Source organism: Bos indicus, chromosome 11, assembly GCF_029378745.1.
Source record: "Bos indicus isolate NIAB-ARS_2022 breed Sahiwal x Tharparkar chromosome 11, NIAB-ARS_B.indTharparkar_mat_pri_1.0, whole genome shotgun sequence".
Classification (NCBI taxonomy): domain Eukaryota; kingdom Metazoa; phylum Chordata; class Mammalia; order Artiodactyla; family Bovidae; genus Bos; species Bos indicus.
Window position 1 is genome coordinate 2,422,921 of NC_091770.1, and position 280,058 is coordinate 2,702,978.

Below are 280,058 nucleotides of genomic sequence, written 5' to 3' on the forward strand. Positions count from 1 at the left end.
ACTGTTGGTGGGGATGTAAAGCGGTGCAGCCACTATGGAAAACAGTATGAAGATCTCTCAAAAAATGAAAACTAGAGTTCCATATAACCCAGCAATCCCACTCCTGGGCATATATTCAGACAAAACTGTAATCAAAAAGATAGATGCACCCCTATGTTCATAACAGCACTAGTCACAGTAGCCAAGACATGGAAACACCCTAAATGCCCATCAGCAGAGGAATGGATAAAGCAGATGTGGTGTGTGTGTATACCACGTGAAACCCTACTCAGCCACTAAAAAGAGCGAAATAAGGCCATTTGCAGCAACATGGATGGGCCTAGAGATTACCACACCAAACAAAGTGAGTCAGAAAGACAAACGCCATATGTTATAACGTATACGTGGAATCTAAAAGGCAACACAAATGAACCTACCTACGAAACAGACTCACGGACATAGAGAACAAACTTGCTTGCCAAGGGGAGGGGCGGAAGGAAAGGGATGGACTGGAAACTAGGGCTTGGCGGAGGCAAACTCTTCCATTTGGAATGGATAAACGATAAGGTCCTACGGCACACCACAGGGAGCTATCTCCAACCTTCTGGGATAACCATATTGGAAAAGAATATTTAAAAAAAAAGAATGTATGTATGTGTAAAACAGAGTCACTTTGCTGTACAGCAGAGATTGGCACAGCATTGTAAATCAACTATACTTCAATTAAAAAAGATAAGAATATCAATACATAAAACAACAACAAAATAAAACACTGTCAAAAATTTTTGATAGAGTTGAAATAAAGAAGATTAAGCCCTGCAGAAAAATACCCCTAAAAGAGACAGTATCTTTTAAAGCCTGAGGCCCTGAGCAGCATCCAACCACTCTTCAGTAAATTCCTAAAACATGGATTCATTAGGCCCTGCCAGGCCCTTTGCTACAGCCCTCGTCTTCCAATTTAGAAACCTAACAGGGAGTATCCGTTTATGCAAGACTTACGAGCAGTAAATGAGGCCATCATCCCTATTCACCCACTGGTGCCAAACCCTATGCCCTCCTCACCCACGTGCCAGGGAACACCCAATATTTCTCTCTTTTGGACCTCAAAGATGCATTTTTCTGTATTCCCCTACAACCAGACTCTCAATATCTTTTTACCTTTAAATGAAGGGACCCTAATACCCAAGGTTACCCAAGACACTGGGACAGAGATGCTGTGGGGTTTCCAGGATGGCCCTTATCTTTTTGAAAAGGCGTTAACGAAGGAACTGAGGGAACCAAGACTTCCAAAAGGGAACTCTGCATGGCTTCTCACCGCGGTGGCTTTTCTCTCTGTGGAGCACCAGCTCTGGGGCGCACGGGCTGCAGGAGTTGCAGCCCGCGGGCTCAGTGGTTGCAGCCCGCAGGCTCTAGACCGCAGGCTCAGCAGCCGTGCCACACGCGCTCAGCCGCTCTGCAGCCTGTGGGCTCTTCCCGGGCCGGGAATTGAACCAGTGTCCCCCTGTACTAGCAAGCAGATTCTTATCCACTGCACCACCAGGGAAGTCCATCCTTCCTTTCTGACCTCGATAAACGTGTCCTCAGCCAGCCTGGAAGGCCGAGTCTAGTCTAAACTTCTTGGTCTCCTTGGATTTCCTTATTGAAAGCCTCGGCCATGGCCCAGCCCCTGCTCTATCCTGCACCACAAGGGGCCCCAGGCATGTATGTGAGCGCCCAGCCACTCATCACATGGCAGCCGCCCTGCGTATAGCAGCCCTTGGCCCAGGGCCCTGTTTGCTGGCATCACAGTCTGCATCGGAGGACGGCTGCTGAGCAGAGGTCTGCAAGGGCCTGCCAGAAAGCACTAGGCTGCTTGGTTATTTCTGTTTTTTTCTAGAGGAAAGTCAAGTTTTATCACTTTAGGAATCCAAAAAGGATTGTACACGATAGCTTATGGTGAACAATGTCAGATTCATGATCTCCAAAGAAGATTTAGCTTTGGGCCCAGGGACCAGGCTTGATCACTCAAGAGCTTTCGTGCAGCAGAGTTTATTAAAGAAACAAAAGGGACAGAGAGCGCTTCTGACATAGACATCAGAAGGGGGATGAGAGTGCCCCTCTCACTAGTGTTAGCAAGGGAATTATATACTCTTTTAACTTGTTATTACAATAAATCAAAAGAATGTCTCAAGGTTGTAAAAATTGTTACCAAACCTACTCCCACAATTTACATTTTAAGATAACAGGACTAGAACTTAAGGATAGAAAAATTTTACCAGACCCATTCCCACTATATACTTTCTAAGATATCAGAATTAGTCAGGTTTTCAGGAAGGAGGAACTCTCCTCAAGCAGGATACATTGTTGCTATATAATCCTTAGTACAGAGTTTAAACTGAGTTGTTTGTTGTATAATCATCAGTTTCGGGCTTAAAGAAAAAAAGGTTTATGTGACTAAGATTAAGGACTGTAGAGAAAAAGAAAAGACGTTTGTCCTTTCCTCCTCCTTAAGAATTCCAGACCCCTGTCTCCTCCTCAGGGAACCCAGACTTCTTATCAACCTGACTAGGAATTGACTCATTCTCCCCCTTTTCTCTTAGGAGAATTATGTTGCCAAGGGAAAGGGGAGTTGTTTTCATTCCATAACTACTTCCTGCTGCAGAGGGGCGCTGTCCCTAAATTGTTGAGGCACCATATTCTCCTAACCCTCATACTGAGGGTCTCTGATCCAGGGGCCCCAAGTAATAGTTGAAGGAGGCTGTGGCACTGGAGGGAGCCTAGACAACCATTTGTAACCTAAAAGCTTTCAAATGGTTAGAAACAAACCCCATTATACAGTTACAGATGTAAGGCAAAAGAGTCATTAAACTAGGTTAAAACATAATCAAAATTAAAAGTTACATTATGTCCATAGTTATATCAGTCCATCTTAGGACTGCTAGATGTCATCAGATCATGAAGAGGCGTCACATACAACTGTTGTTGGTGAAGGTATTCTCAGAGTTGAAGAAAGTCCTTTCCTTGAAGTGGAGAAACCCACCATGGGAAGCCTTCAACCGAAGAGAAGGTTGAAAAGCTGAAAGCTGAGTCACATACTTAGTTAATTCCAAGGCTTCAGGGTCTATAACAATTTCTGTGAGGAAGAAGGGTCTTCCATAGATACATTCAAAGGGGGACAGTCCCTCCTTTTGGGGGGCAGTCTGAGCCCTCATTAAAGCTATGGGTAGAACTTTAAGCCAATTGTCCTGAGTCTCTTGAGTTAATTTATGCAGATGTCTCTTAATAATGGCATTAGCCTTTTCTACCTCACCTGAAGACTGGGGTGTCCAGGACAGTGTAAGTGATATCCTATTCCTAGTGCTTTTGACACCCCTTTAGTTACAGCAGCTTTAAAGGCAGAGCCATTGTTGCTCTGGACGCTCTGTGGCAGCCCAAACCTGGGAACAACTTCATGTATTAAAATTTTTATAACTTCCTTAGCCTGTTCATTACAGTAGGGAAAGGCCTCAATCCATTCAGTAAAGTGTCTACCCAGACCTATAAGCAAGAAAAACCCATTTATTTTTAGCATATGAGTAAAAGGAACCACAGCCTCCTTTATTATTTGTAAATCTTGAACTAGTCTCCATTTATTGTTTGACTTTTTCACACACAAAATAGGAGTGTTGCATGGACTATTACAGGGAATTAGTAGCCCCTGCTCCCTTAAATTCTCAATGATGGGTTTTAACCCTTCCTTAGGGGCTTTAGTGGGTACTCCTTTTGATGTGGAAATAGGTGAGGGTCTTTGAGCTTGATAATGACAAGAACAGCATTTTGTGCTCGACCACCGTTTTTCCATCAGCCCACACTTTAGGATTTACATTTTGTTCAATTAATGAATGGGAGAGAAAGAGCAGGCTCCGTATTTATGAAAATAGAGATCTGGACCTCGCTCAGTATATCCCTTCCCAGAAGGGGTGACGGAGACTCTGGCACGATCAGAAACTCGTGAGAAAACAGTACAGAGCCCCAGTTGCAGCGTAAGGGATGACTGATATACTAGCCTTTGGCTCATCCTCACAGCCCCATTATGGTGGTGGATCGGGAGGAAAGCGGACCAGAGGCTTCAGTGAGCACAGAGAAAGTTGCCCCAGCATCCAACAGGAAATCGACGGACCGGCCCCCACAGCTATTAATACCCTGGGTTCCTGGGGTGTTATTAGGACAGGAGCTGGTGTGGGGACCCCCGGGCACCTTCAGTCCCGACTGTCCTGAGACCCCGACCCCTGGGGCCTCCACCTCTGAGGGCAGTCTCTCCTCCAGTGTGGTCCTTTACAGACCGGACAGGGAGCAGGGGGCGGCTTAGACATCTGAGAGCAGCTTCGTTTGAGATGCCCCTCCTTTCCACAGTACTAGCAAGCCTGTCCCTTTTCACCTGGGCTCCTCTGGGCATTCTTCTCTTCAGGCTGATTCATAACGTTTTCCACAGTCATCGCTAGAGCCTGGGCCTTTCCTTTGGTTCTTTTCTGTTGTCGTTTTTCCTCCTCATATTCTTCACTGTAATATATTGTCTGAGCCAGCTGCAGCAGTTTTTCTAAAGACTGATTTGGTCCAAACGCCCATTTTTGTAACTCACAGCGGATATCTGGAGCTGACTGAGTGAGAAATTTATCTTTTAAGGCTGTCTCTCCCTCTGCATTCTCAGGAGAAATATTAGTGAACTTTCTAAGGTCTTCCCAAAGTCTCTCTAGGAATCTGCCGGGAGCTTCTCTCTCTCCTTGTTCTATGTCAGCCAACTTAGCATAATTTAGAGGCTTAGTTCGAGCTATCTTAAGCCCTTCAATAATGCAATTGAAGAAGTGGGTCTGCCCCCATATCCCTTTCTCTTTGTGATCATCCCAACCTGGGTCTGCTATGGGAACTGCTTGGCTCCCCATAGGGAGGAGAGCTACTTCATGTTCCCGCTTTCCCCTTGCCTCACCCTCAATCCATTCATCTCCAAAAGCAGTTCAGTTCAGTCGTTCAGTCGTGTCCGACTCTTTGCAACTCCATGAATCACAGCACGCCAGGCCTCCCTGTCCATCACCAACTCCCGGAGTTCACTCAAACTCATGTCCATCGAGTTGGTGATGCCATTCAGCCATCTCATCCTCTGTCGTCCCCTTCTCCTCCTGCCCCCAATCCCTCCCAGCATCAGAGTCTTTTCCAATGAGTCAACTCTTCACATGAGGTGGCCAAAGTACTGGAGTTTCAGCTTCAGCATCAGTCCTTCCAATGAACACCCAGGACTGATCTCCTTTAGGATAGACTGGTTGGATCTCCTTGCAGTCCAAGGGACTCTCAAGAGTCTTCTCCAACACCACAGTTCAAAAGCATCAATTTTTCGGCGCTCAGCTTTCTTCACAGTCCAACTCTCACATCCACACATGACCACTGGAAAAACCATAGCCTTGCCTAGACAGACCTTTGTTGGCAAAGTAATGTCTCTGCTTTTCAATATGCTATCTAGGTTGGTCATAACTTTCCTTCCAAGGAGTAAGTGTCTTTTAATTTCATGGCTGCAATCACCATCTGCAGTGATTTTGGAGCCCAAAAAAATAAAGTCTGACACGGTTTCCACTGTTTCCCCATCTATTTCCCATGAAGTGATGGGACCAGATGCCATGATTTTAGTTTTCTGAATGTTGAGCTTTAAGCTAACTTTTTCACTCTCTTCTTTTTTTCACTTTCATCTAGAGGCTTTTTAGTTCCTCTTCACTTTCTGCCATAAGGGTGGTGTCATCTGCATATTTGAGGTTATTGATATTTCTCCCAGCAATCTTGATTCCAGCTTGTGCTTCTTCCAGCCCAGCATTTCTCATGATGTACTCTGCATATAAGTTAAGTAAGCAGGGTGACGATATACAGCCTTGACGTACTCCTTTTCCTATTTGGAACCAGTCTGTTGTTCCATGTCCAGTTCTAAATGTTCATACAGATTTTTCAAGAGGCAGGTCAGTTGGTCTGGTATTCCCATCTCTTTCAGAATTTTCCACAAGCAGTACCTTCCCCCAAAACTTGATCTCTCGAGTTAGGAGTCAGTGTCTGTCCCAAGGCATATATTACATCTCTCCAAGTAAGCTCATAAAATAAAGTTAGTCCCGTAAAGGCTACTACTTACTATCTACTAAAGGATGACCACAGGAAAAACCATAGCCTTGACTAGACGGACCTTTGTTGGCAAAGTAATGTCTCTGCTTTTGATTTTCCAGAGCAGTTTCCTGGAATGTTTCCCAAGGAGGCACTACTAGGGTAAGCATCCGTCTTCTGTGTGCCCGTTCACGTCCCTGAGTACAGTCCTGACAGCAGTAGATGAATCATTACCACGTCAGTAAGCCACTGGAGAGCTTTATCTAGTCCACTAAGAGCTAGTACTACCAAAGAAAGAAGCCCACTGTACTCCCAAACTGGGATTCCTGACTTACATTCTTAGAAACCTCATGCTCGCTAGCAGCACTTCCATCCATATAGTTTGGAGGCACAGTTATGACACGGACTCACTTTTAGGACTCTGGCCCCTGAGGCAGTCAGCCAAGAGAGAGACTCTGCTGAAGCTAGAGTTCTGCCTAGTTCCTGAACATGTTGCTGGCAAGCCTGGGTTCCCCATAACTACTAAGCTTGAGATCTAAGTAAAAGAATGTAGTAATGGCATGAATCACAAGTCCATGGAAAGTCTACGATCCGACAGATTAGTTTAGTAGTTCTGATTGCCCACGCAATTACGAAATGGTCAAAAGGACCAGGGAAAGGTGACTGAGAAAGGAAAGTTCAGTCCACACACTTTCCCCATCTCTGGTCGCTCCCTAGCAGGGACCTTGGGTTTCTCTTGGCGTTGGCAGGTCGGTATAAACACCCAACAAGGCTCCCCTTTTTGGAGATGAGGCCTTTTTGATGAGGTACCGCAAAACTGCAGAGCAGGGCTCATCACTTGCTTCGTGCAGGGCATGTCATTCATTCACACAAGCACACCGAAGAGTTAGTAAAGTGGAAAATGTATATACTGAGAAAGCAGAGAGGCTAGAGCTCTGAGTGTTCTTACCTTGTCCTGAAGATCCTGGACAAGCCCCCAAGATGATAGCTTATGGTGAACAATATTGGATTTGTGATCTCCAAAGAAGACTTATCTTTGGGACCAGAGACCAAGAGCTTTTGTGTAGCAGAGTTTTATTAAAATAAGAAAAGGGACAAAGAAAACTTCTGACATAGACATCAGAAGGGGGACGGAGAGTGCCCCACTCGCTAGTCTTTAGCAAGGGAATTATTTTTTAATTAGTTGTTACAATAAATCAAAAGAAGATTTCAAGGTTGTAAAAATTTTATCAGACCCACTCCCACAATATACATTCTAAAATGTCAGAATTAGTCAGAAGATTTTCAGGAGGGAGAAACTGTCCTCAAGCAGGATACATTGTACAGAGTTTAAACTGAGTTTGTTGTGTAATCATCAGTTCTGGCCTTAAAGGAAAAAACATTTTATATGACTAAGACTAAGGAACGTAGAGAAAAAAAAGATGATTTTCCTTTCCTCCTTGAGAATTCCAGACCCCTCTCTCCTCCTCGGGGAACCTGGACTTATCAACCTGCCTAGGAATTGACTCTATCATACATGGACAAGAGGGTAGAAATACTGAAATGTACAAATGTATTTTCCATGATCAATGTTGATTTCATTACTTTGCAGACAATAGTTTTCTTCTATGGGTTTCTGAAAATATAGCAACCTTCTCATTGACATGTTCTCAATCTTTCTCTTTATATTTTAGAAACTAGAAAGATTTCGACATTTGTTGTTGCTATTGTTTAGTTGCTCAGTTGTGTCCGACTCTTTATGACCCCATGGACTGTAGCCCAGGTTCCTCTGTCCATGAGATTTTCCAGGCAGGAATACTGGAGTGGGTTGCCATTTCCTTCTCCACATGAGGCTGTTTGATCTTAAACTTCCAGCATCCAGGGACAGGCCCTGAGGGGACATGTCTCCTTGTCCCTGCAGAGAGGCTGGCAGAGGCAGCCCTCTGAGGCTTAGGTCCATGGTCTAGTTATGGGTGATTGACACGGCATGCCTGTCTAACGTCAAACTATCTTTGAATTCCTGCGATAAATGCAATTTGATATGTTTTTAGTCTGCTTAGGTTGCCATAATAAAATACCACAGATTGGATGGCTTCAAAGACAGAAATTTATTTTCTTAGAGTTCTGGGGGCTTGAAGTCTGAGATCAGAGGGTCATGGTCAGTCTCTTGTGTGGACCGGGTTCCTGGCTTGCAGACTCCAGCACTTAACAGAATCTCACTGTGAGAGTGAGACAGGCAGACAGAAAGAATTCCTTCTCTTCTAAAATGGCCACACTTCTGTTGGCTTAGGATCTCGTCCTTAACAACCTCACTTAACCTTACTTACCTCCTAAGGATGCCATCTCCAGACACAGTCACATGAGCAGTGAGGGCTTCAACATATGAACTCGAGGGAGATACAGGCCAGTCCAGAACCCTAAACTGAGAAGTTGTGAGGGTGAACTGTTTCAGAATTTGAACTTATTTTTTTTTAAGAATTCTCTGGTGGTCCAGTTAAGACTCCCGTGCATCCACTGCTGGGGGTGAAAGGTGGCTGCTACGAGCCAAGAACACGCCGGGATCCGTGGCCTCCGGAGGAGATGAATTCGATCCAGGGCCAGAGACGAGGCTTGATCACTTGGAGCTTTTTATGTAGCAAAGTTTTATTAAAGTATAAAAAGAGATAGAGAAAGCTTCTGACATAGACATCAGAAGAGGGCAGAAAAAGTGACCCCCTGATAGTTTTTAGCAAGGCATTATATGCCTGTTATCAGGTTGCTAATCAGATAAAGAACTGCCTCAAAACTGAGGGAGCTGCACCAGGCTCTCGCCCCCAACACACATTTTGAGATAGCATTGGCACAAGGTGACTCATCCCTGGGAATAAAACAGGTGACATGAATCCTGAAGAAAGCCAAATTTCCAAGCAAATAGGTAGTTTCATTAACATAGTTTAAGAGAAGGTTTCCATGAGTAAGAAGTACTGGTTTGTTGTGAGCCATTATCAGCTCAAGGTTTGAGTCTTAGGCAGAACTGATTTGAAAAAAGGCAGATTCCAAGGTAAATACATAGTTTCATTAACATAGCTTAAGAAAAACATTTCCATAAGAAACACGCATTGGTTAGCTCAAGGTTTGAGAAAAGTTAAGTTCAGGTGGAACCAGGTGTCGCCATGACAACACAGGATTAAAAGAGGAAAAAAAAAAAAGAATCTGCAGCTTGCAGCTTATTTCCTCCTGCTGTTTGGGGACCTCTGGTCTCCCTACCAAGGCTATTAACCCTCTCAGGGGCATGGGTTCGGTCCCTGATCAGGAAAATTCCACAGGCTGCACAGTGCAACCAGAATTTCAATATTTTTGGATCTCAGAAAGGGAAAATAATGGATATACCATATATTCTGTTAACACGCAAATCTAGAGAAGATCGCTGTAATTAAACATCATAAAATTTCTGCCACAAACTTTTGAAAATTAACCTAAGTGGGAAAAATAAGGTGTATAATTGGCCTCTCTTCACTTCAAGCTCTGCCTCCAAATGACTTATGGGAGATATTGCAGTTTCAGAGCTTTTTAGATTTCAGAGCCTTGAATAACAGGTTATGGACCTGTGTTTTATTTAGGACATTGTATCTGTGTTCACAAGTGAGATAGGCTTATGGTTTTCTATTCTCGTTTTCTATTCTCATCTGCTTTTAAAATCTAGCTAATGATAATCTCAGTGGTAAAGAATCAGCCTGCTAATGCAGGAGATTCAGGTTCAATCTGTAGGTTGGGAAGATCCCCTGGAGAAGGTAATGGCAATTCACTCCAGTATTCTTGCCTGGAAAATCCCATGGACAAAGGAACCTGGTGGGTTGCAGTCCATGGGGGTCGCAAAGCATTGGACATGGCCAAGTGACTGAGCATGCAATAATATTCTTACGAATAAGAGTTACTTCCTTTCTGTTGCCTCTGTTCTAACTTCGCCAACAGCCAAAAATGTGCAGGGTTATCAAGAACCTCTTGGGTCCTTCATGCACTGCAAACCTGCCCATCAGAACTCCACCCCAGGTAGATAGGTGTGTGACCAGGGCCCCATCTGCACAGGGAAGACAGCCGAAAGCATAGCCTTCTTCATGGAGACCCTTGTCCGTCCCAGCCACCAGCACAGCCCCTGGGTGGGCACCTCCAAAGGAGGGGTGTTGGTCCCTGGAGGTGGGTACAGTTCCCACCCAAGGGAGCTGTCAGGGGGCATGGGCTAGGCAGAAGTGAAATTCCATCTCCTACCATTTTCAGCACCCTTTGCTTTATTTTTATTTTTGACTGTGCTGGGTCTTCGTTGTTTTGCTTGGGTTTTCTCTAGTTGCAGGGCATGGGCTCTCACTGTGGTGGCTTCTCCAGTTGAGGCTCACGGGGCACGCGGCCCCAGGAGCTGTAGCACGCAGGCTCAGCAGCGGTGGCTCTAGAGCGCTGTCTCAGTAGCTGTGGCACAGGGGCTTAATTGCTCGAGGCATGTGGGATCTTCTCAGACCAGGGATGGAACCTGTGTCCCCTGCAGTAGCAGGCGTCACCAGGGGAGTCCTCACAGCGCCCTTTGGCATCCATGGTGAGCAGCAGCAGCTCCTGGCAGAGGTCAAGGCGGAGGTCCAGAGGACCGTGAAGAGGAAGCAGGTCAGGCCCCAGGTAAGTGGCGGGCAGGCCCTGACATTTTCCTTTCTGTAACTGGTTCCCCTCCCCCACTCTACCCTCACCCCAGTGTCAGATGTGGCCAAAGTCCTCTGACTGCCTGGCACTCCTCCTTGGCAACCTTTTCCTGGAATATGACAGCTCAGAGCTAGTCCCCTAGCAATGTCGCCAGGAAAACCCCTGGATTCCTGGAACTCTCCCCAGGCTCCCTGCTAAGTATGACCTTTCCCAAAGGCTTAAGGGAGGCATGCACTTCTGTGATCCAATTTATTTCCGATTACTGCAGTGTACCCTACTGAGCTGGGCATTACTGAACACAGCGGGGCACTGGGTCCCTCCAGCTCTGCTAAGCTATGCACTCTGGCTGCACAGCAATTGTCCAGCTGGAGGTCAGGGGCCTTGGAGGTGGGGGCCCAGAGTGTGTGAGGCTTAAGGCAGCGGTGATGGCAGGAGGGCCTGACCTCCCAGTGCACGCGTACCCACTGGGTCGTTCCATAAAGTTGTTACGAAGGCCACTGCTGTGTGTCCGGCGCTGCACTGCAAGGACACCTGAGACTGGAGCTTGGCCAGCTGGAGGCTGGCCGGAGACCAGATGTAGGAGAAGCAGGACCCTGGGTGGAAGCTGGTCTGGGAAGGGCAGCCAAGGCTCCACGGCTCAGGAGTCAGGGATTCAGATGAGGGGGCGGTGGGCGCTGCGTTTGGGTTTCAGAGGGAGTGAGGAGCCCCCGGGAGTGCAGGAGTGAAACGAGAGTGGAAAGTTTCCGAAGAGAAGGTGGTTCTGCCGTCAGGGAGGGAGGTACCCACGTTACCCATGCGGGTCCTTGGACTCTGAGTGCATGCGTGCTCAGTCGTGTCTGACTCTGTGATCCCCTGGACTGTAGCCCTCCAGGCTCCTCTGTCCGTGAAATTTTCTAGACAGGAATACTGGAGTGAGTTGTCATTTCCTTCTTCAGGGCATCTTCCTGACCCAGGGATTGAACCCTGTGTCTCTTGCATCTCCTGCACTGGCAGGCAGATTCTTACCACTGAGCATCCTGGGAAGCCCAGGTCTTTGTTTACCTTTGGCCAATTATCTTGCTTCTTTCTTCACACCTGACTGGTCCTTGAACCCTCCCCAAGATGCGTGGGCAACTTTTTCTAAGATGGATCCCACCACAGAGGCCTGTGGGTGCATGTTCATACTTATTATGGGGTGGGGGCCCCTCCCTTTTTGACCCCCAAGAAGGCTTCCTGCACATGTGCAGACAGGGAGGTCTTCCTTGACCTCAGGAGACCTTATCTCTTTAGCAGAGCTCAGCTTTTACCACCAGTTTTGTCCTTGGAGTGTCTGAGTGAGAACAAAGCTTGAATTTTACTCCACTTGACAAACACATGTCCAGCCCAGGGGCCCATCTACCTCCTACCTCATGGCCTCTTATCAATTTCTGTTGATTAAAGAGTCCAAGGACCCAGGTTGGTAACAGAATCCAGCCAAACCAGTGTTAGTTATTGTTGACTATTATGCAGATTCATTTCTGAATTTCAAACACTGACATCACTGAGCCCTTGAAACTGAACTTCAAGGAGGCAGCGGCTGAAGATGGAACAGAAGGGAGCTTTGGAGGCATGTTTTCCAGACCAGAAGTTTTCCATGACCAATGGGACTATTTATTTGCACCTGAAATCATTTCTTTTCAAGTCTAGTTGACTTGATTAAAACCAACCAGTGAAGACTTATGTGCTTCCAAGAGTAACAAGAACTAAATTAGATTACCCTCCTAGATGAAACATCTGGAAAAAAAAAAAAAGACACAATATATAAAATAATAGTTTTTCAAGATGTTGGATAGCAGATAATAAAAGACAGTAATCCCTGAGAAATGGAAAATGAAAGATGTTGCCCCACCAGCCACTCAAGCTAGGCAGTCAAGAACCATACCCTAGGAGACTTCCCTGGTGGTCCAATGGTTAAGAATCCACCTCACAGGGACTGTCCTGGTGGTCCAGTGGTTGGGAGTTGTCCTTCCAATGCAGGGGACATGGGTTCGATCCCTGGTCAGGGAACTAGGATCCCACATGCCTCAGAGCAGCTAAGCCCATGTGCCACAACTACAGAGCCTGCATGCCCCAGAGCCTGCGAGCTACAGCGAAAGATCCCGATGCAGCCAAATAAATAAAATAGAAAAAAAAAGAATCCACCTTACCTTACAATGCAGGGGACACGGGTTCGAGTCTTGGTCGGGGGGTAGGACCCCACATGCTTCGGGGCAACTAAGACTGCTAATAAGCCCACGAGCTCGAGTCTCAGCCACCAGGGATACGAGCCCCCTGGAGCCAGGCAGAGGGAGATGCGAAGATGGTGCCCACCTGCCTCTGTCTTTGGGGTGTATTTCAACTGGCCCCAGGCGTGTGTTAAATTAGAGGCCTCCCCTCAGGCCAAAGCTTCAAAATCAGCAAATAAGCCCCTCTGGCAGGAAGTCTGGGCACTTTCCAGTTGGCCGCCTCTGCTCTGCTCCTTGGTGCTGGTGAGCTCCCCCTCGAGCCCTCTAAGAACCGTCTGTGCTGCAGCCATGCAGGGCTTGCGAAATAAGCCCCGTGGGCTTTTAAAGCGAGCTGTTTGGGGGGCTTGTCTCTCAGGGCCAGGTCTTAACAGTTGGGAATACCTGATGTGGGGTTCAAGCCCTTCACTCCGAGGGGAGAAGCTCTGGATTTTGAGTTTCCTTCTGCCTGTGGGTTGCCACGCAGGGAGGGGGTTTATCACAAGATAGGGTCTAAGCCTTCCCTACTGGCTTCCATATGGGGTTTTATTTATTTATTTTTTAAAATTAGTTTTTGGCTGCACTGTGAGGCAAATGGGATCTTCATTCCCTGACCAGGGACTGAACTCGCAGCCCTTGCAGTGGAAGCACAGTCTTAACCACTGGACCAGCAGGGAAGTCCCCTCTGTGAGTTTTTGTTAATTGTTTATCCTATGTGCAGGAGTTAAGTTTCTTTCAGAGGAGAACGTTCCCTATGTAGCTGCCGATTCAGTGTTTTCATGGGAGGAGGGCTTCCTTGGTAGCTCAGTTGGTAAAGAATCTGACTGCAATGCAGGAGACCCTTGTTCGATTCCTGGGCTGGGAAAATCCGCTAGAGAAGGGATAAGCTACCCACTGCAGTATTCTGGCCTGGGGAATTCCATGGACTGTATAGTCCATGGGGTCGCAGAGTCAGACATGACTGAGCGACCTTCACTTTCATGGGAGGGGGTGAGTTCAGGACACTCCCACGTGGCCAGAACCAGCTTGGCATTTTGTTTACAAGTTAGATCCACACAGCCTTCAGATCCAGACAGTTCACTCCTCGCTATTTACTCCAGAGGAGAGCAAATGGCCACACAGAGACTTGTGCATGAATCCTCCTCAGAGCAGCTTCATCTGTAAGTGCCCCAAACAACTTGTCCATCTATAGGTGAACAGTAGGCAAATTAAGGTATATCCACACATGGGAATAATACTGGGCAAAAAAAAAAAAAAAAAAACCATTATAAAAGCAACCACAGGGGTGAATTTGTAACTATGGCAAGTGAAAGAAGACAAAAGAATTCCTAGAAAATGGAAACAAACCTGTGAGGGGTGAGGAGAGGCAGGGGGGAACTTTGCGGAGTAATTGCTATGTTCATGATCTTAATTGCAGTAGTAGATTTATAGGTATGTATGGATGTCAAAATGTGTCAAATTATTGTTTGTGGTTTAGTCATCAAGTTGTATCTGATTCTTTTGCGACTCCACGGACTATAGCCCACCAGTCTCCTCTGTTCCTGGGATTTGCCAGGCAAGAATACTGGAGTGGGTTGCCATGTCCTTCTCTGGGGGATCTTCCCAACTCAGGGATTAAGTCCACGTCTCTAGTGTCTCCTGCATTGCAGAAAGATTCTTTATCACTGAGTCACCAGGAAAGCCCATTGTCAAATAACACAGTGTAAATATATGCAGTGAACTGCATGTCAGCTATACCTCAAAGGTATTTCTGAAAATCCAGCAGTGAGTGCTCCTCACCTGAGGGGAAGCTGCTCTGCAGCCTGGATGGGAATGAGCCTGCCCAGGGCCCTGCCAACCAGGGACAGAGGTGGAGGACCCTTTGTCGCGGGCCGCAGCCCAGAATGCCATTCCATACACCACACTGCCACCCTCTGGCCAGGGCCAGGCTTCAGTGCTGGGCTGATGGGGCGGCCTGACAGGGATGCCTTCGTCGGGCTCAGAAACCCCTGCCCAGGGGGATGTCTTCTTAAGAGCTGTGGGTGCTGCTACCGTGACTGGGGCCCCAGCTGCAGCAGCAAACCCAGATGCCACACGGGCCCGGTGGTGGTGCAGCTGAGTGGGGACCTCAGCTAGGCAGCCGTGGGGACTCCGAGGACAGCCACTGCTCAACTCCACACCCTTGTTGCCAGAGTCAGGGCCCACTGTTGCCAAACCTTTTAAAGAAGAGCTAGGGGTCCAGGGTTATATGGAAAATCCTCCAGGTGTTTTGATGGCAAATTTATTCACTGCTTGGATTAGTGCACACCTATTACAACAAGTCCATGGGCCATAATTAGCCTGGGGGTGGCCAGTTTGCAGCCTCTATGTGAATGCCTTATATTTCCTTCCCCAGAGCCAGCTGAGAGGCAGGCGGCCATGCTCACTCTTTATTTGCAGCCACCTTGGGTCTTTGTTGCTGCCCGGGCTTTTCTCTAGTTGCAACAAGTAGGGGCTACTCTCTAGCTGTGGTGCACAGGCTTCTCGTGGGCTCTAGAGCTCGGGTTCAGCAGCTGTGACCCACAGGCTTAGCTGCTCCAGCATGCAGGATTTTCCCTGACCAGGGAGCCTGTGTCCCCTGCATTGGCAAGTGGATTCTTATCCAGTGCACCATCAGGGAAGTTCCATGCTCACTCTTGTAATAATGCAACAAAGACTAGGAGGCCAGGGCCGGGACAGCAGGAGATCCTTTTATCTATCCAAAGTTACCGACCTGGGTCCTTGGCCTCTTTTATCAGTAGAAATTGAGGAGAAGCCATTGGAGCAATTCGGATAAGACTTTCCTGCGACTTGTGCTGCAGGAGGGAGTGAAAACAAGTAACAGACACCTTGGCTCGCTCCCTGAGGGGTGTAAATCTGGTCTTATAAATTGGGTGATAGTGGGGGTGGATCAGTGGGTGCGGCTGGAGGGGTGGCTTAGGTGGTCTGCCTGCCCCCTTGATGGTGCTGTGTGCAGGGACCATGCACAGGACCCTGTTTTTGCTCCCAACACCTCAAAAGTGGCAGTTGACTATTTTGGTCTTTTTGTATCTTGTTCACAGTTTGCCCCAACTGCACACATGTGCAGTTATTTTCAGTCCCTTATAGTTTCTTTGATTCTGTTGCTGGAGGAGACGTTTGTCCAGGTGCAGGCGCTGCAGCAAAGGGTCCCAGGTCCCAGCCTCATCCCCCATTGAGGGATTCTACACCCCTGGACTGAATTGTCCTGAGTAATGAAGAGAGGATTGGATGGGCCTGTGGGTTCCTACAGGCATGCAAATCACAGGCAAGGGTTCCTTGTTTAACTGGTCTTTTAAGCCCCTTCCCTGAAAAAGCCTTTTGCATCAAGTCCCATGGTGCATCCCTCCCATAGTGGGTGGTATCACACAAGCTCTTGGTGTCTGTTGTTGGCCTCAGGGATTACAGCCTTGTTGTCCTTCTAAGACTAGCCTGTGCTTCCTCTCTCATCACCCCATTTCTCAGCATTTTCTTTCTGTGGGGACTACTGGAGCACACGAGGGAGTTCAGGGGCAGCCGATCACCAGGGCCATAACTTGCTCAGGCTTCTGCAGTAGAGCCGCCTGCTTTGCAGCTCAATCTTTGTTCTTCCCTTGGCTCCCCAAAGATCCACCCCTCTGATGGCCCCTGAAGTGGGTCACTGCCATCTGGGTCAGGAGCAGCCCTCCTTTTTAAAGAGTCAGAATTAAATCTTTGTTTCCTGGGAGAATTTTCAGTAGTTAACATTCCTCTTTCTTTCTGAATGGCAGCATGACTGTGGAGCATATGGAACCCATATTTATTTTATTTATTTAAATGGAGTATAATTGCTTTACAATGTTGTATTAGTTTCTGCTGTACAACAATGTGAATCAGTTATTTTATTGTCGTTTGGCTGCTAAGTCGCATCTGACTCTCTTTGTGACTCCATGGACTGTAGCTTACCAGGCTCCTCTGTCCATGGGATTTCCCAGGCAAGAATATTGAATGGTTTGCTCTTTCCTTCGGAGAAGGCAATGGCACCCCACTCCAGTTCTCTTGCCTGGAAAATCCCATGGATGGAGGAGCCTGGTGGGCTGCCGTCCAGGGGGTCGCACAGAGTCGGACACGACTGAAGTGACTTAGCAGCAGCAGCAGCTCTTTCCTTCTCTAGGGGATCTTCCCAACCCAGGGATTAAACCTGCATCTTCTGCATTCGCAGGCAGAGTCTTTACCAGTGAACCAACAGGGAGCCTTAATCCAGTACCTTAGACCACTCAGCCACAGTACCCTGAATTAACTATAAATATACATATATCTGCTCCCTCATGAGCCTCCCTCCCCCTTCTACCCCTACACCCATATAATACCAGACCACCTGACCTGCCTCTTGAGAAACCTATATGCAGGTCAGGAAGCAACAGTTAGAACTGGACATGGAACAACAGACTGGTTCCAAATAGGAAAAGGAGTACGTCAAGGCTGTATATTGCCACCCTGTTTATTTAACTTATATGCAGAGTACATCATGAGAAACGCTGGACTGGAAGAAACACAAGCTGGAATCAAGATTGCCGGGAGAAATATCAATCACCTCAGATATGCAGATGACACCACCCTTATGGCAGAAAGTAAAGAGGAACTCAAAAGCCTCTTGATGAAAGTGAAAGAGGAGAGTGAAAAAGTTGGCTTAAAGCTCAACATTCAGAAAACGAAAATCATGGCATCCAGTCCCATCCCTTCATGGGAAATAGAAGGGGAAACAGTAGAAACAGTGTCAGACTTTATTTTTCTGGGCTGCAAAATCACTGCAGAGGGTGACTGCAGCCATGAAATTAAAAGACGCTTACTCCTTGGAAGGAAAGTTATGACCAACCTAGATAGCATATTCAAAAGCAGAGACATTACTTTGCCAACAAAGGTCCGTCTAGTCAAGGCTATGGTTTTTCCTGTGGTCATGTATGGATGTGAGAGTTGTACTGTGAAGAAAGCTGAGCACCAAAGAATTGATGCTTTTGAACTGTGGTGTTGGAGAAGACTCTTGAGAGTCCCTTGGACTGCAAGGAGATCCAACCAGTCCATTCTGAAGGAGATCAGCCCTGGGATTTCTTTGGAAGGAATGATGCTAAAGCTGAAACTCCAGTACTTTGGCCACTTCATGTGAAGAGTTGACTCATTGGAAAAGACTCATGCTGGGAGGGATTGGGGGCAGGAGGAGAAGGGGACGACAGAGGATGAGATGGCTGGATGGCATCACTGACTCGATGGACATGAGTCCGAGTGAACTCCAGGAGTTGGTGATGGACAGGGAGGCCTGGCGTGCTGCGATTCATGGGGTCGCAAAGAGTCGGACACAACTGAGAGACTGAACTGAACTGAACTGAAAAATATTTGATTTCTTATCCTTCCCTAATTGCAATGCTCTCATCCATGCAATTAGCTCAGCCTCCTGGGCTGATGTCTGGGGTGGCAGGGCTTCAGCTCCTATAACTTCAGCTAGACTAGGGCATATCCCACCTTTTGGGTTTCTGTTTCTACAAAACCACTCCCATCAGTAAACCATCTGATCTCAGGGCTGTCAGGAGGTTCATCTAGAAGATCAGACCTGCTGGAGTAAGTTTGTTTGTCTCTACAATGATGTAGTAAGTCTGCTCTTGGCTGCTGGAAGTGGAGTTGCCAGGTTCAGGGTTTGGCACACCTTTAAGGTAATGTCGGGGTCCATTAGGAGGGCCTGATATCTTGTTAACCTTCCCCCAGCCAACCAGTGATGTCCTTTGAGCACAGACTGTACCTGATGAAGCATTAATATAGCTAGGTATTGTCCCCAGGGTAAACTCAGGTGCCTCATTAACCATACGGGCTGTGGCTGCTACTGCCGGCAGCAGCTTGGCCATCCCAGGACTATTGGATCCAGCTGTGCTGCAAGGTAAGTCATGGTCTCTGATCCAGTCCCAGCTTTTGGGTCAGGACTCCTAGCATTATCCCTGACATCTCAGGAATATAAAGGGTAAAGGGCCTGTTCAAAGCTGGAAGTTCCAGTAAGTACTGTTGCTCAGCTCAAAATCTTCAGAGTCTCAGAGGCCTGCTGGTGGCCCCTATTTCATTGGAGGGGACTTTCCCCCTTTAAGAGCCTAAAATAAGGGTTTGGCTGGTTGTTGTTCAGTCACTAAAATTGTGTTTGACTCTTTGCAACCGCATGGACTGCAACACACCAGGCTTCCCTGTCCTTCACCATCTCCTGGAGTTTGCTCAAACTCATGTCCACTGAGTCAGTGATGCCATCCAAGCATCTCATCCTCTGTCGTCCCCTTCTCCTCTTGCCCTCAATGTTTCCCAGCATCAGGGTCTTTTCCAGTGAGTTAGCTCTTTGCATCAGGTGGCCAAAGGATTGGAGCTTCAGCATCAGTCCTTTCAATGAATATTCAGGGTTGATTTCCTTTAGGATTGACTGGTTTGATCTCCTTGCTGTCCAAGACACTCTCGAGAGTCTTCTCCAACAGCACAGTGCAAAAGCATCAATTCTTCAGTGTTCAGCCTTCTTTATGGTCCAACTCTCTCATAGCAGAGCCTGCAGCCTGCCCAACACCTGACTTCCAGGGACTGCCCTGGTGGATATGGGATGCTGCCAGCCCAGGTTCCATAAAATTCTGCATGTGGGTGCACTGAGAGGAAGTGGGCACAGCCAGGTGGACTGGGGACAGACAGCACGATGACAGGACAACACAGAAAAGTATAGATTTAATTGGAATCGTTCCTTCCTGCCCTTCTCTCATGGTGGGATGGATAGGGGTTTTCCTTTCTCTGAAATGACAGCCTCAGTGATGCACTAGTCCCAACAGACTGCTTTGCAGAACCTCATCCTCGACACAGGCAGCTGCTGTCAACTGGGGGCTCGCAGGATGTGAAATGAGAGGCATCTGTCCCTTTGGTCAGGACAGCTCTCCCCAAAGTGCCTGCTAATAAAACATTTATAGCCTTTGAAAGAGATGCTTACAAAAGATATTTTGTACCACTAAATACAGTCAACTCTCAGTAGTTCTAAAGCCACAGCCAATACTAAACAGCTTCCTTGTACAAAGTACAGGGTCAGGTTCCTAGGAGCCTCTGGTCACAGCGGTTTCATCAACTTATGGTTGCATAACCTTGTTCGGTGTGTGCTTCTATTTAGAGACCTCTTATCTAATACATAGTTGATTCATTAACACTGGATTCCCAGCCAGCTGCACTCTAACTCACAACTGACCAGAGATTATCTATGGTGTATTTTCCCTGGGAGGCACACCCCAGCCTTCCTGAGCTCAGGAGCACTAGATGGCACCTTGGTATTATTCTCAGGGCCACTGTAAACCGTGAAGGCACAAACAAAAAGCACAAAAATGAGAAGGAAAACACAGCCCTGAATAGGCCATGAAAAGGATGACTGTTTACAGTACGAAACAGGAAGGTGGAGAACCGCCTTTGTTTAAAGTCAAGCTGGGAACACACCAGCCAAATTTTTCACCCCAGAACTGCTGGGGAAACTGAGGAATCAGGAAGGCATGATGTTTTGAGTTCCTTAACACATATAAGCACATACAGACACAACTTGTTACTTTTCCTCTTATCATTCCATTCTATACCTTGGGGACATTTTTTTTTTTTTTAATCCTTTTATTCTTTTTTAACAAACGGCCCCAGGGATAGGGGACGAGGGGAGGGGAGAGGAGGGGAAGCGAGGCACCAGGCCCACAACCCTTTGGGACATTTTCTTGTGTGTAAACACACATATATTTTAGACCTTCTGATGTGGTTCTAATTTCTCTTTTCTCCATTTAAGGCAAGTGAAGCGGAGCCAAAATTTATATCTCACCATCACAAGAACAGTTTGGGGTGTGTGAATGGGAATGTTCCAGAAGCTAATTGTGGGACTGCTGAAGGGACTTTGACCCAAAGTACCCTGTTTGATCCAAATACCCTCCCTAAAGAATGTTTATATGTGTATAACTACAGTACAGTAGAGATTGGTACAACATTGCAAGTCAATTACACTTCAATTAAAAAAAAATTTTTTAGTAAGCAAATCTCCAAACAGAAAAAGGTTTCTGCACAAAGAAAGCTCCTTGCAAGAGTGGTAGCCAGTTGCTCGCCACAATGCAAATCCAAATACTGGAATATTGGCAATAGTCTTAAATTTCAACAAATAATTGGGAAAATTCAATGGAAGATACACAGACCACTGTTGTTTTAGCTTAAGGTCAGCCAAATCCCAGTAATGCTGGTTGTACCAACACTGGAGAATCTAAAGTTCATGGTCAAATGCAAACATAAGAGACCCACACTTAGGTTCCCCCGGACACTCCCGCAAAGCTGCTTCTCTGAGCCCCTGCAGGCTCATGCCCTGGCTGCTGCATTCCCAGAGCATGAAATGCTCAAAAATATTTGCCTAATGGATGGAGCCCCTGTATAAACTTAGATCCCTGTATTAAGTCCCATGGGAGAAAGTGTTCTCACTGTCAGGCCCTGGAAACCTGACTTTCTGTGCAGCACCCAGGTTGCTAATGCGTTGTTGAACTTACCAACACTGGGGATCCCAGGGCTGGCTGTGCAGAAATTGGGTGCCTTGAGGAAGTGGGAGAGAGGTGGCCACAGCATGGCTGATGTGACAGAGGGAACCACCTGCCTCTGGAGAAGGGGGGAGAACGCCAGATTCTCACCTGGAATGGGGAGAGGGGCAGGTGCAGTTGGCCTTTTTACTGGCGTCAGGAGGATGGCTTATCCTTTTAATGTTTGTTTATTTGGCTGAGCTGGGTCTTAGCTGTGGCATCTAGTTCCCTGTTGTTGTTCAGTCGCTCAGTCATGTCCAACTCTTCATGACCCCATGGACTGCAGCACGCCAGGCTTCCCTGTCCTTCACCATCTCCCAGAGCTTGCTCAAACTCACGTCCATTGAGAGGGTGATGCCATCCAACCATCTCATCCTCTGTCGCCCACTTCTCCTCCTGCCCTCAATCTTTCCCAGCATCAGGGTCTTTTCAAATGAGTCAGCTCTTTGCCTCAAGTGGCCTGATGTTGATTCCTTCCAGTGTATTTTTAATTTCAGCTGTTGTATTCTTCAGCTCTGTAACTTTTTTTTTTAAATCTCTCACTGTGCTCCTCATCTTTCTCCCAAGTTCACTGAGCATCTTTCTGACCATTATTTTGAATTCTTTTTTTTTAAAAAGTATTTATTTTTGGCTATATTGAGTCTTTGTTGCTTTGCAAGGGCTTTCTCTAGTTATGGGTCTTCCCAGATGGCTCAGATGGCAAAGAATCTGCCTGCAATGTAGGAGACCCAGGTTCGATCCCTGGGTTGGGAAGATCCCCTGGAGAAGGGAATGGCTACCCACCCCAGTATTCTTGCCTGGAGACTCCCATGGACAGATGAGCTTGGCAGGCTACAGTTCATGGGGTCACAGAGAGTGGGACACGACTGAGTGACAAGCACTCTCACTTTCCCTAGCTGTGGTGAGCGAGGCTACCCTTTGTTGCAGAGCAGGGCTCTCGGTGCGTGGGCCTCAGTGTGGTGGTGGTGTGCAGGCTCTCGAGTGTGGGCTCAGTAGTTGTGGCGCAGGCTTAGCTGCTCCACAGCACGTGGCATCTTCCTGGACTAGGGATCAAACTTGTGTCCCATGAGTTGGCAGGCAGATTCCTATCCGCTTCCCGTCAGGGAAGTTTTCCACCTTGCTTAGTTCTTCTGGGGTTTTGTCTCGCTCCTTTGCTTGGAACATAGTCCTCTGTCGGCTCAGTTTGCCCGAGTCTCTTTTTGTTTCCATGTATCGGGCAGGCAGGTTGTTTCCTGATCCTGGAGAAGTGCTCTTATGCAGGACATACCCTGTGGTGTCCAGCAGCACAGTCCCCTCCGCTCACCAGAGTCACACGCTCTAGGAGTGCCCCCAGGTGGGCTGCACAGGCCCTTGTGTTGTGGTGGGCTGACCAGTGTGGGCACACAGGTACTCAAGGCTGGCTCCCAGGCCCTGCCTCCTGTGGGTGAGACTGGGCAAACTGTGCCCATTTTGTTGGGAACTTGGAGGGGATAAAGAGATGGTATTTACTAGGTGATCTACATTTATGTCAAACCATAAACGGTAAAGCTTGAGGCAGAGGAGTCCCTTGGCTGGGATCCAGGGGTTTGGGATCTAGTCCTGACCACACCATGAACTGCTGAGTGGTCTCTGGGCCTCAGTTTTTCTAGCTGTAAAATGGGGACATTACCATCTGTCATGGCTTACTTACTTCAAATAGACCGAGAGGGACAGGCAGGCTGACGCAGAGGATCAGAGTCAGCACCACCAGCCTCATGAGGGGACCCCTATTTTCTCCTCCTTCAAACAAAGGGGAGGGGGAGCAGGGCAGCTGGAAGACAGGACATGGGTGTGGTGTGCAGGTGGAAGAGTGCGATGGCACCTCATTCTCCCAACTCAGCCACAGGCTCAGGGATTCTCCCCTACTGCCCTTCCTGCCTTTGCTCATGGACTTCTTCCAAGTGGAAGTTCCTGAGCAGATTATCAGCAGCCAGGAGGCCTCTGCTTGTGTGCGTAGAGTGGGGAAAGCAGATATCACTTAGGCAATAATGCTGGGGCGGGGCGGGGCGGGGGTGGTTGCGGCTAGCACTGAAGACCGCATGCTGGGGCCGTGTAAGGGGCTGGGGTCGGACAGGGGACATGGTAGTCCTGGTCCCTGGAGGGAGGGCTTGTTATTACCCAGACTGTTGTCTCAGACCTTACGTGGTCTAACGGGAAGCCATCTGAAAGTCACATGAGCAAGGGAATTTTTCTCAGTCCCTGGGAAAGCCCCATAGCGAGTCCGCTTCAGCAGAGCCAACACTGGAAAGCCTTGGTTGTGCTTTTACTTTCCTTTCACTCTGTATTACCCTCGTGATGACAATTCAGTACACATCCCCTCTTCTTTGATCCAGGGACTCCTTATCACCACTACCTACAAATCTTGGACTTCTAGGAAAGGGAAACTTGGGGCCTGTTTCTCAGATGCCTCGCAAGCAGAATGTGTTTGACTGAGGTGAGAGGGGCCCGCTGACACGGCACCTTCCTGCAGCCAGCCTAGACCTCAAGGGCGCCCGCTGCAGCCACTCAACGGCAGGCAGAGTGCGCCACGGCCAGCTCCAGCCCACCGTCCTCTGGGCTCTCTGTGCTCCCTGCTCCCTCTGCCTTGGCCAGTGGACCGTCCCATGATGCCCGGGACGCGTCCTGCACTTGTGTGTGCTGTGCCCACTGTGTGGAATGCCTCTTTCCCCTCCTGTCTGCTTTCAAGTTCAGACCTATAAAAACAGTTTAAAAGTCACTTCCTGTGTGAAGCTCTTCCTCCCAGGGCTAATATTCCCTTCCTTTTCTTCTACTAGCACATCTTTATTCATCTATTTTGGTGTGGGTTTTTTTTTTTGCATAATTTAAAAATTGGATGCAACTCACATATCCGCCTCTTTAAAGTGGGCAGTCCAGTGGTTTTTGGTATATTCACAAAGTTGTGCAGCCATTAGCAAAATCAATTTTAGAACCCTAAAAGAAACCCCATACCACTTAGTTGCCACTCCCCATTCTTCCTCTTTGCAGCCCCTATACTAATCTACTTCTGTCTCTATGGATCTGTCTATTCTCGACATTTCACAGGAATAAAATCATGCTATATGTGGCCGTTTGTGACTGGCTTCTCACTCTTAGCATGTTTTCAGGCTTCATCCATGTTGTAGCATGAATCAGCACTTCATTCCTTTTTTTTATTGTCAAAAAGCATCTCATTGTGTGGGAAGACCACATTTGTTCATTCATCAGGTGATGGACATTTGGATTGTTTCCACTTTGGTGTTATTATGAATAATTCTTTTTTAATCATGTTTTAAATTTTTAAAATTGAAGTATTAGTTGATTTACAATGTTGTGTTAATTACTGCTGTACAACAAAATGATTCAATTATATGTGTATATGTACACACACATTCTCTTTTAAGAATCTGATCCTACTCTAGAACGAAATATTCCTTTCCATTGCGGTTTATCTTAGGATATGGAACGTAGCTCTCTGTGCTGTACAGTGGGACCCTATTGTTTATCTGCTGCTGCCGCCGCTAAGTCACTTCAGTCACATCTGACTCTGTGCGACCCCGTGCAACCCCATAGACGGCAGCCCACCAGGCTCCCCCGTCCCTGGGATTCTCCAGGCAAGAACACTGGAGTGGGTTGCCATTTCCTTCTCCAATGCATGAAAGTGAAAAGTGAAAGTGAAGTCACTCAGTCATATCCGACCCTTAATGACCCCATGGACTGCAGCCCACCAGGCTCCTCCATCCATAGGATTTTCCCGGCAAGAGTACTGCATATAAAAGCTTACCTCTGCTCACCTCGACCTCCTGCTCCATCCCTCCCCCACCCCCTCAGGACCACTAGTCTGTTCTCTACCTCTGTGTCTGTTCAAAGACAGGTTCATTTGTCATATTTTAGGTTCCACATATAAGTTATATTATATGGTATTTGTCTTTCTCTTTCTGACTTACTTCACTTAATAAGATAATCTCTAGTTGGATTCTCTCTTTATCCCCTTTAATCTTTTTTTTTCCTTAAATTCTAGTTTATCTGATACTAATATAGCTACACCTGAGTAGAAGAAGCCAAATCTGTCTTTTATGATGAACAAGAATAATGACTTTAATCTAGCTTAAGGAAACATTTGCTTTTGGTTTATAAATAACTAGATCAAAGGATTTACACAGCATAAGGATTCAGGGGGTGAGGTGTCTTGTCTCCTGGTTGCTCTCTTATGTCTCAGAGATATGCCTAAAGTTTAGTGGTTTTACATGGAGTAAGAAACACTGGAAACAGTGTCAGACTTTATTTTTGGGGGTTCCAAAATCACTGCAGATGGTGACCACAGGCATGAAATTAAAAGATGCTTACTCCTTGGAAGGAAAGTTATGACCAACCTAGACAGCATATTAAAAAGCAGAGACATTACTTTGTCCACAAAGGTCCGTCTAGTCAAGGCTATGGTTTTCCCAGTGGTCATGTATAGATGTGAGAGCTGGACTGTGAAGAAAGCTGAGCACCGAAGAATTGATGCTTTTGAACTGTGGTGTTGGAGAAGACTCTTGAGAGTCCCTTGGACTGAAAGGAGGTCCACCCAGTCCATTCTAAAGGAGATCAGTCCTGGGTGTTCATTGGAAGGACTGATACTGAAGCTGAAACTCCAATACTTTGGCCACCTGATGTGAAGAGCTGACTCATTTGAAAAGACTCTGATGCTGGGAAAGATTGAGGGCAGGAGGAGAAGGGGACGACAGAGGATGAGATGGTTGGATGGCATCACCGACTTGAGGGACATGGGTTTGGGTGAACTCTGGGAGTTGGTAATGGACAGGGAGGCCTGGCGTGCTGCAGTTCATGGGGTCACAAACAGTCGGACACGACTGAGCGACTGAACTGAACTGAAGAAGTATGAGAAGTGTAGAACTGGGGTGATATGGGGCCTTCGGTAAAAGTCGGTGAGCCGTCAAGATTCATACCCAGTACCCTGACAGCCAGCCCACCTCTGGCTGCTTCCCCTGGGAGATGCCTTTCCCAGAGAAAGAAAGTTGCCATATTCTGAGTACTTCCTCTAAGCTACAAGTTTCATTCATACCCATTATCCTAACAACATATCAGCAAACAAAATTATCTTATTTCCATGTTACAGATGAAGAAATTGAGGCTCCCAGATGTCCAAGTCACATAACCAAGGTCAGAGCAACTCCTGGGCAGCAGAGAGGGGATCCTACTCCAGAATGGAAGCTCTTCCGGGGGTTACTACACCCGAGCTTCCCTGGTGGCTCAGACGGTAAAGAACCTGCCTGCAACTAGGGAGACCCAGGTCAGGAAGATCCCCTGGAGAAGGGGATGGAAACCCACTTCAGTGTTCTTGTCTGGAGAACTCCATGGACAGAGGAGCCTGGCGGGCTACAGTCCATGGGGTTGCAAAGCATTGCACATGACTGAGTGACTAACATTTGACTTTCCACACCCAAAGTCCTGACCCTCTGGCTGGCCACAGCGTGGGGACATGGCTTGTGGAGGTGCCCATCACCATGACTTGGGACGTCATATAGGTCCAGCTCCCTTTTAGTGCTCTTTCACACCAGCCACGAAGTAGGAACACCAACAATGTAACAGGTACAGCTTGTCTTCCCCGCCTATCCCCACCACAGACACCTGCTGATTGGGGTTCCCAGGTCAAGTCACTGCTACACTCAGGGGCAGAGACTCCAGGAAGGCCTCACAAGTCAAAGGTGGCAAGGGCAGGGCCTGGTTGTAACTTTAAGGCTGGAGCTGTAGGCTCATCCTGTTCACCTGCTCAGCAGAACAGAGTCCACAGGCCTGAGCGCCCAGGCCCCTCTCACTGCAAGGCCAGGGTGTGCCTGTGAGGGACAGGAAGGCATGGCCCCACGCCCCTGCATCCTGACCAGCTCCCAACCCTGCTCATTCCTGCTGATGGCAACAAAGGGGACGTACACGTTATGAGATCACTCACGAGAGACAAAGTTTATTTTGATATCTCAAAAATTGCAAGGCAGTAAGCACGACAACAGTGCACTCTGAAGGGTCCGCTCGACTTCAGATGCACAGTTTTGCTGGGATCTCATGACTGCCGGGCAAGGAAGGTGGGGTAGCTGACTGCTGATCCCCTTTACAGAGGACTTGTTTTTAATTAATTAGTTTCTATTTATCTCTTTACTTGTTTATGTATGGCTGCACTGGGGTTCTGTCGCAGCGCACGGCTCTTGGTTGCTGAGAGCGGGCTTTCTCTATTTGTCGTGAATTGGGGCTGCTCTCTAGTTGCGGTGCAGAGGCTTCTCGTTGCGGTAGCTTCTCGTGTGGAGCACGGGCTCTAGGGCGCATGGGCTTCAGCAGTTGTGGCTCATGGGTTCTAGAACGTGTGGGCTCAGTAGTCGCAGTCCAAGGGCCAAGTGGTCCCACGGCATGTGGGATCTTAATTCCCAGACCAGGGATTGAACTGGTGTCTCCTACATTGGCAGGCAGATTCTTAACCACTGGACGACCAGGGAAGTCCTCAGAGAACTTGTAGAAGTGACCTAGCTTCCCTACAGACTGTGAACATTCTACCAGGTAGACAGAGGCCAAGATAATGGAGTAGAAAGGCCCTGAGCGTCCCTCCCCTCATGAGCACACCAAAATGTGGGGTTACTAGTGGGGAGAGGGAACAGGGGAGAGGCAATTTAGGGGTAGGGATTGAGAGGTACAAACTACTAGATATAAAGTAAGCTACAAGGACACATTGCGCAACAGGGGAATATAGCCAAGAATCTTATAATAACGACAAATGGAGTATAACCTTTAAAAATTATGACTAAACAGTACATCTGTAACTTATACAATATTGTACATCAACTATACTTCAATCAAAAAAAAAATTCCACCCAGCTGCTCCCTGCATCTGGTCCAGGCTCCTCAATACCCTAGGTGGGCAAGGCTTCACCAGACACGCACATATGCCTTAACTTCCTCAGGCATAAAACCAGGGATCAAGCCTCCCTGTCTACACAAAGGCCCTTCTCACTGACACAGGTGGGTTCTTGGAACTCCTTGGACTTAGGTGTACCACGGGTTGCCAGGTCCATGGTGGCTGAACCCCAAGGCTAGTTAAAAGCCTCGGCACATAGCAATGAATCTGGGACAAAGCAGAGGGGCGAGATCCTGGCTGGCCCATTGCCAGCCACCTTCTCCAGCCAGGGAGGTAGTTCCGGTGTGGGCAGAAAAGGGCGTCTCCTGGCTCCTCTGGCCCTAACTTGCTGACCAGGGGTAGAGCCATTGTGACCTTGAGCCGTCTCTCCGCCACGCCTGCTGCTGACCAGCATCGCCAACTCTTCTCCAGAAGGACGGCAGAGCTGCACCTCCTCCGTCGGCAGGGGCCGGGCTCAGAGCTCTGCACCTATACTGGGAGGCCATCTCCAGCACCCAGAACAAGAGGGTCCCAAGCTGGGGCCACCGCCTTGATCTCCCAGCGACACATGGGGCATCTGGCCGTGTCCCTGAAGACCCTCCAGGCACAGGAGCTGCAGAAGTGTGTGTGGCCACAGGGGACTAGGCAGGTGTTGGCAACCTGGTGGAAGCAGATGGCACACTCTTCTCCTGCTAGGGCAGGGAAAGGGGACAACACAGGTCAGGGGTGCCAGGGGGCCACGAGGGGGCAGCCCACTCATATCGCCACAGGACAGAGAAGTACGTGGTCCAAGTATGAAGAAGACTACCTCATAAGAGAATGCTCATCATGCAGTCAGTGGAAAAGGTTGGGAAGAAAACTGTCAGGTCCATACATGCACAGCATAAGATTCCAATTTAGAAAAAAGGAAAACAAGCACAGATAATTCCCCATGTGTGGTGTGCTGTGCTTAGTCACTTCAGTGGTGTCTGACTCTGCGACCCCATGGACTACAGCCTGCCAGGCTCCTCGGTCCCCGGGATTCACCAGTCAAGAACACTGGAATGGGTAGCCATGCCCTCTTCCAGGGGATCTTTCCAACCCAGGGATCAAATGCATGTTTCTACCATCTCCTGCATTGGCAGGCAGATTCTTTACCACAAGTGCTACCTGGGAAACACCCTCCTCCACTCCCGCCCATATATATATATATATGATTACAAATACCAGGAGGAAATCTACCTAATGGGCAATGTGAAGTTTGGGAGGTGTGTGTGTGTTTTGTTTTGTTTTGTTTCACTTCCTTTTTTATCCTTGAATATGTATTTTATTTCTGCTTGGCAAAGTTTTTTTTTTTTTTTTTCTGTGAACAGGGATTGCTCTTTTAAAAGCAGGCAGACAAAATAACATCTGTTCATGAGTGTGCCTGGTAACTTATGAAGCCAGCCAACGTCCTAGAAGGCAAAACTGTTACATGGCTTTTAGGTTTCGGCCTAGAGCTGTGGGAGACTTGATGGCATTTGGGAAGACATAACTGAGTTCCCAGGGCTGGGGTCTCACCCAGCTTCCCTAGCTCTAGAGCCCTGGGGAGTCCCTGGCGCTCAGGGAAGCCACTCACCTTTGGGCCCAGGCAGAGCCTCATCACTGAGGCCCCTTGGCGTGGTTGTGGGGAAGCCGTTGGCTGTAGGATCTAAGGCAGAAAGGGAAAGTCAAGACCTGGGGAAAGCAGTCAGGGTGTTTCCATTCAACCCACCTCCCCAGTCCCTGCCTCCAAAGCAACAGCGTCCACCTCCTTTCTTCTCTGGGTTGCAGTGCTGCAGCTCCAAGCCGGGGTCCAGCCCTGTCCTGGCCACCCCTTTCCCAGTGGGACCCAGCAGAGAATTTGTGGACCTGCAGCTTTTCCATCCTAATCCACGTTTCCTTCAGACAGCTCCTCTCTGCCCCACTGCCACTGCCTGAGCAGAGATCTTCAGCATCAGTCACCGCCCCCAAACCGGGTGTGCAACAGAATCCCCGAGGAGGTGGGAAAACAGGGCCTGGGCCCTCCGGGCCACCGAGTCAGGCTCCCCAGGGGTGAGGCTCGAGCAGCTGTGACAAGCAGTTTGAAAAGCAAACACACGGGGCGGTGGGGACTGGAATGCTTGTGCAGGCCCCTGGAACACTGCCCAGGCATGCCAGCACTTCTGTTTATGAGTCTCCCTGTATCCCTTGCTCCTCTGAAATCCACTCTCCTTTCAGGTGGTCCTCATTTCCCCACTGGGTGCCTGAACATCTCACCTTTGCCCCCACCAGGCTGCCTTCTTGCCCACCTCTAACTCGCACACTTATGTTCCCTTTGTTGCCACCTGTGTCTGCAGCAAACTTCTACTTTGACTGCAAAACCCAGCCCACCCCGAATATATTTTTCTTGTAAATGAGACCAGCCCTCTAACACATAGGGGTCCCCAACCTCCGGGATCTGTTGCCTGATGATCTGAGGTGGAGCTGATGCAATAATAATAGAAATAACGTGCACAAGAAATGCAATGTGCTTGAATCACCCCGAAACCATTTCCCTCACCCCTCCTGTGGAAAAGCTGTCTCCCACGAAACCGGCCCCTGGTGCCACAAAGTCTAGGGACTATTGCTCTGACATATGTTTGGGGTGCTGGGCGTGCCTTCTCGTTCTTCAAAACAGGGTTGCCCTCCCTATGACTGGGGCTGGTCCCCAGCGAACATCTTCATACCCCGACAGAAGCTGATGGAAAAACTCCATATGAAAGAAACAACAGTTCCCCCGACTCTCTATGCGGGTGAGGTACCACCGGAGCCGCCGCCTCCCCGCCCGCATTCCCAGGGACGGTGCCTGGGTCCCCAGCCCTGGACTCACCTAGCAGCTCGATGGCCTTGGTGGTCCCGTACAGGTCCATCACGGCCCAGAGCGGGGCACCCATGAGCACGCCCTCGCGCAGCCGCCGCTGGGGCCCCGAGTTGACCTGGGCGAAGATCTGGCCCCGGCGGTTCACCCAGAAGCGCACCACGTCCCCCGGGCTCGCGCGGCCGTCAGGCAGCATGGCCGCCCAGGTCTGACTCTGCTGCTCCAGGTCCGGGCACAAGAAGGGCGGCAGGCTGGGCGCGGACACGCGCGCGGGGTCCAGGCGCGTGAAGCCCACGCGGAGGCCGCCCAGCCAGCCGTGCTCGTGCCACAGCAAGCGCAGCGCCACGCGCTCTCCCAGCCGCACCGGCCGCTGGCTGAACACGATGCCGTCGTGGAACGTGGCGCGCCTGTACGCGGTGCTCCGCTCAGCATCCAGGCGCACCTGTGCGCCCACCGCCTGGGCATGGAAGCGGAGCGCCTCTCGGGGAGACTCGGCATCTGCGGAGGGGGCGGGGGCGTCAATGCAGGTGGGCTGGAGCCCTCCCCACCAGGGGAAAGGGGCATTTCCACCAACCCATGTCCCTGGGGACACTGTCCCTGCTCTCCCCCCATCCCCACTCCAGAGACCTTCTTAGAACCAGTGGGGAACCCGCTTTGCCTTCTGGGATCATAGTTCTCTCCTGACTCTTGCCAAGCCTCAGTTTCCCTCCCTTGCTGCTGCTTAGTCAGAGTCCTGTCCGACTCTTTGAGAGCTATGGACTGTAGCCCACCAGGCGCCTCTGTCCATGGAATTTTCCAGGCAAGAATACTGGAATTGGGTTGCCATGGGATCTTCCCAACCCAGGGATCCATTCCTGGTTTCCTGCATTACAGGCAGATTGTTTACCACTTAAGCCACCAGGGAATCCCTCCCTCCCTTAGGGATGTTGTAAAAATTAAAGGAACTGTTGACGTTCTGGATACCTGGTGATGGTTGTTATTGCCATTAACTAAAGAGAGCAGGTTGCTTTTGCTTGACACATGTATTTATACGTGTATCACTCACACGTTTACACCTGTATAGCCCGTCTGTATCTAGAAACAGGCTGAGAGGAGATGGGCTGGCATGCTGTTTGTGGTCGGCTCTAATTCTGCAGGGTGGGGTGGGGGGTGGGCGGCGGCTGAGTTTTCCAGTCTGCTTGTGTGACTTTCTGACTTTGCCACAGAGAACCGGCCTCACCCCCAAGTAAGAGTGACTTCTCTCATCCTGGGAGAGAAAGAAGGAGCCTGCTGCTGCTGCTAAGTCACTTCAGTCGTGTCCGACTCTGTGCAGCCCCATAGATGGCAGCCCACCAGGTTCCCCTGTCCCTGGGATTCTCCAGGCAAGAACACCGGAGTGGGCTGCCATTTCCTTCTCCAGTGCAAGAAAGTGAAAAGTGAAAGTGAAGTCGCTCAGTCGTGTCCGACTCTTCGCGACCTCATGAATTGCAGCCCACCAGGCTCCTCCGTCCATGGGATTTTCCAGGCAAGAGAAGGAGCCTGGTAACTCCCAAAGTAGTGACGGTGTGAAACCCGGAAAAGGGGTCCCAGCTCAGCCCCTCAGAATTGTGACCTGGGCCCAGCCAAGGCCTGGGTACGCTTTGAAAGCAGGGGACTTCCTGACTTGCCTCCACTTGGCAGCTGGGACGGGAAAGCTCCTTGCTAGGCAGCCCTTCCTCTCAGTCCCAGAGGCCTGAAGGAAGCTGGTGGAGCTTCCTGCCCCAAGAAGGGCGCTTAGCCAGCTCCCCAGGCCTTAGCTCTCTCCCTCTCCCCTCCTGACCCTGCTTTTTCTGGGTTGGAGGAGGGAGGCTGAAAATATAAAGAGATGAATTCAATCAAAACTTGAGCCAGGGAACTTCCCTGGTGGTCCAGTGGTTAAGACTCCACGCTTCCAGTCAATGCAGGGGGCACACAATCCCTGCCCTCCTCTCTGACACTCATATGTTTGCAAGGTGTCAGCCAGGCACCAGGAGGGGAGGCTCGATTTGGTCAGGCACACCCTCAAGGTCACAGCGAGTCCATCCCTGACCTCCACCGGCTCTGGGAGCAGTGGGGCAGGAGCCAAAGACGCAACTGATGGGATTGCTGGGTGCGTGCGTCCCTCAGCAGGGCAGGGGGCCCTGAGGACCCTAGGAGAAGCAGACCTAGTCCTCTACAGGAATTTGACAGTTTGCAAAGCTTACCCCTGTCTCAGGAGTTTCCCACTGGCCTGTGGGGGCTATGTCCTCATGTCACCAGTTAGAGGAGGGAGGCCGAGGGGCTCACAGTGCCGCACAGGACACCAGGGCCCAGCGGACTGTGCTGCTTCTCCCAGCTGCCCGTCTGGGCTCCACTCACTGTCTCAGCAGTGGCCTGAGTGTGGCCCTCGAAAGGCACACAGGGCTCCTTGGGGGTCAGCCTTTCCACATGTGAGGTCCTGTACGGCTGTGTTAGTTGTTCACGGCAAAAAGCCAAGGTTGAGTGGCAATGACAGCCACCCGTGTACTGCCAGTCTGGCAGAACTGCATCTGCCCACGGGGCCCCTTCCTCTGCTTTGCACGGGGCTCTGTGCCTGAGTTTGGGGCTGGCTCTGGATAGTACCCCTTCTCCAAGGCTGGCTGGCAGGGCTCCTCCTGTTCTTTGACCCAGATGACCCAGTCCAGCTTGCTCCTGGGTTGGGGCGAGGCAGAGGTGGGCACTGGCCAAGTGTGGCCCAGCAAGTAGGCTTGTCCCCAGCCAGCTGGGCAGGGAGTTCTGAGCACTTTATGCCTGCAGGTGGCTATTCTCATCAGCCCCACTTTCAGGCAGCATCCTGAGGCTCCTGAGGCGGAGTTGCCCATGGGGGACCCTCCCCAACTACTCCGCCTGCCTCCCCTAGGCCCCCACTGTGCACTGGCTTGGCAATAAGGGCCCCCTGGGTGCTGGGGAGCAGGGAGCACAGTCGTGGCCTGTTGGGTGTCCTGCCCTCTGGACAGGCGGATTCCAACCAGAGAATTTGCAGAAAGGCTCTTGGAATGTAAATGACCAGGCTCAGTGAGGACCTCCCCAGATCTTCATCTTCATCCTCACACCCCTCCAGTCACCAAGCCTCTCCTGACACCTATCAAGTGCCTTACAGACTCCCGGCCACCCGCCAGGGAAGCACTCGGAGGAAACTGAGCTCGGGGAGGTGGTTGTGCAGCTGGAAGTCAGGGAGCCCCGGCCCAGCTCCTCACCCTGCATCCTGCGCTGCCTCCATGGCAGCAGCACTGCCCGGAAATCCAAACACTAGCTGCTGCTGCAGCATTGGCAGCGGTGGCTTGGCCCACCCCAGCCCCTTGATCCAGGTGCCCCCTGCTGCTGGTGCCCGGGAACCTAGGTTACTATGGTTACTACGGAGTCAAGCGCTATGGGTCCTTCTGCTTGGGAAGGCGCAGAGTTCAGGCTCTGGGAGCAGGGATGTGTGGTCCAGATCTCTAGTAGTCGTAAGAGACCCAGCTCTCCAATCCCCGCCCCACACACTAAGGCAAAGTTGTGACCTCAGGTGAGACTGGCAGAGAGCCACTGAGCCTGGTGACCCTGTGGTCTGTGCTTCTGGCAGCTCTGTAACCGGCAGAATGGGGGCATTGGCCCCCAGCCTGCGGATGAGGAAACAGCCTCCAGGGAGAAGTGACTGGGCAGAAAAGGTCCCCACAGCTCTGTGAAGGCGAGCTGGGACCCTGGTCTTCCACCAGGCCCCCTAAACTCTACCCTCTTTCCCATCCCAGCCAGTCTTCTCTCGCACAACAGGATCTGAAAGGCAAATGGGTCATAAGGGTCTTTGCATCACTTCAGGGATTGTGGCCCGAGTTCCTCGGCCTCTATTGGGTTCTTGCAGAGAAAGGAAGTTTTCACTACCTCCCAGCCTCATAACAGCTCACTGCCTAGGGCAGCCTGGCCTGGATCAGAAACTCCTTCTGAGCAATATTTCCACTGACTATACCTCTATCTCCTGAGTCTTCCACCCCAGAAAACACAGAGCACCCCTCTGCTCTTGTCCTTCTGGTCCAGGCACAAAGCTTAGGGCTCGCACTTACCAGCCTGAGAGCAGATCTGGGCCCCCATCCGCCTGGGCTCCTCAGGCATGGGTCCTTGGATCTGAAGAAGGCCAGGGGACAGGTTTCCCAAAGATATTCGGCAGGTCCCTTTGTCATGCGGCCAGGATCATATTACAGCGTTGATGATTAATTAGAGTTTGCAGGGAATTTCCTGATGACTTCTGGTTTGCAACAGGCCGGTGCAGCTGGCTGGCCCGGAGGAAGCGGGGACTCAGGAGGATGGCCGAGGTCGAATGTGGAGGAGCCTTCTCTCTTGTTTCTGACCAGTTGCGACCAACCAGCTGTGCATTATTATTGCCTGAGTCGTGTTAATGAATACCTGTACCCAGACCTGCCCCCAGAGACCTTGATTCCAGTGGCCTGGGGTGGAGCCCTGCATCGGCCTTGTTTAAAAGCACCCCCAGGGACTTCCCTGGCTGTCCAGTGGTTAAGACTCTGTGCTTCCACTACAGGAGACACAGGTTTGATCCCTTGTCAGGGAACTAAGATCCCACATTCCGTACAGTGAGGCAAAAAAAAAAAAAGTAAAATAAAATAAACAAAAACCAAAATAATAAAAGTACAAGCACCACAGCTGATTCTAATGTACAGCCCAGGGTAGAGAGAGATTCACTGCTACTGACCTCAGTATACAGGAGGTGCTTGTTTAATCAGTGTTGGTGAAGTGGGCTGAAATGAATTAACTGCATTCCAGGACCTTCAAAGCTGCCCGGGTCTCTGGCTGAGAGAAGAGCCAAGCAGAGGTGTCGATTGCGCCCCAGGCTTGCTGGAGCTGGAATTGCACTGCCCAGAATCCCCCATGGAACACAGAGAGTCCCGCAGAGGGTCGTGCCCAAGGCCAAGCTCCCAGGGTGTTAGTGTTGGCAAGAGGTGTCAGAGATCTTTTGCCCCTTTTGTTCCTGTTAGAGAAACTGAGGCTGGTGGCAGGGAAAGTGGCTTGCTCTAACCTAGTACTTCTCAGATGGCAACACGGGAACCTGCTGGGGATCTTATTAAGATGCAGATTGAGTCAGAAGCTCGGGGCAGGTGTAGGATTCAGCCTTTCTAACAAGGTGGTTCTGTAGAGCCCACTGTAGGCAACAGGCCCTAGGTGAGTTTGGATGCTTGTGGGTATCTTGGCCCTAGACCGAGGCCCTCAGCAGTGGCTACTCTGCTTTGGTTTTGTTTTCAATATTTATGTATTTGGCTGCTCCGGGTCTTGGTTGCAGCATGTGGGATCTAATTCCCTCACCAGGAGTTGAACCCGGGCCCCCTGAGTTGGGAACTTGGAGTCTTAGCACCTGGACCACCAGGCAAGCCCTCTGATCACTGACTGCTTGGAACTCAGCTGAAGGGGTGGATATGCCCCATGCATGTCCCTGGGGATGGTGGTGCTGTTGGCTGGGCAGTTTGACTCGGGGTGAGGAGGGGAAAGGGTGGGTGTTTGGGGACCCGGGCTTGTCTCCTGTGTTGGTTTTACCTCTCTTTCTCTCCGCAGGCCTCTGTGTCCCCACGTGTAGGACGGGAGACCAGGATGCGCTGGTCTGTGGGTCCCCGCCAGCCCCAGTGTGCCGTGATTTTGGTCCTGCTAACAGCTGCTTGGCCTCGGTTGACTTCAGAAGGCGTTGCTGTGACTCTGGACCATCTCTTCCACATCAAGCCCCCTGCCAGTCTCTCTAGAAACCGTCTTTAAGGTCAAAGGCAAACTGGTGAGAAGTCAGGAGCAATCATGGTGAGTCGGTGGCTGATGGTCCTGCTGGCCGAGTCGGAGGGATCCTGCCTTAGGGCTGGAGTCAGAGGCCGCCTTTCCCCCCCACCCCCACCTTGACCCTGCCTGTAGGGCTGGCTGTTTGCCTTGGGTAAGCTTGAGCCAAGGGCACCTTTTTGATAAACCACATTCCTATAAAAGAGATAGTTATGGTATCTTATCAGGGAAATCAGGCTTTGAGCCTCAGTCCATCTGGAAAATTACTGGAGAGGCTGTGGACGTTAGCCCGCCCAGTGCCAGCAGGCTGAGGTGGTATGGCCTCCTCTTCAGGACCTCGGTGGGGTGGGCGTTCTGAGAATTCAAATCCAGGGCCTGGGGTGCTGAGGCCTTCCCTCCCATCACACATTCCCCAGGTTTTTTTGTTTGAATAATTTTTATTGTTTCTAATTTTAATCTTTGGCTGCAATGGGTCTTTGTTGCTGTGAGTCGGCTTTCTCGAGCTGCAGTAAGCACGGGCTCCTCTTCGTTGCGGTGCTCAGGCTTCTCGTCGCGGTGGCTTCTTTTGTTGCAGAGCTGGAGCTCTAGAGCACAGGCTCGATAGGTGAGGCACGGGCTTAGTTGCCCCGAGGCATGTGGAATCTTCTTGGACCAGAGACAGAATTCATGTCCCCTGCGCTGGCGGGCAGATCCTTAACCACTGAACCACCAGGGAAGTCCCACCTCCAGTTTATTTGTTTATTAATAACAAACACTACTGTTCTAAGTCCAGTACTGTATTAACTTGCTAATCCTCATGGCAACTTCTTGAAAACATCCTTCTTATGGTAATCATTCTCACTTTACAAATGGGGAAACGGAGGCACAAGGAGGTGAAGCAACTTGCTCAGAATCAGAAGCGAAAGGCCAGGGTGTGGCCCCAGGTGTCTGGCTGGAGAGCGGGTGCCTTATCCGCCATGCTGGGCAGGCTCCACGATCCTCCCCCAGGCCATGGCCCCTCTGAGCACTCAGTTGCTACTAACATCTTCCCCATCTCACTGGCACCGGTAGGGGCTCATGGATAGTTGCTGACTGGTTGCCTGAGTGTGAAGTGGAGGCCCCCCCACGATGGAGACTGCACCCTTCCCTCCAGGACACCTGCCTGGCCGCAAGGCTGTTGTAAATACTTGTTTCAGGAAGACATTGACTGGCCCCTTCATGGACCGCAACCTTCTCCTGGCAAAGGGTCTTGAGTTACTTGGAGAAGCTATGAGCCATGCCATGCAGGGCCACCCAAGAAGAACGGGTCATTGTGAAGAGTTCTGACGAAACATAGTCCACTGGAGGAGAGAATGGCAAACCACTGTAGTATTCTTGCTGCAAGAATCCCATAACAGTATGAAAAGGCAAAAAGACATGAGAACAGAAGATGCACCCCCCCGCCCCAGGTTGGAATGTGTCCAGTGTGCTACTGGGGAAGAGCAGAGGGCAATTACTAGTAGCTCCGGAAAGAATGATGTGGCTGGGGCAAGGCAGAAATGACACTCACTTGTAGATGTGTCTGGTGGTGAAAGTAAGGTCCAGTGCCGTAAAGAACAATATTGCATAGGAGCCTGGAATGTTAGGTCCATGAACTTGAGCAGTATGTGAACCAAGAACTTTCAGATATACAAACTGAGTTTAGAACAGGCAGAGGAACCAGAGATCAAATTGCCAACATCCACTGGATCATAGAAAAAGCAAGAGAGTTCCAGTAAAACTTCTGCTTCATTGACTACGTTAAAGCCTTAATTGTGCACATCAAACTGGAAGATTCTTAAAGAGAGGGAACACCAGACCACCTTACCTGTCTCCTGAGAAACCTATATGTGGGTCAAGAAGCAACAGTTAGCATAGGACAAGGGACAAGGAACTGGTTACAAATTGGGAAAGGAATACCATAAGGCTGTATATTGTCACCCTGCTTATTTAACATCTGGGCAGAGTACATCATATGAAATCCTGGGCTGGATGAATCACAAGCCAAAATCAAGATTGCCAGGAGAAATATCAACAACCTCAGATATGCAGATGATAGCACTCTAATGGCAGAAAGTGAAGAGGAACTAAAGAGCCTCTTGATGAAGGTGAAAGAGGAGAGTGAAAAAGCTGGATTAAAACTCAAATGTTCAAAAAACTAAGATCATGACATCTAGTCCCATTACTTCATGGAAAATAGAAGGGGGAAAAGTGGAAGCAGTGACAGATTTTATTTTCTTGGGCTCCAAAATCACTGAGGACCATGACTGCAGCCATGAAAAAAAAAAAAAAGACTCTTGTTCCTTGGAAGGAAAGCTATGACAAACCTAGATAGTGTATTAAAAAGCAGAGACCTCACTTTGCTGGCAAAGGTCCATATAGTCAAAGCTATGGTTTTTCCAGTAGTTTTGTATGGATGTGAGAGTTGGACCATAAAGAAGGCTGGGTACCCAAGAATTGATGCCTTCAAATTATAGTGCTGGAGAAGCCTCTTGAGAGTCCCTTGGAATAGAAGGAGATCAAACCAGTCAATCCTAAAGGAAATCAACCTTGAATATTCATTGGAAGGACTGATGCTGAAGCTGAAGCTCCAATACTTTGGCCACCTGATGCGAAGAACTGACTCATTGGAAAAGACCCTGATGCTGGGAAAGACTGAAGGCAAAAGGAGAAAGGGGAGGCAGAAGATGATTATATAGTATCATCAACTCAATAAACATGAATCTGAGCAAACTCCAGGAGATAGTGAGGGACAGAGGAGTCTGAAGTGCTGCAATCCATGGGGTCACAGAGTCCGACTGGACTTAGCTACTGAACAGAGACAGGCCCTCTAAGAGGAGGGTGTCCTCTGAGGTGGTCCCCTGCTGGCTATAATTGGTACTGCAGGAGGGGTGAGCCCACAAAGTCGAGTGGCATCCTCAAAGCCAGGAGGGGCGCTCACAGGACTAGAAGTCAGAGGGGCTGAGGACTCTGCCCCTCCTCCCTCACCTTGAAGCTCCCCACAGACTCTCCCTCCCCCCACCAGGGTCCATTCACTGGCAATCAATCATCAGTTTGCCCAGACCCTCATCATTACAAAGGGGTGTTCCCGGGTCATCTCCTAAGATGCCTCAAGTGCTCCGAGAAGCTTCTGGACAGATGTGTTAGTCCCCATCACACAGCCAAGAGAGCTGGGGTCTTGCCTACGGTTCACACCAGCCTGCCACTGAGCAGAAATGGGAAGCCAGTGGGAATCCAGCCGATCTGAGACTCTGCTAGGCAGCCCAGCCTCTGTGTCAGCTGTTGGGGCCCCCTGAGACCCCTTGCCTGTGCTCAGCTGTTACCTGACAGGTGGAAATCTCAGAGACAAGGGGGCTGCCAGGCCGGAGACCAGCCCTTAGAATAATCAGGGCTGTCTACACGGTAGGTAGTCAGCAAGGATTTGTCAGTGCCAAACAGTGCAGTGTGGCCGTTTCTTTAAAAATTGTCCATCAGCCGACCTCACAACCCAGCGATTCCACTCCTGGGTGAATACCAGACTCTTGATTCTCAGTGAGAGGATGAACAGTGGAGGAAGCATCCACACGCCCTTGGAAAAATCTGCCCTAAAATCAGAGAGCTTGGCTAGCACTGCCGCCTGGTGGAGAGACATGGAACTGACCGTGGATCTAATACGCTGGAAAGAAATGGTCGGGACCACAAAGGCTCCCAGCTTTGTTCCCAGGCCCTGGCTCTCTCTGCCCACTTGCTTCCTGTCTATGAGCCTCCTAGAAATTCTTTGGAGTCCACCACATCCTTTTGGTGAGTAGCTGGACCCCCACCCAGAGGTCCAGAGGTCAGAGAGGAAGGCTAGGGTTGCCAGCAAAGTCGTCAGCCCCTAGTTAAGTCTGTGCTCTTACTTCCACACTGCTGCCCTGTCCAGACCTTCCTGGGTCCTGATTCTGCGGCAGCTTCCCCTGCCCTGGGCCCCCTCCACCCTGTGGGTGTGGAGCCGGCCGGAGAGGGGAGCCAGGGATGAGGCCTGGCTGAGGGGGCAGCGGCAGCTCAGAGGCGGGGGCAAGGCGGGGCACACCCTCCCCTCTTTTGGTTTCCTGTCTCCCTTTGCCCTGTGCCCCACGCATCACACACACATCTTCAGGGTGTCTGTGCTGCGAAGACTGGCACTGCCCTGAGGATGTCATTTATGTCTGTGTATGTGTTCAACAGATATTTATTGAACACTTACTAAGTGCCAACTTTTTCACTCTCCTCTTTCGCTTTCATCAAGAGGCTCTTTAGTTCTTCTTCGGTTTCTGCCATAAGGGTGGTGTCATCTGCATATATGAGGTTATTGATATTTCTCCCAGCAATCTTGATTCCAGCTTGTGCTTCATCCAGCCTGGCATTTTCCGTGATGTACTCTGCATAGAAGTTAAATAAGCAGCCTTGACATACTCCTTTCCCGATTTGGAACCAATCTTTTTCCATGTCCAGTTCTAACTGTTGCTTCCTGACCTGCATACAGGTTTCTCAAGAGGCAGGTCACGTGGTCTGGTATTCCCATCTCTTGAAGAATTTTCCACAGTTTGTTGTGATCCACACAGTCAAAGTCTTTGGCATAGTCAATAAAGCAAAAGTAGATGTTTCTGGAACTCTCTGGCTTTTTTGATGATCCAATGGATGTGGCAATTTGATCTCTGGTTCCTTTGCCTTTTCAAAATCCAGCTTGAACATCTGGAAGTTCATGGATCACATACTGTTGAAACCTGGCTCAGAGAATTTTGAGCATTACTTTGCTAGTGTGTGAGATGAGTGCAATTGTGCGGTAGTTTGAGCATTCTTTGGCATTGCTTTTCTTTGGGATTGGAATGAAAACTGACCTTTTCCAGTCCTGTGGCCACTGCTGAGTTTTCCAAATTTGCTGGCATATTGAGTGGAACACTTTCACAGCATCATCTTTCAGGATTTGAAATAGCTCAACGGGAATTCCATCACCTCCACTAGCTTTGTTCATAGTGATGCTTCCTTAGGCCCACTTGACTTCACATTCCAGGATGTCTGGCTCTAGGTGAGTGATCACACCATCAAGATTATCTGGGTCATGAAGATCTTTTTTGTACAGTTCTTCTGTGTATTGTTGCCAGCTCTTCTTAATATCTTGTGCTTCTGTTAGGTCCATACCATTTTGGTTGGCTTAAAACTCAACATTCAGAAAACTAAGATCATGGCATCCAGTCCCATCACTATGCGACAAATAGATGGGGAAACAATGGAAACAGTGACAGACTTTATTTTGGGGGGGCTCCAAAATCACTGTAGATGGTGACTGCAGCCTTGAAATTAAAAGATGCTTGCTCCTTGGAAGAAAAGCTATGACCAACCTAGGCAGCAGACTAAAAAGCAGAGACATTGCTTTGGCAACAAAGGTCCATCTAGTTAAAGCTATGGTTTTTCCAGTAGTCATGTACGGATGTGAGAGTTGGATTATAAAGAAGGCTGAGTGCTGAAGAATTGATGCTTTTGAACTGTGGTGTTGGAGAAGACTCTTGAGAGTCCCTTGGACTGCAAGGAGATCAAACCAGTCTATTCTAAAGGAAATCAACCCTGAATATTCATTGGAAGGACTGATATTGAAGCTGAAGCTCCAACATTTTGGCCACCTGATGTGAAGAGCTGACTTGTTACAAAAGACCCTGATGCTGGGAAAGATTGAAGGCAGGAGGAGAAGGGGACAACAGAGGATGAGATGGTTGGATGGCATCGCCGACTCAATGGACATGAGTCTGGGTAAACTCCGGGAGTTGGTGACGGACAGGAAGGCCTGGTGTACTATAGTCCATGGAGTCACAAACTATTAAGTGCCAAGCACTGTTCTTTTTTTCCAAGTGACCAGAGAACGAAGAAAGCCTAGTACCTGACCTTTAGTCAACTCAAGTTCACCCTGATACTTAAAGAAGTGTTACAAGAAGGCCACATTGAGGGCTGTGAAGACCATGGGTTCAGTGGGGAGCTCTTATGCACAGGAATGGGTGATTTTGCAAAACAACAGATATTAAAAATTGATCCCTGAAAGATCACTAGACTTTAAACAGCAGTAGGAGAAAGAAAAGCACTCCGGGAAGAAGAAGCCACACGTGTAAAGGCGCAGAAGTGCGATTGTGCACACACAGTGCCCTCTGGTTGTATCAATTAAAATTAGGACTGCTTACATATAACAGAATGCCCAAAAGAATAGTGGCTTAAATGAGACATGTTCATCCCTTTTTCACACAAAATAAGTTGCAAGTAATTGTGACAGCCCTATGGCCATAAGGAATCCAGGTTCTCTCTATTTTTCTTCTCCACTATTCTAGTAATAGCCTTCATCCTCAAGGTCACTTTACGGATCAAAGAGGCTGCTGGAGCTCCAGCCAGGACATCAGCATTCCAGGTAGGAGGAAGGGGAAAGATCCCCAAGGCATTCCTCTCAGCTAATTCAGCTCCTTGTTAAGTCGACACATGGGAGGATTTATGTAACACTTTTGTTGACACTTTATTGGCCAGAATTTTGTCACATGACCACAAATAGCTGCAAGGGAAACAGAGATGTAGTCTTTATTGAGGGAGCAGATAAACACAGGGTTATATTATTAAGGATGAAGGAGGGATGTAAGAAGAGGATAACATGGAAACATACATTATCGAATGTAAAATGGTCGATGAGAATTTGCCCTGTGACTCAGGGAACTCAAACCAGGGCTCTATAACAACCTTGAGGGGTGGGACGGGGAAGGAGGCGGGAGGGAGGTTCAAAAGGGAGGGGACATATGTACACCTATGGCTGATTCATGTTGATGTTTGGCAGAAACCAACAAAATTCTGCAAAACAATTATCCTTCAATTAAAAATAAATAAATAAAATTTAAAAAACAGAAGGAGAATGGTCACGTAGCACTGTCCAGCTCAGGGCAGTGGGGCAGGGGTCCTCCAGTGTGTGGAGAGAGGCGAAAGCAGGGAACTTGCTCACAGAGGCCATGCTAAGGAGGGTATGGGCTTTATTCTGTAGAAAATAGGGACTCGCTAAAGGATTCCGAACAGGAGCTTTGGGTGAAGGGGTCTGGAGCAATTTCCTCCGGGGAAAGATTTAAACAGAAAAGAACAACCCAAAGGCAGGACAACGGAGGGCTGAGGGCAGGGGAGGAGAGCTGCCAGGAGGGCTGAGGGCAGGGGAGGAGAGCTGCTAGCGGGTGATGAGCTGGGGACGGCAAGAAGGTGATGAGAACAGGGGCAGAGCTCCCGGGAAAGTGGAGGCACTGCCAGCTACAGGGGAGGGACACGGGAGTTCAAGATATAGAGAGAGCTCGAGATGTGTGAACCTTCAGGTCAGATGGCTGGAGGGCACCTGAGGATCCAGGCAGATGTAGAAGCGCGAGAAGCCAGTGCTGGGGATTCAACTAGAGGAGTCACCAGTTCTCCCGTTGTGCGTGAGATCTGCCTGGCAGCGGTGCCAGTGCCGAGGTGTCGAGCAGGGGGAATCTGATAAACCCTCCATAGTTACCAGGCAGGGAGGACAAGGAAGTGGGTGAGGGTAAGCGCGCACTCTTTGGAGCCAGACAGGGCTACCGCTTAACAACCTAACCCTTTGGACTAGCTGCTTGCCTTCCTGAGCCTTAGCTTTCTCAGCTGCAAGGTGGGGATGAAGAACCCACCTTGGGGGCTGAGAGGAGGATGCAATGGGTGAGTGCTTAGCCCCAGCAACAGCTCCGTCAGTAAACACCAGCTCTCACCATTAAAGGGGCAGCTCTCTCCTCGCTGGAGGGACATTGGTGCCTTTCTTGGGGTCTTGAGTCTGCCCAATAGTCTTCCTGCTGCAGGGCAGGGTCCCCGGGGCCCCAGATGAGTTCACTGGGGAGTGAGTCACCAGTACTCTGCATCTCCAGGGCCCCGTGGAGCCCCGACCCAGCATGGCCAGGGCAGACCCTGGCTCAGGCAGCTCTCCCAGGCAGGGGCACCACCAGTCCAAGCCGCTGGTTTGGAAAAGGAGTTGTGTGTGTGCCAGGACACAGATGAGCAAAAGGGTGAGGGCCAATCGTGAGCCCCATAGAGATGACTCTAAGGAGCCCAGTTTGGGAAACTGAGGAAGATAACTGGTGGGGCAGAGGGAGAGGCCCAGCCCGCCGTCATGAGTGGAACAGTGGCCCACAGACATTTGCACGAGTTCAGCGTGTGGCATGGGCAATGTCCAACCAGGAGAAAATACGCGACTTGGAGTCTGGTAGACAGTGGTGGTTTACGCGCTAAGTCGAGTCCAATTCATTGCAACCCCAGGGACTGTAGCTCGCCAGGCTCCTCTGTCCGTGGGATTTCCCAGGCAAGAATACTGGAGTGAGCTGCCATAACAGTATCCCCTACTCAACCCTTCCATTTAAAAGGTCAGTCTAGCCCTTATCCCCAAAATGACCCCAGACGGCATTTGGGAAAACCAACACGTCAGGGACAAGCACAGGAATAAGGGCCCTCAAAGGACATGGAGAGGAACATCAGAGACAGGGGAGGTGCCTGGCATCCAGAAGCTAAGGGTGAGCCCAGAGGGAGGAACTGGAGGTGGCCGAGCTCAGTCCAGGGGTCAGGTGGGATGACAGCTGGGAAGAGGCCATTGGGTTTGTTGGGAAGGAGGTCAGTGGTTGGAGAGGAGGTCCGAGGTCAGGGGTGGAGGTGGAAGCCAGGGGGCAGCTGCATCCAATAGGCTGTAACAGAGGCTCAGAATTGCTTAGGATATGTTCCATTTCCTACCAAGTCCAAGTGGAAGGGGACTTCCACCCTGAAGCCATCATGAGCCAGCCCACGTGTTTGCTGTTGTTTTCTGCCATGTCCCATAACATGTGGGATCTCAGTTCCCCAAACAGGGAATGAGTCCGTGCCCTCGCCAGTGGAAGCGAGCCATCTTCACCACTGGACCACCAGGGAGATCCCGGGCCAGGCTGCTTCTAACATGTACTCTTCCTCACTGGGGTCCTGTCTCCTCCACATGGCCCAGAGTGCCTGCCCATTAGCCTTGTGCCAGCAGCAGGAGGAAAGGGCTCAGGAGGGGCACGGGCTTGCCCCTTCCTTTTTAGGGCAGAGCCAGGAAGGTTGCCACCTCTTCTTAGTATCTTCTGCTTCTGTTAGGCCCATACTGTTTCTGTCCTTTATTGTGCCCATCTTTGCATGAAATGTTCCCTTGGTATCTCTAATTTTGTTGAAGAGATCTCTAGTCTTTCCCATTCTATTATTGTCTGTCTAGTCAAAGCTATGGTTTTTCCAGTAGTCATGTATGGATGTGAGAGCTGGACCATAAAGAAGGCTGAGCACCAAAGAACTGATGCTTTTGAACTGTGGTGTTGGAGAAGACTCTTGAGAATCCCTTGGACTGCAAGGAGATCAAACCAGTAAATCTTAAAGGATATCAATCCTGAATATGCATTGGAAGGACTGATGCTGAAGCTGAAACTCCAATACTTTGGCCACCTGATGCAGAGTCAACTCACTGGAAAAGACCATGATGCTGGGAAAGATTGAGGGCAGGAGGAGAAGGGGCCGACAGAGGATGAGATGGTTGGATGGCATCACCGACTCAGTGGACATGAGTTTGAGCAGGCTCCGGGAGATGGTGAAGGACAGGGAAGCTGGTGTGATGCAGCCCATGGGGTCGCAAAGAGTTGGACATGACTGAGCGAATGAACAACAAGGCTCACCCAGGCCCTTACTCCAGCTCACATCCCACCGGCCACATCCCACCACAGAGCCTAGGAAGGCAGCCTTTATTCTGGACAGTTCTGTGTCCAGGTAGGAGTGGGGGCTGGCTGTTGCCACAGGAGAGAAGGAATATTGGAGTGAGAGGAGCGGTCACAGGGTGCTGGTAAGAGGGGGCGGCAGCCAGGAGCACAGGGTGAAGGGAGGAGAGAGCTTTGCCCAGGGAGCCCCTGCTGAGCACAGGTGCACCCTGGGGACGCGTCTCCTGGGTCCCCAGCCTCGGGTATCCGTTGTGAGGGTGGGTGGTGAGGGGAGTCGGTGTTGCTGAGAACGCCCTCTGCTGGCCAGGAAGACCCATTCCAGAGCTTTCCAGAAGAATTTTTCAAGTTTCCCTCGGAGGGCCTTCTGGCCCCACACTAAAGCCGAAATAACACAGAAAGTAAGAAATGTCTTTCTTCCGGGACTTCCCTGTGGTCCCTCAGCTAAGACTCCAAGCCCCCAGCGCAGAGGCCCTGGTCAAGGAACTAGATCCCATGTGCCACAACTAAGAGCCAAACAAAGAAATAATAAATAAATACATATATATTTTTAAAAAGCTATTTTCCACTCGTTTGAGCTTTTGCCAACTGCCATTGCTCGTGTTGGCCCTTGTCACTGTGTCCACTGCCCGGGCCCTGGGCACAGCCCTCAGACAAGGGGTGACCACCCTCCAGACCCCCTGGCACTCCCTCCACCCCGGCAGAGACACGACCCCAGGTGTCCGGCACCAGAGCGGGCGCCAGCCTATTCTGTCTCCTAGGGGACTCTCCACCCTCCCCTTGAGCTTCCAGATGCAAGATAAGAATGGACCCATCCTCCTGGGATAAAGGGCTTAACAGCTGGGTGTCTGTCCCCCTGGGCCGTGGACCCACTGACTTTTGCTGCCTCTCTCAGCTCCTGATTATGTGTGAAAATATATGCAAGGAAGACAGGTCTTCAAATCCTGTTTCCAGGGGTCTCACTTGTCCTGAGGGTTGACTTTGGTGGGGGCGGAGGTGGGTCTTGGGGTGACTAACTGCGAGCAAGTGCTCCAGGCACCACCCTGCACTTCACTCTCTCACCTGTGAGCGGACACCAGTCCCCTGTGCCCACCCCGTGTGCGACCTCTCCAAGACCTTCATTAACTCACTGCGTCCTTCAGTGGGACAGTCAGCAAACGTTTCCTGGGCCCCTGATGTGCGGCCCTGTGCTAAGTACACAGGATACCTGGGTGCCATTGGCAGTACCAAGTCAGGTCTCGGCCACCACTGGCTGTGTGACTTGGGTGTGTTTCAGATGCAGAAATTGAGGCTCAAGTTTGAGTAACTAGTAGAGGTTAAACCAGAACTGATTCCTAAGTTCTCCACTCTTTTATTAATTCTAAAATAAAGATAACTAGTCTCCTGAGGGCTTCCCTGGTGGCTCAGATGGTAAAGAATCTGCCTGCAATTCAGGAGACCTGGGTTAGATCCCTGGGTCGGGAAGATCCCCTGGAGAAAGGAATGGCAACCCACTGCAGTATTCTTGCCTGGAGAATCCCATGGACAGAGGATCCTGGAGGGCTACAGTCCATGGGGTCGCAAAGAGTCGGACATGACTGGGTGATTTTCACTTTCAGTCTCCCGAGTAAATGTCCCAAAGACATTTGAAAAATGGGCAAAAGCTCAATACATGTAGGGAGTTCCCTGGTGGCCCAGTGATTAGGTCCCTTTCACAGCCTAGGATCTGAGTTTGATTCCCAGTAGGGGAACTAAGATCTTGTGTGGCATGTGCTGTGCCCAAAACAAACACCCAAAATCTGAAAAGAATGACAATTTTCCAAAGTAGAAATGTGTACAATAAATTCTTCTATCAAGTGAAATATTTAAAAAAAAATCAGTACATGTACCCGGCAGCATGTACTTTTTTACACTTCCTTGTTCACAGATCTGTTCCAGATAGATGAAGAGGCTTAGAAAAAACACTCAGACTTCTGGATAATTGAGCTGCCACTTCTTTGGATGGATCCTGTGTTTGTGGGAGTCGCTCTGAGTGTGGGGCTGTCTGTGAGCTCCCCCAGGCCTCGCCCAGTGGGGAGTGGTACCCAGAGCTGAAGTAAAAAGCCTGAGCCCTCCTTTTAGCCTTTTAGTACCAGAGGGGAACCCAGTGCCTCCCCTCAAAGGCTCCAGGGACTCTGGGGAGAGATTAACAAAGGCCTCCCTTTTCCCATGGAGGTTTTCTTCCCTGCAGCCCACCCAGCACACCCCAGATAAGCTCTAACAGTGAAGCTGTGTGAGGGGAGGGGACTCACAGTGTCGCTCAGCACAGAGAACAAAGTTAAATCAGTGCCCAACCAACCACTATTTTCAAGGTCCTGTTTCTCCCCTGGGATTTTTCCTGGCTTTATAAGCCTCGACCTTCCTTCACACCTCCAGGCCCTTTATTCTCCCCTTCTCCTCACCCTGTGGTGAGGGTGGTCTCTGTTTATTTCTGAAGCAGAGATGTTCAGCTGTCCCTCTGAACCAATATAACCCCCTAGACAATTTTTCCAGCCCCCTCCCCCAATCCCCAAGGGGTTCTGCTAAACCTCATGACCACTACTTTCAGATTCTGGCAACATCGTGTATGGAAATAACACTGACACCCCTCCCCAAAAAAACACTGAAAAATTCAGAGTGGACGTTAGGACCACAGTAGGATTTGAAAAAAGGGTGGGGAAACACCCAGGTATTGGGGGTACAGAGAGGACTTGAAATCAGAGTTGAGCTTTGACCTTGACCATGGGCCTAACGACAGGGGCTGAAGCTTCAACACCCACTCAGGGTCAAGAGGCATGACCTTAAGAAGAAGCAGGGGACTTCCCTGGTGGTCCAGTGGCCAAGACTTCATGCTCCCAATGCAGGGGGCCAGGGTTCCCTCACTGGTCAGGGAACTAGACCCCACATGCCGCAACTAACGATCACAGATGCTGCAACTCAAACCTGGCACAGCCAAATAAGTAAATAAATATTTTAAAAAGAAGAAGAAATAGAACTGAGATTGCTATATAAGCTAGAACCCTGAAAAGGCTGCCCATCAGGAAATAAGCTACCCACCAATGTAGGGAACGGATGGTGAATCTTGTTTTGGTTTATGGCTCTGGGTGGGAGAAAAGATCCTTGGGAAAGACCAGAACTGAAAACTCGAACTATCCATGGAGGTGGCATCCAAATTTATACTCTCTATGGGGCAAAGAATTCCCAAGTTGAAAAATTAACACAAAAAGATTTCCCTACGGGTCTGAGAACTAAGACTCTGCATGCCTTGCAGCATGGCCAAAAACCTAAAAATAAAAAGTTGCATAAAGATAAAGAAATAATACTTCAATAAATTAAAAAAAAATTCCTTTAATGAGTCCTTGGAGCAGTTAGCATGAAAAAATACAAAAACAGATCTCTGAGGCCATTTTCACAGCCCAGGACACATAGGGCTCCCATAGAGCAAAATAATCTCACTGAAGATGAGTTCAAAAACACCAATTAAATTACACACACAAAAACTATCTACTGTGAAGGAGAGTCAGCAAATACAGCAAATGGAAAAATCATCTCGGAGAACTTGGGGGTAATAGGACAAGCTGAAAGAGATCATACTGATATGCTAAAATACTTAAATATATAAAGGAATAAAAATGACAGGAAAAGAACAGGATACTATAGAAAAGATTTGAAAAGGATGAAACAGATTTGAAAAGGGAGCCAGGAAATGAAAGATATAGACATTGAATTTATAAACAGAATGGATGGGCAAGCCAGCAGACTAGACATAGTTGGATTAACTGGAAGACAGATCTGAGAAAATTAATCAGAATGCAACATTCTGTCAAAGGATGAGAACATTTGAAAGAAAGGTTGAGACAGATGATGAAATGATATGGGACACGACTGAGTGACTTCACTGTCACTTTTCACTTTCATGCGTTGGAGAAGGAAATGGCAACCCACTCCAGTGTTCTTGCCTGGGGAATCCCAGGGATGGCAGGGCCTGGTGGGCTGCTGTCTATGGGGTCACACAGAGTCGGACACGACTGAAGTGACTTAGCAGCAATATACAACAAACAGAAGTTGTAGAAGAGAAAAATCAGAATGAATGGGCCAGGAATAACATTTGCAATATTCAAAGAAATAATGAATGAAAATTTCTAGGATTAAAAATAGGCCTGAATCTTCAGACGGAAGAGGCAGACTGAACGCTAGGCAGGATGAATACGAGTCAGTCTACACAGGAAGAAAGGGAACGCTCCTGCACTGTTGCTGAGAACGTACGTTGGTGCAGCCACTGCGGAAAACAACGTGCAGTTTCCTTAAAAAATTAAAAATGGAACTAACACACAATCTGGCTATTTCACTTTTGGGCTTTTATCCAGAGAAAACAAAAACACTAATTCTGAAACATATGCGACCCCCATGTTCAATGAAGCATTAATTACAATAGCCAAGATACAGGAACAACCTAAGTGCACATCAGTGGATGAACAGATAGATCAATGGTTTATGCACGCAATGGAGTATTGTTTTGTTATTGTTGTTTAGTCACTGAGTCATGTCCAACTCTTCTGCAACCCCATGGACTGTAGCCCGCCAGGTACCCCTGTCCATTGGATTTCCTAGGCAAGACTACTGGAGTGGGTTGCCATTTCCTTCTGCAGGGGATCTTCCTAACCCAGGGATCAAATCTGCATCTTTACCAGTAGATTCTTTACCCCTGAGCCACCAGGGAAGCCTCACAGAGGAATATTACTCAGCCATTAAAAAAGATGAAATCTTGCCATTTGTGATGCATGGGTGACCTTGAAGATATTATGCTAAGTGAAAATAGAGAAAAACAAATACCGTATGATTTCACTATGTGGAATCTAAAAACAAACCAACAAAAACACAATAAATGAATAAACCAAACTAAACAAAAGCATGTAGATACATAGAACAGAGTAGTATTTACCAGAGGGAACCAGAGGGGAAGCCAAGGGCGGTGGGAGGCGTAGGCAAAACAGGCGAAGGGGTCAACTGTATGGTGACAGATGGAAACTAGACTTTGGGTGGCGAGCTCACTGCAGGGTAAACAGAAGCTGAAATCTACATCACCAATGCCATCAGGGGGCTACGGGGGTACAGAGAGGGGGAGAGGCCCGGACAGGCTGAGCTGAGTGGCGAAGGGAGAAGGGGGGCTCCGGAGGGCTGAGCAGAGATGAGGACCGAAGAAAACCTTTGATTACAGCCCAGAAACCAAACCTACGCCAGAGGCAGCTTGCCCAGCCCCGAGAAGAGGGCAGGCTATGAGCCTTGAGACCCACGCGAGGCTCCTTTTTCACACATTAATCTCACTGTCTTCATGTCAACCCCGAGAGGTAAGGATTCCCACTTTACAGGTGAGGACAGTGAGGCCCGCAGGCTGAGTGGCACGTCCAAGGCCACACAGCGAGAGACCAGGCAGGGAGCTGATCTGACTCTGAGCTCAGTCCCCTCGTGGAAGACAGCTGCTGTCTTCCCAGAATGCACTGGGCCGAGAGACCCTCCTGAGCCCCCCTGACTCACAGCACTGGCAGCCCCCTTGGCCTCATCCCGAGGGGCACGCGGCCGGAGCAGCAGAGGTCAGACCACAGGGAAGAGGGCCCTGTAGGGCGGTGTGCCCGGCGGCCGCCCTCCCATCTGGGGCTGGCTCCTTCTCCTCCACAAACAACAAGAGCTAGCCTATGGGGCTGAGGCTCCTGTGGGCTCCCCTCTTGAGGGCAGCCCCTCCACTCCTCAATCTGAGGGCCAGTCAGAAAAAGCTTCCCAGAATGCACTGGCCCCCCCACTCCCCCAGCACCCCCTACACTTGCTGAGAATCTAGAACCTGCCCAGGTCTCCCCACCCCCCAGGCCTTCCTGCCTTCTCAGTGGTCCACGAAGACTCCCCACTCCCTGTTTCCCGGCTACCCTCGGCCCAGGGGTGGGTCCTGGCTTGTGAGTAGGGAGGATGGGAAAGGAGGAGGGGTGCGATGGGACACCTGGAAGGCTGAGCCCCAGCCCTGCCCTTTATCTGTAGACATTTCCCAGATAAAGACAGCATTCAGGTCCCGACAGAACAAGAGTCCTTGGTGCGTTGCAGGCACTGGCTTTTATGAGAAAGCAGCAAATCATAAAAAAAACCATCTCTTTGGGAGGACTTAGCTGCGATAGAAATTGCAGATGAATGCCAATTCTGGCTAATCTCCACGTCAACGTGTACAAAACGCACATTGGATTCCAAAGCATAATGCTAAATACCCACGAAGAGCTTCAGCCAATCTGGCCGCTCCGCTGACCCACTAAGAACAATTACGGTGCTGGCGCCTCCACCTCAAGCACACACGCCTCTTTCTAGTGCCTTTCACAACCTAGAGAGGCAGCGCGCGGTGCATTTTTACAGATAAGGAAACTGAGGTTACTGAGGTTAGGTAACTTGACCAAGGTCACATATTTAGAAAGTGGTGGAACTTTTCAAAATACTCAGTTGGGGAAATGCTCATCATTTGTAGAAAAAAAAAAAAAAAAATTCAACAAGGCAGAAGAACACAGGCTTCCAGTTAACCCTCAGTTACCCAGAAAAGTCATTTCCCTTCCACACGCATGCCTGTGTGTGTCTGCACGCACTTGAATTTTCTGATTCATAGAGTTCTTGATGAAGAGGCCAAACCGCAGGAGGGAAAATGTACAGAAACCAGCAACTATATTCTCTGAATTCAGTCGTGGGCTTGGAGATCCCCAGGTAAAAGGTAACAAAACATAGCGTTGTCAAAGCAACTGTCAGGCAACGGCCACCGTCAGGGCACAGGCATCCATTTGGCCCCCCTCCAAGGCCCTGCGCTCATAGACGGCTGGCCCAGGGCTGACGGGCACCTCCCTGTGCTCACTGCAAGGCTGAAGGAAAAGCAGGAGGCTGGTCGGCACAGACAGAGCTCAGTCACCAGTCTGCTGTGTGGTCTTGCTACTGCTCAGCCACTTCGGCTGTGTCTGACTCTGCAACCCCATGGACTGTAGCCCGCCAGGCTCCTCTGTCCATGTGAGTCTCCAGGCAAGCATACCAGAGTGGGTTAACATTTCTTCCTCCAGGGGATCTTCCCCACCCAGGGACTGACCCTGTGTCTCTTGCATCTCATGCATTGTATGTGACCTTGAGCGTGTCACTTTCCCTTTCTGGAGCTTAGTATTCCCATCTGTAAAACCAGGACTCAGCAAGCTTGTAACAAAAAGGGCTAGATAATAAATATTTGGGGCTTTCGATCTCAGTCACATCATCTTTGTTTTTGTTTGCTTGTTTTTGGTTTTTTTTGTCCTTTTTTTTTTTTTTTTACAACCCTTTAAAAATATAAAACCCTATCAAAATGGAGCCAGGCCAGTGAAGCACCCCAGAATGTACCAGAAGGCAGAGCCCTCATCCTGGCTCCAAGTTCTTACTTAGTTCCTTAAAATGAAGAGGCTCCCAGCTTTCTCTCAGCAACCAGGGCCCTCTTCACCCCTAGGGATGAACAGATACTCCCCTGCTCAAAAGCACAAAGACCAGGGACTTCCCTTGCAGTCAAGTGGTTAGGAAACTGCCTTCCAATGCAGAGGATGAGGGTTTGATCCTTGGTCAGGGAAACAAGGTCCCACATGCCGCGGGGCAGCTAAGCCTGTGTCCTGCAGCGAGAGAAGCCTGAGTGCTGCTACAAAGAACCCGAGAAGCCAAAAACAAAAACACACCCCAAAGACCAGCCAGGTCTTCTGTAAAACAGAGGCCTCGTTCAGCGGGTGGCCACCCTCAAATCCCTCGGGGGCCTGGTAGATAACGCTGACAGAGCCCAGGGACAGACGGCCTCAGGGGGGGGGAGGCGTACAGCGGCTGAGGGAGCCACAGAGGGTCCACCTGCTGGCGGACGGGGCAGGCCGCTTGACTGGTGAGGCAGATCTGATTTTAAGAGAAGTCTGAAATCTACAATTTTATACAGAACTCTGCCCCCTCACCACCTTTTTTTTTTTTTTTTTCCAAGTTGACAATGAGATTAAAAGCAAAACAAAAGCTGTTGGGAGCCTTGAAATAAAACTTCTCTGGGCCTTATTTACCTGAGGCCTCCACATCCAGCTAACCCTCCAGCCAGCCCCTCCCCAGGTACGAGAGAGACCTCAGGGAGTTCAATGATGGTCCCAGAACCCTGCCCTTTGGGAGGCTTCCCTCTCCAGAGCGCCCTGGGAAGTGGGAGCATTCACAGGAAGTGATCCCTGAGAATATGTCTCTCCTCCCTCCACAAGGCTTCCTGGGCTGGGGGCAGCCTCCACCCTGCAGTTGGCAGACAGCCTGGTATTCTTGGCCACCCTTGATCTCCACTTCCTTTTCCTGGGGTTAGAGTTAATCTGAAACAGTGACCGCTAAACAGAGAGGAAAGATGCTCCCTGGCACAGAGGTGGGCCCGAGAGTTGAGGGGGGAGCATGCTGGACGTGCTGATGTATGTCTCCACTGCTGGCCAGAGTACGACATTCCAAAAGGGAGTGCAAGGACCTAAGAATTTCCCCCAACACAGCAACCACAGCGGGTAAGGCCAGGTTAACGCCAGGTGTTCTCATAGGTCAGTGGCCATGCTGACCTCTCCCTGCCAGCCTGGGCCATGAGCCTTGGGGTGGCGGTGGGGCGGGACTGCTGTCCTCTTCATAGGCCCAGCTGACCCCACCTGCCCCTTGACCTTGAACATGTTCTGTGCTTGTCCTTGTGTGTGATGTGCCCTCTATGCCTCAGTCATCTGGCTGTCTACAGGGCTCTTCCGCATAAGGCCAGCTGGCCCTGCCTGGGAGCTCACCACGGTCCTGCTTACGGGGCGAATTTTCTGCTGAATCAATGAGCTGGGCCGAGGCGGCAGTGCAGCAGGCCCAGGCCAGGTGTTGCGGGTGGCCCAGGAAGATGAACCATCAGCATCTCCTTTCCACACCTGTCCTAAGGTCAGAATGAACTCAGGCCCAGCCAGAGAGTCTCTGTGACCACAAAGGCTGGGGAAGCTGAGTCTGAGAGGTCAGAATCCACGAAGAACCCCTGGGCCCTCCCTAGCCCACTCCTCACTGAGAGGCTAGCCTGAAAAAAAAGAAAATCATTAGCTCCTACATATAGATCAACATTTCTCTCTCTATTCAAAGGTCAGTTCAAAAAGCCTTGTTAATTTGGGCCTTACTGTGTCCACTAGGGATGCAGGCCAGAGTGTGAGCCCCGTTAAGCAAAGATGCCTGGGAGTGAAATCAAGGCATGGGGGCCTGTAGGGGGGATTTTGAATCTACTTGGGGGTTCTTTTCAAGCTGGTTTCAAGCAGGTCTCTATGATGGGAAGCCAGGCCTGTTCTAAGACCTAGTAGAGGCCCCAGGAGTGTCAATATGAGACTTTCAGAAAATTTTCTGAAAAGCTTCACATATCTACCCTAGGAGGATGTTCAAGAACTTGCAAGCTGGTGGGGAGGGAACAATACAGGGAACAGAGGGTGCAAGTGCTCAGAGGCACGAGGGACCTCTTGATCCACCTGAGAAGGGCCGACCAGGGCAGGTGAGAGAGGTCTCACTCATCTCTGCCGGCCCCCGATCCTCTGGGCCTCAGGAGGGTCTGGATGGCCCTGGGTACTTGGCAGAGCCTGTGGGCCTGGAGGAGGTGTGCCCCCTGGTCCCTTTTCTGGGAAAAAAGAGGAACTATGGTGGGGAGGCAGGGGGGAGGCCGGGGCTTTCAGCGAGGCCCGAGGGGCCAGCGATGCTCCGGCTCAGGCTCTCCCTGCCTAGCAATAATTTGGGCGCAGAGAAATATTGGCGGCCTTGGCTAACCGAATTATTCTTTCGGTTTGAACAAGCTCCCCCTTTTTGACTCAGATCCGGCCGAGCATGGAAAGCGCTTTCCGAAACCCCCGCCCGCCCGCCTTCCCCAACTCGGCTCAGCGGCTCAGCGAGCCCAGGGGGAGGGGAGCGGGCGCTCGGACCGACCACCCCGCCCTGTTGCCTCGCCCCGCATCCCCAGGGCGGCGCCCCCCGCGGACACCGCAGCCCGCCCCTCCTCCCACCGCGCCCCGGCGGAGCCGAGCAGAGGATGGGTGGGCGAGGCGGGACGCAAGTTCCCCGGAGCGGGTCGGTGAAGACCCCTGCGCGCGGGCTGGGTTGGAAAGAGAAAACTACCCATCACTTCCCCAAGCACGTGCTTAAGGCACCAAAATAGAAAAAAGAAAAATGCTTGGAAAGGATTTGATATTTCCAGGCGAGCATCGAAATCGCCGTTCCGGGAAAAGCCAGTCTTGTGAGACTTCCTTACACTAATTGAACCGTTCCGAGTTGTTTTTATGTCAGGGGGTGGGCATGGCGATCCTTTGGGGCTTTAGTGTGCCCCACCCCCACCCCCAGGGACTTCCGGCCTTCGTGCCACGCCAGCGCACCCCAATATTTTTGAGCCCCTATTTCAGCTCCCTGGGGCCACAGGGCTGCCCAGCTGTTATTTTGCAGTTCTGCGCAGCACCCCACTGGCAGTTCTGCTTAATGCTCCTGCCTCTGACTCACAAGAGGAGGGGATTTCTGAGCTGTTTCAAAACTTAACCAGAATATTAGGGTTTTCAGGCAGCCCGTGTTTAATTAAAAAAAAAAAAAAAGCCCTAAAGGCAACAAAATTTGACACATTGACACACAGCAGCAGCAGAAGGGAAGGTGGGGTGGGTGGGCAGGACCACTATCTGCTATGTCCCATGGGTCCATGGAACCCAGGTTTCCTGTGTCCTTCCCCTAGCCCTGGCTCACCCCATGCCTTCTGCTTGGTCCTGGTTCTGGATAAGAGCTAATATTTATGGAGATCTGCCTTCCCACCAAACACACTTCTAAGCTGTTTATAAGAAATAACTTATCTAGTGCCTATAACTGCACTAGCAGGTGTGAGGGCTTTTATTGTGCCATGACCATTTTACAGATGAGAAGACTGAGCATGAAGAACTGAACTGATTTGGGGCACTCGGGTTTTATTTTTTAAAACAAAACAAAACTTTTGAGCAGGGATAGAACCTGCACCCTCAGTATTGGAAGCTTGGAGTCTTACTGGACGGCCAGGGAAGTCCTGGGGCATTTGGTCTTCTTATGGAGAATGCAGGTCGCTTTTCCCACTCTGCACAGGAGGCAGATGCCACTCAGTCACAGGAAGCCTCACTCATCAGAGTGAGTGAGGAATCTCCCTCTTGCAGAGATCTGTGTGGGTCAGGGTTTGGGAGACTCTGAAGCCGCTAGGGGACTGAGTAGGAGAAGTAATTAGAGTAGCAACCCCCACCCCACCCCACCCATCCAAGCTTAGGCTTCCAGCATGGAAGGAGTTAATGGATCTGCTCAGGTTAGAGCTACATCATTCACCTCGACCATAATTCCTCCCAACATCCTGGCCAAATGTGAAGACCCCAACTGGGGAGCTCAGGACCTTGAAGCTACTAGCTGTAAACCTAGAAAACCTGGTCAGGTGGGGGGTCTCAGGGTCCAGCTCAGGTCGCTAAGGCCAGGGCTTGGGGTGCACACAGGCAGGACTGTGCAGAGGAGCCAGTGGTGTGCCAAGGGCTTGGCCCCCTGATGCAGGGAAGGTGACTGCTGTGCTAAGAGACGGTTGGGTTTGGGGGAGCAGGTTATTTAAGCATTTACTTCTACAGGCTCAGATGCACGCAGAATCTGCTTGGTTGGAGGCTGTTTTCACATAACACCAGCACAACAGAATGACCATTTGTTAAAGGTCTACGTTATTTCTAACTGTCACAGTAATCTCACAAGGTAGGTATTGCTAATCCCGTTTTACACGTGGGAAAATCGAAGACTAGAGATGGTGAGTCATTCATCCAAGGTCATCTGCAAGTGAGGGTGCCAGGACTGGGGAGCAGTCGGCCTGACTCCAGAGCCTTGGAGCTTCCTGTTTTAGTGGACTGGCTGAGCCAGTGCAGCTTCTTAGGAAGTTGAGAACCTCTCGGTTTCTCTCTGCCCTTTGGTCAAAAGGGAATTTCAAAAGTGCCTGATTCATTGCAAGTGTGAACGTGTGTAAGTTGCTCAGAGGCTGCCTCAAGCGTTCATCTGTAAGCTTGAGTTACTCTCTACCGCTTTGGGGACTGGCGTGGGAAGCCAGTGGGAAGGTTCCGGGCCCCAGTGCCCTTATCTGCCAAGGGTCCACGTGAGGGTCACCGAGGGAGAGATGAGTGTCCGGCTCACTACCAGGACCCAGCTCATGTTGTTGGACCTGGAGAGGGATTTAGGGGACAGGTTTTAGGGTCAGCTTCTGGATCAGTTCACCCTCCCTAAATTCATTGCAATCCTCATCTCAAGATGCTTTGATGACTCCTGCAAGTCTAGGACAAAATTCACACCTCCAGGAGATCCAGATCCACCCCGACCCCCACTGGTTGTTGTTGCTGTTCAGTACCCAAGTCATGTCCGACTCTTCACGACCCCATGGACTGCAGCCCGCCAGGCTTCCCTGTCCCTCACCATCTCCTGGAGTTTGCCCAAGCTCATGTCCATTGAATCGGTGATGCCATCCAACCATCTCATCCTCTGTCACCCTCTTCTCCTGCCTTCAATCTTTCCCAGCATCAGCTCTTTGCTCCTGCAGCTGTCAAGATAGGAATTTTGGAATCTGACAGAAAGAGGGGACACTGAAGAAAAAGAAACCCCATTCCCATCTGGCCTAGTAGCCTGATTCACCTCGCAGGTCCATCCCCACAAGGGACACTGATTCTCTTGAAAGGAGGCAGCCCAAACTTTCCTAGAAGCTCTTAACAAGAAGGTAAACTGAGGCCTGGAGGGTGGCTCCCCCGCCGCCCCCTAGCTGGCTGTCAGGCCGAGGCCAGGGCCCAGCTGTCGGTCGCTGGCGTGCAGCCGCTGCCCCAGACCGAGCGGAGCGGCCGAGGCGCGCCAGCCGCGCCCCCTCCTGGCAGCGCTCCCGCCCCGGGCCCCTGGAGCCTGCCTCTCCCCGACTGATGTAAGCTGATATTTTAATTCTCTTACAAGGAATGGCGTTTAGAGAAATGACTTAACCGGATTACTCATCGTCTATAATGACTTGGCCTGGCTCCGACGCTATTCCTAGACGTGACGCTTGAGGCTTTGATTCTTTCTTTTCTTTTGCTACTTTTTTTTAAATACCAAGAAATGACTGCCGTGGGCTCGCGGCGGCTCCACCCCTACACGCCCCTCGCATGGCATCCTGGGAGATGTAGTTCTCTCCTGCCCTGGGGCGCGACCCCCTCTCGCCTCCGCCCCCGCTCCCGCCATAGAGTCCTGGGAACCTGCAGGTAGTAAGAAGCTCCCATCGTGCAGTCTGTGCAGTCTTCCGAGGAGGCACTTAAGCGCTGCAAGCCTCGGTTTACTCATCTGTCAAATGGGAGACAGTCATACACCAGGGAAATGAAGGGTTACCAGAAGCTGATTTTAAAATGAGAGCAAAAGCTCCGTACGACTTCTTTATCCATTCATCTGTGCATGTATATCTAGGTTGCTTCCATGTCCTAGTTATTGTAAATAGTGCTGCCAGTCAGTTCTAATGCGGTGAATAAACCTAGAGCCTATAATACAGAGTGAAGTCAGTCAGAAAAACAGATATCATATATTGACACACACACATGGAATCTAGAAAGATGGTGCCAATGAACCTATTTGCAGGGCAGCAAGGGATTCCCTGGTGGCTCAGAGGGCAAAGAGTCTGCCTGCAATGCAGGAGACCTGAGTTGGATCCCTGGGTAGGGAAGATCCCCTGGAGAAGAAAATGGCAACCCACTCCAGTACTGTTGCCTGGAAAATCCCATGGATGGAGGAGCCTGGCGGGCTACAGTCCATGGGGTCGCAAAGAGTCAGACACTACGGGGCGACTTCACTTTCACTTTCAAAGGAGAGGCAGACATAAAGGACAGACTTCTGGGTGAAGGAGTGGGGGACAAATTGAGTGAGTAGCATTGAAATATATATATTACCATATATTAAATAGCCTGCCAATAGGAATTTGCTGTTTGATGAACAGAGCTCAAATCTGATGCTCTGTGACAACCTAGATGGGTAGGGTGGGGTGTGGTGGGAGGGAGGTTCGAGAGGGAGGGGACATATGTATACCTATGGCACATTCATGTTGATGTATGGCAGAAACCAACACAATATTGTAATTATCCTCCAATTTAAAATACATTTTTTAAAAAAGCTCTATACAGACCCCGTGGTTTTGTTTTTGTTTTTTTAAAAACCTTTGTCCAGTGCATTTGTACTGACCTCCAGTCTAGACTTACTACTTTGTGTCATAAAGAAGGAACCAGGCTTTGGTTGTCCAGGTATCCAGCGCTTAACAGGGAGCTGGCCTCTCTTTATTACCTCGTCCAGCATTTACTCTCTGCTGCTTGATGTCTTCAACTGTAATATAGGGATAAATATATAGTGGCCACTTCATAGGGCTGGGTGACACTGAATGAAATAATCCATGTAAGACGCTAGGTTCAGTACCTGATAAACACTGGTCAAAGGTATTGTCCCCCCTCTGGCACCAGGCCTTGAGTGACTTTGGAACTGTCTGAAGAAGCAATGGCTGATTCTCATCACCTGTAAGGTTGTCAAGGGCTGTATATTTTGCTCCACGAGATCAGAGCTTTGTCCTGGTCATGGCCATATCCCCCAGTCTCTAGTCCAGTGCTGGCACAGAGCTGGGTCATAACAAATGTCAGATGAGTGAATAAATGAATCATTATGCCTGCTTTGCCAGTGAGGAACTGGAGGTTCTGAGAGGTCAAGTGACTTGCAGATGGTCACACAGCAGCTGGGCTATCTGAGTGGGGATGAAAATCCACATTTTCTCTCCCTGTCACCCACCCCCACTCTCCCGCCCTCCCGCCAACACAGACACACATAGGAATTCGACCGTTACCTTTCAGGCTCAAGAAGCATAAGAATCATGTAGCATCTCCAGTTTCCTCCAGTTTCCGGCAGCAGCCAGGTGTGGATTTGCTCCCAGAGTGGATCGAGCTGGGGAAGCTAAGTGTTCACATGGGGGTGGGGGGAGGGGGAGGTGAAAAAAAAGTGACCAAAGCTCTCAGATCCCCCTCCCTCACCTCCAGCAGTTCCCCAAATGCCGAAAGCTATTCTTGCCTTTTTCTAAAAGAGGCGTTTGAAGCCATGAGCCAATTCTTTCCATTCCTGAGCTTGGGTATCATCTATTTCGGGCGTTTGTTGTTTTCCATGAGTTGCGGATGCCACTGTGAAGCTGGCCTTTCCTGGACAGCTAGGGCACGAGGGAGCAAGGCAGGAGCCAGGCGGGGCCGGCACTTAAAAATACTTCCCGATTCATTTCTCCTTTGAAAACAAAGCCCTGGGGGCCTTTTGCCACCGCTGGAGCCTGGGAACGGAGCTTCCCAGAGCAGAAAACTGACGGAGCATGCTGGATGTGTTTGTGGGTCCCAGGAGCAAGAGCTTTAAAAACACAGACTTGCTGTGTGACCTCCTTCAAACTCGCCTGACGTCTCTGGGCCTGCTGGCCTCCTCTCCAGAATGAGGCCAGGTGGGAAGAAGCTCGTGAACAGTCCCTCCAGCTCTGAGAGCTCCAGGATGAGGACCACCCCTCCCAAGACCAGGTTTTCTTCCTAGATTTGGGCCAGCAAGGGATGCCGAGTCTTGGGGACAGAGGCTAGGAGAAAGCAGAAAGGCCAATCTCTGGGACTCCTTTGTAAGTTACAGAGCCCTGCAAATGTTCTAAGGGGGTCCAGAATGTTCTTGGAAGGTTCCTGTAACTGCAAAAAGACCAAGCACCATGAAGAGGGGATGAAATAAAGACTGCTAAACATCCGTACCAGACGTGCAGTCTAGCAGCTACAAGAGAGAAATAGATCTGTGTTCTAACAGAGAGGGTTCTCCAAGACGTATTGTTGGACAAAAAAATCAAGTTGCAGAATAGAACAATTAGAATGGAATCACTTTTTAAAAGCACACATAAATTTACGTGTTTTTTTACACCATGTATTTATGAAAATACATAGGGAAAGTTCCGGAAGAGTTTACCCAATCTGATGCTCAGTTGCTTCTGACTCTTTGCAACCCCATGGATTATAGTCCACAGGCTCCTCTGTCCATGGGATCCTCCAGGCAAGAATACTGGAGTGGGTTGCCATGCCTTTGTCCAGGGATCTTCCCAACCCAGGGATCGAACCCACGTCTCTTATGTCTCCTGCGTTGGCAGGCACATTCTTCACCACCAGTGCCACCTGGGAAGCCCACCCAATGGGATAAGAGTCCTTATCTCTAGGTTGGGGAGGGAACTGAATTTGGAATGGTGTCAGAGAGAAATTATTTATTTGTAATGTCTTTATGGGAAGAATGCATTCGTGGGTTTTTCTTTTTTTTAATTAATCTATTTGAGACAGCAGGACATGGAGGGCCCAGGCGACTTCTCTCATGCCATCAGGGGCCGGATCTGATGGTTAGATAATGCAGGAGGAGGGTAGCTGTGGGTAGGAGGTGAAGGTATATCAGATAGTGGCTTGACCAACAGGCATGTTTGATTTTAGGGAAGCAAATGGAGATGTCATTCCTCTGCAAGATTTATTGGCTGTTGTAAATTACTTTCTATTGCAAACAGTTGCCTCAGGAGGCAATTAAATTTAGATCATATTGTTCCCAGGTTGACACAGGCAGGTGTTGACTTGCTGAGGCTTTGCACAACAGCCACTGTCTGTAAGAGTGTGTTCAACTGCCTGGGATGGCAGAATAACTCTGTCCTGTGTGGGATGATCTGCTGCTTTGTCAGGCAATGAGTCTATTCAGCCTGGGAGGGTGGGGTTAGCCTAGACTGGGATGCTGAAGGTAGTGCCTAGGCCTTTACCCCAAACCTTGGGCAAACAGTCCTAATAGGATGGCAGTCCGGTGGTCGAGACTCAGAGCTTTCACTGCCGAGGGCAAGGGTTCGATCCCTGGTATGGGAGCTAAGATCCTGCAAGCTGTGGCTCCCTGCCACCGAAAAAAAAAGAATGGACAAAGCTTTTCTACCACAGCATCTGCCAACACAGCCTCAGGTCTCCTGGAGGGCTTATAAACTGGGAAGTGTGGGGGCACTATCATAATCACCGTTATAATGATTGTTAGAGGCAGTTACTATTGTTGACGATGTGTCTGTTACCAAATCTGCAGGCATAGACTTTTATACAATGACCCATTATGAGGTAGACAAGGGAGCCCACGTGTTGTCCACTCTGAACTGAGCCTGGAGAGTTCTTCCATCCCAGAGCCCAAGGATGAGGGAGAGTTTCAGGGTCACCAAACTACAACCCTGGGCCACTTGTTTAGGGCGATGGCTGGGTGATGAGTGCAAACAGGGTTGGTGAATGCACGGGTCCTAGGGCTCCTTAACCAGCTGTTTCCAGTCGGCGCTTTGTCATGGATTCCAGGCCTCACTGCCAGCTATCGCTGGACATCTCACTGGTCCATCGTGTCCTCACCAGCACTCAAGTCTTCCCCTTCACACTTTCTCCTTCTCAGGCTGTGTTCCCTGATTCAGTTAATAGCACTGCCAAGAAACGCTGAGGGGAGTGACCGAGGGGGCCTGACTGGAGCTCGGATGCTCAGCTCCACCATTTACCAGCTATCTTACTTGAGCTAATTAATCCTCTGGAGCCTCAGTTTTATAGTGTAAAATTAGGAAATGCATAGCGCTGTTTGTATTAAAACTAATCAACAATTTGTGGTTGCTTACTCTGTGTTAGGACAGGGTTCAAGTCCATATGTGAGACCTTGGCTCTTTTTTCAAATTGTGGAAAAATATGCATTACATGAAATTTACCATTTTAACCATTTTTAAGCATACAGTTCAGGGACGGCAAGTACATCCACATTTTTGCACAACCATCACCACCATCCATCTTCTGAAATTTTTCATCTTGCAAAACTGAAAATCTGTGCTTATTAAATGTGTGTGTGTGTTAGTCACTCGGTCATGTCCCACTCTTTGCAATCCTATCTACTGTAGTCTGCCAGGCTCCTCTGCCCATGGAATCCTCCAGGCAAGAATACTGGAGTGGGTTGCCATTCCTTTCTCCAGGGGATCTTCCAGAACCAGGGATCGAACCCAGATCTCCTGCTTTGGAGGCAGAGTCTTTACCATCTGAGCTGCTGCTGCTGCTGCTATGTCACTTCAGTCATGTCCGACTCTGTGCGACCCCAGAGATGGCAGCCCACCAGGCTCCCCCGTCCCTGGGATTCTCCAGGCAAGAACACTGGAGTGCGTTGCCATTTCCTTCTCCAATGCATGAAAGTGAAAAGTGAAAGTGAAGTCACTCAGTCGTGTTGGACTCTTCTCGACCCCATGGACTGCAGCCTACCAGGCTCCTCCATCCATAGGATTTTCCAAGCAAGAGTACTGGAGTGGGGTGCCATTGCCTTCTCCAAGCCTTATTAAATACTAACTCCCTATCCCGCTTCCCTCCCCCCAGCCCTTGGCAACCATAAGTGAAGTGAAGTGACTCAGTCATGTCCGACTCTTTGCAATCCCATGGACAGTAGCCTACCAGGCTCCTCCGTCCATGGAATTTTCCAGGCAAGAGTACTGGAGTGGGTTGCCATTTCCTTCTCCAGGGGATCTTCCCGACCCAGGGATTGAACCCGGGTTTCCTGCATTGCAGGCAGACGCTTTACCATCTGAGCCACCAGGGAAGCCTGGCAACCATAATTCTATACTATTTGTTCCATGAATTTGACTCTAAGTACTTTATATACGTGGAATCATACAGTATTTGTAGCTTGTGTCTGGTTTATTTTACTTAGCATACTGTCTCCAAGGTTCATCCATGTTGTGGAACACGTGAGAATTTCCTTCCTTTTTCAGACTGAGTGATATTTCACTGTATGTACATACCACAGTTTTGGGCTTCCCTGATAGCTCAGTTGGTAAAGAATCCACCTGCAATGCAGGAGACTCCAGTTAGATTCCTAGGTTGGGAAGATTCCCTGGAGAAGGGATAGGCTACCCGCTCCAGGATTCTTGGGCTTCCCTTGTGGATCAGCTGGTAAAGAATCTGCCTGCAATGCAGGAGACCTGGGTGGTTGGGAAGATCCCCTGGAGAAGGGAAAGGCTACCCACTCCAGTATTCTGGCCTAGAGAATTCCACGGAGTTTATAGTTCATGAGTCACAAAGAGTCGGACACAACTGAGTGACTTTCACTTTCACCACAGTTTAGGGGCTTCCCTGATGGCTCAGCAGTAAAGAACCCGCCTGCAATGCAGGAGATGAAGGATACATGTGTTTGATCCCTGGGTTGGGAAGATCCCCTGGAGGAAGAAATGGCAACCCACTCCAGTATTCTTGCCTGAAAAATCCCATGGACAGAGGAGCCTGGGTGGGCCATGGTCCAAAGAGCGGCAAAGACTTGGGTGCAACTGAGTACATACCACAGTTTAGCCATTCATCCATCAATGGACACTGGATTGCTTCCACTCTTTGGCTATTGTGAACAATGCTTCCAGACCTTGAATTCTTAAACCCAAGAGAAAACCCAAGTTTTCTCTTCTGTGAGGTGAATATGGCTGAGTTACTTCTCCCTCTGGCAGAAGCCCAGCTGCAGCTGGCTCAGCATCTCCTAAGACCCCTACTCCACTGGAAGCCTCATCTCCCCAAGCAGGGATCATGCCCCCTCTTTCCACTGCTCACCTTGTAGCTGCCCTCTCTGTCTTTGAGAAATAGGTGGACACGGGCCCCTGTCAGCAGGTTTCCTGCCCCAGGCATTTCTGGACCCCCACAGAGCTTTGGCCAAGGACTTGTTACTTTGGAAGGGGTCCTTGTTTAGCTATCACCAACCATCTCTACTTCTAAGCTGGGCTGGAAGGGAGATGGGAGAGGTCTTCCACCCAGTTCAAGTCAAAATCGGAAGCGCTTTGCTACCCCACCCAGACCCCAGTGCCCTGCTTAAGACCAAAGAGGACATTTCCAAGACTCGAGTTTCGCCTCCAGCGGCGCAAGGAAGCCGTGACTCCTGGCTGTCCTGCCTCAGCCCCTCCGGGTGAGGAGCCCAGCTCCGCAGCGTCTGCGCCTGTGGAGGGAGAGAACACACTACAGCTCCCAGAGTTCTGCGGGCTGAGGAGGCGGTCCCCATCCCTCGCGGAAGAGTTGGACCCACCAACCGGAGCCCAGAGCGGGGCTGGGGGCGGGCAGGGGCGGGGCTGGGGGCGGGCAGGGGCGGGCAGGGGCGGGGCCGGGGGGGAGGTGGCCGGCGAGCGGCGCCTCTGGGTCAGTCGCGCGGGGAGCGCGGGGTCCGGAGAGAGGAACGCGAGGAGGGGGCTGTGGTGGCGCCGCACGCGCTCTCCGGGCCATGGGTAAGTGGCTCTGTGGTGCGTCCGGGACGGGACGGGACGGGCGGCCCCGCGCGAGGGCGAGTTTGTGGCGCCCGGTCTTTCCCGGCGCTCGCGGCGGTCGGTGCTGCCTTGGGGGGCGAGCGGGGGCTGGGAGTGGACTCGGGGGCGAGAGCGCGGGGAGGTAGTCTGGCCTGGGACGCCCGCGTCCTCCCGCAGCGAGCCGGAGCCAAAGCCTAGTGTCGGGCGCGCGCTGTTCGAAAAAAGGAAAGACAAAAAGTTTTGGCGGCCAAGGGGCTTCCCGGGCGTTTATCTCGAAACTCTCTTCGTCGTCTCTTGACTGAAATTTACCAAGTCCTGTACGGTTCTGTCATCCCACTTCCTGCTGTGGTTTTCAATCTCGAGCTGGTCTCAGCTAATTTGTTGTGACAGCTGTCCGCAGCAGTTCCGTCTGCAGTACCCCCGCCCCCCACCCTCCCCTCTCCCCTCCCCGCCGTCACATCCCGGCGGTTCTCAGAATCCGCCGGCGCCGCCGAGAAGGGGCACCGGGTCCGCTGGGCGCGCGGGGCGCTTTCCACTGCGGCCGCCGTTTCCTGAAAGTGACTCTGCGCTGGTTTTGAAGAACTTGCTCAATGCATTTTGAAGAATCAACTGTTCCTCTTTAAGCCGAGAGTCGTACTGATCCTTCGGCGGTTACCGGCTTCTTGACCCCGACCCTTTCTCTTTCTCTTTCCTCTTCCCCTTTTTCTTTTTTTTCCCCGTAGCCTCTCCTCTTCTTGTCTCCTGTCTACCCTCCTCTGTATCCTCCCACTTCCAACCCCCGGCAGGGAAGAAGTAACTGCCTTCTTTGATCCGCTCATCTTTCTCCTGTGTCTCTTTTCTCCTCTTGGGGCTACAGAAGGGACAGCGTGGCGGACCCGCGAGTGATGGGGGGCGGGGAGGGGGTGGAAAGCGGAGACGCACGGGCTGTGAGGAGAGAAGCGTTTGGCTTCGCGCTCGCTCAGTCTGAATCGCTGCCTCGTCTCGGTCCTTGCGCAGAGTGTTCAGGGGGTGCGGCCGCGCCGGCCTCAGGCCTCCAGCCGGACGGACGCTGGGAATAGGGGAGGAAATCGCCCGATGCCGGACCCCCAAGGGTTCAGGGTGAGGGTCTGGCGGCACTGTACTGGCCAGACCCAGGGTCCCTTTCTTTGCGGGGTCGTCAGCTAGCCAAGAGAAATCCGCGGAGCTGAAGGGAGGATAACAGGTGCTTCTTGCCCCAGCTGGAGCATCAAAGTTGGGGGTGTGGGGTCTGTGTCCAGAGGCCGTGCTAGGGCAGAGATGGCAGCTAGTGGGTTGGGTCACCAGGGTGGAGTTCCACAGCCCCAAACCCTGGACCTCGAACTTGGAATGGCAGAGGTAGAAAGGACCTCACAGAATCAGCCCCTCTCTCTGAGAGGCTTACAGTCTGAGAAACTGAGGCTTAGAGACCAGCCCTGGTCTGACAGTGAGGACAGTTTAGGCCTCTGAGACCCTGCCCCTCTCGCCCTTCCCAATGGTCTCCTGTTCCCAGGTGGGAAATTGACCTGGGATGGCCCGCACCCACCTTGGACCTTGCTTTACCGGCTGGGCTTCGAGAGCCACTCTGGGAGAGCTCTACCAGGAGACAGAAAGAAGAGTGCCCCAGGCGGAAGTCAGGCAGCCTTCCTTGGTCCTGGCTGTGCGTCTGCTGTTCACCCACGTCTGGACACACCGCCACCCAGCCTGGTTTGGTGGGGACACAGGAAGCAGTACAGAGACGGAGCTGTTACTTTTATCACCAGATACCACCCAGACTTGGAAGGGCAAGACAGTGGGGACTCAGCCCCACCCTGGATCGGGGTCTTTCAGGACCACCAGATCCCGGGGGTCTGGGAGTTGGTTATTTCACATTGTGGGGTGCCCCACGCCCCCTCCTTTCTACACTCAAGGCTGTCACTTTGGCCCCAGCTACTCCCCAACCCTGGCCCCTCTTCCCTCCCCTGAGATACGGAGGCAGGGCAGGTGGGGGCTGCATGTGTCCATGTTGTCCGTCTGTCCTCCATGCTGGCTGGAGCACAGCCCTGGGCAGGCCCCCCTCCCCAAACCACTGCTCCGCCAGGCAGCTGACTCCGAGCTGAGAGGACTGGCTGCTTCAAAGGTTGTCTTTGTTTCAGCTCCGACTCAAGCCAAAGAGCAACTTAAGCCAACAACCTCAGGCAAGAAGGTGTGGCGAGTCTGCCTGTTGTTATTGAGGCCTCTGTTACCATTATTGTAGTAATTGACACGGTGCTCCCAGTGGGTGACTTTTCATGAAAGGAAGTGTCGCTTCCTTTCCATCACACCGAGAGTGAAGAGGCGGGGCAGGAGGGGGGGAGGCGAGAGAGTGAGAGGGAGAGAGAGAGTGAGAGGGAGAGAGAGAGGGGGAGAGAGAGAGAGAGGGAGAGAGGCCTTGAACTAGGCGCAGCCCAGCTCCTCTCCATCAGTGGTCATGCTTATGAAGCAGCTGCAGAACTCTAGGCACTGAGACACAGCGGAGTGACAGACCTCAGATCTCACACACACACGCATGCATGCACGCACACACACACACACACCCCCACAGCACCTGTGGTTTTTTTGGGGGAGAGCCTTGTTTCTCGCTTCATTCTGCATAGAACATTGGGCCCACTGGGTCTAACAGACCCCTCTTATAGGTGGGAGAACGAAGTAAAGGCCAGAAACCTATGTGGGGTCAGAGCCCCCTCCCCACCCTTCCTCCTGCCCCACCTCGTCTGCCTTCAGCTTCTCTGGGAGGACAGGCCCAGGTTCTTGTGAGCACACTAACAGGGGGGCTGCAGTGTGACATTGCAGGTCCCCTGGGGAGAGACGGCCAATTTGCACCCTCTGAGCACATACAAGGAACCTGGGGTCTCGCTTTATTATTGTTTAGTCGCTAAGTCGTGTCCAACTCTTTGTGACCTCATGGACTGCCAGGCTCCTTTTTCCATGGCATTTCTGGCAAGTACACTGGAGTAGCTTGCCGTTTTCCTTCTCTGGGGGATCTTCCCAACCCAGGGATCGAACCCTCATCTCCTGCATTGGCAGGTACATTCTTTACCACTGAGCCACCAGGGAAGCCCTGGGGTCTCCCTGCTCCCATTAGAAAACTCTACACCTTGGAGTCAGTGTCTTGAGACAGGGATACCGCACTGGTTGCAAATCCCAGCTTTGCCGCTAGTAAGCTGTGTGACCTCAGTGTTACTGAGCCTCTCAGATCCTCAGATCTTGTAATATCTGTTAACTGGGTGCTGGGAAGATGTAGTGAGCCAGTGTTCAGAAGTGCCCAGACCAGGGCCTAGGAGAGACTGGTTTCAGATGGTGAAGTAAATAGTGTGGAGGTGGGGGGGTGTGGCTTGAGAGCAGGGGGGCTTCATTTCAGGAACTTCCTCCTTCACAGCTAGTGACTGAAATTAACCTCTTCACTGCCTTGGTTTTGGGTTCGAGGGTTAAGCTTGACTTCCACAGAGCTGTGGAGTTAAGCAGACTGCTGGCATAGGAACGGCCATAGCCATGCTGCTGCCATGGCTGCGCGCTGCCCGTGACAGGGCCGGGCCACATGGCCGGGATGAGGGGCACCAGGCTGGGGAAGGAGGGTGAAGACTCTCCTCACGTCCCTCATCCAGGGCTGCGGCCCAGGTTGGCGAGAATGGAGGCCGGTTCCCCCGGACTTGGCCGCACACAGAGCACAGAGACAGAGTGTTTTCCCTTTGTGGCTCTCATCCCCGTCTCTGCTGGGGTCAAACAGCTCAGATGGTGACCTCCTTCCCAGGTGACGCAAGTGCCCAAGTCCTGGAGATTTCCCTAGGAGAGCGTGGCCCCCTGCAACCAAGCAGGAGGGACCAGGGCCGCTCTGTCCCGGTGGCCCTTAATTTGGCTGCCCTCTCAGGCCCCCTGGGGAGTTTGAAACCCTGAAGCCCCTGTTTTTGTTTAGGCATTAAGTCCTGTCTGATTCTTTTGTGACCCCACAGATTGTAGCCTGCCAAGCTCCCCTGTCCATGGGATTTCCCAGGCTAGTATACTGGAGTGGGTTGCCATTTCCTTCTCTAGGGGGTCTTCCTGACCCAGGGATGGACCCCATGTCTCCTGCATTGGCAGGCGGGTTCTTTGCTGCGGAGCCACCAGGAAACCCCTGGTGCCCCGTGCAGGACCTTAAGCCGTACTCATGTTGGGGGAGGGTGGGGGAGACAGGCACCATGTCTTTTAAATTTTCCCTGGTGATTCCAGTGGGCCCTGGTCCCACCACCTTCTTTCCCTGAGGCCCGCCGATCTGCAGGAGGGTGCCAGTGAGAAGCCTCGTCACAGGAACAGGTGGAGAGAGTCCTTCGGAGCTGAGCATTTTCCCTTCAGGAAAGGAGGGAGAGAAGTTGTGAAAGCAGAGCAGAGAAGGCAGGAAGGGAAAGGAGAAACGCTGGGGGGACAGAGGCGTGCCCATTAGCTGAAGGCTTCAGGACTCACGGAGAGTTAGCAAAGGACCCAAGTGTCTTTCTTCCCCCCACCCCTGCCCCAATTCACAGAAGGAAAGAAGGTGCAGAGTTGCCCAGGGCCCGGTTGGAAAGGCTTCCGTCAGGGGTGGGAGGGGTCAGTGATTAGTACCCAGTTATTTCTGGAGATTGGCTATGTCTCCGGTGATCAGGAGCCAGCCTGCAAGGACGGCCCAGGCCCAATTAGCATTAGGCTCGGTTTTTCTTCCAGGCTTATTTGGACTCCCCATCGAAGCTTGTGGATGTTGGTGATAAGCACCACAGCCTTAGTGATGGCGAGGCCAGGGCCCGGGACGGGTGGTCAGACAGACCTTGCTTTGAATGTGGTCCTCCAGGGAGGCAGGCAACTTAATCTCTTTAAAACGGGATCCCTCGGGGACTCACTGAGAGAACATACATATGAAAGGGCCAGGGACACAGAGCTGAGAACCTGCGTGGCACTTCTGTGAACAGCCGCCCAAGGGGACACTGTCCAGCAGTCAGAGGTCTACGGCTCAGGCCCCTGGGTATCGCTGGCCTCGAGGGTCACTCTGCTGCGGGTTTCTTCTTTATTTTTGGCTGCGCTAGGTCTTTGTCACTGCACAGGCTTTTTCTCCAGTTGCAGTGAGCAGGTTCCACCGAGGTTGTGGAGTGCAGGCTTCTCACTGTGGTGGCTCCTCTTGTTGAAGAGCACAGGTTCTTGGCTGGACGCTTTCAGTAGTTGTGGGTCCCCCGCCCCCGGCTCTAGAGCCTAGGCTCAGTAGTTTTGGCTCACAGGTTTAGTTGCTCCACAGCACGTGGGATCTTCCCAGACCAGGGATCGAACCCGTATCTCCTGCATCGGCAGGTGGATTCTTTACCACTGAGCCCCCAGGGAAGCCCAGGTTTCTTGTTCTTAGTTTCTTTTCTACCTGGGACAGAGGAGGAATCTTGCAGGTTCCCAGCAGTAAGGATTTTCTGAGCTGGAGTGAACCAGGACAGTTCATGGAACATGGAAAGAAAGGGTGGTCTCACACGGCCAATCACCCGCTGCGTGGCCAGAGCGGCTTCCAGTGGCTACGTCTTTGCAGCCATCAACTCACAGGATGCCCTTAGGAGAACTGAGCTCCTGGCTCCTCCCTGCCCTCCATCAGGTTGTTGTGGGGCTCAGACAGTCAAGAATCCACCCGCAATGCAGAAGACCCGGGTTCCATCCCTGGGTTGGGAAGATCTCCTGGAGAAGGAAATGGCTACCTGCTCCAGTATTTTTGCCTGGAATATCCCATGGACAGAGGAGACATTTTCCCTTACCTGCCACCTGCTGTGTGGGGGTGCTAGGCGGCCTCACCAAGCTGTCAGGAGGCCAGCCAAGCCATGGGCATCTCAGTCTGGATGGCCCCATCTGTATGGTGTGAGGAGGTGAGGATGACTAGAGAGAAGTGCTGTGCTTGGCTGAGGGCTGGGAAGGGCCCCCCACTACCTGCTTGGGCTTGTCAGGTGAGACCTGAAGGGTCACCAGGAGCCATGAAGGCGAGGGGAGTATGTGGCCTAATTAGGGGCAGTTAGGACTCTGCTGAGCTTCCCAGGTGGCACTAGTGGTAAAGAAGCTGCCTGCCAATGCAGGAGATGCCAGAGACGTGAGTTTGATCCCTGGGTCAGGAAGATTCCCTAGAGGAGAGCGTGGCAACCCACTCTAGTATTCTCGCCTGGAGAATCCCATGGACGGAGGAGCCTGGTGGGCTACGGTCTCCGGAGTTGCAAACAAATCAGACATGACTAAGCATGCACGGGATCATGAGGGATGCTTAAGAAAAGCTTGGCTGCTTCATAAATGGGAACTTTCTTCTTGGTAATTTGTGGAGGGTCTATGGTCCCAGCGGCCCCCATGGTGCTTTGAGGACCCACAAACATGGGAGCCTCCGCAGCTCTCTTAGCTCCCAGTTTGGCTGAGCCGCTGCAAATACTCTCTGATGTGGAGAGGTGGGGTTTGGAGACAGTTTCCCTGAGCACCATGGCCCCAGCCTCCTCTGACTTGACCCCAGGGTGACTTAGGGTCTCCTTCATAGTTTTGGAAAGAGGGCTAAATGGAGTAAGGAAAACCGGCAGGTGTGGCATGGGTGGGGCTTTGGGAGCGGCAGAGTCAGGGGAACCCGTGTGGTTTAGAGGCCGCCTGCGGCAGCTGGGCACCACAAGCAGAGGGTGGCAAGCACTGACCCCCACCGGGCCATTCGGATGCCACGCTGCCCTCCTGCCACCCGCTTCTCTGCCAGCATCTCATGTTCTCACTCTCCCCTGCCCTTTTCCCCCAGCACCTCCGGTCAAAGGGAAAAGGAAGCAGTCAGAGGAAGGGGAGCCCCTAGACCCACCAGTGTCTCCTCAGCCCGATGGTGAGCCAAGGAGCCGGAGCCCCGTGCGCCTGGAGGTGAGTTGGGCCACCCCTCCCCCACTGGGGGCCTCTTTCCTGCCCCTTCCCTCACCCTGCCCCACCTGTGTGCAGCCTCCCAGGTGACCTTGGAGACACCCTGGAGATGTGTTCCCTAACCCCCCCAACCCTGAAAGAGTCCAGAGAGGGGCACAGCCCCACTGTCTGGGGCCTTGACTGGGCGCTGGGCAGACAGGAGGGCTTGCCCATCACCTCTGGCTGGACTTTCAGGCTTGGTTTTCACAGCAGAACCCTTTTATTGCATGAGGCTGGCCTGGAGCCCTGATCTATGAGACAGTAAAGCTCTGTTCTACAATGTTAAGCTGCACGTACGTCCTTCTGTCCCGTAGTGAGATCGGCGCTGCTGCGCTGACCAGCACAGTCGCAGCCATTAGCCTCTGCATCAATGCTCTTTGGCCATTTGCTTCGGAGGCACAGGCTGGAGGGAGCTGCAAATGGGAACAGGTTTTAACAGATTTCCTGGAGTTCAGAGAAGAGGAACAGAAAAGCATGTTCGTTTGAAGAGCAGTGGTCAGAGTGCCTCCGTTTTGAGGCACGGCAGTGTGTTCCAATTTCATAGGTAACGTGCAAGCTGGCTTGTTTATTTCCAGAGGTCTTTGATTAGTCAAAGCTACGGTCATGACACTTTGAATAGAGTATTTTTGGAACACATGGCTCTCTGCCCGGTTCTCACCCTGATGATGGTTGCCAGCCCTCTCGTGTTTGGGGCCACCCCAGCTGGGACCCCAACCCCAGCCCAACAGGAGCCCCTGCCCTGAGCCACCAGCCACAGGAAGAGCATCAGGAGAAATTCCCACTGGGAGCAGAAACCAAAAGACCTGTACATTGGACACAAGGGCCCTTTGGAGCCCAGGACAGGGTCTCTCCTCCCCACGCTGAGCACATGAACGGCGGACCACGGAAGCAAGCCTGGTGGAATGGCCCCACACAGATGAACACACCATCCTTTGGTTTGGACCACAGGGGCCACTGGGGCCCCGGGACCACAGAGCCTGCCTCCAGGAGCTCAGAGTCTGGTAGAGGAGCTGAGATGGCGACGTGACAACCTAGAGCCAGGTGAAGAAGATCGGAAGCTTGGAGAAGGGGCAGGGCTGCTCCCATGGCCATCCCTGTAACCAGGCCTCTTGGATCCTGACCTGGGGTCCTGGGCTAACGTGGAACACCTCTGTTCTTCTGACCCCAGGAACAACCTCTGCAGCCCAGAGTCGGGTGTGAGGGTCTGCTCCCTCCTCTGGGAGCCTGGAGTTGGTGGCCATGCATCTCCTTCCTCCCCAGCAGCCAGTGGTTCCGCCTTTCCGCAGCCTCCTACCAGCTGGGGGCTCATCCCACTGCCTCGTGTTCTTTCCCCAGGAGCCCCCCGAGGCAGGCAGGGAGCGGGAGGAGGAGCAGGAGGAGGAGCAGGCCTTCCTGGTCAGCCTCTACAAGTTCATGAAGGAGCGACACACGCCCATCGAGAGGGTGCCCCATCTCGGCTTCAAGCAGAGTGCGTCCCCGGGGTGCAGGCACGGGAGGGGGGCCCAGCAGGGGACCTCCATTCTGGGCGACCCCCGACGTGCCAGCCCACAGGGGTTGCACACAGAAAGGCTGCCCCTCTCCAGGCACTGGCCTGGCAGTGGGTGCGGCCAGATGTCCATCCTCACAGGCCACTGGGCCCCCAGCACACAGGGTGCGGTCTGCCCAGCCATCCTGGTGGCCCTGTCTGGGTATGTGCTGGTTCTGTGCCAGCCTGACGGGGCCATGGGGACAGGCAGCTGGCTGCCCCCTCCTCCCACCAAGACTGACAGGGGTCCCGCCCCCTTTTGTCCCCAGTTAACCTGTGGAAGATCTACAAGGCCGTGGAGAAGCTAGGGGCCTATGAACTGGTAAGGATGGCTCCCCTGAGTCCTCACCCTGCCGCGTCTCCCAGCACATCAGCTGTGCCCCTGGGACCTCGGGAAAAGAGGGAGCCCAGCAGACCTGCCCTTTCCTGTTGGCAGGAGGATGAGGCAGTGTCCAAACCCTGCCTTTTCCCCAGCTCCCTGTGCGCTGCAGGGAGGAGGGACCTGCCCTACCTGCCGTTCTTTGCTGTTCCGAGCAAGATCATCATCCTTTCCATCTGTCCTGTCCTTGCACTCACAAAGCGCCAGTGCTCGGGCAGCCCCTGGGAGGGGGACTTGGCTGGCTGCTGGCCAGGGGAGGCCCCTCCAACCTCCCCGCCCCTGCTGGCAGAGAAGCAATTAGAAACGGCCTCCGAGTGGGGACCCTGAGCTGCGGGAACCCCGCAGGCAGGGGGCACCCGCCAGCTGTGCCCTGACGTGGCGCCCTTGCAGGTGACTGGCCGCCGCCTCTGGAAGAATGTGTACGACGAGCTGGGGGGCAGCCCGGGCAGCACCAGCGCGGCCACGTGCACGCGCCGCCACTACGAGAGGTGTGAGGCCCCAGGTGTCACCCGGCAGCTCTGCTGGGCGGTGGGGCTGGGGGCAGGGGCGGCCCCCGTGGCTGGGGGTGTCTGTGTGCTGGTCGGGCAGGGGTGTTGGCGGTCTCGGCCGGGAGGAAGCTGGGGTGGGCCTAGAGGGTGGGAGCCTCCTGCCAGCCCGGCCCCCTGGCAACATGCCTTGTTCTTCCCCAGGCTGGTCCTCCCATACGTGCGGCACCTGAAAGGGGAGGATGACAAGCCCCTGCCCCCCTCCAAGCCCAGGAAGCAGTACAAGATGGCCAAGGAGCCTCGGGGGGATGATGGGGCCACTGAGAGGCCAAAGAAGGTCAAGGAGGAGAAGCGGGTGGACCAGGTGAGCTCTGAGCCCCATCCCATGCCTCTCAAAGCACCCCCTACCAGCTCACTGTGGCTGCAGAGCTCCCTGCCTGGAACCCCCAGAACACCCCCCTCCCCCAAGGGCAGCACCGGGCGGGGGGCAAGGGTCATAGAGTGGTTCACTACTTGAGGGCCCTCAAGTTGGGGGTACATGTGGAGTCTGAGTCCTATCTACACCCCATTTCACCAGTCCCCAAGTCCTGACACCAGCTGTGTCTGATCAGGGGATGGGACGCCTTTTGACAGTTTTGCACGAAGGTGCTGGAAGGGCTGGCTCCCTCCTGTCCCCACGTCCCCAGGTCAGCATTGCACGGCTCACCCCAGCCCTGAGGCTTGGCCTTTTCTCATTCTAGCTGATGCCAGCAAAGACCAAAACAGATGCCCCTGACCCGGCAAGGCTTCCTAGCCAGGAGACACCCAGAGACGGCATGGAACAGCGGGGCCCGGCCGCGGGGCCCTCTCTGCCCTTTTTGGGTGCCAGTGGCTGCCCTGAGGCCTACAAACGGCTCCTGTCCAGCTTCTACTGCAGAGGGACACATGGTATCATGTCACCGCTGGCCAAAAAGAAGCTCCTGGCCCAGGTGAGCAAGGCGGAGGCCTTGCAGTGTCAGGAGGAGGGCTGTCGCCACGGGGCAGGTGGGGAGCCCCAGGCACCCCCAGCCGCCCCACCCTTGGAGAGTCCCCAGAGCCCAGGAGGGCCGGCCGAGGACTCCAGGCACCGGCTGACACCTCTGGAAGGAAGGCAGGCCCCTGGGGGCGGCCTCTGGGGGGAGACACAGGCAGGCCCTCGCCCGTCGGCCCCCGTCGTCACCGGCTGCTTCCACGCCTACCCCAGCGAGGTGCTGAAGCCTATCAGCCAGCGTCCCAGGGACCTTTTCCCCAGTCTTAAAGATAGGGTGTTGTTGGGGCCCCCTGCCAAGGAGGAGGGGCTGCCAGCCAAAGAGCCCCCACTGGTGTGGGGCGGGGATGCCGGCCGCCCTTCTGCATTCCACAAGGGCAGCTCCAGAAAGGGCAGCCTCTACCCCAAACCCAAAGCCTGCTGGGTGTCCCCCATGACCAAGGTTCCCGCTGAGAGCCCCGTGCCCCTGCCCACCTTCCCGAGCAGCCCAGGCCTGGGCCACAAGCGCAGCCTGGCGGAAGACAGCTCGGTCCACGGCAGCAAAAAACTGCGGGCAGTGTCTCCCTTTCTGAAGGAGGCGAACGCCCAGGAGTGTGGGACCAAGCCCAGGGGCCCTGACCTGGCCGTCTCCTGCCTGCTGGGCCCCGCCCTCCCGGAGGCCTACAGGGGTACCCTGCTGCGCTGCCCACTGAACTTCGCTGGCACCCTGGGTCCCTTAAAGGGCCAGGCCACCCTCCCCTTCAGCCCCCTGGTCATCCCTGCCTTCCCTGCCCACCTGCTGGCCACCACAGCACCCTCGCCCATGACTGCTGGCCTGATGCACCTCCCACCAGCATCCTTTGACAGTGCCCTGTGCCACAGACTCTGCCCGGCCTCGTCTCCATGGCATGTGCCGCCTGCCACAGCCTACACAGCACCCCACTTCTCCTTCCACCTCAACACCAAGCTGTAGGTCTGAGCCTGCCATGCTGTGTGCAGTCAGGGTCTGACCTCAGCCTGGGGTGGATAGGCACTGCCGGGGGCTCTGGCCTGGAGCCCCTCCTCAGGAGAGCTCGCCTGTGCCTGACAGGGATGGGCCCTGGGCTGGGAAGCCTGGCCCAAAAAGGCCCTGGGCAAACTGGGTTTCCCTCTCAAGATGGCAGCCTGAGCCCAGGGGCTGGGGCCCAGTGATGGCATGCCTCAGGAGAAGACATAGAGAGGCGGACAGCTCCCAGCCCGGGCCCCAGAGCAGGGATCGGGGCGGGTGAAGGGCCCTGGAGCTGTCCATGCTGCCCGTGGAAAGTCCAATAAAACACCAGTGAATACATGCAGCCCTGAGGTGTGTGTGGTGTGGACCTTTGCAGGAGCAGTGAGACGGGGGTGATCTCGTGGGCAGCGCCACCCATAGGGGAGCCAAGGAGAGGGACCTGTGCAGCACCCACTCCTGCCTGGGATGCTGTCACTGGGATAAAGAGCAGGGCCAGTACAAACCCAGCCTCCAGCTCATACCTCCGCACGCTGTGCCCTTCGGCTTGTGCCTTCAGCCCACTGGGCTGGTTGAGTCTGGGGACAACCAGCTGTTATCTTCCTCACGGTGCAGATCGGAGTCTGAGGCTCAGAGAGGCTGGGACTTGCTCTGGTTCCCCTGGAGTACGTGGGGGAGCAGAGCTGTGCACTGGGGCGTGACCCAGCACCCTGAGCTAAACCACATGGATGCCCTGCAGCTGTCAGCAGCGCTCCTGGGGCTCAGGGTGCGAGCAGGATGCTGGAATCGCCTGCCCTGGTGCTGGATGCCAGCCTGGGGGGCTGCTGCCGAGTCTTCTTGGTGAGCCCTTCTACTAGCCTGCCGCATGTGCGGGGTGGGGGCACAGGTGGTTCCCACCGGGGATGCCTGGAGGGAAAAGGGGATGAAGGGGATCAGAATCTTCACCTGGGCATCTGCCTTTTTCCTGATGCAGTTGTTCCCGGGGCTCAGACCCTGCAGCCTAATGCCCTCCTTCCTACAGGCTCTGCCTGGGGAGCAGTGTGCTCTCACCTGTCGCTGTGGGAGGGGTACCCCGTCAGAGGCACTGTTCCCCGCCCCTCCTCAGGCTGCCTGTTCTTAGAACCTGGGCACAGCCACCAGCCAAGCTCCATACAGGTTTGGAAAGGCAGTGCCACTACTGGCCCGGGTCCTGACTTCCGATCTCAGATGTATCAGCTGATGATGGATGAACACGCAGGCTCTGAAGGGACTCCCCTGCTCCCTGCTGTGGGGAGACGCCAGCACAAGTAGCGGATCTCCACCCCTGAGCTCCGCACCCCTGCAGGCACCCACGTGCTCCCATCTCTGAGTCTATGGGGTCTCCGTGGTTGACAAGGAGTAGGGAAAGGTCTGAGAACTCCCACCACCCTCCCAGCAAGTGCCCTCGGTGCTGGGCTGCAGGTCTTTTAGAGTTACATCCCCTGTGACTCCAGTGTTCTTGCCTGGAGGACCCCAGGGACGGGGGAGCCTGGTGGGCTGTCGTCTCTGGGGTCGCACAGAGTCGGACACGACTGAAGCGACTTAGCAGCAGCAGCAGCCCCTGTGCTGGGCTGCAGGTCTTTTAGAGTCAGATCCCCTGGATATGGGCATCTGCTGTATGCGGGGCCCTGCCTAATGTGGGGCAGGGTCGCTGGGGTCCCCTTCATTTGCAAAGCCACAGCGGCCTTTTCCCAGCACAGAAGTGGGCCACTGGCCTGGCAACAGGATTTGAGCTCGGGCTGCACAGAGCTGCGACGCTGGCGTCCTCTGGAGGCTTCGCTGGGAACTACTCTGCACGGGCGTCTTCTGTCCTGAGCAGGTCCCCGGGGGGTGCGCTGCGGCTCTGCTCCGGCATCAGCAAACACTGCAGGCATCAGCAAACACTGCAGGCGAATGTGGACCTACTTCCTGGAAGACCTCTGTGCCCTGCAGCTCTGGCATGCCACCTTTCTGTGGTTTTTCTCACGCCCCGAGATTCCGAGGGGTGGGACCATCCTGAACCAGCAGCTCTGAGAGATCCTGCAGCTAAGACGCCAGGCTGGGCTCCGCGGAGCGCCTGCTCGCTGGCAGGGCACCCTGCGCATTTCCTGGCGCTGCCGCCCTAGGTGGACGGGTCACCTACGTCACTTTGCTTTTTATACTCGTTCCTTTGTGTTACCTGCCATGTCCCCTAACAGTCCCTGACTCTGCCTTGGGGACTTACAGGCCAGCACCTGCCTTTGAGGCATAAACTGTTTCAGGGTCATTTTTAGGACCCCCTCCAAACCATCTGCGGCGTTTGCACGGTTTCTGGTGGTGAGTGAAGGCAACTCTGGCAGGCATGTCCATACAGTCCTGGCCCTTTTCCTGGTGACAGTCTTTTAAATACAGGCCGTCTGACAAATACTGAATGTCTATTTCCAGTGGGTGCCAGACACTGTTCTGGGTGTTGGACAGACACCTCAGTGGGCAAAACTTTCAAGTTTCTACCCTTGTGGAGCTGACATCTAACCATCTCATCCTCTGCTGCCCCTTTATCCTTTTGCCTTTAATCTTTCCCAGCATCAGGCCCTTTCCAGTGAGTCGCCTTCACATCAGGTGGTCAAAGTACTGGAGCTGCAGCTTTAGCACCAGTCCTTCCCATGCATATTCAGGGTTGATTTCCTTTAGGATGGACTGGTTGGATCTCCTTGCAATCTGAAGGACTCTCAAGAGTCTTCTCCAGCACCACAATTTGAAAGCATCAGTTCTTCGGCACTCAGTCTTCTTTATGGTCCAACTCTCACATCTATATATGACTACTGGAAAAACCATAACTGACTATATGGATCTTTGTTGGCAAAGTGACGTCTACTTTTAAAACAGCTGTCTAGGTTTGTCATAGCTTTTCTTCCAAGGAACAAGTATCTGTTACTTTCATGTCTGGTCACCGTCCACAGTGATTCTGGAACCCTAGAAAATAAAATCCGTCACTGTTTCCACTTTTCCCCTTCTATTTGCCATGAAGTGATGGGATCGGATGCCATGATCTTAGTTTTTTGAATGATGAGTTTTAAAGCCAGCTTTTTCAGTTTCCTCTTCCATTCACCCTCATCAAGAAGCTCTTTAGTTCCTCTTCGCTGTCATTAGAGTGGTGTCATCTACATATACCAGGTTGTTGATATTTCTCCTGGCAATCTTGTGGCTGCCCTGGAATCAGCACAGATAGGACAGCAGCGGTTTGGGGCGAGGACTGTTGTCTGCAGGGACTGGGAGGAGGACTCGAGGGTCTGTGGGTGACTGCAGCAAGGACACGGTGGAGAGGGGATGCCTGTTTTCCTGGTGTGACCTTCAGAAGGGGGAGCCACAGGGCCTGGAAGCAGGCAGGCCTCTCAGTCCACCGTGGGTAGAGTCGCGGGGGCCACGGGGGAGCGGGCTCTGGGTGGGCACAGACGCGGGCTGGCAGTTGCAAGGAAGGAGGCATTACAAGGGGAGGCTGGGAAGACCCCACAGGCAAGGGAGAGATTTCCATGTAGGCTCAAAACTAGATGCTGCAGACGATGGCCTGAAGACATGTTTCATTTGACTGATCCATGCAATTTTTTTCTAAATGTTTCTGTAACTAGTTGCTAGCATTTAAAAATCAAGAAATTTTACATAAAAATGTGGGTACTGGGTTGCTCTTTAAAAATCAGAATTTCTGGACACATGGGGGCCACTGCTCGGCACTCAGTGGGGGCGGCTGCACCTCGGGCAGGGTATACCCGCCTATCCACCACAGCCTATCCACCACAGCCCTACTCATCCCCGGCCTGAGGGGCTTGGCCTGTCTGGCCTCCAGGTCTCCCAGGCGTTTCCACATTCAGCCCTTCAGCAGCTCAGACACTAGGCGGCGGTTTTCGCTCTGCTGTCATCAGATCAACCAGGCCAGCTTCCTAAGCAAATGACTCTAGGAACATTTCCTGTTGTTCCCTGCTGGGAAACAACAAGGTTTCCAGACAAGCAAGCAGGGCAGAAGTGGGTCATGGCAGAGTCACCTGTGCAGTGTCCCCTGGCTTCCAGCCACAGGGACAGGGGGTGGGCTCCCCCGCCCAACTCCTCAGGTATCAGAAGCCTTTGCTCCGTCCTGGGCTACACCTGCACATCTAGGAAACGAGTGTGGTCCCTTGCAGGTTCTGCACTGTGGCCGAGTGAGGCCCAGCCAGGCAGGGTCTAGTGGCTGGGGAAGGGCAGGTGCCTTCCCCTGCCCACTGAACATACCCTGGTCCCAAGAGGCCCACGCTGGCTCCTCTGGGCCCCTGGCCCTCCCTGGAGAACCAATACCACCTGTGACCAGCAGTGGAGTCCCTGCCCAGCCCTGTCTGTGAGGCCGCCTGGGCAGCAAGGGGCCGCTGGGGGAGAACAGGGACGGGCACCTCCCTACCTCCACCTGACTGTGGGGGCGCCGCCTTGGCTTGATTCCTACCACTTGCCTGGTCTGGTCACCTCTCCCTTGAGGGAGCAGGGGGCAGGGAGGGAAGATCCCCACCCCTGAGACCGACACCTCCATGGGTTCAGGGAGGAGTCTCAAGCCCTTTACTTGCCAACAACAGAAGCGAGTCCCTACTCAGGCAGGAAAGAGCCTGCGTGGCTCAGGGGGCTGCAGGGAGAGCTCAAGAACCAGGCTGTGGGCCCTGCCCTGGGGGCGCTGCAGCTGGCTCCCCCCGGCTCCTCTCTTGCCAACCCTGCATTCAGCACCACACTGGCAGCCTGAACGAGGCCAAAGTGAGAGGACTGCACCCTCCGGGAGCTGGCACTCCGACATTTATTAGCATGTCACTGCTCTCTGGCTCAGCTCTGCTGCCCTCCCTCCTGGGGGTCCCAAGGCAAGGACCGACTTTTCAGGAAAAAGCCTGGTCTCACATCCGGTGCGTACGAGGCGCGTGGGCCTGTTCCCCCACAGGAAGTGTCTGTCAGGAAGACCAAAACCGTAGCTGCCACACTGGTGACACTGGGAACAGGTTCCCCTGGGCCTCCACTGCCTCTTCTATAATATGGAAGTAATTTCTACCTTGAGAGTCATGGGCATTTAGTGAAAGTGCTTTGCAAACTGAGGTTCTGGGTGAAGGTGAATCATCAGCTCCTTCCCTGCATTTCTGCTTGGCCAGCCTGACCATCCCCTGCCCTGCCTTTACCGCAGGGCTTTTGAAATCCCTGGCATACTGACCACTGCCCTCCGGCCTGGCTTCTGACTCAGAGTCACCCTGACCTTTGCATCCTGTCTGGTCTGGGACAAGGATGGCAAATCGGCTTCACCCCAGGTACCAGCTCTGATTGATGGTTTGTCTGCAGCTTCGGGCTGACTCAGTGTGAAGGTGACGTAATGGATTAGTAATGTCTGCCAAGGGCCCAGGAAGGCTTACCTGCCACAGAGCTGCTGTGTATACACATGATGACTAGCTGGTGACCACCTGATGAAGGCTGTTTCACTTAAACGCAGGTCCCTGAGCTCACTGCCACGTCTCAGCCGCAGGTCCTGTGCGGAGCTGTCTGGTTCCCCTCCCACATGAGCAAGGGTTGTGGGGGAGCAGGGTTTGGGCCAGGGAGCCAAATCCTAGAAACTAGGGCTGGACATCACCTGCTCGTGGGCTACTGAGTTCAATGCCTGGGTAGTAATCAGCAAGGCAGCTTCTGGGGAGAAGTCTAGGCACGCTGCCTACAACCTGGGAGGGTGGGGGGGGGGAAGGTCTACATGGGCTGCGTGAAGAAGGATTATCTATAGCCAGCATCAGGAGTAGGGGGCTTCCCTGGTGGCTCAGTGGTAAAGAATCTGCCTGCCAGTGCAGGAGACGGGGTTTCGACCTCTGATCGGGGAAGACCCCACCAGCTGCAGAGCAACTAAGCCCATGTGCCACAACGCCCGAGCCTGTGCTCTAGAGCCGGGGAACCACGACTCCTGAAGCCCAGGCACCCGAGAGCACGGCTCTGCAACGAGAGAAGCCGCCGCAATAAGAAGCCTGTGCCCTGCAATACAGAAGTCCAGATGTAGCAACGAAGACCCAGCACAGCCAAAGATAAGAATTTAAAACGAAAACACCAAGAGTGGAGTGGAGGAACTGTACTGTCACTTGTAGAGTAGCTGCGGTGCATTTGAGATGGCCTTGCGTACTGAGGGAGTCAGATGGTAAATTCAAAGACTCATTCCCACTCCAGCTCTGCATAAACCTGGCCAATACCCCCCCTGCCCTCAAGTTAAACCTCAAACGTCTTAGTGTGAAAGGCTCCTTACTGGCCCTGCTTCCTCCGAGCCTCCTGACTCCACACCCCCATGGCGTCGCCCTCCCCACTGCGATGTCCCCACCCTCACAGCCTCTCTGGGCTGAGTCCTGAGGCCCCACTTCAGTTCCGAGCTGCCTGGCCCTTCCTCGGACCTGGAAGCACAGGAAACACTGACCTGACACGAATTCTCTCCTCGGCTCTGGCCCCCTTCCAGCCTCTCAGGGGAACCTGAGGACGCCTGACTGGCTCGGGCGCCTCCCACGTGCCTTCAGGCCCCAGCGCCTCGCCCCTCCTGCCACTGCCAGACCCATTCTCCATCTTCCCCCCGGAATGTAGGCTCCCTCAGGGCAGTCAGTGGTTCCTGTTCACCACCAATCCCCAATTCTACCTGTCTCCACGGGACAGTGGGCTTCCCTGCTGGCTCAGACGGTAAACAATCTGCCTGCAATGCTGGAGACCCAGGTTCAGTCCCTGGGTCAGGAAGATCCCCTGGAGAAGGGAATGGCAAACCACTCCAGAGAAACCCATGGACAGAGGAGCCTGGCGGGCTGCAGCCCGTGGGGTCACAAAGAGTTGGACACGACAGAGACTACAGGCAGGCCGTCAGACAGGTGTCCTGGACCCACCCAAGTTCTTTTCCACCTGAATTATTACGGTATTTGTGCGTATTAGTCAGCATCAGAACCTCCCCCCCCTCAGAATTCCCCAGCTGCCTGAGTGGCTCCCAGAGGGCCCCGACCCACACAGGAGCCGTGCCCAGGTTCATTCTGGAGAAGTGGTTCTCGCCCCATCTGCCCCGGACACTGGCGGGCCTGCAGAAGAGCAGCTCTTCCTGCCAGTGACCTGGGCCAATTCCCCACCCCGCTTTGGAGAAGGGATAGAAGCCACTCTTGACTACCGCTGCAGAGATATGGGCCAAGCCCATCTGCTTCCCCCTGAACACACACACACACTCCTGAGACTAAGCAAGGAAAGAAACAAAACTCTGTTAAAATGTTAGGAAAAACAAAAGGGAGACACCACAGACACAAATCATAACTGCCCCTCGAAGCTGCTACTCAACACCACCCGTGTGGCAGGTGCCAGCCCTGGTTCCTGCCACAGGTCTGTCAGAATCCAGACCTCCGGTCACCATCCAGAGCTCCACCCAGGGGTTTAACCAAACTCACTCACCATCTCAGAGAGGGGAGGAAGCTCTGCTTTCACCTTCTTGAGGCATACCTCTCCAAATCCTCATTTCCTGTCCCAGAGTCAACCTTCGCTCCCAGATCAGTGGTTAAAACTTCTGAAACTGGTAGAGGTGGGGACTTCGGGCAAGGATAAGGGAATAAAAGAAGCCAGAGACAGACTCTGAGGATGCCCTGGCCATGCTGAAGCCTCCGGTCCAGCCAGGGGATCCATGAGGATCTGCCGTGGTCTCATGTCATGCCCTCCCGCACTGGAATTAGGTTGAAAATGGTACTACGGAGGCAGGGCCTCCAGGAGGTGATTAGGTCATGAGGGGAAGAGCCGGCGTGGATGGGATTAGTGCCTTTATAAAGGAGACTGAGAAAGCTCCCTTGCCCCCTTCTGCCAAGGGAGGTCACAGCTAAGAGACAGCCTAGGAAGGGGGCCTCACCAGACACTGAATTTGTAGGCATCTTGGTCTTAGAACTGCCAACCTCCAGAACTGTGAGAAATAAATTTCTCACTTATAGGCCTCCTAATCTGTGGCATTTTATTATAGCAGACCAAATAGAATAAGACAAAACCTAGGAGTGAACTGGTGCATGCACAAATGCAATCACTCGTGTGTAATGTGCTTGTGAGGGTGTGAGGCACGAACGTTTGTACACGTGTAATGTTCATGTGTGTGAGTGAGTGTGGGCTTGTGTTCATGTACGTAAGCAGCTATGATACCAAACAAAAGATTACCCATTTCTCCATCTCCCTTCTTATCACATTCCCGTATGTCCCAGATTAGAACTTGGGATATGTGGTTCCTTCAACAGGAAATTTCTAATTTGGGAACTGATGTATGCAGAAGGAAAAAGGAAACATTTTCCACTGTTCCACTGTTCTAAATTAAAAATATAAAGTGAGGTGCAGTTCAAAACCAACAAGCAGCATTACACACTGCTGGTGAGGGCACAACTTATCACAAGCTGCTTAGACAACAGGAAGTCATAAAAAGTATTCATACCATCTGACTGTCTTATTTCTGGGAATTTATTGTAGAAGATAATTGGAGATGTTTGGCAATAGAAGAAAGGGTACAAAAAAGATAAGCACGGGACTTCCCTGGTGGTCCAGTGATTAAGAATCTGCCTGTCAACACAGAAGACACGGAGTTGATCCCTGGTCTAGGAAGATCCCACATTCCACGAGGCAAATAAGCCCATGAGCCGCAACTACTGACGTCCACGAGCCCTGGAGCCGGTGCTTCACAAAAGAAGCCACCGCAACAAGAAACCCATGCACTGCAGCAAACAGTCTCCCGAGCTCGCCACAACTATAAAGGCCCATGCGCAGCGACGAAGACCTAGAGCAGCCGAAAATAATAAAAGACAATTTCTAAAAGTATAAAAAGATACCAAAACCAGAAATGGAATCAGATGTGACATGTGAATGTCTGTCAGATAAAAGTAAACTTCAGGGCAAAGAAAATAACCAGGTACAGAGAGACATTCAGTTCAGTTCAGTCGCTCAGTCTTATCTGACTCTTTGCAACCCCATGGACCGTGGCACGCCAGGCCTCCCTGTCCATCACCAACTCCTGGAATTTACTCAAACTCGTGCCCACTGAGTCGGTGATGCCATCCAACCATCTTATCCTCTGTCGTCCCCTTCTCCTCCCACCCTCAATCCCTCCCAGCATCAGGGTCTTTTCAAATGAGTCAGCTCTTCACATCAGGTGGCCAAAGTATTGAGTTTCAGCTTCAGCATCAACCCTTCCGATGAATATTCAGGACTGATTTCCTTTAGGATGGACTGGCTGGATCTCCTTGCAGTCCAAGGGACATTACATAATGATAAAAAGGTCAATCCACCAAAAAGACATAGAAATCTAAGTGGTACGTGCCAGATAACAGAACTGCAAAATATTTGAAGCAAAAACTTAAAGGAGACACAGACAATTCCACAATTATTGTTGGAAATTTCAACAGCACTCTCTCAACCAACAGAACTTGACGAAAATCAGCAAGGGCATAAGCTATAAGAACTCAATACCATCAACCTACAGAATTTTATCACCATTTACCCTCCACCCAACAGTATAATCTTTCAAGCACCTACAGAAAATATATGAAGAGGACAGAACCACCAGATCCTAGACCATATAAACCTCAACAAATTTTAAACATGAGATATCACGATATATCTAGAATGGCTCAAACAAAAAACAGAGACAGTGTAAGGATGCAGGGAAAATGGATCTCTTCTGCATTACTGTCCTGGGTGTTCATTGGAGGGACTGATGTTGAAGCTGAAACTCCAATACTTTGGGCACCTGATGTGGAGAGCTGACTCATTTGAAAAGACCCTGATGCTGGGAAAGATTGAGGGCAGGAGGAGAAGGGGACGACAGAGGGTCAGATGGCTGGATGGCATCACTGACTCAATGGACATGGGTTTGGGTGGACCCCGGGAGATGGACAGGGAGGCCTGGCGTGCTGCGGTTCATGAGGGTCGCAGAGTAGGACACGACTGAGCAACTGAGCTGACTGAGCTGACTACATTACTGGTGGGACCATAAAATGGAAGAGCTACTTGGGAAAATGTTCGACAGTTTCTTCAAAAGATAAAAATTTACCATATGACCTGATAATCACACTCCTGGGCATTTATTCCAGAGACATGAAAACGAAAGTTTATACAAAAACCCACTTAGAAATGCTCACAGCAGCTCTATCTGCAATAGCCCCAAACTGGAAACAATCAAGATGCCACTCAACAAGTGAGCAGTTAAAAACTATGGTACATTCAATCCATAGAACATTCATTTTTGTTGTGTATTTGCTCAGTCATGTCTGATTCTTTGCGACCTCACGGACTGTAACCCGCCAGGCTCCTCTGTCCATGGGATTTCCCAGGCAAGAATACTGGAGTGGGTTGTCATTTCCTACTCCAGAGGATCTTCCCGACCCACGGACAGAACCTACATCTCCTGCATTGGCAGGCGGGTTCTTTATTACTGAGCCACCTGGATATTCCAAGTAATATGTAGTCATAGCAAAAACTTAGAGCAAACCCATCTGATGCTCCCACCAGTAATGTAGAAGAGATACATTTTCCCTGCATCCTTATTCTGTCTCTGTTTTTTGTTTTAGCCTTTCTCCTAGGTGTATTGTGATGCTTCATTAAGTTGTTTAAAATTTGTTGGGGTTTGTATATAGATCTTTCTCCCTGATCCTTTTATCCTCTGCAGGACATGTGCCAACTGGTAGATGTGTATATTTCCATTCTTTTCTGTTTTCTTTCACATACACATACACAATTTATTTCACACTTTTAAAAAAGGTGTTTTTTTAAACCACAGCTTTAAACTTTTATTTAGTCAAATTTGTCAATCTTTACTGACTTAGACTGAACTATTAGTTATGGGAACTTTAAGTATTGGAGGAAACTGAAACTGGAGGAAGATGAACATGGGACTTCCCTATGCTCTCAATGTAAGTTAAACACACACACATCGAAATAGCTCAGGTAGTTTTGTTTTTTAATCCCTTAGAAAGGCAAAACATGGGCCATATGACTTCATCCTCTGGATGTTACTAAACTGGGGTGAGAAAGGGTATAAGAAAAACCAACCTGTACGTGGGATTGAGCCAACCAGACGCACTGTGCTCAGAATTTGGAGGAGAGACAGAGACTGGCCACTCACAAAGGGATGGAAAACCCGTGACGACAGAGTCAAAACCGGCCCCTGGCCGTGCCAGCTCAGCGGGCATCATCAGGCGGGCAGTGGAGACTGGCAGGCTCCTGTCAGTGAAGACACCTTGTGAGAGAGTATTGCCTTTTAGAACTAGTTTGGGTAGTGAAGAGTTTCCTGCTTCTTGCAGTCATCAACCCTGACTAAAACATATGCTTTGGAAAGGGAGAGAAAAAGGCAACAGAATTTCTTCTGTATCCTTACCTGCTATGGCCCTGTCCTTATACTGCTAAAATTTGAGACAGCTATCATTTAACAACCTAATCTTCACCTCTCCCTTCATGTGACACACCCAAGTCGGTGAGACTGGAGTTGAAGTGAGATGAAGTCTCTAGTAAGGAAGGAAACGAGAAGAGCTCGCACGTGAAGGCCTTTCAGCAGTGCACCAGAACCACAGTTTCCACCCACAGGGGCTCCAAGGTTGAAGGCGGGCACCTGGAATTTAAGGGCTTCCCTGGTGGCTCAGACAGTAAAGAATCTGCCTGCAGTGCAGGTGACCCAGGTTGGATCCCTGGGTTGGGAAGATCCCCTGGAGGAGGAAACGGCAACCCGCTCCAGTATTCTTACCTGGAGAATCCCATGGACAAAGAAGTTGCAAAGTCCATGGGGTTGCAAAGAGTTGGACACGACTGAGCAACTAACACTTTCACTTTACTTTCAGAAAGGTCCTCTTAGACACAAGATCACAGATAACGTGGAGGTTGGAATTCTTTCATTCACCGCTAAGTCATTAATTACTGGAGGGCAGCAGAGGGACAGGATGTGCAAAGAGGTTTCCATCTCTCAGGATCAAGGGTGAGGGACCTCACCTACTGACTCAGGCCCAGCCAAGAGCCCACCAGGGCAGCAGCAGTCACTCCAGGCCTGGTGGGCCTAGGGTCTAAACTGAAAGGAGTCGCATGAAGGCCAAGCCACCATCTCCTCACCTCCTGTGCTAATTTCCACTTCCGGTCTCCCATTTCAGAATCCCAGCACAGTGCAGAGAAGAACAGACACTGGTATCAGACTGTCTGGGCTCAGTCCTGCTGTGTGGCTTCTCTGTGCCTCAGTCTCCTCATCTGTAAAGGGAATTACAGCACCCACCTCGTGGGTATTGCAGGCATCAGGAAGATGGTCAGCGGAATTACCATAATACTGTAGCTTTTGTTTTCTGTGCCATTCCACTGGGTGGTTACCAGAATAAAAGTAAGAAGTTGAGTGAAGACATGTTGAAGCAATCCAAAATCTGTTTTTATTTAATTGTTTTGGCTAATGGAAAATAGAACTGTCACAGCAGCTCAGCTCGATACCCCATCCAGCCCAGGACTGTCCCAGCGCTGGAGCCGAGGACAGGTCTTCCTCCATCAGCGACCTCGTCTTCACACAAAGACTGCTTTCACAGGGCATCAGCACGTACCTGTCACCCAAGAACTCAGCTAAAGCCCTGTGGATCCTTCTACACTTTTGGCCAGTACTGTCACCTTCCGAGGTCAGGGACTCTAGGTCTGCTACGTGATTGGCAGAGGAAAGCTCCTTCTCCACTTCAAGAAATGTGGCTACAGAAGTATGGAATTGGGGAGCATGATTCTAGGGACTTCAACTACTTCCCCCTTTAGCCCGTCCCTCCACAGTGCAGCAGAACCAAGGTTCTCACTACTCCCCTTCTCCAGCTTTGGCATCCTTCCCGGTGTATAAGCCAAACCTCAGGAAATCATTCGTGGGAAGCTTACTAGGATTCAGACAAACGCGGGATGTTTTTTCAGCTTCTCCTTTGGCCCAGCCCACAGCGGGGTCAGCATCTTTCAGAGCAGCCCCCCAGTGCTGTCTAGAATGCACTCCTAAGTCACGAATGGGTTGTTCAGGAACCTGCTGGGAGTGACTGCTAAAAGCTTCACACAGGTCTCACTGTCCTCAGTTCCTCTTGGTGTGTTATGATCTTACCTGTCAAGTCACCAAACCCCTGACCCTGGACGTCTTTTTCACATTTCATATCTTCCTCCAACTTACTGAATGCTGCCTGAATTTCAGAAAGCAGTTACCTGCCCACTAATGCAAAGATGCAGGCTAATTCTGTGTGAATCACTTCAGAGACCAGCTCGGCAGGAGGTCGGCAGGGGGGTTACAGTGTATAACCTGCCCACTCCATGCCTGGGCTGTGCACTGCCCCGGGCCCTTCCTGGACGCCCACCCCCCACCCCCGTCTGCCTTGTCTGAGATTCCTCTATACCACAGGCTCCCTCCCGGCTGCCACTCTCAGACTGGACTGAGGCTCCTGGACTGAACACAGGTGGCTTGCTTTGGATGCACACCGCCCCCAGGTCAGGACCCTCACCACAGGTCCAGCCATGGTATGCTGTGGCTCCTCCCTGCCCACAGATACTGAAGAGTCATACGTAGGATGCCTTACACCTGGGTTGGAAACTTTCTAGAGTACAATAGGGAAAGAAGTCAGCTCTGGATTCTAAACCAAATCTAAAAATACTTTTGCACACAAGTGTCGTGAGGAGGTAAGGAAGGGCTCAGGGCTCCATCCTCAGTAATCACTTCTCCAGGGACCTCCACCTCCAGGACTCAGGTTGGTACTGAGCACCCTGAATAGGAAAGTCAATGCCAATCATCCTCCCACTTCTGAGCAAGAAGATGAGAATCACACACAGAGCTGAAACAGAAACACTGAAGCATGGCATCTGTTGTCCTGATGTCAGAGTTTCATGGGACGAACGGCCAAGATGTTCACTTAGCAGCTGTCCCGGCTCCACTACTGAGCGCAGAAATTTCAGGGCTGGGGCTTCTTTCCTCTGGCCCGGCAAATTCTCGTCTCCAGTCGCATCCACAATTCCTTAGGTGCCAGATGCAAAGCCTCAAGCCCCGAGCGTCTTCATCACTGACGTGCCCTCCAGGTCACTCTGTTTGCTGTCCCCTTCGTCCTCTTCAGCCTTTCTGAATACAAGAACTGCCCAAACATGATGGAAAAAAGAAAAGCTGGCTCTCTCCTCCCGGCAGCTGCTGTCTCCGGGTCTGTAAGCAGCCAAAGGGACTCAAAGAGGACAGTCCGGGTCTCTGTACCCTCTCGTGGGTTTGGAGTGGAGTCCCCAGGCCTCAACAGGCACTTGGTATCCAGCGTGGCTCCCATGGTGAGTGCTGCCTGGAAAGACCTCTCCCACGACTGTTCGGTGGACTATGACGGACAGAACAAGCCCCCTGGCACTGAGCCGCCAGCTGGGGGGCCGGGATGATCCTTGCCCTCAGCACAGGGCTCTTGACCTCAACTCTTACAGCCCCGGACCACACAGATGCCTCCTCCTAACTTGGCGCAGGGAGGCACAGACTTCCAAGAGGTGCTCCTTTATCACGATGCAGTGAGCAGTCTGACACTGCTTCCTGGGTCAAGTTACAGCTCCTGATGGGGAAGCAGTGCCTCAGATTCGTGCCCAACCAGGTCTGCTGAGGACCTGGAGATCCTGGGAATCAGACCAGTAGCGACTGGGGAACAGGGTCCCGTTGCTGGTGCTGTATCACCTTGCCTCATGATTACAAAAGACCCGGAGGTCCAGCCCTGAAGACAGCTGACAGAGAGGCAAGAATGACTGTGTTAAAGAGGTCTGTGGACAAGTGGACAGCTCAGCAGGACCGCACGCCGCCCAGGCCTCACCGTGCAGCAGCCGTCACCAGCCTGGCAAAGGAAGACATGTGGCACAGTGTCCTCAGGGGGCTGGAGGCAGGCGCTGTGGCGGGAGAGGCAGTGAACAAGGTCAGCAGCTTGCCAGGTTAGCACAACCGACCCTCCTACTAAGCCGGTTACCCCGCCCCTGGGAACTTATTCCAAAGCAATAATGCTCGGTGGGGGACGGCAGAGGCACAAGGACAGGTGTTCTGGCAGCCACAGACTGCAGTCAGAGCCCCCGCCACTGCTCCTCAGGGCCGCGGCCTCCATCCTCTGGCCTCCTTTCCCTCCTCTGTGAGCCACAGACACGAGGGCACCTGCTCCCCAGGGCTGCTGTGAGGCTACATGGGCTGACCTGCATAGGGCGCCTGTGTGTCAACCACAATCACTGGCTCCTATTATTATTTAAAAAAAAAAAAAAAGGGAAAGAATGCAGGAAAAAGGAAACGGGTGACTTGTCAAGGGTGACAGAGTTGAAGAGAAGTTTTCCGTGACTGCTCTGCAGTCTCACTGCTCTAGGTCATGCTCGTTTTTTAAGTGCTGTGGAAGATGCCATGAATTGTTGAGCCCTGCAGCTTGGGAAGAAGGAAGTAGAGAGAGTTGGCCTTTTTCCACAAAGGTTCTCCCTATTTCTCTAGTTCCGCCTTTGGAAAACTCCTAAGAGGTCTCTGAGGATGCGGTAAAGGGGGGTGAGGAGAGAGGACACAGGTGAGGAGGAATGAGGAAAGGTCTGACAATCAAAACCTGAAAGGCTCCGTCGCCCACGCGCTGGCCCGGCTCCAGGGCGGGCTGCGATGTACACACATGAGCTCTGTCCCAACCAGGAGTGCTGGCAGCAATGACCCCGCTGGGCGGACAGCTGGAGGCTGCCTGCCAGCCTGCCGAGGGCACTGCGTGGCCAGAGACAGGAAAACCTCGTGATCACAGTCAAGGAGTCCATTCCCAGGACCCTGACGCAGGGCACTACACTGTCTGTCTCTCCTTTCTCCTGCAGCTCGCAGCTGTAGGGCCACATAATGGTCCAGTTTCATAAGGAAACACACAGAAAGTATTCATCTCCACCAGGAAAACAGAGGTAAATAAGGGCACAGACCTTAGATAAGTCTGTCAGTGTTTACAACCTTTTCTTTTTTTTAATTCATTCTCTCCATAAATATTGTAGTCTATAATCTCCCAATTTAAAAAAGATTATTTTCAAACTTAAAACTATGATCACACCTTAAAAAGATTAACCATTTCTTAATAAACAATAATCCAGTCAGTGTTCAAATCTCCAATTGTCATATAAACATCAGAAATGGGTGGTTGTTTCTCAGCTTTTAGAAATCCATCTTCCCAGAGCCAGAAGAGTTTTCTGAGACAGCCCCTACTAAGCCCACCACCACAACTGAGTCACTGACTTCTGCCAACCTCCTCGCTAGACCAGATGAGAAAATGCAGAGAGGCCAGGCAATCTGCCCAGGGTCACACAGCTTACTGAAGACAGAAGGCCTGAGCTTTCCCTGAGGCCATACTGTCTGGCAGTCTGCACACTGAAATAACTGTTAAAGGCTTTTGAAGCAGCAAGCCTTAACCTAGAAGCACCTCCTCTGTCTAAAAGAAAACAATCACCACTAGAACCCTCCTAGTAATTGACACACCCATTGTACTCAGCTAAAAACTAAGCTCTCAAGTAAATACCATCAAGTAGAAGTCCTTCAGTTTAGCCATGCAAAAGGATTCTCGCTGACCTCTGCTCTCTTCTCAACTCTAACTAGATCCCCCCACCGGCCCCAGGCAGAGCAAGCTGAAGAGGACCATCTAAAAGAAAAGGAACGTAACCCGTGAGGATCTGTTTTCTAGGTGGGCATCACCGTGTCATCAGCCAGGTTAAGACTGCCTGAAAACAGGCCCAGACGGCCTGCAGGTCATTTCCATTCAACCGTCACAAAACTGGCAATTTTTGTGCTATATAAATGTTTTGGAATATGAGAAAGAAAACGTTTCTCATATTCCAAAACTGGACAAGGAAAGGACATACATCAAAAAGCAAGAGCAGAGAGAAAGAAAACTATAGGCCAATCTTACTAATAGACATAGACGTCAAAACCCTGAGTAAAACAAAAGTAAAGCAAGACTAGACTTGGTTACGCTGAAGTTCTTGTTTCTTATACACGTACAATAAAATTCAGGAATGTGCAAAAAACAAAAGCAAAACCAGAACAGGACATACTGAACAAACTCTGAATCTGGGATTCAGACAGCTTGGTATTAGGAAATGTTTGAACGTAATTAACCATTTTAACTGACTTAAAAGAAATAGTTGTGCTCATTCAGTTCATTTGATTCCAAAACGGCAATGAACAAATCTTAAAACTCATTATTCGTAAAAAGAAAAGAAAAGAATAAAGATGATCTTAGGGAACTAGAAACACAATTGATACGTAAGAACATGCGTTATCAGGCAATAATCGAGTAGTACAGGAACAGGCAAGGGCACTAACGGGCCCCGCGTGTACAGTGAGTGATCTAGAACGTGAGAGCAGCTCTCTTCAAATGAACGGAAGATGAATGGACCCAGTAAGGTAGATCCTTACCTCACTTAGAGTGAAAAATAAATTCCAATGGACTGAACAACTGAAGGTAAGCAGTGAACACAAGCAACATAAGAGAACACACACACAGAGTTTCAGCAGGGGCGGCGGGCGAGCTCTGGAGGCGCGTGGTGCTGACCAGCAGTTTACAAAGGGTAAAACGGTAAACTGTCTGTGAGCAAATTTACCACAGTTTTAGGCATGAAAATTTTAAAAACATCAAAAGATTATATCCTTACAATGGGAAGAGCTTTCTTAAGACACAAAACTTTAGAGTCATAAAGGGAAGAATTTGAAGATTTAACTACATAAACAATTTTTAATGTCTGTTTGATAAAAGACCCAAAAACAAAAATTAAAAGACAAGCAACTTAATACTTCAACAGAAAAAAAAAAAAAAAATATATATATATATATAAGTGACTGGAATAAAGCATATACAATTTGTATAATATATTTGCCTATTTATATAAAGGATAAACATCTCCATATATAAAGCTGCTATGAATTGAGTAGATACAGAATATGACAAGTAATTCATTAAAGACACAACCTCATAAGTAATCAGGAAAATGCACATTAAAACAATTTCATTTTTTACCTATCAAATTAGTAAAATTAAAAATACTGATTTTCATAATCAACAAGGTGGAGGAAAAGAGGTATTCTCATCTCTGTGGCTTGAACTGTAAATGGACAAACCCTTCTGAAGGACAATTAGTCAGCAGCTAGCCAGATGTTCTGGGAAGTCCCATGCAGAGGAGTCTGGCAGGCTACAGTCCATGGGGTCATAAAAGGATCGGACACGATTTATCGACTAAACAACAACAGCAGCCACGTGTTAGATGTACAGGCCCCAGCTTACTGTCTCCAGCCTACAGAAATCTCCCAGAGGTACACAACAATTGTGAACAAGGGGTAGTCACCATACCAATATTTACGCTACTGAAAAACAAAACATAGCTCTCTAACAGGAACTGCTGAAATGCACTTTAGTACATGAGCCCAGTGAAGCACGAGACAGCCACTGACAAGAAACAGACAAGTCTCCATGGAAGGACAGGGAAACACACCACGTGTTTCACAAACAAAGGTTAGTTAGAAAACAGCCATGTTCTGTGGTCTAACTTCTGTCAAAAGAGTAAAATAATGAATTTTGTAGAAAGAATAATCTAGAAAAATGCATATCAAGCTACCAACAGGGGCTATCATTCCTGGGAGTGGTATCATGGGAAATTTTCACTTTATAAATTATATGATTTCTATAACTTTTGGATTATTTAAAGTAAGTGTGATCACTTTTGTAATTAAACAGAATAGAGAATAAAATAAATCACCTGCACCTCTCTGCACAAAGCCAGGGTAACCACCTCTGAGCAGTACTTCCCCCTGGGGAGGCTCAGGTGAGGGCACCGGTGCCCAGTCCCAGGGCGGGGCTGGCCTGGCAGCAGTCAGGGGACCGGCTAAGCCTCAGCCATGGAAGCTGCACCCCAGGGATCCACACAGGAGGCCTCGGCTGAAAACCGGACACTCAAGGAGCACTGCTGGAGTCAGGACTTTCTGTTGTTGTTAACCTCTGATCTTTGGGTGGCCCTCAGATCACCATTTAAAGTTAGAAACATTTTACTTGAAAAGGTCACAGTGGAAATCAGATCAGCTAAGAGAAACTGATGGTGTCTTCCTGTGTAAGAGCTATAAAAACCTAACTGTGCCCTGAAAGACAACAATGAACACAAAGATCTGGGATGGCCCAAGGCTGGAGAGTCAAATAGAGAATATTACCACTTTGCTCCCACGTAACCTCTGAACGGTGAAGCCAAGAACAGAGCAGAAAAGGGCGGAGAGGGGCAGAAGACGAGCACTGACCAGGCGCTGAACACAGCTCATGTTTAATCCTCACACAATCCAGGGAAGCTACAGAGAAGAAGCCGCAAAGAGGCCCGCGACTCCCTCAGCCTCAAAGCTACAAACTCCGACCAGCAAGGACCTGCTGTACAGCACAGGGAACTGCTCAGCAGTTTTATAATAACCTAAAGGGGAAAAGGATCTGAAAAAGGGTATGACTGAGTGTGCTGTACGCCTGAAACAAACACACTGTACATCAACTATACTTCTAAAAAACAAAACCCAAAACCCAACCACAGTAACAAAGCCACAAACTCTGAGAGTGGAGGTGCAGCGGGCCTGCCGACCAGCGCAGCTCCCCCAGCCAGCCAGCCAGCTGGGCCCCGCTGCCCAACGCTGGGCCCATGTCCTCGGTCTCCCCAGACAGACTCACCTGTGAGCTGGAGGGCAGTGCCTGGGAGGCGGGCTCCTCTGAAGGGGCTGCTCCTGTGCCCACGGGGCTCAGTGTGGTGATCCGGCTGGGCTGGCCACGCAGGGTCAGAGTGATGGTGGTGGGGACCTTCAAGCCTGAGAGATTCAGAGAGTGGTAGGCTTTTTTTGTCCTAGCCTCCACTTCCCTTTCCTAGAGCGTCCCCTGACCACCCATGAGACACACCCCCACCTGGCCTCCCGTCGTGGTCTCCTCCCCAGCTGGGTCATCTAGGCCCCATCAGTCAGTCCAAAAGCAACAGGAGCAGCCTGTGTACTCTCACGTTGCCTGGGGTTGGAACCACAGAGCCGAATCCCCGAGGTCAAGGCCAGGACCCTGTGGCGCTGGGTTCAACATCACACGAGGTAGGACGGTCTTGGGGGAAGATTCCCACAGTTCTCATGAGAGACTCACCTGATGCTTGGTTAGAGATCTGAGCCAGGCCAGGGAGGCTGCTTGCTAACTTAGCGAGGCCCCCGTTGGTCAGCAGCTGGTGGATGGCTGTGGGCTTCCCGCCAGGAGCAGCACCCAAGGAGGAGAGGGCGGTGGCCACAGGGACGGCACGGACAATGCTGCCGGCGCCCGTGGTGACGGCGCCCAGGCTCTGCACGGGGGCGGGCAGCTTCACGCTGGCGGCCTGCGGGACACAAGCCCGGCCAGTCAGAAGCTGCGACGGTCGAGTGTGGCGGGCCGGCATGCTCGATACCTCTCCAGGCACTGCGCGCCTGCCCCACGCAAGGTACTCTGCCAGGCATTTCCACATATTCTCTTATCTAATCCCCACATCAGCTCTGCGAAGGAGGGACTATCATTACCCTCATTTCACAACCAAGAAAGCAAAGACACAAAGAGACCTAGAAACCCGTCACTAGCCTCTGGCAGTGCCCCGCTGTGCAGTCAGAGGCTACCTGTCCCTGACCCCGTGTCCCTGCCAGAGCCAGCTAAGCCGAGGCCGCCGCCTCCCTTCCCGCCCTGTCCCGCCCAGGGGAGGCAGACGTGCACCTGCGGGGCTGGCCCGGGGGAGGGGCTGGCCGGGAGGCCAGAGGCCTTGCTGCTGATGTCCTGCAGGCTGAAGCTGAGGCCCTGGAGAAGGCTGCTGGCTGACGCGGCCCCTAAGGGAGGACACGAGAGACGTCAGCACGGGCTGCGGCGCCTTCTCACGAGCAGCCGTGCCTGCCATCCTCAGTGACCAGCTGAGACACTGACTCTCTCCCCTGGACACTTCCCGTGCCCACAGAGAGATGCAGAACACACGCGCGCGCCGGACGCCCGCTGCTCCTGACACACTGTCTTGGATTCACTCTGCACATCCCAGCCAGATCCAGACCGCCGGCCTGCATTTTGGATGGGTTCAGTAACACCAAGGAGAACATGGACCCACTTACAAGCCAAAAGAATCCCCCATACCTGACTTAGACTTCACTTTACACACAGTCCAGTGGCCTGAGAGCAAAGAGGAAGGTCCTCTGGAACAACGGGGCACCCTGCTGGGCTCAAGCAACTAGCCTTTCAATGCAGGGTGAGGGGACCAGCCTGGCAGAAACATGTCTTATTCTGCTGATGCCCTGTACAGAACCATTTCCAGCTTTATTCAACCAGATATGCTTAAAAACACCAACTCAGCTGGAAACCTACCTGCTATTTCTCCTTATAGCAGCAGTACCCAACCTTTTTGGCACCAGGGACTTTTCGTGGAAGACAACTGGAGTTGGGGCAGTGGGGGTGGTTCAGGCGTAATGTAAGCAATGGGAAGTGGCAGATGAAGCTTGGCTCGCTAGCCAACAGCTCACCTCCTGCCGTGGGGCCCAGCTCCTACCAGGTCGCTGACCAGGACCGCCAAGCCTGTGGCTTAGGGACCCCTTCCTTACAGCACAAGAGACATCACCTGCGGACTAGGACATTTACTCACTATAGATGTTAAGGCCCCGAACTCCCCCACCTCAAAGTTAATTCCACTCCATGCCAAGTCTACAATAAGCCTGAGACCCAGAGGCGCACCCCTGAGCCCTAGCTCCAGTGCTTTCCCAGGGCCACCCTCCAGCAGCAGACAGAGACTTGGCTGGGAGGTGGGGGTGGGGTGTGGCGGGGGCTGAGTTAGCAGGTACCTGGGAGGGAGCTGCCAGGAGAAGGGGCCACCAGGCGGCTCTGGAGTGTGTGCAAGGCACTGGGCGAGGTGCTGCTGGAGACCACTGAGGATGTCTGGCTGGCTGAGACACACCCTTCAGAAGCACCTGACCTGGAGACAAAGAGGAGCTCCATCACCTAAAGGTCCCTGGCAGTACCAGGAGGGTCCAGTGGGGGCCCAGCAAGGCTTTCAGCGATGGACGCAAGGGTAGAACGTCGGTGTCTTGTCTCACCTTCTGAATTCAGCCTCCAGTCCTTCTAAGTCAGGCCTAAAGGAAAGACTTCAGGTCTTGAAGCAAGAGCTACAGGACACTTTGTAAACTTTTAAGTAAAAGTCAACTCTGAGTTGACCCAAAGGAAAAACACCCGACTCAGAAAGAAGTCACGTTCACAGGACAGACAGACTCCAGAATCCACTATCTTCCAAAGCACTCACTGGGTCCTGAGAAGGGGTGAGGGCAAAGAAGGGGACAGACAGACCAGCAGACAGACTCACTTGGCTGTGGCGAGAAGCCCGGTGAGCTCTGTGGCCCCTGTGGATGCCTGTCCCAACGTCATGGTGAGGGGCTTCCCTCCTGCGGCTGCAAAACAGAAAACCCCGAGGCCGCCGGTCAGTCCAGATTGGTGCTGACCTTTCAGGGTCCCAGAGTCCAGGCTAAATGCAAAATATTATAGAAAAGACTGAAAGACGAAAAAGGAAGGATAACTCTACATTAGGGTAGGGAAGAGTTGGGGGTTATCTTTTCCTTCTGTTTTCTAAACTTCCTGGAATATTTTATCATCTTTAATTGAAAGCAAAAAAAAAAACCAAAGAGCACGATGCTGTGAATGACCCCCAGCCCTCTCTGATCCTTGTCCTGCCTCCCTGATCCTGGTTCCCTGCCCACTCTCCGCCACGTGCAACCCTTGCTGCCTTTCTCTGGGCGCCTGCTGCGCCGAGGGAGAGGAGGAGCCGCCCAGCAAGTAGCCGCCAAGGGGGCGATGCTGTGTCTCTGGGACGGTCCCGTCGGTTGTTACTTAAGCAGGCCGAGAGACACTCACCTTCTGGAGCGCCCCCTGAGGAAGGGGGGCAAGGCCCTCCAGCTGCATCCCCTTGGGAGATGAGGGACACCTTGATCTTCGGCCGCTTGCAGGTCTTACTGCCAGCAAGGGGACTGGAGGGATGGTGCCGCTTCAGCTGGACCCTGAGCTCCTCTTTCTCAGCTTCCTCGGTTTGTTCTGATGAAATAGGAACTAAGACATGGAGTTGCGGTGAAGCTCTCCACGGTCCAGAGAAGCCCGACAGATGCTGATGGCCGAGACCAGCATCGGCGTGGCCGCACGGAAGAACCGGCCCAGCGCGTCCACAGAGGCCACTCCTTCAGGCCCACCTATGCTCACCTCCACAGTGGCCCTCTACGAGGACAGTCCCCTCCCCTGCCATCCTGGGCTCGGAAGGAAGGAGCTCTGAGTCAGTGGAGACAGACAGGAAGATGCCATCCTGACTCTGCCGAACAAATGGGACTCGCCACAGTGGACCTCAACAGGGCTTCCCCGACTCAGAATGTGACAAGCCTCCTGCCCTCCCCCGTCACACAGCTGCAGGCCAGCCAACGTGTTCTGCACAAGCAACAGAGGAGCAGGCTATTCCGTCCTCCCTACAAGGGAGATGTCCCCAGAGCTCTGAGTCCCCTCAGGGCCCAAGGCTGAGGGTCTGCCTGTTGAACGCTGACCATGAGAAGGATTATCACCAGGACTCCAGGCTGGCTTTGAGTAACTACTAGGCGGGGGGACTCCATAGCTGCGACGACTTTACAGTTCTGACCCTGAAGTAACAGGGCAACAGGGGCCCATGTCACAAGCTAGTCCCCAGGTCCGTGGTAACAGGACTGAGAAAGGCCACCCTATCCACCGAATCAAACACACATCCTGCACAGAGCGAAGCCTCCCAGATGCTTAAGTTATCCTTTAGCCTTGCTCACAGGTCCCCTCCTCTTTCCACTTAGAAGCACGCCCAGCCCTTCTCAGCACAGGCAATCAGGGGCAGAAAGGCAAGAGGAAGGAGAGAGGGCTGGACTCACACGAAAAATGGGAGGTGGGAGTGCCGGGGCGGGGGGAGACTGGTGTGGGGCCACAGGGAACCACTCCAGACCACAGGGAGGCCACAGTCAGCTGAAAGGAAGGACTGCTTAGGGGATGAATGCATTGACCAAAATCAGCACAGGAAGGAGGGCAAAAGGGAAAGGAGATACAGTTATGCTGCTCAGTGCTTGCAGAGACCAGGGTGGAGGCAGGAAATCAGAGGCAAGGAGAAAAACACAGGGAGATGCAGGCTCGCAGGGAATGGCCCATAGGCACGCACAGGAGAAGCAGAGCCAAGCACCACAGTGAGACACCAAAGGGGGAAACCACGAGAGGCAGAGTGAACGGGGAAGAGCAAAGACTACGGAGTGAGCCAAAGGACAGCACCGAGAAAAAGGAGAGAAGAGAACAGGGGGAATCAGAGACAACAGAGAAGCAGGGCTGGGGAAGAGATGAGAGCGGGGAGGAGGAGAGAAGCAGAGAGCGGAGGGTGCAGGCGAGGAGAGTGATACTCACCAAAGAGACAGGAGGAGGTGCCGGGAGGAAGAGCTTTCCTCACCAGCATATTTTGTTTCAGAAAAGCAGCAAACTGAGCTGGAATGAATCAGAAAGAATTACAGAATCACAGCCAGCCAGAGAAAGGAGAAAGAGATGGGGAGTAAGAAAAGGTATGAAAATGCTCTGAAAAATGGTCAACAGAGGCTTTTCCTGGGATTACTGATGAATTTGAAACCTGATTCTGCCACTTAGCAGCTCCTTGGAGTCATCCATAAACTGAAAATAACGCATGTACCCGCCTCAAGGGGCCACTGCCCGGACTCCATGAGCAACAGCAAGTCCAGTGCCAAGAGGAGGGCGAGGCGCCTGGCGAGGGCACAGGGACCCCAGCTGTCCTCACCCCCTGCCTGCGAGCTCTGCCTGTGCCAGGCGGCCGTGCTGCGGCTCTCCTCCGCACTGCTCTGGGTCCCATTCTGCACCCAGCTCCCCAGTCAGCCTTGCAGGCCTTCCGGCCTTGACTAGTCATTGCCTCCAGAAACATCACAAACTGCTGTCTCTCTCTTCATCAAAAGCCTGAGGGGACAGCGCCCACGTGGCTCTGGCCACCACCGGGGACAGTGCGGGTCACAGAGCATCCATGTGGACTGCAGTGGCCTGGCCTCTTTTTGTGTCTCCATCGATCCACTCACACTCACAGCCACCTCTGGGCAACCTTGGACGAGGCCTGGGTCTAAGTCTTGACCCTGTGGCTCCACTACAAGAAACGAGCCGAAGAGTCTGTCCGCTTGACAGCCACCTCTGGCTGCCGCCTCTCCCCCAGCCAGAGACTCTCGGAGGATATCCGCCCCTGTCCCAGGCCCAAGAGGCCTCACCTCAGGACTGCTGACTGGATCAAAGTTGGGCAGGGAGGCTTCTTACATCACGGTCACTGCTTTCCAAACTCTTAATTTTAACTGAACAAGTATTTCCCAGCCTAACTGAAAACCTATCTCCAGAGATTCCTGAAAAACATCACTGGAAGTCCCAGTGTAGGAATCTTAACTCTCCAAGGGCAGGCACGAAGCTTTGGAGCTGCCCTGGTATCTGATGAGCACGGCCAGCCCCGTCTGCAGGACCTGGAGAGCTCCCAGACCGCAGGAAAGGCTGGGCCTGAAGAGAAGACACAGCTTCCCCAACTGGGAGTCAGAAAAAATATCTGAGGCCAATATACATGGAGTCGGCTCATTAAGGTGAACTTGCCCAAATGCCAAGACGAGGCTATAATTAGTGGAACACACAGTCACACCAACGCACAGACCTTGTGTCATATTTTATCCTTGAAAACAGCCCTCAGTATTTATTCCAACCTAATTCTGCATGGACAAGTATGTCTGGAAAAAGCGGCAGGTGCCAATACTTTTCAACTGCCACATGACGTCAACTGAGAAGGCAGAAGCCAAGAGAGGCCCCTGGGCCAGGCGGCCGCACCTTGGGCTTGTCTGTGGGTCAGCACAGCCTCTGTCCGCTGCACGTGTCTCTTCAGCAGCTGGGTGCTTCCAATCTGACTGGACTTCTGGGAAGAGGCCACTGTGGTCACTTTGGTCTTGGGACTGGAGGTGGGGCTGCTGGACACACTGGAGAGATCCTGAGTAGATGGAGAAGGACAAGGGCCAAGTCAAGGTCGTTTGGATGGACTGTCAATCATCAAGCCCCCTGGAGTCTCCCGGTCAGGGCCTCCCCCTGTAGGAACTCCGAGGCCTGGGAAGGCCAGCAGCCTTCCCCGGGAAGCACAGGAACCCACTCTGCTGAATCCCTAGCAACAGCGCCCCTCTCTGCCTGCATTACCTCTGAACCCGAGGGGGAGGCAGGCAGCTTGGCAGCTGGTGACGCAGGTCGACTGCCCCGCTCCGAGACCTCGAAGGCCAGGTCTCTGCGGGCCACATCTCGGGGCTTCTTCTTCTTCTCGGCGTCCTGATCCCGAGGCTCGGAGCCCACGTGCCCCTCAGTACGAGTGAGTACCCCGGTCAAGAAGTCTACGATCTCGTCCTGGGGGAAGGAGAGGCCCAGGCCTCAGGAAGCGCCCCAACAGTTCCTACTAAAATGGAGTCACCCCAGCTTTGAAATCAGTGTGCTGTCCCTCCTACTTCACAAAGCATGGCCCAAGCCCTACACTCAGCCAAGGACCCACAGGAGCCCAGGCCCTGTGCCCAGGGTGGGGGTGGCATTCTGGGTGGTCACACTTTACCACTCCTCAGTGAACCCTTCCTCCCCACCCGCTTTGCTCACATCTTAGATCATTACTCTCCTTCTCCCTCCCCTCCCTCTTTCCCCCTTTTCTTTGCTTATGACTTAGGTCCCCCAAAGGCCCCAGGGGATACCCAATCTTCCATAGAGTCGGGAGGATGCTGCCAAGGAGACCGAGCCTAAAAGGTTACAGACAGACAAGCCTAGCTGAGAAACCCACAGAAAGCAACTGTGTACCTGAATGCATCTGTCCACCATGCTCTGCGTCAACCCTTCCGATTTCTTCTTTGCTTTGCTTATTCTAAGAGGCAAAAAAGAGGAAATATTTACTTTCCAAACATTCCACAGTAACAAATGTAAATAAGAATGGGTTTCTCTTCTGTGTTGGTTCTTTTCTAAACCTAAGAAGGAAGATAATGGTAGCCCACAGGCAGGTCTGCAACCTCTCCGAACCTCAGTTTCCACATCTGCGAAATAAGGAACCCCAACACCTCCCTCATGGAGTTGTGGGGATGACACAAAGCAACTAGGTAACGAACCAAAGAAACATGGAAGGTGCTTGGGGCTGTCCACTCCAGAAGTCCTGTCCTCACGGCTTCACAGGTAAACTCTACCTGATTGCTAAGACCTCATCTTGAGGTCCCCCAATACAGTTCCAAACCCTGAGACTTCTAGGTGCTGTTGAAATGATATTACCAGGAAAGGTGGCCACAGGTGAGTTCTACAGGGATCAGAGAAACTGGCCACCGCTGGCTGCATTCTCCTCTTTGAAAGCCAGACTTAAATCCCCTGGCTTCTGCCTGGGGTCTCAGCAGAGACAGAAACAGGGCACCAAGTGACAAGATGAAGCGCAACATTCTGAGCCTCCACATCCTGAGGCCCCAGTTCACTGGTGTTTGGCCTCTAGCCCTGTCATGTAACGTGCTCGTTATTACAGATGAGGACACCAATCCCAGAAGTTAAGCGATTCACCCGAGCAAAGGAGCCAGGAGTTAAACTGAGGTCTCCTGACTCAGTCCAACGCCCTCAGCGCCAGGCAAATATGTCTCACAAGCAGCCTCACAGTGCAACTCTAGCGAAAGGTGTTTTCATCCCTCCCACTCCCTCACCACAACTCAAGTCTATCCTCCTATAGGTAAGATGTCTGAATTAATAGGAAAGAATGTATTTACAAGCAAGCATTTCCCTGAGCATCCAAGGATTAGACTCTAGGTCCACAAGAAGCTGTCAGATGACAAAGGCCAGGAGGGCTTCTCCAAAGGATCTCTGGGTGAGAAAGTGACAAGATGGGTGGGAACAGGCACTCACTCTAAGCTCTCCGGTAAAAACACTCACAGGAAGCTAATACATAAGACTGAGCATGTGAGAAAGGAGGCCGATAAAGGACACAATCTCTTTTTCAGTACATTTCATGAAAATGTAACTAAAGGCCCCGCTGGCAGACCCTGAAAGGGAAGAATGGCCATCTCAATGACTAAAGACGCCCCTCTAAAATCGCTTCCAAACTCTGGTTGTTTATTGTTGGGGGCCAGAGTGAGGTACTCCGCCCATGGCAAAGGTCATGAGGAAGGAGGCTCGACATACGCAAAGGCGGGATCGAGCCTCAGGAGTCCCCCTGGAAATCCTCGAGCGTCTACCCCCATAACCAGAGCCTGCCTACTTTACTACTTTGTGCTCACCTACACCTCTGACTTTACGGGGGGCTGTCCCCCACCACCTCTTTTGGAGAAGGAGTTAACTTAGAGCTCCAGTTTATAATAATTCCTGGGCGTGATAAGAGTGTTTTAACCTACAAACTCCTCTGAAGGTTCTCTAGCCTGCCTGACAGGCTCGTCCGGCCACATGTGATTGCTCACAGCCTCCCAACCGTGAGAGGCACAAGATGCTTTAAACCCTCTAAAAACGGGTTCTTTAGAGAAGTTAGAAAACTATTAGTATAAGTATAACGGGCTGATTAGAAATTGTATTGGTGAAGGGTTTTTCATTTGTTGAGCCAATGTTTGTTGCTAAGTCTCCACATCCCCTGCCCTTATACACATTAATGAATATATAGAATTAACCTTTGATATTAATCACGTTAGACCTTAGGCTAAGTAAATTCTTTCCTTAACTAAAACCCACTACACCCTCACCCTGTAGGAATGTAACTTTATTTGGGTGGCGTCTGTTTTGAGAATAATCAGCCCTGGAGAAATAAGTGTCCTGATTGACTGACCGCTGTCACAAGGAGAGGGTCGTAAATTGTCAGCAGGCCCCCCTGGCCAGAAGATGATGTAACACCCCTAAGACCTCTGTATACCTTTGTATGAAGCACCTGACTTTGATAAAAGTCAGGACTGCTGTCCCCACGTGACTTTTGCATAACATCTCAGTGTATAAAAGTAGACCATGGAAAATAAAGAATTGGGATCAGTTTCTCGAAATACTGGTCTCCCCATGTCGCTCTCTCTCTCACTCTGGTTGAGTCTCCATCTGGAGCGCGGAACCCACCATGCTTACTAATTATGCCTGGGCTTCTAAGATCCGACCGGGGAGGCCTCAGTGTCTCCTCTCCTTTGGGAGAACGGAAGGACGCCTGCGGCCTACGTAAGTGGTGCAAACTTCTTGTCTTGAAGTTTTATTGGTCTCCCGCGTAAACCAAGCTACTCAGCCTCTTTTCTCCACTGAATTTTCCTACTGAGCTATCCTTATTCTATTACTCTTTATATCTCTAATTAATATCTAATTGAAACTATCGTCTCCTGATCCTCGCCTATGCCGTCTCTCCTTCGAATACCCTGGATCAGCCGGGGCTGGTCCCCGGCAGGTGGCGCCCGAGACAGGGACTTTTGAAGGTAAGCTCCCCAAAGCAATCAGAGCCATCAGCTCTATTGCTCCCCGTTCTCGGAACAACTGGGTCAGCAGCCCTCTTGTTCCCCCACGGGGCAGTTTGGGTCACCAGCCCTACTGCTCCTCCCTCGGAACAGTTTGAGCCATCAGCCTACTGTTCCTCCCCCCGGAACAATCTGGGCCATCAGCCCTATTGTTCTTCCAGTGTTCGGGACGGCTAGGACCCCACTCGAGGGTGCCGCGGACCCCCCTGTAGGATAGACAGGGCGAGAGGAGTGGGAAGTGTTGAAAGTGTTAAAGAGTTAGAGTTAGAGAGAAAAAATGGTTTCTGAAGTTAAAAGGCCAAAGAAAAGCCTGATCTTTTGATAGCTTAAAGCAAAATCTTTTACTATACTTAACTTTCTGACATGGATAACACTGAAACTAAGAATGGCAACTCTTTATACAAGTAATCTTGAAACTGTTAAAGAAGCTACTGTTAATTTAGATACTTGGGTGAAGGTGAAAAAAAACAACTAAACACTTATCCTATAAATATGATTAAAAATGTTCTGGATCCTCATCATGAGGCTGTGGGATGACCTATGGGAGAGGCTATAGCGGTGGATGGTAGTGGGTCTCCACCTTCTGCGCAGATCATATTTTCTGCCATTGACAAGGAAGAGGAGGGACACTGTGCTCTACCTCCCGAGGAGTGAGAGGGCTTACAGGACGCTGCGGCCGGGCGCCCTGGTGAGCCCCCTCTCCCTCTACACAAACCTTTAAAAATTTATCCAACAATTTCTGATTTAAGGCGACTACTCCACCTCCGCTTGCACCTCCCAGGGCCTAAAAATTCCCCAGTTTACATCCAAAGCCTCCCAGAGCATTGCCTAAGGTTGAAAAGATTAAAAAGTTTTATTTTTAAAGAAAGGAGCTTTTAAAAAATACACAATATACAGAGCCTACTCCTTGCAGAAAAACCCCCTCAGGGGGGCTTCACCCAAGCAAAAAAAAAAAAAAAAAAGAAAAAGAAAAAGAAAAAAGAAAAAAGTGAAAAAGAAAAAAGGAAAGAATATAGAGAAAGATCTAAAGATAGAAAAAGAACTAAAGAGTGAAAAGGAGAGAGGAACGGAGGAGGAAGGAATCAGGGAATGCAGCAAGATAGAAAAAGGAAAAAAGGAAGTTAGAAAAAGAGATACAGAGAGAAAGAGAGGGAGGAGGAAAGAAAAAGTTAGAGAGAAAGATCGTAAAGGAAAAGAAACGAAAGAAAGAGAAGACAGTAAGAAGGAAGAAGGGAGAATGAAAGAGGGAAACAAGAAGGAAATGATAGAAAGTAAAAGAGAAGAGAAGAGGAAGGAAAAAAGAGTGAGGGAAAGAAAACTTGAGAAAGATTTAAAGAGAAGAAGGAAGAAAAAATCAGCAGAGGAGAGAGGAGAGGACTTACAGGACACTGTGGCCAGACACCCTGGCGAGCTACCTCCCCCTCTGCGCAAACTTTTAAAAAAACTTATCCACCACTTTCTGATTTGGGGCGATAGCTGCCGCCTCCGTTTGCGCCTTCCAGGGCCCAAGAGTTCCCCACTTTGCCCCCAAAGCCTCTCAAAGTGTTGCCTAAGCCTGAAAAAGATAAAAAGTTTTTTAAACAGTGGAGCTTTTAAAACAGACTGCATGCACAATATGCAGAGCGTGCTCCTTGGAGAAAACCCCCTCAGGGGGGTCTCACCCAGGCTAAGAGAAAAGCCAAACGGAAAGGGGATTTAGCAACAATATTAACCCTTGACAAGGTTACTCCAATTCCAACGGGAGTGGCTGGCCCCCTACCTGAGGGCATTGTAGGACTTGTGCTAGGGCGTAGCTCGCTTTCTTAAAAAAAAAAAAAAAAAAGGAAAGAAAAAGAATAAATAAATAAATAAAAAGAAAAAGAAAATTTCGGTGGTGCATGGTGTAGTAGATTCTGATTATATTGAGAAATTAAAGTTTTGTTCTCACCGCCTACTAAAACTGTGCAAATTAATAAAGGTCAAAGAGTAACACAGCTTTTGCTTTTTACCTTATTAGCAGACAAGAAAAAACCTTGACTTCTCAGGCTAGGAGCCACAGAACATTTGGATTTAGTGATCTAGCCTTTTGGGTGCAGGAAATTACAGCTCCAAGGCCTTTAAAAGATCTTTTAATTCAAGAAAATAAAATGTCAGGGCTATTAGACGCAAGAACAGACGTCTCTTAACATTGCTGGAAAAGACTGGCCCAGTTCCTGGCCCACACATACTACTAAAAATGAGTTGGTGGGATTAGAGAAAGTGATATGCGGGGTGAGAATGCTGTAGAAAAAAAAAAAAAAAAAGGTGAGGGAGAGTTTAAAACCTTGAAGAGTAGTGAGTTCCCTGTTGCTGGAAGTATTCAAGCAAAGATTAGATGGTTACTTGTCATCTAAAAAGCTATAGACCAGATTTAAGTTACAAAACAAAAACTGGAGAAGCTTATAAAGATGTTGTGCAACACCTCTTTACTTGCTTCTCATATTTAGGTGTGCCAAAAGTTTTAAAAACTGATAATGCCCCTTTGAAGCTGCGGAGAGATTGTTTACTAACTTTAAATGATTTCCAAAAAGTATTAGGGGACATTAATTGGATATGCCCACATTTAAAACTGACTACTACAGATTTAAAGCCTTTGTTTGATTGCTTAAAAATTGATCCTAATTCCAGTTCTAAGAGAAAGTTGACTAATGAGACAGAGTTAGCTCTTGTTGAAGTGTATGAGACTTTAAATGGTCAGTTAATTAGGATTAATATTACCAAAAGATGAGATTAAATTATTCTTGCCATAAAACATACACCTACAGGGTGCTTATGACAAAAAGGCCCATTGGTTCCATCTACCAGTGACCCCAAGAAAAATAGTTTTATCTTATCCCAACTTGGTGGCACAATTAATTATAAAAAGAGGAAAAAAGGAAGTGTGGAACTTTTTAGAAAATAAGTAGCAAATATAATAATTTCACTCAATAAGGATCAACTGCAAGTCTTTTACAAAATAGTGATGATTGGCAAGTTGCCCTGATAGATTTCAGGGGTCAAATTTTGTTTCATTTGCCCTCAAGCCCCCACAGTAGTTAAAACTTCAAAAATGTTAGATTGGCAGTTTGAAGATACCTGTGGAACTTTCCAACCCTACGTAGTTCCTACGCTCCCCTTTACCCTATGGGGGAGGGACATGCTGTCTCAAATAGGAGATACTCAGAGAAGGGTTTTCTCAATTTCTTAGTTATCAACAGGCGGTACAATTAATAATACTATATATATTATTATAAATACATAATATAAATATATTTGCCTAATTGCAGTTCACCTAATTAGGTATGGGTATAAATAAAATATAATAGAGGTATACCTAATTCTATTTATAGATCTATACTTAATTAATTTGTATATAATTAATATGTATAGTATATATGCATATTATATATATACTGTATAATCAAATATATATTGCAGTAGTATAATGTGTGTGGCTGATATTAATTGGTATGGTTTGATGTGCTGTGATGATATATGTTCTATATACTGTATAATTGTATATGTGTGACATGTATTATTGCAGTACATTGGTTTGTGTTGGCTGGTATTAGCTGTGTACGTGTTGTATTGCTGTAATATATATTAATTAACATATTAATTATAAAGATTAATTCAAGTATATTATGTCAATAAGTTTATACTTGTTGAAATGTATAAATACATATATAAATACATTTTGCATTTAGATATATTTGTTTACCAAAATGAGATAAGGAGGTTATGCATTTATTATTTAAATTTATACAGAGACCTAAACTAAACATTACACCTAAATTAACATATCCCAAAATTTATGTTGTTAAAATGTAAATTTTAAAAAAATTTTAAAAATTAAATTGACAACTGCTTGACAATTCCTTTGCCATAAAACCCCCATAGGTGTAATTGGGGTGGCCAGACAAAAAATTGGTTTTATAGCAAAACGGCCCCCTAGAGTGGGTCCATCTCCCCGCTCAAACTAAAAAAGTAGTGGCTTCTTATCCAGGATTGATAGCTACGTTGATATTAAAAGGAAAAAAGTGGAGCATTGAATTATTTGGTTAAAGAGCCATCAGAAATTGTAATTCCATATAATAAAGAACAACTTGGTGCTCTTCTAATGTTTGACAATCTCCTATTCCAAATGCTCAGATAGTTTTTACTGATGGGTCAGCAAACGGTAAAGCCTCCGTAGTCACTAAAAATCACCAAAAGGTTTTAGAAACACGGGAAACTTCAGCTCAAAGAGCTGAAATAACAGCAGTCATAGAGGCTTTTGCTATGTTTGCAGATGAAGAATTTAACCTTTATTCTGATTCTCAGTATATTGTCAGGTTGTTTCCACACATTGAAACTGTGGTTTTTGTCTAAAAATAAAACTACCATATTTCATTTGTTAACTAAATTACAGCAACAAATTTGGAAAAGAAATAAAATATTTTTCATTGGACACATTCGGGCTCATTCCGGATTGCCTGGCGCTTTAAATGCCTTTAATGATTTGGCTGACTTAACCAGAAATACAGTGGCTACTGTGATTGAGGAGGCCAGAGCCTCTCACTCACTTCATCATCAATATGCTACTGCCTTAAGATATCAATTCCAAATTCCCAGAGAAACTGCTAGGGAGATTGTGCGTTCTTGCTTATATTGCCCCACTGTTTATAATATAGTCTACCTATGGGAGTTAACCCTCGCGGTCTCAAACCTAACATACTCTGGTAAATGGATGTAACTCATATCTCTTCATTTGGAAAACTTTTCTTTGTTCATGTAACTATAGATACCTTTTCTCATGTCCTTATTGCAACGTCTCCTACCGGAGAGGCAGTTAAAGATGTTATACAACATCTCTTTACTTGTTTTTCATATTTGGGCCTACCAAAAGCTCTGAAAACTGACAATGCTCCTGCTTACACTTCTAAGTCTTTTCAGGAATTTTGTTTACAGTTTCAAATTAAACACAATACAGGCATCCCTTATAATCCCCGGGGACAAGCCATTGTGGAAAGGTCACATCAAACATTAAAGCTTCAAATTCAAAAATTAAAAGAAGGGGAGTTTAAGTATAGTTCTCCCCATCAAATCTTGCAACATGCTCTTTTCGTAATAAATATTCTAAATGCTGATCTGGCTGGAACTACTGCAATGCTTCGTCATTGATGCCTGGAGCAATTAAATGCAAAACCATTAGTTAAATGGAAGGACCTCCTCTCAGGACAATGAAAGGGTCCTGACCCATTATTAACTAGTGGTCGAGGATGTGCTTGTATTTTTCCACAGGACGCAGATTCACCAATTTGGGTTCCAGACAGGCCAGGTTCGAGGCGCGCACTCGCTCGCCCCGCCCACCAGGCAGCCCTCGCCTCTGCGCCTCCAGCCTCGCCCCGCACCCTCCTCACTGCACCCCGCAACCTAGAGCAAAGAAGTTTGTGCAGCAAGTGAGGGCCAGAGAGGAGAGCGCACCTGCAAAGTGCCGTCCAGACCAGCGCGGCGCCGGCCAGCAGGGGAGACAAGATAGACATCGAGATCCCGGCGAGACTGACAGGGCAGCTGCAGCGTGAACTCCAACCAGAAAATAATTCTACTTATTCTGTTTTAGCTTGCCCACCCTCGCCTTATGTTTTCCTTTTTACTAATGACTCCAACAAACTTAATGTAGGCATGAATTATTCAGGTGGACCTAACGTAGTGACTTGTGAACAATGTATGCTTTCATCTTGTTTAAACCCTCAATGTAATGTTTGCTCCTTTGTGGTGTTACAATGCCCATCCTATCTTATGGTGCCTATATGATAGCTATGGTCTTACTGTGTTACAACAACTGCAGGATTTAATGCGATCGCGACGGTTTGTGGTCTTGCTTATCCTAGGAATATCAGCTTTGATAGCAACAATTACTTCTGTTACTGCGGCAGCAATATCGTTGACTCAACAAGTGCATACTGCCCAATATGTTGATACCATGTCTAAAATTGTTTCTTTAACTCTAGCAACTCAGGAAGCTATAGATAGGAAATTAGAGATGAGAGTAGACGCCTTAGAAGAAGCAATTATGCATATTGGGATTGAGTTACAGGCTTTAAAGGTGAAGATGGCTTTGACATGCCACACTGATTACAGGTGGATATGCGTGACATCTTTGAAGGTAAACGAGACAGATTATGAATGGGAAAAGATTAAAAATCATATCTCAGGTGTTTGGAACAGTTCTGATATTGGCCTGGACTTAGGGAAACTTCATAATCAAATACAGACCTTGGAACACTCTCGACTGGATTTTACCGCCACTGGAGCAGCTAATGACTTTTTTCACACCTTCTCTAACTTTATTTCTGGAAAAAATATTCTGTCTAATATCCCTAGTCTCTAATTCTACTTCTCATAATCATTCTTCCTTGTATTGTCAGGATTCTCCGGCAGAGCATTCGGAGGCTCGCGACTGAGCTGCATCTGGCTGTTTTAAGAAATAAAAAAGGGAGAGATGTTGGGGGCCAGAGTGAGGTACTCCGCCCATGGCAAAGGTCATGAGGAAGGAGGCTCGACATACGCAAAGGCGGGATCGAGCCTCAGGAGTCCCCCTGGAAATCCTCGAGCGTCTACCCCCATAACCAGAGCCTGCCTACTTTACTACTTTGTGCTCACCTACACCTCTGACTTTACGGGGGGCTGTCCCCCACCACCTCTTTTGGAGAAGGAGTTAACTTAGAGCTCCAGTTTATAATAATTCCTGGGCGTGATAAGAGTGTTTTAACCTACAAACTCCTCTGAAGGTTCTCTAGCCTGCCTGACAGGCTCGTCCGGCCACATGTGATTGCTCACAGCCTCCCAACCGTGAGAGGCACAAGATGCTTTAAACCCTCTAAAAACGGGTTCTTTAGAGAAGTTAGAAAACTATTAGTATAAGTATAACGGGCTGATTAGAAATTGTATTGGTGAAGGGTTTTTCATTTGTTGAGCCAATGTTTGTTGCTAAGTCTCCACATCCCCTGCCCTTATACACATTAATGAATATATAGAATTAACCTTTGATATTAATCACGTTAGACCTTAGGCTAAGTAAATTCTTTCCTTAACTAAAACCCACTACACCCTCACCCTGTAGGAATGTAACTTTATTTGGGTGGCGTCTGTTTTGAGAATAATCAGCCCTGGAGAAATAAGTGTCCTGATTGACTGACCGCTGTCACAAGGAGAGGGTCGTAAATTGTCAGCAGGCCCCCCTGGCCAGAAGATGATGTAACACCCCTAAGACCTCTGTATACCTTTGTATGAAGCACCTGACTTTGATAAAAGTCAGGACTGCTGTCCCCACGTGACTTTTGCATAACATCTCAGTGTATAAAAGTAGACCATGGAAAATAAAGAATTGGGATCAGTTTCTCGAAATACTGGTCTCCCCATGTCGCTCTCTCTCTCACTCTGGTTGAGTCTCCATCTGGAGCGCGGAACCCACCATGCTTACTAATTATGCCTGGGCTTCTAAGATCCGACCGGGGAGGCCTCAGTGTCTCCTCTCCTTTGGGAGAACGGAAGGACGCCTGCGGCCTACGTAAGTGGTGCAAACTTCTTGTCTTGAAGTTTTATTGGTCTCCCGCGTAAACCAAGCTACTCAGCCTCTTTTCTCCACTGAATTTTCCTACTGAGCTATCCTTATTCTATTACTCTTTATATCTCTAATTAATATCTAATTGAAACTATCGTCTCCTGATCCTCGCCTATGCCGTCTCTCCTTCGAATACCCTGGATCAGCCGGGGCTGGTCCCCGGCAGTTTATACTCCAAAATATATAAAAGGACGCCTATGACAAATAAAAGGAGAAGGCAATGGCACCTCCAGTACTCTTGCCTGGAAAATCCCAAGGATGGAGGAGCCTGGTGGGCTGCAGTCCATGGGGTTTCGAAGAGTCAGACACGACTGAGTGACTTCACTTTCACTTTTCACTTTCATGCATTGGAGAAGGAAATAGCAACCCACTCCTGTGTTCTTGCCTGGAGAATCCCAGAGATGGAGGAGCCTGGTGGGCTGCCGTCTATGGGGTCACACAGAGTCGGACACGACTGAAGTAACTTAGCAGCAGCAGCATGACAAATAAAATCTTTGTTCAAATTCATCCTCTGTATTACTAGGAAGACAATGTAAAGAAATGCCTACCCCAGTGAAAGCCGAATGGCAAAGACTATGATTACAGCATCTCGAAATATCTTCTCCCCACAAGAAGACTACTAACTACAAAGAGAAACACAGTAACTGTAGAGAAACCTGGCAGGTACCACCTTAATGACGTGATCAACGGTGACCTCGCCAGTAACGGGCCACGGCAACATCATGCAGCCCCGAGGATGCACACAGGCCACGTGAGCTCCGCGGCATTCCCACCAAGTGTGCCCTCAACCTAATCACGGACAACACCAAAACCCTAAGCTGAGGAACAGTCTGCAAAACAGCACTCTTGGGAAGTGTCAAGGTCATGACAGGCTGAGGAGCAGCGTCACATCAGAGGAGGCTGAGGAGACACAGCAACCGGCAGCCACGCACGGCCTGGACTCGGCCCGGGACCAGACGAGTGCCAGTGACACAGTGATGAGATGCGAGTCTGCAAACTAGATTACAGTATCATATCCATGTCAACTTCCCAGCTTTGACAATTACTTTTTGGTTATGCAAGATGTTAACATTTGGGAAATTTGGGTGAACAGTATATAGAATTTTTTGGTACAATTTTTCCAACTTTTTAGAAGTAAGCATCTTTCCAACATGGCACTCTGGCAGAGCCCAGGGACCCTACCCACCTGAGATTGTCATCAGCTCCCCCAACCACCACCAAGCTGTTCTCCGCCCGAATCTTCTCCCGGAAGTCCTCCATGGCTTCAGGGTGGCACTGCAGGGAGTTCTGACCGACGACAAAGAGGACTGGAGTCTTCATATCCAAGAGGGGATCGTCCACATCCTAAACAGGTCCGGTTTTACAGTCAGCCAGTTCATACATGCTCAACACTGCCTGGCAAGTGCACTCAAGAGACTGCCCAGGTAGCCGCGGCCTCTGAGCAGCAGCCTGGAGAGGCTCCTACTCCTGTCCTCCCACCGGCCGGTGACCCGGCAGCCCGCAGGCCCCGCACTTACCCCTCTGGGGCCGTCCACGGTAAGCAGAGGAAACCCAAGGCAGACGACGGCAGTGACATACTCCATCACTGACACCTGCAGATAACGGCATGGTCTGCCTCGAGGCCGACTGACTTCCCCACAGCCACATCCTACCCAGAAGCCGCCAGCAGGCCCCACCTCCTCCTCCCGTTGTAACTCCCAGGCGATGACACGCCCCCAGGTGATGGTACAGGTGTACCAGCCACACAGTAGGGCAGTAGGAGGACAGAACACAGGCTGTCTGGTTATACCAGCAGCCCCCACTGAGAGAACCGGGGCCCACAGGGGACCCCACCTGAACCTCTGGGAGGATGGGAGGTTTAATGCTTCCATCATGGGAATTTGCAAGGCTTGAGTCCTTCCTTTTTCCTCCACTAAGAACAAATGCAACCAAGAGAACACAAATGCTGCTCTTGTCCCTTATGTGAGGAATACCTCTCCCTTTCGAAATTAACAGACAGTGCCCAGTTCAGTTCAGTTCAGTCGCTCAGTCGTATCTGACTCAGCGACCCCATGGACTGCAGCACACCAGGCCTCCATGTCCATCACCAACTCTCGGAGTTTACTCAAACTCATATCCATTGAGTCGGTGATGCCATCCAACCATCTCATGCTCTGTCGGCCCCTTCTCCTCCCGCCTTCAATCTTTCCCAGCATCAGGGTCTTTTCAGATGAGTCAGTTCTTCACATCAGGTGGCCAAAGTATTGGATTATCATCTTCAGCATCAGTCCTTCCAATGAATATTCAGGACTGATTTCCTTTAGGATAGACTGGTTGGATCTCCTTGCAGTCCAAGGGACTCTCAAGAGTCTTCTCCAACACCACAATTCAAAAGCATCAATTCTTTGGCGCTCAGCTTTCTTTATAATCCAACTCTCACATCCATACATGACTACTGGGAAAACCATAGCCTTAACTAGACGGACCTTTGCTGTCCAAGTAATGTCTCTGCTTTTTAACATGCTGTCTAGGTTGGTCATAACTCTTCTTCCAAGGAGTAACCGTCTTTTAGCTACACACTAAAATATATATAAAGAAAATACTTGGTGTTTTTTTCAAAGTAACTGGAGGGAGCTGAAAGTGGGCAGAGGTAAGATGAAAAAGGCCTTGGCTCTGACCAGTTACTGGCAGGGCTTAATGAGGGGCCCAAGGGGTTACCACACCAGTCTATCCTCCCTTTAAATTTCTGCTTAACATTTTCTACAATAAAGTTAAAAAACAAAGCTTGTCCCCCACAGTTTAAAATCCAAGTATGCAGGCAAAGCATTCAGCACAGTGCCTGGCTCAACAGTAGCTATCTGCAGCAGTAGCAGCAGTAGCTGAGCCCCAGACAAGCTCTGGATAAGACGGGGTTACTTACGTGACAGGCCACCAGGGCTCCTGTATTCCAGCCAATCAAGATGATGGGCTTGTGGGGGAAATGGCTGTGAATCTTTGTGGGGAGAGAAAGAAGACAGTGAGACAGGAGGCCGCAGATGGATGCAGAATGCTGGGTGAACAGCGGCGAGCTGACAGAGGAGCAGCCTCACCTCCAGCACTTTGCTTCTCAGCGCCCCGATCATGTGCTCCAGACACTGCAGCACCCCCACTCCACTCCCATTGCTCAGCAGGTGGGTGGCGACAGGGATGACCTAAAGGAAAGAGAGGGGCTGCCATGCCATGAGCTCAGTCTCCGCTCTTCTCTCCAGTCTGCTTAGCCTCCCCTGAACCCTCCAACCCTGGATAAGCACCGTCAGCAGTCCAGAGACTCGGAGGATGCACCACATTCAAGTCCATCCACCTCGCATCTCGGCGCCTGTTTCTTGTACACAAAGGAGTGTACTAAGTTCACTAAGCATCGAGCATCTGTCTGCCTCTCGAGCTGCCCCCCCGCCCCCTACATACCTTGCCTAAGCAGGACAGCTGAGACTGCCAGAAGCGGTGGCGGCGTGAGGTGGGGAACACGGAGCTAGAAGGCCCGGAGGAGGCGATGAGGATGAGAGGAGAGCCGGGGAGTTTGCTCTACAGAGTAAGACCCCATCAGAGAGCCAGTGAGTGAGGGAGGCTCCCCAACGGAACCCCACGTACCCCACGACCTAGCTTATCCTCACCAATGCTGATTTGCTCAGGAAACTATGTTAAGCATGACACACAGCCAGTTATTAGTGAACACAGTTAAACACGCCATTTATTATCCTCTTGCCACGGTTCTGAGACTGGAGTCTAAAATAAACTTCACGGGCCATAGTGAAGTCCAACTTACTGGTTTGTTATGAGAAAGCACCCCCACAGCAGGGTCCCAGGGCCTCTTCAGTAGGAGGGACAAGGCCTCAGCTCCTGCAGCCCCGGTCTTTGTGTTGGAGGACACAAGCATCCGGTCAATCAACGTGGGGATCTAGAAGCAAGGGAGAATGAAGACACTTCCAGTGTGAGGCAGGAGACCCCACTACCAGGGTCAGGCGGGAGGACACAGCCCCACTGTGCGCCAAGGACAGATTCCAATGACGCCTCTCAGACTTTACTCACAAGAAAAAGTACAAACAAGTGGATGGCTAAAAATATACCCTCCATCATTAAAGGTAAATGGATACAGTCCTTTGGAAACCAATCTGGTAATATGCATCAAGAAACTTAAACTTATTCCCATCCCTTTCCTAAAACTGTATCAGAAACACACATGCACACATGCACACACACACACACAGGGGGTAGCGGGTAAGCAAAAGATAAACTCATTCTCAGTAATAGTCGAAGAGTAGAAGCAACATCAAGGCATGCACAAGAAGTGGCTAAGCATGTTATCTACATAATCAGATCTTATGGACTAAGTTAAAATGCTTAAAACAGTTTGCAGTAATATAGGAAAGTCCCCTGCTAAAATGTTAAAGGTAAAACAGAAAATATAAAAATCATCTCTAATTAAGAAAAATACAATAAGAGAATATGTGAAAATGTTAATAATAAACTTTATGGAGATATGAAGAAGCTTTTTCCTTTCCTTCTATATTTTCTAAATTTCCTCAACAAACATCAGTTGATTTTGTAAGTTAAAAACAAAATGAAACTCTGCATTTTCTTCTAGTATACTGCCTTCAAGCTCTGGAGTGTTAAAGAAATTTGTTACTATGCTCCAAGTAATACAGCCTACTATACTATGTATACTGTTGACCCTTGAAAAACATGGGCTTGGGACACTAACCACCCGCAATGAAGCTGAAAAATCTGTGTAATTTTAGTTTGCTCTCCGTATCAGTGGTTCCACATTACACCATTACAATCTACCAAAAATGTGACCTCAAAGATGTGTAAAAATAGATTACAGACTTGCTGATGCTTTCACTGAAAAGAAACGTCTGTGTGAATCTCATACTGCCTGCAGAAAGTCAAAATGTCCACAATTAAGAGAAGGCCCCGCACCACAACTAAAGAAAAGCCCATGCAGCAAGAAGATCCAGCACAGCCAAAACAAACACAATTTTTTTGAGAAATAAGAATAAAAACTACTATGGTGATGCATGTGGGAAAAGTTCAGTCCATAGCTAACATCAAACTCAACAGTAAAAAACCAAAAGCTTTCCCTCTAGGATGAGAACCAGACAAGGATGCCCGCCCTCACCACTTTTATTCAACACAGTACTGGAAGTCCTAGCTAGAGCAATCAGGCAAGAAACAGAACTAAAAGGCATTCAAATTAGAAAGGAAGAAGTGAAACTACAGATTTGCAGATGACATCATATTACATACAGCAAACCCTAGACACCAAAAAAACCATTAGAATACATGAATTCAGTGAATTTGCAGGATACAAAATCAATATACAAAAATCTGTTGCATTTCTAAATAATAGTGGAGAAATTGAGAAAATATGCTCATTTACAAAGCTTCAAAAAGAATTAAATTGCTAGGAATAAATTTAACTAGGGCTTCCCAGGTTAAATTTAACTAAGGAGGTAAAAGGAATGAGAACATCTTATCTGAAAACTGTAAGACATTAACTGAAGAAACTGAATAAGATACAAATAAATGGAGATATTCTATGCTCACAGACTGGAAGAATTAATATTGTTAAAATGTCCATTCTACCCAAAAAGCAATATACTATACAAATTCAATGCAATCCCTATCAAAATTCCAATGGCATTTTTCACAGAAATAGAACAAATTATCCTAAAATTTGTATGGACCCACAAAAGGCCCCAAATAGTCAAAACAATCTTAAGTAGAAGGAACAAAGCTAAAGGCATCATGCTTCTTGATTCTAACTATCTGACAAAGTTACAGTAATCAAAACAGTATGGCACAGGCACAAAAATGGACGCCCAGGAGAACGGAAGAGAACAGTGAGTCCAGAGATAAACTCAGCATGTACGGTCAACTAATTTATGACAAAGGAGCCAAGAACACACAGCAGGGAAAGGACAGGCTCTCCAATAAATGGTGTTGAGAAAGCTGGATAGCTACATGCAAAAGAATGAACTGGACCATCGTATTACCTTATACGATTAACTCAGAATGGATTCAAGATTCTGAATGAAGATCTGAAACCATAAAACTTCTACAAGAGAACATAGGCAGTAAGCTCCTTGATGTCAGTCTTGGCAATATTTTTTTGGATCTGACACCAAAAGCGAAGGCAGCAATAGCAAAAATAAACACGTGGAACTACAAACTAAAAAGCTCCTGCAAAACAAAGGAAAACATCAACAAAAGGGAAAGGCAACTTACTGAAGGGGAGAAAACATTTTCAAGTCATGTATCTGATAAGGGGTTAATATCCAAAACACACAAAGAACTCATGCAACTTAACACCAATAAGACAATCTGATTAACAAGTGGGAGATTTGAATAGACATTTTTCCAAAGAAGATATACAGACCTTATACACTATACATGAAAACATGCTCCACATTACTAAGCATCAGGGAGATACAAACCAAAACCACAATGAGATGTCATCTCACACCTGTTAAGAGTAGCTATTATCAAAAGAGACAGGCATTAACAAATGCTGGCAAGGATGTGCAGAAAAGGAAACCCTTATACATTTTGGTGAGAATGTAAACTGGTACAACTTTTATGAAAAACACTAATAGACATTCCTCCTAAAATTAAAAACAGAACTACCACATAATCCAGGAATTCCAATTCTGGGTATTTACCTAAAGAAAACAAAAACACCATCTCAAAAAGATATATGCACCGCCATATTCACTGTAGCATTATTTACAATAGGCAAGATATGAAAACAACGTAAGTGCCCACTGATAGATGAATGGGTAAAGAAAATGTGGAAATATGTATACAACAGAATATTATGCAGCCATAAAAAGGAAATCTTGCCATGTACAAAAGCATGGATGGACCCTGAGGGCACTGTGCCAAGTGAAGTCAGTCAGATGGAAAAGACAAACATCAAATGATCTAATGTGTATCTGGGATATGGAAAAACAAAACAAAAACCAAACTCATAGATACAAACAGACTGTTGGTTGTCAGAGGGATGGGATGGGAGATTAGTTAAATCGGTAAAAGGGATCAAAAAGAATGAAATAAATAAAGTCAAGGGATGTAACATACAGCATGATGACTATAGTTAATAATACTATACTCCATATTTGAAAGCTGCTATAAGAATAAATCTTAAAAATGCTCATCAGAAGAAAAAAAATTTCTTTAACTACATACAGTGACAAATGTTAACTAGACTTACTGTGGTAATCATTTTACCATACATACAAATATTGAAACATATTGTATACTTGTCAATAAACGTCACTTGTATGTGTGTATGTGTGTTAGTCACTCAGCTGTGTCCGACTCTTAGCGATTTCATGGACTGTGGCCCGCCAGGCTCCTCTGCCCATGGAATTCTCCAGGCAAGAATACTGGAATGTGTTGCCATTTCCTTCTCCAAGGGATCTACCTGACCCAGGGGAACACTGCATTGCAGGCAGGCTCTTTACCATCTGAGCCAACAGGGAAATCCTATATGTCAGTTATATTTTAATTAAAATTAAAAGTTTGAAGATAGCACAAGAAGATAAGTTATTCCTGGAAATGACAAGAAAGGACAGTGTTCTTAATTTTAAAAGAGCAAGACTAAAAAGAGCTCTGGTGCTCGCTTCGGCAGCACATATACTAAAATTGGAACGATACAGAGAAGATTAGCATGGCCCCTGCGCAAGGATGACACGCAAATTCATGAAGCGTTCCATATTTTTATTAAGGAAACAATTCCATTCACCATTGCAACGGAAAGAATAAAATACTTAGGAATATATCTACCTAAAGAAACTAAAGACCTATATATAGAAAACTATAAAACACTGGTGAAAGAAATCAAAGAGGACACTAATAGATGGAGAAATATACCATGTTCATGGATTGGAAGAATCAATATAGTGAAAATGAGTATACTACCCAAAGCAATTTATAGATTCAATGCAATCCCTATCAAGCTACCAACAGTATTCTTCACAGAGCTAGAACAAATAATTTCACAATTTGTATGGAAAAACAAAAAACCTCGAATAGCCAAAGCGATCTTGAGAAAGAAGAATGGAACTGGAGGAATCAACCTACCTGACTTCAGGCTCTATTACAAAGCCACAGTTATCAAGACAGTATGGTACTGGCACAAAGACAGAAATATAGATCAATGGAATAAAATAGAAAGCCCAGAGATAAATCCATGCACATATGGACACCTTATCTTTAACAAAGGAGGCAAGAATATACAATGGATTAAAGACAATCTCTTTAACAAGTGGTGCTGGGAAATCTGGTCAACCATGTGTAAAAGAATGAAACTAGACCACTTTCTAACACCATACACAAAAATAAACTCAAAATGGATTAAAGATCTAAACGTAAGACCAGAAACTATAAAACTCCTAGAGGAGAACATAGGCAAAACACTCTCTGACATACATCATAGCAGGATCCTCTATGACCCACCTCCCAGAATATTGGAAATAAAAGCAAAAATAAACAAATGGGACCTAATTAACCTTAAAAGCTTCTGCACATCAAAGGAAACTATTAGCAAGGTGAAAAGACAGCCTTCAGAATGGGAGAAAATAATAGCAAATGAAGCAACTGACAAACAACTAATCTCAAAAATATACAAGCAACTCCTACAGCTCAACTCCAGAAAAATAAATGACCCAATCAAAAAATGGGCCAAAGAACTAAACAGACATTTCTCCAAAGAAGACATACAGATGGCTAACAAACACATGAAAAGATGCTCAACATCACTCATTATCAGAGAAATACAAATCAAAACCACTATGAGGTACCATTTCACACCAGTCAGAATGGCTGCGATCCAAAAGTCTACAAATAATAAATGCTGGAGAGGGTGTGGAGAAAAGGGAACCCTCTTACATTGTTGGTGGGAATGCAAACTAGTACAGCCACTATGGAGAACAGTGTGGAGATTTCTTAAAAGACTGGAAATAAAACTGCCTTATGATCCAGCAATCCCATTGCTGGGCATACACACTGAGGAAACCAGAAGGGAAAGAGACACGTGTACCCCAATGTTCATCGCAGCACTGTTTATAATAGCCAGGACATGGAAGCAACCTAGATGTCCATCAGCCGATGAATGGATAAGAAAGCTGTGGTACATATACACAATGGAGTATTACTCAGCCATTAAAAAGAATACATTTGAATCAGTTCTAATGAGGTGGATGAAACTGGAGCCTATTATACAGAGTGAAGTAAGCCAGAAGGAAAAACATAAATACAGTATACTAACGCATATGTATGGAATTTAGAAAGATGGTAACAATAACCTGGTGTACGAGACAGCAAAATAGACACTGATGTATAGAACAGTCTTATGGACTCTGTGGGAGAGGGAGAGGGTGGGAAGATTTGGGAGAGTGACATTGAAACATGTAGAATATCCTGTAAGAAACGTGTTGCCAGTCCAGGTTCGATGCGCGATACTGGATGCTTGGGGCTGGTGCACTGGGACGACCCAGAGGGATGGTATGGGGAGGGAGGAGGGAGGAGGGTTCAGGAAGGGGAACACATGTATGCCTGCGGTGGATTCATTTTGATATTTGGCAAAACTAATACAATTATGTAAAGTTTAAAAATAAAATAAAATAAAAAAAGGAAAAAAAAAAAAAAAACAAAAAGAGCTCTGCACAAAAAATGAGGAGAATATTTAACCATGAGGCTGTCTCAGTTTAACTCAGGAAACAAACATTTATGCAACACTGCTGTTACAAGGCACCAGGCTAGTGCTGACTGCAAAGGAGTTTAATCTACAATCTACGAAGGCGAGCATACAAATCACCAGAGAGGAGGGGCTGGGAAGTGCCGTAAAGAAACAGAAGCCTCACTGCTGTGACCCGAACCATCCAGCAGAGAAGAGGGAAGTGCAGATTCAGCATGCGAAGTGAGATGCACTCTGAACAATTCCAACAGAAGACAGGGAAAAGCTTTCTAAACAGACACCAGATATAAACAAGAAAGTCCAGGGCTCACTCTAGGCACAGAAGGCCTGAAGTCAAGAATTCAAGTAAGGAAATAGGAGAGGCTAGTAACAAAGGAGAAGGCAATGGCACCCCACTCCAGTACTCTTGCCTGGAGAATCCCAGGGACGGGGAAGCCTGATGGGCTGCCGTCTATGGGGTTGCACAGAATCGGACACAACTGAAGAGACTTAGCAGCAGCAGCAGCAGTAACAAAGGACAGTGTCAAATTGTAAAGGATCTTCACCCTAAACCGGGTGTTTCTTTAAAACTAATTGATATTTTGTCACTGTGAGCCACTCAACACCTAGAGGTAGAGGATCTGACTGAATATTAGATTTTAAAAACTTTTATCTGGCAGTTTCCCCATGGCTCAGTGGTAGAGAATCCACCTGCCACTGCAAGAGATGCAGCTTCCATCCCTGGGTCAGGAAGATCTCCTGGAGTAGGAAATGGCAACCCACTCCAGCATTCTTGCCTGGAGAAGCCTGGCAGGCTACAGCCCATGAGATCGCAGAATCAGACATGACTGAGCACACAGCACGCGTGCACACACACACACACACACACACACACATAGCAGAGTACACCTCTGAAATGACAAAGCCTTGAAACTCGCTTTTTTGTAAATACAGAACACTTAGACTCCTTTGCCTGAGTGAAGCTAGGCAGACCAAGCATCCCTACTCTCTCCAGCACAGGATCACTCTGAGCAAACAGTGAAGAGGATGGGGCCCATACCTTCTCTGCTCCCTTTACAACAGGTCTGATGGTGAAAGTAACTGGGCCTAGAGCGTGACCCCATTCACTGACAATTCCATCCAGCTGGTACATTAGAAGTTTGGGGAACAACTTAAATATTTGTTGTGACTCTAACAGTCATGGGAAAACAAGAGCCTGATGGGAGAGCTACCACTGAGCAGATCAGCACCTTGTAGTCTGGGCCCCCGCTAACTGCGCTTCCTCTGCTGTCCCAGCTAACCCACACTGTGACTCAGCAGCACGCACCGTGCACACCTGTGGGGTACCGCCCGTGGCCCGTGATGCTCAATAAACCTGAACACTACTTCATTCACTTTGGAACACCCAGACAATAACTTCAGTTGGAAGGCAGTGCCAACTTCATTGAGGGAAATGACCTCCCAGGCATACTGGGCATGCAAAGAAAAACTGAGAAGTGGACTCTGGGCACCACTTCACTGGTCCCCCAGAGCAGACTCACCAACGCTGTTCTCTTTCCACAGGCGGAATGCTGTAGAGAGCAGTGGAAATGCTCGACTACAGGCCACTGCTCTCTGGCAGGGGCCTGTCTTGGCCCCTTACCCACCCTGTGCCCTTGCTGCCCCCTGTTCACACTTGAGCCAGGGTGACCACTGCAGAGGAGCAGCACAGGGGGAAGTCTGGGGCCATCTTTTCATTTGCCTCTTTCTCCACTAGAAAATCAGCTCCATCAGAGGAGACAGAATTTGTTTTGCTCATCACAACACCCGGCACACTGGAGACACGAAACATGTATTTGTTGGGAACATCCAGACAATAACTTCAGTTGGAAAGCAGTGCCAACTTCATTATGAGGAAAAAGACCTCCAAGGCATACTGGGCACACAAAGAGAAGCAGGGATGTGGACTCTGGGCATGACTACACTGGTCCCCTAGAGTAGATTCACTAATGCTGTTCTCTTTCCAAAGGCAGAACGTACAAATTAATGTCAAATTCCTACCATGCATTTTATTAATGCATCTAGTCCTGAGTTTTATTTCCAGAAGCTAAACCAGTCTTCTTCTGCTTTCAAACAAACTCAGCATCCTTCAACTTACAAACAGATAGGAAACAGTAAGTCTGGAAATTTGGGGAATATGGCTGGGGAAAGTTGCTGGCCAGCTGCTTGCAAAGGAGAAAAAAACCCACAAAAGTAAAAAACTGAATTAATCCAAGTTATCTGAGGCCATGCTGGAGCAAAACACACTAAATATAATGGTACCACTTATAAATCACGAACAGTTACCCTGGGTTTCCTATGTGCCAAACTTTGTGCCAAGCATTCTATCCAGATTAACAAATTATCACAAAAATCCTAGGCAGGTATTATTATAATCAGCCATTTTTTAGAGATGAGGAAACTGAGGTGTTAACCCAAGATTACACAGCTAATTAGTGATGAAAGGATCAGCCAGGCGGTCTGTGTCCAGAACCAGTACTCCATCACACTGAACAGTCCAACTACACCCACAGTAAACCAGAGTCACCAAGGAAAACAGCGTGACTGCAGCACTGTCCCAGCAAGGAAGTGGGGAAAGGCAACGGCGCTCTATAAAGCATGATATAAGTCAGAGTGCTGCTACTGAAGGCTTGTCACAATCAGCAGAGACTGAGGCGTCGGCCCTGTGCTCCTGGCTCTGAACACCTCCCCTGCCCCACCCCACTCTCAGCTCCGTGGGTATCTGCTTCTCACTCCTCTCTCAACACTTCACCCTGGTAAACCCTTCATCTGTCTTCTCCTTTCTCACCTCACCTCAAACCACAAGTTGCAGGGCTGTAGAGGCTAAACATGTTCTCTGGTTTGGGGGCGCCACACCTCATCCTAGAGACAGGAGGGCTGAAGACATTTATGCCGAATGAGAACGTGAAATGACACCATGTCTCCTATTTTTAAGAGCAAGCACATTAGCTTCAGTCACGTCCTCCAGACTGACCAGGCAATGACCCGGCCCAGTCCCGTTTCCTGAACCCACAGCAGAGGCTGGCTACCCCAGGACAGGGCAGACACCCATCCCAGCCTTACCTTCCCTTTCAGCGTCTGCAGAGCATCCAGGTAGGCTGCCAGCATGGGCAGACTCAGGGTTTCCACCAGGGTGGTGTGCAGCCACTGGATCAGCTTGGTGTCCCAGCTCACACTTGCCAGAGCCTGCCGCACTCTCCTCGCACACTTGTCCACAGCGACACGACGCAGCACGGGCTCATTACAAGCCTGAACGGTGAAGTAGAGGGCAAAGTCTGAGGGTCACCTTGTTAGCAACTGGGGTTGGGGGATGGTGGGGGGTAGCGCCCAACAAGTGAGCCAGTCAGAGAGGCCTGAGCTAGGGAGGCCCGCTGGGGGCAGATTTCTGGAGTCTTACCCCTTCATTGGCCAAGCGGGCGAGCCGGTCAGACTGCAGGGCTTTGAGGATCTTGTTGAATAGCTTGTTCTGGGCCAGGGTCCAGCCAGTCCTGTAAGAGACACTCTGAGGAATTAAGAGTCAAACCCTGGGGACGCTCCCTGCACCAGTTCACTGCAAAGAAGATCATGTCATGATTTTTGTTCCCATTGTGAAACACTGTAACTCCAAGTAGCTGAGTACCAAGCTAAAGCACAACACCCAGATTCCGGGCCCAGTCCTGCCAGCGAAGCACCTCAGCACATGTGTTAATACACATGCGACAAGTCTTTGTGGGGCTTTGCTGTTTGGTGTTCAGTCGCTCAGTCATGTCCAACTCTGTAGCCTGTCAGGCTCCTCTGTCCATAGGATTTTCCAGTTAAGAATACTGGAGTGGGTTGCCATTTCCTTCTCCAGGGGCTCTTCCCAACCCAGGGATTGAACCTGTGTCTCCTGCATTGGCAGACAGATTCTTTACTGCTGAGCCACCAGGAATTATGCCTTTGTGGTACTAGCAAAGCTCATTAATTACCTAACAGCTAAAATAATCCATTAGTAAACAAAAGCAAGGCAGCACTGCACAGACATATCTGAATCTCACAAGTTACTCAAAAAAGGTAGACAGGATGAGGAAGCATTTAGCGCACTAAAACCTCACACTAAGATAAGAGGCCTACTTACATCAGTGTCAGGGACAAAAATACAACAAAACCAAGTGGCTGGTCTCCCACTCCTAGATAATCCACCCCTCATTAACCTTCCTTCTTTCTCCATGTTTTTTCTGTATATCCCACAACTAACAAATTTACTTTGTAAAATGTTTAAATAGGTTATGTATTTCTAACTCACCTTTAGTCGGAGGATAGCTGCTTCACGTTGTTTCTGCCATACCACAGCTGCCCCCTGGAAGTCAGTGCTGTGCATCCAGTGCACAGCCCTGGTTGGTGCACTTTGACCTCGCTCATGGGAGGCTTTATGGTTCTTCCTCCAACTCAGCTATAAATTCCCTGCTATTAGAAGCCTACCCTATTGCTCGTCCCAACCTCATGAAACGCCGCACAGCAGCGTGGAGCTGACTAAAGCTTTACCCTCTCCACCCCACTCCTGACAACCTTAATTACTCTGAGACTCCAACTCTGGCCAGTAATCTTCCTACAGATACCAAGAAAAACGTAACAGAAGATGCCCAATTTATTCCAGTATTTGTTTACCGGCTCTCCCTGCCATAAAAATAAAGTGGTGATTAAATCTCATTTTAAAAATTTAGGTGGATGCCAGACCCAAATGAGAGCCTGGAATGACATCAAGGTAGCACTCCACATCAGTTGGGATGAAGTAAGTAGGACTGTGACAACTGCAAACCAAGCCCATTTAAGTCAGCTGAGAGTCAAAGTCCTTGCCATGGGCTGTGTGGACCCCCTGGCTCTCCAACTTCATCCTCCACGACAGCCCCCAGCTTACTATGCTTCCCTGCATCGCCCCTTCCCTTTTCTCCTCATGCACCCTGCATGCTCCTGCCGCACAGACTGGGCCCTAGCCACCCACTCCCTCCGCCTGAAACAGTGGCTCCCTCTCCAACTGCCAGGTTCTTGCTCAGATGTCACCTTCTACTGAGGGTTCCCCCGACTCACCCCTACTTAAAACTGCCAACACAAGACTCTCACCTCGGGATTCCCTACCCCCATCTCACATTCTATCCGTTTTATTTATGTTTGGTTTGTCTCCCTCTGCTAGAATGTACAGGCCAAGACGGCAAAGATTTCTGTCTGTTTTAAAAGTGTCTGACACAGAGCAGGGACTTTAACCATCTGCTGAATAAAGACACAGAGGAGCTGTACACACACTGCACTCTAAACCCTGTGAACAGCGGAGAACAAATTTAAACCCTCGCACTCCCTACCACAGGAGGTGCCCAGGTCCTGAGGAGCAGCGCAACACTGATACATCATGTGGGGCAACTGTACATAGAGCCCTTCACCAGATCAGGGTGCCTGGACCACAAGAACATTGCTTCCAACTTCAACCATCATCTCACTATCCTTGAAAAGAGTAAATACCCTCCAGAAAGGAGGAAATAACAGCCCAACTTCCTTTCCTTCTATAAAATACAATCTCCATCTACCACGTTACGTCTCCAGTTTTACAACTTACCACAGTCACAAAGTCCAGGAAAACACTAGCTATGAGCCAGGAGCTGGCTGTGTACCTTTAGTCTCCTTGACTGCAAAAGAGATGGACAAGATTATCTATAAAACTCAGGCTACGATTACTGATGGGAGTAAAAGTTCTATGACAGCAGCCCAAGTCCACGGTCACAGAACTTTCTCTTCAGAAGTGCCCTCTGTCTTTAGTAGCTTTTGTTGCCACAGCTAACGCCCGTCTCAACCTCCAAAGCCACTCATCCTTTCATAACCTCTTGTGGGGTTCCAGCAGCCATCTCAGGTTTCTTGACGTTTTCTTATCTTCCCACAGCTCTCCTGGCTTAACTTCTGGTACTTCATCAATATCTAGCCAGTTTTTGCTGTGGTTTGATATTCAGAGAGATTCTGGACTTGGAAGATGGGGGAGTAGAAGCTTTTACTCAAGGCTGGGGCTCAGGATACCTTGGGACCAGGAAGGCTTGTGTGAACTAGCATCACCGGTCCGCTGGCTCATAATCTTATCTTCCTTTACATTATTTAAATGTATTACACACTAACATGAGTAGCACTTCTCTTATGCATAGTGATTCTTTGCTGGGCCTGGGTTTTGGTGGTGGTCGGAGGAGACAAAGGATGTCCACAAGTAGCTATAAAAAGCTCTCTGGAGATACAAGGATACTTCCTTATTAATAAACTTCCTTGCTTTTAATGACTGGTTCTACCCTACTGGTGGGCACTGAGGTTCTGTCCCTTTTATTACTAATATAAACAGTCACAGTGACAACCCCACCTCTCCCCAGTACACTCATATACATATCTCTCTGCATCTTCACATGGTCATGCAAATCTCTCTGCAGGATAAATCTCTTGAAGTGGAAATGAAAGACCCGTGTTAAAATTTTAGAATTTTAGAATTTCCCGTTCTGTGTGAATAATATGTAAAAGCACCTGTAAAACCTTGAAAGCAGTGTTACACTGCAGCCTTACCCCTGGAGGTGCACATGGCACCCCACTCCAGTATTCTTGCCTGGAAAATCCCACGGACAGAGCAGCCCGGCAGGTACAGTCCACGGGGTCACAAAAGAGTCAGACAAGACAGAGCGACTGAGCCCTTAACCCCAGCAATGCTGCTCAGTGATAATCAAACAGGTTAAACAACGAATACAATTTCTTTATGTTCAATGATCTCTTGAGCTTTCTCAAAGCCTATCAATCAGGTTGCAAACCCTAATCCCAAGGAAAGAGAATGAGGTGTATATAATTTTTACTTACGAGGTACCGACAGCATTTCCAAAATTATCTTGTTCTTTATCATACAACAGGATGTTTTCTCTATTTGTTTTTCTTACCCTGTATTTATTCTGAAACCCAAAATGATGGGAGCAAGGAAAATGATGTGAACAAAAATGGGAGGGGGACTAGAAAGCTATTTAGAAATTACTACCATACACCACTGACAGCTGAAATTAAATTGAAAAACCACAAGTCTAAAACCCCCAGAAAAAGTTCTTAGGATTGAACTTAGTTGCTGGATATATAACAAAGTGATTCCAAGAACTGAAACATATTCTCTGTATTTTGTGAGCTTCGTGGGAGGCTAGAAAATTAAATGGGCAGAAAAAAATGATCTAACCGAAGATTAAGAGTATGCAAAAGATATAATTAAGGAAAAATTTAAAAACAGGAGACAGAATTTTAGATACAAGTCTAAACAGTCAAACAGCTGATGGGAACTGTGGTGAGTCAATACACTCCCCCATCTAAACCTATTCAATTTTCATGGGTACAAAAATGTCTTCTCTCCATTGCTTAGATGAGATCAGACAATTTTATGTTCTCCACACTCCCACTGAAACCGAATGACATTCTGATTTCTGGCTTCTCTTATCCAAAGCAGCCAAAGTCACACCAGTCCTAGAAGAGCCTGATATTTTCAAAGATAATTCTTTCTCTGACACTAATTCAATATTAAAATGTCTAAAGAGTTTTTTTTTTAACCAGAAGTCAAGCAGAGAGAAACAAAGAACATCAGAGAGAAGAAAAAGGTCACACTTACTTTTTCAGATCATAAAATTCTTTGCTTAAACACCAGGAGAAAGGAAGAGGAATGATGGGGAAAGAGGGAGGGAAAATAAACAACTCAAAGGTCTTGAATCAAAATTTCAAACATCTGTCTGAGATTAACACATAGATATTATACATACAATACTGAGAGATACAATTAGAGCAAATTCAGAAAAGGAGAATATTTTTTAATTGAATTCAGAAGTTCCGATTTCTAAGATAGACAATCTGCTATCGCAGGACACTAGATGCTTTTACTGAAATGCTGGCAATGTCCTTGAATCCATTTGAGCAAGGCCCTGAAGTACCATATGTCAGGAGTATTTTGTTACATGTCTGAAAAGCTGTGCATCTAATTAAACTTGATATCTGACAAACATCTGGGGGAAAAAAGCTGGTCCAACTTCTTTGGGAAACATCACCATACCTGCAAATATATATTAATTTTCAAAAGTTCACCAAGTCACACGATTTTGGCATGCAGACACAAATCTAGACCAGGAGTCAGCAGACTTTTTCTATATAGTGGACTGGATACTAAATATTTTAGAGTTTCCGTCACAACTATTTCAGTCCACAATTGTAGTGCAAAAGCAGCCACAGACAATACCTAAATGAGTGGGCGTGACTGTGTTCCAATAACACTGTGTTTATGTACCCTGAATTTTGAATTTCTTGTGTCTTCTTTTGATTTTTTTTCAATCACTCAAAATGTAAAATCCATTCTTAGCTCATGGGTCATAGAAAAACAAGCAATGGGCTGGATTTGGCGCACAGGCCATAGTTTGCCAACCCCTGATCTAGACAATTAAATCAAGAAGAAAGGGATATTTAAAATCATGTTTCATGGAATATCAGGCATTCCTAGAGAACCCAAGAGTCAGCTGGGGTGGGGGGATGCATTTTCTAAATATCGCAAGTTATCTGGGGACTTCCCTGGTGGTCCAGTAGTTAGGACTCTGTGCTCCCAGTGCAGGGGGCATGAGCTTGATCCCTGGTTGGGGAAGTAAGATCCTGATGTTGCGTGGCTCAGACAAAAAAAAAAAAAAGAAGTGATCTGAAGCTATCTGCTACTGAAATAATTCAGGAGGGCAAAATGGGGCACTAAAAAAGAAAAGTACGTTTCTGACTCCCTGATAGAGAGATCAGTCATCTCTCTGAGGAAAAATACATTTCTAGGGATCTGTCCTATATGAGTTCTTGATGTAGCAAACTGTAATTTTACATGATTTTATACACGGAAGAAAAGAAGCAGCAATTTAACAATAAAATCAAGTGAAAGAATGGCAACAGATAATTATAATCAGAGCAGAGAGAACTAACCACAACCTTCAAACAGGCTACAGATCCAGAATTTGGGGACAAGGTCATAAGAATGGTGACCTCTGAGACTGAAGCCAGTAAGTATCATCAAATAATGAAATCAGCTGTGTGCAATAGTGACGTACCTGAAGATGTAAGCCTGTTGCTAATGAGAGAAGGACGCCTCCAAAATCTCATCAGACACTAAAAAACAAATAATCTGAGATAAACTGAGCACTAATTAATCATATCAATCTGTGGCAATGGCATAACACAGGTATGGAGGTCCACATGGAGAAAGAGGAGCCAAAGCGTAGAGCCTGTCAGTGTTTTTCTGTAGGACTGGGCAGGTGAAGGTGTGCCTTGGCCTCCCTGTCATCCAGCTACCGTGTTGGAGGAGGGCACCCCCTGTGCAGATGGTCTACTAGCCACCCACTTCTGGAAGAGAACAGCTTCCCAGACTCTCCCACTGAGCATCAGGGCTCTGGGCCAGGCTGCCCCAGTATCTCGTCTGCCCTGCAGCTGTATTTCTCCTTATAAATTAAGAAACTTGCATTCACGCATATTATTAAGTCTCTGATGACTTTGGTAAGCATGACGAGTGCACCCAAAACCCTTTGCCCATGACCAAGGGTGAACCGATAGAAAAATTCATGCAATTCTGCTATGCAGTTTCTGAAACTGCAGACTGAGGACAAGGCAACCAATAACACAATGGGGACACATATCTGTGTGAAGTCACCTTGTGCAGCCATCACTGGGCTCTTTCCACTGCCCTTAAAGAAAAGGTACAGCAGCTGACAGCACTGGGCTCCAGAGTCAGACGGCGTGCTCTGAACAAACCCCTGCTCCACGACTTCCTAAGGTTTCTTCAACTTACTGAGTTTAGCTTCTTCATTTTTAAAATACAGATAAAGAAGGGATATACCTAGGGGAGTTGTGAGGTTTAAAAGAGATAACGCATGTGAAGCACTTGGTACAATGCCTGGCACCTAGAAAGCGCTCGACAACTGTGAGTTCTTTTTCGTTACCACCATTGTCAGTATCTTCAGGGTTATTAACTATAACAATGGTGATAAACAATTTTGCTGAACTCATTGACCCCAGCAATATTCTAGTAGTTGATCTTCATTCACATCGATTTTCCTCTTTATCTGAAGCTCTAGAGACCATTTCCCCTTCTTAGGGCACAAGACTAATTCCAATTCAAGACCCCGAAGAACCTCTCCACGAGATCTTCAACCAGGGTGCAGAACCGCTCCACCTTCACCAGCCACCACCTGATCACACAAGCACACCAGCTCAAGCTCATTCCCTGCTTCCAACCAAACTCATGAACCATTCCAACGAGCCTCGAAATTTCCTGCCCTTCTTCCTACCAAATTACTTCTTTTTCCTCCATTAAGTAAGAACCCTCCAACATTATGACAAGTTTACTACTTTCCAACTTCTGATGTAAAGACCTTAACATTCCCTTAGGAGATAAATACATACAGAGAGAGCCATGAGGGAAATGTAAATTAAAACCACAATGAGATGTCATTTCACACTCGCTAGAATGGTCCTAAGAAGAAAAAGACAGATGAAAAACAAATGTTGGCAAAGATGTACAGAAACTGGAACCCTCATACGCTGCCGGTGGGAATGCAAAATGATGCAGTCCTTTTGGAGAAGAACCTGAAGATTCCTCAGAGTATCATACGACACAGCAATTCCACTCTTAGGTATATATTCAAGAGAAATGAAAATGTATGTCCACACAAAAACAAGTAAATGAATATTCATAGTGACATTATTCATATACAGTAGCCAAAAAAGCATTAGCAACCCAAATATCCATCGACAGATCAATGGATAAACAAAAGGCGGCACTTCCGTACTGTGAATATTATTCAGGATGAATAATATTATAAAGGAATAAAGTTCATTATAAAGAAATGAACTACTGACACATGCTTCAACATGGATGAATCCTGAAAACATTATGCTATGTGAAAGAATCCAGTCACAGAAGACCATGTTCTGTATGATTCTATGAAATGTTTCGAAAAGGTTAAGTTTAGAGAGACAAAAAGTAGACTGTGGTTGCCAGGGGTTGGAGGGGTTGGGAGGAAATGGGAATTGACCGTTAATGGGTAAGGAGTTTCTTTTGAGGGTGAGGAAAACGTTCATCAAATTGACTGCAGTGATGAATATACTAAAAATCACTGGTTGTACATATTATATAAGTGAATTGTATGCTACGTAAATTTTACTTTCATAAAGTTTTATGCAACAAATACAAGATAAATAAATGTTTGCCAAGCAAACAACAACGAAATGACCTAAAGAGGAATGCTGAGTCCCTGGGTGAGTAGGATATGAGAGAGCAAAACCAGCCAGCAAACTCATGAAAACAGGCTGAGGTGCTCCCCCAAAACCACAGACTACAAATCTATCTTTAAAAGTCACTCAAGTCAAACATCTATTAGCCTTTCATATGACTCCAAAACATTTTCACTGTCCTAGTTATAGACACTATAAGCACAGTATCCTAGTTATAGACACTATAAGCACAGTATCATACAAACGGACATTTAATTTTTTTTGGTGGTCTGGCTAACTCCCGTATCATAACGTGTACTATATACACTACAGAGCAAGTCACACCTATCAAATTTGACTCATTTATACATTCAGTTAACACTTACTACTTGCCTACTATGTGCCAGGCAATGTCCGAGGTGTCAGGGATGCAAAGATGGCGGACACACAAGCTCTCCTCCCAGGGAGCCCACTGCAGAATGAGCTGAGAGTTACAAAGACAGGAGAACATTCTGACTCCTATGGCTGCAAATGAAATAAACTCCTAAAAATATGTTTCAATGACAACGATATAAGATATTCACAATGCACTGACCATGAACCCTGCAGTGCCCAGTCCTCTCAGAAGCAACCTACCTGTTGACATGCTCCTCCCAGTCCTCTGGCGGGGGAGGGGCATCCGCATCGGTCCTGGCGAAGATGACGTGCCGTTCACACTCATTCATCACACTGCGTGCCTTCTGATTGTCGTAGAGCGGCACAGGGGTGGATATGACTGTCTCCACGTCTATTGGGACATCTGATTCACTGTAAAAATGAGGAAATAGGACCAGCCACACATATTTCAAACAACATGAGTATTTAATGATTGTCCCATTGCCAAAACTGTCTCAATATAATCAGCTTTTTATCTATTTATTTTTTTTGGCTGCACCAAGCAGCTTGTGGGATCTTAACTCCTTGCCAGGGATAGAACTTGTGGCCCCTGCACTGGGAGGGTAGAGTCTTAACCACTGGACCACCCGAAAAGTCCTTAATCAGCTTTAAAGTATGCATAAGCACACTATGTCCACAGAAAACTATGATCCAAAGTTACCTTTCCCACATGTATCTAGATCTCTGTGACATGCTGGTATATGAAGGGGAAACACAAAGTTGTTTTAAATGAGCTTATGTAAAACTGACAAAGAGTTATTTTTTTAAAAGACAAGTATATTCCATAAGCATACAGTTGATTGCCTAAAGGTGCTTTTCAATAAGGTAGCTATAAGCCACATGCAAATGTTTAACTTACTAACAAATAAAATAAAAAATTCATTTCCTCAGTCACACAAGCCATATTTCAAGAGCTCAACAGACATGTCTGCCTCAGTTCAGTTCAGTTACTAAGTCGTGTCCGACTCTTTGCAACCCCATGGACTATAGCACACCAGGCCTCCCTGTCCATCACCAACTCCTGGAGTTGACGCAAACTAATGTCCACTGAGTTGGTGATGCCATCCAACCATCTCATCCTCTGTCATCCCCTTCTCCTCTGCCTTCAATCTTTCCCAGCATGAGAGTCTTTTCAAATGAGTCGGTTCTTTGCATCAGATGGCCAACGTAATGGAGCTTCAGCTTCAGCATCAGTCCCTCCAATGAATATTCAGGACTGATTTCCTTTAGGATTGACTAGTTGGATCTTAGTGCAGTCCAAGGGACTCTGAAGAGTCTTCTCCAACACCACAGTCCAAAAGCATCAATTCTTCGGTGCTCAGCTTACTTTATATTCCAACTTTCACATCCACACATGACTAGTGGAAAAACCATAACTTTGATTAGACAGACCTTTGTTGGCAAAGTAATGTCTCTGCTTTTTAATAAACTATCTAGGTTGGTCATAACTTTTCTTCCAAGGAGCAAGCATCTTTTAATTTCATGGCTACAGTCACCATGATCTGCAGTGACACTGGAGCCCAAGAAAATAAAGTTTCTCACTGTTTCCACTGTTTCCCCATCTATTGGCCATGAAGTGATGGGACCACATGCCATGATCTTAGTTTTCTGAATGTTGAGTTTTAAGCCAACATTTTCACTCTCCTCTTTCACTTTCATCAAGAGGCTCTTTAGTTCTTCGCTTTCTGCCATAAGGGTGGTGTCATCTGCATATTTGAGGTTATTGATATTTCTCCCAGCAATCTTGATTCCAGCTTGTGCTTCATCCAGCCCAGCATTTCTCATGATGTACTCTGCATGTAAGTTAAATAAGTAGGGTGACAACATACAGCCTTGACATACTCCTTTCCTGATTTGGAACCAGTCTGTTGTTCCATGTTCAGTTCTAACTGTTGCTTCTTGACCTGCATACAGGTTTTTCAGGAAGCAGATCAGGTGGTCTGGTATTCCCATCTCCTTAAAAATTTTCCAGTTTGTTGTGATCCAAAGGCTCACAAGGCTTTGGCATAGTCAATAAAGCAGCAGCAGATGTTTCTCTGGAACTCTCTTGCTTTTTCGATGATCCAATGGATGCTTGCAATTTGATCTCTGGTTCCTCTGTCTTTTCTGAATCCAGCTTGAACATCTGAAGTTCACAGTTCATGTACTGTTGAAGCCTGGCTTGGAGAATTTTGAGCATTACTTTGCTAGTGTGTGAGATGAGTGCAACTGTGCGGTAGTTTGAGCATTCTTGGGCATTGCCTTTCTTTGGGATTGGAATGAAAACTGACCTTTTCCAGTCCTGTGGCCACTGCTGAGTTTTCCAAATTTGCTGGCATATTGAGTGCAGCACTTTCAAAGCATCATCTTTTCGGATTTGAAAGAGTTCAGTTGGAATTCCATCACCTCCACTAGCTCTGTTCGTAGTGATGCTTCCTAAGGCCCACTTGACTTCACATTCCAGGATGTCTGGCTCTAGGTGAGTGATCACACCATCATGATACCTGGGTCATGAAGATCTTTTTTGTACAGTTCTTCTATGTATTCTTTCCACCTCTTCTTGATATCTTCTGCTTCTGTTAGGTCCATACCATTTCTGTCCTTTACTGTGCCCATCTTTGCGTGAAATGTTCTCTTCGTATTTCTAATTTTCTTGAAGAGATTTCTAGTCTTTTCCCATTCTATTGTTCTCCTCTATTTCTTTGCATTGATTACTGAGGAAGGCGTTCTTATCTCCTCTTGCTATTCTCTGGAACTCTGCATTCAAATCAGTATATCTTTCCTTTTCTCCTTTGCCTTTCGCTTCTCTTCTTTTCACAGCTATTTGTAAGGCCTCCTCAGACAACCATTTTGCCTTTTTGCATTTCTTTTTCTCTCCAAGGGAAAAAAAAAAAAATGTCTACCTAAGGCTACCATATTAGAGGAAGCAGGTACAGAACATTTCTGTTACTACAGAGAGTCTATCAGGCAACGTTGGTCTAAAGTTCTAAATTATTTATACAAATTTTCCTTTCCTTACCAAGTCAACTGATAGCTAATGATATGCTGTAAAAGCCCATGACTGTCTAAGACAGATCGCTGGCAACGCAGACAGACACCTCAGCTTACTCACTCTGTAAGGAGCCCACAACAGAAACAAACACAAGTGGATACCTGAAAGAAAGATCTTTTGTATTTTAAAACATTAATGAAAAAAATAAATAAAATGTTAATGAAATCCTAGTGCTGTGTTTTTCAGTCCAATAACTCTGTCACCCAAAATATGATGTCAATCACACTGGTCTACTGGCGATCTAGCAAATGTCACTTTAACTTTTTGATGCTACTGTATACATTCCCAATGGCTAGAATAATTATACCACTATAAAATGAAGTGAAATAATGTACAGCTGGATTTGGTGGTGGGTGAAAGAGCTGATTATCTTTTGTGGACCAGACTTTGGGCAAGGTACTTAGATGTATGCCTGAAAAAGAAGTCCTGGTGTCACAATTCCAACCCTATATTCTCGGGGTCCCTCCCAACTAATGGCACTACTGAGCCAGAAACATGAGAATCATCCTCTCTTCCTTTCCCCTTAATCCTGGCCACTCTTGCCAACTCAATACAGCAGGTCATGTTGGATCTACCCAAGAAATACACCTCAAGGCCATCCCTTTTCCCCCACTTGTAATATGCCTGTCCCATCAAGGCTCATGATCTCTGACCCTGACCACTCTGCAATGGTCTCCTAGCCAGGTCTTATCTATTCCACTTCAGCACTATCATCTATTCAACAAAAATTCAAAGTGATCTTTTTAAATATAAACTCAATCTCTAGCTTAAAATCCTTCAATGACTTCTCACCAACTCTGAGAATCAAATTCCTACATGAGGTAGCCCCTGCCAGCTTCTCCCCTAGCTCCCACTTACAACCCCATTGCAACCACCTTCCAGATCCAGTGGCCTAAAAAGAGCTCCTAAAATACACCAAACTCCCATTTACAGGGCCCATATATGGAGCTAGTCTGCAAGAGGAAGTAATTTTCTGAGTACTGAAATGACCAAGTCCACAAAATCTCACTTTAAGAAAATAATCATGAGATTTAAATACAGGAGTTTCAATGTTTGCAAGAAGCTATTACATAACTAAGAGAGAGACTTGCAATTCTATTTAAAAGAGCTCTTCAGTGATGCCCTTGATCAGAAGCATCAGGATTATGCTCAATTATTCTCTAAAATTACAGATCCTGCGACCTGTACATACAAAATAGGTCAACAAAATGAGGCTCTCGCTGGGAAATGAAATAAAAACCACCACTATTCTACATGTGTTAAACACACATGTCATGGCACTTCTAGCTCATTAACCCTCACTGGTGGATCAAAAGAAGCAAAGCACAAGATCTCTGTTTTCCAGCAAACCTAAAACCTGTGCTAGAGGTCAGATTGAGACAAACAAAAACAAACTCCTCCCCAAAAAAGTTTATAAAATTATTAAGGGCGTGATTTTATCATCAAAATAGAATATATCACTAAATCTTGAAACATCTTGTGTTCCAAGGTAATCAGAATGCCTTAAAGCTCAAACGAATTGCTAAACAAGTTTGCACAGGCCAAATGTAACTGTACCACATATTACATGGTAAGTTTATGAAAAAATTCCTGACCCTATTATGTAGGCGAGCTGAAAATATAACCAGATCTAAGAAGGATTAAGATCAACCCATGGTGACAGTTCCATAACAAGAGGGAAAGAAAAGTCTTGGGCATGTGCTCCTAAGCTTTGCAGGTGAATGGAGGGGAAAAAAACACAAATTACCATAAAAAGGCCAGTGTTGGAGCCAGAACACTGGGCTATTTTAGGAATGAGTCTAATCCTATGTGACAATTTTTAAAAGTCAACTCTTCCATCTTTTTCTTCCGTTTAAATAATCATCTTCAATTCCTCTTTCCACACAAGTCCTCTTATCCTAAATGCAATCAGCTGTTTGCTTTCCTTTGAACATCCTGCCTTCCTAACTCATTAGATGTCTTGAATCCAGATGTTCATCAAGAGGCCTGACATCCTCAGGATGGTTAAGAAGGATGCTGAATTAAACATCCCACCCCACCCCTAATCTCCCACAATAAAATCCACTTTAATCCCCAACTGATTACTGCCCAGTTAGGGTGACCGCAGCCCATAGGAGAGAAGGCCAAACTCACATGGTACTTTCGTGCTGCCTCCGAGGAGTAACAAAGAGCATGCGGGTGGGGCGGGCACTACTGGCATCCGGGTGGGCACTCCACGGCTTAGCATAGCTGTGATCCAGAAACACCAGGTCCAGTTCCCGCTCATGCACCGAGAGCTGGAAGAGCAAAGAGGTGCCCATGCGCCGCGCTGAAGTCTGGAAGTCCCTCTCCCCACCGCGGTGGGCCATGTCAGAAGAGGGGCAGCAGGTCAGAGAATGGTTATCTGCATGCTAGTCACCTGCGGTGAAAAGTTTCAGCTCAAGTCAATTCAAATGCTCTGAATTTCTTCCAACCTAGAACATCTTAATAGGCTTCTTATTTTAGTGACTTTCTACCATTGGCAGTTGAGTATTATATAATTACATAGTATCTGTCACACTGCAGACCCTTGCCCGCATCGGGAGGGTTCCTGGGATCCCACTCCACCACCCAAAATGGCTATGGCGCCCCTTCATCCTCAGTCTCTACAATTCGGCCCATTGGGAAGCTGGAGGACTGCCTCACGTGGACAGATACCACACTTGCTTGGCCAGCGCCACAATTTCCCAGGTGGGCGCAACGGGTTTTGCCAAACAAGAGGAATCACAAATAGTACTAATTCCACAGCTAAGGGTCTTGACGGCTGCGAACCATTCTCACTGAGCCGGAGCGTGAGCATTGCTCAAACAGTTGCGCAACGTGGGCCTCGGGGAAGCCCTGACCTCTCTTCTTTGTGTTAAACAAGTTTTGTAACTACTTCATAATGCTCTGGAGTTTTAAAAATCTACAGATGAGCGGTCCTCCCCAAAGCCTGTAACAAAATGCTACGCCGGGAAGGCCCCTCTCCCTCACCCAAGGCCCGGGTGGTCCCCGGGGAACCGCCCTCTACCCCAGGTACCCTCTGGGGACCCGCCCCCGAGCCTCAAAACCGCTCCAGCAGGCAGGCAGAGCTCATAATTCGCACTTCACAGACGCAGGCGCCGGCTCAAGGGGATGGAGTGACTTGGCCAAGGTCACCGAGAGTTCGCGACGAGGAGCCGCCTCGCACCCGCCTCCCGCCCGCCCCGGCCCGGCTGAGCGCCCGCGTCACGGCGGCCCGAGCCCGCCCCCGGCCCTACACGATCGTCCGACCCAGATCGCCAGGACCCGGGCTCTAGCGCCCGGCCCCCGCATGCCCCGGGAGCCGGGAGATCCTAGCCGAGACCCCCTGCCCGCTCCGACCCGGACCACGACCCTTCAGGCCCGCCATCCCGGCCAGGGCCGACTCTCCCTCACCCGCAATCGTCCGGCCGCGCGCTCGGCCCGGGCCGGATCCCTGTGCGCGTGCGCGCTACCGCCTCCACGCCCTGGCGCCCAGGGCTCAGAGAAAAACGCGGAAGTGGATTCCAGCTGGGAAGGGAGGGGAGGTGAGCCGCAAAACCCGGAAACGATGCAGCTGCAAGGGAACCTCTGCTGCTGCTGCTTCTAAGTCGTTTCAGTAGTGTCAGACTCTGTGCGACCCCATAAACGGCAGCCCACCAGGCTCCCCCGTCCCTGGGATTCTCCAGGCAAGAACACTGGAGTGGGTTGCCATTTCCTTCTCCAATGCATGAAAGTGAAAAGTGAAAGTGAAGTCGCTGAGTCGTGTCCGACTCTTCGCAACCCCATGGACTGCAACCCACCAGGCTCCAACGCCCATGGGATTTTCCAGGCAAGAGTACTGGAGTGGGTTGCCATTGCCTTCTCCAAGGGAACCTCTGCTGCTGCTGCTGCTGCTGCTAAGTCACTTCAGTCGTGTCCAACCCTGTGTGACCCCATAGACGGCAGCCCACCAGGCTCCCCCGTCCCTGGGATTCTCCAGGCAAGAACACTGGAATGGGTTGCCATTTCCTTCTCCAATGCATGAAAGTGAAAAGTGAAAGTGAAGTCACTCAGTCGTGTCCGACCCTCAGCGATCCCATGGACTGCAGCCTTCCAGGCTTCTCCCTCCATGGGATTTTCCAGGCAAGAGTACTGGAGTTGGTTGCCATTGCCTTCTCCAAGGGAACCTCTACTTCTGCTTTATTGACTATGCCAAGCCTTTGACTGTGTGGATCACAACAAACTGTGGGAAATTCTTCAAAAGATGGGAATTACCAGACCACCTTACCTCCCTCCTGAGAAATCTGTATTCAGATCAAGAAGCAACAGTTAGAACTGGACATGGAACAACAGACTGGTTCCAAATCAGGAAAGGAGTATGTCAAGGCTATATGTTGTCACCCTACTTACTTATATGAGAGTACATCATGCAAAATGCTGGGCTGGATGAAGCACAAGCTGGAATCAAGACTGCCGGGAGAATTATCAATAACCTCAAATATGCAGATGACACCACCCTTATGGCAGAAAGAAGAACTAAAGAGCCTCTTGATGAAAGTGAAAGAGGAGAGTGAAAATGTTGGCTTAAAACTCAACGTTCAGAAAACTAAGATCATGGCATGTGGTCCCATCACTTCATGGCCAATAGATGGGGAAACAATGGAAACAGTGAGAGACTTTTTGTTGGGCTCCCAAATCACTGCAGATGGTGACTGTAGCCATGAAATTAAAAGATGCTTGCTCCTTGGAAGAAAAGTTATGACCAACCTAGATAGTTTATTAAAAAGCAGAGACATTACTTTGCCAACAAAGGTCTGTCTAATCAAAGTTATGTTTTTGGAGTAGCCATGTATGGACGTGAGAGTTGGACTATAAAGGAGGCTGAGCACCGAAGAATTGATGCTTTTGGACTGTGGTGCTGGAGAAGACTCTTGAGAGTCCCTTAGACTGCAGGGGGATCCAACTAGCCAATCAGGAGGAGAAGGGGAGGACAGAGGAGGAGATGGTTGTATGGCATCACAGACTCAGTGGACATGCGTTTGAGTAAGCTCCAGGAGTTGGTAATGGACAGGGAAGGCTGATGTGCTGCAGTTCATGGGATCGCACGACTGAGCTACTGAACTGAACTGAATTGAGAACGCATGCAGGCCTTGCCTGCAGACAGCACAGGGTCCGGAGCATTGGTTCTTGCATCTTCAGCAGGGAAAGTGAGGGTGAGGGAGGAGGCTGGCTCCTGCGGCCCCTATTCTCGCTGTCCCCCACTGTTGTTTTGTAGGTTGCCTGGCCAGGGCTGGGAGGCAGGACAACCTACTTTCCACTCCACAAAGCTCATCCCTTACCTACCAGGTTGTGTTCCTTAGGAATTTACTCCTTATGCTGCATGCCTGAAACTAACACAATACTGTAAAGCAACAATACTTAAATTAAAAAAAAAAAAAGAATTTACTCAAGAAACAGCCACAATAAAAATACATGTAAAAATTAAAAGTTGCTCTGAGCCTAAAACTGCTCTAAAAAAAAAAAAAAAAACTATTAAAAATAAATAATTTGTGGAGTGCTGCTTGCTGGTCTCTGCAAAGATGTGTCAAGATGGCCCTACCCTTAAGAAGTTAAAGCAGGGCAGTGCTGCCCTCAAGGCAGAAATTAGACTTCGTGGTTGTACTTCGTTGCTTCAGTGGTGTCCATCTCTTTGCAACCCCATGGACTGTAGCCTGCCAGGTTCCTCTGTCCATGGAATACTCCCGGCAAGAATACTGGAGTGAGTTGCCATGCCCCACTCCAGGGGAGCTTCCCCACCCAGGGATTGAACCTGCCTCTCTTGAGTCTCCTGCACTGGCAGGCAGATTCTTTACCTCTGTGCCACCGGAAAGCCCGGTGAAAAAGATGCATCATCATAAAAAGAAAACACTGAATACAGTATAGATTTAGCCCCCAAATGAGATATGAATGCAAACAGGTTGCAGGAAAGGCAGGTGTAATAAACCTGTCATCGTGTGTGATAAACAGTTCAGTTCAGTCGCTCAGTCGTGTCCGACTCTGCAACCCCATGGACTGCAGCACACCAGGCCTCCCTGTCCATCACCAACTCCCGGAGTTTACTCAAGCTCATGTCCATTGAGTCGGTGATGCCATCCAACCATCTCATCCTCTGTCATCCCCTTCTCCTCTACCTTCAATCTTTCCCAGCATCAGGGTCTTTTCAGATGAGTCAGTTCTTCAGGTGGCCAAAGTATTGGATTATCATCTTCAGCATCAGCCCTTCCAATGAATATTCAGGACTGATTTCCTTTAGGATGGACTGGTTGGATCTCCTTGCTGTCCAAGGGACTCTCAAGAGTCTTCTCCAACACCACAGTTCAAAAGCATCAATTCTTCAGTGCTCAGCTTTCTTTATAGTCCAACTTTCACATCCATACATGATTACTGGAAAAACCATAGCTTTGACTAGACAGACCTTTGTTGGCAAAGTAATGTCTCTGCTTTTCAATATGCTGTCTAGGTTGGTCATAACTTTTCTTCCAGGGAGCAAGCATCTTTTAATTTCACGGCTACAGTCATTGTGATCTGCAATGATTTTGGAGCCTAAAAAAATAAAGTCTGTCACTGTTTCCCCGTCTATTGGCCATAAAGTGATGGGACCAGACGCCATGATCTTAGTTTTCTGAATGTTGAGTTTTAAGCCAACTTTTTCACTCTCCTCTTTCACTTTCATCAAGAAGCTCTTCAGTTCTTCTTCACTTTGTGCCATAAGGGTGGTGTCATCTGCATATCTGAGGTTATTGATATTTCTCCCGGCAATCTTGATTCCAGCTTGTGCTTCTTCATCCAGTCCAGCGTTTCTCATGGTGTACTCTGCATATAAGTTAAATATGCAGATAAACAACAGTGCCTGCCTGGCAAGTCAGTTGTTTCTGAGTCTTTGTGACCCCATGGACTGTATGTTAGCCCGCTAGGCTCCTCTGTTTATGGAATTCTCCAGGCAGGAATACTGGAGTGGGTTGCCATGCCCTCCTCCAGGGTAGATAAAGTCTAAAAGTGATGAGTTGGAAAGTTTGGGAGAGAGAAGCTGGGAGATGGGAAAGGAGTGAAAGATGATGTAAAAGAACTGACTTGGTAGATAATCTCTTAAAGTGAAAAATTCAAGAGATGTTATTTAAATATACTAGAGATAGAGAGGTTAATATTATTAGGATGACAGGAAAAGGGCAGGCTTTGGTTCATCTTTCACCACCCTTAATTCTCTTGCCCTGGCACTTACTTTGCTCTAGCATTCTGCTGTTTTTTTCTCTTTATGTCTGATCAGCACAGTGTATGAACTGATATGTTTTCTCTGCCCCTTCTTCCTTCCTCAGCACACCAAGTTAATCTTTTTTTTTTTTTCATTCTTTGCCAATCGGGGAGGTGATAAATGGTATCTTATTGTATTTCTTTGCTTATTAATGAGCTTGAACTTTTTTTTTAACATATTTTTCTTGTTTAGGGGACTTCTGAGTCCAATTTGGCAAAATGACAAATAGTATCTCATTGCATTTCTCTAATTAGTAAATAGGGTGAATTTGTTTTTGCATCTTTTTTTTTTTTTTTAAATCTGTTTGGGCAATCTAAACTTTGCCCATTTCACTCTGGAGTATTCATCTTTTTCTTATTGAATTATAAGAACTGTTGCAGATGTTCCCTACCTTGATATTTGTCTTTTTTCTATACAAGAATCTTAAATTCTATGTGATCAAATCTATCAACCTCTTCCTTTACCGGGTTTGCTTTTGTGTCATGATTAGTTTGGAAAATCTTTCACAAAGCAACAAGCATTGTGTCATTGTTAGATTTCAAGAAAAACTGTCAGGAAGACTAAAAGCAATCCTGGCACCATAATGACACATCCAGTTTGTTTGTTTTTAATTGTTGTTGTTCTTTGAATGTTATACATGTTTTAGAATGCGTAGTAAGCTTAGTGCTAAATTGTTTCATCAATTAATACACATTTTTAAAACATTCATTAATTTTTATGCTAATGGGACTTCCCTGGGGGTCCAGTGGCTAAGACTCCCCACTCCCAATGCAAGGGGTGCAGGTTCCATCCCCCATCAGGAAACTAAGATCCCACATACCCTGTGGCCAAAAAACCGAAACATAAAATAAATTCAATAAAGACTTTAAAAATGGTCCACATCAAAAAACAAAAAAAAAAGTCAGTAAGTTCGCATGCTGCAACTAAGACCCGGCACAGCCAAATAAATAAATTGACAAAAATTTTTTTTCATGCTAACTATTGGATGTAGTTAGATGTAGGTTATATAATGATCAACCCTAAAGTAGAAAAAGCTTAGGGACAACAAGAGCAATGACCTGCTCCATTCTCATTCTGAGAGGCCTTGAGAGCAAGCAAGATACCACAAGATTATATTGTCAGTGAGATTTTTCCTTAGAGAGTTTTCTTTAACCTTACAAACCCAGCTGGCTGGCATAGGAATTTGTTAATGAGTAAGCTAGTTTGGTTAAAGAAAGACTCATTATCTAAACCCATGTCCTCTTTAGAAAAAGGGAGGCCTTGATGTTTGCTTCCACATTAGGAAGGACTTCTGAAACATCACTGAAATCATCTTTGAGTTCCCTATTCCTTTTCTCAACTCACTTCCCTTCTCTATTTTCTTATGGAAACAGTGTGACTTTGGCAATGATTCAGTCCAGATATCTTGCTTGTATAAAGAGAACGTATTCCCCTTTTCCCTGATCTTGAAATTAGAAGAACAGTAAGAATGAGAGAGAAAAGAAAATGGGAAGGGGAAATGAAATTTAGTCAAGCTATTTTGTTTCTACAGCTCTGGTCACCTGAAGCCACTGGCTTCATCATGCCCTATGACTTCTTCATCTTTCCATTCTCTTCATTCCTCTCCAGAATCAAGAACCACCGGCCTTTGTGACATCATCTCTGTTGCCAAGCAACAGACCTTACTCACCCTATAAGCCTTAGGAGAAGCCCCAGACCAAGGTGCTCCAAGCAGGAAGTTTCGCCTGAGAAGGACATTGAGAAGTAGGTGGGGAAGATGCTGAGGCTTATCATGCAGTCGGCCAAGATTAGCCCACCCCTAAGCCCCCCACCCAGACCCTGCGTGTCCGTGTACTTCAGAGGTAAGAGCCAGGACTCCCAAGAGGCAACATGTGTCCAGTGTAAACTAGACCCATTGGTGCCCTACTATGTAAAAGATGCCGTGTGACCAAAAGGCGAGGTAGACATCATCTGGGTCTTTCAAATTTATCATCCTTATTGCTATGATTTCTCTTAGTAGATGACTTAGTGGATGACTCCTCTGCCTTCATTTTTTCTGGTGAATGGCTACATGTCCAACTCTTTGCAACCCCATGAACTGTAGGCTACCAAGCTCTTCTGTCCATGGAATTCTCCAGGCAAGAATACTGGAGTGGGTTACCATGCCCTCACACACATATTCGTTCCTTGGGAAGAATCTCAGATTTACCAATTTAGGGGTTCTTTGCAGGGCTATGGACTGTTCTTTGTTAAAGATGTTTCTGGAGAAGACAAATTGTAGTGGATAAAGACCTTTCAACCCATTAGAGATGTTTTAGGATGTCTCAGGGTACACTGGCTTTACCGTTGGTTGTTACTCAACAGTAACAACGGAACCCTTAAATCCCGGTGCCTTAACACAGCAGAAGTTCACCTCTTGCTTACAACCAAGTCTAACGTTGGTGGTACAGATCAGGCAGCAATCCTGAATGACTCCTCCAAACAGTAGATTGGGGACCAGCTGCTTGTTGCTGGTGGCTGCAGAGTCACCACCAGGCATTGCTCTGCCCGCAGACAGTGAGAGTGGACACTCTCGTGGGAAGCTTCGGGAGCCAATCCAGGCAGAAGTTAAGTATCGCTCCCACACTCCATTGGCCAGGACGAGTTATCCGGCCTCACCCTGGTGCGAGATGACTGGGAACTGTGTACCCAGGAGGAAAATGAACACATAACATTATCTGTCACATGGGGGTGATGTCACTCTTAACAAAAGGTGAGAAATTTAGAAAACTCCAAAGTTACAAAGAATCAGTGCCACATCACATCTGCCAATGTAGACTGTATGTTTTCTTAGAGAGTCTGACCTCTCTTTGCTCACTCGAACCTAGACTTTGAAACATGTCCTATAGCATATGCTGGCCCCTTGGTGTCTTTTCAGATGTCAAGAGGACAACTCGTGAGGTGGAGGGCAATCACCCCGTGTGGAATGAGGTAAAACACATCAGGGCAAGCCCAGATGAGACCATGACAAGCCCAGCATTCAGGCTGGATCCAGACTGACTGTGCTCAGAAGTCTAGGGAGGGGACAGGGGCCTCCTCAGCCTTCCCATGGCTGGAGCATCTTGCCCTGTGAGCAGCCTCTGTGCTGAGAAGGCTGTGTGGGGTCTCAGGGCCACTGCAACCACAGCTGCTCAGAGCTTCCTCCCTCACCCTAGGGAGGGACTCAGCTTGTCCAACCAGCCATCCTGATGTTCCCAGAGACAGGGCTCACTCTGCAGGATCCCCTCTCATCTCCCATCCATCCTCGTCCCACCACCTGATTCCCAAGCCCCTTAACTACTAACAAGCCCCCAGTATAGCAGCTAAGCTCTAGGAGCTCAGGGAGGATGCCCAGTTCCTGGGTGAAGGTAACAAATGCCTCCTCTTAGGAAACTGGACTTGAGGGGGAGTCCTCAGTTCAAGAGAAACCCAGTGCCAGACCTTCACCTGCATCTTTTCTCATTTCCTAGAAGGATGGGAAGGGGGCGGGGTAGAGGGAGGGTACTGACTTCTCCGTGGCTCCCCTAGACGCTCATCTGGCACCTCTGGAACCACCCCCTGCAGAAGGACTCTTTCCTGCAAATCACCCTTCGAGACATGGGTTCAGTGAAGAAGGAAAGGTAAGGCTTCCCCAGAGAGAGGCAGGAGGAGCCTGATTCTCTGACCAAAGCTACAGCAGATGCTGTGTCTCCAGTCTCTAATCCATAACTCACTCAGATGCAAGGACTAGAACCCACTCTAGACAGCTAATACCAAAAAAAAAAAAAAAACGGTATCAAGACTAGGATTATAGATAGACAGATCAAACAGAATTAGGAAACCGGGGACTCAGGAGCTTTCTGTCTCTTTTGAACACACAGGATCTCAAACCTGTTTCTTTCTGCCCAACACTGGTTTCTCATCACAGCCCCATTCCAGTGCCCTACTGAGACTGAGCTATGGCATCCCAGGTCAAAATTCCTAGGACAGAGAATTTGATTGGCCCAGTTTTGGTCAGATGCCCACCTCCTGGTCCAATCAGCTGTTCCTTAGCACAGGTCCTGTTCCAGAGGAGCGTGGGAGCAGAGCTTCTGGAAAGGGGCTGAGCACAGCATGGCAGAGCCAGTAACTAGGGTGCCCACTGGCAAGGAAGCCCCCAAGCCAGTTCCCAGAGAGTTGCGAGTCCTGCGCCCTCTCGTGGGTGCTCCGCATCACCGCATCCTTCTTCTGTCTGGACAGCACAGCCTCAAGGAGGGAAAAGACATCCCCGGGGTAAAGCTATGCCTGAGACTGAGAAGGACACCTGGCTCAGGCTCTCACACCTGCTCCCTGTCTCCCCAGGTTCATTGGCATGGCCACAGTACTGCTCAAGCCCTTGGTGAAAAAACCAAGAAAGATCCTTTTTGTGAATGACCTAACCCTGCTCAACCATTCCATGATGCCCACAGAGGTGAGTCAGGCCCCAGGGAGGGTGGCTGAAGGAGTGGGGGGCAGCTGATGAAGCTGGGCCATGCACTGCAGCAGTATCTCAGTGTCCCCCCCCAACCAAGAGAACATTTTCTACCCTGGGGGACCCATCACACTTGTCATCATCTCCCCGAGTTACATGACGCTCTCCATGTACCGACTCACCTCTACCCTTCATCCACCCATTGAGATCAGTATTCAGCCAATTGTCTGCAGGTGTCAGCAACTGTGCTAGGTCTGGGATACAAACTTGAACGAAGCCCACATGTATTGTCACTCACATGGCAAGCACTCCAGCACATGTGTACTGGGGTCTGTAAAGCTACTTCACTGAGGTCAGGAGGGAAGGAATGATTTCACTTGAGAGAAAATGAAAGGCTTTACAGAGGAGGTGATGAAGACCAACCAGATGAGAATAAGCAAATGCGATTTATTCAGAGCTTGCTATTAATATATAACAAGGGGCTTCCCTGGTGGCTTAGTGGTAAAGAATCTGCCTACAACGGAGGAGACACGGATTCGATCCCCGGGTCAGGAAGATCCCCTAGAGAAAGAAATGGCAATCCGCTCCAGTATTCTTGCCTGGGAAATCCCATGGACAGAGGAGCCTGGTGGGCTATAGTCCATGGGGTCACAGAAGAGTCGCACGACTTCGCGGCTAAACAACAACAACAGATATAACAAGGGAGTCAGCACTTGGATTTGACAGAGACGCAAAGCCAGGCAGAGGAATGAGAAAACTCAATGGTAGAAAAAAGGGAAGACTTCAGGTATGTCCTGATGGGAGGCTGTTGATGTGAGGGGAGCTGTAAGTGGACCAACTAGAAGCTGAGCACCCTATGTGATTGCTTAGGGGTATATATTTGGCTTTCTCCCGTTGGCCCTGAGCTAAAAGTGGGAACAAAATTAAGGGATTCATCGGTTATTAATCAAGTCCTGGCTGTTTGTCGCTAGAGCTGGTGGTCTGACTTTCTATAGGTCCGACTCACAGCAAACTGACTTCCTGGGCTGGTTACTGTAAGTATCAGGTTCGTTTCCTGAGCTGATTGCTACAGAGTGTAGGTCAGAGTTCCACTTTTATAGATTAAAAAAAATTTTTTATGTGGTTTTATTTATTTATTTTTGGCTGTTCTGGGTCTTGGTTGCTGTGCAGGCCTTTTCTCTACTTTTTCTCAACTAGAGAGTAGCAAGGGCTACTGGTTGCAGTGTGAAGGCTGCTCATTGCAATGGCTTCTGTGGTTGCAGAGCACCAACTCTAGGGCACTGGCATTTCAGTAGTTGCTGCTCCCGGGCTCTGGAGCACAGGCTCAATAACTGTGGTGCACGGGCTTAGTTGCTTCTCAGCATGTGGGATCTTCCTGGACCAGGGGTCAAACCTGTGTCTCCTGCATTGGCAGGAGGATTCTTAACCACTGAGCCACGAGGGAAGCCCTATAGATGGTTTTTAAGGAGAGCCGTGGTGGCTCAGATGGTAAAGAATCCACCTGAAATTCAGGAGACACAAGTTCAGTCCCTGGGTTGGGAAGATCCCCTGGAAGTGGGCATGGAAACCCACTCCAATATTCTTGCCTGGGAAATCCCCATGGACAGAGGAGCCTGGTGGGCTGTAGTCCATGTGGTCGCAAAGAGTCAGACATGATGGAGCGACTAAGCACAGCAGCACATGAGTTTGCCCAATGGATAGGAAAGAAAGACAGCCCCTGGCAGGAATATAAGGTGCTTGTGTGGAGGCTGGAGGGACAAAAGGCAGCCTGGCATGTTCTGGAGGGTGGGCTGCCTGCACTGGGGGAGGGGCCGAGAAGGCCTGACTGTGGGAGAGCGGAGATTGGGCAGCGGCCAGAGGCCGGAAGGAAAGGGCCTTGCGGGGTTTACGCAGATACGCTGTGACTTTACTCTGATAGTTTAGGGCACTTAGGGCGTTCAGGGGTCAATTCTGACGATGGCTGAGCAGTGAGGGCGCTTGGAGGCAAGAGGTCAATTGGGTGTTTGCTGGAGTTCCCACAAGGTGTCATGAGATGTTGGGCTAGCATCAGTGGTTCTAGACTGGTCCCAAGTCACCTCTCTCTCCTCCCCACCCTGCGGCATTCTGTTCTGTCACCACCACTGCCGCGCGCCTCCTCTGTTCTTCAGCCCCGTCCGCAGTGACCCATTGCTCTCTCCCCATCAGTTCATGACCTGCCTACACCCCAGACTGCACAGTCCCCCCGGTGGGGCCCTGTGCCGTGGTCAGCATCACTCCACCCAGGATGGCTGGGTGTGAGTCCTGCCAGGATGGACCAGGTTCCAGTGCCATGATCTTGCCGGGGATTGCAGGATCTTACAGCTCCCTGCCTTTGCCTTGCAGTGCACTGTCACCTTACAGGCAGCCCTTATGACCTACAAGGATATCGAGAAGATCGGTATGTACTTCCACGGGGCTGAGCCCTGCACTTCTCCAACTGTAGCAGGATGGGCTCTTGGGGATCTTGGAGACCCAAGCCTTGAGGCCTATAGGATTGTGAGCTCTCCAGACACCTCCCCAGTATGTCTACTTGTCACCGTAGACATAAGACTCAGCCTCCAAGGGGCTGCAGAGAGAGGCAAGGATGACCGTTCCCCAGAGCATGCCCCGCCCATGTACAGTGAGGCCAGGGGTACCGAGGGTATGTGGGGACCATGGAGGGTTCTGGAAGGGCATGTGCCCTTGCCAGGGCCTCTTGGCTGTGATTTTAGTTAGCACTGGGGACACTGGGGACAGAACGATGAAAGGGGGGACATGCCCCCAAGTATCCTGCTCTCCCCCATGAGAGCCCACCCTGGGCTGTTTCCCCAGGCGATGAAGACCTCCTGGCCATAACAGCTCAAGAGGTGGCCAAGCAGAAGCTGATGTTTCCCAGCGCCACAGTGCACAAGGCTCTGTCCCCAAAGCCTCAGCACTTCCAGGTGAGGCCCTTCACTGAGTCTCAGGAGAGCAGAAGAAGCACAGATCATAGATTCAACTGCAGAGAAGTTTAAAATGTTCAGTGCCTACCAACACAGCATTGTAAATCAACTATTCTCCAACAAACACTGAAAAAGTAAAATAAATTAATACCATTATGGTAAAAAAAAAAAAAAAGCAAACCATAACATGAATGATTATTTTTTAATTTATTGAAACATGTTTTATGTACCAGAATATGGTGTTTCTTGGTAAATATTCTGTGCACACTTAAGAATAATTTGCATTCTGCCACTGCTGGATCAAATAGTCTATAAATGTCCATCAGGTCAAGTTGATTGATTGTTGTTGTTCTTTAGTCTCTAAGTCACGTCCAATTCTTTTGCGACTCCATGGACTGTAGCCCACCAGCCTCCTCTGTCCATGGGATTCTCCAGGCAAGAATCCTGGAGTGGGTTGCCATTTCCTTCTCCAGGGGATCTTCCCGACCCAGGGATGGAACCCAGTCTCCTGCCTTGGCTGGTGGGTTCTTTACCGCTGAGCCACTGGGGAAGCCAAGTTGATAGATGGTGCTATTCTAATGTAATGATGATTTTCTGCCTACCTGTTATATCAATAGAGAGAAGAGTTTTTGCTTCTTTCTCTTTATACCTCTATCAGCTTTTGCTTCATATATTGTGAAGATCTGTCATCAGGGTATAAACAAAAATGCTTATAATCTTTATATGTCCTCGTCATTAACTGGTGCTTTTATCACAATGAAATACACTTCCTTAGCTCTGGTAACAAATAAATAATTAAATAAAAATAAATAAAGTGTTCAGTTCTGTAAAAAGATCACAAGTATAAAAGACAAGATACTGGGACTTCCCCGGTGGTCTAGCGGCTGAGACTCTGCACTCCCTGTGCAGGGGCCCCAGGTTCAATCCCTGGTCGGGGAACTAGACCCACATGCCGTAACTGAGACTTGGTGCAGTCAAATAAATATTCAAAACAAACAAAACGGAACAACAGCAACTGAGAAATGTTCGACCCTATTCTGTAACAAGTCCCTCCCATTCAGTAAACCCTGTGTCCACACAAAATGAAAAGGCAAAGAGGAGGTGACAGTTCCCTTAGGAAGAAACAGAGGGAACCAGAGCCTTCTCAGGGCTTTGGGGCCCCTTTCTATCGGCAGTAGATGCTTCTTACCAGAACATACTGTTCTTTCAGAGAAGAGTCCCCCTTGACAAATAGGAGCCGGGACCCCCAAAGTCAGTTTCCCCTGGTCTCTCCCCTGCAGGTCCGAGTGCAGGTGTTTGAAGCCCGGCAGCTGATGGGCAACGACATCAAGCCAGTGGTGAAGGTAGTCATCGGAGGCCACCAGCACCACTCACGGATCAAGATGGGGAACAACCCTTTCTTCAATGAGGTGGGTGGCCCATGCCCTTCGGAGCTGAATGGGGTACTTGGGTCAAAGGGGCCGGCCGAGGGCTAGGCATTTCCTGCTGGTGGATGGCAAGCTTGCTCCCCGACTCTGCTGCTTTCATTTGTTTGTCCCACAAAACTGGGCACAGATGGTCAAACACCACGGAGAGCATAGCACGTGGACACATAGGTGATGACGATGGGGCAAGACTGCAGTGGACAGGGATGTGAGGGGACAGAGATCTGGGGAGACAGGAATCTGGGGGGGCAGGGCCTGGGGGATAAAGATCTGGGAGGGCCGCTGATGCAACCAGAAAGCGCAGGCCCCATGTAGAAGTGATAGCAATCCGGCCCCATCACTTCGTGGCAAATAGAAGGGGGAAAAGTGGAAGCAGTGACAGACTTTCTTTTCTTGGGCTCCAAAATCACTGCTGATGGTGACTACAGCCATGAAATTAAAAGACACTTGTTCCTTGGAAGAAGAGCTGTGACAAACCTAGACAACTTCAATGTCTCTGTATTAAAAAGCAGAGGCATCACTTTGCTGACAAAGGTTTGCATAGCTGAAAGCTATGGTTTTTCTAGTAGTCAGGTACGGATATGAGAGTTGGACCATAAAGAAAGCTGAGCGCTGAAGAATTGATGCTTTCAAACTATAGCGCTGGAGAAGACTCTCGAGAATCCTTTGGATTGCAAGAGGATCAAACCAGTCAATCCTAAAGGAGATCAGTCCTGAATATTCATTGGAAGGACTGATGCTGAAGCTGAAGCTCCAATACTTTGGCCACCTGATGTGAAGAACTGACTCATTAGAAAAGACCGTGATGCTGGGAAAGATTGAAAGCAGGAGGAGAAGGGGACAGCAGAGGATGAGATGGTAGGATGACATCACCGACTCCATGGATGAGTTTGAGCAAGCTCTGGGAGTTGGTGAGGGACAGGGAAGCCTGGCGTGCTGCTGTCCATGGGGTCACAAAGAGTCAGACACGACTGAGCGACTGAACAACAATGCTGACTTTGCCGCCGCTGGGGCCTCCCAACCTGGCATCATGATGGATGCAATAAGAACTCCATAAATAGGCACTGAATTAATTTGTGATTAGACCACCAAAGAAAAAAGAGAAGCACAGTGGGGGCAGGGAACAGAGGGTGGAGAGGACTCAGAAAAGTCTCCTGAAACCTTGAAGGAAGAGTCTACCAAGGGAAGAGGGACAAGATGGAGAAAGATAATTCAGGAAAAAGGAATTGTGTTCTCAGAGACCTGGAAGGAAGAAACAGTAGGGCTGGTTGGCAAAACTAGACATGGGTGGAGCTGGGATGGGGGGCTGGCTGTAGGTAAGCCTGCAAAACGTGCTGGGGCCTCATCTTGGATGGGACTTGAGAGCCATGGAGGGACTCAAGCAGCAGAGTGACAGGGCCAGGTCTGCTCTGGGGGGAGGAGGTTCTGGCTGCACCAGGGAGTGGGGGTGTGGTGGACAGACAGGGCGATCTAGGGAGAGGTGGACACTTTCATCTCCGTCCCAGGGCAGTTTGATGGGCTCTGAGCTGCTCCCAGGCCCTCCAGGGATCCCCTACACCACGCTTTTCTGGATAAAAAATCCTTTAGAACCTGGCGGGTCTCTGCTTCTGCAAGCAGAACACGTGGGTGGTAAGGAGCTGAAGGTCACCGGAATGGGCAAACGAAGGCAGAAGTCTCTTAGTTGGAGGCTTCAGGCTTGCTCAGTCCCTGGGGGATGTGATGGAGACACGTTTCCTACTCCCATCCCCACCCCCTCCCATTCTCTCTACTTCAGATCTTCTTTCAGAATTTTTATGAGGCTCCTATGAAGTTCTTCGATGAGATTATCTTAATCCAGGTGAGGAGCCAGGCAAGACGGGTTCACTTTTCTTGTCCCACCTCAATTCTGAAAAGTTCTTCACTCCCCTCCAGCCCCATCTGTAGAGATAGAGTCACATCGGATGGTCTTTCTGACCCCAAGGCAGCATCTCTGCCACCTTCTTCACCCTAGCAGCCAGACGCCCGCCCGATCCATCCATCCATCCATCCATCCATTTATTCGTTCATTCAATGAATGTTATGAAATGCCAACTGATAGGCCCTGAGCTTAGCTCCAAGGTGAACAAAGCAACCCTTTCCCTTGTACCAGGATTTTCATGCCACCAAAGGACCCCTCAAACGTCCCTTCCAAATGAGACGTTCCATTCTCCGACCCCAGGGAGCCCAGTAACAATGAGGAACTTGTATTTATCAAATGCCTCCTATGTGTCCAGCATGGGGCTAGTGAGAGTAAGGCTTCTCCCTTGAAGAGTTCTTAGGAAACAGCCAAGACAGGATGCAGAGGAGAAAGCTGAGAGCAAGTTTGCTTTGTGGAGACCAACGGAATTGACCTCTCGGATCAAATTCCTCATCCTGAAAGTGGGACTAAAAATCTGAGCTTCTCAGGGCTCCTCTGAGAATTAAATGAGAAACACTACTTGGAAGTGTCAGTCATTAGGAAGTTGAGTCAGTCCTGGAGAGCCCAGATGTACCCTACCGATTCCTCCCATGTGGGGTTTGGGAAATCGGGGTTGTAAATAACAAATCTTTCTGGGAACTCCCTGCAGGTGATGAATTCCTCAGTGATGAGATTCAACGCAGAGATCGGGAGATTCCAAGTGAGCACTGGATGGAGGAGGAGGTTTGGTGAAATAGTTACAGAGACCCACCCAGGGCTACTTGCCCCAGGCTAGGGAAAAGGACTTGGATTTTCATTCAGGAAGATCCAGTTGTTGATCCACCTACCCACTGGGTGATTTAGACAAGTTATTCGGAGCCTCTACTTGCTCATCTGTAAAATGGGGATAGTAACATACTCAACCCACAGGATTTTTGTGAGGATTAAAGTATGTAACATTTATGAGAGTGCTGGGTTCCACCTTGATTCCCCCACACTTTGAATATTTATGGACACAGCTCACATCTCTGTCTCCAAAAAATGGAAACAGAGGATCCAAAAGGTCAACCAGTTGTTGGAAAACCTGGAGAAAGACTGCCCCTGAGGACAGAGTGAAAAGATTTGCTTTGGGAAAGATCCAGGTTGAGAAATGAGGAACGTTCACTCAATCATGAAGGGCTAACCAAAAGGTAGGGTTGCCAGATTAAATCCAGGAGGCCCTGGAAATTTTTAATCTTAAACAACAGGTACTTTTTAAATGTAAGTATGTCCCCAATATTTCATGGCTCTTCATGAAATATTGCTGGGGACCTACGTTTACCAAAAAAAAGGTCGTTATTTATCTGTAATCCTAATTTAAACTGGCATCTGTATTTTTATTTGCTAAATCTGGCAACTCTTGGGAAAGGGCCCTACCCTTGGGAAAGGCAAATTTAGGACAAGTCAAAGGAAGGTTTCTTTCTCACAACTTGTAATAAGCATGTGAGTTTTCATAACCTGCCCCTCCCCCAACTAACTCTCAAAGATGCAGCACAGGCCTAGGAATTAAGAGATTCTAGAATGGTTGGGGATCTCTGAGTTGGGCAGATCTCCTGGAGTAGAAAATGGCAACCCACTCCAGTACTCTTGCCTGGAGAATCCCATGAACAACAGAGCCTGGTGGGCTACAGCCCATGGGGTTGCAAAAAGTCTGACATGACTGATTTAAAATTGATGGCCCGAAACTGCAATTGCTTTGTACCAACCTAAATATTTTGAATCCAATCTCAGACATATCATTTTACTTTAAAATATTTCATTACCTATTTCAAAAACATACAGACTTTATTAAGCATAATTAAATATAATGACAACATCTAAACACCTTTCTAATTCCTGGCTAGCACTAAATATCTAGTCAGTGTTCAAATATCCCTAATTGTCTCATGAATTCCTTCTACAGTTTATTCAAATCAGGATCCAAACCAAGTGCACGTATTGCAGTTGATCAAAATGTATTTTTAGGTGTATTTTATTCAGTTGGTCCTGCACCCTAATTTTCTTTGCATTTCTTTTTCTTTTTTTACTATTTATTCAGCTGCCTTAGGTCTCAGTTTGGCACTCAGGATGTTCATTGTGTCATGCAAGCACTTTCAGAGTAGCTTGCAGACTCTAGTCATGATATGAGGGCTCAGTAATTGTGGCTCACGGGCTTGGTTACCCCACAGCACATGAGATCTTAGTTCCCCCACGAGGGATCGAACCTGTGTTCCCTGTATGGTAAGGTGGATTCTTAAGCACTGGACCACTCGGGAAGTCTGGTCGTTTATTTTTTGAAGCAACTGGATAGTTTGTTCTGCAGAGTTTTCCCTCAGTCTGGATTTTGCTGACTGTACCTCCAGCGGCTCACATCTCAGGATCCTCCGCCCAGGTATTTGCTATCTAGAGGCTGGATCAGACTTAGGTCAATTATTTGGCAAGATGACATCACCTACAGGCACAGAATGACTGCCGGTCTCTTTTTTTTGTTGTTAACAGCTATTGATGATCACTGCCTAGATCTATTGCCCATTAGAGGTGAATAAGTTTTGTTTTGGTTTGTTTTCTTCCAGCTTTATTGAGATATAATTGACATACAATGATATATAAACATTTTAAATGTATAATTTGATACATTTTCAAATATGTATTTGAAACCATTATCACAATCAAGATGATGAGCATAGCGACTTCCCTGGTGGTCCAGTGGTTAAGACTCTGCACTTCCACTGCAGGGAACACAGGTTCGATCCCTAGTCGGAGAGCTAGGATTCCACATGCTTCAAAAAACCAAAACCAAAACTGAAGCAGTGTTGTTACAAATTCAATAAAGACCTTAAAAATTGTCCACATCAAAACAAGCAAACAGAACATCTATCTCCCAGGGAAAGAGGAAAACCCATAGTCTGTTGGCCAGCTCCTCAACCATCCTCTTCCCCAGGATGGGATAAACACTTTCCTCCACAGGCGTAGGGAAGGACAAGGCCGTGTTTGTCAGCGTGCTGGTGGTGGTCAGGGTCCTTTCAACCCAAACCTCCTTACTTACTAGTTGTAAGACTTTGGGCTCTTGGCTCAAACTCAACATTTGCCTCTGTAGAGTGGAGATTACAGTGGGTCAACTTCCAGGTTGCTGTAAAGATGAAAGGAGCCAGGGCGGGACAAGTTCATGAAAGCCGACTCATTGGAAAAGACTCTGATGCTGGGAAAGACTGAGGGCAAGAGGAGAAGGGGCGGCAGAGGATGAGATGGTTAGATAGCTTCACTGCGTCAATGGACATGAGTTTGAGCAAACTTCGGGAGATAGTGAAGGACCCAGAAGCCCGGCGTGCTGCAGTTCATGGGGTGACAAACAGTCAGACACGACTTAGCAATGCGACAACAACAAAGTACATGAATTGTCATCAAGCTGGTTGGTTGTTACAAATATTGGCTGGAGACCCTAACTAGTCCTTTCTCTACTCCTGTGTTTTCAGACAGATATTGGGTTCATCTACAACTGTCCAGGTAGGTAACCATTGGTGGAAATGTGAGTGTCTTCTGAGAAAAAGCAGTCAGGTGCTGAAATCATCTCAAAATTCCTGTGTACTCAACATGGGGGACGGGGAGAGGGTGTGAGTTGTTTTCTGTACTTGACAACATTTGACTGTACTTCATGGCTTTTGCTTAATGATACTGTACTTTATGGTTTCCCCAATGGTTCATCGGGTAAAGAATCCGCCTGCCAGTGCAGGAGATGCAGGTTTGATCCCTGGGTTGGGAAGATTCCCTGGAGTAGGAAATGGCTTCCCACTCCAGTATTCTTGCCTGGAAAATCACATGGACAGAGGAGCCTGGCGGGCTACAGTCCATGGCATTGCAAAGAGTCGGACACGACTGAATGACTAAGCACAAAGAAGTGAGTCCCATTTCCCTCTGCCCCTGGGTGGAAACCAGAATATATGAGACACTTTTCCACACAGCTGCCCCCACTACAGAAGCAAAGACTGGTTCCAGGGGAGATGGGGGGACCTGGAGGCTGGTCTCCCACGGGCCCTCTGCCTCTCCAGGTCACACACTCCTGAGGAAATGGCTTGGCCTCTGCCAGCCAAACGAACGCAACAGTGGTGTGAGAGGCTACCTGAAAGTCACCATCTGTGCCCTCGGTGTGGGAGACCAGGCACCGGTGAGGCTGCCCCCCACGCCTCAGGAGCACTTGTTAGCCTGGCTGCTTCCGTGGGTGACCACCCCCAACCCCCAAGCAGCCACCGCTCTTCACAGGCTTTCCCTGTTCACTGTGTTGCTTCCAGGCTGCCCATCCCCACCCCAACCAACCAGCCGAATCTGGTGGCCTGTGACCTCCTTGTGACTCTCTCCAGGTCGACCAGAAACTGATCTATAGGGTTGACGACACGGACACCCGGATCTTCAAGTCGTCGGTGGTGCCCATCAGCATAGCCTACCTTCAGTTCTTCATCTACTGCGCCGAGGACCTCCACCTCAGTCAGTCGGGGCAGGGGCGGGAGTAGCCCTGAGCTTCCCTACCGGGGACCACCTTGGTTTCTCATAGGGCTCCCCAGTTCCATTTTGACCTTAAGACTTGGGGTTGGGGGAGGGGGAGGCTGAAACCCACCGAGAATGGTTTTATGAAGGCGCCTTTAAAATGGGCCACGCGCCCCTGACCTGTCCTTAATGCCCATAGTCAAGGTTCCTTGTGCCAGCCCCCACCCCGGTTGTGTGCCAGGACACACAGTGGCACAGGGGAACAGAGTGAAAGTGGGAGGGGTCTGCCCAGGGGGCATAAAACCAAATTATGACGGAGGGTCTTCATTAGGAGGTCCTGTCTCTACTCCATCTCCTCCTCCTGAAAAAATAATGCTGCCACAGAAATCTTTTAACTTCTTATTCTTAGAGAAACACTACTCTGTGAGTCCTATGTTGGAGGTAGAACTAATTGGGGAAAAGGTAAGCATAAAAACGGTCTGAAGCTTAGAGACATTGGCACCTAGAAAAAAATAGCATGGAGGAAAGGACTGGGTCGGAGGCCAGGACCCCAGGAGTCATATCCCATTTATGAGTGATGAGACTCCATGGGACCAGGGAGGGTCTCTGTGAAGGTGGAGGCCGTGGCTTAGTCGGCCCGTTTCCCAGAGCTGTGCCTAGTGCCTTGAGGGGAGAAGATGCCCACCGAAAACCAAACATCGAAATGCAGAGATGAGTGGACCAGTGAATGAGACAAGTCCGCAAGTGCACACCGCTGAAACTGTCACTGAGCCCTTGAACCTCAGTCTCTGCATCTAGACATGGAGGTTCTGGGCGAGAGTAATGTTCCCTGAAGCTCTCTGAGCACATGCTGATGGATGTCATGGGCAAAAAAAAAAAAAAGGACCCTGTGTTCCAACTTGGGGAATTCTGGGCTGAAATTAAGTAGATTTGTCTCAAGATTCATCGAGCATCATTTCTACCATATCTTACCTATTAGAAGAAGTCATTAAATCTAGCCAGACAAATGGGGAGGGAGATAGTGTCCACCTTTTGAAGGCGAGCATACCAAAGAGCGTGTGGACATATTTTAAGAGCACCACACTGAGTACTTATTTCCCAGTGAGTGGTTTGGTACTCTGGAAGTAGGTGAGATACTGTTGGGTGGGAGAGGCACACGTATTTTCAGAAATGTTAATATTTCTATATTTTTCTTAGAGTGTATGAAAAAGTTTAACCAGTCCAATTAACCCTTGATTTTACCAACATGATTGCTTGGAATAAGGCTAGGGTTAAAAATAAAGTCAAGTGATACTTTGAAAAGGAGTATGCCATCAGAATCATTGTTGCTGACTATTTGTTGGGATTTTAGAATTTCTCTAACAAAAGTAACATGTTTGCACTCATGTAATAGAGTTAGTAACCCTCTATTTCAGAGAAGGCAATGGCACCCCACTTCAGTACTCTTGCCTGGAAAATCCCATGGATGGAAGAGCCTGGTAGGCTGCTGTCCATGGGGTCGTGAAGAGTTGGACACGACTGAGCGACTTCACTTTGACTTTTCACTTTCATGCATTGGAGAAGGAAATGGCAATCCACTCCAGTGTTCTTGCCTGGAGAATCCCAGGGACAGGGGAGCCTGGTGGGCTTCCATCTATGGGGTCGCACAGAGTCGGACACGACTGAAGCGACTTAGCAGCAGCAGCAACCCTCTATTTAAAAGTTAAATCAATTGAAAGCTGATTTGAGGGAAAATATGAAGGAGTCTGGATCTAGATAGCTACTCAAAGGACTGAAGTTGTAGCTGATAAGAAGTTGTCAAAGTGTCTTTGGACCAGGGACTCCCATGACCAGCTCTGTGCTGCAGACAGGGTCCACCCGTAGGCTGGACCAGAAGGCCTGGGAGGTGAGGCCAGTGGAGGGAGGCTGGACTGATATTTCTTTGGGATATTCCCAGCTCAAGACACATGTGCAGACCCAAACCGAGAGCCCGATATGGAACCAGATCCTGACCTTCCGGATTCAGGTATTGCTTTTTCATCACGCTTTCTCTTCCTCACCCCCCACAAACAGAAGGGGTCTTTGTAAGGGGCGTGTGATGGAAGTTAGGGGTGGGAGGGGGCAGGGGGTTCTGCTTTATAGGGAGCATGAGGAAGCCCGGGACATATTACAGTGAACTTTACTTGAAGTGAATGGGGGGAGTTCCCTGGTGGTCCAGTGGTAAGGACTCCACACTTTCACTGCTGATGGTCTGGGTTCGATCCCTCATCAGGGAATGAAGATCCTGCAAGTGCAAGCTGTGCTGTGAAGCCAAAAAAAAAGGGAAACCAATAAATGACCTAGATGATTTCAACTAGTGATCAAGTTCAGGTTAGAAAAAAAGTGAAATGAATGGGCCCTAAGACTAAACTTTCCAGAAAGCTTAAACATGCCCTTTCACTTAAAAAAAAAACACTTTCAAGACCCATTTTAAATTGTACTATGCATTTTCTTATCTTCTAAGCAAAGTGCCCTGATTATAGTTGTATCTCTTTGTTGACGGCTTTAGAGGCGCTGCAAGAGCATAGTTATGTACTGGGCTATGTGCAGCGTGGGGCTGTTTGTGACTATATTGAATGGTGTCAACAGGGTGGGGCTTTTAGTCTGATTTCTACAGCTTTCCAGTCCTTCTCAGTCACCTGTCAGCAGTGTGCATGCCAGTTTTCTCCAAGCCCTGTGAGAGCTTTGACTGACTTTTGACTCCCTGCCAGGCTTGTAAAAACTGTGTGTAAAATAAGAGTCAGCAATCTGAGAGAGGACTTGAGCACTCTCGTGTGAGGGTGTAGAACTTTGTGTGGCACTCGTTTGGCTGCCCAGAGAGCGTTTCACTGTCCTTTAACCTTACATTGGAAAAGACCCTGATGCTGGGAAGGATTGCAGGCAGAAGGAGAGAGGGTGGCAGAGGGAACCTGGTGTGCTGCAGTCCATGGGGTTGCAAAGAGTTGGACACCACTTAGCAACTTGACACCACCACCACCACCAACATATCTTACATTTGTGTGATGTGAAATTAGCAAAGGAGATCCCCTCTTTCTTTCTGTGGACCCTTCTCCCTGCTTCTCCCAGAAACGTCTCCATCTACTTCTCTGTGAGTCAGCATTTTTAACTGTTTGTCTTCATCCCTACCTTCTTGGGTGATTTTCTAGACTCTTAAAGAAGGACCTAGTCCTTTCCACGCCCTTGCTCTCTCCCCCTGTGCTGGCTGTGATGAGGCTCAGGACAGGAATCCTCGGATGCTCTGTGGATGCTCAGGCCTTGGATGTCCTTGCTCATGTTCAGCTTCCTCCAGGCTTGGAAAACAGTGGAGGAGGGGCAGGCCCCCCCATCCCTGAAAAAGGCCTTTCATGTTTGAAGATGTCCAAACATCCCCAGACTCTCACCCATTTCCTGTAGATGCAGTCTCTCTCTAGAGCTGGGGCTGTTTGGGGGGCGGCCTGACTGTTGCAGGCAGTTCAGTCACTAAGTTATGTCCAACTCTTTGCAGCCCCATAGACTGTAGCCCACCAGGCTCCTCTCTCCATGGGTTCTCCAGGCAAGAATACTGGAGTGGGCTGCCATGCCCCTCCTCCAGGGGATCTTCCTGACCCAGAGATTGAACCTGGTCTCCTGCATTGCAGCCAGTCTCCTGCATGGCAGGTGAATTCTTTACCAACTGGACCACCAGAGAAGCCCTTCTGCCTGTCGCCAACCTTCTGGACCTCCCTGTGAAGTGGCAGGATGACCACTTGCACAGTCAGTGGCGTCTGAGATCAGCTGGTCAGGGCCCGAGCAAGGCAGGCTGCAGGGGGCACTGCTGACAATGGTCTGTGCCAGTTAGCAGTTCAGGGGCCCCCAGACAGGAGGGGAATCAAAACAAAGAACTGGGAAAGGGGAAGAGAATTCTCAAAGATGGATGAAAATATGGTTCCACCAATTTGTAGGGTTTGGTGCTTTGGAAGACCTGGGTGCCCAAGGGCCCCCCTCTCTCCACTTCCAGTGTCCTTCCTTAAGCAGGGTGATCTCATGGCTTACTAAACAGCTGCTCGGTGGGAAAGCCCTTTCTTTTTATATGTATTTTAATATATTTATTTATTTGTCCACACTGGGTCTTCGTTGTGGCATGTGGGCTCTAGTACCCTGACCAGGGGTTGAACCCGGGCCCCCTGCATTGGGAGCACAGAGTCATAGCCACTGGACCACCAGGGAAGTCCATGGAAAGTCCTTTATTTCCCCTGCTCCCCTGACCCTCAGCCGCTACGGCAAGGGGCAGAGGACAAGGGGAGTGGAGAACAGAGGACCCCAACCATGCCCATGAACAGGGGATGTGTGAGGATGGAGGGCCCACCAGGCTCAGCTAGTGGAGCTGAAATCAACCATGTGTCAGAAGCTTGGGTTCCATCCTGGTTCTGTCCCTCTCTGGGCCTCAGTCCCCCTCAGTCAAGAAGGATGGTCACACCTCGCTGGGTTATGGCAGAGTGGGCAGGGCTCTGCATGGTGCACAGGAACTTCAGGACCTTGGCCTCTCTGTGCCTCTGTGTTCCTGTCTGAAAATGGGAATGATTACAGCTCCTGGCTTCTGGAGTTGTTGGGGGTAGGGGTAAGGGTCACTGAGGTGATCCACATAGACTTTCAGGGCAGTCTGGGGACAATGGAAACCCTCCCCAGAGTGGCAGCTATTGTTACTCTCTGAAGAGACAGATGTCCTGCTGTTTAGAGATGAACTGCCAGGGAATTCTGTGCTGGTCCATCAGCTGGGACTCTGTGCTCTCACTGCTTCGGGCCCTGGGTTCAATCCCTGGTTGGGGAACTAAGATCTGACAAGCCACCCTGAGTGGCCAAAAAACTTTTTTTTTAATTTAAATAGTAAATAAAGGTTAACTGCTAAATGTGAGGAAGTCTTTTGAGGCCTGCAACATCCCCGTGAGAGGCTTGGTAAACCTGCCTCCAGACTGAAGGGCCATGTAAGGACTGCAGTCATGGACTCCATGGTTGGGTAGACCCACATCTCTCGGTTCCTGGAGCTGATGCAATGAGGGACCATTTTTAAGAATGGGAATATAAAATGATCATGGGACATAGTCTGAGGCCTTCCCCAGGCCCTGGCAAAGGGCCTACACAGTGGAGAGCCCCCAGCTAAAGGTCCATAAGCCTCAGTGGTCCCTCTGGGCTCACTGGTAACAGAGCCAAACCTTGACCCAGACTCAGGACTTCCCAACTGCTCCCAGTCTCAGCAAAGACCAGGCCATCTGGGCAGGCACCCACTGCCCCTCTCACTTGCCCTTTGCAGCTTCCCTGCCTCTCCAGCTACATCAAGTTCAGAGTCTTGGACTGGTGAGCAACTGGGTGGGGGCTGGAAGACATACCAGGGAGGAGGAAATCAGAACCGGGCTGGGGACTCTACCTGCAGGGTGTGTTTCTCTCCAGCCCCAGGAACAGGTGCAATGATGAGATCGGGACGGTCAGCCTGTCCCTCAACCAGATCTCGTCCACTGGAGCTGAAATAGAAGGCAAGCAAGCCCCCTGTGCCCTGCCTCCTGCACCTCTCCCACCCGAGCCTGCCCTCTCTCACCCCTTTCCCCTTGCAGGAATGTACTCTGGCTTCCTACCCTGCTTTGGCCCCAGCTTCTTGACTCTCCGTGGGGGTAAAAAGGCCCCTTTCAGGATGAAGGAAGAAGACCCTGTAAGCTTCTTATGTCAGCTCTAGGGAATAGTGGAGGTGAAATCAACCATGTGTCAGGCACCAGGGCCTGGGAGATGCCTGGGGAGGCCCAGGCCCTGGTTTCTGTCCATGACACTCCAGTAGAGGACTCGAAGCCTGTATACAAAGGGCCACAGAAGCCCGAGGCATGTGCTGTGACCCAAGAAAGGAGCAGATGGAGTGCTCTGGGCATTCACTAAGGAAGGGGCATTGAGACGAGACCTCAGGTAAGAGATTGGGCAGGGGGAAAGGTCATGGCAGCAAAAGAAACAGCACAGGTAAATGTGGAAGAGCACTGGGTTATTCAACACTGGTGATAAGGGGGGTGGGATGGATTGGGATTTTGAGATTGATGTATATACATTGCCATGTATGAGATAGGTAACTAATGAGACCCTACTATATAGGACAGGGAACTCTACCCAATGCTTTGTGGTGACCTAAATGGAGAGGAAATCCAAAAAAGGGGGGATATATAGTTTGCCTACAGCATAAACTAACACAATATTGTAAAGCAACCATCCTCCAGTAAAAATTTAAAAGAGAGAGAGAGAGAGGATGGCAGTAAACACCAGAAAGCCAATGGGCAAAAGAAGAGAATGGGGCTGGGAAGGCCTCTGAGTGAGGAAGAGCCTCAGAAACCAAGACCTCAATGCCTTTAGGAGCCTCTCCCACACTCACTCCATCTCTCATCTCTGCTGCTCTTTCCTGGGCCTCATTGGTTTCTACCACAGTCTGGCCTCCCTGATGGGAACAGGGCCATGGTAGCCTCTAATTGGGAAGGCCAAGGAAGCATTCTAATTGGCCTTCCTAGGTCATGTGTGCTCCCCTTGGACCAATCACTGTTGCCAAGGGGGCAGGGCTTGTCCTGATTGGCCAGCCTGGGATAATTTAATAGTTACCACAGTCCCTTCCAAGCAGAAAGGGTTTACAGGACCAGGGCAATTTTGGTGGGCCTGGAGATAGAATGAAGGAAGAGGAAGAGGAGGCCTCAGGTGTGGAAGAGGGCTCAGGGCCCAGAGGTTTCCAGGCATGGCCAGGACTGGAGTTTCTGGAATTCCTCCCTGGGACTGTGATCAGCCCAAGGCAGAAAGTTACAGAACAACTCTGTCTTTGCTACAGAGGTTTCAGGAAAGACTTTTCCTGCTTTTTTCTCTCATTCCTTTTCCTACTGTTTTCCTTCCTATTACCATAGAATATTCCCAACATTGTCAAGGATGGTTTAGCTTATCGAGGCCGGGTCTTCCTGGAGTTAATCACCCACATCAAATCCCGTCAAGAAGCTAAGATGAAGGATCTCTCCCTAGATGTGATCAGCGTAGAGGTAACCACAGGAGACAGGTAACCCAGGAAGAGAGACCCCTTCTGCCTGTCTCTAGTCTCCTCTGGGTCCCATCTCTGACATTGCAAGAAGCCCTGGGTCAGGAGTGGAATGCTCTTTTTGAATGTATGGGATGTTTCCTCAATCCAGCTGAGTCTTTTTTAAATGAATTTTTTGATGTGGACCATTTTTAAAGTGTTTATTGAATTTGTATAATATTACTTCTGTTTTACATTTTGATGTGTTGGCCACAAGGCATGTGGGATCTTAGCTCCCGCTCAGGGGTTGAACCCACACCCCCTGCATGGGAAGGGGAGGTCTTAACCACTGGACCACCAGGGAAGTCCCTCCACCTGAGTCTTTACTAAGCCCCAGTGGGGGCTTCCTGCTGTGCCAAATCCCAGGAGGTCAATGGACCCAGTAAAGACAAGGTTTAGATTTAACAGACATGCAATCTAGTTAAGGAGAAATGATGTTCTAAGGAGTCTGCATTTCTTCCTGAAGGCCAAGGAGGACCACTGAGGCAGGAAGGGACAGGAGGAGCCATGTCAGAAATAGATTTGTTGTTGTTCAGTCGCTAAGTTGTATCTGACTCTTTGTGACCCCAAGGACTGCAGCATGCCAGGCTTCCCTGTCCATCACTATCTTCTGGAGTTTGCTCAGACTCATGTCCATTGAATCGGTGATGCCACCCAACCATCTCATCCTCTGTCACCCCCTTCTCCTCCTGCCCTCAGTCTTTCCCAGCATCAGAGTCTTTTCCAATGAGCTGGCTCTTCCCATCAGGTGGCCAAAGTACTGGAGCTTCAGCTTCAGCATCAGTCCTTTCAAGGAATATTCAGGATTGATTTCCTTTAGAATTGGCTGGTAGTCCTTGTAGTCCAAGATACTCTCGAGAGTCTTCTCCAACACCACATTTCAAAAGCATCAGTTCTTTGGAGCTCAACCTTGTTTATGGTCCAACTCTCACATCTGTACATGACTACTGGAAAAACCATAGCTTTAAATGAAAGTAAAATTGGGCCACCCACTTACTCAGGAGACATGGGGACACAGTCACAGGGGAGGAGAGCTGGAGAGGAGAGAGCAGAGACCCTTTGGAAACAATGGTCAAAGTCACTGACCAACAGGAAAAAGAAGTGAGGCCAACGCCCATCTTCTGCCTCAGGTTGGGAGGTGGGGGTCAGACATGGGCTCCCTGAAGGGAGAGCAGGTCTAGGGAGATGATTGTGGACTTAAAGAAATATTCACAACCTAAAAGTTGAGAGTTATATTTTATTCAGTGGAATTTTTAGGACTTCAGGCCCTGGAGGCAGCATCTCAACCCTGAGAGAACTGCTCTGAGGAGGCAAGAGGGGAGCCAGGTCATGTAGAAGTATTACAACAAAGAGCAGGTAGTCTGAACATCAAAAGATCATTGTTAAAGGAAAACCAGACATCTCAAGTTAAGGAATTTAGGTATTTTCTATGTATGGGAAGATGCAAGAGTCTGGCCTCATTCCTTTGATATGCACCTCACCTGTCTGGGGCCGGTATCCGTGTTTTCACATCCTGAGTTTCCTCAGGGTTCACCATGGGGAATGGCTGCAGTCTGATGGCTGCTAGATGGCAGATAGTCTTTCCTTCCTGAGTTCCCTCAGGGCTCACCAGCTCACCATCAGGGGTGGCAATTGCTAATGACTGTGATGTGTTTTGTTTACCAATATGGCAGGAAATATTCCATTTATCATGATGAATCCCATCTTTGACCCGTGCTTGTGAGACACCCACGGGGACCAGTCCCTAAGCCTGCTAGATAGAGACATTTGTCATCAGCACACCAGGATCTACCCAAGATTATGGAGGAATTGCCCTGGGAGTGTAGATGGAATGAAAGGAGAAGGGACCTGAGGTTGGATCCCATTGAGAATCACAGCCTATGAGATTGCAGGGAAAAGGAGGGGGGTTGCAGGGAGATGGAGAAGGAGCTGGCAAAGGGGAACACTGGGGCAGCCTCTGGAGGGGAGAGTTGCAGAAAGGAGAGAGCAGAACAGTCTGAATGTGGCAGACAGAAAAGCTGAGGACCCAAAAGTGTGTGCTGGTAATGAGGAAGGCACCAGTAGCCTTGGGTCAGGAGAGAAGCCGAAGGCGGGAGGGAGAAGTTATTTATGGTGCATAGAGGCAAGTCTAGAGAAAGTTGGCTGCAGGGACTTCCCTGGCAGTCCAGTGGTTAGGGCTCCGTGCTTCCACTGCAGGAGGCATGGTTCGATTTCTGGTCCTGATCGGGGAACTAAAATCTTGCGTGCCATGCAGCACCACCAAAAAAATAAAACTTGGCTGCAAAGTCAAAGGAGACAAGATCAGGTCCTAGATAAATAGGGGCTCAGAGGAGAGAGGGAGGGTTATTTATTAAGGCAGGAGAGATTTGAGTTAGTGAACAGAATGGGAGAATGCAAAAGTAGGGCAGTGGTTGGCAACAGAAATGAGAGAGGGGCTCATGTGACAGACAGAGGACCTGAGAAGATGGGCTCATGGTGGGGGGACAGGGCTTGAGAAAAGCCAAGAGCAGATGTGCACGTGTATGCACCCTCTACCACACAGTCCCGCCCACACTCAGTCTCATCCAAGGGAGGTGTTTAGACCAGAAGAAGAGGGGTGGGGCAGGCCAATTCAGAGCCTAGACGGACCAGGAGAAGACCTTCCTGCCTGGCTTCAGGAAGAGAAGACCAGGGCTGGCTGGGTGGAGGGGCCAGGTGATAGAAGTCATGGGAGGAACTTCCCTTGATCAGCCACGTGAGTTGGAGTCAAGGCAGAATTTTGAGAGAGGGCAGGAGTTCAGGGATGGCCTGGCTCACACTGAATGAAAGAAACCGGGCACCTCATGCTTGCCTCCCTGCCTGTCTCTATAGCTTTGTTCATCCCTTGACTCATGCTGGGGATGTTGGGGTTATTGTTTTAGAAGCACCAGAACCGACAGAAGTATGGGCTGTGCGTCATCTTCCTTTCCTGCACCATGATGCCTGACTTTAAGGACCTGATCCAATTTGAAGTCAGCATTGGTCACTATGGAAACAAGATGGACCTGAGTTACAAGCCTCTCGTCTCAACCACACAGTACAGCCCAGTGATATACGATGGTAAGAGTCAGATCCAATTGAAGGGTAGAGAGAAACCACTGCGTGTCCGGCTCTGGATTGGCCCTTTTAAGGTTTTCAGCCCAAGGAACATTCACAGACATTGTTAACCCACGTTAGATGTGAGGAAAGTGAGCTTCGGGGAGGTAAAGTCACCTGTCAAACACTGCACAGCTAGTAGGTGGTGAATCCATAACAAGAGCTGCAACTGGGTTTTGACTTCCAGCCCTTCTCTACCATGCTTTCCACACCACAGCTTCTCAATCCCATCTTCTCTCCTACTACTCTGAACCACCCTCATCCAGCCATGCATGGATCAGTTGTATGGTGTGTGAATTGTATTTCCCCCAAAAGAGCTGCCCACCTTCTATCTATCCATGAATCCACTTATCCGTGCATTCATCCATTCAACTACCAACCATCCACTGTCCCGAATACCCAACCAACCACCCATCCGCCCACCCATCTTTTCATCTAATATATGCTCACTGGACTTTTATTGGGCACTATAAGGTTCCCAAAGTGTGGTCCCTGGGCCAGCAGCATCACCTGGGAACTGATAGAAATGCACATTCTTGGCCTCACCCCAGATCTACAGAATCTGAAAACAGAACAGCAATCTGGGTTTCAACAAGTTGTCCAGGTAAGGGGCGGCATGCTAAAGTTTGAGGACCATGGCTCTAGACACTATCTCATCTTTGTCAGCTTCACCCTCTTATCATGCGAGAGCTTTTCTGTGCATCCCACTTGTCTGCCTGTTTTTTTAATAACAGCTATTTTGGGGGAAATACAATTCACACACCATACAATTAATCCACGCAAAGTATACAGTTAAACAGTTTTTAGTATTCACAGAATTGCGCTATGATCACTGTGATTAGTTTTACAACATTTTTATCAGTCCAAAAAAGAAACCCTGTACCCAATAGCAGTCATTTGCTATTTCTCCTCTAATTCCCCAACCTTAGGCAACCACTAATCTACTTCCTGTCTTATGTGTGTCCAGCTGTTTGCGACCCCATGGACTGTAGCCTCTGTCCATGGAATTCTCCAGGCAAAAATACTGGAGTGCGTAGCAATTCCCCTTCTCCAGGGGATCTTCCCCACCCAGAGATCAAACCTGGGTCTCCCACATTGCAGGAAGATTCTTTACCATCTGAGCCACATGGGAAGCCCCTCCTCTGGTGCTTCCTATTCTGGACATTTAATATACATAGAATCAATGTATGGTCCTTGATAACTGCTGCTTTCATTTAGCATAATGCTCGCAGTTCAGTTCAGTTCAGTCGCTCAGTCGTGTCCGACTCTTTGCGACCCCATGAATCGCAGCACGCCAGTCCTCCCTGTCCATCACCAACTCCCGGAGTTCACTCAGACTCACGTCCATCCAGTCAGTGATGCCATCCAGCCATCTCATCCTCTGTTGTCCCCTTCTCCTCCTGCCCCCAATCCCTTCCAGCATCAGGGTCTTTTCCAATGAATCACCTCTTCGCATGAGGTGGCCAAAGTACTGGAGTTTCAGCTTTAGCATCATTCCTTCCAAAGAAATCCCAGGGCTGATCTCCTTCAGAATGGACTGGTTGGATCTCCTTGCAGTCCAAGGGACTCTCAAGAGTCTTCTCCAACACCACAGTTCAAAAGCATCAATTCTTCGGTGCTCAGCTTTCTTCACAGTCCAACTTTCACATCCATACATGACCACTGGAAAAACCTTAGCCTTGGCTAGACGGACCCTTGTTAGCAAAGTAATGTCTCTGCTTTTCAATATGCTATCTAGGTTGGTCATAACTACATGTTTTTAAATTATGAAATATATACAAAAGTATATTAAATGCATATGTGTAGTTTAAAATAAATAATAAAATATGTACCTGTGAAGTCATCACCCAGATTAAAAGGCAGAAAATTTTCTTAGAAAGGAAGAAAATTATCTCAGCATCTTAGAAGTTCTCTGTATGCTCTTTCCAGATCCACTTACCCAAGAAATAACCACAACCCTGAGTCTCATGATAATCACATCCTTGCTTTCCTTCGTTATTTTTACCACCTATGCATGCTACCTTAAAGAGCATACTGTTTTTGCATTTTTATATACATGGAAACTTTCAGTCTGTATTCCTCTGTTTTGCATTTTTTCTCAATATTAAATTTTTATATTGGTATGTATAAATGAAGTTCATTTTCATATCTGTGTATATTCCATTGTAAGATTATGCCACAAATTATGTGGTATACGTAGACATTGAGGTTTTATCTTTTTTCTACAATAATAATGTTGCTGTGAACATTCTTGTACGTATCTGTCGGTCACAAGTGTAAGACTTCCTCTAAATTATATACCCAGGAGTGGAAGAGAAATTCAAAGCAAAAGTAATTATATCCAATTACACTCTAATCAGCGTGGCATGAGAGTTCTTATTACTCTGTGTTCTCACCAGGACTTGACCTTGCCTAGCCTTTTCATTCCTGCCAGTCTGGTGGGCATGTTACAAGATCTTGATTTACAATTTCCTGATTATAGGTGGAGGTTGAGCAGCTTTTCGTATGTTTACAAATATTTGTCTTTCCTCGTCTGTAAAAAGTCTATCGAGATCTTTTATCTATTATCCTCAGTTGTCCAACTCTTTGTGACCCCGTGGACTATATAATCCATGGAATTCTCTAGGCCAGAATACTGGAGTGGGTAGCCTTTCCCTTCTCCAGGGCATCTTCCCCACCCAGGGATCGAAGCCAGATGTCCCGCATTACAGGAGGATTCTTTACCAGCTGAGCCACCAGGGAAGCCCAACTATTAGCTATTGGCTCTACTTTTCTTATTGATTTTTACGTTATTTTTTCTGGGAATAATCTTTTGTCAGATGTGAGTATGTTCTAAATATCTTCTCTAAGTTTGAAGCTTTTCATTCTCTTAATGGTGGCTTTATATTTTTTATTGAGGTATTATGAAATATAAGATGCACAGACTTTCAGTGAGTTGGATGAATTTGGGCTCATTCAAGTTCATCTGGGTTTTTCTGTAACGTCTTATGGAAAAACTCAAACATTTTGACCAGCCCAATATATCCACATACACATCATGGACAGAAATTTCCATCATCCCACAGAACTGCCACGGGCCTTTTTCCAGTTAACCTCCCCAACCGCTGGGGGCAATCAATGCTTTGCTTTCTATCACTGTAGACTTGTTTTGCTTGTTCTGCAACTTCATGTAAATGAGATCATACAGATGGTACCCTTTCTTTTCCTATAGCTTCTTTAGCTCAGCCTAGTATTTTAGGTGGTGGCTCAGGGGAAAAGAATCCGCCTGGAGATGCAGGAGATGCAGGTTCCATCCCTAGTCTGGGAAGATCTCCTGGAAGAGGAGATGGCTACCCACTCCAGTATTCTTGCCTGAGAAATCCCATGGACAGAGAGTCTAGCGGGCTACAGTCCGTGGGGTCACAAGAGAGTCGGACACTACTCAGCGACTAAAACACAGCAACAAGTGTTTTAAATATTCATCTGTGTGGTTGCCTATATCATATTTGGCTCCTTTTTATATCTGATAGCATTCTGTTGTATGACTATGACAGTTTATCCATTCCCCTGTTTATGGACATCTGGATTGATTCGAGTTTTGGAGTATTATGAGCAAAGCTGCTGTGAACATTCTGGTCCAGGTCTTTTGGTGGAAATGAGCTTGCACTTCTCTTGGGTAAATAGCTAGCAATGGTATTGGTTTTAAAATACCTAACATTTTCCCCACGTGGTTGTAGCATTTTACACGCTCACAGCAATGTGTTCCCTTGTTCAAAGTCCTTGTCAACCTTTGGTATGGTCAGCCTTTACCATTTGAAACATTCTTATGGGTGTGAAATTGTACCTAATTGTAATTTTTATTTTTTTGGCCACTCTAAGTGGCTTGTGGGATCTTAGTTTTCTGACTAGGGGTGGGACTTGGCCCCTGCAGTGAAAGCACCCCTAATCACTGGACCACGAGAGAATTCCCCTTCATTTTAATTTCCATTTCTCTACTCACTAATAATACTAAGCATCTGTTCATGCTCACATATCTTTCTTTAGTGAAGGGACCATTCAGGTTTTTGCCTATCTTTCATTGTTTGTCTTTTTATAAAAAGACGGGAGTCTGTCTTTACATTGCAGAAGTTCTTTTACAAGGATACAATTCCTTTGTCAGATAGGTTTTGCTAATATTTTCTTCCTCTTTGTGGTTTATTTATTTCTTATTGTGGCCAGGTATCTTGCTGCTGCTGCTGCTGCTGCTAAGTCGCTTCAGTCGTGTCCGACTGTGCAACCCCATAGACTGCAGCCCACAAGGCTCCCCTGTCCCTGGGATTCTCCAGGCAAGAACACTGGAGTGGGTTGCCATTTCCTTCTCCAATGCATGAAAGTGAAAAGTGAAAGGGAAGTCGCTCAGTTGTGTCCGACTCTGAGCGACCCCATGGACTACAGCCTACCAGGCTCCTCCATCCATGGGATTTTCCAGGCAAGAGTACTGGAGTGGGGTGCCATTGCCTTCTCCGGGCCAGGTATCTTACTGTGGCTTTAATTTGAATTTCCTTAACATCAAATGGTACTGAGCATCTTTTCATATGCTCTTAGCCATTCATATGTCTTCTTTGTTTATACGTTTAATTCAAGTCTTGGCCCATTTTTTCAGTTGGATTGTTTATCTTGAGTTGTAAGAGTCCTTTATATGTTCTGGATACTTTATCAGATATAGGATTTGCAAAAAGTCTGTGGCTTGTCTTTTCATTTTTTTAATGGTATCTTTGGAACTGCAAACATTTTCAACTGACTGAAGTTCAGTTTCTTTTTTTTCTTTCATGGTATCATATCTAAGAACTCTGCCCAACTCAAGGTCATAAAGATTTTCTACCTTTTCTTCTAAAGATTTTACAGTTTTAATTCTTACATTGAGCTGTATGGTTCTTATTTTGGCCATGGCACAGTATATGGGATCTTAGTTCCCTGATCAGGGATCAAACCCTGACTCCTGCAGTGGAATTGCAGAGTCTTAACCACTGGATCCCCAGGGAAGGTCCCTATGGTTCCTTTTGAATTATCAATAATTTTCATATGAGTATTCAGTTTTTCAATCATCATTTGTTAAAAAGATTATCCTTTTTCCAGGTGGGTTTTCTTAAATTGTGTTTTTAAATATTCTGTTCCATTGTTCAGGTTTTCTGCTATTGGGGCTCCACTTATGGGCTTAACAATTCTCCTTACTTTTCTTCTGTATCTGTCATTTTCTCCCTGATCCTTTTCGGCTCTTTATTTCTATCTTATTTTGGTCATTTTTCTTTTTTTAATGTCTACTTTTATTTATTTGGCTGCGCTGGGATTTAGTTGCAGCATATAGGATTTCCAATCTTCATTGAGGTATGCTGAATCTTTAATTGTGGCATGTGAGGTCTAGTTCCCTGGCCAGGGATCGAACCCTGGGCCCCCGACACTGGGAGCACAGAGTATTAGCCCCTGGGCCACCAGGGAGGTCCCCGGTTGCCTTCTTCTTTCTTTGCCTCTTGCTGGATTGTCTGCTGAGTCTGATCCCTGTTGGGCTTCCTTTCGTGCCGTCTCCCTTCCTATAATGTTTTTGTTTTCTCTTCTGTTCCTTTTCTGAGTTTTGCCAGCTCACACATCCTCGTCTGAGTCCTGAGTTCGCTCCGGGGGTGTGTTTTAGCTGCACTCTGCCCCCATCTAGCCGTGGCTCCCGCTGTGTGTCTTGTCACTCACCCCCCACCCCCAGGTGACTTCCGTCAACCTTCAACCCTCGCAGCTCCTCGGGCACTCACAGCTGACTCTGGCAGCCCTTATGTGTATTTTGAGCCTGCAGACTGTATCTGTCTCCTTGTTTTGCTGAAAATGGAGTTATTTCCCTTCTCCTTGTTGCTTTTGTATGCTATCCAAGAGCAGCAGAAGAAAATTGCCATCTTGTGTCGGCTCGCTCACATCTGAGAGCCCCAGTCCTGGATCTCTGTTTATTTATCATTCCTGTGAGTCACACTCAGTGAGAGGGTCTGAAACTGGTGTCCTGCCAACAATTCAGGAAAATTATAAGATACTTGCTCTTTGAAAATGACCTCTTACCCTTCTCTCTTCTAGCTCCTTCTCAAATTTACTCTGTCCTCTGTGGAACTTCTCATGCTGTTCCACACGTTTGTAAATCTTCCTTCTGTATTTTTCATCTCTCTGGGCTGCATTCTGCATAATTTCTTCCAGATCTTTTAGGAAAAGCCATAGGTAACTATTCTATTAAAAAACTTCTGGCAGCTCCCTCTCTCTCTCCCACATCATCCTTCTCCTTAGCATTTTCCACCACTGACACACTGGATTTTATATATTTTGTCTTTTTTGATCCCAGTGTTTTTTTTTGTTTTTTTTTTTATAATTCTTGAATAGACTTCTGATTTGAATAGACTTCTGGTTCAAATATAACACATCTATGGAAAAGTACACAAACCAAAGTATTCAGCTCAATGAATTATTGCAAAGCAAACATAGCCACATAACAACATTCAGACCATGAAACAAAATCCCAACATCCCAGGGGCCCCTTGAACCTGCCACCCTCCAACCCACACCAAGGGCTGCTGTCCTTCTCCTAACTGACAATTAGTTTTGTCTGGTTTTTAACTTTTTATTTTTTAACTTTTCTTCCGTTTTCTTTTAGTTTCTGGATTTAAAAAGTGATCTATGTATTTGGCTGTGTCGGGTCTTTGTTGAGAAGCGTGGGATCTTTCGTTGTGGTGCACGGACTCTCTAGTTGCTCCGAGTTGTGTGCGATCTTAATTCCTCCCCCAGGGATCAAACCCAAGTCCCCTGCATTGCAAGGCAGGTTCTTAACCACTGGCCCACAGGGAAATCCCCAACATAGCTTTACAGGGGACACAATTCAACCTATGTCACAGGGGTGTCCTCCTAGACTGCCCACCTCAGACAGTGCTCGACTGTCTCTCCTGACCTCTGGGCCCTGGCAGTTGTTACAGAGAACAGCCAGTTCTCCAAGATTTTCCAGAAACTCAGAGGACAAATGTCCACTTTACTTCCACTTGCCTCACAGACTTTCTGCTTTGACCTTATTTTCGGTTTCCTGTGGATTTTATTTCAACTCAGCAAAATGTCTCAGAAAAAGAATGCCATGTGTTTCATCTAGCTTTCTCTGCCCCTGTTGCAATAAGAATCATGGCCGGGGGCCCAGTCTGCCAGGCCCATCACTGGCTTTTGACCATGCCTGCCCCTCCATCCCCCTCCTCGGCACAAGCAGGCCCTTTATCTCAGGTGTCTGCCCACCCTAACCAAACTCTGGGTCTCTGAACCCAGGGCCCACTCCTCCTCTGCCCCGACACCCAGAAGGAAGACCCCACCTCAAGGCAGACCCGGGCCTTGGCATCTCGCCTGAGTTAGGGGCACAGGCTCTGGAACTGAATGCCTACATCACACCACCTGGCTGAGCCATTGCAGGGAAACCACTTCCCATCACTAGCTTGGGTTTTCCCACCTGTGAACTGCGGACTTTGTGACCCGAGTGACACGGAGCACTGTGAGGGCCCCGTTAGGCCAGCTATGCTCATCAAAGCATATCCATCCTGAACGGGCCCACAGCCTACCCTCCAGCGGGAGGGGTCCGGTTGGGATGCTTTAGCAGATCACCCCCTAGAGGAATGGAGTGGCCCAGGGAAGGTCCTCTGAGAGTGGACACGGTGAGGGGTGTCCCTCAGACACCCCCTCCCCACACACGTGGCTCTGTGTTTCAGGGAACATCTACCATTACGTGCCCTGGTACAACACCAAGCCTGTCGTGGCCGTGACCTCCTTTTGGGAGGACGTCGGCTTCCGTATGAACTGCCTCAACCTCCTCCAATTCACGCGGGATCGCCTGGTGAGTTGTGTGGGCAGGGGCGTGAGGGGGGCCGGGGAGGCCCCCTGGTGTTTTGTTTTTTTAATTTGTCTACACCGGGTCTTTGGTTGTGGCATGCGAACTGTTAGTTGCCGCATCTGGGATCTAGTTCCCTGATCAAGGATGGGACCCTGGCCACCTGCCTCGGGAGCACGGAGTCTTAGCCACTGGACCACTGGGGAAGTCCCAGGACCCAGGCCATTGACGGGAGACTTGGGGAAAGGAGCCGCAGCCTTAGGAATCTGGTCACTCAGCTCTCTCATGCATTCCACACCAGTTGAGGTGCCAGACACAAGCACTGAAGACACGAGGATGTGTAGACACAGTCTTCACCAGCAGGGAAGTCGGACATGCAATAGTTAGGGCACAGAGTGGCAGGGCTGTGGTGGAGATTCAGGTGCTAAGAGCCACAGGGTCAGAGAGACTCAGGTGGGACGGGTGAGATGAAGAGAGGAGAGTCAGAGGAGCTGCTGGAAAAGGAGATGACATTTGAGCAGAGTCTTGCTGGGGTCAGTGATCGGGGTGCAGAGAAAGGAACACTGGGCAAAGCCATAGTGTTAGGAAGTTCGTGGGTGGCTGGGGTGTGGAGGTGATGAGGAAATAAGACCAGCAGAGCTGGGAAGGGTCAGATCACAAAAAGTCTTAGGTGTGTGTTGAGGGGGGAAGCCACCGAGCAGTTTTAGGCAGCAGAGCCCCCCTGGTTCCCCCACCTTAGATGTGACTTTCTCGCACCAACAGAAGGGAAGCCTGAGGTCAAGACCCTGTGACCCCTCCCCGGTGACCCATGGTCCTGGTACATCCTGGCTTCTTCCTGCCACCCATTTTTTTCTGTAGGGTAGTTGGGAGGGAATCCTAGCCTTCAGTGGTATGTGACAGCTTTGGATATGGACATCTCCAGGTTACCCCTCCGTTCAGTTCAGTTCAGTTGCTCAGTCGTGTCCGACTCTCTGTGACCCCATGGACTGCAGCACGCCAGGCTTCCCTGTCCATCACCAACTCAAAGGTCCCTAAGCCCTGGCTGAAAGCATCCTAGGCCAATCAGCCTGTCCCAGGGGAGCCCCACACTCACATACTGCTTCTCTCCTGCTGGGCAGAAGGCCAACCTGGACACCCTGAAGTCCATGAGGAATCCGAGGGACCCGGCTCTGCTTCCCCAGTGGGAGAAACTGCTGAGGGAGCTGGTGGAGGACTGCAAGTAGGGGCAGGGGGCACCTACCCATGGGGCTAGGGCTGAGCTAGATCAAGTCTACACAAGGCCTGGGGTGCAGACCAGACCCTACAGAACAACTACCCTACCGCCTCCCTCCCGCACCCCTACCTCCACAGGAAACATAAGCTCAGATCTCTCTCCAAAGAACAGAGCTGCTTCTCTGCCATTCAGGGACCCCCCAAAGAGAGGAGAGGTCCTGACCTCTCCTCTCATCACTGCCCCCTCTACATCCACGCCTGATGATCTTATCAAACCAAGCTTCTCTCCATTGTCCAGACAAGCCCTGCACGTCCCAGCCCACACCTTCTCCTCCATCACTCCTCGCCACAAGAAGAGCCCTTGTAAGGCCTCTCTTGGGCCTGCAGCCCACTTAGATCCCCTCCTCCCCGGGTTTGGTTGGCCCCCCTCTCACAGCTCACACCTCTGTCCACGAGGAGGTCCTGAGCACGGGCCTGGCACACCGCGGGGGCTGGGAGGACCGGAGCAGGAGGTATGAGAAGCCAGGGCCAGACCCACAGTAAGCGTGCTTCCTGAGAAGGGCAGGCAGGGCTCCCTACCACTCGCCAGGCTTGCACTCTGTGTCTGCAGGCCTGTCCACCAGGTCGACCAGTTGTTCCGGCCAACTTGGTCTCAGAGGACCAGTCAGCTGGGCCAACCAGTAGGGCAAGCTCTCCGGTCCAGGGAGGACACTGAGGCTGGGTGGGTGGGGAGCAGGTGAGATGGGACGGAGACCAGCCCCCGCTCCCCCGGTCCTGGCCACAGGCGGCCGCTGCCCTGCATGACCAGTCAGCCCAAAGCCACCGACCTGGACAAGAACAGGTGGAAGCTCCGCCGCCTCCTTCTGCAGGAACTGGCCCAGAAGGCCAAGCAGGCGCCCCCCAGGGACATGGTGGCCACTGCAGAGGGCTGGCTGTACCGCCTCAATGCTGTGCTCCCCGAGGTGGGTGCTAGACGCTCCGGCCGGGAGCAGGCCCTGGTGCCAGCTCCTCAGGCGGGCCTGACGCTCTCGCGCCCGCAGCCGCAGATGAACCTCCCGGACGTGATGATCTGGCTGATGGCCCGGGAGCAGCGGGCGGCCTACGCTCAGGTGCCTGCACACAGCATCCTGTTCTCCCCACATGGGGCCCGGCACTCCGGCAGGTTCTGCGGGAAGACACAGACCCTATTTCTGCAGGTGGGGAGGCTGGGGGTCCTCAGGGGAGGAGAGGGCAGGGGACACCCCAAGGGAGAAGCCCTGCGCCCCCCACCCCCACCCTGGGGAGCCCCCATGAGCCTCTGGAGGGCATGCCCATTTCCTCTCTGCCGGGCCCTTTCCCAGGAGAAATGGAGTTTACACAAAGGGAGGCGGGAGCCTGGGGCCATCGGCATGGAGCCGATGCCAAGTCCATGCCCATCATAAATGTTCCTCAAGTTTGTCCCCTCCATCGTCCTCAAGCCTCACTTGGTCCTGTCCCTGTTCCCTATCCCCTGGTCCATGATTGGCTGCTATCTACATATTTAATGCCTTTAAGGTTTGGGCTCCAGCCCTTCCTATCAGATGCAATCCATAAATAAGGCTGACTGAACACAAGTCTCCAGTCCTGAAGACAGTCCTAACCTCCAGGCTTCCCCCTCCCGCCCCCGGCAAGGCAGTTTCTCAAAGACTCCCTGGCTCCCCATTGCCCTTCCCGCTGTCATGGAAGGCTCCGTCCCAACGGTGTCCATCTGAGTCCTTATCTTACAAGAACACTGAGACTTGAATCCTGGTTCTGTGGCTCACTGGCTTGTGTGAGTTGGGGCCGACTGTGTCCGGCCTCAGCCTGCTCCTCTGTGAAATGGGCTGGTGATGAAGGTACTCATTCTGTAGTGGTGTGTGAGCATCAGAGCATACGTGACATGTGTGGTGCTTAGCACAGTGCCTGGCACATCACACAGCAAGCGTCATCATCAGCGTCACCATCAGCACCACCACTCCCCAGAGCACTTCCAGGCTCCCTAGTGGCCCTGCCCCTCCGCACTCCTGCACCCCACAGCCTGCACAAGACTCTGTTATGCTCGTCACCCAACTCAGTGTGAAGCCCCTGCTCCCGGGGCTTAGGGTGAAGGGGCAGGTGTGTGTGCCCCTCCCTAACCCATGCCCCTGCCCCCGGGGGACCTGAACCCCTGTGGTTGCTGACCTGCCTCTGACTCAGTACCCAGAGGGAGAAGGAGAGAAGGACACCCTCCCCGCCCAGCTCCGGGTCTGCATGTGGCTCGGCAACGTGACTGACAGCAGGGACCTGGAGCTGCTCCGCCAGGGCGAAGTGGTCGTGTATGCAGAGACGGTGAGTGGGGGCGAGGCGGGGGGGCTGGCGGGAGGGTGACTTGGCACCAGCCCAACTCCGACGGTGGAGAAAAGATTGCTGGCAGAATCTGAGAACCGTAAAAGGAGCTAGAGGGAAGTGACAGAGACTAAAGGAGTCCCTTGTTGACAAGCCATGGGCTTGGTAACAGGAGGGCAACTGAGTGGTCCCTTGGAGCCAGTCACTTTCACCGGGATGGAGCTTTACAGGGAATTTCTCCCAGTTAGTTCAGGGCACATGAAGTGAGTAAGGCTCAGACTGCTTGCAGGGTCCTTGTCCATCATTAACATGACAGCCCGGGACCTCTACCCACCTCAGCTGGGGAGGGGCAGTTCTGAAACAGAGGAACTGGAAATGGGGTAGCTTCCCTCAGAACCATAAATCCAGGGGGTTGGGCGAGCAGCCGGCCAGAGGCTGCTCTACAATCAGAGGAGGGGGAGGACACGGCTCACGAGAGGTCCTGAGAGTAGAGGGGAAATAAGTTTTGAGTTTCAGACTTCCCAGGTGGCTCAGTGGTAAAGAATCTGCCTTCGATGTAGGAGACCTGGCTTCAGTCCCTGGGTCAGGAAGATTCCCCTGCAGAAGGCTACCCACTCCAAGATTCTTGCCTGGAGAGTTCCATGGACAGAGGAGGTTGGCGGGCTACAGTCCATGACTCGCAGAGTCGGACACGACTGAGCAACTAACACTTCAGACTTTTTAGCTGAGTTAAAACCTGTTTTCATGGTTCCTATGTTGCATCCTGTGGATGGAGAGATGGTAGGACTTGAGGCGCGGAGACAGAGCAGGGTTAGGATGAGTGCAGGGAGCAGGGGCTGAGTGTCCCTCAGGGGAACGCGGAAGAAAGTTCCAGACCCAGTGGCAGTGGTGGAGCAGGACTGGGCTCCCCAGTGACGTGGGGAGGACAGGTCACGTCACAGGCAACCAGCAGGCTCTAATGCAGGCATCCGCCCCACTCCACTCCTCCATAGCTGAGCCACCTGGGGTAGAGGTGACCTCTGAGCCTCAGCCTCATCACCCGTGAAATGGGAGTGTGTGGCTGAAAGGGGCCTGCATATGAGCACTTGATTCATGGCATCTGCCTGTGCTGACGGACAGCGGGGGAGATGCTGTCCCATCACAGGCGATGGCACAGCTCCTGCCCCCAGGCAGGTCCCACGCCCTTTCTTTCTGGCTCCCTGTTTCTAGGAGGCGCGTACAGCCCAGGGTAGGAGGCTCTGGGCAGGTGCCGGGTGTGCGGAGGGGGCTGTAGGCGCTGACGTTTCCCCTCTCCCAGTACGAGAACCAGGCCAAGTTTAAGGACCAGTGGGGACAGCAGTTCCTGCAACACCGCCCCAACTTCTCGGACGTCACGGGGCACAAGGCCCTTCCCAAGGAAGATTTCAGAGAGCCCCCCGGATGGCACTGGGCGGGTCCGTGGACAGTGGAGCCTCAGAGGAGGTGAGGCTGGGGCGTGGGGCCTGGAGCCTGGGGCCCCTGGACAGGCAGCCTTGGAGCTGGCACTTCAGGAGGGCCAGTAGGCAGCAACTCAGGGAGGCAGGCATACAGCCACTGAAGCCTGGTCCCGGGGGGCCCTGCCCACCCCCCTACCCTGCACGGTAGGCCCCGCTGCCTGGCCTTGCCCAGAGCAGGTGCTGCTGCCAGGTGTGGGAGTGCTTGGCCAGCGAAGGAGGACCCCAGGGGTCCGTAAGCTCAGGGAACTTGTGCTGGGAAGTGCTGGGAACTTGGGGTCTCGCCGCCCCCAGGCTGCTCCTGGACACGGACATCAACAAGAGCCAGGTGCTGGAGGAGGTGTATGAGAACCAGCGCCGGGATGCCGTGGGGGCCTGGGTGCCTGCCGCCATCCCCAACACGGATGTGGTGAGCAAGGCATGGGGGACAATCCAGCTCCTGGGGTGGGGGGCCTGGGAAGCTGGGAGCGCTGGATCAGTGGGACCCTGGTGAGCACTGATGGGGTTTGTATCCCAAGGTGGCAGGAAGAGCTGCCCTAAGTGGGACTGGAAGAACGGCAGAGTGTCTCCGTCCCCCGTGTAAAGGCAGGGCTTTTACCCAGAATAGGAGGCTCTGTTTGGGGCTGCTCTAAACCAACACTGCCCGAGAAAACGTTTTTGTTTTTTTTAACTTTTTGTTTTTTATTGCAGTAAAGCCAATTAACAATGTTGTGATAGTCTCAGGTGGACAGCAAAGGGACTCAGCCTCACACATGCGTATATCTGTTCTCCCCCACACTCCCCTCCCATCCAGGCGGGCACATAATGTTAAGCAGCTTTCCCTGTGCTAGCCAGTAGGTCCTTGTTGATCATCCATTTTCAGTTCAGCAGTGTGTACGTGTCCATGCCAAACTCCCTAACTATCCCTTCTCCCCTAGCAACCGTAAGTTCATTTTCTAAGTCTGTGAGTCCAAGAGAACTTTCTGTGATGATCAAAAATGTTCTGTATCACCACTGTCCACGTGTGGCTATTGCGTGCCTGAAATGTGGCCCTTGTGGGAGTGAGGAACTGAACTTTACATTTTGTTTCTTTTCTATTTGGCCACACTGCACAGCCTGTGGGATCTTAGTTCTGTGACCAAGGATCAAACCTGAGCCTCCGGCAGTAGAAGCTCAGAGTTTTAACCATTGGACCATGAGGGAATTCCCAAATTTTATTTCATTTTAGTGAACTTAAATAGAAGGAGCCCCAGCAGGCTGGTGGGCTTCTCAGGTGGCTCAGTGGTAAAGAATCCACCTGTCAATGCAGGAGACACAAGTTCAATCCCTGGGTTCGGAAGAGCCCTTGGAGGAGGAAATGGCAACCCACTCCAGAGTTCTTGCCTGGAGAATCCCACGGACAGAGGAGCCTGGTGGGTCATGGTCTATAAAGTTGCAAAGAATCCGACACAGCTGCACAACTGAACACACGCACATGGAGGCTGGTGGCTGCTGACTGGGTCAGTTCAGTTCAGCCACTCAGTCGTGTCCGACTGTTTGCGACCCCACGGGCTACAGCAGACCAGCCTTCCCTGTCCATCAGCAACTCCCGGAGCTCGCTCAGACTCATGTCCACTGAGTCGGTGATGTCAGCCAACCATCTCATCCTCTGTCATCCCCTTCTCCTTCCGCCTTCAATCTTTCCCAGCATCAGTGTCTTTTCCAAGGAGTCAGTTCTTTGGCATCAGGTGGCCAAAGTATTGGAGTTTCAGCTTCAGCGTCAGTCCTTCCAACGAATAGTCAGGACTGATCTCCTTTAGGATTGACTCGTTGGATCTCCTTGTATTCCAAGGGATTCTCAAGAGTCTTCTCTAACACCACAGTTCAAAAGCATCAATTCTTCAGCGCTCAGCTTTCTTTATAGTCCAACTCTCACATCCATACATGACCGCTGGAAAAACCACAGCCTTGACTAGACGGACCTTTTTTGGCAAAGTAATGTCTATGCTTTTTAGTCTGCTATCTAGGTTGGTCATAACTTTTCTTCCAGGGAGCAAGCGTCTTTTAATTTCATGGCTGCAGTCATCTGGAGCCCCCCAAAATAAAGTCTATCACTGTTCCCATTGTTTCCCCATCTGTTGGATCTTAGTTTTTTGAATGTTGAGTTTTAAGCCAGTTTTTTTCACTCTCGTTTCACTTTCATCAAGAGGCTCTTTAGTTCTTTGCTTTCTGCCATAAGAATGGTGTCATCTGCATATCTGGGATTGTTTCTCCTGGCAATCTTGATTCCAGCTTGTGCTTTATCCAGCCTGGTATCTTGCATGATGTACTCTGCATATAAGTTAAATAAACAGGGTGACAATATACAGCCTTGACATACTCCTGACTGGACAGCGAGATTAACTCACATTTTGCAGGCTGGTCTCCTCCGCACAAGGGCAGAGCTGGCTTGGGTGTGGGCAGGCAGCAGCATCCACCTGAGATTCAGTCATGCTATTTTACTTTCATTGTCATATGTATGGTTATTTCCTACTTATGTTGAGTGGTTATATAAAGTTGATATAGAACTGATAGTGCTTATATAAAGTTTCCTTTTAAAAGTACATGTACAGTTCAGAAGGGCAAACCCATGAAAGCACATTAAGTGAACACTCAGATGGCACTAGACATAAGAGGCACTGTCTGCTCCTGGGGTGGGAGCCCACGACAGCTGCAGTAGGCCCGCCCTGTCTGTCCACCCCCAGAATGGAGAGCCCGTGGAGGCCCGGGAGATTGTGAAGTGCCCCCAAGGCTGGCACGTGAAGCAAACCTGGGCTGTGGAGCTGAACCATGCAGTGGACAATGAGGGTCAGTCCTCTGGACTCTGGCTGAGGGCGGAAGGGCCTGGAGCTGAAAACCGCCAAGCTCTCGGGTGGAGTGGGCCTATGTCCCTGGGGTCCCCAGCCTTCAGAGAGTGGGGCCACCCTACTTGCCACAGACATGGGCCCCAGCTTTAAGACAGGTGTGTGCATGCATGCTAAGTCACTTCAGTCGTGTCCGACGCTTTGCAACCCCATGGACTGCCAGGCTCCTCTGTCCGTGGGGATTCTCCAGGCAAGAATCCTGGAGTGGGTTGCCATGCCTCCAGGGGATCTTCCCAGCACAGGGATTGAACTCGAGTGTCTTCTGTCTAACCTGCATTGGCAGGCGAGTTCTTTACCACTACCTCCATCTGGGAAGCCCACGTGCTGAATGCCTCCTGGGCACATGAACTGAGGCCAAGTCCAGAGCTTGGTTCACCCTAGTGGCCCCAGGGAAGGGGTAATGAATGGGCTAGGAGTCAGGAGACGGGGGCTCAGCGTGCAGGCTCTGCTACTCATGAACTGGGTGATGTGTGCGGGTCCCAGGACATCTGTGAGCTCACCTTCTCCATCTGTCAGATGGGCTGCTGGGCTCAGGCCACCGGGTGATGCTGGGTGACCACACCTTTCCTTGTGGCCAGATAGACCTGGATCTGAGGGACTGCACTGCCCCCTTGGCCTGCCCTTCCCGGGGCCTGTGTCTCAGGCCCATCCAAGCCCCTGAGCCCGTGGCCCCTGGGCACCCACGGGCCATGTCCTGGCCCCGCAGGCTGGGAGTACGGAGTGGGCATCCCACCCTCGGGGCTGCCCCAGGTCTGGAACTCGGTGGAGAAGACCTACTACTCACGCCGGCGCCGGCGCTGGGCGCGAGTGCGCTACCGGGACCACGGGCAGCTGAGCCACGAACAGGAGACTCTCTCCTTCCTGCAGCTGGTGAGGGGCTGCCTGGCAGCGACCGGTGGGACCACGGAGCGGGAGGGGGGCCCACAGAGGGGGCCCACCCACTCCCACACCCACACGGGGTGAGAGGGCGCCTCTGCTCTTCCTGCAGCACCACCCCGGCCTGGCTGAGGATGAGGCAGGCTGGGAGTACGGCGTCTTCGGCTCCAAGTTCCACCTAAACCCTGAGCCCCAGAGCCGCTTCCGCCGCCGCTGCTGGCACCGCAGGCTGGCCCCCAACAAGGTCAAGGGCATTGCACCCATATTCCTCCTGGAGGGATCCTTGGTAAAGCCCCAGTGGTCTAGGGGTCTCCCCTCTGCAACCCTGCCTCCGGAGCCAGGGCACACCTGGTGGGGCAGGCAGCCGGAGATGCCCCGTGTGGTCAGATGCAGTGACCGCTGTGGGGTGGTGGAGGGGACATGCTTGGGCTTTGGCTGGGGAGAAGGGTGACCTGGGCCTGGGCTGGAGGTGACAAGAAAGGCACCCAAGAGCCTCAGGGAGTCTGTCCTGGGCACAGAGCACAGATATGAAAGAGCAGGCGAGGAGGGCGGACATGGTGTCGTCCACACGGAGGCTGGACAGAATCATGAGTTCTCGGAGGGCGCCCCCGGGGATCACCCAGACGCCCAGCCTGCCTTTCATCTACTGCGTCTTCAACAGTGAGCGTGCAGCGAGTCTGCCTGGGTGGCCCCAGACGCCCCCAGTGCCTGAGGGCGGGGAGCAGGGGGCCTGGGGTGGGGGGCCTGAAGGCAGGTGGCAGACATGGCTCCTCTCTCTCCCAGAGCCCCACTACTACCAGCTCTTCTGCTACATCTACCAGGCCCGGAACCTGATGTCCAGCCACGTCCAGACATTCCAGGGTAGGCAAGGGCACCCCTTCTCCGCCACCCTCTCAGGGACCTCCCCAATTTGACCACTCAGCAGTACAAAGGATGGCGAGGGAGGGGGTGACAACCATGCAGACCCCTGCCCCCAGCAGCTCATGAGCCTGGTTGTGGAAAAGACACGGGAACAGGGGACACAGGATGGGCGCAGTCTGTCGGTGTGTCCCCAACACCGTGAGGTCAGGAAGGGGAGGCTCCACCCAGAAGAGACCACTTAGCTGGGCCGTGAAGAGGGCCGGGGTGGAGGAGACACACAGGCTAGAGAGAGGGCGACAGGTTTGGGCCCCACTTGTCCCTTGCATGGGACAGATGACAGGTGGGCATGAGGTTTGGCAATTTCTGGCCCCACAGGGAGATTTCAGGTGCCCTGGGCTGGCAGTGGCCCTCTTTGTCAGAGGTCAGAGTGCTGGACGGGGTCTAGCCGGGGCAGTGGGTGTCCGCTGGGAGCTGTGTCCATTGGGAACATCGAGAGGGCTTCCCTGGTGGCTTAGCAGTAAAAAAAAATTCGCCTGCAGTGCAGGAGATTCAAGAGACGCAGGTTTGATCCCCGGGTGGGGAAGATCTCCTGGAGGAGGAAATGGCTACCCACTCCAGTTTCCTGCCTAGAGAATCCCATGGACAGAGGAGCCCGGCAGGCTACATAGTCCATGGGATTGCAGAGAGTCAGACACCACTGAGCAGCTAAACCACCACCAGCCTCTTCCAAAGGGCCTTGTGATGTCCCCTGATGCCAAGGCCACTTGCTGATAATGAGGAAGAGCAGCCATGTACATGTAGCCTGGCCCCCAGAACCCCTCCAGAGAAGCCACGGGGCGCTCTGAGTCTGTGACGCCTGGACCCCAGCTATGACAGTTTAAGGTGGCCTCTGGCTATCAGCCCATGGGCTCTGCGCCTAACGCTGAGGTGGCCTTCTGGGGGAGCTGGAGTGGCTGCGGCTGGCGGGCCCAAGCCTCCCTGGGCACTGGATCCGGTGGTGCCAGCGGCTCGAAGAGAGGAGGGCTTCACTCAGTAGCTCCAAGGCACCACCTCCTCAACTTCCGCCCCCAGGGCCCTTCATCAGGCTGGTCTTCTTGAACCACAGCCAGTGCACCCAAACCCTGAAGAGCTCTACAGCCCCCACATGGGCCCAGACGCTCATCTTTCAGCACCTCCTTTTGTACGAGAACCCTCAGGACACCAGAGAGAGCCCGCCTTGTGTGGTGTTGGAACTGTGGCAGCGGGACCCCCAGGTGAGGCGGGCTGGGCTGGGCAGAGCTCTGAGGAGACTGTATTTTATTCATCTTATTTTATTTGCTTTGTTGTGCAGCATGATTGGGGCTTCCCAGGTGTTGCTAGTGGTAAAGAACCCGCCTGCCAGTGCAGGAGACATAAGAGATACTGGTTCGATCCCTGGGTTGGGAAGATCCCCTGGAGGAGGAAGGCATGGCAAGGCACTCCAGTCTCCTTGCCTGGAGAATCCCATGGACAGAGGAGCCTGGCGGGCTGCAGTCCATGGGGTTGAAAAGAATTGGACATGACTGAGCGACAGCACTTATGCATGCACGTGGCAGGAAGGGATCTTAGCTGTCTGGCCAGGGATTGAATTCATGCCCCCTGCAGTGGAAGTGAGCAGTCCTAACCACTGGACCACCAGGGAATTCCTGTGAGGGGTCATTCTTGTAGAGGAGAATATTCAGAAAGTGCTCAGTGAGGCTGATTCGCAGAGCACATCCTGAGAACATAAATGTCAGCCCTGACCCTGGTGTCGTCGGAATCCCAGGAGGAGCTGGAATGCTGCCAGCCTGGCCCCCAGGTTCTGTGACTTCCCCCTTCCCTGCAGGGCAATGAGACACTGTGGGGACGGAGCATATGGCACCCGGTGGTCTGGCTGGACGCCCAAGACCGGATCCTGCCCCCTATGAGGTGGCACCCCCTTGTAAAAGGGCTGGAGGACGAGGAGGGTGAAATCTTGGCGTCCTGTGAGCTGATCCTTGAGACTGAGGTGCTAGGAGAGGGGGCCCAGCTGGGAGGTGGGGTGCTCAGCGCCCCGACCCTGTCCCACTCCTCTGCCATGGGTTCCCACAACCGGCAGCCCCCAAGCCCAGTCCCTCAAGAAAGCCCTGGGGGGCCCTGGCTCAGACACCACTGGGCTGGGTGGTGCCGACCTGCCCAGCCTCTCCATGACTCGCCACTAGCTTCTGCCCAAAGGGCTCCAGGGCCGCCTCAGCTGAGTGCTCTCAGGGTCCTGCTTGAGTGGGGGAGGAGCACAATAGGACCAGACCAATGGGGCCTCATGCTCCCTACTCCCCTGCCTCATCCCTTCAGAGCCTCAGACAGCAGCTGCCCATGTTAAGTGTGCCCTGGAAGAATGGCATCTACATCCTCCCCAAGAGCATCCAGCCCACGCTCCGGAAAATGGCTATTGAGGTGACAAAGTGTGGAGCGGGGCAGGCGGGTGGGCGGGCAGGGCACAAGCTGTCCCCAGAGCAGTTGAGCATCGCGGAGCACTCTCTGCTCACCCTCTTGTGCCTTCTGCCTACCTGACCAAAAGCTCAGACCCCGAGAAGATACCCTGTGAGAGACACAGGGAGACAGGAGAGACGTGAAGGGCAGAAGCTCTGATAGAATATTTTGCAGTATTTTAATGCAAATCTCTGCAGCAGCAAAATATCATGAAGTAGCGCTAGTGGTAAAGAACCTGCCTGCTAATACAGGAGACGTAAGAGACACGGGTTCCATCCCTGGGTGGGGAAGATCCTCTGGAGAAGGAAATGGCAACCCACGCCAGTATTCTTGCCTGGAGAATCTCATGGACAGAGGAGCCGGGTGGGCTACAGTCCAGGGGGTCGCAAAGAGTCGGACATGACTGAGTGGCTTGGCACTCAGCAAGTCGTAGACAAAGGGCTTTAGCATTCATTACCTACTGTGTGTGAGCCTCACGTGGCCCCTGAGCAAAAATTAGGGACTACTACCATCCAAAGAAGGAAATTCAGGCTCTGAGAAATAACACAGCCACACACAGTAACACAGGGGCTCAGTGGCAGCAGCAGAGTTGAAGCCTGGTCCTGCCAGACTCCAAGTGCCAGGACGTTTCTCACCTCTTCCAAGAGGAGCATGGAAGGCCCCATGTTAGAACCCACATGCCTGCCGCAGACCTGGCCAGGTCATCCCAGCACCACAGCCCGGGTCAGGCCAGGTGGCTGGTTCCCAGTCTGCCCCGAGGCAGCTCTGTGAGGAGGGTGTGAACCGCTCGTGGGGTGCCCAGTGTGGGTCCACTGAGAGCGAGGTCTCAGGGCACTATCCCGCTGACTGGCCACGGAGCTCTGTGGGACCCAAGTCATCCATGAGCTAGAGGGCACAGCCATGCCTAGGAGCCCGGGGGCCACACCAGCTGCTGTAGGCCTGGGAGGCAGCCAGCGTCAGGAACTCAGCCCCCAGAGAAATGTTTAGAGGCCAGACGGGCAGCAAGGGAGCAAGGAGGAGAGGGACAGTGCCCGGGCCTGGAGCAGAAGCGCTCCTTCTCACAGGAGAGGGGGCCTGAGTGCGCCGCCAGACTCTCCAGCACCCAGCCTCGTGCCCTGGCCCTGCAGCCCCCCAGCCAGGCTGGGCCCCCGACGCAGAGGCGCCGCCTGTCCCCGTCCTCACCCGCTGTCCATCCCGCCAGATGCTGGTCTGGGGCCTTCGAAACATGAAGCAGGTGCGCTCGCCCCAGCTCCTGGTGGAATGCTGGGAGGAGTCCCTGCAGACCGAGCCCATCAGGGACTTCCAGACCAATCCCAACTTCGCCCAGTCAGCCCTCCTCCTCACGCTGGTAAGGAGGCCGTGGGCGAGGGCTGGGACAGTGCCCGCCACGCGGGAAGCCTCACGCCCTGGCCTGTTCGGGGCTGCAGTACATGCCTACGGAGGAGACCTTTGCGCTGCCCCTGGTGCTGAAGGTGGTGGACAATCAGGACTTCGGCCAGGAGACCGTGGTGGGCCAGGCCAATGTCCACTCTCTGCAGCCCTACTTCTGTGACCCCTGGGCCGAGGACTATGTGCCCCCGCGGCCCCCAAGTATGACCCTCTCTCCCTGCCCCTCCCCCGGCCTCACCCACGGGGTGCCCCTCCTCCTCCCCCTCGTCCCCTCTTCCGAGACTCATGACTGCACTTTCTCCACTCAGCGCTGTCGGTGAAAAAGTACCAGGAGGTGAGTGAAGGGCCGGAGGCCCTGTGCCATTTCAGGAAATGGCCCTTGTGCCTGAGGTGGGTAAACAGAGCTCTGATGTCTGTGCCTCCAGGGTGAGGCCTACCTGTTCAAGGAAACTCAAGAGCAGCAATTCTCAACCTGGGCTGCATATTAGAATTGCTCAAGAATTTTAAAAAGCCCTGATGGCCAGGCTATTGACCAATTGCTGGGGGTAGGACCCAGGTGGCATAAATCTCTTTTTTTTCCCCAAGGGCTTCTCTGGTGGTTCAGATGGTAAAAAAATCCTGCCATGTGGGAGATCTGGGTTCGATCCCTGGGTGGGGAAGATCCCCTGGAATGGCTTACTCACTCCAGTATTCTTGCCTGGAGAATTCCACAGACAGAGGAGCCTGGCCGGCTACAGTCCATGGGGTCACAAAGAGTCGGACACGACTGAGTGACAACGCTTTCATATCTCACCCCACCCCAAGTGATTCCAGTGTTTCTGAACTTCAGAACTGCTGCCCTGGAGCAGCACCTGTTGACTTTGAATGCACAGGAATCCTTGGGACATCCTGAACAAATGCAGATTCGGATCCAGGAGCCTGGGGTGGGACTTAAGTCTCTGAACTTCTGAGCCTTCCAGAGTTCAATCTGGGCTGCAGGCAACGAGAACCTAGAACAAACCTTCCCCTCCTTCTTGGCCCCCATCCTATGTCTGAGGACCCGTGAATTAAGAGGCCTCTGTGAATGGGAAGGGAGCCGTGACCTCGAGCCCGTTCTCCCCTGGGAAGTGGGAGGCGATGGGCAGCTGGGCCTCGCCTCGCTCATGTGCAGTCATTTTTCAGCTCCTAGGTTACCTCTATGAAAAGTTCTGGTTCAAGTCCAGCAAAGCTGAGGTGATGGAGGCTTAGCCTCGGGGAATAAGGAACAACCCTGGGCAGCTCAGGGGAAGGGTGGGGGCAGAGGAAGCCACCGTGCTCCTTCCCCAGGGGCCAAAATGCCCCTCTCCCTGCCAGGACGAATACGACCAGGAAGTAGACTGGTGGAGCAAGCTGTTCTGGGCCACCGGAGACGCTCCCCAGACCTTGAAGTACAAGTACAAAGACTATCACACCCTGAAGGTTCGCAGGCCCCTGAGAGCGAGGACCACTGAGGGATGGGAGAGTCCTGGGGGAGGCCAGCACATGGGTACCGAGGCCTCAGGGAACGGCCACGCTGGTGGAGACGGGGAGAGGGGCAGCAGGCAGTGTTCCCGCACCATTTTCACAAGACTCTGGACCACAAGACCCGTGGCCACACTCTTTCAGGAACCAGCACTCCCACTGGCAGCTGTGCTGACCCCAGGGGTCCCTCCGCCGGCCCCATCCTAGGAATGGTCCCCTCAGGCCGGGCCCTGGCTGGCTGCCCCCACCAGCGGGGTCCTCCGTGCCCTCCCACAGGTGTATGACTGCGAGCTAGAGGCTGTGCCAGCCTTCCAAGGCCTGCAGGACTTCTGCCAGACCTTCAAACTCTACCAGGAATGGCCCAGGCTGGACAGCCCTGTGGTAGGGGAGTTCAAGGTGTGTGTCCAACCCTGCGTGGCTGCACCCATCACCCTGGGACCCTTCTGCCCGGAGGAAGACTGATAGGAGCCCTGGTTCTATATGTTCATTGTGAGGATGGGAATGGAGGGCTTGACAGTCTTGGGAGTGGGGGTCAGAGACTGACCTCTGAAGGGACTCAGGGTTGCCTCCCCTGATGCAGGAAGGGCTAGGGCTTTTCAATCCCTGCTCAGGCTCAAGCTTTTGAAAAGAAGTGTGGACCTGGAGGGGTGGATGGGGGTGGAGAGCTCCCTTCAGCAGAAACCGGGAGCTCAGTTCCTGTGTTAACACCCCTCTGAATGCCCTTCCTGATCACCCCTCCTGAACATCATGGTCCTCCCTGAGCATCTCTGCAGCACTTGCCCCCACGGGTCCTTGTGGGTTTCAGGTCCTGCCATCCTCAACACAGCCCACTCTTCTGACCTGGGACCCGGGGCCCCTCCTGGAGGGACTTACACAGCCAGGCCGCTGCTGCCAGGCTGGCGGCCAAGACCTTCCCTCCCTGACACACGCACAGGGCCAGTTCCGCGTCTACCCCTTTCCTGAGAACCCGGAAGCGCCCAAGCCCCCTCGCCAGTTCCCGCTTTGGCCTAAGAAAGAGGACTTCCCCCAGCAGTGCCTGGTGCGGGTGTACATCGTGCGAGCCTTCCACCTGCAGCCCCAAGACTTCAATGGCCTGGTAACCAGCACCCTCGGGCCGCAGCACTCGGCCTCCCAGCCCTGCCCACCCCTACACCTCACTCTGCACTGCAGCATCCTGGAGCTCCCTCAGGCTGACGCCCAGACGTCTGCACAAAGGGCTCCTCTCTGACCCACTCCGGTGCTCCCTCGCCAACCCAGGCTGATTCCTATTTCCTGTCCTCCCCTCCCTTCTCTCTGAACCCCAGTGTGACCCTTACGTGATCCTGAAACTGGGACAGACGATGCTTGGCAACCGGGACAAGTACCAACCCAACACTCTGGACCCCATCTTTGGCGTGTGAGCCGCCCAGTGCGCCGGGTCCCACACCCCTACTCTCCTCCCCCGCGGGTCAGGAGCAGTCCTGGAAGCAGACAATTCTTCTAGCTTCTGCGTTCCTAGCATCGTGTTCAACGGATGGACAAAGCACCCGCACTAACGGGCAGCCCAGCTCTCCCCTCCCTCTCTAACACGCTGCCCTGGAAAGGAGCTCAGAGTCCTGCACCCCAGGCCTATCAAAAGTTACTCCCAGGATTTCCCTGGTGGTCCGGTGGCTAAGACTCTGCACTCCCAGTGCAGGGGGCCTAGGTTTGACCCTGCTCAGGGAACTAGATCCCACATGCTGCAACTAAGAGTTCTCATGCCACAACCAAAGATCCTGCGTGCCACAACTAAGACCCAGAGCAGCCCCCCGCCCCCCCCCCCAAAAAAAAATTGCTCCCACCAGGACTGAGGGCTGGTTATTGGCAGAGGACAGTCATGCCAGGCTCTGCTCTCTATATCCACCGGGACCAGAGTGGCGCACAGGCACGGGGGCCAGGATGCTGGAGAAATGGAGGCAGGTGGATAACATGGTCCTCAGTCTCTATCTCCAACACCCCCCCCCCCCCCCCAGGATGTTTGAACTGAGCTGCACCATCCCCCTGGAGAAAGACCTAGAGATCCAGCTATATGACTTTGACCTATTCTCACCTGATGATATGATTGGAACCACAGTCATTGACCTTGAAGACCGACTCCTGTCTGGCTTTGGAGCTCGTTGTGGGCTCTCCAAATCCTATTGCCAGTGAGGACCTGAGCTGGGCGGGGGGTGGGGGGGGTGGCGGGTGGTGGGCAAGGGAGCAGGTGAGGGTGGAGGAAGGAACCCATAGCTCCCCTTGAAGACATCTGCATCCCGAGCCGGGGAGCTGGGGCCCAAACCCATCTGCAGGCCCGCTCCCAGCACCGGTCAGCCTGCAGCGGGCAGCAGGGGCTTCTCCAGGACTCAGGTCTCCCCACAGGTCAGGACCCTTCAGGTGGCGGGATCAGATGCCCCCAAGCTTGCTCTTGGAGCACCACGCCAAGCGAAAGGGACTACCACCACCTCTCTTCAGCCCTGAGGGTGACTCTGTTTATTACAACGGGAAAAAATTCGAACTGCAAAGCTTTGGTGAGAAGCATACACACCTGCCAGCAAGCGCAGGGCCAGGCCTCTGCCTCCAGTGGGGCTCAGGATGGAGGTGTTGCCAGAGGGCATTGCCCCCAACCCTGTCCTCTGCACACATGCCAAGTTGCTTCAGTCATGTCCGACTCTGTGTGAACTATGGACTGCAGCCCGCCAGGCTCCTCTGTCCATGGGGTTCTCCAGGCATGGAGTCGGTTGCCATTTCCTGTTCCAGGGGATCTTCCCAACCCAGGGATTGAACCCACATCTCTCTAACCTGCATTGGCAGGAGGGTTCTTTACCACCAGCACCACCCTGTCCCATACCCTCCTGTAATGGATAACCAAGTCCGCCTCCCAGGCTGAGGGTGAAGGCTGGGCCCACGTGGGGGATGGGAAGGCGCCTGACTTCCTGATACCTCCTCCCCATCCCCTCTCCGATACAGAACTCAAGCCCCCTAGAGCGCGCTTCTTGGGATCTAAGAAAGAGCGCCTGGCTCTGTACCTCCTGCACACCCAGGGGCTGGTACCCGAGCATGTGGAGACCCGCACTCTGTACAGCGACAGCCAGCCGGGCATCGACCAGGTATGAGACTTGAGGGGCCAGAGCGGGAGGCAGGGAAGCCCCACCATCTAGGATGAGAGGGGCAGGAAAGGCCAGGCATGCACAGGTGTGACTGCAAGGATGACAAATCTGTTCTGGGTGTGTTAATAAGAGGCTGCAGCGACGTCACGCAGAGTGGAGAGAGTCAGAGCTGGAAAAGTTGCTGATGAAAAACGGAGGCCCTGTGTCTGCTGTGGAAGCATTTGGGGGCCCCACCCGCCAGGGTCAGACTTCATAACCCTGACTTGGCTGTGAAATGCAGGCTGTGTTTTCTACACAGCAAGGAACCCCAAACAAAAAGAATAAAGATCCCCACAGGCACCCCAGTGATCCCCCGTCCTCCAGCCACCAGAATGGCTCGGGGCATTCTCCCCATCTCTCAACCTGACAGCACGTTCTACGTAGCAAAGTTCTCTGCTGAGCACTTTTTAAAACCACCCTCACTGAACTTGTCTTCTCATTCAGTGGGGCCGGTTTCAGAAGAGTAAAACTAGGTCACGTGGTTTGAAGGACTCACCGTTGGTAGCTTTTTGTTGCTGTTGTCCAGTTGCCAAGTCGTGTCCGACTCTGTGACCCCATGGAGCGCAGCACGCCAAGCTTCCCTGTCTTTCACCATCTTCCGGAGTTTGCTCAAACTAACGTCCATTGAGTCAGTGATGCTGTGTAATCGTCTCACCCTCTGTTGCTCCCTTCTCCTCCTGCCCTCAATCTTTCCCAGCATTAGGTTATTTTCCAATGAGTCGGCGCTTCACATCAGGTGGCCGAAGTATTGGTGACTCCTCCTTGCTTTCTTCTCTCCCCTTTCCTCACTGGTTCTATCCCTTCTTGCCTAGACCTCTGTGCTTGGTATCCTTAGGATGTGGTTCCACAACATGAAATGACCTGGTGATCACCAAGCTTACCCTTTTTCGGGGCCACTAGGTGGTTAATCAACACAGCCCCCATCCCATTCGTAGCCCCGTGCAGAGAGGCTGTCAGGCAGGGCCTGTTAAATGGCATCCCCCTGCAGACCCCAGTGACATGTGATGCCCCAGCACCACAGCCCCCAGCTTCACAGCCGTCACACGCCACCAGCATGTTCTCCCCACCAAAAAAAGAAAGTGGAAGCTGGTGCGTGGTGTGCTGACTTCCTGTCTGAAGTCCATCGACTTCCAGATCCCCCAATGCTTAGTGCTAGAAACACAGCCTCAGCAGGCCTAGACCCTGGGACGGGGACCCCCACCAGGCCAGCATGCCGAGAGCGGGGAGTAGCGGGGTGGGAGGGTTGGCCAAGCCCAGCTTATCCTTGTCCACTCTAGGGAAAGGTGCAAATGTGGGTGGACATCTTCCCCAAGAAGCTTGGGCCTCCCGGCCCCCCAGTCAACATTGGGCCCAGGAAACCTAAAAGGTGAGTGACGCCAGGCAGGGCGGCCCAGCCAGTGTGCAGGGCACCAGCAGGCTCCAACCCCGAGTCACTGTGACACTTTCCCTCTGCTGGGACTCTAGGGCGCCGCTGCTTCGTGCCGTCCCCCCAAGCCCAGCCTGACTTGGGTGGAAACGGAGCACAGCCACCCCCCCCCCACCACCTCCCAGGCCTGTTCCTTTGCTGAGGCTGCGGTTGGGGAGCTATTCCTCCACAAAGCTTCAGACAATGGTGGCTGCAGGTATGAGCTCCGCTGCGTTATCTGGAAAACTACCCTTGTGGACCCGAAGGAGAAGAGTTTAAGTTACGACAGGATAAACGACATCTATGTCAAAGGGTGAGGGGGCACAGGGTGCCCTCCGGTATGCCAAGTTCTATCATTCCTGGGGGTGCTCCTGGTCTCGGGGCATGCTGGGCAGCCTTCCCCCCAGGGGCTCCAGCTCAGGGAGTGGGGATGCTCCTGATCTCAGGGTGTGCTGGGCGGCCCTCCCCCTGGGGCTCCAGCTCAGGGAGTGGGCACAATCAACCGAGAACCCCAGGTGAGAAGACTCTGGCCCCAGGTGGCTCTTCGGGCTGGAGAAGGACATGCAGAAGACGGACGTCCACTACCGCTCCCTGACGGGGGAGGGCATCTTCAACTGGCGGTTCATCTTCACCTTGGACTATCTGGCAGCAGAGCACGTGTGTGTATTGAGCGAGAAGGTAACATGCCCAGGCTTCGCAGGTGGCACAGTGGTAAAGAATCCACCTGCTGATGCAGGAGACACGGGTTCGATCCCTGGGGTCGGGAAGATCCCCTGGAGGAGGAAATGGCAACCCACTCCAGTACTCTTGCCTGGAGAATCCCATGGACAGAGGAGCCTGGCAGGCTAAGTGCATGGGGTTTGCAGAGTCGGACACGACTAAGTGACCAAGCACACAGCCAACAGGCCCGAGGTGGGGTGGGGGGTGAGACACGCTCCTCCCCTCCCCCTAGAGCCTGCGAGTTGCATGGAGACACTTGGAATGTGGCCTCCTGCCACTCCTCCTACTCCATGGCCGTCCCATCGCTGCTGGGTGGTGAGCGGCTCAGTGGCCATGAACTCTCAAGAGCCAGGCCGGTAATACACGTCCTGCCACCCTTCAGGACTACATATGGAGCCTGGACCCCACGGTGACGAAGTTCCCAGCCCGGCTCATCATCCAGGTCTGGGACAACAACATCATCTCCACGGATGACTTCATAGGTGAGACCCCGGCGCGGGGCCCGCAGCCACAGAGCAGGGAAGTGCCTTCCCGCTGACGACCTTTCTCTGGGTTTAGGTGTCCTGGAGCTGGACTTGTCGGACATGCCCCTCCCGGCCCCGCACGCTAGGCTGTGCTCTGTGAGGATGCTGGAGGCTGACCCCAAGTGGCCCCACTTCCTCCAGCACAAGCACTCGTCCCTCTTTAAGATGAAGAATGTGGCTGGCTGGTGGCCTTGCCAGGTTCTCGATGGTGGCAAATGGCGCTTGTCGGTAGGAGCTGGGGCAGGTGCCTGTTGCCTGGGTTACAGGGCTGACTGCTGAGCCACACTGTTTGGTCGCTAAGTCCTGTCCAACTGTTTGCAACCCCATGGACTGTAGCCCACCAAGCTCCTCTGTCCGTGGGATTTCCCAGCAAGAATACTGGAGTGGGTTGCCATTTCCTTCTTCAGAGGATCTTCCCGACCCAGGGGTTGAACCCAAGTCTCCTGCCTTGGCGGGTGAATTCTTTACCTCTGAGCCACTGGGAAGCCCGCTGTGCCACATAAGCTGGCTCTAACAGACTTCTGGGGACCTGAGCTGAACCCCTTTTCCCTTCTGAACCCTGGAAGAGGCAGGTTCTTGTTCCTGCTGTCTGAACTCAGTGCCCCCACAACCCATGGTGTTTCTAGGGTAAAGTGAAGATGACCCTGGAGATACTGACAGAAAAGGAAGCCTTAATCAAGGCGGCAGGACGAGGCCAGTCAGAACCCAACCAATACCCTACACTCCATCCTCCCTTGTAAGGGTCCCGCAGGGTAAAGGCACTGAGGCTCTCTTCCTGGTGCAAAAAGCTGAGCTGCTGGGCCTGGCTGGGGAGGGGGCTGAGAAGTAAAGAGGGGTACTTAACCCACCCCTCAACTCCAACTCAATGCTCAGTTATAATCAGGGGAGTGCAGCTGCAGGGAGAGAGGGGTGGGCAGAAGCAGAGTTGCTTTTTTTTTAAACTGAAAGCCCTTTTGCTCTGGGTTACTTGACCTGAAGGTTCCCTCTGCCCTCTTCCCTTCTCTGCCAACCCTGCTCTCGGACAGACGCACCCACACCCTGTTCATGTGGTTCCGGTCACCCATTGGGAAATTCATCCGTGTATTCTGGAGACGCTATCGCTTCAGAATCATAGCCGCCGCCATCATACTGCTCATAGGGCTTCTGCTGTTCAACTTTATCTATTCGGCTCCGGTGAGTGACAAGCCTAGGGGACAGGGGCGAAGGTGCCATGCCTCTTGGATGATGTGAGAGAGTGTTTCTGGGCTGCTACCTCAGGCTGACCGTTGCTCGTTCTCTCTAGAACTATTTGGCCATGAGCTGGATCAAACCGGAACTTCGGCTGAATGCCCCCATTCAAATATACGCCAATATCATCAATGCGCCAAACGCCAGTAGTACCAACTCTTCCAACCTCACCACTCCCCAGCAGAGCCTGAAGCCTACAACGGCCCTCAGGCTGAAACACCTCCAGGGACACGTGACGCACCTGCGGGATATTCTTCCAGCACTTCCGGCCCCATAGAACTAATCCCCCCATCTGCCAGGCTGGGCTCCTGGCCCACCCTTCAGCTTCCTACAGGTTCCTTGTTTCTGGGGACTTGGAATAGTCTAGCCATTCTGTTCAGAAACCACTTCCAACAAGCAGGGCAGAGCTGTAATTTTCCATTGAAATAAAGAGCATTTGTAACAGAGAGGCACCTTGCATCTGGGCGATTGACACCACCATAGGCAAGGCCAGCCTCTGGGACGAGACCCAGAGGGGCGGGAGGCACCTCTGTGAGCCTCCAGGGCTCATCCACTTTGTGGGCCTCAGGTTGGAGGAAACAGAAGGCCAGGGCATCCGTGAGGAGAGATGGCTCCTTGGAGGGTAGGGCTGCTGCCCTCCCCTGTCATGTGGCCAGGTGGCCCCCTCGTCCTGAGACACAGCTGGGACTCCAGGGCCCAGAGCAACGCTGGGCCCTACTCACGACAGGAAGGCTGCCCTGGGGGCTCAGCTGGAAAGAATCTGCCTGCAATGTGGGAGACTTGGGTTGGGAAGATCCCCTGGAGAAGGGAACTGGCGTGTTTCTAGAACACAAGGCAAGAACCAAAGCAAAAGCCACAACGCTAGTCAGACCTCACACATGTTGCTCTGAGGCTGGCCCCGAGTCGGGGGCTGGAGGTAGTATACCCTCTTTCACGTCTTCTTGCCTTCCTCAGAGCCTCGAAAAATTCCTGAGCTAGAATCACACGAAAGCCACAAGTGTGGTCTCCTCAAGGCTGAGATCTCCCTCCTGCACCCCCGGTTCGGGCCAGTTCACGAGCCTACCCTTGTGCCCCCAACATAGGTGTCTATCCAGTCTCCCCTGGAGCTCAAAAACACAAAACAGCCATCTGCTTCCTCAGTTTCAAAGAAACCGAAAGCCAAGCCCTGGCGCGTGGGGGCGGTCGGGAGGGCCCCACTGTCACCCCACCTGCAGGAGAGACCTACAGCTCGTGGGAAGGATGTGAGAAAGCCAAAGACGACACCACCACCCCCGCCGGCCGAGGGGACCCCCCTTGCCTTCTGCGCCGAGCAGAGGGCTCTCCCATCCCAGAAGGCAGAGCAAGGGTGGATGGGCCGAAGGTTTAGCCAAACCCACCCCTAGAAGGAAGGCCACGCAGAAGGGCATGTTTGGTTTTCATCAGCCACGTTAAGACTTTCCCTCCGGCTACAGAAGCACAGGGCTAGGAGAGCTGAGCCCAGACCCTCCAGGGAGAGTCCACCTGTCAGCAACAGAATCACAGGGCAGACAGGCGAGCAGCGCCCGACTCCTCGTCGGGTAAGGCAGTGGCATCAGGGCTGACCCAGAAAGGAAGATGCTCAGGCTCTGCTGCTCAAACAACAGTGAACTCTTCCAGGCACAGGTGACGGGGATCCACTGCTCCCAGATTTACAACCACCGTTTCTTATCACTTAAGGAAGAGAAGCAAGAGTTCCTCTTTGGGGAGCATCCAAACTGAGGCTATAGAAGAAAGGTTCCTTACATTTTGACACTCTAAGTAGGATTCCGAAAGTTATGAACACAAAACATGCAGCAAAGCAGGCTCTGGAGCATCCAGAAACATCTCCACGTCCTCAGGTCACGTGGTAGATGTTGCTTTCAGTGTCAAAACGTGGAGCAGTTTCACAGTTAGTCCCACAGCACCTGTGACATCTCCCAAGCATCTCTTGACTTCACACACCTGACCAGGGGCCTAACTGGGAGTGTCACGAACACACCAACAGAACCAAGATCCACCCTCAAGAACAAAGGCCAGAGCGGCAAGCCCCTGCAGAATGCCCCCTCCCCATGGCCACCTAACAAGGGTCAGTGACACCCGAGTGTGTCCTGCAGCCCCAGGCCCTAATGGACAGGCAGCCAGGTGTCTTTTCCAGCTCAGCTTGCATCTGCAGAGAATGATGGAAGGATGGAGAGGCAGGGAAGAGATTTCTATCCAGATTTCCAAGGAAAGTGCCTCAGGTGGACAGGGGCTTGGACAAAAAGCAAAAACCAGTGGCTGGCTGGGCAGAAGGTGTGAGGAGTCACCAGTTTCTAGTCTTTGAAGACTTACAAGTGAAGCCCAAGGGCCCTGTGAGCCCAACAGCAAGGCAGCCTGAGCTCAGTGACTCCTTCTGGTGGTTCTGGCATCACGGCGGCCCAGGTTCTCGCCAGCCCTCTTCACTTCCAAGTGGCGGGACCTTGGGGAAAGGCACATCGCAGCAGCATCACCCGGGGGAGGCTTCCTGAGCCAGAGTTGGCCGTCCTCACAGGTGATGGGGGGAGCCAGCGTCCCTGCCCGCACAGCTCCAGGGACAGACCTGCATGCCCGACCAGGTGCTGGCGACAGGAGGAGGCCCACCCGGCCGGGTGGGTAGGTCAGTGCAGCTCCCCCCGCACGCTGAGGGGACAGTCACGCGGGGCGAGGTTGTGGGGGGCGCTCAGTAGAAACGCTTCCGACTCTGGTCCTGCCATTTGTTGTAGAGTATGATCCCGATGACAATGGCAAAGACGGAAAACACCAGAGAGAAAAAGACGATGAGAAAGAGGGCCAGGCCGCTGAGGGGAGGCAGCGGGGCTGTCACTGAGGAAGCAAGAGAGAAGGAGGTCAGAAGGAGGGGGCCGCTCGAGGAGGGAAGGACCGACCGAGAGCTCTTCCAGTTTCTGGGAGCCGGAGCTCCAGTACACCCTTTCCACATGCCAAAACTGAAAACCTAAGCAGCCCTGAACTGCTCACGGGTAACGTGGAGCCCAGTGAGAGAGCAGGGCCAGTGCCCCAGGTGCCCCGGAGAAGAACTCAGAGGGGAGCCAGGCCCCACTGCTGGGCTGCACGGCCCCTGGGCCCCCCAGCAGCCTCAACCCCCTGGCCGGCCGTGGGGCCCTCTCCCGGGACCTCTGTGCTCACTCTCAGGCAGCTTCATGTTGTCCACTGAGGGCAGGAACACGTCCCGATGCAGCTTCTCCTCTTCCGGGGTCCTCTCCACCGTCAGCTCAAACAGCTTCAGGGAAATGACATCATGGTTGTCTAAAGACAGAGAAAATGACAAAGGGATGACTCAAGGCACCCTGAGAAGAATGTCCTGGTTCAAGCTTCTAGTGCACAGCTCACACACAGTGACCTGAAAAAAAAACAACCCACCACCAAAACCTCTTGTTTCTCATCTAAAAGTAAGGACAGGTAACAGGGAATATTCTACGTTACCCTATATATATGGTTTTCATCAACAAGCATGCATTACCTACATAAATTTATTTACTTTTGGCTGTGTCTGAGTGCAGCGGCTTCTCCTGTTTTGGAGCACGGGCTCTAGAGCACAGGCCTCAGTAACTGTGGCGTACGGGTTTAAGATGCTCCACAGCACGTGGGATCTTCCTGGATCAGGGATTTAAGCTGTGTCTCCTGCACTGGCAGGCAGCTTCTTTACCACTGAGCCACAAGGGAAGCCCCCTATATAATTTCAAAATTGAGAGATAATACAAGAACTCAGCCCCAATCACAGGTAAAACCTTTCAGGAGACACAGCAGCCCCACAGCTTCCCTTTAACATGGACTACACACATGACCAAGAGGAGAGGGCCGCACAGCAGCTGTCTAACGGGCCATGAGCAGGGCACAGCGACTGGCCTGGAGCACACTTCCCTTCTGGACTGTGGCTAACTCTTCCCAGTTCCTGTGACTATGACCCTGAATCTCACTATTAATTACCAGAGATGGATGAAGGAGTTAGGGGCTCAATTTTTTTTCTCTCCCCTTTTAAAGTAACATTATAAACTCACAGATTCAAACATATTTGATGTGTTTCAATCACTGTGGATAGTGACTGCAGCCATGAAATCAAAAGACATTTGTCCTTTGGAAGAAAAGCTATGACAAACCTGGACAGCTTATTAAAAAGCAGAGACACCGTTTTGCCAACAAAGGTCCATATAGTCAAAACTATGGTTTTTCCAGCAATCATGTATGGATGTAAGAGCTGGACCATAAGGAACGTTGAGCGCCAAAGAATTAATGCTTTTGAACTGTGGTGCTGGAGAAGACTCTTGAGAGTCCCTTGGACAACAAGGAGATCAAACCAGTCAACCCTAAAGGAAAACAGTCCTGAATATTCATTGGAAGGATTGATGCTGAAGTTCCAATCCTTTGGCCACATGATATGAAGTGCCAACTCACTGGAAAAGACTCTGATACTGGGAAAGATTGAGGGCAGAGGGAGAAGAGGGCAGCCAAGGATGAGATGGTTGGATGCCATCACTGACTCAATGGACATGAGTTTGGGTAAAGTCCGGGAGTTGGTGATGGACAGGGAGGCCTGGAGTGCTGCAGTCCATGGGGTCACAAAGAGTCGGACACGACTGAGCGACTAAACGGAACTGAACTGAAGGATGAGATGGTTGGATGGCATCACTGACTCAATGGACATGAGTTTGAGAAGCCTGGTGTGCTACAATCCATGGGGTGGCAAAGAACTGGACATGACTGAACAACACAATACACTGAAGTTGTACCTCTTACTGATGCTCAACTCAAACCAACTTTACCCAGTGGGAGCCTATTCAAGTTGACTCCTGAGTCCTTTTACAAGAACCTATAAGTTTTTGATATCTTCTTTGCTTTTCTGGGAAGTTTTTAGCTTGTATTTCCTACCTTAGACCTGGCATCAGACACGTTCTCCAGGAAGCTTTTATTCTTGTTAGTGGCAACTGGTATTAAGAGGCCACAAACATGAGTGCAGGGTGCTCAGTGCTACTAGGCTGCTACTGCGGACTGGACCTCTTGCCATCTCTATTATCAGGATGACATTTACAGCTGTTTGGGCTCTTAGAATCTTTAGCAGGTAAAACCAGGTTAAAGAAAAAAACTGGATTTACCTTCAATTAGAAAAAATGTTTTCTGTGCCAGGATCGAGATTAAACAACAGGACAGCCCACAGTTTCTCCTGACAACAATGGGCCAAGACCGAGTAGATGCTGCCCGTTTCAGATGGGCATTTGCTTTTCTGTTTTGACACAAGGAAGTTCTATTTCATATCAGCTTCAGTCATAATACACTATATTAATCAAAAGAACCAAAAGTTTCTTTACCTCAAAAGACGTCATGATTGAGGCTTAGGGACATAAAAGAGAAACTTTGGAAACAAGTAGGTAGAAAAATCCAAAGATACAAGAGCCTGGTTCTGCTAATGTCACATAAGTCAAGTAAGGCAGGAGTTTCAGGGTAACTGGTCAAATGAGCTCAAGAGAAGACAAAGAGCAAACGCACAGAGCAAAGAAACAGAGGGGGCTTTCCTGAGGGCAGGGCGTGGCAGAGACACAGGTCTGAACGCAGCATTTGCCACGCGGGTAGTTTACAGAGGTCTCTGCACACACGACACAGCCAAACATCTGAGCACAGGGTCAAGACTCCGTGCTCCCAGTGCAGAGGATGCAGGTTCGATCCCTGATTGGGGAACTGAAATCCCACGTCTTTGGGCAACTAAGCCCAAGAGCCACAGCTACCGAGCTTGCAAGCTCTGTAGTCCACACACCGCATCAAGAGAAGCCCCAATGCAGCCCAACTATAAATAAATAAATAAAGTGTAGGTTTTATTTAAAAAAAAAAAAAATCTGAGCACAAAAGAGTTTGGGGGTCAGTCAAGGAGAAGCTTTGCGAGGAGAAGGGGAAGTCAGCATATGGGTGAAAGGACGTGCCTGCAGAAACAGGCATAAGAAAAAGGAGAGCACAGGCTGGAAGCACTGCTTGAGGAAGAGGCGAGCACTGCTTGCTGTTAGCAGCAAGCCTCTGCCAGACACAACTGTGCGAGACGACCCCAGGCCTGGCAATCTGGGCTCTACACACAAGAATGCAGGAAGGGGAGCACTCGTGGGCACCTGCTTGCCAGAGCTCTGCCCAGCGGGCTCTCACGCCCGGGCCTGCCTAGTGAGACATGACCTGAGTTAGGGCCAGTAAGGAGCATGCAGGGCAGTACCTGAGAGATCGCCCGTGATGGACGAGGTGCCAAAGTAGTAGCCCCGGGGCAGGCGGACCCCCGGCACCTCTATGCAGTCCCTCCACTCGTGCTTGCCGTCGATGTCCATCATTATCTACAGCACAGAGAGGGGGGGCAAGTCAGGGCCGGGCCCCGGCAGCGGAGCGAGACGGCCCGCACTGCCGACGGGCCTGGACAGGGACTCACCGTCAGATGCCTCTTGACATAGCGGATCACAAGGAAGGTGTCGTAATGGAGGTTGCGGACGATGGCTGTGCAGCCCCCCAGCTCTGTAGGCCGCCCATCCCGCTCGTGATCGTAGCTGAGGGAGCCGTTGTTCACCATGGCAGAGATGTAGGGGAACACCCGCTGGGAAGGCAGGGGAGGCAAAGCAGAGGGTGGTGAGGAAGCGCTCGCAGGAACGCCTGTGCCAACAGTGACGGGACTTCTGCACACAAAGCTGAGCTCTTCACGACAGACCAGACGGCCACTCTGCCTTGTCACTAGCAGCCTCCGAGGGCCCACGCTCAGAGGGTCACTCGAGGGACAAGGCCCAGAAGTGACTGACCTCAGTACCTGCCTCCAGGAATCCTCCTCCCATCTGGGGTGGGTCCGAAATGGCCCCTCTGACACTCTGGGCCTGACTGGAACCCTCCCAGAGATCAGCACTGGGTACTTATATTCCACCCAAGACTGGTTTTCTTCTTACTTGTATGTGCGCGTGTGCTAACCTGTTACAGTCATGTCTGACTCTTTCCAATCCTCTGGACTGTAGCCCAGAGGTTCCGACGTCCATGGATTCTCCAGGCATGAATACTGGAGTGGGTTAATATGCCCTTTTCCAGGGGATCTTCCCGACCCAGGGATCGAACCCGAGTCGCCTGCGACTCCTGCATCGCAGGCAAATTCTTTACCGCTGAGCCCCTGGGGAAGCCCCTGTGTGTATGCATGTGTGTGTGTATATACACATACATACAAACACATATCACCAACTGCCACGTAAACTTCCTGAAAAATCATTTCTTATGCTTCTTTGTATGTGTCCACCATAGCTCCACCTCTTCCCCCACAAGGCAAGTACTAGGTTGGCCAAAAAGTTTTAATTTTCCATTAACAGCTTATGGACAAATTTGAATGAACTTTTTGGCCAATCCAATACTTGGTGCACCCAGGTATTCTGTTCGAAAATACCTGTTCGCTCAGGGAACTCTTTCCATTTAGGATAGCACCTTTCAAATTCTAACATTCTATAAGCACATGATGTGAAATGGATCAGGACTCAGAAAGGACAGTGCCAGAACCAGGTGGCCTCTCCAGCCACAGGTGACTATCCTCAGTCAAAAGACCTTCTGGCTCTTCACGACACGCAACTTCTCCCAGTAATACTCAGTGGGCAAGGTTCTCCTACTGAAAGTCTCCCCGGAGCCCACCCATCTTCCCACCTACTTCGGAGACCCTGTCTCTCCAACAGCCCTTGTGGAGCAAATTCTTCCTTAGAAATGACAAGCTAACCATTTCACAACAAGCCTGGGGCTAAGGCAGTGAAGAGAGAGGCAGGGTGATGAAAGGACAGGAAGCATGAGACATGCCACTGCTCTGCGGGGTTCCTCGTTGTTCTAGACAATCAACATGCAAGATGAAGATGCAGGCGGAACTGGAGACTGGTGACTCTGGAGACAATGGCCACACAGACTGAGAACAGTCGCAAATGTCGGATGGGCACACAAGGGAATCGGGGATGGCCACAGTGAGTCAAGAATTGAGTACCTGGACTCCCGGAGAATACCGCCTCTTCTGGGCCTGAGAGGGTCCAGCAGGTTATTATAAAAACAAGACAGGGCACAGAAGACAAGAGACCAAGTCAGAAAGAAACATCTGTGCAAGAGCTATGACCCAGCTGCAGTGGAAGAGCACCAATCTCAATCCCCAAACCAATCTCAATCCCCAAATAGAATTTTAGCATCCACGGAGGGCATTCCACAAGTCCTCAGACCCCTCACAATTATAGGCAAAAATAATTGTAGGCAAAAAACTACACGAGCAGGTGCTTGTACATTTTCTAAGGAGAAGGTCTGCTGCTATCATCAGATACTCAAGGGGGTCCATTAGGAAGACCTCTCTAACCCACACAGGGTCCTAAAACTTTCAGAACTTTATAAAAACACCCAGCATCACACTCTGTAAGCAGGCCTCACTTATGTCTCTGACAGTCCAAAGGTCAGGCCAGGAGTTTGTCTGTGCCCAGATGACAGCACTTCTGCGGCAAGGAGAGGGATGAGGGTGATAAATATGGCTAGATTCTTCCAAATTCAAGATGTCCTTTACTGCCCAGGATCTCAGGCTGTAGCTCTTGCCCAGAAGACAAAAATCCCACCACTTGAGAGACTGTCAAATTAACTCTAATCCAAAGGGATCATTTACCCTCTAATTGAGTCTTATGGACATATATCTCCAAACAGTTATTGTTATTCTAACCTACAACATGTGGGCAAGAAAAAGCTCCGTGGGAACGTTGCAGCAGGACAGATTTAGCAAAGTCAGAAGGTTCAAGGGTGTTTAGCTTTATTCCAAAAAAACTGCTACAGTTCTCAGCACTAGCAATAAGAGATACCTACACAAGCTCAATTTAGCCCTGCCCTACTGTGGGCCAAGAGGTAGAACCCAAAGCATTCCTTTCTCTAATACTGGGTATGCACCTAATATGAGCCAGGCACTGTCCCGGACGCTGGATGCTCAATGGGAAATAAGACAGGCAGATGTCTGCTCTCATGGAGCTGACATTAGAGGGGAGGAGACATACAATCAATCTTGTTGTTGTTCAACTGCTCAGTCAGGTCCGACTCTTTGCGACCCCAAGGACTGCAGCACACCAGGCTTCCCTGTCCTTCTCTATCTTCCAGAGTTTGCTCAAACCCATATCCATTGAGTTGATGCCATCCAACCATCTCATCCTCTGTGGCCCCCTTCTCCTCTTGCTCTCAATCTTTCCCAGCATCAGGGTCTCTTTCAGTGAGTCAGTTCTTCACATTACGTGGCCAAAGGATTGGAGCTTCAGCATCAGTCCTTCCAATGAATATTCAGGGTTGATTTCCTTTAGGATGGACAGGTTTGATCTCCTTGTGGTCCAAGGGACTTTCAAGAGTCTTCTCCAGCACCACAGTTCGAAAGCATCAATTCTTTGGCACTCAGCTTTCTTTATGGTCCAACTCTCACATCCATACATGACTACTGGAAAACCATAACTTTGACTATATGGACCTTGGTTGGCAAAGTGATGTCTCTGCTTTTTAAAATGCTATCTAGGTTGGTCATAGGTTTTCTTCCAAGGAGTAATCGTCTTTTAATTTCATGGCTGCAGTCACCATCTGCAGTGATTTTGGAGCCCAAGAAAATAAAGTCTGTCACTGTTTGAGACAGTGATAAATACTATGACAAAAATAAAATAGGCAATACAATACAGAGGAGAAATATACCTGAGGAGACAACACCTGAACTGAGACCAAGCAGTGAGAGGGAATCCACCAAGAAATATGGGGGCTGAAGAAGCATGAGGTTAGCATCTTCAGAACTAGGGGTGTCTGCAACTCAGTGAGTGAAGAACAGGCTGGTGGGAGCTGAAGCGGGAGCCAGACCACACTGGGCCTTACAGGTCACAGAAAGGGTCTTGGGGGAGCCTCGGACCAGCTCCCCAGCTGTTCTCTTACACCACCGATGGCCTATGTACAGGACTACACAAGGTATGAAATGAACCAGTGAATGATTGAACTGCTGGAAAAGTACTCTTCTACCACTATCATTTAGGACAAGGGGATTATGAATGTGTTGTCAGCAGTTTACTGAATTGGGCTTCGGACGAAGAAAGTGCATAACTTCAGTGAACAATGAGGGAAAAGAAGGGATTGAAAATGCACTCGGGAGCTCCGGTGATCCCAAGGCTTGCTTGAGGTATCAACCCCAGTACCTGGGATCAGAAGTTTAAGTTGTAACTTTTGAGGAGTGCTGAGAACAGTGATCTTTAACCTAAGGGGTCCTCATCCTTGCCAAGGCTGGTGAGGCACCCTCTTTTTCAGCACCAGAGGTCAGCTGGGCCTCAGCATGACCTGGGGGAGCTTTTCAACTGCACATACATGAGGGAACTACAGTCAGAGAGCCTCATTCAGCAGGTTTAGAATGGGGCATGGGACTATGTATTTTTTAAAAGGCAGGATTTCCCTGGTGGTCCAGCAGTTGAGAAGCTGCCTCCCAAAGCACGGGCCACAGGTTTGATCCCTGGTTGGGGAACTAAGATCCCACAGCCTCGGGGTAACAACTAGAGAGCCTGTGCGCCGCTACTAAGACCTGACGTAGTTAATCAATTAAAAATTAAAAAAAAATAAAAGGCGCTATGGATGACTGGGATGTGCCAGGTGAATTTAAGAAATACAGCACTAGACAGAGGCCTGCAGCTTCCAAGCTGGAATCTGTCCACTTCAGCAACTCATGGCTTGGCCTTCAACTTGCCACCTCACGTTAACCCTAAGTCTTTAAATGCCACTTTAACTTCTACGCCCAGTCAGGAGTTCCTGAAGGGTTTCCTAGGTACCCACTAATTTCACACAGAAGCTAAGTTTCTTTGCTTGGAAAGCAGCCTATATACAGCCAGAACCAAAGGCAGAAGAATCACCCTGACTGTGGCAAAGGTGGCAGTTTCATTCCTCTTTGAAGAGTCACCAAAAATTAGGAGCTCCTGCCTGCTGTGCCTGAAGAGTGGGGAAGTGTTTTTAACTTTTTGCACTACAAGGTACTAGTGTACCTTCAGCACACCTTGAATGCAAAGGGACGCGTGAACTTGTGAATCCTATGCTAAACCCCACAGGTGCAGAGCACACTCGCTGTGACTCGCTAGGTAGAAAAAGGGGCACACGCAGCCCTCAGGAGGCCCCCACTGCCGCCTGCGTCATCTCGGAGATTCTCCTTCCGCACTGTGAGCAGGGAGGGCAACACACAGCTCCCAGGGCTCGCTATGAAGATGACGTGAAATACGCAGAGCGTTCAGCACAGTGCTTGGCATTCGAAAGGCAGTCAACACTCATTCAATGACTAAGTGAGTTTCTAGATCTAAATACTGTCTACAGGTGCTCATATGTAAACACAAAACCAAACATATGTTTTCTAGAGCAGTAATTCCCAGACCACTGGCTGTTATGGACCACTAAAAATCTCTAAACACATAACACATTCTGGAGATTAACAGGTTTGCTTTTTCTTGATTTTTTTTTAACCTATTAAATATGTTAAAATACAATTAAAATACAATAACTGTATTAAAATACAATGACAAGACAGCCATCTAAAATAAACATCAGTTTTAAAAAGAACATTTTAAATGAAAAAAACACGAAATATTTCATAATAAATAAATAATAAAACATTTCACATTTATGAGAAGTCACTTCACTGTTCCTACTGTCAAACCAGGGAAACTGTTACCAACCAACACAAGTCTATGAACCAGCATCCAGGAGTCACTCTCAGAGCAGGTTTACCAACCTAAACCACACTGCACTTGAGCAAGCTGGCCAGGTCTGCTCTCTGGAACCCAGGTGTGAAGACAAGGAGGATGGGAGGGGAGAAGGAGAGCACGGAGCCACAGCAGCACTGCCGAGATGTCTGCAAATGTCCCCAGGGACGTCATTTAGTGCTGTGAACACAAACAGCCAGCACTTTCTGAGAGCTTACCCTGTGCCTAAGAGGCACGTCTGAACCTTCACTGCTACACACCTTTACGGCAGCACGGGAATGCTGTGCTGTGCTGTAAAGTCTCAGTTGCATCCAACTCTTTGCAACCCTACGAACAGACTATAGCCCGCCAGGCTCCTCTGTCCATGGGATTTCCCAGGCAAGAATACTGGAGTGGGTTGCCATTTCCACCTCCAGAGGATCTTCCCAGCCCAGGGATCGAACCCTTGTCTCCTTCGTCCCCTGCACTGCAGGTGGATTCTTTACCACTGAACCACTGGGAAAGCCCAGTATATGAATGCTCTTGTAAATGAGAAGATAGTTCAACTCTGTGGAAGAGGAGATCTTGTCTACAGTTCTACTCTGGGGAACCCAGGAACCTCCTGAAATTGCATGTATAATCTTATTGTATTCAACTGTAGCAGAAATAGGTTTCTACTTCTCAGCCTCAATCCCTAATGACATCTGAGAGCTGGCCAATATTCCTGGGACCTAATTTCCAAAGGAGTGTCTCTTAGAAAACACTGCCTCACCAAGGATTGAGAAAAAAACAAACAAACCCCACTAAATCACATCCAAATAGTATAACAAGAGAATTTACGAAGTTACAGAGTTCTTTTAATAATGTAAAAATTCTTTCCACCAACAATGAAGAGATCAAGAGGGATCAGTGTTTTCATCAACATAAAGGTTGGAGGGAATGTGTTGTTAAATTCACGGCATATTGCTTATTCCAGTTTCAAGAGAGGAAAAACAATCATTACGTTAAAAAAATATAGGAAGCACCTGAAACTCGACTTCCAAGCTGGCCTGATCTGAAAAGAGCAGTGAGCTGCTCACGCCACTCGCCAACCAGCTGCTTCTGCATCCTGGGGTCCTTTATGCCAGCTATATGTGGGATTCACCTAGAGATGTTTGAAAAGGTTAAGCTGCCCATCAGACTCTCTGAGCTTGGGGCCTGGAGAGCAGTAGCTTTAAATGCTTTGCAGATAATTCCAAGGGCAGTTGCAGCTGAGGCAGAAAAGTCCCAATTTTAACCACCTGAAACTGATATTTTTGGTTAACATCTACTCTCCTTACAAAACAAGGCCCATCAGATCTGCCCTCTTAGGCAGAATGACTCCCGCCTGATAGTGAAATGGAAGCTAAGAGAGCGTGAATGATTTATTTCTGGGAGAAACAGAGAGCCATGTGTAAAACTCTAGTCAAGCCCTAAAGCCCACGCGTGCTTCAGATGCATTTCTAACCACCACTATTTCCTCAACGGCACTGCAAACCCTTCTCACGACGTCCCCCTCATTAAGATCCTTTAGTGCGCTTACCCTCTAAAACACTTTTAGCTCCAGACTCCCTGATAGGCACACCACCCTTCAGAACTCGCCCCACCATGTGCATGGTGAGGGCGAGTCACCTACACTCAAATAGCTCTGCAGCTGGTCTGAACAGGTCACCAGCCACCCGAGGAGACGCTGCTCAGTCACAGTGGCCCATGAACGCGTTTGGGACAGAAGAGCGGTAGCAGCAAAGAACGCAAGGTGAAGGGAGGCCTTGGAACACGGGGAGACTGAGGGCCCTCTTTTTCTCTCTAGCCTCATCTCTCTCTCCCCCTGCCTTTTCCCCTTCACATTCATTGTCCCTTCTCTAACTTTAACACATTAACATACGCTTTTCTATCTGCATCTAATCTGATCTAATTCTGCAGATTTCAAAGTCAATATCACTTCCTGGAGGAAGTCCCCGCCAGGTGAGATGCTCCTGCCAGGTCTTCCGAGAGCACCTCCGCAAAGACCCCATCAGCACGCTCACACGCCAGGGCTACCGAGTGCGAGGGCCACGCGGATCTCGCTCACTGATTCCCGGGCTGGGCACCTCAACAGTGGCTGATGTCTGGCAGACTGAAGAAGAGCCCAGAAGCAACACCGAGAAGCAAGTCTCTAACTGACCCACAATGCAAGGTTCCCCTCGTAACTCAGGTCTCACTTTTCACCCCCTTTAAGCCAAACTCTGTACGGAAATGTGAAAAACTGCTGAAGCTGGGTTTGCATAGACAATGATCTGTTCATCCAATTTGTTTTTACACGTTTGAAAATTTTCATAAAGAACTTTTTGGGGAAAAAGTAAGTTCTGCTTCCATTTCTAATTGTGCCTTTCTTGCTAAATATGATTTAGTGATAGGATACCCAGCAACAACATGTCCTAATCATTTTCCCACCATTTGCCAGCAGTCCCAGGCAGAGAGCGCGCACAGCCCTGCTGCTAGTATAAGCAAGTACTAGAGAACCCTATGGTCAGCTAACGAAATGCAGGATGCTTCTGCTAACAGCCAGACTGCTGTTGCTGTTGTCACTAAGTCATTTCTGACTCTTTTGTGCCCCCCTGGCGTGACTGTAGCCCGCCAGGCTCCTCTGTCCATGTGATTTCCCAGGCAAGAATACTGGAGTGGGTTGCCATTTCCTCTTCTGGGTAGTCTTTCCAACCCAGGGATTGAACCCATGTCTCCTGCAGTGGAAGGCAGGTTCTTTACCACTGAGCTACCAGGGAAGTCGACTGGACCCTATACCAGGTTTCAACAAAATGCTGAGATTTCATCAATATCTTTTTACAGCCTTTCCTAGAGGAAGAGAAGAAGAAGAAAAGGATACTGGGAACAGGGAGTAGCTGCAGAAGAGAGATCAGCAGCGACACAGGATGTCAAGGGAGTGGAGGCACACAGTTCAGCTCGCTCTGGTGCTGGCCTAGGAGCCACAGCACCACCCGGCCACACATGCTTGAGTCTAGCGGCTCCCAATGTGCGCAAGAAAGAACACTGTTTAACACTGAAAAGCCCTCATCACGAGGACCACTCCCAAGACTGTGCACCATGAACGACTCTCTTCTAGAAAAAAAAAACTGACAGAGACATTAACTCTGTGCAACAGACAAAAGAGAACCAAACCCCTCACTTCCTCTTCTGTGTTCCCTCCTGAACAACATTCCTAAGGCAAAGGGCTGTGATGTCAGTTCGGTGTGGCTGACCTAAGCTATGACACTGGCCATTACCTCTTGCTGCTTCTCCTCATTGGGATAGGTGTCTACAAATACTCCCAGCCCCACAAATTTGTCCATGTTTCCAAACACAGGCCCTAGAGAGAAAGAACAGACGATGAACAACAGTGAAACAAAGCCAAGAGTAGATAAAGGAGTAACACATCACTGTGATGGAGGAAAAAGTGAGATTCAGAGGACCCCCAGGCGTCCCTTGAAGATGAGGAAACAGCTGTAACAAGCATTCAGTAAGCACCTGCAGTTGTTTGTCATTAAAGGGGAGAGAGAGAAGGCCAGCGTCTCCTTGCTTAGCACTCCAGCTGCTCCCTGATTTGACCTGGTTGCTAAGGTGCGCCTGAAGAATTGTGCTTCACAAACACTTGTTGATGACTATGCCCCCGAGTGAACTGAATTCCCAAGTTTCTGCTTCTAATTGCAGAAGAGATCAGGTCAGATCAGGCTCAGTTTGTCATGTACTTGCAGCAGAGCCTCCCGTACAAAAAGGAAAAACAGCTAACTCTTCTCCTTTCTCCTGACTCAGGAGTTCTGAGATAGGTCTCTACTCAGGCCCAGGAGAAACCAGTATGCCCAGTGTCAGTATTTGGGGGGGGCCAGTGGTTTCCTTCAGCCAACTGGGCCGTGAAGTTTCAAAGAGAAAGCGGAAGTAACCAATAAACAAGAAACCATCCCAGGATGAGTCAAGGTCAGCTGTTTTTAGGACTCAGACCCCATTCTAGAGACTAAACAGGCCAGTGTTTATCCAAACATCAAGGGAGAGGGAAAACTGCTGGCACTGTGAAGTCATGCCCGCCTCACGAAGAGGGCACGTGAAAAAGCAGGCCTGTCACACCCCACAAGCGCAGCCCAGGGCCCCAGTACCTGGCTGCATCCGATCCTTCGTGTACCAGATGGCCAAGCCATCCCCATGCAGGTTCTTCTTCCCTTGCCCATGGATTCGGAAGTGCACCTGCAACTCCCAGTCTCTCAGGAAACACGGCTAAAGGGAAAGAGACGCTGCAATCAAAGAGGAGCCTGAGACACCAGGCCTCGGGCCCTCATCCACGGCCTACAGACTTGGAAAACACAAACGCGGGGGACGAGAGGCTAAGAGGTAAAACCAAAATTTAAGACTTGCTAAGGGTTTGTGTAGTAAAATTAAACAGATTGAGCCATTTATCTGTATGTGGTATTTAATATAATAAGTGAACACACCTCCCAATCAGCGTCACCATCTCCCAACAGAAACAGGATAGCATCCCAAGGTTGGAAAAGACGAGAGAACTTCATGTTAGACTTCTGTGATCCTATACCCACTCAGCAAAAGATCTCAGTGTCCAGGATAGAGGTGGCTGAATTAATACTCATCTGCAATTATGATCACCCCTCTGAGAGAAAGACTCTAAGAAGCTGGGATCTCAAGAAAGGTCAAGGCCTCATTTATTACAAAAGAAAAAGATAACCTAAGTCATCAGGCAAAGGTCTCCAGGAATAATTAACATCCACTACAAACAACTCTAATTAGCTAGACTTGGCCCTATGCCAAGCTGAGGGGCAACCCAGAGTTCCCACGAGAAGGGATAAGCTATGCCCCCACCAGTGTCAGGCCCTCAGGCAAGGAGCAGAAATCCACCAAAGGAGACACCCCCGGCCCCACCACAGAGACAGCCTCTGGTGGAAAAACACGAAGGAGGTGGGCACTAAACAGACTCCTGTTTTTCTTTTGAACTGTGTATCAAAACCTTGGGAGAAAAAAAAAAGTAGAGACAGAAGTAAGTGGATAATTCAGTGTTCTAAATAGTTGAACACTTTCAAAGAGAAACTAGAGTAGGTATTTAGTTTCGAGAGGCTCCTGGTTAAGCTTCACCGTGAAAAACGAGGGGAAGGAAGAGCAGATAGGCCAGTTCAGGCAAAGGCCCTCCATGTAGATTGTTCAGAAACAAACAAACAAAAAAACCCAGTAGACTGCTCTGACTCTTGAGCAACAATTATTTGCAGCTTCCATTTTCAATTTCTGGGAAATCTCTTCACCGAAGAACCCTGAAATCTCCAATAGCTTCCCCTCCTCTGATAAGCCAAGCCCCCAGTTGTCATCTTGGGTTCTCATCTTTCTGCTATTTGATTTCGATTTCAGGGCAAGAGTGAAATTCAGTGGCCAGAAGCTGCCCCCATAGCCAGTGGGGTATTACACCTCTGGGAAGACACTGAGCCAAGAGGCCTCGGCTGCTCTTGCCACTGGCCTCGTGTAGCGCAGTGCTACACAGTCCTGCTCAGAGTTATGTCTAACCGTGGGTCTCAAAATCTGCTGCATGTCAGATTCACCCAAGGAGCTTTTAAAAATCCAAGTGTCCAAGATGTACCCATTCTAATTAAATTAGCATCTCTGGGATGGGACCCAGCCACCAACTCCAAAGGACAGCCAAATTGGAGCACTACTGCTCAAACAAATCCATCCTATTCAAATAACTCAGAAACAATGCTAAGGCTCACTCTGACAGTCAGATAACAAAAAATATAGGTAACAGAGAATCTGAAAAAGAGCAAGATAACTAGATCCTAGACTAGAATCACTGCTACATAAAAGGGTTACAAAGAGACAGCCAGCAAGATAACAGCAAAGTATCAAGCCTTGGACAAAATCACTTATAATCCATAGACCTGTATCAGTGACTCTTGTAACAGACATGTAACAAACAACAGCGCATTTCTGTAACCATCTTAACTTCCCAAAGCTTGTTCATGTCTATTGCCTTATTTTACTCTCACAGTAACCCTGGTGGGCAAGTAGAACCAATATGATGAAGCTCATTTGACAGTTGGAGAAACTGAAAACTGAGAGAGGATAAATAACTGCCAGGGCTCACAGAGGGTCTGTGAGACCATCAGATTGAGAACTCAAGTCTTTCAGCCGCCAGCCCTCCACCTCTTCTATCCAAGCACACTGCCCTGCATTCCGTCCAAGAATGAGCTCAGCACTGCAATCTGGGTTAAGGGGCCAGAGTGTACAAATAGCTCACATAGAAACTTCTTGTCTCTCTGCTTCTTCAGAAGCCTCTGCCACATAAAATGAGCAGGGACAAGAAACTGTTCCTTTTTCTGACGTGCACTTATCCACAACCAATGATAAAACCATGGGAAAGTAAGTTCATAGCCTCTGAGCACCCAAAAGTATTGAAGAATGCCAAGGCCACTCCCCAAAGTAAAGTGATCATAAAAGATTTGCAAAGAGCCCTGGAAACCGAAAAGAAAGCATCATCTTACACTTGTACAAAATCACAGTGCAGCCACACCAGGAATACTGCATTCACTTCTTGCCGCCATACCTCAAGGAAGACAATGTCACTAGAAAAGGCCCAGGGAAGGACAAAGAAAATGACCAAGGGCTCAAAGTGGCTTTTACATGAAAATAAAATTTAAAATTCAACTCAAAAGGAAATAACAAGGGGTGGGGGGGAAGGAGGTCAGGGATACTGGGATGAAGTGTAGGATAAATTTAAGAGTAGTTTTTTATTTTATAAAGCAAAGTAATTAAATGTGAGTTGACTTATTAACCTCCAAAGTAACACTATCAGGTCAATCAGGAACTAAAGACATTTCAGAAAACTGAATCAAAACCAATTATTTGCTATAATTAGGGGAAGAGAGATCATCTCCCTAAATATCTGATTTCAATATGAACGTCATCATAATCTCTCAAATGAAAATACTTCATATTCACAGAAGACAGAATATGGGGGCGGGGACTGAGAATAAGTCAGTATGCCACTGAACTTTTTTAGCATTTTTCTGGGTCACCAACACAGGAGGGAGAAAGACTCTTACCACCCGGTTCCACAGGGCACCCTGTTTACTTTGCATATCCGGCGTAAGGCGGATATACTGGGTCATCACCATGGCATTGCCCATCAGATTCCACAGAGAGGAACTGCTTGTGCCCACACCTACGGGGAGGAAGTAGATCAGTCATTCTCTTCAACCCCAACCCATTTGGAAAACCGCCATGGGCCCTCTGAAAGCTGGAGTCCTCTTTCTTCCCCCTTCATGTCCCACCTCCTGTCACTCATTAAATCTTAACTCTTTACCACCTTTCTTCTTTTCACAAAGACTTTCTCAGGTGAAGACCCTAGAGCACATCAGAGTTGTCACTTCATCCACGCCACAGTAACCATGCTCAGATTCATTCTTCCCCATTTTATATGTGAGTAAACTTTAGCACCGTGAAAGAAAAAATGTCCCCAGTTATACCAAAAAGAGCTTGACTCTCTGGGGCTCTAGGGCTTAATCACATTCTTTCTTTGAAGGAGAAGCTACTTTCCCCCTTACCTCAGACTATCAGCCCCTTGCAAGTGAGAACTCTGTGTCTGTTACCCACTGTATTAGCAAGGAGAAGGCACTGGAGACATCCTCTAAGTGAATAAGCAATCACCTTTAGCAGCAGAGTATACTCTCTTATGCTTTGTGTTTTTGTTTGTATGCTGTCCCCATATCCTTCAGTAGGGAAACAAATTAAGCCATCTGCACTGATTTGGTCCTCTCTGCAGCTAACCATGTAAATCTGCTGGTTGATGAGTTGTGCCTAGCGGCCTATGTACACTAAACACACCAAAGCTAACCAGCCTCTTTTATCAGTAGGGCTCCTGGACTGGAGAAGAACAGGTGTCTTAATTGACAACAGCATTTTATCTTCTCAGTGCGGCCAAGTTCTACCCCAGTTCTGCCTCATGCTTTATTTCTCGCACATCCACAGCTCCATCAGAAGCCCAGCTTACTGCTAGTGGCCCTCAATCACGGTCCACCGTTCGCAGTTCTCTCCCCTGCCCACATTCCACCTGTCCATCTCTAAATCCCCTTCATCCACGCCCGGCGCTAGTGGCATCCGAGAACCCTGCTTCGACCTGCTGGAAACTTCCAGGACTAATTCCGAGGGGTGGGGAGAGAGAAAGCTGACCCCTGCCCTTAGGATCCGTGGCTCCCGAACACAGCGAGAGTCCCCAGGGGCTCCCACCCACCGCCCCCAGCTTCCTCGGGGTCACGAAGCCCTTCGCCGCCCCGCCTCTATGGACAAGCTGGGGTCCCGAAGCCCTCCCAGTGCACGACCACCTAGCTCCCGGCGCCTCACCCTGGTAGGGCTTCGACAGCGAGTGCTCCCGTTTCAGGTACTCGAACGTTTGACCCGCCCCGACTTGTCGTGGCCCCTGCCCAGACCCTAGCAAAAGGAGAAGGAGCAACATCCTGGAAACTTCCCGTGCCGACAAACGCCGCCGCCACCGCTGCCACCACCCAGAGGGTCCCAGGGCCACCGCCATCTTTCCCACCGCCGTCCCTTCATTAAAAGCCCGCCCCGTCCTCCAAGCCATTGGTCCGTGGGACCATCTGCTTCACGTCCTATTGGCTTTCATATAATCCCCGCCCCCGCAGGTGAGACTTTCACCGATTGGCTGCCTTGAGTACCAGTTGCCTTGCCAACCCGCCTGGACTCCCTTACGTTTTTGCATTTATCCTGAGTGCCACTAGGCCTCCTGGCATACATAGTGATTTCCATTTTGTGTCTGCGTTCTGGAGTAAATTTAAGGAGATAAAGTGTTCTAGTCCCCACGCAAACCTTCTAACTTCACTGCCACTCACTCACTCACTCACTCACTCCTGACTGTACGGAGGTACCAATCAAGAGGCTATAAAACTGAAAGGAGAAATAGAGAAATTTACAACTCAAGGAGCTGGAAAATTATCAAATTTATAAGAGGCTTGAAGAGTACTTATCAAACAACTTGACCTGATGACATTTATAAAACCAGCCAACAATGGCAGAAGACACATTCTCTTCTGTGAAAAAGAAACATTTACCAAGATAATCTGAGCCAAAAGACTCCAAACCTCCACAAATTTAAAAGAATTGAAATCACACAAAGGATATTCTCCTATCATAACGGTATTATACTAGAAATCTGTAACAGAAAGATTTCTGAGAAATCGCCATATGTTTGGAAAGTAAACTCACTTCTAAATAATCTGTGAGAGAGTAGGGGGCTCTGGGGGACTTCAGCAGGTCCTCTGAGAAAGGAAACAGAGTAATCAATCCTTTACCTGTTAGTATAATCACATCTCCAGCCCTGAAGCCAAAAAACTGAGATTCATCCCAGCTTCCATTCTCTTCCTCACCAATTCCATTACCCAACCAATAAATAACTGATGGTTTTAGTCTTAATTATTTCTCAGAGCCACCACAGCCTTTCCATCCCTCCCTTTGTCTTTCTGCTGAACAGCAGCAACAAGTGTCCCAACTGTTGTTCTGGCCACCATCATCAACGTGGCCATCCAAGTGATCTAAAGCATGTAGCCATGCTCTTTCCTGAGTGTCAGGGTTAAGCCAGTCCGTATCGATAAAGCTATTAGAGTAGCGTCTGGCATGTTGTAAGCACTGCTTCTGTTTAGTCCCTAAGTCTTGTCCCACTCTTTGCGACCCCATGGACTGCAGCACGCCAGGCTTCCCTGTCCTTCACTGCCTCCCAGAGTTTGCTCAAACTCATGTCTAGTGAGTCAGCAATGCTATCTCACCATCTCATCCTCTGCCACCTTCTTCTCCTTTTGTCTTCAATCTTTCCCAGCATGAGGGGCTTTTTCAATGAGTGGGCTCTTCACATCAGGTGGCCAAAGTGCTGAAGCTTCAGCTTCAGCATCAGTCCTTCCCATGAATATTCAGTGGATTTCCTTTAGGGCTGACTGGTTTGATCTCCCTGCGGTCCAAGAATCATCCTTATTAACAGAGCCCATGATGGTTCCCAGGTGGCGCTAGTGATAAAGAATCTGCCTGCCAATGCAGGAGATGCAAGAGATAGATGCAAGTTCAATTCCTGGGTTGGTAAGTTCCCCTGGAGGAGGAAAATTGCAACTCACTCCAGCATTCTTCCCTGAAAAATTTCACGGACATTAGGAGCTTGGCAGGCTACAGTTCATGGGGTCGAAAAGAGCTGAACCCAACTGAGCACACACACAAATGAGGATTCACCATCACCTGTGAGGAAGAGGGCCCCTCAACTTAGCACACAAAGCCCTCTGCCATCTGACCCACAGCCCCGGTCCTTCATCTATATGCTCCAGTTTCCCTGTTCCCTCTTCTTTTCCCCAATCCACTTCCTCTGAAAGCCTTCCCTGACTCTCTCAGGCACTCTGAGCTTTCAATGTTCCAAGAACATTTCTTACACAGCATTTGCTTGTCTTCCTGATAGACTTAATTAAAATTAAATTTTTCTTTCTTGAGCATAAATATATTTAATAGGAGATACATGACTATGAGGGCTTCCTAGGAGGCTCAGTGGTAAAGAATTTCATGGACTGTATAGTCCATGGGGTCGCAAAGAGTCAGACACAACTGAGCAACTTTCACTTTCACTTCACTTTTCAGTATTCTTGCCAAGATAATCCCATGGACAGAGAAGCCGGGCAGGCTATAGTCATGGTATCGAAAAGATTCAGATGTGACTGAAGCAGTTGAGCGCACAAACACATGAATAGGAGCCTGTTGTATGCGGGATCAACTTTTTAAAATTAGAGTTGTCACAACCATTGATCTTTACACAAAGCAGATGACGGGGTGACAAAACCTTAGGAATTGAATGAATCTATTTGTGTCACATCCTGGCTTTAAAATCACTCATGCCTCCAATTACCAGGAGTTAAAATTCAAACTCCCTAGTGTAACATTCAAGGCCCTGCTCAGCCTGCATCAAGTCAATCTACATGTGTCCATTACGAAGTGTGTCATCTTGAATTACGGAGCTCAATTAGCAGAGTATGTGTTTGTTGCCCCAGCAAGTCTGGGTGCTCTCGGACCACAGGGAACACATCTTACTCATTTCCTATTCCAGGCCCCACCCACTTCCTGACTCTTTAACCCATCACCCAGCACACAGTAGGGATCCTAATTGTTTTTAATAGAACAATGTCCATTGTATTTCTCTGTCAGCTGGAATTTTTTTATGGTGGTAAAATAGACATAAAATAAGATTTTCCATTTTAACCATCGTTAAGTATATGGTTCAGAGGCATTAAGTACATTCACATTGTTGAGCAGCCTGTCAGCTGGATTTTTTGTGGATTATGTCAGGAGATCTCTCATTATAAAATTCATTACAATGAATAAAAAGGGAATAAAAGAAGGGTGTGAAAGACAAAATGCATAAATCATACTGTTGCAAAAAGCAGAATGCTCACTAGTGAGGAATGTATCACAGGAAAAGAGGGAGACCTGGGGTTTTATAGGGGCAGGTAAACAAGGAGCCGGCACGATGAGGGCTGGAGAGAATCTTATCTGAGTCAGCGAGGAAGTGTGGAAGTGAGTCTTATCTTGGAATATTCTATAACAGAATATTCTGTAACTAACCTCCTTTAAGGTTAGTCATTTTCAGAACTCAAAATGGGGTGTGGAGGGGACACAAAAACAGGGAAGGCATTTCTTGACTGTAGCTGCTTTCCAGAATTACAGGGTTCAGACGGAGTTCAACATGTCCAGGTGTGGAGGGGAGGTGGAGGGAAAGAGAAAAAGCCATGTCCCCCTCCAGCATGGCCCTACACACACGCACGCAACTTCTGAAAGCTGGGTCAGGTCTTGACCTACCGCCACCTTTTGTGCTAAGTCACTTCAGTCACATCCAATTCTTTGTGACCCTATGGACTGCAGCCTGCCAGGCTCCTCTGTTCATGGGATTTCCCAGGCAAGAATACCCAGGCAAGAATACTGGAGAAGTTTGTCACTTCCTTCTCCAGGGGATCTTCCCAACTCAGGGATCAAACCCACGTCTCTTGTGTCTCCTGCATTGGCAGGCAGATTCTTTACCACCCTTTCAGCTGTCTAATATTCCTCTTTACTCCACGGAATCATGAGCTGGGGTTGCACATCTCCAGGGAGGGGGCATTGATGTACAAAGTGAACTGTGCATTCTGGAGTTCTGGATAATTCCTAGCTTCCTGTCTTCAAAATCAGACAGGTACCTCCACTCAGGAGCACCTGAAAGCCTGATGCTCCCCTACTCCATGAAAGAGGCTCCAGGTGGAAGCTTGGCCCCATCCTTTCTTCTCTCTCCCATCCTTCAGTTCTTTTTTTTCTTTAAATTAAAGCATAGTTGATTCACAATATTGTGTTAGTACGACCCTTCAGTTCTAAACCTTGATATTCCATTTAAATCTCACCCAAGTCTAGGACACAGAGCAAGGTTTAACATCAGGCCTTCTATTCTTCCAGGATCAAGACCATCCCTTGACCCTCAGAAATCCAGGTTGGGCTCATCTTTAGCCCTGTAGTTACATCTGACCTGGCTCCACCCCCCACATTCCCAGCAGACTCTGGAGGACAGAAAGGGACAGAAGCTTGAACATTAACCAGTGGCAACGCATAAATTCTGACTTCCCAACAAGTCACAATTTTAAATAGTCTGGAGTGCTTTTGCCACGTACAGTTGCCTGAGACTCACTCCCGGACACCTGATTCATAAGTCTGGGGTAGGGCCCAGGGATATGGTTTCAAAAATCACTCCCCAGAGAATCTGCCCCGAGCCAATTTCCAGACCCACATCCCTCTCCAGTCTCTCATTTTAACATCACAAGGACTTGATGTGGTGGGCAAGGCAGCCACTGCTCCACTTTCAGATGAGGACATTTATTCTCAGTTAACAGAGTAAATTTCAAGCAGCTTACTGCACCTGAATTTAGAGATAAGAATCAGTTATTGTTCAGTCGCTCAGTTCTGTCTGACTATTTGCAACCCCGGACTGCAGCACGCCAGGCTTCCCTGTCCTTCACCATCTCCCAGAGCTTGCTCAGACTCATGTCCATTGAGTTGGTGATACCATCCAACCATCTCATCCTCTGTTGTCCCCTTCTCCCTTCCTTCAATCTTTCCCACCATCAGGGTCTTTTCCAACGAGTTGGCTCTTCTCATCAGGTGGCCAAAGTATTGGAGCTTCAGCTTTAGCATCAGTCCTGCCAATGAATATTCAGGACTGATTTCCTTTAGGATTGACTGGTTTGATCTCCTTGCAATCCAAGGGACTCTCAAGAGTCTTCTCCAACCCAACAGTTCAAAAGCATCAATTCTTTCTTTATGGTCCAACTCTCACATCCATACAAAACTACTGGAAAAACCATAGCTTTGACTATACTGGCCTTTATTGGCAAAATAATGTCTCTGTTTTTTAATATGCTGTCTAGGTTGGTCATAGCTTTTCTTCCAAGGAGCAAGTGTCTTTTAATTTCATGGCTACAGTCACCATCTGCAGTAATTTTGGAGCCCCCCCAAATAAAGTCTCTCACTATTTCCATTGTTTCCCCATCTATTTGCCATAAAGTGATGGGACCAGATGCCATGATATTAGTTTTCTGAATGTTGAGTTTTAAGCCAGTTTTTTCACTCTCTTCTTTCACTTTCATCAAGAGACTCTTTCATTCTTCTTTGCTTCCTGCCAAGAAAGCAAAGGGTGGTGTCATCTGCATATCTGAGGTTATTGATATTTCTCCCAGCAATCTTGATTCCAGCTTGTGCTTCATCCAGCCTGGCATTTCGAATGATGTACTCTGCATATGAGTTCAATAAGCAGGGTGATAATATATAGCCTTAATGTACTCCTTTCCCAATTTAGAACCAGTCTGTTGTTCCATAGGGTCTTCCCTGTAGCTCAAATGGTAAAGAATCTGCCTGCAGTTCGGGAGACTCTGGTTGAATCCCTGGGTCAGGAAGATCCTCTGGAGAAAGGAATGGCAGTCCACTCCAGTATTCTTGCCTGGAGAACCCCATGGACAGAGGAGCCTGGCGGGCTATGGTCCGTGGAATCGCAAAGAGTCAGACACGACCGAGCAAGTAACACCATTACTACTATGACTACGTTGTTCCATGTCCAGTTCTAACTGTTGCTTCTTGACTTGCATACAGGTTTCTCAGGAGGCAGATAAGGTGGTTTGGTATTCCCATCTTTTTAAGAATTTTCCACAGTTTGTTGTGATCCACACAGTCAAAAGCTTTAGTGTAGTCAATGAAGCAGAAGTAGATGTTTTCTGGAATTCTGTTGCTTTTTCGATGATCCAGTGGATGCTGGCAATTTGATCTCCGGTTCCTTTTCTAAATCCAGTTTGACCATATGGAAGTTCTTGGTTCATGTACTGTTGAAGCTTAGCTTGGAGAATTACTTTAAAATACCCTGAGGGAATATGGTGTGTGTTCGGGCTAGGGTAGGATAGATTGGAAAAAAAAAAAAAAGGCAGCAGGATATTGATAAATATTGAAACTGAGTTATGAATATATGGGGATTCCCTCTATTGATATTTCTAGCTTTACAGATGTTTGACAGTTGCCATAATAAAAAGCTTTATAAAATCTCCTTTGGAGATGATCAGGAAACGTGCTGGGTACACATTTGTGTGTGTGTATGTGTGGTGTTTTCTAAATTTCTGCAGAAAATGAAGACTGTGATTAGCTATAATCTGTAAAGATCATTGTGACCCATCCAAAACAATGTTGTCATAACTAAAAAGAAAAGAGTCTATAATCTAGAAAAAAGAAGACTCAAGGGATGAAAATATGTCAGGGTGTATCAATTCTGTCCAAGGGAGAGGCTATTTCCAAATGTCCTGTGTTAGATATTCAAATCAAGTCTATTTTACTAATATATTCATGAGGATTTCCCACTGAACACTCTAACCCTTTTAGCAGTTTAAAAAAATTTTTTATTTGAAGCACAATTGTTTTACAGACTCTTAGCAGTTTAATTTCTCAGTATATTAAGAAATTGAGCTTCCCAGCTGATACAGTGAGAAAGAATCTACCTGCCAATGCAGGAGACACAAGAGAAGTGGGTTTGAGTCCTTGGGTCAGGAAGATCCCCTGGAGGAGGAAATGGCAACCTGCTCCGGTATTCTTACCTGGAAAATTCCACGGACAGAAGAAGCTGGTGGACTACAGTCTATGGGGTCACAAAGAGTTGGACATGATTGAACATAGACACACATATTAAGAAATTAGTATTAGTATATTATTACATTGTAAATATTAGTATATTAGTTAAGAAATTTATATTTGGGAGCTTCTCTGGTGGCTCAGTGGTAAAGAATCTGCCTGTTAATGCAGAATAAGAGTTTGATCCCTCATCCAGGAAGATCCCATATGCCTAGGAGCAGCTAAGCCCATGCCCCACAATGACTGAGCCTGTGCTCTAGAGCCCGGGAACTGCAACTAACTATGGAAGCCCACATGCCTAGAGCCTGTGCTTCCCAGTGAGAGTAGCCAGCACAATGAGAAGCCTGTGCACAAAATCAAAGAGAAGCCCCAACTTGGCACAACTAAAGACAGTCCACAAGCAGCAGTGAAGATCCAGCACAGCCAAGAATACAGTAATTTAAAAAAAGAAATTCGTATTTGGGTTGACCACTTAGTTATATGTGTAATTAGTGTGGCCTACCCTCCCCAATCTATTAACTCATCAGTGAATTAATAAAAGTCAGTGTCCTAAGGACCAGAACTCAGATCTGCAATGACTCAATGAAGTGGTAGAACACCTACAGATTAGGGATGGCCTCTCGGCATCCCGAGGCCTGTTTGTCACCGAGTTGGGACATAAGTGTCATCAAGAATTGCAGGCTGGGGGTGGGGGAGGGAGGAGAACCCTGGCATATTTGAGTTGGAATGAAAACCTCTGCCCTTTTGAAACCCAGCTGCACTGTATGACCTTGGGCAAATTATATAATCTCGCTGAGCCTCAAATTCATTATCTGTAAATTGGGTGTGATGGAAGTTACCACGCTGGATTGCTGACTGCATTAAACTAAAGAATGCATAAAAGATGCACAAGCACCTTGCTGACTCTAAAGAGTGCCTTAAGAACAGAAATTACTATTGTTTCGAAGGCTTTGTTATGGCTTGTCCGCAGTGTTCTGGACTGTGTTCTGGTCCCTTTGGAAGAAAGTACCTCTGTCAGAGTTGCTTTCTAAATGAAGTGGAAACCACTGGCTTATGTGAGGATATTGCTCAGGGATCTGGGGTGAAGAGTGGAAGTTGTGTAATGTGCAAATTTTATCACTGGGGTTTCTAATTACAATAATCTATAGTTTTATAGGACTTCTCTGGTACCGCAGATGGTGAAGAATCTGCCTATAATGCAGAAGACCAGCGTTCAATCCCTGGGTTGGGGAGATCCCCTGGAGAAGGGAATGGCAACCCACTCCTGTTTTCCTTTCTGAAGAATCCCATGGAGAGGAGCCTGGTGGGCTACATACAGTCCATGGGGCCACAAAGAGTTGGACACAACTGAGCAACTAAAACACGTAGCTTTGAAGGTCAAACAGCCAAGTAAAGTCTTTGTTGGGTATAATTTTCCTCATTCTCCTTCCTGTGGAAGATGGATGGATGGAGGAGCCCTGACCTCTCCAGGAGGTGGATGAGTGGGGAAGTGCTTAGGTACAGCTGAGCTACAGCTACGAGAGAAGCCATGGGAGGAGGTGGATGAGGTTGGACATTCTCATTCTGTACAGAGAATTCAGAGCCCATCACAACAATGGCAGGCTCTTCAGGGTGACTGGGAGCCATGGGGTCTAGGGAAGCTGTCCTTTGCCTTTGGAAATAAACCTGGTTCGAAGTTCTAAGTCAGTCTGATGATGGCCATTTCCAAAGTCATATAGAGGTTTGTTGGCTCTGGGAGGAAGCCAAGAAGTCAAGGTTAGACTAAACAGTAATGGACAAAACCTGAAGATTAATGTACAAGAAGCCCAGTTATAAAAATATGGCTCTATTTCTTTAAATTGTATTCCACGTAGACTTTCTTTACACAACCATACACATGCATGTCTGGGCTTCCCAGCTTGTACTAGTGGTAAAGAACTCACCTGCCAATGCAGGAGATATAAGAGATGCAGCTTCAGTCCCTGGGTGGGGAAGATCCCCTGGAGGAGGACACGGCAACCCACTCCAGTCTTCTTGCCTGGAGAATCCCATGGACAGAGGAGCCTGGCGGGCGACAGCCATAGGGTCGCAAAGAGTCAGACACGACTAAGCATCTTTGCACACATGTATGTCTGTTTTATAATGAAGATTTCTGTTTTCTGTCATGAAGACTTATGCCCTTTGGTTTCAACACTTCTCAGTGAAAATGACAGCTTGGAAAGCATCAGCAGTAGACATGTTTCAGTTTCGGGACATGGCTCTGTTGACCTTGCCTAGCTGTAGGACCTTGGGCAAGTTATTTTTCCTCTTTGGGACCTGATTTTTCTATCTGTAAAAGGAGAATAATAATAATAACCCTATTCATGAAACTGCTATAAATATTTAAATGAGGAAAGGAGTTCAAAGGGCAGTGCCTGGCACTTAGTACTCACTAGATGGGAGCTTTTTTTTGTTAATAGCCTGTCCCTTCACATTTGAATTGCAATAGCAGTTTCCTCCTAGGCTTCACTGGTGGCTTAGCAGTAAAGAATCCGCCTGCCAATTCAGGAGACCTGGGTTTCAATCCCTGGTTGGGGAAGATCCCCTGGAGGAGGGCATGGCAACCCACTCCAGTATTCTTGCCTGGAGAATTCCATGGATAGAGGAGCCTGGAGGCTACAATCCATGGGACCCCACAGAGTTGGACACGACTGAGTGGCTAACACTTTCATTTTTCTGCTATATATAAAAACCTAGGCCAGACTCCTAGTTGGCCCTTCCTGGTGTCCTGCCCACCCTAGGTCAACTGTTTGGCCTAGGGTACTTTCGTTCAGGCCTGGTCAGTTGCCCACCTCCACTAGAAACCATGAAAATGCTGGTGGGGCAGGTTCCCAGAGGAAAAGTATAAAAGTGTTAGTTGCTCAGTTGTGTCTGACTCTTTGTGACCCCATGGACTATAGCCTGCCAGGGTCCTCTGTCCATGGAATTCTCCAGGCAAGAACACTGGAGTGGGTAGTCATTCCCTTCTCCAGGGGATCTTCCTGACCCAGGGATCAGGAAGCCTGGCCTTCTACATTGCGGACATATTCTTTACCCTCTGAGCTACCAGGAAAGCCCTGGAGAAAAAGGGAGGTGCCATTTCCAGGAGAAGGGGAAGGAAGCTGAGCAGACCAGAACAGAGGCCACTACTACCTCTAATCTTGCTGGTCTGGCCTTTACCTTCCTCCCTTGGTTACCCAGGAAGAATCCAAGATCAAAGGCTTTAAATTAGAATAGAACCTAAGTATCTGATCTGGTTCCCTCAGGTTAAAGATAAAGACCCTGAGGCCTGCTAGATGAGCCGGTTGCCGAAGGCCCACGGGTGTTTGGTGACTTGGAAGTTGTTTGAGCTCTTGGGAATAAATATCTGAACGGCCCTCTCCTTTCTGGGTCAGGCTGGGAGCCAATAAGATTCGGGAATCAGGAACTTGGCTCACTGATCTGCTGGGCTGATTTATTGCCACGTGTGGATTATGGCACGCACTGTGGGTGTGAGGGCCATTTACAAAGAGAGTCTTCTAACTCTCACCCTCCTCATAGGCACTCCCGAAGGGAATTCCAGTGGCTGCTCAGGAGCAGTGCCTGAGACTAGTGTTTTTCAAGTTGTGAATCTGTCAAGACATCAATTTAGTTGGATCAAGATCAGATTTTTTTTTTTTTTTAAGAAATAGAGTAGAGGAGAAATGATATCAAGGGGGCAAATATGAAACAGTTTTCTCAGTTACAATTTTATACATAAAGCTACTGGCTAAATGCTTTCCTCTCATTTCCCATCCTTTTCCCCCAACGGTGTTTTTCCCATCCTCTTTTTAAGGAAAATCCAATTCATTCTACAAACACATATGGAATGCTGAATATTCTGGATACAGAGATGACTATGACATAGTTTTTGCCCTTGAAGTGTTCTCAGCCCAGTGGGAATTGATCTCCAGTCCAGAGTAGGCGAGAGATGAAAATGAAGAGGGCAGAGAGTGGCGGAATACTTTGCAGAAAGACAGCCCCTGGGCAGTGGAAAGGGGGTGAGGGGGACTTTCATGTTTTACTTTATACTCCCTGTGCTATTTGAATTTATTTCAATGAACATATATAACTCAGTCATTTTATAAGCCTAGTAAAAATATAAAAAATACACAAATGGAGAAATGAATGAAGGGTACAGTAATATGAAAGTCCTAGCCTGGGTAAAGGGAAAGAAACCAAGGTTTACAGAGCAGTCCTTAAAAAAAATTTTTTTTTCATTTATTTATTTGGCTGTATGGGATCTTCACGCAGGATCTTTAGTTACGGAGTGTGGGACCTAGTTCCTTGATCAGGGATCAAACTCAAGGCCCCCTGAATTTGGAGCTCAGTCTCAGCCACTGGACCACAAGGGAAGTTTCCAGAGCAAAACTTTCAAACTTGGACCTATTTGGTCCTTTTAATATATCAAGAAAAGTTTCTTGTTCATTTTTTTTTAAATTTTCCTCTTTTAGCTATATGAATTCTTATTCTGGATAGACATCATGGTCAACATTTTGATCATTATTATCATCAGTTTAAGCAGGTCTTCAGTCTACAAAAGAGTTATTGGAAATCAGTAAAATGTTATTATGATCTTCATCTTTAAAGTGGAGAAACCAATGCCGTAAGAGGCCAAGCACTTTGCACCAGTTTACCAGCTGGTGAGGTTCAAAGCCCATGACATTCCCTCCAAGAAAGAGTCAGAGACTAGGGACAATGACTCTGAAAACCGCTCTTAAGTCTGTAAATACTCAGGGTTTGTTATCTTGCTCTTCCTAGTTTTTCTCTAGTGATGAGCCATTGCTGCTGCTAAGTCACTTCAGTCGTGTCCGACTCTGTGCGACCCCATAGACAGCAGCCCACCAGGCTCCGCCGTTCCTGGGATCCTCCAGGCAAGAACGCTGGAGTGGGTTGCCATTTCCTTCTCCAATGCATGAAAGTGAAAAGTGAAAGTGAAGTCACTCAGTCATGTCCGACCCTCAGCGACCCCATGGACTGCAGCCCTCCAGGCTCCCCCGTCCATGGGATTCTCCAGGCAAGAGTACTGGAGTAGGGTGCCATTGCCTTCTCCATTACTTTGTTAAAATAGTAAAGGGTCTTGGGACTGGTAGTCCAGTGGTTAAGACTTCCCCTTCCAGTGCGGGGGTGGGTGGGGGGGTGGGTTCAACCCCTGGTCTGGGGGCTGAGATCCCACATGGCTCTCTGCCAAAAAAGCATAAAACAGAAGAAATAGTGTAATAAATCGAATAAAGACTTTAAAAAAATGATCCACATCAACAAAAGGGGGGCAGTCTTAGTGTTTTGGGAGGCAGAAGGGAAAGCTTGCTAGGGTTGCCAGTCCTGTGGACAGAAGGTGTCCCAGTACTTCTGAGGGGGAGGGAAGCAGGGGAGAGGGATGGGGGCAGAGGCCTGGGCCTGAGGGCCACCCACACACAGCGCTGCCTGAGGTTCTCAAGGGGACCCTGGGTTAGCAGGGGCTCCCCAAGCCTGAGCTTGCACGGTGTTAGGTCTATCTGATCAGGATCCCAATTGAAAGCCTTCTCTCCCTCCCATCAGCCTGAGCCCTTTGGGTGACGCTCCCTGCACTTACACTCCACCAGCCTCCCTGCTTCCTTTCCCACGGAGGCCCACAGGGGCCCCATGTGGTCTTGTTCAGGCCTCAGTGATCTTCCGCTCATCCTCAACTGATTTTCTCCCTCTGCAGGAAAGGGAAGGGAAAGGACAAGAAGACTGGCTGGAGTTGGATGGGGAGACATAGGGGAGCTAAGGACATCTGCACGTCCTCTGAAAATCCTGGCTACCTCTTTCCCATTGTCGTCATGGTTACTGATCAGGTATTGCGCTCTCACCATGGGCCAGACTTCCTCTCACTAGGCACTCAAGGATGTCCCAGAGTCCTAGGTCATGCAAGCAATCTGTGGACAAGCAAACCCTCGAATTGGGCCTCCAGAGCTCTGCCTGAATCCCCATAGTGGGGCATCCTACCTCCCGTGGGCCTGTCCCAAAGGAGAACAACCTGTCCTATGGCAATAGGAAGCTTACCCAACGCATACAAACGCTCCTCCCTCTTGCCACTCTGGCATTTGACTGCCTGTCAGGCACATCCTTTTATGGGCCTGGATCCGCTGACCTGATGTTTTCATCCACTTCTCTGGCTCCATGAAGAGTCTTTCTCACACATGGGGTCCCCATGTCCCCACTCCCTGGGATGACCTGAGTTGGGATGCGAGTCAAGGCAGCATCCAGGGACTTCCGGGGCAGTCCAGTGGTTAGGATTCTGTGCTTCCAGTGCCGGGGAGCATGGGTTCAATCCCTGGTCAGGGAACTAAGATTCCACATGCCCCTAGTCGTGCCTCCCCCCAGAAAAGAGCAGCATCCAGCTAACTCCATGCTTGCTTCATCCCTCAGAGGAGGGACAACTGCCCCTTCCCTTCTGAAACAATTAAATAGCACAGATCTATCTTGCAATGCTCAGAGTTACTGTAGACTTGGAGACAGTGGTGAACAGGCCATGGCATGTATTTTTTTAAATGTTAATTTATTTATTTTTGGCCATATTGGGTCTTAGCTGCAACATGCAGGATCTTTGTTGTAGTGTGCAGGCTTCTCTATAGTTGTGGTGTGAGAGCTTAGTTGCTCTGTGGCATGTTGGATCTTAGTTCCCCAACCAGGAATCAAACCTGCGTCCCTTGCATTAGAAGGCAGATCCTTAACCACTGGACCACTAGGGAAGTCCTCACAGCATGTATTGAGGATGGCCTGTGTCTCACTCTGCTTCTATCCAGGCTCTCATACCCCAGGCCCACAGCACCCCTGAGGACTCTGTCCAGGGTGGGGGCTGCGGCAGGCCTCAGGCTCTGAGTTCCACCAGCAGACGGGCAGCTGTTCTGCCCGCAGCTCCCCATTGTGTAGACCCAGAGGTTGAAAAGGGCTAAGAAACCAGCCTGGGAGGATCCCAGCCTAGGGAGTAGGGGCAGGAGACCCCAGGTCACGGATTCAAGACCTCATTCATCAAGGATCCTCAGTGTCAGCACAATGCTAGGTATAGAAAGGGCAATAAACCTTTAAGGTTGTCTCCCTGCACAGGACCAGAAAGGAGTGGACTCAACCGCGGGAGCTGTAGGCATGCTAGTGCTCCTGTTTCATTTAGTTTATGTTTTTCAATTTCTCCATCTCTTCTTTTTTTTGATGTTCTTTTTCAAACCTTTATCAAGTGTAGTAGAGAAACTTTCGTATGCTGCTGCTAAGTCGCTTCAGTCGTGTCCGACTCTGTGCGACCCTGTAGACGGCAGCCCACCAGGCTCCCTCGTCCCTGGGATTCTCCAGGCAAGAACACTGGAGTGGGTTGCCATTTCCTTCTCCAAAACTTATGTATACCTATAATATAAATAGTAAGGGCTTCCCAGGTGGCACTAGTGGTAAAGAACCTGCCTGCCAGTGCTGGAGACATAAGAGACTTTGGTTCAACCCCTAGGTCAGGAAGATCCGCTGGAGGAGGGCATGGCAACCCATTCTTGTATTCAAGTATTCTTGCCTGGAGAATTCCATGGACAGATAAGCCTTGCAGGCTACAGTCCATGGGGTTGCAAAGAGTCAGACACAACTGAAGCACCTGGCATGCAAGTACATATAAATACTATGTATAATATATATATATATTAGAAAACTTATGAACTTTTGCCTAAAATATTAATGGCGTTTTCATTCTACTTATTTGACTTAGTATGAATAGAATGCTAGATTTCTAATTTAAAAAACAGATATGCAACAAGAACAAAAGTTTACTATATAGCACAGGGAACTATAGGCAATATCTTGTGATAACCTAATGGAAAATAGTCTGAAAATAATATATGTGTATATATATATCCAAGTCACCTTGTTGTGTACCTGAAACATTGTAAGTTAACTGTACTTCAATAAAATATATATATATTAAGAAAAATATATATATTAAAAAAAAATCACACACACAGGAGCTGTAGACATGCTGCCATAGGGCCGGGAAAGAACTCTTCAGGCCCATGTCAAGAATAGAGTGCTTAGGGGGACTTCCCTGGCAGTCCAGCGGCTAAGACGCCCCGATCCCAATGCAGGAAGCCCAGGTTTGATTCCTGGTCTGGGAACTAGATTCTGCATGCCACTATTAAGATTAATTAATTAAGATCCCGAATGCCACAACTAAGACCCGGCTCAGTCAAATAAATAATAATAATAATAAATTAATAAAGAATGGAGTGCTTTGGGAGGCTTGCGGGGGTCAGGTATCAGGACCCCTCAGAGAAGGATCCTCTCTAAACTCCTTTCTTGCAAATGGAGGAAACTCAGGTGAGTAAAGTCTTCTGCCCCAGGTAGAGGAACAGGTCTGCCCCCCAAAGGAGGAGGATTCTCATTTGCAGGTCCCTCTGCCATTCTCACAGCCGGTTCACAGGAGCCAGACATGGCCCAGGCCTCCTGCTCTGTACATTAAAACACCTCCATCTCCACGTGGTCCTCACCATGCTGCGGGAACTCTGCAGATGAGGCAAAGTTAAATGCCTTAACCAGGGACCCAAGCCAGGCAGAGAATGAACATGGACTCCAGTCTGGGCCTCAAATACCTCTTCTGACATTTTCTGGGTTATATTGCATTTGACTTTTTCTTGGGAGTCCCTCAGACAGCAAGGAGATGAAACCAATCAATTCTAAAGGAAATCAACCTTGAATATTCATTAGAAGGACAGATGATAAAGCTGAAGATCCAATACTTTGGCCACCTGATTCGAAGAACTGAATTATTGCAAAAGATGCTGATGCTGGGAAAGACTGAAGGCAGGAGGAGAAGAGGGCGACAGAGGGTGAGATGGTTGGATGGCATCATCAACTTAATGGTCATGAGTTTGAGCAAACTCTGGGAGATGGTGAAGGACAGGGAAGCCTGGTGTGCTGCAGTCCACGGGGTCGCAGTTGGACACAACTTAGTGACTGTACAACAACGAGTCTTGTCTTCCCTGCAGGTTGAAGGCCTTGGGAGGGTGAAGAGGAATTTCTTTATTCTGTCTTTCTTCTTTCTCTCTCTCTCTTTTAAGACCGTATAAACTATTTAATAACAGATTCCTTCTCTTCCTTCATTTGCAGGACATCAAGGATTTTGGATATTGCAAAAGTTTCCCTTTAAGTTACACTGGGAACCCAGAGCAAGGCTGTATGGACCCCTGCTGGGGTAGCACAGAAAGGGGAATTTCATTTCTTGACTTCATTGGATCAGCTGTATTCACTTAATCACTGGTGTGAATAAGAGCATGGATGGGTATAATTAAATGAACTGTGGTGGTTTAGTCGCTAAGTCACGTCTGACTCTTTTGCGACCCCATGGACTGTAGCCTGCCAGGCTCCTCTGTCCATGAAAGGATTTCTCAGGCAAGAATACTGGAGTGAGTTGCCATTGCCTTCTCCAGGGGCTCTTCGTGACCCAGGGATCGAAGCAGCACCTCCCGTATTAACAGGTAGATTCTTTACCACTAAGCCACCAAGGAAGACCCACCCCTTGCATTTTTAACCTAAGTATCTCGAAAGCTTCTGTTTGTTCTTCCTTCTCTTTGCTGGTTTCTGTCATTGGGCTCAGTCCATGCATAGAACGCTTCTGAGTACAGACATCTGAAAAGGGCAAAATAAATACAGCCAATTGGTTGATAATAGGATGGGAGTCTCTGAGGACCCTGGGGGAAGGTGCTGGTCCTAAAACTGGCTGGAAAGATATGAGGGCAGAAGATCCCTTGAGACTGCACTTGTTCCCAGGCAATGGCACATGCTGGTTGGAGGAGGTAGGTGGAAACAGCTGGTCAAAGGTTCTGCTTGTGTTCTGTGTTGGCCAGTGCCCACCTGAGGGTCCTGTTTTCTGAATAACTGGCAAGCTGGGCGCTCCCTGTGAAATATGAAGTGAGGGACCTCCCTGCAAAGGATTGCTTTAGGCTGGCCTGGGATGCCACACTCACTACCCCTGCTAACAGGGCTTATTTGAGTCAGCCTTCTGCCACCTTCCTAAACACTATAAGATTGTTCCTCTCTGTTTAGTCTCTTTCCGGCTGCTATTGATTGTTGCTTTTACTGGCAAACAGTACACCATTATAAAAATAAACACCAGTGTTTGTGCAGAGAGACAGTGAAACGGATTTCTGTGTCTCCAGGGCCAGCAAAATCCTTGCTTCAAGACCCAGTGCTCAACCTGGTACCTGATCCTCTCATCAGCACGCCTCTGTGATTATTATAAGGATGTTTGTCTGTCTTTCTTCTTCCCCCCTAACAGGAGCGGCAGCTGCGGTTGGTCTTCCCCCCACACCCTGAGTGCTTGGCACTCAATTCATAGTTGCTGACTGACACTGAGGAGGGCTGGCCAGGAAGCAGTCATTTCAGGGTTAGGCCTGGCGCCGTGCCTCTCAGCTCGTTTCCACACGCAGCTGTCCCAGCTGGTCAGTCACCACAATCTAGGGTTAGGAGTTTGGTCCCGGAAGGGCAGACAATAACAACAACAATAACAATAACAGCTACATAGTCAAAGAGCATTCAGAGTTGTCCTGTCCTGTTCCATGCCTAGGGCAGCTGTTCCTACAAGCTTAGTGAAGCGGTGCTCTGTTAGCATCTTTTGCTTTTTATTTATCGATTTGGCTGCGTCAGGTCTCTGTTCCCTGCAGTGCACCCGGCTTCTCTGGTTGCTTTGCGGGCTTAGGTGCCCTGCGGCATGTGAGATCTTTGTCCCTGGACCAGGGATCGAACCCACATTCCCTGTATTGGAAGGTGGACTCTTAACCAACTGGACCACCAGAGAAGTCCCTGTGTTATCATTCTTACCCCCATTTTACAGGTGAGGAAGCTGGGGCTGAGAGACATTCCAACTTGTCTTACTGAAGTCACACAAGCCTGCTCTAAAGATAATAGTCTAGATGGGCCCTGATTTGTGCCCAGACACAATTTCTTCATCTGTAATATGGAAATATTTAGGGTTGCTTGCGAGGATTAAAAAATATTATGTATTAACATTTTTTTTGGCTGAATTGGGTCTTCATTGCGGCACAGGGCCTTCTCAGGCAGGCAAATTCTCAACCACTGGGCCAACAGGGAAGTCCTTGTATGTGCTTGTTGATTGCCCATTTCCTATCCTAGACTGCCAACTCCAGGGGGCAGGATCTTTGGCTCATTCACTGCTATATTGTTTGAGCCCGGAACAAGCGCCCGGCATGGGAGCGCTCAGTATTTGTGTCCTAAAGGAAAATGACAGACCATGCTCCTTCCATCTGCATTCCCTGCATCTGGTCCCCCAGATTTCCCCTCCACTGGCCCGAGAGATCTCTGGCCTGGTCCTGGGGGATCACCTTCTAGCCTCTGGACAAGGTGGGCAAAAGCCCCAGCAGTGCAGAGGTCAGAACAATGTCTGTGGACTTGAAGACCTCCCTCAGGCCTCTGCTCTCGGATTCTCCTTTTCTTTTCTTAAAGCAGGAAAAGCAATTTTCTGGCCCGAGCACCACGTGGTGCTGCTTCGGAGGTTCTTACAGAGGAGTCACCGCCTCCGTTGCAGCTTTTTTGGGGAAGGGGAAGGAGCCCAGCAAGCGAGGCCCGGATAGGCTGCGGAAGGGGAACAGAGCGATAGGCAGAGCAGGTCGGCGCGGAGGACAGCAGGACCCGCCAAGAGGGCGGAAAAGCTTGCGAGGAGGAGGGCGGGGCGGAGAGCCTCCCGCTGCTCCCGCGCTCTCGCGCCACGCCACCTTAAATGCCGGACTTCCTTAAGGGAGGGCGCCCGAGCCGCGCGCCACGGGGCGGAGCCTCCCATGCAAATGAGAGGCGTGGGTCGCGGGGCGGGGCAGATGGGGCGCTGACCTGACGTCAGGGCCGCGGCCGGGACAGTTGGCTCGGCGGCGGCGGAGCGGCAGGAGCGGCGGCGCGAGCGGGGCTGCGCGGCGGGGCGCGCGGAGCGGCGGCGGCCAAGCCGGAGCAACATGGCGCCGGTGGGCGGGGGCGGGCGCCCGGGCAGTGGGCCGGCCCGAGGGCGCCTCCTCCTGGCGGCGCTGGTGCTGCTGGTGCTGCTGTGGGCGCCGGGGGTCCGCGGCCAGGGCGACCCCCAGCGGAGCGCGATCCTGGGCATGAGGCTGGCGAGCTGCAACAAATCGTGTGGGATGAACACAGATGGCATCATCTACGTGTCCGAGGGCAGCACGGTGAACCTGAGGCTGTACGGCCAGGGGCTGGACTCCTTCTCCAGCAACCTGATCTCCTTCACTGAGGTGGACAACGCCGAGACCTTCCACAACTCCACTGACTGCCCCGAGCTCACCAAGGACCTGGTCGTCCAGAAGCTGGTCAACGTGAGCCGCGGGGACACGTCGGGGATGCTGGTGGTGCTCACTAAGTTCCTCCGGAGGAGTGAGAACATGAAACTCTATGCGCTGTGCACCCGGGCGGGCGTGGACGGGCCCTGGCAGAGGTGGACGGACAAGGATTCGCTGCTCCTCATGAAGGAGGAGGCTGGGAGGCTCCTGCCCCTCTGGCTGCACGTCCTCATCATTATGGTGCTGCTGGTGCTGTCAGGCATATTTTCTGGCCTCAATCTGGGGCTGATGGCCCTGGACCCCATGGAGCTGCGCATCGTGCAGAACTGTGGCACTCAGAAGGAGCGGCGCTATGCCCGCAAGATCGAGCCCATCCGTCGCAAGGGCAACTACTTGCTCTGCTCCCTGCTGCTGGGGAATGTGCTGGTCAACACCTCCCTCACCATCCTTCTAGACAACCTCATCGGGTCCGGCCTGGTGGCCGTGGCCTCCTCCACCATTGGCATTGTCATCTTCGGGGAGATCGTGCCTCAGGCCCTGTGCTCCCGGCACGGGCTGGCCGTGGGTGCCAACACGATCATCCTCACCAAATTCTTTATGCTGATCACCTTCCCCCTCAGTTACCCCATCAGCAAGCTCCTGGACTTCTTCCTGGGTCAGGAGATCCGCACCGTTTACAATCGGGAGAAGCTGATGGAGATGTTGAAGGTGACCGAGCCGTACAATGACCTCGTGAAAGAGGAGCTGAACATGATCCAGGGGGCCCTGGAACTGCGGACCAAGACGGTGGAGGATATCATGACCCAGCTGCAGGACTGCTTCATGATCCGCAGCGATGCCATCCTGGACTTCAACACCATGTCGGAGATTATGGAGAGCGGCTACACCCGCATCCCAGTGTTTGAAGACGAGCAGTCCAACATCGTCGATATCCTCTATGTCAAGGACTTGGCCTTCGTGGATCCCGATGACTGCACCCCGCTCAAGACCATCACCCGCTTCTACAACCACCCAGTGCACTTCGTCTTCCACGACACCAAGCTGGATGCCATGCTGGAGGAGTTCAAGAAGGGTAAGGCCCCAGGATGTGGCTCCCGCATCCCTCTATGCGGCACCTCGCATATCCTGACCTGTTTTGTGTCTGCTGATCTTAGCATTCCATTCGTGTGACTCTGTCCATTTGCCCAGCACTCCCTATGCCTCTGCAGAGATGGGCACTCAGGCCAGCAGAAATAGCTCTTAAGCATCTGCCAGGAACCGTGCTTTGTGCCCCAGGTGGATCCAAGCAGGGCAAGACATACTTGCCCGCGTGGGAGCAGGATGGAGTGAGGCTAATGCCTTCAAGGAGGCCAGCACTGGGGCATGGAGAGTAGGGCATGGTACTGGAGCCAGCAGGTCCTATTGGGGTCGGGTGCAGAAGGGGCTGGGGAACCCGGAAAACCTTTACAGCAGAGGGAACATTTGGGGAGATCCTTGAAAGCTGGGGAGACTTGGTCCTTGAGGCAGAGGGTACCCCTTGAGCAGAGAAGCTGAGTTGGGCAGCAGAGAATGTGCTTCTGGTTCAGCAGGTGGTTCCATTCCTGTGGGTACAGGCTCTGCTGATCAGTGGTCAGTAGGGGAGAGACCGAGACACCCAGGGCCTTGGGAAGAGCCTGAAAGTCAGGGCAGTCCGTCTGCTGGGCTCTCGGAGCTCTGGAAGGTTCTGGAGCCAAGCGAGAACAGTGTCACCGGAGCGCCTGGCCCCCGGAAGCCAAGTTGGGAGGGCACTCGCTGGCTCCCTGCCGAGAGCAATGCCAGGTAATGCTTTTGACTGTTCAGCAGAAGCGAGCAGATTAAGCTTTGGTTATTCTATCTTTCCCAGGCGCCGCACATAAGCGTTCCTCCTGTGGTCTGCTGGGCATCTTCAGTCGGCCTGGTGTTTTTTTTCTCACACGTGCTCTTGGTAGTTAGACACTTGGAGGGTTTACTCGGCAGCTTCAGCGCTCAGAGCACACACCCCTTTCCCTACTTCTAGCAAAACTTTCCTCCTGCTTCTGCCACTCCGAGTGACAGTAAACAAGCCAATTATGGAGCAAAACCCTCCTCCGCCAAAGGCGGTGAGGAGACCAAAAGGGGAGCTCTTTATAAAGGAATGGGGGAGGTCACCTAAATGCCAGAACTCTGCTTCACTCCCCACACATGGGACTCCTGCTGGCTGAGGCAAGACCTCAGCCCGTTGTTCCTCATTTCTGGAGAGCCTCAACTGGCTGGATCAGTGGGTGACAGAGTAGGATAGGGAGGAGCTGGCCTGGCAGGGATGCTGGGGTTAGAGCCAGGGTGGGGACTGGGTACCTTCCCTTTTTCAGTTTGACAGACTGACTCTCAGCATCAGATCTGAGGAGAACTCCAGTTATATAAGCTTGAGTGGGAGACAGCCTGTAAGGTGGTCTGCAGAGGGGCTGGTAATGGCACAGCCCCGGGGGAGCTTCAGTGTGGGCAGACCCAGGAATGGGGGAACCCAGGTATCAAGTCCAAACAGAAGAGCAGGGGGGATTTGAGCTCCACCCCCACCCTGCAGCCTCTAGGCCCGGAGGGCTTTTCCTGTGTTGCTTGGTCAGGAGCAGGGCTAGGACTCACCAGGGCGGCTTCCTCCTTAACCACCTCTATGGTCTTTGGGACTTGCTGGTGACACACCCGACAAGCACGTTTGCGTCGTCCAGCCCGGATCTGGATCCAACCCGTATGGACTGGCATGGTCAGGCGTCTCGGCCCCTGATCAGCAGGGTGGGAGCTTCCTGAATCCTGGCAGGGCCATCTTTGGGCTCATCTTTTTTTTTAATTTAAAAAGTACCACCACTTCCTGAAGCTGGGAAAACAGAGCTAGCATCTCTGAGGGCAGAGCTGTGTTGAGTGGGGCTCTGCAGATACACACTTTAGTCCCCTGGACCCTCCTCCTTATCAAGCCTGTAGCCTGAGGCTGACGCCTGGTGGGGCTGCTGGTGGTTCTGTGGGCGCACAGGCACAGTTTGCGTCCTGCGTTGTGGGGCCCTGGGCATCACACCATCATTTCTTGGTTCCTAGTTTTAACTCATGGCTGTGCTGGGCTCCCCAGAGTGTGATCTCTCACACATCTTCTCCTCGGGCATCTAAGGCCCTCTTGGACATGGCAAATGCTCAGTGTACACCTGCAACTTACTGCCTTTTCTTTACAAATCTGGTATTTAGAAGGCTTCTTTTTTATTTCATTTTTAAAAATATTTATTTGGTTGTTCTGGGTCTCAGTTGTGGCACATGGGATCTTTCTAATTTCTACCTGTGAAATCTTTAATTGCAGCATGTGGGATCTAGTTCCCTGACCAGGGATCAAACCCAGGTCCCTGCATTGGGAACCTGAAGTCTTAGCCCCTGAACTGCCAGGGAGGTTCCAGGCTGCTTCTTTTTTGTTGTTGTTAAGAAAAACCAATGAGTCAGGTTAACACAGCACTGTCAGCAGCACAGATATTTGAGCCGGGGTCCCTGCCTAGTCGAGCCAAGGGGCTTTTCTGTGTTCTGGGGACCCTTCGTCACCTCCAGGCTGGATGAGGGCCCTGAATCCCTCCAGAGTCTTTCCGCTGTGGGTGTGACCCTCTTTTAAGGTCATTTCATCTCCACCTCACCCACCAGCATTGTGAGTTCATTGAGGGTTGGCATCGTGCGTACCAGCACTTTCTCCACTCATTTGCCTGGCGAAGAAACGAACAGTAAACGTTTGTTAAACAATGAGTGAGCAACAAGTGAGTGGCTCTGTCACTAGCCAGGCCGGCCTTGCTGGCCCTGAGGACACTCCCAGCCTGGAGCCTTTGTGCTGGCTGCTCCCGCAGGCGGAATGTTCTCCCCCAGACTCTGTGGCTCACTCTCCCCTCCCTTGTGTCTGCTTCATCTTCTCAGTGAGGCCTTCCTGCCACCCTTATTTAAAGCTGCAACCCCTGGTCCCTCCCTGACCTTCCTAATCTAACCTGACCCACCCTGTGCTCATTTTTCTTTTTCTCCTATCACTTTCTAACAACTGTGTGATTTACGGGTTTACATTTTTATTGTCTGACTCCTCCCACTGTACCAAAGGGCAGGTCTAAGTGTTGTTCACCCATATATCCCTGCCCATAAAATGGTTCTTGTTTAGTCCCTCAGTTGCGTCAGACTTTTGCGACTCCACAGACTGTAGCCCACCAGGCTCCTCTGTCCATGGGATTTCCCAGGCAAGAATACTGGAGTGGGTTGCTATTTCCTCCTCCAGGGGATCTTCCCAACTCAGGGATTGAACCCATGTCCCCTGCATTACAGGCAGATTCTTTATTGCTGAGCCACCAGGGAAGCCCTAAAATGGTTCTTGGTACATAGTAAGACTTTGATTAAAAAGTCACTGAAGGAATGAATGACCTGTCAGATTTGAGAATTACCCCCATTCCAGAAGTGTTAGAATTTTGAGGAGCTGATAAGGGATACAGACAAATGGGTATGCGGTGCTGTTATCCAGGGACTTGACCGTTTCCAGCTGCACCAGGAAAGCCAGGAAGAGCTCCTGCAGAGACACACGTGTTAGAGGTTTGGGTCACGGCCTGAGAAGCAGAGTTTGGGGTCCTGGTTCCCCTTCCCTGTGCCTCAGTTTCTCAGTGAATAAGCGGTCTTTGAGCATCAGGAGCTGAGATAACTTCACTCACGAGTGAGAATCATGGATATGCTCTGCACACTTAGAGACAGGTGCAGAGAGTCATTGCAAGCCTGCGGCTTTGAGCTTTGCCTTGAGACTAAAGCAAGGAGGTAACAGCTTCCTGGGCTTCCCAGGTGGCTCAGCAGTAAAGAATACACCTGCCAGTTCAAGAGACATAGGAGACACAGGTTCGATTCCTGGGTAGGGAAGATCCTCTGAAGGAGGAAAAAGCAGTATCCCTGCTCCAGTATTCTTATTCTTACTGGGACAATCCCATGGACAGAGGAGCTTGTAGTCCATGGGGTCGTGAAGAGTTGAACTCGGCTGAGCATGCCCACCTGACTGCTTCCCAGTTGCTTCTGCCTCCCAACGGAAGGCAGCTGTTGCCAGGTGTTTACTGAGCCCTGTACAGTGTGTGAGACCTGGCGCCCGGCGCTGCGGGCCCCCAGAGCAAGGCCCGCCAGCTGGTGCAGGCTGTCAGGCCACTGGGAGGCTCCTGCTGTTGGAACCTTGGTCCTTCTCCTTGAACCTCCCCTAGAATGTTGGCAGTACCGCGTGTTGTGGTTGAGTTTGGCCACAGCTGGAAATCTGAAAACAAAGCCTCCCTGGGCTACTCCTGGCTGGCCATGTCTTTCTTTCACCACAGATGCCTGTGAAGACCCTGGAAGCACAGTAATGAATGAACTCTCCACTAGAGGGTTTGGAAGCCCCGCCCCTGATTGAAACCCACCCTCCAGCTTCTGCTCTGCCCCTCCCTCAGCTCATTCCTCCCCGCCCCAGACATTCAGCTCTTCTTTAGTCATCTTATCTTTCCCCACCCACTTTATAACCACCTAGCCCCCAGTAAAGAGCTGGGTTTAAACTCTGGGTTGGTCACTGACCCCTGAGGTAACCTTAGGCCTATTACTGTTCCTTATAGATAGTGGGTTATATATTGGAGGGAAAAAGCTGGAAATGATTTCATTAAAAACTCCTCCTGTATTTCCTATGCCATTCTTCCCCAGCGGCTTAATTTTATTCCTGAAACAACTTTATAAAGGCTGGAAAGAACACTGCATAATTTTTGCTTTCGGTTCCTACCATCTGGCACACCTTAAAAGCATCTTGTTTCCCTCCGCCTGCTTGTTCTTTCATTTGCTCAACAAACATCTAATTTTTGGAATCCTGTGTGTCAGACGGTGTGCTGGCTGTTGGGAGTCAGAGGACTAACACAGCCCTGTTCACAGAAGTCGTGGTCTACGAGGGAGACAGACGTGTAAACAAAACTTAGGTAGGCACTGTGGGGCTCCCAGGAAGGCCTAGGCTTCCAGAAACTTCTGAAGTTAGAAGGACAGGACCCAGTGATTATTTCAGAGATGTCGAAGTCCGACTGGGAAGTATTTGTGAACATGTGAGGTTTTTGCCTGGGATTCAGGTTGAAGATGTTGTCATCTAAGGGAAGTGGAGGAGGGAGGAGAGCCAGTGTGGCGAGGGTGGGGGGAGGGGCAGTGGTAAAGAATAACGGGATGACCCTTTCTGGGGCTGCAGGGTGTCTGGTGGGTCAGTGAGCGTCCATACCCGCCTGGGCTTCCTGTTCACATGCAGATGGGGCACGAACAGAACTCTGGGGCTGGGGTGTGGCTCTCGGTCCTAGCATGTGCTTGCTGGTCCTAGACCACCCTGAGCAGCACGAGCGCAAAGTCCACCCGGGTAGGTGTGCAGGCCAGGTGCCACGTGGGCTTGGGAGTGAGGCCCGTGGGGCTGAAAGGTTTGGGAGTCAGCTGAGAGCGAGCAGCATGTGTGAGGCATGGAGGAACCTGGCTGAAGCGAGCCCAGGTGTGGGATGGGACAGTCGTCAGGAGGAGCTGGGAGAGGGCAGCCTGCAGAGTGGAGATCAGAGGCAGTCCTGCACCTGGACAGCGCCACCTAGAAACAGTCTCGATCTGAGCTGGTGATTTGATCTCCAGAGGCCTCTCTGGGGGCCGGTGTATCTGAGCGAGTGAGGGAGATGCCAGCGGGCAAGCTGAAAAGACGCTGGCCAGGCTGCCGCTTGCTTCTCTTCACTGTGAGGCTTGTGGGCACCTCTTCCCCTCGCTGGCATCGTGCAGCCCATGGACAGCTTCCACAGAGGTGCTGGGGCTGAGAGCACTTTGAGCCATCTTCTGTTTACAGACCTCTTCCTACAGCTCTTGTGTGTGTCTGGAAGGTGCTGCCTTACAGCCAGGCCCTAGTAAGAGCTGCTTAGAGCTTTACTTGTCAAAAGTCTTGTATTCCTAATTCAAAAGACCAGCTCCAGAGTTTTCCTTGACCGCTCTGGTCAGGACAGGGGGTATCGGACAGTGCACAGACATCAAACCCCAAGCCGCAGACCTGTGTCCACAGAAGTGGGTAAGAGGCAGGAGACTCCGAGGAAGTGAGGCTTGTCAGTAGAAGTCTGACGTTTCAGTTGGCTTTTCAAAGCAGAGTAGACATGGCTCTTTTCACGTGCTACAAGCACTTGGATAAGGTCATGGGGTGAGAGATGAGCTTCTCAGCTCTGGGTGCCCTCCTTGGAGAAAGCTGCTTCTGTGTGTTGTGACTGCCTCTCAGGCCTTCCCAGAGGGGCGGGGAGACTCCAGCATTGAGTGCCCATCCCCATGGTGGTGCTGTCATGCTGACCAGCCGGGTACCTGAACCGCTGGGACGTCCTTGAGGGAAAGGAATGGTGCCTTGTGACGTTTTTCTTGTCTCCTCGATGGCAGGGACTGCGAGCCTGTTTATCAGACACTCTCTAACAGGGGAGTGTGCCCGGAATGGAAGGATGGACCGGGCCCTTCTGTCACTGACTTGGTGACTGATTCTGGTAGAGCCCCTGGTTACTACAGCCCCTCCCTGTGGGGAGGGACGGCTTGTCTTGTCCTCTCATCACACCTGAGCATCCAGGACGGACATCCGGTTGTACAGAGCTTCCTGGCTACAGCACAGACTCCTGGCTCGTTTCATGGACTGGATTCTAGACTACGTAGTCTATTCCTGTTCCATTGATTATGTGATTTTCTTTTCACTGATGTTAATTGAAAAGACCTGTGTATTATTATCAGAATATTTGAAAACACACAGAAATCAAAACAAAATATTATAAGCCTGTGGTCTTGTAGATAGAAAGAACCACTTTTGCTATTTTGATCTATTGTGATAAATTTTTAAGAAACTAAAATTTTTTTTTTAATTATTGTTGACTTTTTTTTTTTGGATGTGGGCCATTCTTAAAGTCTTTATTTGTAACAACATTGCTTCTGTTTTATATTTTCATTGCTTCTGTTTTATATTTTTGTTTTTTGGCCTCGATGCACATGGGATCTTAGCTCCCCCGCCAGGGATTGAACCTGCACCCCCTGCATTGGAAGGTGAAGTCTTAGCCACTGGACCACCAGGGAAGTCCCTTAAATGTTTTTTTCTTCTAAGTTTATAAAGTCTTATGACGAAACAACAGGGTCAAAATCATTTTCATTTTTATTGTCATGCCCTCTCCATTGAGCTTCCCATGTGGCACAGTGGTAAAGAGTCTGTCTGCAATGCAGGAGACCTGGGTTCAATCCCTGGGGAGGGAAGATCCCCTGGAGAAGGGAATGGCAACCCTCTCCATTATTCTTGCCTAGACAATTCCACGGATGGAGGAGCCTGGCGGGCTACAGTCCATGGGGTTGCAGAGACGGACACAGCTGAGTGACTAACTCTGCTCTCTCCCAGTAGCTGTCCTCATGTGTTTTTCACACTGAAATCACTGTTTGTGTATACAGTTTGCTGCTCTGCTCTTTGGACCAGAGTTTAGATCCCTTCTTCAGATTTCCCCTTTGATAAGAAAGGAAATCCCTTTCTATCCCAGGGTTTCTTAGGAGGAGCGTCTAGGAGGATTTCCAAAGGCTGAGGGCTGGGCTGTGCCCTGTGGCTGACAGGGGAGCCCAGAGGGCTGGGGTGTGCAGCCTCCAGCCTGTTGTGTTGGGGGTTAAAGCTGCGATTGCTGGAGCGGTCCCCAGAGCTTACAGCCAGAGGCGCTCCCCTGCTGCAGGGCCCATTTACCGTGAACTGGGCAGGGTGAACTGGGCAGGGTGCTCGAAAGACTGGTTTCCCCGGGCTCTCTGGAACGCCTGGTCTCTGGCCAGCAGGCAGCTAGGAGCCTTGGTTGGAAGGTCTCCCCCTCCTCCACATTGTCACCGCCCCGGGCAGGCTCACTCACACACCCAGACACATCCACACCCCCACACACATACACAGTCCCCCACACGTCCATACCCACACACTCAACAACCCCCCACAGCCACACCCGCACGCTCACACACACAGCCCCATACCCACACCCACACATTCACACTACAACTCCATACCCACACCCTCACACTCACACACACAGCCCCATACCCACACCCGCACACTCACACACACAGCCCCATACCCACACCCACACATTCACACGTACAACTCCATACCCACACCCGCACACTCACACACACAGCCCCATACCCACACCCACACATTCACACGTACAACTCCATACCCACACCCGCACGCTCACACACACAACCCCATACTCATACCCATACATTCACACGTACAGCTCCATACCCACACCCGCACATTCACACGTACAACTCCATACCCACACCTGCACACTCACACACACAACCCCATACCCACACCCGCACACTCACACACACAGCCCCATACCCACACCCACACATTCACACTACAACTCCATACCCACACCTGCACACTCACACACACAGCCCCATACCCACACCCACACATTCACACTACAACTCCATACCCACACCTGCACACTCACACACACAACCCCATACCCACACCCGCACACTCACACACACAGCCCCATACCCACACCCACACATTCACACTACAACTCCATACCCACACCTGCACACTCACACACACAACCCCATACCCACATCCCACACATTCACACGTACAACCCCATACCCACACCCACACATTCACACTACAACTCCATACCCACACCCACACATTCACACTACAACTCCATACCCACACCCACACATTCACACTACAACTCCATACCCACACCCGCACATTCACACTACAACTCCATACCCACACCCGCACACTCACACACACAACCCCATACCCACACCTGCACATTCACACGTACAACTCCATACCCACACCCACACATTCACACTACAACTCCATACCCACACCCGCACACTCACACACACAACCCCATACCCACACCTGCACATTCACACGTACAACTCCATACCCACACCCGCACGCTCACACACACAACCCCATACCCACACCCACACATTCACACTACAACTCCATACCCACACCCTCACACTCACACACACAGCCCCATACCCACATCCCCATACTGACATGCACAACCCCATACCCACACCCACACACTCACACACACAACCCCATACCCACACCCACACATTCACACTACAACTCCATACCCACACCCGCACACTCACACACACAGCCCCATACCCACACCCACACATTCACACGTACAACTCCATACCCACACCCGCACACTCACACACACAACTCCTGCCCACCCACTGCACACCCAGACACATCCATACCCACCCCCTCACACATACAGTCCCCCACACGTCCATACCCACACACTCAACAACCCCCCACAGCCACAGCCACACACTCACATAACCCCACAGCCACACCCGCATGCTCACACAGCCCCATACCCTCACCCACACACTCACACAGCCCCATACCCACACCCGCACACTCACACAGCCCCATACCCACACCTGTACACTCACACAGCCCCATACCCACACCCGCACACTCACACAACCCCATATCCACACCTGCAAACTCATACACACAACCCCATACCCACACCCACACACTCACACACACAACTCCATAGCCACACCCACACACTCACACACACAACTCTTGCCCACCTACTGCACACCCAGACACATCACACACCACCCCCCCCCGCCCCCCCACACATCCACATACATGCACACATCCCCCTACCCAGCCTCACACACCCCACACAGGCAGGCTCACTTACACACACACAGGGACATGCTTTTACACGGGCAGACAGGCATACGTGTTTATCCCCTCCAGGCAGGTGCTTCCCTCTCTCTCTCACACACACACGAAGGCCTGTGCACATACACTCAAAGTCACCTGGAGTCCTGCTTTTAATGTACATCCGTCTCTCATCAAACTTGCCCAAGAGTGAGTTTAAAGAGGAGCAAAAGCTTATGTAGTGGAGTTTATTTTGTTAAAGGCTCAAAACAGTGACTGGCTTTTGGGCTCTGTGGTGTCTGGTGACTTGGTCACCCACATTAATGACAGCATCTAGCCAGAGGCTGTGGGGAGGATGGAATGAGGTGAGGCACACACGGGGCTTAGTTCAGGGCCTGGCACCGTGTCGTCATGCAGGGTCAGCTATCTTAAACATTACTGTTATTACCGTCCGAAAGATGCCCCCATTTGGGCCATGGTGGTTCACACGTACCAGCTTTGCTGGCAGCTGCCCCACCGTCTGGGCGTGGTGCCTTTCTTGGAATTATGAAGACATTGAGGTCAAAAAGAGCCTGCTATATAATTACAGGCTCTTTCTAATTCAGATGGCATCTTATCTGGACCCTAGTGGGTATGTTAAGGGTAACAGAAACCAGAGCTTAAGGAAAAGAGAAGTCCAGAACAGTAACTTAAAACTGAGGAAATGCTCCTCATTTACTTATAATTTTTTCCCTGAAAATTCCTGCCACCATCCCGATTGCCAGCACCATCATGGCAGGAGCACAGAGTGGAGGTCGCTGCCCTGGGGAGATGGCCAGGGAAGCAGCGTGGCTGCACCCCGTGTGGGTTCTCTCATCTCAGGGCCTGCCAGTCGCCTGTCCTCCTGGGTGCCCTGGTTAGGGACGGCACCTGATAGAAAAGCAGGAACAAGAGGGGGACCCACAGCCTGGAAGAGGGTGGAGCAGGGATCATGAAGAAGGAAGTGCCTTCATGAGTGGTTAGCTTTTGTTGAGTCCTGGGTTAACCCTCCAAGCGCTGTAGACGGGGAGCCAAGGCTCAGAGAGGACAAAAATCTTTCTTTCTCAGCCACGTGACAGCTAAGTGGCCGCCCCAGACTGCTCCCCTCCCCGGGGCCAAGCCCTCAACTGCTGTTCTGTGTCACTTAGTGAGATTGTAGATTCTGAAAATGAGACCAGAAGATTGGGATATCCCAATAACCCCAGGCTAAAAAATGTACTGTCTGTTCTACATTAAAAAAAAAAAAAAAAAACTTATTTAACCAGTCAGGTAGGTGGGTGGTAGTATATCACTGTAATTTTCTTTTCTTTGTGATTTTGATATAGAGTTCCCCAGTGACTAATGTTGATCGCATTTTCAGTTGCTTATCGTCCATTTTGGTGATTAATGCCTTTGATTCCCTGTTTAAGATTCTTGGGGCTTCCCAGGCTGTGCAGTGGTGAAGAATCCACCAGCCAAAGCAGGAGACTCAGAGGCTCAATTCCTGGGTCGGGGAGATCCCCTGGAGGTGGAAATGGCAACCCACTCCAGTATTCTTGCCTGGGAAATCCCATGGACAGAGGAGCCTGGTAGGCTACAATCCATGAGGTCACAGAGAGTCAGACACGATTGAGCATGCACACATGAATGCATTAAGATTCTTTGCCCGTATGAAAACCAGGAGGAATCCTGTGTTATATTCTGGAAGCTGTATTGTTTACCTTAGAGATCTATAATCCTTCTGGAATTTGCTTTTTATGTGTTACAGGTTAAGATTTTTTTTTTTTAATTCCTATGGATGTCCAGCTACTCCAGTAGAACTCATTGAAAAGACTCGTTTCTCCACTGAACATGCTGTATGTGGGGGTCTGTCTCTGGATACTCTTCCATTGGTCTGTTTATTTTTTTTCTTTTTCCAGTACTGCATTGCCACAATTGCAGTAGTTTTATAGTGAACTATAGTTTTATAGTGAACTTTGGTTAATGTTAACACTTTGTTCTTTGTTGTTCTTCGAGATTTAACCTCTTGCCTGGGAATTATATGGAATTGCGTTGATTTCCTGCGTAGCTCAGTCTGTGCCCAAAATACGGGAGACCTGGGTTCAATCCCTGGGTGGGGAAGATTCTCCTGGAGGTGGAAATGGCAACCCACTCCAGTATTCTTACCTGGAGAATCCCATGGACAGAGGACCCTGGCAGACTGCAGTCTGTGGGATTGCAAGAGTCAGACTTAGCACTATCTTTTTTTTTTTTAAACATAACTTGAAGACTTAACATCTTTATAGTAAAGAATCTTCCAGTCTCCAAACATGGTTACCCCTGTGTTAGTACATGCTCTCTCTCTCTGTGTTTTCAAATCTATACTTAAAAATTTATTTATTTGGCTGCACCAGATCTTAGTTGTAGCATGTGGGATCAAGTTCCCTGACCAGAGATCGAACCCAGGCGCCTTGCGTGGGGAGCTCAGAGTCTTAGCCACTGTAATACCAGGGAAGTTCCTAATTTGTACTCTCTTAATTTCTTTCAACGATAATACTCATTTTCTGTGTAGAAGTCTCACACTTTTCATAGATTTATTGCTAGATATTTGGTGATTTAAAAAAATTCTTTTTCCAGATGTTTGTTGCAGATTGTTCCAACCAGGGTGTTCTGCAGTTCAGTTCAGGTGCTAGCCACCTGGAGTTAGTAGACTCAGTCCCCTCGCGTGTGAGGGCTCAGACCTCCGCAGACTGCCCTCACCTCAGATGCCAGCCTCAAGTGGGGTTCCCTACACCTGTGTACGTCTGGCCAACTGGCTCTAAATTCAGGGGTCTGAGAATTTGCTAGAATGGCTCACAGAACTCAGAAAAGTGCTCCACTCAGGATTGCAGCTTTGTTTTACGGGCTGTGCCTAGGATGGAGTCTGTCTGAGGGACGGAGCGCTCCAGGCCTTCTCCCCCTGAGCCCGGGTGTGTCACGCTCCTGGTTCATCAGTGGTTTTACCAGCCGGAGCGCTCCCCTGAATTTTGAGATCCAGAGTTTTCATCATCAGAACTTCCTCAGCATGACTGGTGCAGGCATCGGGCCTCCCTGGAGGCAGGGCCTTGTGTAGCTTCTCGTATTTAACTGGTGACCATCTCCAGTCTCCCTCTAGGGTCCCACCTAGAGTCACCTTATTAACATCACAGAGACACTGCTGTCACTCAGCAAGTCCAAGTGTTTTCCAAGCTCTTTGACGGGAAGCAGGATCAGAGACCAGGTATATTCTTTTTATTAAAAATTAAAAAAATATATATATATATTTTTGGCTGCGCTGCGTGGCGTGTGGGATCTTAGTTCCCCGATCAGGGATTGAACCCGTGCCTTCTTTGGTGGAAGTGGAAGCTCTTAACCCCTGGACCACCAGGGAAATCTCAGATGTATTCTTTATTACATTATACAAATATAGTGAGATGTAGTTAATTTTTGTATAGTGACTCTGAATTTATTGACCTTACCAAGTTGACTATTCTGATAGTTTATTTTAGATTCTTTTGGCTTTTCTACATATATGATTATGTTGCCTATGAATAATGGCAACACTGCTGATAAACTTGAAGCATTTTATATCTTGTTCTTGCCTTATTTCACTGGTTAGGATCTTTGGGATCATGTTGACCTGGTGACAGTGGGCATCCTTGTTTAAGTATCTATTGAGATGATTGAATGATAAATCTCTTTTTTTTCTGAATTATACTGATTGATTTTTGAGTGTTAATCCTTAAACATTTGTTGCATAACTGGAATAAACCTAACAGTCACGATGTGTTCTTTTTACACATCACTGGATTTGCCAGTACCTTTTTTAGAATTTTGGCATCTACATTCATGAGAGAGATAGGTCTGTAATTATTTCTTCTGCCATTAAAAAAATAAACAAAAAACAATTGAGAAAGATATTATTACAAGGTGTCCCTGTTAGGTTTTTGTTTGTTGTGATAGGAAAAATAATTGCTTAATTATTACACCTTTTCCCTTCTTTCAAAATATCCCAATTTAGGCAAGCAGATTTGAACATAGTAAGTAATATTCTCACCCTCTCCTTCCCCCTCACCTGCTTCTCCTTCTGACAAGCCTCTTACATCACAGCAAATGTTGCTGCAGGTTTTTTTGTTTTTTTCCCATTTTTTAGTTTTTTTCTCCTTCTTTGGGTTTATGATATCAAGGTCTTGAGTTATTTTAATAGTTTACAAATTATTTGGGAACATGTGTGACTATCAGGAACCAACTGAGATTCACCAAAGAAACCCCCCCGCCTCTTTTTTGTGTGTGTGAAAGGGGTAGGATTACTAGGTTAGTTCAGGAGAAAGCCAGCCCTAGACATAAGGTATCTTGATGTCAGCATTTAAGAGAATTTCCTGTTATGTCTTCATGGCTAACACGAGACATGTGGGCCATGAATGTCCCATTTAATTTTTTAAAATTTACTTTTAATGGGAGGATAATTGCTTTACAATGTTGTGTTGGTTTCTGCCTCACAACAAGGTGAGTCGTCCATACGCATACGTATACCCTCTCCCTGTTTGGCCTCTCTCCCACCCACCCCGAAGCCCAGCCCTCTGGGTCATCACAGAGCGCTGAGCTGAGCGCCCGGTGCCGTCATCAGCTTCCCACTAGCTCTCTTACACGTGGTAATGTGTATATTTCAGTGCTTCTTTCTCATCTCACTCTCTCCTCCCCTCACTGTGTCCGCAAGACCATTCTCTGCGTCTGCATCTCTGTTCCTGGACGGTGGTCCAGTTTTTAGATTGATTTGCCCGTAGTTATTAGTTGGTTGCACAAACAGGTCCGAAGAGTGGATGCCTCTCAAGGCAGTAAGTGTGCTGTGAGTCTGAGCCATCGTGCGAGGAGTGATGGGAAAGGAGCGCCTCCTGGGGTGGGGGGCTCTGGGGTGGGAGGCCAGGCAGCCAGGAGCTGGGGTTCTAGGGGGAAAGGCCAGAGGGGCTGCTGAGACCAGAGGACTGGGCGGAGAGAGAATCAGTTTGCTGGAAGTGTCTGAAGTCGGGAGGCTGGCGGCTCCTTCCTCCCGTCACAGGGCGGATCAGCCGGGCGGCATCTTCTCTCCTATTGCCTCTGCTGTGTAACGCTCCTCCAGTTCTGTGTTCCTCCCCGCCTTCTGCACCATCCCCGCCTGTGTCCTCCAGGAGAGGTTTTTATATCCCTGAGGACCAAGACACCAGCTCGAGGTCTGAACTCAACGCCTCAGCTGACTGAAGAAACTTCAGACAAACAAGAAATAACCCCTGTCCTTTGATCCAGGTATTCTCCTTCCAGATACCTATCTTAAGGACATGAAGATAGACCCAAATATGTTTATTACAGGGATTTTCATAATGCAAGAAACGGGGAAGGGCACACTTTAGGAACCCAGTGGGGCTTGGGATTATGTGTATGTGTGTACAATGAAATATTATGAGGCCATTCAGTCTCTACAGATATTTCTATGACATGGGCAAATACAGAGAATGTGAAATATTTAAAAAGCAGGGTACAAAACTGTTTACCCAATGATCCGGTGCATGGAGAAAATATATTGGGTTGGCCAGAAAGTTCAAGTGTTTGAATACATGGAAAAACATGAATGAACTTTCTGGCCCCTGATGTACGGTTCCATTTTATTTATGTATATTTTAAAAGGCCAAAGAAAACATGCAGTTACCAGTACTTACCTCTGATGAAAGGTAAGATTAAAAGTTACATTAATTTCCTTTTTCTATTGTTGTTACTGCTATCAAAAAAATCATGTAAAAATTAGTTAAATGTGAGAAAAAATTACTAGAAAATTGGGAAAGTTAGAGCACTGACTGTTGAGGATCTTAAGGAATTACACGTTAGGGTGTGATGATACTGTTGTGGTTTTGCCTTTTTTTAAGGGTCCTTAACTTTTTGAGATGCTTAGTGAAGTGCTTTGGGCTTCCTTCCCTGGTGGCTCAGTTGGTAAAGAATCCGTCTGCAATATAGGAGCCCTGGCTTTGATTGCTGGGTCAGGAAGATCCCCTGGAGAAGGAAATGGCACCCACTCCAGTATTCTTGCCTGGAGAATCCCATGGACAGAGAAGCCTGGCGGGCTACAGCCCATGGGGTCATATGAGTTGAACATGGCCGAGCGACTAAACCATGGCCACTGAAGTGCTTGGGTAAAAGTAGCAGATGTTTACAGATAAGATCTGGGATTTCCTTCATAATAAACCAGTGGAGTGGGTGGGAGGAGAGAGGAAACAAGATTGGCCAGAGGAGTCGTTAATTGTTTCAGGTACGTGAAGGGTGTAATTATATTATTTCCTCTACTTTTGTATATGCTTTTATTTTCCATCATAAAAGGTTGGAAATTAGAGACTACTGGTTAACTGAAAAATCAAAGGCATGAAGACCTGTCCCCAGCGTGAGAGACCAGGCTTAGGGTCCCCCAGCATCTGCTTGTCAACAGCTTCACCCCTGGGGCCCTTGGGTTAAAGAAGGCTCTTTGGGGAAGTCCCATTTCTGAGTCCCACCTTGCTCACTCCCTCACACTGTGATCCCGGGCAGGGACCTCTCTGAGCAGGGGTTCCCTCCTGTGAAGAGTGGGGTCTATCATGGGTGCTCCTCAGGGCTGGAGAAGAGGAGAAGGGCACAGTTCCCTGCCCCCGCCCCACACTCACTTGCCCTGACTGCTCGGTGCTGGGGTAGGGGGGAGTGGACCCTGGGAGGGACACCAAGTGTCCACTAAAATGAAGGGACAATGAAAGTGTGGCTGCCTTTACAGGGAGGCTCTAAACAGCTCTTTAAACTTTTTGGATTATGGACCTTATTAGGAAAAAAAAAATGTGTGTTTTTTTTTAATTGTTTTGGCCATGCCGCACGGCATGTGGGATCTTAGTTCCCTGACCAGGGATCGAACTCTTGCCGCTTGAGTAAGAAGCTCAGAGTCTTAACCACTGGACTGCCAGAGAAGTCCTTCTTCTAAATTTTAAAAATTTCTATTTCCGTTCAAACACTGTATACATGTATGTTTTACTAGTACAAATATTATAAAACAAAGGAAAAAATTTTTGAAGTAAAAACAGAATAACTGTTCTTTTAAAATGTTTTGCTAATAGTTATCACTTCCTATCATCTCTACCACATACTTTATATATTTTCTCAAAGCACAAAATACCCTTGTGCTGGGGTCCTTCAATACTGACAGTGGCTGTATGTCTATGTTTCACATAGTTTTCTTTGTTTTGAATTATTTTGGCCAGTCACTCAGCCCTGACTCCATCCTTACTGATTTTCCCCCCAATGCTGGTTGGGGCGGCTGGTGGCAAGGGGGCCTTTGTAGGGGCCTCTGTCTTCACCCCAGGATTTCCTTGTTAAGCAGCTCTCTATCTTGTGAGCTTTGCTCCGGTTATGTTTTTCACATCATGTGTAAATCCCTGTCTGCACTTGCTCTCGATTTGCTAAAATATGAGTGAGTGAGTGTGTTTGTGTGTGCAGGATCCCCGGAGCCCCTTGGTCAACCGTGATGGCTGGTGACTTGCTGGCTTGCAGACCTAGTCTGGGTCCACCCATGGTCAGTCTGTGTATTAACAAAAGCTAAAGTTGCTTATATATCTTGGATTTTCTGTGTAGTAAGAAAAGCTAAAGTTGCTTATATATCTTGGATTAAAAATCCATGGAAACTGTCAGGGATAGGTGCCGCCTTGGGAGAGCCTGTCCTGACAAGCCATGTCTGCGTTGCTGTCTTTTTTAATCTTTCTTTATTTGGCTGCGTCGGGCGTTAGCTGTGGCACGTGGACTCTTCTCTGCGTAACGCGGGGTCTTCTGTTGTGGCTCACAGACTCTCTAGTTGTGCTCGGGCTTAGTGGCCCTGCAGGTTGTGGGGTCTTGGTTCCCGGATCAGGGATCGAACCCCAGTCCCCTGCACTGGAAGGTGGATTCTTAGCCACTGGGCCACCAGGGAGCCCCTGCGTTGTTGTCTTGCTCAGGGTGGCTGGGCTGGTTGGTTTCCTGGTCAGCCTATGAACCCCTTTTACCTGCGCTCTCCTGTCCTGTGTCTTCATTTCCATTTCTCTTTTCCATGAGGCTGTCCCCATATCACTTTTTTTTTTCTGCTTTACTCTGTTGAACCCTTTTTCTTGCCATCCATTTTCATGTCTTTCCTTTTACAAGCCCACCAAAAGGCAGTATTTTCACTGGTGATATTTACTGAGTAGCTTACTTATCGAGTACCTGCTGTATATCTAGACGTGGAGGAATGAGTCAGGAACCACCAAGTAAAATTTCTATAGGTGAGAGTGTAAATGCGGACACATCCTGGAGAAGGCAGTTTGGAGGTTTCTGTCAAATTTGCCCTTTGACTTAGTGACTCCACATCTGTAAATGTTATCTCACATGTGTCAAATGAGGGATTATCCTTGCCGGGCTGTCTGCAGTAGGAGGAAACCTGGAAACAGTCATGTGTCCAGCAGCAGAAGCTCCATCCTAGCCCCTACCAGGATTTCTCCACGGGCAGCTGAGGAGCCCTGTGCTGCAGCGACGTCGCCAAGTGCAACATGCCAGGTGCAGAAAGGTGTGCCTTATATTTTTAGTTATAATAAAAATAGAAGTAGTGGACTTTATCATAGAAACTTTCAGAAAAGTGGAAAATGATTAAGAATTAAAAGTCAGAGTCACCCTCATCCTGCCACCGGAGATGTTTGTTGGGTTTTCTTCCAGTGAGTCAGCAGTGAACTAGATCGCTTTTCCCCTTCAAATCGAGATAGGCTTCTTTTCTTTTCTGATTATAAATGGAAACATTAAAAAGTAATACAGATTGACTTTAAAGTCCATTTAAAATTCGACCCCATGAGCTGTGGCCTCTCTCCGTGGAATTCACCAGGCAAGAATACTGACTCGAGTGGGTTGCCATTCCTTTCTCCAGGGAATCCTCCAGACCCAGGGATCAAACTAGGGTGTCCTACATTGCAGGCAGATTCTTTACCATCTTACCCTTAAAATGCATTAAGCCAAAGTGAAAGAAACCACCGTCACTCTTACTGCCCTGTTTTGGAGCTGTCTGCTTTACACGGATGGTGAGCCACTGTCTTTTAAAATAAACCTGTATCTACATTAGCCTTTGTAGTGGCTGTCGCACTGTGTCATGAGCCACACCGGGTGGGCCCTCCTGGGCACACCTTGCTGGTGGCCTGGGCACTTCCTTTGCGTTAAGGCCCTTTTTAGGAGTGACAGAAAACTGGCCAGTCCAGGCCTTGCCTGTCTACATCCTGATGCACTGTCAGATCATGATGGAAAAGCTTCATTGTTCTTTCCAATGGCGCTCTCCTTTAGTCATATTTTAATTTATTAAAATGATTCTAATGAATTAAGGACCTCCCTGGTGTTTTTTTAAGTAAAAAACTAAAAAGTTTTTTTTTTGTTTTTTTTTTATTAATATTTAAAAACATTTATTTATTTAATTTTATTTTTGGTTGCCCTGGGTCTCTCTTGCTGTGTGTGGGCTTTCTCTAGTTGCAGCAAGTGGGGGAATACTCTAATTGCAGTGCTGCTGCTTTTCTTTGCTGTGGCTTCTCATGTTGCAGAGCACAGGCTCTAGGCACAAGAGCTTCAGTAGTTGCAGCCCTCAAACTCGGTAGTCGCAGCTTGGGGGGCCTAAAGCATGCAGGTTTCAGTACTTGTGACACAGGGGCTTAGTTGCGCTATGCCACGTGGATCTTCTGGGACTAGGGATCGAACCCGTGTCTCCTGCATTAGCAGGTGGATTCTTATCCACTGAGCCACCAGGAGAGTCCCTCTGTTCTTTTAAATTGCTCATTGATTAAACAGTTCCCTTCCAGCCCTCCCCAGTCAGGCCTTCCCTGCTGTAGATATTCTGGGATATTCTTTTCGTGTGTAACTCTCCCACCCCCTTGGAATTGATGGCACTGGGGGTTGGGAGGGCTGTGCTTTGCCGCTCTGGTTCCTCTCCTGTCCAGCCCTGCCTTCCTGCTGGGCTGGGCTGAGGCTCCTCCTGCTGGCTGAGGTCAGCACTATTAATAGTCAGCTTAATCCTGCCCTGGCCGGATGGAGGGAGGCAGAGGAGGGGGATTCCCAGGAAGTCGGGGTGCCCACTGTCTGCAAGTGCCGACCTGTGGCCCAGGGCTCTGTCTTCTGGCAGCTTGGCCAGCTCCTCTCCTGGTAGGGGTTGCTGAGAGTTCAGGGCCAGCCCTGGAACCTGGGTTGGCAGGAGATGGGACCTGCCAGGAGGCCAGAAAGAGATGCCGAGGACACCATTTTGGGTTGTGGGATGCCTGCGTCTGATCTGGGGCCCCTGGATCTTTCTGTGAGCAAAGGCAGCTAGAGCAGGTGAGCAGGGCCTCTTAGAGCCCTTGTGGACTTTGAAATCCAGCACCTAGTAACGTGTGTTTTTCTTACGGTCTTTTGAGAGACTATAAAGGTTTTTTATGGGGGAGAAGAGCACACAGGCGCTTAGGGAGTTGTGGCGGGTTGAGAAACGGGCTTTCCGGTGCCCCTGGAGACCTCCCTGTGTGTTTCTAGCAAAGACTTTGGAGTGTCTGCTGTGTGCCGGCATTGGGTGAGGGGTGGTGGGAGGATGCCTGGAGAGGAGTGAGTTACCGAGCTGAGCCGAGCCGCATCCTGACCTGGCTGGATGCCAGGCGGCTGATGAGACAAGCCCTGCAAATACTGAAAGGAAGACCTGGGGCACGGCGGGGGCAGTGAGCGCTCACAGGGCACCCAGGGCTGAGCCTGGGCAGGGGGAAGGGTGGAGAGGTGGGGAGGGTTGTTGAGGAACTCAGGCAGGTTCTGGGTCCTCCCTCTGCTCGCCTCCTCTTCCCCGTGGGAGAGGGAAGTGAGAGGCCCAGGCTTGCTTGGGCCACTTGGCAGTCTGTACCTGCCAATCGCACCAGGGTTTCTCGAGGTCTCACGTGCAGGCTTCTGACCTGGGCCAAGGCTGACCAGGGCAGAGCGGGCAAGCTTGCAGCCAGATATGGCCCAGAGGTGACCTGGGGACAGCAGCTTCAAGGTGCCTCTGGCCCCACAGGACTTTCCCCGTCCTCGTCCTCGCAGTGCTTGAGTGTAGAAGACATGGGAAGCCCTAAGCCCCAAGAAGCAACATGAGAACGTTTGTAAGAGTTTCTTTCTTATGCGTTTCTTTCTGATTGTACTATTGACTATGGAAATGTTAGAATTTCTATTTAGGAAAGTATAAAAAAGAAAACAGAAGCCATACTGAGTCCTCCTAGACTGGTTAAACTGTTTGAATTGAAATTGTCTTTTTTCTTTTTTTCGGTTGGAAATACTCAAACATCAGTAATTTCATATGGCTCAGCCAAATATAATCTTTTTGCTGCATTTTTTTTTAAAATTAAGACTGCTTTGGAAAATGTGGGATGATCAGTTTTTGGAGTAGACACATTATGTCAGTTTACATGTCTCATTTCTCATTCCTACCATCCCCCAAAACCCAGTTATCCAGTTGAATGGACACTCATAATCAAATGAGGTGGCTCATTAAAATAAAATTCTACATTAGATTTAATAAATATCATACAATGAGAGTCACAAGTCTGAGTCCTGAGTTGATCCTCTTATTCTAAATGGTAAATCAGCTAACAGTAATTTCTAAATTATAGAAGCTTCTTTTTTTTTTTTAATATATTTTCTGTTTATTTCATCTGGTTGCCTGGGTCTCACTTATAGCATATGGGATCTGGTTCCTGGATCAGGGATCGAATCTGGGCCCCCTCCATTGGAAGCACAGAGTCCTAGCCTACTGGGCCCCCTGGGAGATCCCAAAAGCTTCTTGATGACTAAAACTCAGAAGGGTTCTTTGCCCAGTCTCTGTCCTTCTCCCCCTCCACCGTTGGTTCCTAAGGCACAACCACGTGAACTGTGTCATCCATTCCACGGGTGTTCGTTGCACACCTGTTACGTGCCGCTCGCTGTTCTGAGTTTGGGGAACACAGACGAAAGCCTCGGGCTATGATGGAGCTCTCAATCTAGTGGGAGAAGATGGGCCATAAAACGATAATCACAATAAACAAGCACTTTCTATTGTTTATTGTAGGTGATAAAGACCCGGGTTGTGGGGCTGGAGGAAGGGTTGCAGTACTCAGTGAGGCCCTCTGGGTAGGCCTCACCGAAAGGTGATGTTTGAACATTGAACGCAGGCCTGAAGCAAGGCTGAGCCGGCAGGTGTTGGGGGTGGAGCAGGTCAGGAGGAGGGAGCGGCCTCAGGTGTTTGAGGAAGAGCCAGGGGGCTGAGAGTTACCTGTGCTGGAGAGGAGCACAGCGTGAAGGGCTTTGGGGCCCAGGCCTCTGTGAGGTGTGTGGCGTCTCTGTGGGGTGAGAGAGCCACTGGAGGGTTTGGGGTGCAGCAGGGCTCCCCCTTGCTGCTGTGTGGAGAGTAGACTCAGGTCCAAGATGAAGACTTAGGATCTCGCTCTTTGGGTGAGAGGAGATGCCCGGGGCTCAGCATACTCAAGACGGTAAAGAATTCGCCTGCCATGCGGGAGACCTGGGTTCCTTATCTGGTTGAGAAAACCCCCTGGAGGAGGGCATGGCTACCCGCTCCAGTGTTGTTGGGCTTCCCTGGTGGCTCAGACAGTGAAGAATCCGCCTGCCATGCAGGAGACCCAGGTTCCATCGCTGGGTCGGAAAGATCCCCTGGAGGAGGGCATGGCAACCCACTCCAGTATTCTTGCCTGGAGAATCTCATGGACGGAGGAGCCTGGTGGGCTGCAGTCCATGGGGTCACAGAGAGTAGGACATAACTCAGCGACTAAACAACAACAGCAGCATGTGGCAGTAGCAGTGGAGGCTCCCAGAAGCAGTTGGATTCTGGGTGTCCGTTGCAGGCAGAGCTGATGGGATCTGCTGAACTGGCTGGATGTAGAAGGGTAGTGAAGTAGTGGAAGCAGTTTATTCCCCCAGGCCCCCATCTGCTTCCACAGGTCTGGGGCAGGAGGTTGACTGAGTCAAGGTCAAGATATTGGGTTGGCCAAAAAGTTGATTCAGGTTTTTTTCCATAACATCTTACAGGAAAACCCCAATATTAGACATCCATGTGGAGCTAGCTGTCAGCCAGCAGCTGGATGTGAGTCTAGAGGGCGCAGGAGAGAGCTGCAAACAGTTGTTGGAGATGCCTTGATGTATAGTTTGTATTTAAAGTCGTGAGGCAAGGGCCAGGGGCAAGGACTGAGCCCCGGGACTCTTCTCAGGAAGGAGAAGCAGCCCTGGGGTCAGAGGAGCACCAGGAGAGCTGTGCCTGGAAGCCGAGGGGAGGGAGGGTTTCCAGGAGGAGGGAGAGAGTTGCTCAGAAACTGTAGCCTGGGCAGGTCTCCTGGGAATGAGACGCCACCATTGGAGGTCATTGGTGACCTGGGCAAGGGAGGTTTTCTGGCCAGGGGAGAAGGTTCTGCTAAGACCGAAGAATGGCCTCTCTGGAGACAGATAAGTTAGGAAAAAGGCAAAACACAGCCCAGGGTCCATACTCGGGTCAGCAGAGGGTGACCTCTGTGTCGGGGCCCCACCTGGCCAGCCACAGTTGGCGCCAGGGCTCCAGGCTCTTAGCCTACAGGGCAGGGCTGGCCGAGGGCGGTGCCCCAGGTCCGCTCACCTACAGGGTACCTCAGTCCAGTTCAGCCTCTCAGTCGTGTCCGACTCTTTGCGACCCCATGAATCGCAGCACGCCAGGCCTCCCTGTCCATCAACAACTCCCGGAGTTCACTCAAACTCATGTCCACCGAATCAGTGATGCCATCCAGCCATCTCATCTTCTGTCATCCCCTTCTCCTCTGTTTCCAATCCCTCCCAGCATCAGAGTCTTTTCGAATGAGTCAGCTCTTCCCATCAGGTGGCCAAAAGATTGGAGCTTCAGCATCAGCTTCAGGACTGGTTTCCTTTAGGATAGACTGGTGAGATGATCTTGCTGTCTAAGGGTCTGTCAAAAGTCTTCTCCAACACCACAGTTCAAAAGCATCAATTCTTCAGTGCTCAGTCTTCTTTATGGTCCAATTCTCACATCCGTACATAACTACTGGAAAAAGCATAGCTTTGACCGTATGGACCTTTGTCGGCAAAGTGATGTCTCTGGTTTTTAATATGCTGTCTAGGTTTGTTATAGCTTTTCTTCCAGGGAGCAAGAGTCTTTTAATTTCATGGCTGCAGTCATCAGTCGGAGGGGAAGACTTTTCCTCAGATTACTGGAACTGTCCTTTCCAGGGGCTCCGACTTCTAGGCTGTGAGCAGGGACCCCTCTAACTGAGCCATATCTGACACCCACCTGCTCCCGGGGCTTAGTCTGCGGTAGGGGTTAGGCATGGAGGGTCCTTGTCTACCCTCTCTCACCACTTTCCCTTTTTCCCTTTAATTTGTTTCTCCCCTTTATTTTTTTCTCAGTTAAAAAAAAAAAACGCTGTAGAAGTGAAACATGCCCAGCAAGTAGAACAATATAGAAGGGTACTGAGGCCCTCCCTCAAACTCCAAATACCCGCAGAGGTGACCATCGTTAGCGCCCCCGACGGTGACAGGGCAGCTTAGCACCCCCATCCCCCCGGGTCTGCAGATGGCGCCATGCATCCTGTCCCCTTGCAGTCTCACCAGGGCTTGGTCCATCCCTCTCTGCCACATTCTCCCCAGAGCAGCAGTAGCCCCTGCTCCGTTGCCTTTTTTTAAAAAATTAATTAATTTTTAAATTTTAATTGGCAGCTAATGACTTTACAGTATTGTGGTGGTTTTTGCCATACATTCGCATGAATCAGCCATTGGTGTACATGTGTTCCCCATCCTGACCCTCCCTCCCACCTCCCTCCCCATCCATTGCCCTTGAGGTTTGAGATTGTTGAATGTTCTGATGAACCCTTTTGCTTTTTCTGCATTTTGAAATTTACACCCATAGAAAAAGTTCCTACCCCTGAAATTTCCAGATCCAAGGTTAGGGACCCTGAATTTTGAGACATACTGCCAGTTTGGCCTGCTGAAATGAGTGACCGACCTGCCCAACAGACAGAGTGCCTGTGAGGACCTGTGTGTCTCCCCAACACTGGGTACTGCCAGGCTTAATTAGGGCGTGTCGGTCAGAAAGTGCTAAGAGCTGCCTTGCTTTAATCCTGGCTCCCCTCCCCACCCCATGACATAGTTTAACTGGCTGCCCCAGGCCCCTGGGGACATTGCTTCTGTCTCCAGAGGGCATCCGGCAGGTCAAGAGGCTGGGGGCTTGACCCTAGGCTCAGGTCCCTGACTGGCCGCCGCCTACAGAGGACCTTGGCCAAGCTCTTGCTGGCTCATCTCTCAAGATCCTCGGGAAATTTTGATCGAGTCTAGCCATGGTTCTGCCTGGCAAGGTGCTGAGAATTATTTGACCATGTGCATGCGTGCTAAGCTGCTTCAGTTGTGTCCCACCCTTTGTGACTCTATAAACTGTAGCCTGCCAGGCTCCTCTGTCCATGGGATATCCTAGGCAAGAATACTGGAGTGGGTTGCCATTCCAGGGGATTCCAGGGGATCTTCCTGACCCAGGGATTGAAACTGCATCTCTATGTCTGTTGCATTGGCAGGTGGGTTCTTTACTACTAGTGCCTCCTGGGAAGCCCTTGTTTGACCACAAGTGGAAATCAGTGTACCACAGTGACTGGCACATTGTGGAAAAGTTTCATAGAAGGGGCAATACTTCCCCCATCACATGTGGTATACTCTGTGATTTTTGGCTTTATTTTATAAAATGCCAGTCACAGGAAGTGGCATTTCTCTGTTCCCCCTCCAAGGCCCGTGGGAGTTGTGAAGATGCGTCCTGGGGCTGGGCTTCCCAGGGACCCTGGAGACCTGGAGAACCTCCTCCAGGGACATGGGGCAGAGTCACGGCTACGATAGGGTCATGAAGGGGAAGCTGAGCGGCAGGCCTGACTTGACCTTCACTGCCCTCCGGCTCTTTTCCCCTTAGGCCCTTCCAGACCCGTGTCCCTGTGTGGGGGGCACACAGTCCCTTTCAACCCAGAGTGCGGGCTAGACCCTGTCATTGTCACTTGCTGGGGCTCAGGACCTGCGAGACGCGGGGGGCCCCAGAAGAAGGCCTGGGGAGCCTTACCACTCCACCCGGCTTTGTGGGGGGTCCTTCCACCCCACCCTCTGCCTCCTAACTTTCTCTTGTTTTGGGTTCAAGGGTGGCCCTCCTCTAATTATAGTACCCGCCTGGCCTAATTATAGCCTGGGCTAATTTGTTAATGGCTTTGGGAACTGAGAGCCTTGCCTTGGGCAGGATCATGGCTCCTGGGTACACGAAGAGGCGTTTTGCCAAGGGGCACTGAAGGAATGTGGGTGGCCCTGGAGGCCCCCCGGGGAGCCCCGTGTCCACCTGGCGCACACAGGGCTCTGACAGATGCTGTCTGTGTCTGCAGGTTGTCAGGGTGAGGCTCTCCCCTTCCAGGAGCCCCTGATACACCACACCAAGCAGGGACTTGCCATCTTCATTCTATTTAAACACACGGTCCTAAATTAAAAGATATTTTTGGTTTCCCTTTCTTTAAAAGCAATATCCGTTTCCAGCAACAGCTTCAGGACTCGTGACCCCAAATGTGTTAATATTTTGCTCGAGGAGTCTCAGGAATAGTCTCTCTGCTCCTCCAACTCATTACATTTTCTCCTCAGGGAAGTCCCACCTGGCCATCGTGCAGAAGGTGAACAACGAGGGGGAAGGTGACCCCTTCTACGAGGTGCTGGGCCTGGTCACCCTGGAGGACGTCATCGAGGAGATCATCAAGTCCGAGATCCTGGACGAGTCTGACATGTACAGTGAGTTCCCTGCCCCACCTGGCTCGCTCAGACAGACCCCTGCTGTCCTGGGGTGGGAAGGCCAAGTGTGAGGCAGGGCCATGCTTCCTCCCGGCCTTCGTGTCTCGGTCCAGATGCTGCTGCTGCTGCTTCTGGTGGAAAGAGGCCCCGCTCAGCTGGGAGCCGGCGGGTGGGCTCTAGTCTGTTCCCGAGTCCTTGCTGGACGCTGGCCTCAGTTTCAGATTCTCTCTTGCAGCTGACAACCGAAGCCGGAAACGGGTCTCTGAGAAGAACAAGCGCGACTTCTCAGCCTTCAAAGATGCTGACAATGAACTCAAGGTGAAAATTTCACCTCAGCTACTTCTGGCTGCTCATCGCTTCCTGTCCACAGGTAAGAGCAAGAGGGGGGCCCTTCGGGTAGGGGCAGAATATAGCCATGGAGGGAGAATCCTGGCTTCTCCTCCCCAGAGGGCTGCGGCAGATGAAGGGCCCGGGCAAGCTTGCCTGCCTCTGGAAGGGGGCGGGGTGTTGTCCCTGCATCCGCCCCCACCCCTGACAATCCCTGCAGTTTATTTTCCCTGTTAATGAGTTGCTGCTGCAAACTTCCAGGAAGCATCCGGGTTTGTTTTGGAAGTTTTGTGCTGGGAGGATGGGAGGTGGGCACCAGGTTCCCCATTGAGGAGGGAGAAGGCCCTTCCACATGCCGCCTCCCGGTGGGTGTACCTGCAGCCCTGCCCGCTCATCCTCTCCAAGCCCCTGGATCCTGCTCTGTTCTCATCTCTCCACCTCCCCTCCGCCTGCATCTGCCGGTCCCACGGGACCTGACCTCCCAGTCAGTCATTTTTCTCTCTTCTCACCCCTGATTCATAGCTCCCTTGGAGACCTCGGTGATTAAACGGGAGCATGCCTGCCTGCCCTGTCCTCTCCCCTCACTCTTGACTTCCTTCCCGCCCTCACTTGCTGAAGCTGTGATCCTGTGATTTCTCGGCCAGGATACGGATGCTGTGGACTCTGACAACAGCACTAGTCACGTGTCCCAGGCACTTCCCACACGGCAGGCGCGTGGCTCAGCGTCTTACGTCTGTTATCCCATTTCAGCAAGCAGTGACCCCATGACGTTTTAGATCCCCATTTTACAGATGAAGAACCTCAGACTCAGGTGAAGGAACGCGTCCGAGGTCGTGTTCTATTAGTGCAGGAGCCATGGTTACAGCAGGCAGACAGCTTCATGTCTACTGAGGCCGGAGCCGAGGCTGCACCCCTGCCCGCCCCAGGGAGGCCGGGCCAGGCAACGAGGAGCTGTCCAGTGCAGGTGTGACCGAGCCCCAGGTGCCGCCTGGCCTGTGAAACTCTCCTCTCTCCTCCCTCAGAGGTCCCCCAGTTCAGCCCCTCTCTGGTATCAGAGAAGATCCTGCTGCGGCTGCTCAAGTACCCAGACGTCATCCAGGAGCTCAAGTTTGACGAGCACAACAAGTACTACATCCGTCATTACCTGTACACTCGAAACAAGCCGGCCGACTACTTCATCCTCATCTTGCAGGTGGGTCTGCCCCCCCGTGCCCGTGCTGCCCCCTCGCCTGCCCTCTGCCCACCCCCCACTGCCCATCCTCCTCCCGAGGCCCCCCTTGGCCTCCTCGCGGTCTCCCGGTCTCAGCGCCTCCGCAGGGTCTGCGCCCACCCACGCCTCGCTCCTCCCTTGCGCCTCAGGCTTTTCTCCCTGGTGGTGTTCTCCTCTCAGTCTGTGACCATGACCCTTGCTCTTTCAGGGGAAGGTGGAGGTAGAGGCCGGGAAGGAGAACATGAAGTTTGAGACGGGTGCCTTCTCCTACTATGGGACCATGGCCCTGTCCTCGGCCCCTGGTGAGTTGTTGGGCCACCCCCAGCACGCCTGGAGGGGTCGGGATGTGGGCGGGCTGCTCCCCCGGAACCTGGGGCCGTCTACAGGCTCATAGCCCAGGTGCCTTCAGGGAGGGGAGGCCAGTGAGGGCCCGGGCTTTGAGGAGGTAGGCTGGAGAAATGATTTGTCCATGGGGACAGGGGTCTGAGGGTGGAGGGAGGAGATGGGAAGGGGATTCTGAGCAGAGCCTGGAAGGGAGTTGAGAGTGCGTTCTGAGATGGTGAGACCAGCCTGGAGGAGACAAGGGAGCTGGTGGGTGTGTGTCAGGGAGGCCCAGGAAGTCGATGGTGTTCGCTCATGATACGAAGCAGGAGGTCGTTAGTGGCCTGTGAGCAGGGGGACCTACACCAGCAGAATGGGCGAGCTGGGCAGGCAGGCCACCGTGGCCATGACGGTGGAGAACAGTTGAGAGAGAGGCAGGTGGAAGGAGGCTGTGTGGCCTCACTAGTGAAGACTAGGCCAGGGGAGTCGGATGGGGTGAGGAATCCGAGGCGCCTGTGGTCGGGGGCCAGGCCAGGGCCTGTTGGCCATGCAGTAAAGGGGCTGAGCCACCGCCTCTTGGTTAAGAGTCAGTTCTAATGGAGTAAAGGAGCTCGGGGACAGAGAAAGGACTGGGCAGCCTCTGAGAAGGCCTCTCTTGCCACCCCAGTGCCCTTTGCTTCCCCAGTGTTAGGTGGCTCAGGCTCCTGTTACCAGAGGGGCCTTGTGGCTGGAGTGGGCGCCCTGCAGACAAGGCCCACGTGTCACCCAACTTGGCATCTCGCTAGTGGTGTGATGCCTCCAAGCCTTGAGAGCAGCCGCGGGTTCTGCAGGCTGGAGAGGGGAAGTCTGCTTTGGTGCTGAGCGGTGCGTGGTAGTGGGAGGGGCGCTTCCACGCTATGCCTGCTGCTCTCCTTTGACAAAGACAACCCCCGTGTGGACGGCCGGGCACACATGCGTTCTGACACAGTTCGGCTCATCTACCGGCATGAGCAGGCACCTGTAGGGAGGGGGATGGGAAACAAGGCTCCAGAGCCGGGTTTGGGAACAGGTGCCCCTGCCCAGGTGCCCCAGGCCTGGGGAGAACGTCTCTGCCCCTCCCAGGAGGACCTCTTACCATCTAGCTTGGGGAAGACTTCTAAAGCAGGGCACACCATCACAGGACGTTCCTCTAAGCGCTCTTTCTCTGCAGCGATGCCTCAGAGCCGGGTTGGGGGCCTGGGCCCTGTCTTGACCTGGAGGCCCCTGCTTTCCACTTGCAGTGGCCGGAAGGGAGGGGAGATGACTTCTGGGGGCTCTGTGTTCACTGTGAGAACTCTGGGCTCACTCCGCCAGCCTCCACCTTTCTCTGATCAGGGCTCATTAGTGGGCTCTGAGCACCCTCCCCATCAGAGCCAGTGCCCCCTCTCTGCTCAAGGCAGCCTGGCTCCAGCAGGTCTGCTTCTCCTGTGGCTCTGTGTCCACCCCACCCATCACTGACCTTCTCCTCTTTTGCTCCAGTACCTTCCACCCTGGTTGGGTGTCCGCCTGGCAAGCGGAACTCCCTGCTCTCCTGGCTCTCAGGTAACAAGGCATGGCTAGAAAATTTGCACTGCCTCCTGTCGCCTGAGCCTGCATCCTGCTGCTGCATTAACCTCTCCCAGCAGGCAGTGGGGCCACCTCTGCCCCTCCTCCCAGCACCCCACCTGTTCACATGTGTGGGCCAGCCTGACAAGCGTTGGTTCTGCTTGACCTGGGGTTCTGTGTTACTGTGTCCCTTGGCCCAGGTCCTGGAAGCATTTCCCCGAAGGCCCTTCAGTCTTTGAGAAGACTCGTGCACACCTACATACACCCGCAGGTGACAGGCTGGGAGTGAAAGGCTGTTCCTGGCCAGGCCAGGTGAGCCCTGCTGCTCAGGGCCACACAGACTTCAGCAGGATGACTTGTCACCTCTCAGTATTCTTGCCTGGAGAGTCCCAAGGACCGAGGAGCCTGGTGGGCTACAGTCCATAGGGTTGCAAAGAGTCAGACAAGACTGAAGCGACTGAGCACACACACATGCAACTTTCTCTAAAAAAAACTTCCCACCTTTCCTCACAAGCTTTGCTTTTTTATTCTGTGGCTGAAATGGTGTCCACCAGCCATGGGGAGGCAGCCTCTGGGAGTTAGAAGTGCGGCCACTCAAACTGCCCTAGTTGAGTGGCGTCTCCGCCAAGACTGGCTGAATGGTTCTGGTAGCTGACTGACCGTCTCTGAGTATTGATTTCCTCCTGTGAAACGGGAACAAGACATATGCCCACTTCTTAAGAATTGTTGGCCACAGTAGGCAAGAGAATTGATATAAAATGTTTAGCTAAAGCTCAATTACTACTTGTACTTTCTCTATTATAGTCAAACCAGGAAGTATTCGGGAAAAGGCCAAAGGCCTGTGCTGTTTCTGGCCTTCCACAGGTCACACTCCTGAGCGCTGAACCAGGGTCGGCGGGAACCGTGTTGGCCCCAGCATCATTCAGTTCATGGGATCCCCGTATCCCACGTACACTGGGGCAGCAGAGGTCCTGATGGCAGACCCGTGGCCTGGGCTGCTGAGCCCGGGGGTGAGGAGCATGGCGAGTGTCTCTGAGCTCCAGTTTCAGTGCATAGTTTAAAGCAGCTCCCGGGACCCTGGCCGTCCTAGAAACCTATCGCTTCAGGCTCCTGTTTCCCATTGATGTTCATACAGTTGGGCTACTTTCCTTCCTAAATATACGAAAGCACACTTAAAAAAAACAAACGAATTATCTTAAAAAAGTAGAAGGATGACTTAGCAGTCACTGGTCCCATTCAGACGCAGCCAACTTTTGGCTGTGATGAGTGGCCTTTGAGCAGGAGGCTGCCTGATGAGAACAGAGTGGACTGTGTTGGCCTTCACTGGCCAGCCCCTCAGCCTCCCTCTCCTCTCCTGCACTTGCTCCTGTCTCATAGATGGCGGGGTTGACACACACATGGCTTGAATCCTAATGTCTTTACCTAATATGGGAACCGAGACACTTTTCCATAAGCTTTCTAGTTAGAGCTATGCAGGGTCTCACTAAGCAGAGATGCCTTCGTTTGTTACTTCCCCTTATGCATGTTCATGGGGGTCTGTATTCTAAATAATGGCATGATATGACCTCTTTATGGAAAAACTTCTTCTGTATTTAAGATATGTCCTTAGAATATTTTTTAAAGAAATGGAATTACCAAGTCAAAATTACTGTGGTTTTCTTTTTTGTTACATTTTTGGGTTTGTTTTAATAGTAACATAGCTTATTTAGAAAATTAGAAAAGTAGGAAAAATCCTAAGAAAATTAAGTATCATAATTTCATTATTCAGAAACAAACCTTCATATTTTTTAAATTTCTAGGACCTCTGTTTTAACATACCATGTGACTAATGTATGTTGGTTTAAATTCACTTCCTGTCTCTGGAGTGCTAATAAGCATTAATTAAAAGCATTCTGTCATCCCAATAATTAATGTTAAACAGTAAGAAATATTGAACTTCCAGGTGTTACTTAGGTTTGAATGAGTGATAGATGCACGTGGTTCTCTAGTGTTTATATACCAGGGGTCCCCAACCCCCGGGATCTAATGCCTGATAATCTGAGGTGGAGCCGATGTAGTAATAATAGAAATAAAGTACACAAGAAATGTCATGTGCTCGAATTGCCCCAAAACCATCCCCCCTCACCCCAGTCCACGGAAAAATTGTTTTGCATGGAACTGGCCCCTGGTGCCAAAAAGGCTGGGGACTGCTGCTGTATGCTACCCGTCATAGAATAACCAGACTGTGTGTTCCTAGTTTTATGAATGCATTCAGATGTGGAGTATTACTGAATTCAGTCTCATTTGGTTCAGTCAGTCACCCAGACTCAGTGGTTGCTTTTTTCACTGGGCTGTTTGTTAGAATAGTTAACTGAGTCATTAGTAAGGTAGTAGTTAACTCAGCAGATCAGCTTAGTGCACTACCTGTTTGTTTAAAACAAGCCAGCATGCCTTCACAATTAACTTCTGGATTTCATTGTTCTCTGAATGTTCCCCCAAAATATGAGCTAATGAGGTACAATAATGTGTGTGCCCTTCCTTTTGCAAAATAAGGAGCTGGTTCCTTCCTCATTGGAAGTTGAGTCATTGCCCTTTCCTGGTTACTATCAGCTGAGTGAAGCCTGTTCTGCCCCTAGTGATGGGAAGAGGCACTGCTATAGCTACCCCAGGGCTCTGCCTCCTGGGACGGAGACTGGGACCAGTGTCCAGACACCCCAGCGTGGGAAGCTGGAGCTCTGGGGCCTCCAGGTTCCTGTGAGAAGAGTCTGCTGCCTCCATCCCCCTGCCAGACTGGCTGGGCTCAGCAGACACAGGCAGGACTGTTCCACACACAAGTCTCATGGAACACACTTTTGAGCTCTTACAAGCATTTTGAGATATGAACAGGATGTCACGTTGGGGGTGTCTGTATGTATGGTGAAAGAGTGCAAACTGTAGGTTCTTCATCTTCATATAGTTTAAAAGTGTGCAGTTTACATCCCTTGACAGAAGTGGTCATTGAGATGTTATCTGCCACACTCGGGCCATCTTTGTGCTGCCCCTGCCTCGTTAGCTGTCCGGGAAATGAGAGCTTCTGTAGACATAGACTTTCTGCGTCTCAGGTTTTTGTTTTCTGTTTTGTTCTCTGTTCGGGTAGACTTCTGGATACTTACTGCACAACACTTCTAAACAAACTAACTCGTTTGCTCTGATGAAGTCAGACCTTGCAGTAAGGGCTTTGTTTGCACCCAAGAACTCCTTCCCGTTTCCAATGAGGGCTCCACTGCCCTGGCGTCTGAGGGACGCAGTTGGACAGGAGGCTGTGCGGGGCGCCAGGCTGGCCGCTGGCCTCACAGTCTCTGTCCCGCCACAGACCGCTCCCCATCGCACCCCACGGCCCTCAGCCGCTCGGCCTCCCTCAGCTACCCAGACCGCTCAGAGACGGCGAGCACCGTGCCCTTGGCAGGCAGCAGCAACCAGTTTGGCAGCTCGATCCTGGGCCAGTACATCTCTGACTTCAGCGTGCGGGCACTCATGGACCTCCAGTACATTAAGGTGAGCACTCCCCATAGCCCTCTGCCTGGGGCAGCCCCTCTTCTGCCTCCAGGCCACCGACAGCTTCTTTGATCCACCACACCCAGCATGGATAGCTTCCCAGGTGTGGCTAGTGGTAAAGAACCCCCTGCCAGTGCCCGAAACACAAGAGACCTGGGTTCCATCCCTGGGTTGGGAAGATCCCCTGGAGGAGGGCGTGGCAACCCACTCCAGTATTCTTGCCTGGAGAATCCCATGGACAGAGGAGCCTGGCCGGCTACAGTCCATGGGGTCGCAAACAGTCGGACACGACTGAAGCGACTTAGCACACAGCACACGCACCCAGCATGGCGGGCCCGGACCTGGGATGTGTGTCCTTCCTACTCTAGTTTCTCACTCTGTGGTCGGGAGGGGGCTTCTGATACCCTCTGCCCTGGGTCATGCCCTCTTTCCTGGACTCAGCTTCCATCCCGGCCACGTTTCCCTGGCCCCCCAACCCTGCTCTCAGTGACCACCCCACCCCTGCCCACCCCCCTGCAGATCACCCGGCAACAGTACCAGAACGGGCTACTGGCCTCACGCATGGAGAACTGCCCCCAGTTCCCCCTGGACGGGTGTGCCATCTGCACCGAGAACTCAGCTGACAAGGCCGAGGCGCCGCCGGTGGACGAGACCACGAACCTGCTGAATGAGCGCAACTCCTTGCTGCACAGAACGTCTCACGAGAGCGCCATCTGACAGGAGGGCCCGGGGTCCCCCGCCAGCCCCGCGGGGGCCTCCCCAGTGGGCCCACAAGAAGACAGGGAGCCTGTTAGGCAGGAAGGGGTACAGTTACCCTGTCTGACTGAGCAGCCAGAGGGTCCCCTGCCTGAGGGGGATCTGGTCTCTGACAGGGACCTCTGAACAGCTTGGAGGTGGCAGCTGCACAGCCCTGGACTGCAGGGCAGTATACCGACGACCAGGAGCGCTTCTAAATTCAGCTCATTGCACCTCTTTTTAAATATCATAGGGGGAAGGGAAGACAGGGTTAAGGAACTTTATTTAAAAGCAATTTTTTTTCCCACAAAAACTTTAAAAGGGGTAGGGTTTCTCACCCCGGGAAGCAATAGCCATAATGTGCTCCCAGTTGTGACCTCCTGGCTGCATCCCTGACTCAGGGAGCCACTTCTCCCTGCTCCTCTTCCACGCCCTCCAGAGATGGCACCGCCGTGGCCTCCTGGAGGAAGATTTCTTCTTGGGAGAGAAGACAGTTCTTCCCAGGAAGCAAAGAACCAAATAGCGCTGAGAACAACTGCCTGGACGCATGCTGAGGCTCACCTGTCGTCACCGAGGCCAAGGGATTTTTCTGGGAACCGTGGTCAGGGAGGTGATACTCCAACTGTGGAGAGGAGCACGCCTCCTCCTCTTAATCGCTGGACCCAGGAACCTCCTAGAACTCTGCTGATGGGGTCTCCTGGTGAGTTGGGCTGGGCCGAGGACTCTCAGCCCTGTCCCTGCGATCTGCCTCACATCCACCCCTTTGGACAGCTCACCCCTTGTCGTGGGGCTGACTCCAAGTGTTAGGGCAGGGTCTCACACCTTTAAGACTGCTAATCAGACTGCTCCCCAGGCCCTGCCCTCAGTTTCACCAAAGGTTTTCCCCAGGTGGGGAGAGTGTCTGTGTTAGAGGGGCTTACCTGTGATGCTCTTTTCGGGGCCAGGAGGGAACTTGGTCATGAGCATCTACATTGTTAGCAATCAGTTTATCCCCCTCCCACCCCATAGCCAAAGTCAAGTCTCGTTACTGACCTACAAAGCCCTTCTTTTCAGACTCCCTGCTTCTAATTCCAAACCCCAGTGTCTCTTGGGGATTGAGGTCAGGAGGATGTGTAGGAAGCCAACCCAAGTGGGTTCTTCATGGCCTTTCCTCTGTGGCTGAGGCTCACCTGACCTTGTTCACGCACTTACAGAACCCGGGAAAGGAGGTTTCCACCTAGAAGGCACCCAGCCAGCAGCCCCGTCCTACACACGTGTGAGATCCTAGTGTGAGCTGTCATCCCAGTCTTTGCTGAAGCCTGTGGTACTGCACCCTGAGTGCCCCAGCCCCATCTGCAGTCCTGCACCATCTCCCTGAGCAGTAGGCTTCCCACTGACGGGGAGGCTGTGGGACCAAAGTCCACTTTGACCCTTTGGTTGGGTGGAACACTTGCTGGGGGGCCTGGAACAGACAAGGGAGCCTCGACAGGTCTTCCCACATATTATTTATTCACTTCTTTCCTCAACCCGTGAGACCTGGAACCCCAAGTGCGCTGTTGGCAATGACCAGAAAATGCCTCGCACCAAGTATACTGGTCAGCTTAACAGACCTTCCCAGTGACAGAAGTGATTCCTACAAGTCTGGAGAGAAGGTGGTGACACCTATGGGTTCTCAGCCATAAGGAAGACACCAGACCTTCGTGCCCTGTTCAGGGAAACCCCTTAGTTTTCTCCAGGAGCAGCTTGCTCTTCGCGTCCACATGGGGGCTTGCAGTGCGGTTTTCCTGGGGCCTGAGTGCTGCCTGAGCCCACCCACTGCCCGAACCTAGTGTTTGTGTGTGAAGTCCATGGAGCAGGTACACACACTTCCACGGCTACCTCTGTGCACACACAGATGCTCTCAAGAGACGGTCCTTCCTCCCCACCTCTCCCTGTCCCCATTTATAATCACTTTCAGCAGAGGGTCATGGTTATTTCCAAATATTACTGGTCCGATGACTTCCTCTTCCCAGTGCAATTTCTCATTTCCTATTCCAGCCTCTGGTTCCTGGGCTGAGCTGTACCCTGGACCTGGCCCAGCCTTGCGTGTCTTCCCATGGAAGGGGGACCTCCGCAAACAGCAGGCCTCCATGTGGGTAGGCGAGTCACAGCCACCGTAGCAAATAACTCGTATTTATTTTGCATAAGATTTTAATTTGTATATTTTTGTGATTTATTTTGGCATTGTTATGAGTTTTGACTCTCGGGGAGTTTTGTTGTTATGACTCTTGTGTCTTTTGTCACAAAACAATGATAATATTTGCTAAACGATATATGGAATTTATTTTTGATTGGTAATAAAAAAATGAAATATGGATAAATCTTGGTGAGCCTGCAGTTGGCCTGTCTGAGCTCCGGACTTGTCGCAGAGCTCGAAGTGGCTGTGCTTGGCTATGACAGGGTAAGAGTTAAGCATCCTGGGATTGTTTAGCACTAAAATTAATGAAACGGACATGTAACATACAAAACATAATCAAGGCTGTTGTCACAGGAGCTAGAGAGTGCCAGCTGCTGCTAGACCGGTACGGCAAGTGTGCTCAACTGCCACCGTTACGAATCCAGTAAAGTGGAAACCAGAGGACCAAGGACAGCTGGAATGGACAAACTGCCCCTCCTCTCTCCTCTAGGGGCTAAAGGAGAAAGGTGCTTCACTAAACTATGATCGCATCGTCTAAGAACAGCAGTTGCCTCTCGGTCCAGACTTGGAGGCTGGTTGTGGTCTCCAAGTTGGAGTGCCCACCCCCGCAGAGCCCACCTAGAAGGGACCTCCCTGCATCCACTCCGGAGGCTTCAATCGGGAAGACGCCCACAGTGCCCCCCAGGTGCCTAGCCGGTGGGTAACCGAGTGCACCCAGGCCAGGGGCTCAAGGAACCCTGCTTTAGAGGGGAACTGGGGGGAACGTTAGGCATTGGGTAGGCAGAAAGGAAAGAGAACATTTCAGATAAAAGGAATAACAAAGGCAGAGTCCTGTGTATAGGTGGGCAAGAATAAATTTCTTTCATCCATCTGCCCCACACACATTTCAGCCTCTGCTACATGCCACATGCCACCAACCCTTCAGGCTATCTTCTCCACCTGGAACATTCTCCCAGATCTGTGTGAGGCTCACCCCTTGCTTCATCTAAGCCTCTGTTCAAATGCTACCTCCTTGAAGAAGCCTTCCCCCATCAGACCACTCAAAAGAGTTTGGCCCCCCATCCGTTTCCTCATCTTGCCTTGTTTTTTTCTCTGTAGAACTTAACTGCCAGGTATTAAAATAAGGATTTGTGTATTTTTTGTTGTCCTCACACTAGAGCTTAAGCTCCAACAGGTCAGGGTATTTGTTATTTCAACTGGCAGTCCCAGTGCACTGCAGGCACCGGATGCAGGAAATACTTGTTGAATGAATGAATGAATGGGCCTTACCAGAAGGTAAGCACCGGATTTTATTGGAGGGGAGCATGCTACTCCTATAACCTTGACTGAACCTAGTAAACATGGTCGAGGAAAATTGGCTGGAGGAAGTGACGAATATAGACTTGAGAGAGGAGGAGGAGTCAGTCAGGGGTCACACACGATAGTTTTGGGTTTAAAACTCAAGAATGAATATTTCGATAAAACATG

General features: G+C 49.9%; 6 protein-coding genes, 1 long non-coding RNA gene and 1 other non-coding gene across 30 annotated transcripts; 4 read left to right on the forward strand and 4 right to left on the reverse strand.

Moving 5' to 3' along the window:
• Positions 1 to 27,415: 27,415 nt before the first annotated feature.
• NEURL3 (neuralized E3 ubiquitin protein ligase 3) lies at positions 27,416 to 37,053 on the reverse strand. Of its 2 annotated transcripts, none has more exons than XM_019969685.2 (4): positions 35,250 to 37,053; positions 31,210 to 31,695; positions 29,959 to 30,030; positions 27,416 to 29,050 (listed from the first exon to the last, which is right to left on the reverse strand). In XM_019969685.2, the coding sequence occupies exons 1-4, from the start codon at positions 35,296 to 35,298 to the stop codon at positions 28,851 to 28,853; spliced, it is 807 nt and encodes a 268-aa protein (XP_019825244.2). In that variant the 5' UTR covers positions 35,299 to 37,053; the 3' UTR covers positions 27,416 to 28,850. The 2 variants fall into 2 exon arrangements, with proteins under 2 accessions (XP_019825244.2, XP_019825243.2); XM_019969684.2 differs by having other exon boundaries at positions 27,416 to 29,053.
• A 20,540-nt stretch (positions 37,054 to 57,593) lies between these two features.
• On the reverse strand, positions 57,594 to 66,723 carry LOC109565703 (uncharacterized). Of its 2 annotated transcripts, XR_011569187.1 has the most exons (5): positions 61,522 to 66,723; positions 61,104 to 61,422; positions 59,906 to 61,013; positions 59,106 to 59,229; positions 57,594 to 58,857 (listed from the first exon to the last, which is right to left on the reverse strand). It is a non-coding gene; the product is annotated as an uncharacterized lncRNA (long non-coding RNA). The 2 variants fall into 2 exon arrangements; XR_002181685.2 differs by having other exon boundaries at positions 59,106 to 61,013.
• Positions 66,724 to 66,867: 144 nt separating this feature from the next.
• On the forward strand, positions 66,868 to 78,562 carry ARID5A (AT-rich interaction domain 5A). 2 transcript variants are annotated; one of them, XM_019969709.2, is made up of 7 exons: positions 66,868 to 66,948; positions 73,709 to 73,821; positions 75,193 to 75,325; positions 75,652 to 75,704; positions 76,152 to 76,249; positions 76,451 to 76,610; positions 76,987 to 78,562. In XM_019969709.2, the coding sequence occupies exons 1-7, from the start codon at positions 66,945 to 66,947 to the stop codon at positions 78,202 to 78,204; spliced, it is 1,779 nt and encodes a 592-aa protein (XP_019825268.2). In that variant the 5' UTR covers positions 66,868 to 66,944; the 3' UTR covers positions 78,205 to 78,562. The 2 variants fall into 2 exon arrangements, with proteins under 2 accessions (XP_019825268.2, XP_070654313.1); XM_070798212.1 differs by lacking the exon at positions 75,193 to 75,325 and having other exon boundaries at positions 66,916 to 66,948.
• Positions 78,563 to 86,636: 8,074 nt separating this feature from the next.
• On the reverse strand, positions 86,637 to 143,203 carry KANSL3 (KAT8 regulatory NSL complex subunit 3). Of its 13 annotated transcripts, XR_011569188.1 has the most exons (23): positions 143,114 to 143,202; positions 141,833 to 142,097; positions 136,870 to 137,040; positions 128,405 to 128,495; positions 128,071 to 128,256; positions 119,056 to 119,187; positions 118,698 to 118,814; positions 118,343 to 118,444; positions 118,174 to 118,245; positions 116,792 to 116,866; positions 116,461 to 116,618; positions 105,036 to 105,099; positions 104,400 to 104,600; positions 104,043 to 104,199; positions 102,594 to 102,671; positions 101,058 to 101,249; positions 100,513 to 100,597; positions 99,998 to 100,128; positions 98,895 to 99,004; positions 98,307 to 98,529; positions 97,857 to 97,990; positions 90,289 to 90,420; positions 86,637 to 89,428 (listed from the first exon to the last, which is right to left on the reverse strand). XR_011569188.1 is itself a non-coding variant. In XM_070798206.1 (22 exons), exons 2-22 carry the CDS (start codon positions 142,045 to 142,047, stop codon positions 90,379 to 90,381), a joined length of 2,721 nt encoding a protein of 906 aa, XP_070654307.1. In that variant the 5' UTR covers positions 142,048 to 142,097; positions 143,114 to 143,202; the 3' UTR covers positions 86,637 to 90,378. The 13 variants fall into 13 exon arrangements, 12 of the variants coding, with proteins under 12 accessions (XP_070654307.1, XP_070654304.1, XP_070654311.1 ...); XM_070798206.1 differs by having other exon boundaries at positions 86,637 to 90,420; positions 101,058 to 101,234; XM_070798203.1 differs by having other exon boundaries at positions 86,637 to 90,420.
• Positions 122,907 to 123,013, forward strand: LOC139186029 (U6 spliceosomal RNA). Its single transcript, XR_011569598.1, has one exon. It is a non-coding gene; the product is annotated as a U6 spliceosomal RNA (small nuclear RNA).
• Positions 143,204 to 148,475: 5,272 nt separating the features above from the next.
• FER1L5 (fer-1 like family member 5) lies at positions 148,476 to 202,406 on the forward strand. 4 transcript variants are annotated; one of them, XM_070798215.1, is made up of 53 exons: positions 148,477 to 148,807; positions 149,863 to 149,915; positions 150,492 to 150,583; positions 151,284 to 151,392; positions 153,754 to 153,808; positions 154,222 to 154,331; positions 155,612 to 155,740; positions 157,530 to 157,592; positions 158,341 to 158,391; positions 161,162 to 161,192; positions 161,735 to 161,850; positions 162,044 to 162,167; positions 162,577 to 162,629; positions 164,104 to 164,172; positions 167,452 to 167,495; positions 167,589 to 167,671; positions 167,750 to 167,844; positions 169,058 to 169,186; positions 172,122 to 172,299; positions 180,054 to 180,178; positions 181,291 to 181,391; positions 182,169 to 182,346; positions 182,425 to 182,580; positions 183,578 to 183,709; positions 185,004 to 185,167; positions 185,473 to 185,587; positions 187,881 to 187,983; positions 188,746 to 188,909; positions 189,028 to 189,201; positions 189,434 to 189,575; positions 189,699 to 189,776; positions 190,848 to 191,029; positions 191,620 to 191,781; positions 192,105 to 192,206; positions 193,444 to 193,590; positions 193,670 to 193,832; positions 193,940 to 193,965; positions 194,793 to 194,843; positions 194,964 to 195,068; positions 195,387 to 195,506; positions 196,045 to 196,206; positions 196,415 to 196,506; positions 197,102 to 197,272; positions 197,487 to 197,635; positions 198,075 to 198,214; positions 199,531 to 199,619; positions 199,876 to 199,971; positions 200,195 to 200,336; positions 200,761 to 200,860; positions 200,937 to 201,130; positions 201,529 to 201,638; positions 201,928 to 202,075; positions 202,185 to 202,406. In XM_070798215.1, the coding sequence occupies exons 1-53, from the start codon at positions 148,723 to 148,725 to the stop codon at positions 202,404 to 202,406; spliced, it is 6,174 nt and encodes a 2,057-aa protein (XP_070654316.1). In that variant the 5' UTR covers positions 148,477 to 148,722. The 4 variants fall into 4 exon arrangements, with proteins under 4 accessions (XP_070654314.1, XP_070654315.1, XP_070654317.1 ...); XM_070798213.1 differs by having other exon boundaries at positions 148,476 to 148,807; positions 167,589 to 167,844; XM_070798214.1 differs by lacking the exon at positions 194,793 to 194,843 and having other exon boundaries at positions 148,476 to 148,807; positions 167,589 to 167,844.
• A 1,130-nt stretch (positions 202,407 to 203,536) lies between these two features.
• Positions 203,537 to 222,420, reverse strand: LMAN2L (lectin, mannose binding 2 like). 4 transcript variants are annotated; one of them, XM_019969711.2, is made up of 9 exons: positions 222,208 to 222,420; positions 220,911 to 221,029; positions 217,971 to 218,088; positions 217,107 to 217,189; positions 210,117 to 210,149; positions 208,557 to 208,718; positions 208,350 to 208,464; positions 205,289 to 205,408; positions 203,537 to 204,967 (listed from the first exon to the last, which is right to left on the reverse strand). In XM_019969711.2, the coding sequence occupies exons 1-9, from the start codon at positions 222,392 to 222,394 to the stop codon at positions 204,825 to 204,827; spliced, it is 1,080 nt and encodes a 359-aa protein (XP_019825270.1). In that variant the 5' UTR covers positions 222,395 to 222,420; the 3' UTR covers positions 203,537 to 204,824. The 4 variants fall into 4 exon arrangements, with proteins under 4 accessions (XP_019825270.1, XP_019825271.1, XP_070654318.1 ...); XM_019969712.2 differs by lacking the exon at positions 210,117 to 210,149; XM_070798217.1 differs by lacking the exons at positions 217,107 to 217,189; positions 220,911 to 221,029; positions 222,208 to 222,420 and having other exon boundaries at positions 217,971 to 218,053.
• An 18,506-nt stretch (positions 222,421 to 240,926) lies between these two features.
• Positions 240,927 to 278,775, forward strand: CNNM4 (cyclin and CBS domain divalent metal cation transport mediator 4). Of its 2 annotated transcripts, XM_019969715.2 has the most exons (8): positions 240,927 to 242,397; positions 268,624 to 268,767; positions 269,003 to 269,137; positions 270,117 to 270,286; positions 270,513 to 270,606; positions 272,123 to 272,185; positions 275,520 to 275,701; positions 276,221 to 278,775. In XM_019969715.2, the coding sequence occupies exons 1-8, from the start codon at positions 240,996 to 240,998 to the stop codon at positions 276,416 to 276,418; spliced, it is 2,388 nt and encodes a 795-aa protein (XP_019825274.2). In that variant the 5' UTR covers positions 240,927 to 240,995; the 3' UTR covers positions 276,419 to 278,775. The 2 variants fall into 2 exon arrangements, with proteins under 2 accessions (XP_019825274.2, XP_070654320.1); XM_070798219.1 differs by lacking the exon at positions 272,123 to 272,185 and having other exon boundaries at positions 240,930 to 242,397.
• Positions 278,776 to 280,058: the final 1,283 nt, after the last annotated feature.

Bases quoted from the DNA above. Each gene is read 5' to 3' on its own strand.
- KANSL3 (XM_070798203.1), bottom strand. From the start codon at position 142,047: ATGGCCCACCGCGGTGGGGAGAGGGACTTCCAGACTTCAGCGCGGCGC. The intron at 101,250-102,593 runs GTGAGTATCACT...TCCATGTCTTAG, and splicing joins CACCTCCTCCTGTCTCTTTG to TTCCTATTTCATCAGAACAA. The intron at 100,598-101,057 runs GTGAGTGTCTCT...TCTGTTTTGCAG, and splicing joins CTCAGGGGGCGCTCCAGAAG to CCGCAGGAGGGAAGCCCCTC.
- LMAN2L (XM_019969711.2), bottom strand. From the start codon at position 222,394: ATGGCGGTGGCCCTGGGACCCTCTGGGTGGTGGCAGCGGTGGCGGCGG. The intron at 218,089-220,910 runs GTAAGAGTCTTT...CTTTCCCTTTAG, and splicing joins GTGCCCTGTGGAACCGGGTG to CCGTGTTTCCTGAGAGACTG. The intron at 204,968-205,288 runs GTGAGCACAGAG...TTGCTTCCTCAG, and splicing joins CAACATGAAGCTGCCTGAGA to TGACAGCCCCGCTGCCTCCC.
- NEURL3 (XM_019969684.2), bottom strand. From the start codon at position 35,298: ATGCCTGAGGAGCCCAGGCGGATGGGGGCCCAGATCTGCTCTCAGGCT. The intron at 30,031-31,209 runs GTGAGTCCAGGG...TTTCTGCCTTAG, and splicing joins CAAGGCCATCGAGCTGCTAG to ATCCTACAGCCAACGGCTTC. The intron at 29,054-29,958 runs GTGAGTGGCTTC...TCCCTGCCCTAG, and splicing joins GGCTCTGCCTGGGCCCAAAG to CAGGAGAAGAGTGTGCCATC.
- FER1L5 (XM_070798213.1), top strand. From the start codon at position 148,723: ATGCTGAGGCTTATCATGCAGTCGGCCAAGATTAGCCCACCCCTAAGC. The intron at 169,187-172,121 runs GTAACCACAGGA...TTATTGTTTTAG, and splicing joins TAGATGTGATCAGCGTAGAG to AAGCACCAGAACCGACAGAA. The intron at 192,207-193,443 runs GTGACAAAGTGT...CCATCCCGCCAG, and splicing joins TCCGGAAAATGGCTATTGAG to ATGCTGGTCTGGGGCCTTCG.
- CNNM4 (XM_019969715.2), top strand. From the start codon at position 240,996: ATGGCGCCGGTGGGCGGGGGCGGGCGCCCGGGCAGTGGGCCGGCCCGA. The intron at 269,138-270,116 runs GTAAGAGCAAGA...CTCCTCCCTCAG, and splicing joins TCATCGCTTCCTGTCCACAG to AGGTCCCCCAGTTCAGCCCC. The intron at 270,607-272,122 runs GTGAGTTGTTGG...CTTTTGCTCCAG, and splicing joins GGCCCTGTCCTCGGCCCCTG to TACCTTCCACCCTGGTTGGG.
- ARID5A (XM_019969709.2), top strand. The intron at 73,822-75,192 runs GTGAGTTGGGCC...TTCTTTCCCCAG, and splicing joins GGAGCCCCGTGCGCCTGGAG to GAGCCCCCCGAGGCAGGCAG. The intron at 76,611-76,986 runs GTGAGCTCTGAG...TTCTCATTCTAG, and splicing joins AGGAGAAGCGGGTGGACCAG to CTGATGCCAGCAAAGACCAA.